Source organism: Sphaerodactylus townsendi, linkage group LG03 (assembly GCF_021028975.2).
Source record: "Sphaerodactylus townsendi isolate TG3544 linkage group LG03, MPM_Stown_v2.3, whole genome shotgun sequence".
NCBI classification, from domain to species: Eukaryota; Metazoa; Chordata; class Lepidosauria; order Squamata; family Sphaerodactylidae; genus Sphaerodactylus; species Sphaerodactylus townsendi.
In genome coordinates this window covers 67,325,202-67,613,559 of record NC_059427.1, presented here as the reverse complement: position 1 = coordinate 67,613,559, position 288,358 = coordinate 67,325,202, and the positions used below count along the sequence as shown (strand labels likewise).

At 40.5% G+C, this 288,358-nt stretch overlaps 1 protein-coding gene across 8 annotated transcripts; it reads left to right on the top strand.

Annotated features, from left to right (window-relative positions):
• Positions 1-50,634: 50,634 nt before the first annotated feature.
• Positions 50,635-279,566, top strand: DOCK3 (dedicator of cytokinesis 3). 8 transcript variants are annotated; one of them, XM_048491128.1, is made up of 56 exons: positions 50,635-51,099; positions 70,311-70,394; positions 75,345-75,385; positions 77,946-78,001; positions 82,904-83,000; positions 90,140-90,288; positions 102,587-102,671; positions 107,642-107,683; positions 111,503-111,657; positions 113,296-113,377; positions 117,554-117,614; positions 121,168-121,315; positions 126,907-126,995; positions 140,726-140,851; positions 155,834-155,958; positions 160,072-160,234; positions 161,117-161,223; positions 163,257-163,428; positions 165,465-165,562; positions 167,031-167,114; positions 169,708-169,808; positions 170,761-170,842; positions 177,442-177,612; positions 180,683-180,769; positions 187,202-187,394; positions 190,043-190,170; positions 193,441-193,587; positions 195,873-195,971; positions 198,370-198,464; positions 199,827-199,902; positions 202,687-202,787; positions 202,974-203,032; positions 205,312-205,460; positions 207,849-207,934; positions 212,655-212,681; positions 212,803-212,898; positions 213,517-213,577; positions 216,420-216,513; positions 218,367-218,515; positions 219,808-219,894; positions 221,721-221,825; positions 227,055-227,196; positions 229,276-229,442; positions 230,804-230,890; positions 231,730-231,909; positions 233,960-234,043; positions 237,262-237,378; positions 240,482-240,603; positions 244,457-244,592; positions 246,776-246,857; positions 254,355-254,507; positions 258,847-258,965; positions 263,594-263,681; positions 271,468-271,590; positions 272,139-272,221; positions 273,680-279,566. In XM_048491128.1, the coding sequence occupies exons 1-56, from the start codon at positions 50,934-50,936 to the stop codon at positions 274,184-274,186; spliced, it is 6,513 nt and encodes a 2,170-aa protein (XP_048347085.1). In that variant the 5' UTR covers positions 50,635-50,933; the 3' UTR covers positions 274,187-279,566. The 8 variants fall into 8 exon arrangements, with proteins under 8 accessions (XP_048347085.1, XP_048347086.1, XP_048347090.1 ...); XM_048491129.1 differs by lacking the exon at positions 180,683-180,769; XM_048491133.1 differs by lacking the exon at positions 254,355-254,507 and having other exon boundaries at positions 258,865-258,965.
• Positions 279,567-288,358: the final 8,792 nt, after the last annotated feature.

Below are 288,358 nucleotides of genomic sequence, written 5' to 3'. Positions count from 1 at the left end.
TTGAGACTGATGTAGCCTGTCTCTCCTTGGACCAGTTCAGTCTTATAAGAGGATTTAGGGCTCTTCCATAGTATCCTTTTTCTTTAATTTGGCTCTATCTGCTTGTAACCTTTACCTTGCCATTTGCAAAGGATTGCCTCATTCTTGTGAATTTCTGGGTGGAATTCCACTTCCACAGATGTTTCTGTTTGACTGGGGTTTTTAAAAAGGCCATCTTACTAGCTGTCCTTTTATCAGTTATGGCTCAGACTTTTCTTATAAATACCAACTCTTTAAACCATGAAGTGTTTAGTACTGCATGACTATTAGGACACACTGCTTACAGGCTTAGTATGGCTGTAAGCATCAGCTGCTGGGGACACACAATAAGGGAAGGGGACCTGTACTCTCCTGCAGTGTCTGGAGTTCCCTAATGTTGTCTAGCTAGTTGTCATTGGAAACAGAATGCTGTACTAAAGGGACCTTGGTCTGATCCAGTAGCATCCCTTCTTCAGATCATCCTTAGATAATTCAGTTTTTTCCCTAGCAGGATCAGGAAGTCATCTCTTGGCCAGTGCCAGTTCCATTTTGAAGCAGGAATTAGAATTAATTATGTCTGCAATGTCGATGGTGGCTAATGTTTGGTCTGCTTAATTTGATAGACTTGCATATTTTAGCGGGGTCAAAACCCAACTTAGGAGACAGATATCAAACAGCCCCAGAGGAATGTATCTCTGCTCCTATGTCTGTCACCTAGGTAATTTCTATATCTATCACCCAGGCAACAGCTGAGGGAACTGGCCAGACTCCTCCAGAGAAGTACCAGGTAGAAACTCTACTGTTCCTGGATTTTCAAGTTGAGCTTGTCCCCAGGTGGAGCTAGGTCTATCCATCCTGGATGCATATTACCAATCATGTCTTGTCTCACTCTAACTGGCTTCAAACAAGCCCTGCTTCTGGTAGTCTTGTAAGCTACTGACCAGTTCACCTATCAAAGAATGACTGTACCCCCTTTTGCCCAGACCCTGTGGGTCACCTTTTTTGCGGGGAGGAGGAGAGGACGACTTCATTTCTAGTTTCGTCTTTCACTCCCTGTTGACCAAGGAGAAGCAGCTTTCCTGGAATTACTTCAAAATTGGAGACAGTCTGGCAGCAGCATAGCAGGAACATTTAGAAATGTCCCAAACAAAGACTTTTGGAAAGCTTGGTAACTAGCCATGCCATCATGAACAGAGTAACACCCTTCTAAGCCCATGAACTTCAGAATGGCAATGTAAACGTGGATTTAAACTCTGCACTAATTCACCACAGGGGCCAGCCACTTTACTATTAGATACAGAAATGATTAACTTGTTTTCTCTCTATTCTGAATTAATGAAATGACTCACCAGTATAATGAATGTATATGAGAAGCAAAAAAAGAAGAAACAACCCTGGATGTGGGATGAATACTGAGGATCTTGGTTTTGCCAGCATGCCGTCCCTCCCTCCAACCTTGCATATGCTTATCATACTATTTCTTACATAATATGATTGAGTGTGTTTTATGCCAATTAATTTTTTAAAAGTTAATAATTTCTCACATTTGAAATCTAGAAATTTAGTATTACCCCCCCCCCAAAAAAACCCCCACCGCTCAGACTCTGAGAGGCTTGATACATCAAAAATCTTCATGTCTAAGAAATTTGTAAAACTGACTGACAAAAATAAGATAATATAGCTATGCTGCTTTCACATTGCATTAAAAATGCATGTGTTCCCCTTGGGCAGCAGGAGCAACAGCAGGAGCAAATGGGGCAAAAGTGGGTGGCAATGCTCCAGGCAGGACCAGCAGATCTCCTGCTAGGACAGCTGATCTTCAGGCAATACAGATCAATTTCCCAGGTGAAAATGGCTGCCTTGGAGGATGGAGTCCACAGCATTGTACCGTTCTGAAGTTCCCTCCTCTCCTCAAACCCCACCCTCCCCAAGACTCCACCCCCAAAATCTCCAGATATTTCCCCATCCAGAGCTGGCAACCCTGGAAGGTGGAAATAACATTCACGTGCTCTATCTCTATAACACTTGGTTCTGTCACCACCCCTTCCCCTACCCCACCCTTCACACCCGTCTCTGCCTCCACCATTTCAGCACAGAAGCATCAACCTACCAACAACCTTGCCATGACCCATGTTGTCCGGCAGCCCCTCTTCTTTTTGTCTTCGCAGCCAAGTCACTGTATAGAACTATGCCACAGCTCTGCCAAAAAACATGGCCTCTTACATAAGTTGCAAACTACAATATGTGAACTTATTTGTAACTGGTATGTGCTGGGGGGAACATAAGGTGTACGCAATATATAATCCATATTATGCTCTTGCACTAAAATGCAAGTATACTGGAAGTGTAATGGGAAGGAAATAAGAAGGATCCTAATTCCAGCTACATTTATTGTAGGGCTTCTAAATGATCCAACTGCAGAGCAGGGATTGCAGTAGGTAGGCCAGACTTGCCTCCATGCTGTCAAAGCCCCTGTGTCCCACATGAAGTCTTTGGGGAAGGTCAAGAGCAAAATGCGCAATTCTGGGGAATGAATCCTCACTGCCCAAGGTAATGATCCACCACCAGCCTTTCTAAGGTAACCCTCAACTAAGAGACCAAGGAGCCAAATCACCAGCCCTACTGATGTTAATCAAAAAGTCAACTCTGCAAAGTAGGTCACTTGCAAGTTGAATTCCACATACAATTACTTGGTAGCTGTAGCCAAAATAGGTCAAAGTACTTAGTTTAGGCTGAAGTCCCAAAACCCAAATAACACCACAGGAACATAATTAATAAGATGTATTAAAAGAAATGTGCAAAGGTATACAAATATAGAAGCAGTACAAAATGGACGAAAATAATAAAACTAAATAACTATCCTAAAACGTTTATTCAGGCTTTAGTCTTCTGACCCAGCTGTTGCCAGGTCTGACTGAAACAGGTCCAGATAGGATTCCCAAGTCCAAAATCCAAAAAAAACCCGGTGTTCTGACTGCAAGCGGTCCAACCTACAGCCAAAAGGATGGCAAGAAGGAAAGCAGGCCAGAAGGAAGACCCAAACTAGAATGACTGGTTGGGGTCTTTCTTTATGCTAGACTGCCCACAGCTGGCCTGATGCTGTTTGGCCATTCTCATGTGTTGCTAAGACAGCTGACCATGTACTTCTGTATCTGGTACATACTCAAAAACAAGCAACTTACCCACATGCAGGATTCTTTAATCAGATGGAATGTGAGTGTGAAATTCCCTCTGGGTTTCTGACCTTGAAGCTGTCAGGCCTACAATTGCACATGCCCCTTGTGCCTGGCTCTACCACATCCCTTATCTCTCCTGAAATTGCAAGTCACTGTGGTATTAATATCCCAGAGACAAGCTGTCAGTAACTTGACTAAGCCCAGAAGCCTGAATCAAAATTTGAAAAGCTAAGAAACATCTAGACAAGACCGGTTTCTTGAAACATGCTATTTTACAAAATTGGCGTAGGTGGGGGAGAAAAACTCAAAGCATAAATCTGGTATAGATAGCTGCTAGTACACTGCAGAGATAGAAGGATGGAGTGGACATTTGTACTTTGCAATGAAGGGAATGTGTTCTATAGGAGAACTTCTAACCATATTAATAAAGCAGGCAGCTGACACTTATATGGCAGGTTGGCTAGAACAGATGTTATCTCATTGCATTATGTAATATTTTATCCTTTACTGTTGGAGGAAAGCCTACCACTGTCTCTTCTCTTTAAGAGAATGAGACTTTTCTTTCCCACTTCAGCCTTCTCATTTCTCCCCCTTCTTTATTTACTAGAGAGTATTATTAGAGAGAAAACACACAATGAAGAATTTATACAAAGGCTGTTAGCCCTTAAGTTGCCATAGGACTAATGTTTGTTTCAGGGTTTCATTTTTGTTAACTGTGAGCATCTGGGTTAAAATTAAGAGCGGGGGGAAACAACAGTGCTTTCATTGTGGGGGTCTATAATAGACCTCATTGTGGGGCCAGACCACATTGTGGGGTCAGATCTCATTATGGGGATCTATTACAGACCCCCGAACTAAAAGTGCAAAGGTATACAAATATAAAAGCGGTGCCAAATGGAAGAAAATAATAAAACTAAATAACTATCCTTCCTGGAAGGTGCCATGCTGGAACAGATGACCAAACTTTCACAAAGAACAGAGGCATAGGTAGGAAAAATGGAGTCCGGGGTAAAATCTGTGTTTTCCGTGCTCTGCCCTCCCCCACCACAACCAAAAGTTTTTTTGCACCAGGTCATCTCAAAGTCACCATCACATTATAGAACATGCCCCAACTCACAAATCTGGGTAAAAGCTGGATCCAGATGATTTTAAACAGTTCCTCATGAATTCATATGATTGTTGTATTGGAAAACTATAGAACATGTCTTAGCCTATAGGCAGCACCAAAACAATCATGCACCCCATGCTCTATGGTGCTGCAGTGGCGCAAAAACCTGCTTGAAAAACACTGTTCCTCATGATTTTTGCACTAAGTCATCCTGTAATCACCAGCACATCACAACTCCAGCCATTAGCCACATGTCTGAACACAACAATCAAACATCCCACACTTCATGGTGCTGCAGTGGTGCAAAAACCTGCTTGAAAAACATGGATCCTCGTGGATCCTAATGATTTTCCATTTGGTCACCCAAAAATCACCTGCACATCATAGCTCATACTCCTAGACACATGTCTGTACACAATAATTTTGCATCCCATGCTCTGTGGCACCACAGTGGCACAAAAATGTGGTTAAAATGGATTCTCATGGATCCTCCTGATTTTTGCACTTGGTCACCCCAAAATTTATTTATTTATTTATTTATTTATACTTTAGGTTTCTATACCGCCCCGTCCCCGAAGGGCTCTGGGCGGTGCACAACATATAATAATATATACAATCATAAAACCAGTATAATTGACTAAAACTTATAAAAGCAGCGAGACTAACTAAATATTAACATTTAATATTAATAAAATTAATATTAATAAAATCACCAGCACATCACAGCTGAAGCATACATCCCACACTCCGTGGCACTGCAGTGGTGCAAAAACTTGCTTGGAAAACGTGGATCCTCATGGGTCCTTATGATTTTTTCACTAAGTCACCCTAAAATACCATCTCTCAGAACAATGCCAGCTGAGCTAGGGGTGGGGGAAGGTGGCAAGACATCATCCTACTCTGAAGATCTGCAGTAATTCCAGAAGGCTTCCAGACCCCCCCCCCCCGAGAGGTTGGGAAGACCAGCCAGTCACCTTTCCCACCCCCCTAAGCCTGGATCCATGACCCCTCCCTGCCCCAGGCTGGACCTCCAGCCCACCCACCACCCCCAGACTCACCATTGAGACCGTACTTCTCCCATTGTCACCGTGCCTGCTTCAAGCTGAGCCCACAGCTCTCCTGCACCTCGAAGTGTATTCCTGCATGGCAGGGGATTGGACTCCATGGTTGTTGTGGTCTCTCCAACTATGATTCCATGATTCTATATAACTGATGGCTGTCAAAACTTAAGTGAAAAACCAATGAACAGAGAAAAATATGTATCATACTGTATTGGTTGATTGTTTTTCCTGGAGTATCTATTTGCCATTTTAACTCAAAAAAGTGTAAAGTTGCTGTGGGAATTAATTTATTATACCATTGAAACGCAGAACAGAGGTATATGGGGAAAGGTGAGGAAGGATTAATTAATGAAAAGTAAACCAACAGGAAACTAAAGAGAACAATTCTCCAAATTCTATCAGAAAATGTGGCTGACCTGTTAATGTATCTTCTTACAAAGTCAAATCAAATTTTGATATTGTTAAGGCACAGGCCTGAATAATGCAATGTAATCCTTTTTAAATCAATAGACCAAAAGACATTTTCTAAAATTAGCCATGAATGAAACCTGATCACAAATCCAAGAACTGAAACAAAATGTAGCTGAGTGAATCATGTGGACTTCTCAGGGCTTATGGAGCCAAGGTGAATATCTACTATTACTTCCAATAGTACTACTCAAGCTCACTTCAAACATAGGTTGCACTCCTAAAGATACTTTCCCTGTTCCACAGTAACCTGGGACTTACTTCCAGTAAGTAAGTGTGTAGACCTGCTTAGGGTTGATCCCATAGCTTGAGACCATGCTTTTTTTAAGCTATGGTAAACGTGTGAAGCCACAGTTCAGCTTATAGACAATCATTCAGACCAGGTTTGCTTTAACAATTGATGGTTTTATCATGTTCACCTTGTATTATTTGGCCTTGAATCTTTATAGCTTCCACTGCCTCCCCTGCAGACACCTGGTGGATATCCTAGCCTACACTGCAACAAGGTGATGGAGCTAGGAAACAAGCCAGGATTAACAGTAGCTACATTAATTTATATATCTGGTAATAGAGAATGAATTACTAGGTTGGAGGAAGTGATTTGAAGGCTTGGGTAATTCAAGTATCTTCCATTTTAGTAAATGAAGCACTGATTAATTTCCCTCCCCCATCCCTCAGTTGTCCAACACAGTTTTGAATTTCATGCCTTTCACCATCTCTTGAAAGAAGAATGTAGGCTCACCAATCAAGTCAATAATGGACTCAGTATGATAAGGAAATGTATGATAAGGAAATTAGTTTCCCTTGGATATGCCGTATTGCGGTTATATGGCTTCTTATAATAATAAGACTACACTTTTGTCACAAATTGAGCCCAGATTTCACATACCCAATTCACTTTCCCCTCACCCACACAACAGCTGTGTATAACAGATTTTTAAAGGTCCACAAGGACCCAATTTACCTCAGGACTGTGACATGCAAGAAAAGGCAGGAGTCTTTCCTTCTTCCATGGCATGGTCTCAAGTTGAATTGGGCCCATGCAGACCTTCAAAGTGCAATTTCCACAGCTACTGTGTGGATATGGAGAAGCTAATTAGATCTGTAGAATCCATACCTGATTTCTTGTGAAGCATAATGTGAAGTTTGGACCTAAGACTTCTCTGAATAGCTGCTACTATACAAGTAAATTGGAGATGGGATACTGACTTAGCTATAGTTGGCATTCAATCCTAAGAGCACTTTTCTGAAAGTAAGACCTATTGAATAACCCTGAGAAGATCTCCTTGGGAATGCTCTCTCTATAAATTACACAACAACCTCTAGTGGTATATGGAACTATTACTAGTGATAATAGTATGGCATCATCAGGTCCCATCTCGTGATATCATTATACCCCACCCATGACACCAACCAATGAATTCCAGGGATTAGGTTGAGGGACAACCTTACAACTTCCATGCCCCCTCATCCATACATTTTTTTTTACTACTACAGACCTGGCTGAGTCTAGCATTGAAAATATGTGAAGCTATTTACAGTTACAGTGCAAATAGCTTCACATACAGTGTAGAAGGGGCAAGCCATGTAATCCATCTTAAGCTATATGGAGAAGTAGAGCACTAAAAATGTAATATGATCACCAAAAAATTGTAACAGATGGTAGCTCATGGATATCTTTGGAAGTTAACATTATTCTGGAACTTCACTGTATGCTTTTACAGTCACATAAGATAAGGGAAGTAGGGGGCCAGTGAGATGAGACAGCAGATGATATGAAAGGTCTTACTACCAGAATTACTGAATGGTTCAACCAAAGGAGATTGCTTCCATCGGCATTTCTGTGCATAGTGCAAATCACTTCCAATATAGTTAATTCTATCCTTTGTCAATCACTGCACAGTCCCAATGACTCACTGAAGGCTTTTTCAGTTCATGTAAGTAATGGGTTTGGTTTGTTTGTTGTTCCATTTGGTCAAATTTGCTCTGGTGTTGAGCATGCCTGGGACAACCATTTTTCTTATGTTCTCTAAAGATAGGTCCTACAGAGTCAGAGGGGAGATTGAAGCAGAGGCCACATTACCCTTTCCCACCCACCGTGCCTGCGTGCGCATGAACACACACGCACACAAAATAGTCTATGTTCCTGCAGGGGCAGGAGTCAAATGTTTCGCTTGCAATATCTAAAAAGCAAGTGCTAGGAAGGAATAGAAGCGAAGGCTCACCCATATTGTGTTCACACCCCCATCTCCAACTGGTAGCAGAGTGTGATTTCTATTGGGAAGAGAGGCAAACAAATCACATATATGTGGGCACCTGGAAGCATCCGTAATCTTTCTGATCTGTTTCCCCATCTCTGCAACTGAGCCTTTTCCCACATAGAAATCCAATGCTGAACTATGTCCATGGTAAATTGATTACTGGATTGCTGCTTTCTCCTGCTGTGATATTAGTATTAGTGTGCAGAACAGTGACAGCCAGTGCGGTCTAATGGTTAAGAGTGCTGGATTTGATTCCCCACTCCTCCCCATGAAACCTGCTGGGTGAGCTTGGGCCAATTATAGTTCTCAGAATTATCTCCGTCCTTGCAGAGGCAGAGCAATGGCAAACCTTTGCCAAACGTCTCTTGCCTTGAAAACCCTCTGGGGTTGTCATAAGTAATCTGCAACTTGATGGCACACACACTCACAGAACAGTGATAACATATGATCAAGGTTCCAACCATACATGAAAGGTAATCAATGGACCAGGACATTCATGATTATCATCTACATGCACACAAAATGTAAAGTAGATACAAAACCAAGGATGATTTCAAAAGTTTGATTACATTTTTTAACATGTTTCCAGCAAGGTGCTCAAGTGGTTCATGGTTGATGCATAGATGTTGAACAAATATACATCACTGTTATCAGACAGTATTCCATAATGAACAATTCTAATATGAATTATATTTGAACAGTGTCTCTAAATGCAAATTCTATGGCTTTTAGATTACTTTTCATCCTCCTAACCTGAATTACTGAATTTTAATTCACTAGGTGGGTAATTTCTTCAGTAGACTTCTTCCAGAAATCTTTGTCCAGAGAAAATGTAAGAACTTTTATATTTCAACAAGCATTACATTTCCAAGGATAATTAAGTAATTATTTGATATAATAAAGGTTTGATGTACATATTTACAGCCCAATTCAGAGTTGATGGGCAGGCAGGGACAGTGCCACTCTGGCACCAGTCCAGCACTGCCCCGCCCTCTCCAAAGGGCTTTCCTGAGATGCAGGAAGCCTGAAAAAGTTTTTAATAAAAATCCTGCTGTACTCTCCCATAAGGAAAAATGGAGATACGCCACAAAAATCATGATGTATCTCTGCCGGTGGCTTTGCCAGCCCATGGAAGCTGATTGGACTCAGGAAGCTGACTAAGGTCAGTCCCACCCCTGGAACATCTCCCTTCATCGGATACTGGATTCAAATCTAGTTATTCTACTGTAAACCAACACAGCTATCCTCTGGAACTGTCTTAACTTTTGCATGGTTTCCAGATCTCTACAAGTCAAATCCTATTACATTGTCTATTGGATGCCCCACTCTATTGATTGCACTAATTTATTTTGTGTAATCCACCTTGACTTCAAGTGAGAAAGACAGATTATAAAAAATGTAAATAAATTAATAAATACCACACATTAATTTGAATTAGCCAGCTAGTTTTCTGGCTGCAGCCTTCTACTTCAATTATAGGGGGGAAAAAGGAAGAAGTAGATCCTAGGGAGAGGAATACAGCAGTGTTGGATAGAGGATAAAAAAGATAATAGAAAGGAATTGGCAAGCAAAATAAGTAGCAACTATTTGTTTCAAAGACTGGGGTCCGGAGGCATTTTATTTTATTTCTGATCCTTGGTTCTCACATCATCTTTTCTGCCAAGGCAAGCCCTTTGATTTTCTCTGGGTTTTTCCCCCTGCAGACCTATTACCTGTTCCTTAGAAGCAGTCTTAAAACACTGAATTGTTTGAAAAGCATTTTGAAAGAAAGCTACTTTTTTTTAAAGTGCTTAGTCATTATAACTGGAAGGATGAAAAAAGAGAGTTGGTAACTTAAATGCTTTTGCTAATAGAGGACATTGTGGGAGACACAACCAGCTTATGAGTTATGAGGCAACAAGAAGAAAGGTATAAAAATAAATAATAAACCATAAAGCAAACAATCTGCATGCAATAAAGCCGTTAGAGCTTTGATCAGGGGAGCAGCCTTAATTCAAAGCATCCTAAATAAATTCTAATTATGTATTTCTAAATAAATAAATCCTTAATCATTAAATGAAACCTCATCCTACAAAGGAGGTTTTATATGTTACATTTAATGTACACCACTTTTCTGCCATTTCAAGGATCCTTGTGGCCAAAAGACATTCTCACTCTCCCCATCCCCACACCTTTATGAAAGGACCTAACAACATTTTTATAACTATATAGATAGAGAATAGCTCAGGATACCAGGAGTCCAGATATTCAGGAATTAGTTTCACCAGTTTCACCAGCATGGCCAATTGGCCATGCTGACAGAGGCTGATGGGAATTGTAGTTCCTGAACATCTGGAGAGCCGCAGGTTCCCTACCCCTGGTATAGATAAACAGATATGAAGATATTAGGCCAGAAAAGCTAATGCTTATGTAAGATCTTTACTGTCAATTACAAAAAGTTAATCTATGATTTTTTAAAAAACAAAATTGTACAAATACAATGGATAGCTACTAGGCAACACTTTTTGAGTAATCTGTAGAATAATAATTACTAATCATCATGATAGCTTTCTTTTGAACACATAAATGAAGGGGGAGATGTAAATGCAGAGTTAGAAGATGTTTGGAAGAAAATATAAATGTAGGTGAGATGGCATCTGTTGGTTTTTAAAAAATCAGAATTTTGTATTGTGTGTCTGAAATGCATTCCTTTTCCATATGTCATTAATTATCTATATGGGTGGTCATACTGCTGTCGGCTAAAGAATCACCTTTCAATTTAAAAAAACTGAATCAAAATCTTTGGATTTTCTGTTTTGATGATCCTGCTGTTTACAATGTACCCCAAATATTTGACTTGTTTCTTCCCTACCTGGCATTGCTTTGATTTTATGTTCAGTCCAACCTTATCAATAGGTTGCAACACCTGGTCAATGTGTACTAGATTTTCTTACCAGATTTCTTACCAAATATTCGCACATTATTAATATATTCTAATATCATAAGAACTAGCTGCTGGATCAGACCAGAGTCCGTCTACTCCAGCACTCTGCTACTCGCAGTGGCCCACCAGGTGCCTTTGGGAGCTCACATGCAGGATGTGAAAGCAATTGGTCTTCTGCTGCTGCTGCTCCCGAAAGCACCTGGTCTGCTAGGCATTTGCAATCCTCAGACCAAAAGAGGATCAAGATTGGTAGTCATAGATTGACTTCTCCTCTCCATAAATCCGTCCAAGCCCTTTTAAAGCTATCCAGGTTAGTGGCCATCACCACCTCCTGTGGCAGCATATTCCAAACACCAATCAATAACATTGTGTGAAGAAGTGTTTCCTTTTATTAGTCCCAATTCTTCCCCAGCATTTACAATGAATGTCCCTGGTTCTAGTATCAGGAGAAAGAGAGAAAAATTCTCTGTGTCAACATTTTCTACCCCATGCATGATTTTTTTTTTATAGACTTCAATCATATATTCCCTGCTCAGACGCCTCCTCTCCAAACTAAAGAGTCCCAAATGCTGCAGCCTCTCCTCATAAGGAATGTGTTCCAATCCTTCAATCATCCTCACCCTTCTCTGCACTTTTTTCTATCTCTTCGATATCCTTTTTGGAGATGTACACCCAGAATTGTACACAGTAATTGCAGCAAGCGGGTCAGCATTCACTGCTTTATATGGAGTGGCATGACAATCCTTGCAGTTTTATTATCAACTCCTTTCCTAATTATCTCCAGCTTAGAGTTTGCCTTTTTCACAGCTACCATGCATTGAGTTGACATTCCCATGGAACTATCAACTAAGACGCCTTAAATCCCCTCTTTCCTGGTTCAGGACTGATAGCACTGGACCCTTGTAGCTTGTATGTGAAGTTTGGATTTTTTGCCCCATGTGCATCACTTTGCATTTTGCTACATTGAACTGCATTTGCCATTTCTAAGCCCACTCACCTAATTTATCAAGGTCCGCTTGGAGCTCTTCGCAATCCTTTGTGGTTCTCACCACCCTACCCTATATCAAGCTGGTTCGTTCCCATCAGCAGTTCATTTATTAACTTTCTGAATATAGCAAGGACATTTTGGAGATCAAAAGATCCAGCATGGCAATAAACACAGTTTTGGCCTGATCTGTCTTCACCATTGGCATTTATCAATAACCTTTAGTCAGACTAAAAATGGTTAGAAAATTAGCAGCCCCTAGCACCTTAATTAATTCAATTTTCTTTGGACACTGACTACATGTCTGATATAGTCATCTGGTTCAGCTTCCTGTGGTCAGTGCTGAACCTGATTTTTAATAAGTATCACAGGTGCAGTCCACCTGTGGATTCTGTGTCTGAGGATACTGTGACTACCAGTACCAACATTTATTTTAGTGCCCTGTCAGTTGTATCTTCCATCTCTCCAGTCACTCTATAGGATGCATTATCTGTGGGAGAGGAATCACTCATGTAAATTTTATGTGTTGCCAATTTGGTTTTCTGTGGCATACCAGAAAATATATGGTTATACCTTTGTAATGACTGTGTTGCCTCTCTCACATGGTGTTCAGTTAGGTTAGTGGTTAGGTGGAATTGCAGTGTCATTTACACTGGTCACAGTGTCAAGTACCCCTTACAATTTCCCTGTCCTTCCAAAATACACTTGGTTTGTTCCTTATTGCTATATATCATGAGTTTGTTCCTGTCATCGAAAGACTTGGAAATGGTGGAATGGAAGACCTTCCTCACATAGTCCTTTGGGTCAATCTCTACCTCATATGTTATATTGGATAACCCAGTCATGATTTGGAAAGGTCTTTCCCATGATTTATGGAATTTGAGTCTTTTTTTAATTCAGGACCAGCATCTTGTTTCCCAGAATGTAGAGTCTTCCTCACCTTCATATCATTGTAGTATTTCTGTTTACTTTGTGTGCATTGCAAATTAATTCCTGCTGCTTCCTGAATTTTCCTCAGAGTAGTTTGCAGTTGCCGCATGAGCTCCATGATGGTCATAGGATCACTTTGTTCATCTCCTATCAGTCCTCTTTTATGAGATCTAGTAGCCCTCAAACTGTTCTGTGATACAGGAACTCAAAAGGTCTAAAAGCTGTCTCTCCTTGTAACATTTCCCTAAAGGTAAAGAGAAAGTGCTGGATGTTTACATCCAAGTTCCTAGATGCACAATGATGGAGGTCCCCAATATGTGATTTAAGGTAGAATGGAATCTCTCCAGCAAGCCATTTGTCTCCAAATGGTGTGCTGACATGATTAAATGTTTTGTGCCACACACTTGTCATAGCCTTTGCATTAGGAGTGACATAAGTGTCTCCCAAATCCATGATGACTTCAGCTGAAAATCCCACATGACAAAATGCATGGATAAGTACATCTGATACAGTGCTTGCTTCAATGAAGGGAATAGCTTCTGATACCTTGTAGCATAATCCTTCCGCATCAGAAGATATTTATTCTCTTTTCATTGCCCATGAAGTCCATAGCTACTTGTGAGAAAGGTAATGAGATGGCAGGTACAAGGGGCTTTCCCCTTGTGCTCATGTTTCCCCATCAATTGCCAAGTATGGCATAATTTGCAGAAATTCTTAATATGGCATCCAGTGCTCGGTCAATAAAATTTATGTCACAATCTCTGTTGTGTTTTTTGTTTTGTGAAACTCCACTGTCCCACAAAAGGTCTTTCATGGGCTAATAGTTGTATTCTGTATAGGGAGGGTACCACTAACTTTTCACTTCTCTCTCATTCATACTCATATTTTCACCTGACACTCTGCTGGTCTCTATTCTTTTATAATAAATCAGAGGTTGTTGTGGACTTGTCACAGTTCCACAGGGCCTGTAAGACAAAGTTATTCTGCTAGGTCTGTGGTTGAGAATAGCAATGGTATTTCCAACAGAGCCGGCCTCCTTTCTTTCTGTCCCTTGTTTTACTTTATTCCTTTGTTACTTCTTTACTTCCTTCTCCCCATAGTTAGATTGATTTTACCATCATGGCAGTCATGACAGAAACTGAATCCAGTTGTATTTAATGCTATCAGTACTGTAAGCCACCCTGAGCCCAAAAATAAAATAAAATTCAACCACCACCACACCCAACTGTCAGTTGGATAGCAGTTAAACTGTAAAGATACTTCCCCCTTTTTTCCTTTCCAACATTCCAATCTACTGTTTGAAAGTGATTGGCTGAGGCTCCTGGAGGGCAAAACTTGAAACTATCCATCACAACATGTTAACACAGATGTTGTGTTAACTGGAAATAGGGCAGGATATAAATCCCATAAAATAAATAAAATACATACATACATACATACATACATACATACAGACAGACAGACAGACAGACAGACAGACAGACAGACAGACATAAGCCTTTATTGGCATAGTCAGAAGCGAATACATAAATCAGAAGCAAATACATAAATACATGATAGATAAAAATGGCAAAAGGTCCCCACAGGGACCATAACAAATAACGCCTTTCTACTGAGAACTCTCAACTATCTCCACAATGAAATTACGACCTCTTCACAAAGACATCTGTGTGGGTCCAAATTATTTAACCATTAGAGATGGTTCTAGTTAGAATTCCAGTTTTCCAGATAGTTAAATAGGAACTACAATTCCCATCAGCCCCTACCAGCATGGCCAATTGGCCATGCTGACAGAGGCTGATGGGAATTGTAGTTCCTGAACATCTGGAGAGCCGCAGGTTCCCTACCCCGACCTAGTCAGATCAGGCAGCCCAGATTGGAAGAAAAAATGTAAGTTGGTATATTTAGATCTGATGTTATCAAATCTGGTGCAGTGCAAGAATTGGTGGGTCAGGGTTTCAACCACATTGAGTTTGCAACTGCATAGCCTTGCAGATTTTTCTAAATTACTGAACCTACTCTTTAATAGGGCAGAGGGCATAACGTTAAATCATGCAATGGTAAGGGCTCTCCTTGTGCGTGGGTTCGTTAAAGTATGGAGGTAGTAGGCCTTGCATCTCTGCTCAAATGGAATTAGGAGTTGTGTTGGAGAGCAGGTTTGTTTGGCTGCTAGATGTAAATTTGCAAATACTAGATCTAAAAGCCGATCTCTAAGCCTATTGTACGCTTCTGAACAGAAGGCCATTGCGTTGACATCCTACATGTGAGCTCCCAAAGGCACCTGGTGGGCCACTGCGAGTAGCAGAGAGCTGGACTAGATGGACTTTGGTCTGATCCAGCTGGCTTGTTCTTATGTTCTTATGTTCTTGGAGTGATTCAATAGGCAGGCGGATGGAAATAATCTTTCTCTCAATTAGAGAGAACCAAGGGTTAGCCTGCGTGTCCTGTAATGTCAATGAGACAAGGGAGCGTTTGGATGGCAGGTGGTGAAGGCGGAGTCAAAATCTGAAGGCTCTAAGCCAAGCTTTATGTTCCAGGGTGTTTTGCCCCAGTTCTAGACATAGGGCTGCGTAAGGGATGCAGTTTGGAACTCCCATTACTTGGTGGAAAAACTTGGATTGGGGGACATTCAGAGCTTGGTTCACTACTTGGATCCAGATGGGGACCCCATAGAGTAGTTGGGATTCAACCTTTGCATTGAAGATCTTTAATGCAGCCAGAACAAACGAATGCCCTCTGCTATAAAAGAATCGAAGGATTCCAGTGATACTAGGAGAGGACAGAGTGAGCGCTGCCTTTTGGTGCAAGGAAAGATTGTGTGAAAAGGTGATGCCAAGGTATTTAAAACAGTATACTTGCTCAAGAAGAACATTGTTTCGTTTCCAGAAATATTTTTTACGGGATCTAGCAAAAACCATGATTTTGGTTTTCTGATAGTTAATTGTTAATTTGTTGGTATTGCAGTACTTAGAAAATTGTTTCATGAGCTGCCCTTAGACCCACCCTGGAACGTGATAGCAGGACAGAGTCATCTGCGTAGAGCAGGGTTGATAAATAATGTGAGGAGAGCTTGGGAGCATGGAAGTTGGGGCCTTTCAGAAGTGAGGGGAGGTCACTCAAATAAAGATTAAAATGAGTGGGGGCCAACACGCATCCCTGTTTAACTCCTTTGGTAGCCTCTATGGAGTCAGTAAGAAGGCCTTCCTGAGAGCACTTAATATGACAGCTGGTGCCCAAATAGATTTGCCTTATGAGGAAGAGAAGTCTGTCCTCAATACCAAGAGCTAGCAAGTCATTGGCCCCTTGAAGTTCTCTTGGGACTGGTAGTCCAAAAGCTGCCTTCAGATCAATGAAGGCAGCATAGAGTTTGCAGTGTGGCCTGCTTGCATATTTGGCTGTTAGGTGGGCTAGAACTATCTCATGATCGAGCGGGGACTTCCCTTTGGTGAAACCAATTTGTTCAAATTGGATGGTTCGTATTTGTTGAGCCCATTTCTGGAGTTTCCATGAAAGGAGCATCGCATAGATCTTCCCAACAACAGATAGGAGACTAATAGGGCGGAAGTTGGAGGGGTCAGAGGTAGCTCCCTTTTTGTAGATGGGTACCACTATTGCCAATAACCAGAATTTAGGAATTATACCAGAGTTGTTAATTTGTGTAAACACAGTCACTAAGAGAGGGGCCCACCAATCGACATGCGATTTCAGGACCTCGGGGGTGATGATATCTGGCCCGGGGGCTTTCCCCCATTTTAGTCCTCCAATTAGTTCCACCACTTCATGAGGGGACACTTGGGGCCATTCCAGGGAACAGATGTTAGCTGGAATGGAGCTTATTTTATACTGCCTCTCTTCCTGAAAGAGTTGGCAAAAATGTTGGTACCAAACATCTGGGGAAATACAGTTAGACATGGGAGACTTTTTATGGTCCAAATTATTGACCATGGCCCAGAATATAAAATAAATAAATTAATGTTCTTAACAACCTTAAATTAATTTAATATACCATTAGGAAAGGGTTTACTGCTTTCCTTAAAGGAAAAAAAAAAGAATGCCAGCATATTTATTTAAAAAATGTGTTTTATTACTATTTCTTATAAAAACAAATTGATAACAACTGCATGACATCAGCAGTATGTAGGATTGGAAAAGCATGACATACTGTGAATAATTTATTTCTGAGTATGTTCTTTCAGAATTGTGAGAAAAATTATTGGCATTCTATCCCTTGGGCAATTGGGCTGAGATGCTATCAGAAGAATGACTTCCTAAATATGTTCAGGCTGGATTCTGACTCATCTATTTAAATGCCATTTATACATACCCAAAGCTTGATAAACTACATTTGTTAATTGACCCTTACACCACAGGTAGAATTTTCAGGTGACCTCAAAGTCAGTGCTTTACAATGGAATCATACATATATTCAGCTGTTATCTAGTGATGAGATGTATGTGTAGCCAACCCTTATTCAAATTCAACTTTATTTAGTAGTATTTACATTCCAAAATATTTATATTCCAAAGTAGTATTTATATTCCACATTTCTTCCATCATAGAATGTCTCCCATCTTTTCTTATTGCTGACTAAGCCCAAATCTTCTTGGTTTTGACAAGGTTTGCATCATCTCTCTGTGGACTAGAACTGTGGACAGTTGAAATAAGGTTTGTTTTGTCACTGCCATCACCACGAGATCTGGAAATCAAGCCATCTCTTCTTGAATCTTTCTCAAATTGAGACCCCCAACTTTTTCCTGGTCATTTATTCCAAATTACCCTGGATGTCCTCCTCAATGTAGTGTGTGTGTGGGTGTGTGTGTGTGGGGGGGGTGAGGTGAGGTGGCAGCAAAGCTGTCAGCAATACCATACAGACGTTAGACTCTGTCAAGAGGCTGCACTCTTAACAGAGACACTCAAGATAGAACGGTCAAAGCTGAGACATCAGACTAAGATGCATTCACTCTTTTTGGGAATGTACAACCACATCAGCAGAAGTGAATGGACACTTCCAATGGTGATGGGGGCACATGAATCTTTGAACCAACTATTGGGGGAAAACAGAGGAGACATACAAGTTCGTTCTTAATGACACAACCGGACTAAAGTTGAAAGGATGTTCAGTTGTTGATGTGAATGGTTGCAAAATTAATGCCCAAAGGTGCCTGACACATATAACAGAAAAATGGAATGTGAGAAGTATAAATCAAGGTAAATGATCTCTTTCTGTTATCCGTGGATGGTTGGGATGCAACAGAAGTGCAGTTTCACAAGCTACTTATATATCAGATTTGTTGAGAACGAAATTATTGTACCTTATGTGATAAACAACAATTCTTGGCATGATCTTGCTTTTAGACCCCCCCTTAGCCTGCAGAGGGAGTACAGAGCTCTCCCTCCTCCTCCTCCTTTTTTGTTGCTGCAGTGTATTGCTCAGTGCCATTGGGAGGGGAAAGCAGCATGGTATAGTTGGATCTTATCAGATTTCAGAAGCTAAGCAGGGTCATTACTTGGAAGGGAGATCTTCAAGGAAGACAAAAAGTGGAAGAAACTGAGAAACTACCTCTGCTTGATCACTTGCCTTGAAAGCCTAGTATCAGTATAACTTGGCTGTGACTTGATGGCACTTTGCACACACAGCTGATCACCCAGGAAATACATTTCCCTCCTGTTGCCCAAATGTTGCAACTTGTACCTGCTGCTTTCTCCATATTCCAGCCTCCACTTCCTCTCCAAAAAGAAATCCATAGTGCAAATTTAGTTTCCATTATCCTGACCACCCTGCCTCTCTAGGAATTTTAGCCATTTATTTCATTTAGCTGCTTGTGGCAAGAACCTCTGAGTATTACAAGCAAGATCCAGCTTTGAAAAAACCACTGCCCAATTCTGTTGGCTTCTGACTGCTGCTTCTTTTTCTCCACATTAAAAAATAAATTGGAAAGCCACACATCTGGCAGACAAGGGTTTTCCAATTGTTTTTGTCCCCAGTAACAATTATTTAAAGTGTTAGAGATGCCCACTGAATGTGGAAGGAAGTCCCATTGAAGTAGGAGGGTATAAACACATTCCTAAGATTATTTAAATAAAATTATTTCTGAGAAAAGCAGGACACTCATTTTTCCAGCTTTGGAGCTCTGCTGAACGTTACGCAGATGCTTTACCCTTTATTGTTCAACTTCTCTCAGGAAGCATGTGGCATTTTTATCCTGCCTTTCTAAGGAGTTAACAATTGTGTACATACAAAATCTGCCGGACTGCCTTGCGCCCCAGAAAGCAGTGCGGCAGCCTCCCAAAAATCAGGACAATTTGCAGAACCCGCGGGACGCGGGACAAATTGTTTAAAGGTGTGACAGTCCCGCCAAAAGCGGGACGTCTGGTCAGCCTAGTGTACATGGTTCTCACCTCTTCCCTTGTATACTTATAATCATCTTGACATGGTTAGGCTGAGCAATAGTGACTGACCCAAAATCATATAATTAAACTTCATGAAAAACTGGGGATTTGATACTAATCTGGCACATTGCTCAATTATTTCAATAATCTGGCACTAACGCTCAATTATTTCTGGCCCACATCCATTGTTTTCAGTGCCACCTCTTCCCTGAAAAACACAGTCTCATATAATTTTATATTTTCTCCATCAGGTATGTACTAAATGTATAGAAGCTTCACTCCTATCAGGGCAATACCATATCAATGATTCAATAAGTTATACTTCTTTGTACAAATCCTGTGCCAGCTGCCATGTCTTCAGCCATTGTAGGGGTGCCAACTATTCAATTAACCCAAGGGGAACGCTGCTGGAACTGGGAAAATCACAAAGCTTAATAACTACCCAGCTGCACTTTGTGTCTGCAACCGTTGGTTTTCTTTTTCTCTGATTTCCTGTACAATTCTTTAACAAGGACACAGCCTTCAAAAGTGGATTTTTTTAAACACTTACCAGTGTACAAGACTTCATACATCTATAGTACTGGCAGTTTCTCTGTCTTGGGTCAATCATTATCTTACAACCCAACCTTATTTACAAGTTGTGAAGACAGAACTGGGATAACCCAACAACATATGTCTGCATGATAAGGATCAGTGGCCAGAGAACTAGATATATAAGCCACTGTGAACACCTTTAAGGAGGAAAAGAGTATAAATTTAGTCAAATAAATTGCTAACCAAGCTTGCTACATAGCTCTGGGTTGGAAAATACTTGAAGATTTTGGGGTGAAGCCGGAGAGTGTGGGGCTTGGGGAGAGGAGGGGCCTCAGTATATAATGCTATAAACTTCCATCGCTATAAACTTCCAATTTTCTCCAGGGGAACTGATCTCTGTTGTCTGGGGACCAGTTGTAATTCCAGGAGATCTCCAACCACCATCTGGATGTTGGCAACCCTATACAAGAAATAACTTTGGTGCCTCATTTTACTTGAAGTTCTTTGAAATTTAAAACTTCAAAATTCTTAAGTGCAGAAGTTATCATTCTCAGCATCTGTTGTTAATATAAGTATCTGCTCTTAGAGTAATTTTCACATTTTCTTAAGAAAGTGTAAAATCAAAGTTTTTCTTTCTTTTTTTGAAGTGATCCTATAGGCTGAATCTGCAGAGTCATCCTGGAAACTAGAATAGGTAGATATCATTAAATTCTCATCCAACCGAGATAAAAGGTTTGAGGATTCCTCTGGAAAAAAAGAAACTACAGTGTGAACCAGGAAAACTCACTGGATAAAGGTCTAGCAGCAGCAGCCAAGAAGAAAAAGCAGAGCTTTAGAGTCTCTTGACCTGTCCTTTGGAACAGCTCTGCAAAAATCAGTTACACCAAAAGAGGTCTAAAGCTGCAAAAAATGCAGACTTTTTAGTTCTTATTATATTTCCTGCCTTTGTTGTATTGAGAACATCTATATTTTACAATACAATCTTTTGTGTAAAATTTTCACTTGGTTGACAATTGTTCCAGCCAATTCAAAGGTGAAAAAGGGAAGTTGCTCAGTTGCATCATGTGCTATGTATCCCTATTAAAATTAATTGGGGCACGGCTGGAGCCTAAGGACAGCCAGCATCTAGTTCAAGATTAATTCCAGTTTCCTGTGTCCTTGCAACTGTTTTAGAAGTAAAAATGAAAAACTATGTCTAGGACAGATTTAAAATTATGTGTAGTTCTTTCTTCCTTTCAAGAAAAGTTGCACCTTCATTATTATCTCTTCAGTAACAAGGAGCAGGAACATTTCTAAAATCAGAGTCAAGGCCAGCTCAGTCTCGGGCTAAGTTAACCTACCCTCAGGAGATCCTCAGATTTGGGCTTCAATTTAGAGGCTTCATATTGTTAGGGCTCTCAGTTTCCCAGTCATGGCAGGCAATCACCTGTCAACCTTCAGGGGGTTGGTAAGTGGGAACAAGCCAGCAGAAGGGGGGAGTGATCTATGCGCCTAGCAAGATGATGTCACTTCTGGGTTGACATGAAAGCACTGGCTCTAAACTTTTGGAAGGAGAGTACAAGAGCAACATTGTTGTGATGTCAGAGTTTCTGCATTGACCCAGAAGTGACCTTCATCATGCTGGGCCTGCAGACCTGCGCCCCCACCCCCATGAGGCTCCCATGGGATGCCAGGAGGGGCCTGGTAACTCTACATATTGTGGACAGTTTAAGGCCCGCTCCCTGCTTGATAGCTTTCTCCTCTCCTCAATAAGTACTGCAGTAGGTCATTTTGGCCCCGGACTCACTATGTTGCTCACTCCAGATTGTTTCAGGAATAAGTGGAGACCTCTAAGGGTGGGATAATGTTGAGTCAGGACATCTCTACTGACAGCTTGCATAATCCTTCTTCCCACATCTATTATTCTTGATGAATATTTAACTAATGTTTAATAAAATTAGATTCAAAGGATAGTTCTTATACATGTATGACTAATATTAATGTTAGAAATTGCAGTCTACCTCCAACCAGTTACATTAAGGCAGTAAGCAAAGGAAGGCAGAAATTCTGCCACAGCAATAAAGCACTTCCTTTTATTTTGAAAAAAATATAAACAAAATATTTTTAAAATTCACAAAAAGAAAAATGTAGTAAGAGGATGCCTCTATAAGATGTGCGTAATACCATCAGTAATTTCATTTTCAGGTGAGACAATGATTCCTCCTTAGAGCTGATCTGCATATTTATTATTATGCTATATTTATTATGTCAAAACTGTAACATCAGTTGCTAGATATCCTGATATTTCACCTTTAAACACTTCTGGCTACCTAGACTGGAGGGAGAAAGGACACATACAATTTTTCTAATGGTTGAAATCTAAGAGTACTTTCCTGGGAGTAGAATTCTGAGCAGGATTCAGAGAAGACGTGCTAAGGATTGGTCTCTAAATAAGTGTAAAGCAATAAATGAAAAAAAAAACACATCAACAAATACCATGGAAAAGAGAAGAGAAATATGACTGGGAGAAGGCACTAGCTTGAAAAGATTTAACTGGCCTGATGTGATTCCCAGGCTGCATATTGCAGAATACGTCTCAAAGGAGGAAGCCAGTGAGCTGATGGTACCAATCATATTATTCCCATATTTAAAAAGTTGTCAAATGGAGATGTGTCTGCAATCTCATGGCAAATTTCTTCAATAAATTATCTTTAAAGCGAGAGCAATAACTTCTGTATTTGCACAAAAATGAAGCTGAGGTTGTTAATTTAAATGACATAACTCCTTAAAGTCTCACAAGTAGTACATAGATTATACATATATATTTTAATGCCCTCCTTTCAGTGCAACTGAGAAACTAAAAGAAGCTGGTCGTGCATAATAAATGTATAGCATTTTGAATTTGTATCTCTTTCAATGCTTAAACGACCAAGCAACAGTGTAGAAGATAAACTGTAATGATCCAAATTGTGTGACAGTAAAAGATGCTGCTTTCTGAAATGCAGGTTATTTTTCCAGCTGAATTTGGATTGGATCATTCTGAAATAGCACCAAGGAGGCCATGTGTTTATCCTTGCACTGGCACTCCTATTCATCACATTAAATAATGATAACTTAATGCACTAGGATTAAAAAAATGAAAGTCAACATTACAAATTAGGTTATTAGGGTATTCTGGAACAATTTAAAAATAGTTTGGTGATCTAGCTCAACAGTTGGATTGTGTGCCTCCTCTGTACCACCTTGGCTGGGGCCTTTTGCCACTGCTGTTCTTGTGGTATGGGAGAGGATTCTGGGAGGGCTACAGACCCATGTTCAAGTTCTACCTTGTGGAGGATTGGTGACTGCCTCAGAGGAGATGTTGGTGTGGTTTCTCTTGCAAGCTCTGACAGGATGGCCCCTGGTATTGGTAGTTATTTTTTCCAGGGGCCCTCTCTGTTCCCTCTGATCCTTGTCAGCCACCAATCTTGGAACCTCTGAGGATTCTGAGTTAAAGTAATTGAGCTGGTCAGAGAGGATCATGACATAATAAGCTAACAACCCATGTGACATAGTACAAACAGGAAAAATGCAATTTTCAGGTGTCTTATATGTTATGAAGCCAAGCTGGTTTTGCATTAATGCTGTTAGCCACTAATGGATTGCAAGTCACTAGAATACAGTGTGTGCTGGTGCCCAAATAAGAATTGAAAAGTCAGTTCTTCCAGGTAATGTTGATTTCATAATATTATTATGACATTTCAAAAGTTTCTGGATGACTATTATTGGAAACAGGATGTTGAATTAAGGAGACCTTTAGTGCCAGTTAGCAGTGTTCTTCTTATGATATCTGGTGAGACAACATATCCAATTGTATAGACTTCAGTTTCTTGTCTGCTGAAGATATGTTGATAATGAGGTACACACATGAAGCTGCCTTATACTGAAACAGACCCTCGATCAAAGTATTTTCCACTCTGACTGGCAGTGACTCTCCAGGGTCTCAGGAGGAGGTCTTTCCTATCAAACCACGGCCAGATCTTTCAACTGGAGATGCTAGGGATTGAGCCTGGGACCTTCTGCATACAAAGCAGATGCTCTCCCACTGAGCCGCAGCCACTCCACAATAGAGGAGGAATGTAACACTTCCTTAAAATTTTTACGAAGGGATATAGGTATATGAAAAACTGTTCCTGGTGTGCAATTTTGTTTGAAGCAGAAACAAGTGTGTGTTAACTGTTGCATTAGTCTGCAAAATGTTTTAAGAAAAAACTGTGAGTAGTGTATGACTGCCTGGCAACAGAACATGTAATAAATAGGACAATGGGGCAATATTTTTCTTATAGTCGTCTTAGAGGAAATAGTGCCACCTGCTGAATCACAACCTATAGTTGCCATGTTTTATTTGAGTGCAACTACCATCCAGATGTTAACTTGTTTAGTGAATAAAATTGCAGATACCAATGGCAGTAATGACAATGAAGCTCTTTTGCCCCATCCAAGTCTCCTGTGCTTCTACAAGTGGTAAGCATATTGGCATAATGATTAGTGGATTTAATTGTTCTGCACTGATCTTTATTGAATAAAGCTGCCTTTGGCCCAATATACTTCAAATTTACTATACATGAGAAAAAGATGCAGTGTCTTTTTAAAATCTGTATTATTTTGATCCATGCCAAGACATGGATGATGGGCATTACACACCATATGGCACACTTTTTAGTATTTCAATTACAAGGCCAGCAGTATAGTCTGAATACATGCTTGGTCAGCAATAAGCAAATGAAAACGATGTGTTCCATGAGCACAATGTCACATGCCATGACACCACAATTTCAAGGCAGAGATTTTATGATGATGTAACACATACAATGAAAATGGTTAGCATCAGAGTGTAAATGTGGCAAAATATCCTTTATTAATAGCCTTCTCAAATTATGACTTGCAATAGGAAGTTTTGGTCATAGAAAACTTAAATAAAATATCACTAAATTATGTGTTTCAGCCTGCCTACAGACCAGTGGAAATCCAATTGTCGATACTTCCTGTTTCTGAACACATGAAACTGCCTTACAATGCAATCTGGAAGAGTTACTCCAGTCTAAATCCATTAACTTCAATGGACTTAGACTGGAGTAACTCTATTCTGGATTACATTGTTGGATTGATTCAGACCATAGATCCATCAAGGTCTGAAATATCTATTTTGATTGGTAGTAGTTCTCCAGGGTCTCAGGCAAATGTCTTTTGCATCAGTGGTTACCAGATTCTTTTAATAAGAGATGTGTTGGACTGAACCTGGAACCTTCTACATGTAAAACGGAGACACTCCCCCATCCCCCAACATAATGAGTATGTTAAGTATGAAATTTAAAAAGAACTGAGCAATGCAGCCCATTGAGGAACCTGGCACATGTTTAAGATGGGGATACCTAACTTGCCACTACAAGTGAAAAGGACCTTGGTCACAAGAAGTAATAGATCCATCCTGATCTGCACTAGCCAGGAACACTGTGTCTGTTTCTTAAGAAAGATGTGCGCAAGGAACTAGTTCAGAGAAGGGCCCTGAAGATGACAAGGGCTTTAGAAAGTTAGAAGGAAATGGCTATGTTTAGCCTGGAAAACATTGAGAGGTGACATGACCATAATCTTCAAACACCTGAAGGAAAGCATTTGTTATATGCTGTTCTACAGCATAGGGCTGGAGCTAATGGACAAGTTTCAAGAGAGCATATTTGGTTTAACACTAGGGAAAAAAAACATCCTACTGGTGGTTCAGTTAACTCCACCATAATATTTCCTCTAGGGAAAAGGCTCTCTGAACAGAAGGTGCTTTTCAGAGAGAAATGTCATTCTATATCTGATTGCACAGTTTAGTTTTATTGTGGTATTGTTGATCCTAAACCTTCTAACTCATGATTACTTCTTCAAAACCATTAAATTATTACAGAATTTTTGCAGTGCAATCCTAAACGGAGTTTCACCTAAATGCATTGATTTCTGTGGTTTTATAAGGGTTAACTCTACTTAGTAATCTAGGGATAATTTTTCTTGACTTTAGTTTCTCAGTTTTCCAGATCAAAGGTCAGCTTTTCAAACTTTTCACACCTGGAATTGTTGAAATTCCTGAAAAGCATATGAACATTTGCATACACACCCCTTGCTCTGTATCTGTGCTCTTCTATACAGTTGCAGTGAGCTTTTATAATAAAATGAAACTTATTGCCTTAATTAGGCTTTTGTCAGTTAATATGGATGGGTTTTTGCAAACCCTGTTTATTAAAAAATCTTCTTCCATTAATGTGTTTTAGTGAACACTGTCTCAGATTTTGCACAAATGAACATCAGATAAATTTTTCAATAATTATATTGAGAAACTGTGTAAAAATACAAAACTATAATTTTTTAATGAATACTGAAAGTTTTATAAAATCCTATAACTAGTTTTCAAAATGGTGATAGCATATGCATCCATCCATCAGAACCATAAACATACAAATAATATACACTGTTGGCCTATAAACTCTGATTCTATAAACAGATTTAGCTAAAATAATTAGCATTAAATATTCAGATTCAGACACAATAAAATGCTGTTAAGTGTTTCATGCTACTGCATTAAATCCCTAATTCTACTCTCAGGCAATATTGATCTCACTGGCTTTTGTTCTGGGCTTTGAAGTGCTTATTCTTATATCTTCCTATCCTTTTCCTGTCAGATGTAATCATTTGACATCACTGCAATAGGCAATAGAAATGACTTTCAGTCATTACCTGTACTGGCTTTGTAGGATACAATACTGCAAAATGTATAACTACAGAAATATTTTTGCATCAACTATCACTGCTGTATGTGTTCTGTCTGGTCTTTCACATTCAAGAAATGCACCCAAAGATCAGCCGCTGAAAAATGCCTCGTTGTAATGTTTATCACTGCAGTGTTAACTTTCAGTATCTATATGAAAGTTACGCTGATGAACATTAATTTTAATAGGGAATTTCCAGATGTTGATATTTGGGCATGTCCTTTGTCTTATTGTTCTACTTCCATTTCTGTCCATTTTTGATCCAGTTCTCTTGCACATTCAAACAGCAAGCATGGGATTAAATTAAAAAGGAAGTTCTTTAGAACAGAAGGTTAGTTCATGGTACGGTTCACACTAGCTTGCCTTAATTAAGGGTGAGACTTCCATGGAGCTCTTTGATTCAAGCAAGCTTTGTGTGGTTCCATTGGGTTAACGCCTGCGGTTGCCTAACACTGCCAGGAAAAACTGACTCACTCTTTCAACCAGTGATGCAAAAAAGATTGGCCAGAACTTGCCAATACTGATGACAACTCCACAGAGGATCCCTACAGATTTAACCATATACCATGCTAAGAATGACCCTGAACAACAAACACCGCTTGTTTTTGCCACCATTGAAGAATTACACTAGCTTTGTTTTGTTTTGTTTTAAACCTTCATGCTGCTCCCTTTCTCAAAACATGTGTTTGGGTTTTTAAGCAGTTTTAAGAAGAGGTGCTATACCAGTGATGGCGAACCTATGGCACGGGTGCCAGTGGTGGCACTCAGAGCCCTCTCTCTGGGCACGCACAAGCAGAGTGCCCCCTCCAGACATCTAGGCTGGCCTGGGCCGCTGGGCTCGATTATTAGCATTAAACCTAAGACCTAGTTTTGAGGGAGCAGTGTAGGTAACCCTGTTAAGCGCTGTTAAACTAAAGCGCAATCCTTTACCTGGAAGTAAGCTTGGTTGCTGGCAATGGGGCTTGCTTCTGAGTAAACCCTCCTAGGGTCGTGATTCACCCGTTGGAAGAGTTGCACGGTTGCTTCAAAGCAAAGCCACTGACTACCACCAAGCTTACTCCTGAGTAACGCACGCCTCGGAGCCAACCGTTTTTTCTAAACTAAAACCTCAGTATTCAGGTTAAATTACCGTGTTGGCACTTTGTGATAAATAAGTGGCTTTTGGGTTGCAATTTAGGCACTCGGTCTCGGAAAGGTTCGCCATCACTGTGCTATACCATTGTTGTATTATAATGTCACTATGCATTATCCCATCATACATTTGTTCACCGCAGAACTGAGAATGTTCAGTACAGCACATTTAATAGAGCTTTGATAACAGAAATTTGGGAAAGCAACAATAGACCAAGCCTATTGGAAGTATTTTGAAAAGAAGAAAGCCAGGAATCCAGGAAGTATGTGAGAGAATTGAGGATTTAACAGGTCCAACAGAGGCAACTGAATTTCAGAATATGGGGTAAAGGAATCACTTTCCCAGTTGTTTCTTCTGAACTGAATTAGAACCTTCTGTGCGCATAGGCTTTAATGGACTTAAACTGAGGTAGAACCTAAAGTGTGTTAGAACTTTCTATGCTTATTGGTTTTTGTGGACTTAGGTGAAACTCTGCTTGGAAATGCATTAGTATTCTGTATTGACATATCCCAGCAACCAGGTTTAATCCATAATTTGCAGCCAAAATAAATGATTTGCAGAAAAGCTACTGTACTTAACACATTTATTTACATAACAGGCCCACATGTATTTATACAGCCTCCCTCATCCCACCCCAATGTTTATGTGCTACTATGGGTAGCTTGAAAGGCAGGATATAAATTTGTCTATCAGTAGTGAGTTGATAACCTTTAAAACTATTACAAATTCTAGCAGCAACTAGCAGCCCTTTCTCCTCCTAATAAATTACAAAGAGAAGACCCACTCTCCCCTTCTACTCCTTTGGGCTTGCATCAAACATTACCCTGGCACGAAGGTGACTATTCATTTCCTGACAGGATGTATGGTAATTCTTCAGCATATAGAGATTGTATAGGAAGGATAGAACATTTCCCTCTAATTTGCACAAGGAAAAGAAGCAGAACATATATTAATTGTCCTTATGAGGTATACATATTTCAAGAAGAGGCACATGCTGTGCATTCAGTAATTTTTATAAGGTGTAAGTTACCGAAATAAACTTGCCATGCACAAAGAACATTCCCTTGATCAGGTTCTCAAAGGAGAACTAATTCATAGAACTGAAGTTGTAGCTTCCATGGATCAACAAGGGGAAGATGACAGGTGTTCTGATTTCAAACAGTGTAGGCTGTATTATAGTCCCTGGGTTATTTACAAGGATTATCCGCATTTCCACAGAAGCTTCAAATAGATTAAATTAGATCACTAAAAGGCCACTACAATACATTTTCATACAGCAGCAGTACAGTAATCTCCTTGCACATGCAGCCCATAAGTATGAATCCAGAGTAGCTGCCAGTTCAAGAGAATAATTTTCTAAGGTTCATATGAGCCTAAACAGGAACGCTTGTGTCCAGAGCTGTTAAGGAAACAGAGCAGAAAAAAACAATAGCTGAAGTTCCTACTGCTGAAGATATGTTGATAATGGGGTACACACGAAGCTACCTTATACTGAAACAGACCCTTGATGATAGTATCATTTGGAACAATGTTGGTTGTGATGGACAGCCAGCTGCAGATGCTTGTTACTAGTCTAAGAAACCTGATTGACAGGGAGTATGGGGTCTGTGGGATTTTATAGTGTTTTAGATTATTTATTGTTGTTTTAATTGATATTTGTTTTATATTGTTGTATTGCTGCCCCAAGCCCTTTGAGGATGGGTGGGGTAGAAATTTAAAAATAGAATTCTACCATTGACCTGGGAGAGTGGCAGTTAAAGGTTGGCAGCTAGAGTGGGAGCTCTGGGGGTGCTCATTGCTGCTGAAAAACAGGTTTGTGCACTAGCCACAAGTATTTCTATCAGCTGTTTTTGGTTCACCATCTCTCTCTTTTCTTAAGACTGATCTGATCTGTCCACACTACAGTATTTCCTGGTGGGCTGTGGGCATGGGTCCTCATCCTGCCCTGTGGAGTCCTAGTGACTATTTCAGGGGCCAATGGCAAGGCCTTCTTTGCAGGCTCAGGAGGGATGGCCTCTGGTGCTGCTGGACGATTGTCAGCAGGCCCCTCAGCCATGTTAGACTCTCCCTGGTCCTGCTGGTCCTCTGCGGCTGGTGGTTTTGGCTCCTCAGGCTGTTCCTTTAAGGCAGTGGTTCTCAACCTTCCTAATGCCGCAACCCTTTAATACAGTTCCTTATGTTGTGATGACCCCCAACCCTAACGTTTATCCATTTTACAGATGGAGAACACTGATGCAGAGAGTCTTAGGCGACCCCTGTGAAAGGGTCGTTCGACCCCCAGGTTGAGAACAACTGCTTTAAGGACTGGTGTGAGGAGATCATGACATATGTCTTGGCTGTTCTAAAATAGCTACTTTGAGTGCCAATTTGTTTACAAATTGAATTCATGATACCCCATTAAAGTCAAAGACTTGCAAATTTAAAGAGCTTTCTCCTCCTGAATGTCCCCATGCATCAGTTATGGTTGCAAGCCAAGGGCATGTATTGAACTTCTGTCTCCAAAAAAAGCCTCCATTTGATTATTGATTGATTGATTGATTGATTGATTTATCGATCGATCGATCGATCAATCTTTTAGGCTGGCCATTCTTGAAAGGGCTCAGGGCGGTGTACAATCAAAACCTATCAAATTTACAATAAAACATACAGTATAAATATTATTTAAAAACCAATAAAACAACACAATAGTTCAGCAAAACTTAAAAACCAGGACGGTGATTTCCCTATCTAGACCCACCTGAGACCTTAAGAACTTGAGGGTTTAGCCCGGCTGGCAAGATGGAAATTCCTGGCAGAACAGCTCCATCTTACAGGCCCTGCGGAACTCACTCAGATCCCACAGGGCCCTGATCTCTGCGGGGAGCTTGTTCCACCAGGTCAGGGCCAGGACTGAAAAAGCCCTGGCCCTCATTGAGGCCAGTCGGGCATCTTTCGGGCTGGTGACTTTCAGAAGGTATACCTCCAACGAGCCACTTATCAATGAGAAAATTATCCCTAGTTTTAGAATATCATTTCCATTTTTATTTCTTCTGATAAATCCTATTACAATTTTGATAAAAACATGTGTACTAACAATTGTCCATTTTCAAGTACTTTTCAAGTTACCAGCCACTTTAGAGTTAGAAAATATTTTTCCACCAGACCAAACTGGCCAGAAATCTTGGAGGTTTTTTTTCTCCCTGTGCATGATACAGGGGTCACTGGAGCTGGTGGGGGAGGTAATTGTGAATTTTCTGCATTGTGCGTGGGTTAGACTAGATAACCCGAGAGGTCCCTTCCAACCGTATATGAATACGGAAAAATAACACAATTAACTTTAAATTCTCTAAATATGCACAGCACATTAAATGTTGTATCATTTTGTATTTTCAAATATCTAATGAAACTAGGCCAGCAGCTGACAAACATAAAGAATGTTTGCTTTCCTTCTCATACCCCCACAAGGTTGGTTAAACATTATTTACATTGTAACTGTTCCATACAACCATCTCATGAGTACATTATAGGTGCAATTCATCAAGTACTCTTTCTGCATTACTCCAGTTAAGCTGAATACCAAATGCACAGAGATAATGCTTGGGTGATTGCCCAGTATTTCAAAGTCGTTCAAACTTCTGGCACAACCATACAGACTACTGGATATCTTCTACAACATTACAGGAGCCCTCCAAGTGGCTAAGAGCAATTTTTCTATTCTTTTTCCACTTCAGTCAATCTTTTCCAATCAGACTAGGAAGCAAACATGTCAGTTCATATTGTGTGGACATTGAATACAAACTAACTAGCCACTCTTCTCATTCCTTTGTTCTATGGATGGTTTATAAGCACACCATATGGTAGATAGAAATTTAGCTAAATTTAGCTCCATGATACAGAAATGCATAGTACTTCCCCTTAAAATCACTATAAATCTGAGTTTGGAGGCTCCAATGTGTGAAAACACTTGAGGGAATTGTAGTTATACAATTAAAAAATTACATAAGCTGCTTAAAAACAGAGAGTCTGTTGTGTGTTTCCTGCCAATGCCTCCTTGGATGAGGAAGAGACATAGGATGTCATCCCTAGCCCTTGGATGACACAGGGAGAGCCACTCTTCCAGATCTACAGGGGAGGCCTTATGCTGAAATCAGTGTGCCACCCACTCAATCTTACAGACTGAGAGCCAAAACTGAAGTAGCCTCACCCCCTGGGTTATCAGATCCCTTTGAATGCCAGAGAAGATGGACCCAGGAAGAAACAGAACCGGTGCTGTAGAATGCTTTTGGCAGCCTAGCCCCAGTCAACCTCTGCCTGGAAGCTTAAGTCACCACCACCAGATCAGGGCTGACAGCCACATAAAAACAGCCAGAAATTGGTGAACCTGTGTGGAAGCAACTTGTCCACAGTCCTTGTGTATTTGCTGGCATGTTGTGCCTGAGACTTCAGTGTGTTCAGACCTAGGCTTTGATTATTGGATCTACCTCCAACCTTGTGCTGTAACCTGGCTTAGGTTCTTCAGATTTGCCCTTTTGGTTTGATTCTTGGACTTCTGAATATCTGTTTTTGATCTTGGACTGTGTTTGGACTATATTTGTAGCCTCTTGCCCCAGGGGCCTGCTTGAACTCTGAAAGACAACGCTGGTTCTGCTAAAATTTAGGTTGCTAGAAATATACCCATAAAATTATCCTCAGTAATTTGACTGAAACATCTTCACTAGTGCTGTTCTGAATGTGCTGTAGGTTGGAACTTTAATGGGAACAGAGGAATTACCACAGGGGGTGAAGGCTTGACAATTTCACAGCCAACTTCCCCAGTGTCACAATTTTTGTGCTGCTTTCCTGCCTTAGGACCATTTTTACAATGCCATTATTGGAAACAAAGCTATTTGGATCACAGGCGGTGTGATTAGATTTTTTAAAAAATTGTATTAGGGGAAAGAGCACTTAATAGGGTGCGCAGCCGTGGGAGAGAGGTTGAAGCTGGGGGTGCAGGGCAATCATTTGTCTAATTTCACTTGCAGCCCTGGGGTTAAAAAAGCTGTCAAAATGGGGAAATGCTTTCTACAGAGAGAAAATGTTCATGAAACATGCCTTTCCTGTTTCTAGTTAGTGCTAGCGCTCATAGCAGTACTATAACGTTTAACAGCAACGTTGTCTTAGTTTCTGAGTGCTGGACTGGGAAAGATGGCAACCATGTGGCCACCACAGAGATGTCAACATTTTAAAGTGATTTGAACATACTGTAAGGAGGCAACCTGGATGGACCCACAGCACAGTGGGCTGAGGCACACTTGTCCCCCCGCCCCCACCAGGTATAATGTGCTATTAAAATGACTGCAATCCCCAGCACGTGAAAAAGCTTGAAGACAATACGTGTGCTATGCCACAGGCCTTTGTAACATTTTAAAATCACTTTAAAATGGCAATGGTATCCTTGTAGCATACATGACAATTTGGCCCTGAGTCTCTCTTTTCTACAATGTGGAAAGTGCATGTTTTATATGAACGCAAGACTGAAGTCTCTACAAGTGATGTATTTTATAGGAAGTCCCTCCTGATGTTATTTGGGTCATAAAGCTTATGTCTAGAAATGCAAGTTCTTGCTCAAACAATTCCCACTACATCCTACAGCTGAGGATAATTCTTACTTTGTCATAAACTATAATGATCAGATTGCTTTCTTGACTGTTTTCTTTTTATCTTCTACTCCCAATTTTTGTCAGAAGTCCTACTGGTATTTTTATATAAATTAGATCCTCACTGTCATGCTGCAAAACCCCAGGAATCTAGTACTTCAGGTATCCTACAGGGTCATCCTTCTATGCACAGTTCAGCAAGCCAATTAGCTTGATATTTTTATCTCTAACCTGATTTGAAACTAATTACAAATCTGTATTTCAACTTTCTATTTTGTGTGCTAAATACTCTAGTCAATTAGTATTACACCTCTACCTAACACTGCTAAATAATTTCACCATCACCTTCTTGATTTCCCATCTTGGCTTTTTAGTTAAGTAAGGAAACATACATTCAACAACAACACAAACTGGAATATGATAGACAGCCTAGAAATGCTATTATTAATTTCAGGGACTCCAAGACAGGACTCAATGCAGAATTAATTTTATTTGTATTTATTATTCATCATTACTTTTGTATCTTACCTTTCTTGCTCTATAGAGCTCAAAGCAGCATACATGGGCTTCCCAAGTGGTCTGCCATTCAGACATTAGCTAGATCCAGGAACCCATTTTAAAATGTTAGACCAATTGTACGGTTGTTTATGTACATCTGAAATGAAAGTCTGTGGATAAATTATTTTATCTTGAAATAGAAGCCTTTGGGGGAAAGTGAAAATCCTCACACACCCCAATTCTTTTGAGGTCCTGGTGTTAGCAGCCACACTCTCTGCTACTGCTAAGTAGCATTCCTTCTCTGGTATTAAACAAAAGAAAAATATGAGGAAAGGAACTGTGGTTCTTACAATGTTTTGGCTTTGTAACATCACTATGAAGCCAAAACAGAGATAGAGCAACATTTTTCGCCATCATTCTGTTTCGGCTTTGCCATAATGTTTCATAGGCAGTGACAGCCAATGATGTTACACATACAGTGGAATTTAGCAAAATTCGGAGGTCTGAAGTAAAAACACTGCAATGCTGGCTGTGCTCTTTCTAGTACCTTTGAGTAAAACATAAGGGAAAAAATTATGTCCAGCAGTAGTTAAGAATATGTTTGCTGCTATTAGTAAATGGAGTGAATATTGGGGTGAATATTTTGCCTTTGTTCTTTGATCACTGGAAAATTGCTGGAAAGAGGGTCTGCAAATTGCTAGCAGGACAACTAAACTGGGAGGGGGGAAATTTGGCTAAGTACTGAAACATATTACTATTCAAAAGGGAAACTGGTTGAAACGAATAAACTCCTTCTTGCTTAGTACTGCTCACTCTACTTCATATAAGCTTCCACCATACTGTGAGGAAAGAGGAAGCCAATAGTAATAAAGTGACCTTGTACAGTAACAATCGCTATAATAATCAGAAAGCTGCAACAGCAGTTATAAAAAGGGATGACATGGTCCCTTGACCTATCTTGGAAAAGATGGAATATATGTCCCATGAACAGCAAATGCTGAATGGGTGTGATTAATTTTCCCATTCCATGGAATGATGGCTAAGATTTTTATTCCTTTGATGCACAGTGTAATCATGTCAATTTAAGCCTATGTTAATTCTAAAGGCTAATGTCACCAAAAAAAAAATCATGGGCAACCCCATGTAAGCAGCCAGATGGCCAGCTGCGGGCCAGGCCACCATGCCACTCTCATAGAGGCTTCCTTTCCTGGTGGCATGGAGAGGCTTGCAAAGTGAAAAAGCACCCCATTGCTGAGAAGTCCTCATGGGGCTCAATAGATTTATGCTACCTTTATGGTGGCTTAAGGCTAAAGTACCGGTTGCTGGCATAAGGTAGCAAATGGCCGGGAGGAAACTGACTAACATTCACTTCTCCCCCAGCCGCACTCCCAACCCTCCCCATTATGCTGGTGGTGACAGGGCTGCTGGGAAGTTGGCATCATATCTGGTGCCACATCTCAGCACTGGGGAAGGCAGCAGCGGCTGCATGCCGGCAGATTCATTCCTCTGCCATGGCAAGTGCCCCGGGGAGAGCAACTCACCAGGTTTTATGCAGGATCAACATGATAGGAGGCAGCAGCTTTCAAAATCAGAGATAACATACTGTTAGTGGGTAATCTGCTATTGAAGTGGTTTCCTATATAACCTACCTACCTACCTGATACTGGTGGGACTTGTGCAGCTTGGTATGCATCCTTTGATATACTTCAAACAACTTCCCATAACAGAATTCACTATACTTGATTTTTTTTAATGACCAAAAAAGATGACTTAAAATATTTTTTAAATGATGATTTATTAGCATAAACAATTTTTCTGGCAAAAGGGGAAAAAATTAAAGAGGCCACAAAGAACCAAAATGTAAACGTTCATGCATCAGTATTCAAAATACAATTAACTTTCTCCCTCTATAAACAAATGGCATTTGATAGATGGAAACTAGGGAATAATGTTTTGAATGGCATGAGTCCATGGTAAAACCTATGACTTGAACCTGAATATTCCAGATTGAACGTAAGCCACATAATTAAATTTATTTGCTTTCTTATATACTTCATCTGCAATTAGCCTTTCTCACTGACACTCAAGGTGGATTGCAGGCTACAAATAGTAGAGTTAGATAGCACCCCCAGAGCCCTCTGCGGGTGGGTGGTATAAAAGTCAAAGGAATGAATGAATGAATGAATGAATGAATGAATGAATGAATGAATGAATGAATGAATGAATGAATGAATGAATGAATGAATGAATGAATACAACCAATGAACAAGGCAATAGGCCTAGGGTTACAGAATTAGAGAATAATGGGAGCAACAAACTATCTAAGGCAAGGTATACTGTAGACAATACTATAAACAGAAAGTTGATTACAAAGTAAAGACAGTGTAATAAATGCAGGTGATATGTATAATAATTATTGCAGTGGAGCCGGCTGTTGTAAACAAACAGCCAGCTATGATCTTAGGATAACCACTAATGCCAGGAAGCCCTTTATCTGAAAGAATGAATATAATTTTATCAAATAATAATTTTAATATAAGTATTTTAGTGTTTGATTTAAAAGGAGGAATTGCTTTGACTATTCATAGTGACTATTAACTGCAGCCTATCCCCAGGATTGCAGAAAAATGAAAAAGCAATTTTTGCAAATGTGACAATTGACGCATACTGCAAACTGTTCTCTAAGGACAAGATTCTTTTGAAGGTAAATTACAGTTTGACATGATAAAACATGTTTAAGGTTTGTGAAACATTACCTATCAGCTAAGGTAACTCTTAGGACTGCCCCAATCATCCCCTACATGTTTCATACTTTACATTTGCCTTGAATGCTGCAATTGTATATGGCATTCTTTATAAGGTGACAAGCCCCAGCCATTATAATGTGAACTCCAGCTATTAATGTCAAGTAGTGTTCTGAACAAACTGACATCTTTACCTTGCTTCAAAAGCCAAGTGGATCCAGACCAAAAAAAAACATTAACAAGGAAATCAGAGGCTGTTTCCGCACGGCCATGGAGGCGCCTCCACGCCGGCAGAATTCTCGCCGGTGTGGAGGCGGAGGCCGTTCGCATGGAAGCATGCGGGCGGCCTCCAGACAGGCCGTCAGATGGCAGGCGGCTCCGCATGGAGCCGCCTCTTCCCCCTTCCCCGTCCCACTCACCGTGTCCCCGTTGCCAGTCTGCTGGTCAGTTGTCACCCCCTTCATCGCTGCCCTCCCACCTGCCAGGGGTCGGAGGACAGCGTGCATGAAATTCGACCGCCAGCAGGCCTTTACCCACGGGGACACGGTGAGCGGAACAGGGAAGGGAAACAGCGTGTTCCCAGCGGTGCTGTTCGCACTGCGCCGCTGGGAGCACGCTGTTGAAGGGGGAGCGGAGTCAGGTTGCAGCAGCGCCGCCTGTGCGAATGGCTCCCTGGGGACGGCGTTTATCCCGTCCCCAGGGCGCCATTAATGGGCCGTGCGGAAACGGCCTAATATTCTGTTTTAGCAGTTAAATCTCTGCTTATATATTTCCTTTTTCCAAGATTCTTTGTTCCTCCATGACAAACAGTGAGTAGAATCCAGTCAACAAGTTTCCATGATGGGAGCTTGAAAAGCTTGCCAGGTGTGACTTGCCTTCTTCATCAACCTGTGGAATTGCCTTCTTCATCAACCTGTGGAATTGGCTAAAATTTGCTACTGGTGTCCAAGACTCACATGAACAGGATGAAGGCAGGTTTGCAGTGATATGAGGAATTGGCAAAAAAATAATAATCCTACGATCGTTTGCCTATAAAAGAACATTTCCATCCGCAAAAAATTGCAATCCGTTTATGTATACTTTTTTAGATAGAAACCCTTTTTAAAATAATGCAAAAAAAATTGGTTTGAGTATTGCGGGATGCCCTCTGAGACAGTCAGGGCAGCCTCCCATTGTCAGGCCCTTCAGGCACGTCCATAGTACCTCTGTGTTTGTCCTTCCCTTCTTTAGCTTGGCTGGCCTGGGCTGTGGCTTGGGGTTGGCCCCTGGTTAACCTCTTGTTTTATCCCTTCCCTGCAGTTCTTCCCTGTGAGGTCACTCTCGTCTCCTTGTTCCCAAACTTGAAGAGGAGAGGTGATTGCACGTTCGGGAAGGCCGAGAGGGCTGATCCTGGACAAGTATCTCTTTACCTAGGTTTACAACTCTAAAATGCTTTTCAGTTTAAATTCTGTGTGACTTTCTAATACTGATGGTAAGAGTGTGCGTAAGACCAGTCCATGGAGGATATGAACTCTTCCAGGAAAATCCCCATCACAAGTCTAATTAGCTGACATTTCAGGGCATCTTTATATTCAAATGAAAAGGAGTCCAGTGGCATCTGGCCAGGCTGCCCTGGAGTGGTGCTCCCTTCTGCCTCTCCCCCCTCTGGTAAGGATACAGCTCATCCATTTACTGCCAGCACTGTATGTTTGGGTGGCACTGTGATGGAAGAGATGGCAACATGTTTGCCAGTACCAGGGATGCATCAGTACCAAGATTCTGGGCAACATCCATGATGCACAGATCTCTGGAGCATTTGACCTCAACTGCCTCATGGCTGCATCGCCAAAGGACAAAGAATAGCTACTGAATCAGTAGTCTGAGCAGTGGTGTGGGGCTCCATGCAGGAGCTTGTAGTTCTGATGGGTGTCATTCCATCCATTCTAGGTGACTGTAGATACTCCCTGCTTCCGCATTTTCTGATCCTGTATCTTGAAGATGATCTTCCAGACTATGCAGCATACAGCCATGCCCACTGCCAGAAATAAGTAGGCATTTGGCTAGCTGAAGATGTGATTCTGTTGCCTCCACCCTATGAGATAGTGGCAGGCTAAGTAGCCCCTGACAGCTGCCAAGTTCTTTGCCATCTGTGCTATGCTCCACAACATTGCTATCTGGCAACAGCTGCCACCTCCCCTCATAGAGGGTTCCTAGGTTGGGAACAAGATGATGCACAGCTGGAGGAAGCAGTGGTGAAGCAGGATATCAGAGGATACATTGAACATGAGCAGGTTTGGGAGCATATATGGTGCAGGATGTGCCCTGCCACCCAGGCCACCTTTTGGGGTGCTCATCCCTCTGGTACTCTTGGAGAGGGATATTTCTCAAGTATTTACAAACAATCATGATGTAGTTTGAGAAATTTTAATCAAAGTTGTTACAGCTCTGGTAGTAGCATACACTTGTAAAAAAGAAGCATGCTATTGTAAGCACTTTTTTGCAACAAACCTTCTGCAGCATGTTGTTTGGACTGTACAGAATAGCAACTAATTCTAGATGGTGTCCTGTAGGGAATGGAATGGAATGCCAGTCTAGGAGTGGAGAGACAGCACTTCAAACCCCACACTATGTAACCATGAAGCCTCCTTGTCAAATATCACATTTATGTCACAAAAAATTCTACAATTGTGGATTATAGTTCTAGACTGAAGTTTGGCTGAATATAAAATGATATTTTGAGTTCTTGGTTCTGAGACTATCCAAATATTTTGCTATCTAGTGATGTCTCTGGGGCTCCACTGTTGTAGCATATTATCTCCTCCTGTGAATAAAAACAATGAAAAAAAAAACAAAAAAATTAAATCTCTGATCCCCATCTATCCTGATATCAGTTTCTACCTGTCCAATGTTCTTTGGTTTGGATCAACTGTTTGCTGGATAGATGGAGAAGATCACCACATGGTTATGTAGATGTCCATGCCTTGCAACAGGGGATTATTGTTCACAATGCCCCTTTAATCCTTTCCAAACCTGCAATCTTATTAAATTTTGAACAATAGTAATAAATTAGTGATTGTTTATTTTGTACTCCATATAACCAGACTGGGTAGAATTATATGAGTGATGAGCAGAAGACACTATCGGAAGCAGGTCACTCCTATTTTTCTCATATATCATCATCCCCCTGTGACTCCCACAAACCTCAGAAGAGCATCATTGACAAAATGTCATGGGATGCAAGAAGCTGCAGTGAAGAGGAAGAGGAACTGAATGAAATAACCCCTACCTCACTCTCCCACCAAAGGAATCTCTTGTCACAGTGAAAATTCTGCTGGTGGGAGAAGGTGGGGGCATTTTTCTCAATTCCAAATTCTCACTGCAGCTTCCTGTGGCTTTCTGTCGATGAAAATCTCTTGGATTCTGAACAACAGTTGTTGTTGTTTTGAAGGACTGCTGGGAAAAAGAGGGGAAGGATGAATTCATTTCCTTGAGTGCCCATGCACTTCAGTCCATGAATCTGACCCAATATTGCTGGGGGGGAGGGGGGTTGCCTAGCATACATGAAAAATGTTTAAATTACTTATAAATTCCTGATAAACTGATATGGTTGTATACACCATTCAAAACAACAAAAAGTTTTTGTTCCTTATCCTTTCCTTATCAGAGGTTTATATACTGTATTCATCATATTTTGCCAGTTCATGAGTAATTGGGTATGGTTCACAGTCTCTCTAACATCATTATTTGACTAGATCTTGTTTTCATCTGTGGTGGGCTATATAAAGTAACTTAACTATGCTTCATAATGTAAGGGCATCTGGCTTCTCTTTGTTGTCATAGCTCTCCCCATGTTGCATTTTGTAGCACCTTTCTGCCAGCTGATTGAAGATATCATGCAGCAAAGTGGGATGTGGGCCATGAAAACCTATGTCACAATTCATTAATTTTAGGGTGCCACAGAAGTATTTGTTTTTTATATTTATAAAGCTATATTTAGAATATTAGGTGATCATATAAATAAATTTCTATAGTTTGAAGGAGGCAATTTTGCAACAGTAGTGTTAAACTTTCTTTTCTTTTCTTTTCAGATGCACGTCACAGAACTTATTTTTTCAACTAAATAATAGTAAAAGCTATAAATATAATTTTGGAGGAAAAATGTAAAATTTCAAAAATATTTGAAGCTCTGAAAATCTGTATTTTTGAGGAAAAATAGAAATTTTAGCAACAGTTGGAAAATTATATACAATACTGTCTTATCATAATAACTTATTTTACAGCTTTGACAACATGAAATGCATAATTTAGGATTTAGGATTTAAATTTAAAGTTGTACTATTTCACATAGGTATGAAATGCTGTCATTTGATTAGTTCCCATTTCTATTTCTTGTTGGTTTCAAACATTCTTAATAATATTTTACATATGGAAGGATGTAGAAAGACTCCAGAGAATTGCAGAAATAGATTGATAATTGCTACATCATTCTATCTAATCATTAAAAAACTATTTAGGATAATTTCATTTTATAGTTGCTTTTTCATTAATGAAGTCACATTCAATACAGATCTGTGACTTATTTTACAGTTGTTGAGAAATAAGAAAAGTCCATTAGAAGTGCATGGCATCCCAGAACCATGGACAGCTCCTTGCTATTTATATTAGTGCTCTGAAAACCATGGTTGCACACAGCTTCTTCCCCCCCCCCCCCCCCCCCATGATTTTAGAGAAATCATGTGAAGTTACTGCTGTATTCTGGAAAGATTTATACAATAACAGTTTCTTTTAGTAGCCTAGCACATGCCTTATAGAATGGTTTCTACATTCACTGTATCAGCTAAAATAATGAAGGATCTCTCTAAAAATATCTCCCATGGAATATTTAATTTGATAGCAAGGCTGCTGTGACTAACACATGAAACAGAGAAGCACTGTGATAAGTGACAGCATGATAATGGGAAAGTATTATTATATGACCTTTGCATCTATTGCAATAAAGTATACCTGCTGTATCTTTGCAGAACAGCTCAGTGCTGTCTCTCTAAATAACAAAATCCTATGGTACACAGCCAATAGTCCTCTGAGATGGATTGATTCTGTGCTGAAAGCCAAATTAATTTCTGTCCTCTCTCCTGTGATTCAAATGTATGGCATACTTCTGAATCAATATGGAAGTACTGAGGTGGTGCCTCCATTCATTTGAGCCAGCCCTCTAACCCATGGAAATAGCATTAGTGATACTTTATACTTTGTTTTAAAGGATAGAAAGCCATGATAGAACTGGAAACAAGGATCAAGTTAGTTTCTGGAATGTACATTTGTTTACATTTTCATAATCCTGAAACCAGCAGCAAAAGTCATGCTTCGTTTTAAACAAATTTCAAGGAACTGCAGCCTTTCAGAAAAACAAATGGTGCATGGTGCGTTAACCAAAATGAATCTTCCATGGTCAGTTCTAAACCTTAAAAAAAGCTACAAGCTAGCAGCCATCTAAAATGCAGAGAGCATCTCTGAATGGTATAAAACTATTCATATCTAAAACAATTAAAAGAAATAGATATTGTGTCAAAATTGGATAATAAAATCATAACAACAGAAATATAACTCCTTGGAAATGCAGGATTGGTCATAGTGGAAATATATTTAAATCAATAGGAAAGCTACATCAGTATGGGACTCAGTTTTACCACAGAACTCTATTAGATGATATTCAAATCTTAATGATATAAGGACACCATAGACGGTGGAGCCACAGAAGCACAAAAATTCAGAATAGGTTTCCACAGCAACCTCACTGAGCTCTGTAACCTTCATTCTGCTTCATTACATAAACACAGAACATATATGCAGTGAATATAAAAGGCGATATTTATACATCCAAGTGCCTTATGAAAAAATTGCTGTGCAAATATTGCAGAATTCAGAAAGAAACAATATTTAGTTGTTTACAAAATTTAAAAGTGTACAGGGATCATACCTGTTGAACAGCCAGGGTACTGGGATATAATATTGAATTTAAAGTCTTACTGAAATGAAAGTAGCCCCTTACAGTCTAATTTTACATTTTTATAGAATATTAAAAACCTATTTGAATAGGTTAAAAATTAAATTAGATTAAGGACTAAAATCTAAAATTTGTTACTAAATGAATACTTGATATTTTCTGCAAGAAATCAATTGTTAAGAATTTAAGATTCAATACTACATACACTTTTTCTTGTGCCTAACTCCAATTAAACCATTCATAAAATAATTCAGATGAATAAATAATCACACAAAACCATTTTCTGGGTTGTGGTTTTGGAGATAAATATCAGACTGTCCAGTGCAGAGGCCACATGGCTTTTCAATAGCTATTTATTATATTTGTATTCTGCCTTTCTTAAATGAAACTCAAGGTGGTTACACAGAATTCTCAGATTCAAAGTGTAGGTCCTAGTACCTAACCACCGCCACCACCACCTAGATTCTTTGACAGCATTTTAAAAGCTTATTTAATTGCCGCTTCCATCAAAATCATTATTATATATGGAGCAGCAGTGGCGTAGTAGTTAAGAGCAGGTGTATTCTAATCTGGAGGAACCGGGTTTGATTCCCCGCTCTGCCACTTGAGCTGCGGAGGCTTATCTGGGGAATTCAGATTAGCCTGTACACTCCCACACACGCCAGCTGGGTGACCTTGGGCTAGTCACAGTTCTTCTGAGCTCTCTCAGCCCCCCCACCTCACAGGGTGTTTGTTGTGAGGGGGGAAGGGAATGGAGATTGTAAGCCCCTTTGAGACTCCTATAGGAGAGAAAGGGGGAATATAAATCCTCCTCCTCCTCTTCTTCTATATGCAATGGGAAACATATCGCTTTGTTAAAATAGCATTTATATTGCTCGGGAAGCCTATTAGCAAGATCTGCATTTTTGTAAAATTGCACCCACCATTTTCTTTCCCATGGCACGAATGGGAAAGAAAATGGCAGGTGCAACTTTACTAAAAGGAAGGTTCACTAATATGTTTCCCATTGCATATAATAATGGTTTTGATGGAAGCAGCAATTAAATAAGCTTCTAAGATGCCACCAGAGAATCGCACTGCTTAACAATGTGGGCGCATGCTGCTCCAGTTTCTGTCAGAGAACGCACAACTGCATTGTCATCCTTATCCTGAAAAGGGTATAGCTGGGGATATGTACAGATGGCTGTTCCCAGAGAATCCAGCTATAGTGAGGTGGGACCTCCAGGCCCTGGAATGTGGCATAAAAGTGGCAGACCAATTGTTGGGAGGTTATTTTCCACTAGAGGGACATTTCAGATAATGTGGTCATCCAAAAGCCTGAGGGGCACATTGCATGCCACTTTATCCCTATTGGTTATGGTTCCCAATGAAGGTCAAAATCTGTGGCTTTATCTCACTCTGGCCCTTCATTAGGATCCTGGGAGCTGCAAGGCTCCTACAGACTGCCATACTGCTAGACCCCTAAATTTAACTAGCCAAACTTCCCATTGCTGAAAGATAGCCTTTACATTTTTAAGGGGGCTGGAAGCCTTTCCTGTCTGTCTGTTCCTCTCTATATACCCTACCCTTCTGTTCTGCAAAGGGACCATTCTGGCTTCAGAAGCACGATGTTCAGGTCTCCATCACTCACTGCTGCACTTATCATTGCCAGCTGTTACTGATTGGTCCTCCTTGGCAAATGTTCCTTGAGGGTGGCTTTTTATCTTCATGAGAATGGATCCAGGTAGCCAGAGGGCTGTCAACTGCACTGGGCATGGTGGGACATAGATCCACTCCCCCTCCACTAACTGTTTCATGGTCACTGGTGGGGAGCCTGTCCACTGGGCAGCCAATTAGTTGGTATTCTAATCTGCTTTGGACCAAAGGAGGGGAGTAGCTCAGGAAAATAGCCAGAATAGAGTCCTTTGGGCTACTCTACCTTTTTTTGATGGTGCAATGTTATACCTCAAAAAGGGGGCATTTCTGCCCCCAAGTGGTTCAGAGAGCAGAATAAGGCAATCTGTACCTCCTCACCTGCCCTCATTTATACTGATACAGGGCCCAAAGCCACAGATTTTTTTAAAAAATTGTTTATATATTGAACAATGTACGTATTTTAATTGCATATTTTATATTCTGTTAGCTGCCCTAAGCCTGACTTTGGTTGGGCGGGGTGGGGTAAAAATCAAATAAAAACAAACAAATGCTGGTGGGTGGGAGCTGTGCAGCTGATCTGGTTTACAGAAATGGTGCAGCTCTCTTCCAGGATAAATGGCCCTTATGCAGGCGTATCTGGCATAGAGGACAATCTGTCCCCTTTAGCCTTTCCCCACCATTTAGAAGTGAGCTGTTAAAGTAATTTAAACCATAAATCAACCAAGTTTAGATTGCTACACTATAAGTATTTGTACTGAACCAAGTTTGGCATTAGGAAAGGAAAAGGAAAGGAAAGGAAAAGAAAGATTGACAAACGTATTACCTGTGATTCCCTTATAACCGTAGGCTAACATGATACAATATACAGTTGAATTTACCTGGAGTTCTACAAGTATTTTGAAAAATCCATGATTGCAAGTAGAAATCCTTGTGTAGCAAGAAGTTATCAGGTTCTTGTTGGAAGTCACTTTGGTACATCAAGCATTCAGTATGATACAGCCCATGCTAAAGTCACTTAGTAAAAGATTAGTATCTATAAGAAGTCACATAGTAGAGTGATGTGTTACAACTAGATAGGCCAGCCTTCCAGTTTTGTGCCCTTCCTTCTGCAAGTTCTAGTACAAAGTTATGACCATCATACAACAGGTGGGTGATTTGTAAATTTTGAGTTTGTTTAGAATAGCCTTTATCATTATAATCTTAAACACACTAAGAAGCAAGTTCCACTGAATTTGTGGGACTAATTTTGACATATATACGGTACAAGGGACCTTATTCTCAAGTTTGCATTACTTAGATAAATTGTGCATGCTATCTGCTTATGAGGTACATTAGGCCAGAAGCTACGGTACAAAATATCTGCTGCTTGTCCAGTCAACAAATGCAGTTAGCACAAATCTTTGATTCTCTTTCCCATCAGCAATATTATTTGGCTGCTATTTGCCATGTTAGGCTGCAGCTAAAGAGACAGAAAAAGGCTGCAAGGCTGCCATGTGGCTTTTCATCTGGAGAAGCCATCTGTGAAAATGTGCACCTGTCCGTGTTGTGCAAGGAGGCAAGGATACATACCCACCCTAGCATGGAAGTTACAGCCATACTGAAGAACAGTGCTGTCTCTTCAACATTCCATTATTCCTAATGTTTCCGTGGTGCCCTCTATTCACCAGAAGGGAAAATAAATGAGGCAATAGTGTTTCTCTCTCCTGTGTTTTCCCATAAAATGATTTCAGCATATGTCTCCTTCACTAGGTAAAATCTGATTTTCTTTGTTGTGCATTCTCAAAGATGGCAAACAAACATCCAAGAAATATTGCTGCTGACCTTGTAAAAATGCTCAGAGAGTCTAAATTGAGCCAACCTATGAGAAGAACAATCATTATAATCTAGTAAATGTGATGGTGATTTGATGCCAAAAATTGAGAGCTATTCTGGACAAATTATCAACATACTCAGCTCTGGTAGTGTTGATTAAGTGTATGGGGGGAGGGAGTTAATTGACTAAATTCAGCCCTCCTCAGTCTCCCAGCAACTGATCCGTGCTAGAGAATTTCAGCATCAGCACCAGTATTTATGTTGTCAGATAAACCAAAACCTAAGTATTCATAGTCAACTAGATACAGAACATATTTCAATCCATCAATATTTTCTTCTCTGCCTTTATAATTTTTGGAAATTGTAAGCAGTGGGCACACTCTAGAAAACTGAATGGGACATACACTCATGCTTCTGAGTTTCACTGATTACAACTGAATGTTAACATGCATAAATTTCTCTGGATTATGCCCAATTAATGGTTCATTCACACACTCACCCCAACGTGGCATGCAGTGACAGCTGTAGCTAAAGTTGTTACCAGATATTTCTTCTTTTTTTTAGTATCTCGAGGCGGGGGGAAGAGATTTCAGAAGAAGACCTTGTTTCACAATCCCCTACTTGACGGCACACATGCACTTTCATCAATGTAAGTAGGAGCTAAGTTTATTGTAGCCCAGTAGCACTTGCAAGCAATTTCTCTGCAATCATACTTGTAAAACAGATGAAGTTTTTAATGCAAGCAATAACCTACCCTGCCTGACAAGTGATCACAGTTAAAGGCCCTTCAGTTTCTTTCCCTGCACTTAATAGATATAGAATTCCTCTAGTGAATATGCATTTGCAGGGGGAAAATGGTGGTGATATTACAATCAAGAATCACAGTGAGAGTCTGGAGCTTCCCAAAGTGAATTGCTTCAGTCCTAAGCATTTTTACTTGATGGTGCTTCCTTTTATTAAATGGACATGTGTATGGCAAATCTGCATGAATATCACCCTCCAACATTACGACACTAGAGATGCATAATGGGATAGTCATCAAAAACTTTATTTATTTTAAATACTATCATTTCACTCTGGACTTTATAATCTTACTCAAGAGGTCAACATCAATTCTCATAATTTTATGTATGTATGTATGTATGTATGTATGTATGTATGTATGTATGTATGTATGTATGTATTCCCCACCCTTCCTCAATGGGCTCAGGGTAGCAACAAACAATAAAATCATAAAATTTTAAAACAGCATTGCTAAAACCCAATATCAGATGGATGCTTACACTGTTCAAATATATCCTCCCTCCACCCCCCTAGGAGACCAGAAAAGGATGTTAAAAAGATGTTAACTCAGCTGGCCATCAGGGAAAGATGTTAACCCAGCTGGCCATCAGGGAAAGCCTGGCAGAATAGCTCCGTTTTATAGGCCCTGTGGAAACTACTCAGGTCCTGCATATCCCACCAGGTAGGAGCCAGGACTGAAAAGGCCCTGGCCCCTATCAAGGCCAGCCAGATAATTTTGGGGCCAGGGATTACCAGGAGATTCCCCTCCGAGGAGCAGGGGGCCTACTGAGGCAGTATGAGGAGAGGCAGTCCCTAAGGTATGTGGGTCCAAGACCGCTCAAGGCCTTAAAGGTAAAAACCAATACCTTGAAAATAACCCAGTATTTGACAGGCAGCCAGTGAAGGTAGAAAAGGACAGATGTTATACAATCCTTACTTGAGGCCCCCACTAGGAGCCTTGTGGCTGCATGTTGCATGAGTTTCAACTTCTGGATTAGATTCAAGGGCAGGCCAGCTTACAGCGAGTTACAGTAATCTAAGCTGGAGGTGACTGTTGCACGGATCACCGTGGCCAGATCAGAACAGGAGAGATATGGAGCCAACTGCCTTGTCTGGTGAAGATGGTAAAATGCAGTCTGGGCTGTTTTGGTGACCTGGGCCTCTAGAGAAACCCCTGAGTCTAGGATCACCCCCAGACTGGTCACCAATGAGGCTAGCTGTAAAGCCTCACCATCTAGCACAGGCAGACCAAAGTTGGCTGGCACCTCCCCGTGACCTACACACAGGGCCTCCGTCTTTGCTGGATTCAGTTTCAACCTTCTTGTTCTTAACCAACCAGGCACAGCTTCCAAGCACTGCTGGAGAGCTTCAGGGGCCGAGTCCATTGTGAGGACTAGCTGGTGTCATCTGCATACTGATGACACCGCAGCCCAAAGCTCCAGACCAGCTTGGCCATGGGGTTCATATAAATGTTAAAAAGCATTGGGGAAAGGATCACTCCCTGCGGCACCCCACATTCAATGGGATGTTGCCAGGAACTCTCCTCCCCTGATATCACCCACTGTTCCTGATCTCAGAGAAATGAGTTCATCCAACACAAGGCTGTCTTCTGTACCCCGACCCCGTACCCCAATTTTGCTCTACATCTCATTCTGCTACTCTTTCTCTTGACCTTTCATTCTTGACTCTTTCTCTTACATTGCTCTCCACTCTAAATCATGTCACCTCACTGTAGTCACTGTTACTGTGCTATCATTCCATTCAAAATGCTGTTATTTCACTCTACCCTTCCTTTATGTTGGATCCTGCCAGCCAGCCACTACACTCTTATTTCACATTAAGCATTCACGTACTGTTGCTAATCTACATCATTGTTCTAATTCCTGGCCAGTAAGGTTTGCAATCTCAACTTTCAGTGACATTCTGATCAGTAGAATTATCTCGTATTTTTCTATTATAGGGTATCTACTAATATCATGTTGTAGGAATTATTTATTTAAAGAGTTTTTTCATCATGTTGTCGAAGGCTTTCACAGCCAGAATCACTGGGGTGTTGTGTGGTTTTCGGGCTGTATGGCCCTGTTCTAGTAGCATTTTCTCCTGACGTTTCGCCTGCATCTGTGGCTGACATCTTCAGAGGATCCTCTGAACACCTCAGCTTTTTCATCTCTCATAGGGGATTTTCATGCTACATATATGATTTGTTGCATTTATTTATTTAAAACATTTATGCTGTTATTCTACCCAACCAGGATCCTTAAAGTGGTGCACATAAAAACATTTGAACAATTGAAAGTAACATTTAAAATTATAAAATAATTCAATACAAACACATAAACCAATAATACAAGAATCAGAGAAAACAGCCAATAAGAAATTTTTGGGATATGCTAAATGAAACAAAAAACTCTTCACTTTCTATTAGAAAACACCAACTGAGGGAAACAGTTGAATCTCCCTGGGGAAGGGGCTCCAGTATTTTTCTGCCACAACCCTCTAGAACAGTGGTTCTCAACCTGGGGGTCAGGACCCCTTTGGGGGTCAAATGACCCTTTCACAGGGGTCGCCTAAGACTCTCTGCATCAGTGTTCTCCATCTGTAAAATGGATAAATGTTAGGGTTGGGGGTCACCACAACAGGAGGAACTGTATTAAAGGGTTGCGGCATTAGGAAGGTTGAGAACCACTGCTCTAGAAGATTTGGTGGGGTAAAAAAGTAACAAAAATGTAACAAATAAAATAATTTGTCCAAAATTAAACTTCAGAGCATTATCCTGAAGCCACTCAAAACTGCCTTCAGGCACCAGTTCAGGGTTTTCTATAGCCTCCCTGGGATTGGCTGAAAGGATGAGATAGAGTTGCGTGTCACTGCATATTGGCAACATCCCAACCCAAATCTCTGGACGACCTCACCCACCAGTTTCATTTAAATGTTGAAAAGCATGGTTTAATGATCATAATTCATAAGGTCTCTTCAGATCAGTGGCTACTGAGGCTGTGGTGCAACAGGGTGCTGTCAAGGGTTGTCAATAATTTGTCAAGGTTCTTCACACACTCGGGGGGTGTGGAACCTACCATGAGTCATTCAGGTGTCAATGATATAAAAACGTGTAAATTATCTATGTAAAAAAGGAAGGAGCTGAGGTAAAAAAAGGTGTAAATCCTATCATGAATCTTCCACATATGAATACTCTATGAAACTGACTAGAAAAGAATTAGCAATTGGCAAGGCTGAAGTTTCCTAATTTAAAAAGCCTGGAGGTGACACAGGAGGTCTGAAACTTTTTTACACTTTTCTAGTGTTTGTAATGCTTTGTTTTTTTTTTAAAAAAAATATTATGCTGCCCCTCACCTTCCTAGATCTTTTGCATTGCTTATAAGACCCCTGAATTACGTTGTTTTAAACCATGTTGAGTCTGAAGCACAAAACTGGTGAATAAATAATAAAGCACAAACAAATAAATTTTAAAGAAAGTAAATAATGATGGGAAACACCCCCCCCCCCCCCATTTTCTGGCTCCAGACCTAGAGTGTAAGGAAGGATGTGCATTTTCTGTGAAGCAGAGACATTTTAACGAGTTGTCTGCTTCCAGTTCAACTCAGGAAGAAGGGGGTGGGGAAGGTACATTAAAAAACAAACAAACCTGGAAAGCCTCGCGCCTGACTCGCCCCGCCGCCCCGGTGTAGCCTCAACAGTACGCGTGCACGAGGCTGCTCGCGGCCGCGCGGGAAGGTAGGGGAGCGAAAAGCGTTCGCGCATGCTCCGGGCCGCTAAGTGGGTGGGCGCGCGAGTCCTTCAGCAGCAGCGGCGACAACAACAGCAGCAGCGGGGCAGAGGCGGTGGAAGGGCTGCGGGTGCCTCCTCCAGCCGCCGTCCGGCAGACGAGCAGAGGCAGGCGGGCCCTGGAGGTTGGAGCAGGGCGAGGGCGGAGAGGAGCTGTCCTGCCCCGAGGGGTCGGGGGCGCTGCGTGGTCCCTGCCGCTCGCGGTGTTGCTCTGCAAGGGGAGGAAGCTTCGTCCCTTCGATTCCCCCCTGGCCAGCCCGCTCACCTGTTCGGCCTTGGCAAGCGGAGAAGACGTCGCCGCCGCCCCAGCCGCGGCGCCCGGGGGGCTGTATGGAGCAGCGGCCCCGGGCCCACCCGGACAAGCCGCCGCCTCCGCTCGCCCATGAGCACCACGGCTCCAACGCTCCTCACTGGCAGGGGTCAGCCGGCTGCAGGAGCGGCACTGGCGGCGGGAGCAGCATGTGGACCCCGACAGAGGAGGAAAAATACGGCGTGGGTAGGTTGGCCGGCTCTTCTCCCGATGGGATGGGGGTGGTGGGGGAAGAAGGCTGCACCTGAGGTCATGGGGGGGGGGGGGACGCAGGTGCGGGGTCCGGGTGGCGCTTTCTCTTCTCCCTGTTGCGCACGTTGCCTATGACTCACTTTTTGAGGATCCTCAACTTGCTTATTTGTCAGAAAATGGCGTTTTAGGGATGCTGTCATTTTTTGAAAAGGGGTGGTGGTTGAGGGATGCGTGGGGGGGCCTGTTGCTGCTGTTGGATGGTAACCGCCAGCCGCCTCTTCTCCCTTTCGGGAACCGTGGCGTGCGCAATGTTGTTCGCTTCACTGCTGCAGCCCAGATCTCCCCCTCCCCATCAGCCTCCTTTCCTCTCTCCTCGCAGGAGGGAAATTGCAGGCGGGGGGAACCGGTTTTAATGTCTGTTCTCATTGAACAGGTTGCATCCCAGAAATTAAATAAAAATAAGGGACATCTTGTGCTTAGCTACTGAACGCGTTCTCTGAGTCTTTTTGATCCCGTTCAGTAGATCGCTGGTGCGGATTTGAAAGCCAACCGAATAATATGTTTGTTGGGAGGTTGAAGTACAGTTTTTCGAAGCCCGCGTCCAGGATCACCCTACGGGAATAGACAGAAAACGAATCTCATCGCTTTAATCTACTTATTTGTGCAGCGCCTTTCTCTCAGTCTGTCGTCTATGATGATCTTGTGATCGAAGAGATGGAATCATGACTGTTGCATCGTTAGGGGGCGCCAGGGAGGCACATGCTTTCAGTCAGTATCTTTCCAAGAAGAGTAATCAAAACACAACTTGGTTAATTGTCTTGAGTCGCTACCCTGTTAAACAAACAAATGAGGCAATCTACAGAAACCAGTGCTTGTCTCATCCACTAACATGAATTTCCATTTATGTGTAAAATTATGTAACACTCTGATTCTTATTTAGATACTTATTTTATTTTGGGAATTAGTGTGGCTAGGTCCAGTCTTTTGGTTAATATTTTAATTACATCACTTGCTTTTTATTATCATACTTGTGTTCTATATTCCAAAGTTTAAAAAGTGTCAATGTTGTTAGAGTCAGGATTACGAAGAAAGCCACTAATGTCTACAAACTGGATTACCTTTCAAAATGATCAGAGCTTCATTTAGTCTGAATTAATTTCCCCCAAATCTTGCTTTACTTAGTTTCTGAATTGTCTAAAATTGTTAGATAAATTATGAATTGTGACACTGCATTCACAGTGCCCAATATATATCTGCTGTCATATAATGCAGTCTTTTATATTTAAATATACTTTTTGCAATAACGAAAAATGCTGGATATGGAGATATTAACAGTTCATCTGTGAAAGTGGGCATCTGAAGCTATGCAGGAAGCTTTACTGTAGCAGAATGCATTACACAGTGTGGCAGTATGGAATTAATCAGCATTTTAATAACTAAGTGGGGAAAAACTGTTAGTGAATTAATGGTTCAAAACAAAGGAAATATGATTGAATAGTTGCTATATTTATTGGCCAGCATAGCTTTCTCTGTACTGTTTTCTGAAACTGAATTAAAGTCTATACTTAATCCACTCATAAAGTGGACCTCACAACGGGTAATGGCTGATAGTAATTTAAGCATATGTAATTTATTTCCAACCCAGCTAAGTGCATCTCAAATATAAAATGTTAATCCAGTTGACTATATATAAAATGTGCTTATTTTTGATATGTAAGTGTCTTTTAATTTTGATGAAGTAGCCCTTCTTTTTTTCCCATTATGTTGCAATGCAGTCTTAAGGTTTCCGAGTGGCCTTGGAGGCCTGAAATTTTCAATTTTGCATTTCCTTGGTTTTAATCTTTACGTGATCTCAGATGTTTGTCTTAGCTGTACAATCATCATGACAGCATTGGATAACATTAGTTATCCAAACAGAATTTTAGTTCCTTTATGCCCTTTCCCTCTCTAAGGAGAATTTACTAATCCTGAGAAATGCTTTTGGGGGGAGATATTAAAATGGCCAATCATTTTGAAAATTGGTACCATAAAGCAGGGAGAATTTTAGTTAAAATGTTATATAAATTCTGCATGATTTAACCGCTTCTGAACAGGATTTTTTCCCCTCATAGTAAAGTGAAGTGTGTTGATATAGTCAGTCTTGGTCAGTGATCATTATTAGCATGAAACTTTAGCCGTTAGCCTTTACATTATGACTATGAGCCTCAGCCTGAAAAGGGAAGTGTGGTATAAAATCTAAATGAATAAATATGTTGACATTAACTTTTAAATAAGAATGTGACTTGGAAATAAGGAATTGCCAAACACAATTTTTGATGGCTAACAAAGAACTGACTGGCACAGTTGGCAAAATTGGATGGGTGCAACTCTTGCTAGACTGTATTGTTTGAGACTGCAAACGTGGAAACTGCATGTTTAAAGGCTCTGTTATATAAAAAGACCCACTTTGTGCACATAGAAAATGTGTATGTCATAAACAATGTACATCTCATAAGGACTGAAGGAAGGTTTGCACGCAATGTCCGTAAAGGGAGGCTGCCTAAGCTTTTCCTCAGTTATGCTGGGAAGCTGCCGGAACCTTGGCTACTGGTTATAAAGAAGCTCAGTGACACAGATCTCTTGGCCAGTATCCAGAGTGCTACTTGGTATCATGCAGAGGGCTTGCAATAGGACAGTCATTAAAAAAATCCCTTTTCTTTGAACAGAGGAAAGGGGTAATTGCTCATAAATATGTATATCTGAAGTCCTCTTGTTTACATGGAACTAATGGGATGTCTTGATTGTGACATTTGTTATGAATGCTCATAGGCTAGATTGAGACATATGCTATTCTGGTGCCTTAAAGATAGCCCTTCAAGTCTTCCTTGAGAGTTATTGTGAGTAGAGCTTTCTGTGCAGAAACTGGGCCAAAAAATAACTCCAAATTCATGAAAACTTGTTTCACTCCAGGAGAACCTTACAAAAGCATTTGCTTGAGGTTGTATTTACCCATGTATTTACCCATGTATGTTTACTTCTGTGTATAATTAGTTATAATTGATTGGGCAGGTGATTGAGCAGTTTGTAAGAGCCACTGCTGGCACTTCTGGATGAAATATCTGCTCTTGACCTTTTCTATCCTGGCTTCAGGCCAGGATTTGGCACTGAGTCAGCATTACTGGCCTTGGTAGATGATCTCTAGGTATAACTGGATAAGAGCAATCAATTGTTGATATTGTAGACTGATTGGGTGGAAAGGCAACATAAAAATGAAGAAGAGGTTGTATTTATACCCCCCTTTCTTTCCTGTAAAGAGACTCAGAGGGGCTTACAAACTCCTTTCCCTTCCTCTCCCCACAACAGACACCTTATGAGGTAGGTAGGGCTGAGAGAGTTCCAAAGAATTATGACTAGCCCAAGGTCACCCAGCAGGAATTTGAAGGAGGGGGAAATAAATCTGGTTCACCATGTGAAAGAATAGGGGAATCAAACTCGGTTCTCCATATTAGAATTCACCTGCTCTTAACCACTATACCATTCTGGCTTTAATGTTTTAATAAATAGATATTGCTGGATTAATCTGCAACATTTGATATGGTCAACCATGATATTTAGTGGATAAACTATAACTAAAATGTAAAATAAAAGGGTCACCCTTCTTCTGGCTTCATTCTTTTTTCTTTTTTTGGCAGGAAACAAATAGTTTCCATAGAAGATAGTATCGACTAGTTAGGATGTGTTATGTGGGGTGGCCTTAAATCTGTTTTATCCTCAGTGTTCTTTAAACTTTATATTAAACCTTTGGATGAGATCAAGAGCTTTAGGTGGGTTATCACTAATGGTTTACATTTTATTATCTAACCCTCCAGAGGCAGCTGTGAAAGTCTTGAGGAGCGGTCTTGAGTCTGTGATAAACAAACTATAGCTTAACCCATGCAAGATGGGAGATGATCCTTGTTTGGAAGTCAGTGTGTTTGAATGATACTGATCTATCAAACCTAGATGGGTTAAGGTCCGCCCGTCCGTCCGTCCAATTTGTATATTGTCCTTGCCAGTCAAGCTCAAATTTAGATCTTGGAGTACTCCTGGCCTACCTTTGTTGATGGATAAGTAGGTTGGTACTGTTGCTAGGAGATCTTTCTCTTGCCTATAAACTGTCCTCTTACTTTGACTGTGGTGACCTAGCTATGCTGATCCGTCCTATTGTAACCTCCACTTTGGACTACTATAATGTACTATATATTGGGCTGTCTTTGATTGTTTCTTGGAAGCTTCAGTTGGCATCAGCTGCTCAGAACATGTAATTCCAGTATGTTATCCTCTGCAGAGGATACCTGTTTGCTTCCAGACCGAGTTCAAAATACCAAAAGATTCAGGATCAGTATATAGAATATTGAGGGCGAGCAGCTAAGAGAGTGAGGGTATTGTCTTCATCAAGGTTCCCCAATCTTTTTGAGCCTGTGGGCACTTTTGGAATTCTGACACAACATGGTGGGTGCAGAACAATAAATGGTTGGCACAGGAAGTGGAGCCAGCCCAAAAATGATTTCTACAGCCTAATTTCAGTAACACAGTGTAGATTGTTGTGCTGTGCTATTACAGAAAAGCCTTGCTGGGCAAAAGCCCTGCCTGGCCCAGCCCCCTTCTTAAAAGCACTTTGTGGGCACCAGGAAAGTTTTTGGTGGGCACTATGAAGGGGAGTGAGGGGTGGCATGCAATAAGGAGTGAGGGGTGACATGCAAGTGAAGGGGAGGGAGGGGAGGGAGAAGGTGGCATGCAAGGGAGGGAGGGGCCCCGGCATCTGGACATGCCCCACCCACCCTAGCGGAGGGAGTGTCACCCAAAATGGTGGGACGCAATGACCCTCTTTGGTTGGGAAATTAGCCGTAGAGCACAAGGTCACTTAGCGTCACTTGAGTAGCGTGGGTAACTTGATTGCTACGTGTGTGTGTGTGTGTATACGCATATATATGTATATATTTGTATGTATGTATATGTATGTATATGTATCTATGTACACATACATATGTATGCGTGTGTGGATGGATGGATGGATGGATGGATAGATTGCCTATGTATACAGGTTTCAGCTCACTATAAGAAAGCAGCAGAGAAAATAATTTTTTAATGGTTTTATTGGGAAAATAACAAATGGTATAAAATAAAATCTCACTCACAATCACTCAGTTACTGAGGTAAAAACACATGCATTCAAGGTTTCGTAGGATGTAATTTAGAGGTGAAAGACAAGTTTCGGATATAGAGAGAGGGGATAGGGCATCAAACATTATATTTACCAGTCTTGTAGTGGATGTCCAGGAAGCAGAGACCTAATGACCAGCACTAGGCTCTGGATGATCAGCACTGATGGAGCAATATTATTGAAAACCATGGTGGTGTGATAATATTGAACAACTGACTGGGGTCTGGGGTGGGCTTTTATAGACCAAAACATAGGACCAAGGAAATCCTTTAAGAAAGGATTTTTCCTGCTGTTCCAAGGTGAGGTAATGGTCTTCTTGAGTGTCAGACCATTTGACCTGACGGCTCACCTGCTGTTGGACAAGACAGGTAACGATCCTTAATGGGTGTTACAACATAGATGGTCACAAGGATGATGAGTCACAGGAAAGGTTAACAAATATAGACAAAAGAGAACTGGGTTCGCCCAGGTGTGCTATTATTCTTATTCAGATGTTGTTTCCTGAGTATGTGCCAGGCATGAGGTGCGGGGGGGGGGGGGCCTTTAGGCGTTCTTGTCCACAAGTTCAGATACAGTCCCAAGGTGGAGTTTCAGGTCACTGTTCTTCTAGATCTGACAGGGCAGCATTCTGGGAGAAAGACCATTCTCTCACCCTCCACACTGCTACAGGTCAGGTTGGCTACAGGAGGGAGAGGGGTGGCATGCAAGGGGAGTGAGGAAGGGAATGGGTGGCATGCAAGGGAGGAGGGGGAGGGGCCCCAACATCTGGACATGGCCTACACACCCTAGTGGAGGGAGGGGAGGGGTGGCATGAATCCCCTTCCTTGCATGCCACCCCCCTCCACTAGGGTGGGTGGACCATGTTCAGATGCCAGGCCCCTCCCCTTCCTTTCCCTCCCTTGCATGCCACCCTTCCCCCTCCTTCAGCTAGGGTGGGTGGGCCATGTCCAGATGCTGGGGGCCCTCCCCCTCCCTTGCACGCCACCCCTCACTCCATCCCCATGGCCCACCCACTCTAGCAGCCTCCCCTGATATTTCCCTCATCAACGGGAGGGGGAGGGGTGGCATGTTGGGGCCCTCCCCCCTGCATGCCACTCCTCACTCACTCCCCTCCCTCACTCCCCTTCCCTTCCCTTGCATGCCACCCACCCACCCACCCCTCCCCCTCCCTCCACTAGGGTATGTGGGCCATGACCAGATGCTAGGCCCCTCCCTCCCCTTCCTTGCATGCCACCCCTCCCTATCCTCCCACTCCCTCCGCTAGGGTGGGTGGACCATGTCCAACTGCTGGGCTCCTTCCCTCCCCTCCCTTGCATGCCACCCCTCCCTCCGTCCCCATGGCCCACCCACCCTAGCAGCCTCCCCTGATATTTCCCTCATCAAGGGGAGGGGAGGGGAGGGGGAGGGGTGGCATGGCAGAACCCCTTCTTCCCCTCCCTTGCATGCCACCCCTCCCTCCCCTACTCCCCTTCCCTTGCATGCCACCCCTCCCTCCCCCCTCCGTTAGGGTAGGTGGGCCATGTCCAGATGCCCCCTCCCTCCCCTCCTTTGCATGCCACCCTTCCCTCCCCTTCCCTTCCCTTCCCTCTGCTAGGGTGGGTGGGCCATGTTCAGATGCCAGGTCCCCTCCCTCTCTCCCCCCTCCCTTGCATGCCACCCCATGAATGTAGTGTATTGTCGTTAAAAATTATATTGGTCTGGAAGGGCCCAGATCAGTACCTACTATGGAGGCAGCTGGATCAAGACAGGTCAGCGCTGTTGGTTTCTGTTCGACCTGACAGCAGCTTTTGATATAGTTCACTGATTTCATGGTTTGCTTGTGGGAAGCATCTTGTTGGATACATGCTCTTTTTATGTTTCGTGGATTTCCTAAATTTCTGTATAAGCAAAGCAAAGGAATATCGTTACACTGTAGGCCTCAAATATCCTATAGAAAGTATATTTTCTAGAAATGTTGAAATTTAATTGTAATACCCCATACTTTATAATCAAGTCTGTTTTAAAACATGAAAGATTTGTTGAAACAAAACTGTAAATAGAGAGCTACAAACTGCTGCACCCTAAGCTACACAAATTAGTATATCTTAGTTTTTGCTCTCTGAAAAGTAGGAAAAAATAAAAGTTGTAATAAAAATTATCCATTCTGTAGGAAATGAAAATATATTTTGTAACTCACCATAGTATAGCAATTTTAGGATTACCTGCAGTTTTGGAGATTGAGTTAAACTTAAGAGCTTGGAAAGCACAGACCTCTTTTTATGCACTGTGAGAGATGATTCTGAATCATTTGGTCCAGGTGTATCATAAATTAACATGGTACAAGAAACATAGTAATATTAAATTAGTATTGCTTTGTGTTAATCACTGCTAGGATCACAAAAGACAGGATATCTTATTATACATACATAATCACATACACGCAGAATTCCACTGCATTATTTTTTATAAACCTAAATGTTTATATATAATTTTGACACCCTAGCCTTAGCCTGTAAGGTGTCACAAAATTTACATTAAAGTGAATGAATAACATTTGCTCCGCCAAATCCAAGAGGAGAAAAAGAATCACACGGTTCTCCAGTGCCACTGGCTGTTCTGTGAACAGGCTAAAGGTGGGGGAGGTGGGATGGGCAGGTGGCAGGAAACAGGCAAGAAGCTTCCTGGGATTTTACTCTGTTGCAGTTAGCCTTCCATCCTAAGCACTTCTGCAGGAGACTGTCTAACCGGAAGACCCTTACCCTGCAGCACATGCCCTAGGAAAAACACTTCCACATGGGCAGTCTCTTCCCCACCCCCCACAAGAGAGAGCGGATTTAGCTCCCTTAGAGCTCAGCCTGCAGGGATGCCTTTTCTATTTCCCATTCTTTCTTCATTAATCTCTAGAGCTCCCTTGTACCATTTGTGCTGACTGACCCACCTCATAACCTACCTGACAAACCTATCTGACAAGCAGCTTGTCCTGCCCTTGGAGGAGTTTGTGCCCTTGTTGAACTGCCACCCATGATAATTACTCACCTATTTTGAAGCAGCTGCTGCTGGGGGAGGTAGAGTTTTGAGGGTCATATGAGTAACCTTGACTTGTTTGACCCCTGCCCCCAATGTGCACTATGTCATATTAATTGTAGCCAAAACTAGTGACATGATTCGACAAAAGTAATTCTATCTTTTAAACTGTATATGTCTATGGCATTCAAAGAAATTACTGTCCAATGCTGTAGATGGACTTTCAATAGCCCAGATGAAGGGCCACTATTTACAAACTCCTTCAAATCAAAGATTCTGTGACTGTCAAATGAATGTACTTGATTCACCTGTACATGTGTTTTTTAATTGTCCTAAATATGAAGCAGAAAGGAAAAAAATTCTGGTTAGTTAAATTTGCCTCTTTTCCACAAATTTCAAAATTAAGGTTGTTTTTAAATGGTCTAAATCAAAACTGTGTTGTAGATGTGGCAAAATTCTGTTTTGCAGTTTGTTGTAAAAGTTTTTTAAAATGGGTGTGTGGCCTTTGGGCTGCTAAACTCAAATAAACTATGAACTATGGTAGTGTGCAGGGTGCATTATCAACAATCTACTTATCTACTTGGGCAGAATTCCTGGAGCACAAATGAACAATGAAGTTTCAACATTCTTCTGGCACATCTTACTGTGACAAACCTTTGAAGATGCTGGCCATAGATGGGGGCTGGGAGGGCTGGGAGGCAATTGCTATCCCTAGATGTCACCTACCTATAGGCCACTTGAGCAAGTAGCAAATAACAGCAAGTGATGTTCAGCCAAGACAGTACTGGTGCTCTTTATTGCCTTCCACAACTTGTTCATTCACCCTCTGAGTGGCTCTCCAATCACAGTGGCCTCAAAACTAAGGTTCTTTTTGCTCGTTTTAGCCCTGCCAGTGCTGATGAGACCTAAAGTAGTGTGAAAGTTGTACTTTGCTGCTACTTCTAGTAGAAAGCTACTTCTTGTTGCTTGGATTCATTGTAGATTTTTGTGAATGAAAGGGATTTCAGTCTGCACAGCAGAACCTCCCTTCCTCCTACCTCCTGTGACAACCAAAACACCTCTTGAAATATTGTTTCAATGAATAAAAGGATCTGGGGACATAGCCAGAGGTCTTCTGTGTGTATATATGGCGGGGGGTGGGGAATTGCCAAATATTGCTGGCCCCTTCTGCTCACAGAAATTAGTGGGCATGTGTGATACAAAAAGAAATAGTGCACAGTGAGGGACCTGGAAGGTGGCTTGCCCAGCTCCCCCCAACCCCCCAACCTAGGACTGGTACTGATCTCCACAAAATGTTGGCTTGCATGTAGACAGTAATGCTAATATTAGGATACTTAGTTTATGTTAATATGGTACAATAATCTATGCTGCCACAGCAGTTCACAATTCAGCACTTCAGTTACAGTGAACCTTGCTTGTGCCTTGCATAGACTATAAAAATCAAAACCTGAGTAATTTTTGGCTCAAAACCTGCACACAAGACTCTATAAGTTATAGAACTTTGCAGAGAAACATAAAGAGCTGTTTTAGTAAGTTTTCAGAGAACTATGTATGCCCTGAGCTATCTCCAACATGTCAATCTGAAGCAATTTCTCGAGTTGACATTTTCTGCAAGATCCAGTCCAAGTTCTTCATTCTACAGGGTTAATTCATGAAGACTTTATTATACATAAATACTTTATTATACAAAAAGTCTATATAACAAAGTTTCTGTATGTGGAAATCCTTCTGATATGCAGCAATGGTAGGTGCTGTGGGTAGATGTTGCTGCCAAAGAATGATCAGACATTCAAATAGTTATATTAACTGGTGGCATTAGCTCCCCCTCTGTGAATACCACTGACTAATAATCTTCCTAGCTTATTTTCCTTCAATGTATTTCCCCAGGTAATTTCATTATCCAGTGTGTTTTCAGTGTTAGACTGCTATAATGGGATCTCTGAGCAGACCACCCTTGTCTGTCTGATTTGTCCCCTCACAAAGAGATAACTCTACACTCAGAGAGCAGAGCAGTTTACTCCCCAACTGTCTCTGAAGTTTTCCATGCCTCAGAGTCACTCTCAGTCCTTGCAGCGCTGGCTGAAATTCTGGCTCTCTGCCAGCCATTCAGAAACTGCTGAGATTAACTCCTTTGCTCTGTTTTAGGTTTGGTCAATACCTTAAATATTTGGTAAAATACGGATTCAGGCTTATTCAGGCATAAAAGTATCTGTATGCCCGAATAAGCCGAATACCAGATTCAGTATGCCTGAATATATTTGAATATCCGAATATATTCGGGTCCATCTGATTTTTTTGTATTTTTGATGTTTCCGTGTTTTGGCCTGCAGGGGGTGTACTTTTTAAAGCTAGCGGCACCAAAAATTTCAGGGTCTCATCCGGAGACTGTCCTGGTGATGCGGCTGTCCTTTACGGCTCTGGCCCCTGCCTGGTGGAATGCTCTCCCTCCAGCTGTCCGGGCCCTGCGCGACCTTGGTGAGTTCTGCAGGGCCTGTAAGACGGAGCTGTTCCACTGAGCCTTTGGCGGGGCTGGCTGCGGATCTACCGCCCCCCACTGAAGCTGCCAGTTTTCCATCTTAGCAGGGCCTTGATTCCATCTTGGGCCCTGCCTCTCCCCTCCCAGCCTTTCGATTGGGTGCCTGTCCTTAAATTTGCTTGCTCTTAACTTTGTTTATTTAAATTTCAAGTAACTGCTGCTGTTGGAAATTTGTTTTAATGGGGTTAAGCTTTATTTATGTATTTTATGTGCTGTTATGGAGAACAGTTGTACTGTGAGCTGCCTCGAGCCCTTCAGGGGTGAGGCGGCCTATAAATCCAATTAATAATAATAATAATAATAATAATAATAATAATAATAATAATAATAATAATAATAATAATAATAATAAAGATGATGATGATGATGATGATGATGATGATGATGATGATGATGATGATGATATCACCCAAGTTTGGTGAAATTTGGTTCAGGGGAGCCAAAGTTAGGGACCCTCAATGGGTCCTGTTAGTGCCCATTGGAAACAATGGGGAATGGGGCACTGATCCTGAACTTTGCTTCTGAAGGTGGGAGGGCGGGTTGAGAGAGTTCTGAGAGAACTCAGACAGCAAGCTTCATGTGTAGGAGTGGAGAGACAAGATAAACCTTTTTGGGGCCCATAAAATTGAACCCCCAGAAGCAAAATTTACCAAGCCTGGATGCTATTACCAGGCGGGCCTCCTGGAGCCACCCGGAAAGTCTGGTACCTCTGCCTTGAAAAATGTGCAGGCTATTTACACACTCAGAAATTCCTCATTGGCTACAATGGAGCCAAGGCACTGCAGAGCAGAGAATCTGGGCAAACTTCTTGGGGTGCCTGTCAGCTACTGGCACCTAAATTTCACGGTCTTATCCAGAGACTGTCCTGATGGTACCACCTGAGTTTGGTGAAGTTTGGTTCGGGGGGGCAAAGTTATGGACACCTAAAGGGGTAGCCCCCATCTTCTGTTAGCTCTCATTGGAAACAATGGGGGATGGGGGCACACATTTAACTTTGGCTCCCCTGAACCAAACTTCACCAAACTTTGGGTGACATCATCAGGACAGTCTCCGAATGAGACCCTGAAATTTTTGGTGCCGCTAGCTTTAAAAATGCGCCCTCTGCAGGCCAAAATGCCAAAACATTAAAAAATACCAAAAAAGTATTTTTATGTTTTTATATGTTACTTGTATAGAACAAAGCAATTTAGAAAAGACAAGACTCTATTTGTAACTTATTTAGGACAGTCAAAATGGAAAGGGCATCTTCACAAACACTGTCCAGGTGCATTGTGTCCACTATAAAACGTTTACAAGTTAGCAAAGGTGTCCTGCCCATTGTTGACTCATGCTAATTCAACAAGAACGCAGGCATCATTGGTAGCTTTTAGGGAAGGATATCAGAGGTCTGCAGAGCAGCCATGTTCACATGCCTCTATGCACTGGACGTACAGGAGGGGAAATAAGCAGCTGTGGGGAAGGCTGTATTGCATTCAGTGTTTGCACGAACTTTACCCACTTCCTGGTAAAGTGTAGCTTGTTACAGTCCCAGTGTGGGAGTTCATAGAAGGCTGAAGATTAAGACAAGGTTTCACTTACTGTAACTGATGTTCATCAAGGTTTTCTGTGGAGGCACACATTCCCTCCCTCCTGGCCCTCTTAGTTCTTGGGCAAGGGTTCTTGTGGTGGTTCAGATGATTCTGAGGGAAAGGGCAGTTGGTCTAGTAGCTGCTGAGAGAGAATGTGCACATGACCAATGGCCAGTAGAGCGCCCTCTCGTGTTGAAACTCAAAAACTTCACCATAGCTGGCCTGCATCAGATGCAGTCTCAATATGCCTTCACAGAAGATCTTGATGAACAACAGTTATAGGTAAGTGAAATCCTGTCTCCTATTTTCTTTTGATTGTGCGCTAAAATTCTATCAAAATTTAACCAATGGCTTATTACATATTCATTTTTCTCTCTTTTAGAAAATTCAGCAATCTCTTCAATACCTGGGTCTGTTTTATTCAGGGTGGATTTGATTTAAATCATGATTTAAATCACTAGTTAGCAAGACTTGATTTGCATCATGATTTTCTACATAAAGCCTCATTCTTGCTGGTATAATCTTAATATGTACAACCAGGTGAAGGTTTCATTTTTAGAATAATGCCTGCCTTATCCATAGGTAGAGGAACTTCTTTAAAATATTCCCAAACTTGTTCTTTTTTATGTCCTGCTGCCATTATATATTTTCTCCTCCAGGGAAAGAATAGCATGGCAAGCCTCAGGCTATACCCAAGATTTGTAGAATAGTATTCTCAAAAAGTTTCACTTTCATTTTTACCACTTGCCTCTCCTTCCTCACACTTGCATTCTTGTGCCGATCTACTCCACTCCAAACAATTTCCTACTAATTGAAATTATTTAAACTTTGCACTTAAGAGGTAAAGGGTTAATTCATGCAAAGGAACAAAGCAAAGGAACAACCAATCATGTGTAGTAATATCTTCTAGATGGAAAAACTGCCCAAAATAGTCTTAAGAAACTTCTGAAAGAGTATGATATTGTGAACGGATTAATAGAATTCATTTACCAAAAAATTAAACATTGCATAAGTATAGTCTCATGCTACATAATTAAAAAATTAATCATTATTTCATGATGAACAACCTTTGGACTATAATGTATCTTAAATAAAAACTATTTAAACTATCTGTAGATTTCCCCCAAAAAAGATATTTTATTTTTTAAAAGATTTAAATTTTAAAAATCTAAAATTTGATTTTTTAAAAAATCAATGATTTTAACCCCCATTTGCTTTTCATATACATGTTAGTTTCTTAGTATTTTTTATGTTGTTTAGGAACTTCAGTTTCTTGTATAATATGCAATTCCCCTGCCTCATTACATTTTCTAATTTCCATACAGTCAATGTATTTTGGGAGCTTTCATACAACAACATCATCATCCATTCAGTCCCTTTCCAAGATTTCTGCTCTCTCTTTCATTCGCTCTCCTGTAATGCTAGAACCTGAGGTCACCCACTGAAGATGAAGGGGGGGGGGATTCAGGAGAAACAAAAGTACTTCCCACAACCCATAGCTAACTTGTTGACTTTGATGCCACAGTGTGCATTGATGGCCACCCTGCTTGGAAGGTTTTAGAAGGACTATCAATCATGTTGGACATCTTTTCCCACCAATACCAGAGGTCCTATGTCTCTTTATGTCAGTTGCTGGGGAGCATGGGAAGAACGATCCTGTACAGTTACTGTGCTAGTGGGCTTCCAGCTGTTTGAACAGAATGGTGGACCAGATGGGCTTTTGGTCTCTCATCCAGCATGGCTCTTCTTATGTTCTTAATGTAATAAAATGAAATCCTAATTATTAGGGATGGGTCTGATTGTATTGATGCAGTCATGTACGGTTTGATTTTCTGGATGATTGCGTCTGTTGAAAGATTCTAATACAAACGATGACAGTCTTTGCCTTGGAGTATAGGACTGTTTTGGGGATTTTTTAATGGCTGAATACCATCATTATTTCCTTTTCTGTTAGGTTTATAGTACTGATAATTCCGTATAGAATGTTACAATTTGTGAGGCAATTTGATGTAAAATTAGTAGAAGACAAATGATTACATATGCAACAACTTTTAATTATTTGTGAATGTGCAACTGATACAAACTTTATTGAATGGTTATCACTTTTTAAAGTACTACATGCCAAGTGTTATGGTAATGAGATAAAATATGACAATACTGTAAATTTAATCCCTGCCCTTACAAACTTAAATGGGATTCCACTGGAAGGGCTAGTTTGATTGGTGGATTGAAGGACTAGTCACACGTGTCATCGTGTTTTTTTAAAGGAGGTTGTCAATAATTTGTTCTTGTTTTTCTGAGCTCTTGGATCAGTTTGCCATACAACATATTTCTGGTTTCTGGATTTCCTAAGTGTCATACAGACATCATTCATAGGCTTTGCTGTCACCCTGTTCCCTTCTTCCTTGGCAAGATCATGATGACATCAGTCTGAGGACACTAAGATATCAAGTGCCATCATCTTGGTGCCTTGCTGTCTGGGAAATGTTTTAGTGTCCTTTCTCAAGGAGCTAGGCTATGCTGTCCAAGGAATAGGTTTTGAATATCCTGAACAATAAAATCTTGATTCATAATTATTTTTAACTATTCCAAATATAGCATATTTCCAAATTGCATATCCCCAATAAAAATGTTTCTGGATCAGTTTCCTTACTCTTTTTGTTCTTAAAGAGTTACTATCTTCATAAGGCTTATGGAAGATTTTTTGAACCTCAGTTCAAAGCTGCATTATGGAGGTTGCACACCAGGGATGAAAGCTGTTTCTTCTTTTCAAATTAGATTCAAGGTGTATTTGCACTATATAACTTAAGATAGCTTAAGGCAGCAAAAATATGTACATTAAATATTCTTAAATATTTGACTTAATACACTTACTATTTTAGAAAATAATATGAAAAATTTTATTTGCTTATTTTTAAATAACCGTTTTTGTTGCCCACTAGTTTGTCTACATCTTTCTTGAAGTAAAGCAGCTAGTACTGCACACAGTTTTTCAGATGGAGTCTCTGATTAGTGAAGCACAGGACCACTAAATTGTTTCAGTGCTGTAGTGCAAATCTTAGAATGTTTAAAAAATTGACAAAGAATGTGCCATAAAAATGGTGATGGAGAAGCATCGCTGTTTGAAATGTTCAGTGCACTTCAGAGCATTTTAGAGACATCTCATAAATGGCATGAAAACCAGTGTATGAAATGTCCATCCCAATGTCGCTTTGCTTGGAAATGAGCCAACAACAAATGTCATCTGGTTTAGAACAGGAGAAAATGAGACTGCGCCAGCGGGCAGGAGAAGGCAAAGGAAAGCAAGCTGCAAGTTGAGAGTGTGTTTCAACTTTCTAGATCCTTACACATTTTGCTATTTGCTTTGTCAGGGGATCTTCTATAGAAATTTCTCAGCTCCCACCTTGAACAATTGAATCCAGTTTAGAATAGTAATCTTAACGGGGCCATGGTGAAAATGCTCAAAACACTAGTCCATAACTCTAATCTCAGAACCGCTTGCTATAATGTTTGAGAACTCCTGGAGAACAGGAGAAGTCCCAGCGGACTGGAGGAGAGCTAATGTTATCCCCATCTTCAAAAGGGGAAAAAAGAGGACCCAAATAATTACAGCCCAGTGAGCCTGACATCTATATCAAGAAAGATTCTAGAGCAGATCATTAAACAGACAGTCTGCCAGCACTTAGAAGGGAATACTGTGATCACTGAGAATTAACATGATTTCTCAAAAACAAGTCATGCCAGACTAATCTTATATTTTTTCCTGATAGAGTGACAAACTTGGTAGATGAAGGGTATGCTGTGGACTTAGCATACCTTGATTTTAATAAGGCCTTTGACAAGGTGCCCCACAATATTCTTGCAAGTAAGCTGAAAAGATGTGGACTAGACAATGCAACTGTTAGATGGATTTGTAATTGGTTGACTGGCCGAACACAGCAAGTGCTCATCCATGGTTCATTTTCATCCTGGAGAGAAATGACCAGTGGAGTGCTACAGGGTTCTGTCTTGGGCCCAGTGCTATTCAATATTTTTATCAATGACTTGGATAATGAAATAGAGGGCATGTTAATCAAATTTGCAGATGATACCAAATTAGGAGGGGTAGTTAATACCCTGGAGGACAGGGTCAGGATTCAAAATGATCTGGACCAGTAGTGGGATCCAAAAATTTTAGTAACAGGTTCCCATGGTGATGGGATTCAAACTGTGGCATAGCGCCAATGGGGCTGGGCGGGGCACGACGGAGCGTGGCCGGGCATTCCGGGGGCGGGGCATCCCTTGGCGGAGCTGTGGCAAGGACGCAGGCGCTGCGCCGGTCCTTGGGCGGGAAATGAATGCACACAGGCGCAGGCTGCCACACACGCCGGTGCACCTCCTGCTAGACTGCTTCAAGTTCTGCGCGCTACTGCTGAGAGGAGGGGTGTAACTAAGGCAAAAATCACGTGGCAAAATCACCAATTAGTAACCCCCTCTCGGCACACACAAATAATTAGTAACCTACTCTCGGGAACCTGTGAGAACCCTTCTGGATCCCACCTCTGATCTGGACAGATTAGAGAGCTGGGCCAAAACTAGCAGAATTATTTTCAACAGAGATAAATGTAAGATTCTACACTTAGGCAGAAAAAATGAATTGCACATATATAGGACGGGTGACACCTGGCTTGACAACATTACATGTGAAAGGGATCTGGGAGTCTTAGTAGAGTAGACCACAAATTGAACATGAATCAGCAGTGTGATATGGCAGCCAAGAAAGCCAGTGCAATTCTAGGTTGCATCAATAAGAGTATAGTGTCTAGATCGAATGAAGTAATGGTACCACTCTACTCTGGATTGGTCAGACCTCACCTAGAGTATTGTGTTCAGTTCTAGGCACTACAATTTAAGAAGGATATTGACAAGCTGGAATGGGTCCAGAGGAGAGCAACCAAAATGCTAAAAGGTCTGGAATCCATGCCTTACGAAGAGAGACTTAGGGAGCTGGGAATGTTTAGTCTAGTGAAGCAAAGGTTTAGGGGGGATATGATAGCTATGTTTAAAAATGTGAAGGGATGCCCTGTCGAGGAGGAAACAAGCTTGTTTTCTGTTGCCTCAGAGACTAGAACATGGAGTAATGGATTCAAGGTGCAGGAAAAGAGATTCCACCTAAACATTAGGAAGAACTTTCTGATTGTCAGGGCTGTTTGACAGTGGAAATCACTGCCTTGGAGAGTGGTGGAGTCTTCTTCTTTTGATGTTTTTAAACAGAGGCTCGATGAACATATCTCGGGAGTGCTTTGAGTATGTGTTTCTGCATGGCAGGGGGTTGGACTTGATGGCCCTTGTGGTCTCTTCCAACTCTATTTCTATGATTCATTAGGCTGGATGTACAAAATTCTAAAAAAGATAGAAAATCTGTTAAAGGGTTGTTTAGACTAATAATGTACCCCCTAAAACATATCAGAATTTTTGTAGCTTCATTACAGTGATCCACTGCATTTTTAAAATGCTTTGTCTAGTTTCAAATGTTAAAGTTTCATTGGAAAGCTGGTTTATTCTTATGCAAATTATGAGTGTAAATAGATACTATACAATAGGCCTTGACAAATTTTCTTTTTAAGAGCAAGCCTGAAATTTAGCAGTCAAGTTTATTTTTCACCAAACAGGGCTCTGTGTTTTAATGACCATATTCTTATTATTATAATAGCAAAATCTAAGCCTAACCTTTTACCAGTTTCTCATAAATTTATTAAAAATTCAACAGAAGTATTATAGTGTATGAAAAATAACCACAACAAAAAGGTAACCTCTGACCCTAATGCAACTTCTCTCCAGTTTTTCATCATTCAACTACTGCTAATAGCGGTACACTATTGAAATCAAATTTAGAGATTAGAGACATTACTAGATTTGGATTTCACAATATTTTTGTAGAGTTTTTTTTAAAGCACATATATAGAGGATACAGAATTGGTTAAAGCTTTAGTAACTGGTGTTCAACTGTGTGTGGCATCTGCTTAGAAAACACTGACTGCATTACCAATAATGGAACAGTATAAAAAGGTCTGAACTGTTTCAGTGTTAACTAAAATGATATAGTTATAGAGAAAAAGCATAATTCCAATCAAATAGATCTGTCTGAAAAAGCGTTTTGTTCACAGAGCAATAGAATACAAATTTTTATAATGCTGTAGGACCATATGGATTATTTTTACAGGCCAATTCAAAGCGCGTTGCAGTCAGGGACAGTGCTGCTTCTGCACTGTCTCCAAAGTAGTTTCAGGTGGCGCAGGAAGACCAAACCCAAAAAACCTCAACCCCCTATTACCTGAAAAAAGTCCATTACTCAAAGCAACTTAACCCACACTTTCTGGTGGCGTAAGTCTGCAATTGCGGAGGGGCGTGTTTCCAGGCTGAAAGTTCCATGAAACTCCATGTTGGCACAAGCCTGTACTACTTCTAAAACTCCATTTATATCACCCTTCCTGATTGGACTGTTATTTGTTCCATTTGTTTGTTTGTTTGTTTTTGCCAGTATGGAAAACAACTGGTTAAGAAACAACCGGTGACTGGGTTAAAGTTAAGTTTACATATTAATAAGTAATGACAAGGATTTCAAAGCTCATTTATTTTTATGTCATACAACAAACAGTTCTGATGTGAAATGATAAACAAGCCTCCTACCTTCACTGAGAATAAGACATGTTGCAATAAAAACATTGCTGAAAAAATCTAGGTGTCACAATGAACATTTTAGGCACTATGGTGACCTGGAACCTTGCATTGTGTTTTTATAAACCGTTGGTGACTGATCTAACCTTAGCCTTTTTTCATTTATATGCATATATAATGTGGTAAGGTTACAGTTTTTAAAAACTTTCTGTGTATATGTAGTTTTCAGCCTCTGACTTTTTAATGTTATTTTCCCTAGTTATATGCAACTTCCGAGGGGCTGTGGTACATGGCTTGGTTCTAGAACTAGGAGAAACTGTCCAAATTCTGGAAAAGTGTGAAGGTGAGTATAATGTGCTGATGAGAATTTCTTTTGTTTTTTGCTTTTAGTGCACCTTTTGAACTCACCCGCCCGCACATACTTACTTTGCTATTTGGGACTCTCCAGCCTAGTACTAACCACCTGTGTGGTAGTATGACAATATGAATAAGGTTTTTTTTCAGGGCTCCCCAAAGTTCCCAGTTTTTCATCCGAAAAATACTGGGGAAAGTCCTCATGGGGCAAAAATCCTAGGTGTTCTGCCAGGCTTTCACTTCTCTACATAGGGGCTGTAAACTGTTCAGGTATCTTTCACATAGCATTGAGTTGTTCACAAACATTCATGCTGTAATTGATGGATAAAATGCTTTTACAGACAAGATTTTACCCATTAAAAGTGTGTGGCATTCTGGTTTTTATGTACAGTATTCTACAACATTAAAGAATAATTTCTGTACATACTGTAGACTTGCACAATGTTTTTGAGGACAAGTTTGTTGATTAAATATGACTAATTTTGTCCTTAATATACCATAATGTGTATGATAATAGACAACTAAACAATTCAGTGTTTTCAGCATTGGAAAGTTGCCTTAATATATGCTGCTAATCTGACTGCACCTGTGTGGAACTGTTTTGAGTAAACTGTTTCATTTACTCAAAATGTATATCTTTTTCAGCTTCTGTATTTTCTTGTCTCACATATGGCCAAAACTAATTTATATGTGTTAAGCTAGCATAGTCTGCAGCAATTTGCAACCTTCTCCAGTATGCCCTGTATCTCCCATTTTCCTTGTATAAAATCATGGAATTTATGTTTTGCATTTCATAAATATATCAAATGGTACAGTTTTATTTGCTGATATATAAACTATTCATTTTATATTGCTAAAGCAGTAAACTGTGTATTCATGATAAGTAATAAACATTGCTTGTATTTCAGTTTTTACCAAAGTGTCTGAATGTAAACAGCTTGTTCTTTCCATGGAGTCAAAATTTCGGAAATTTAAAGCTTGAATCCTGTGCGGAGTTACTATTCAGAGGGAGTCAGTCCCATTGAATAAGCGCATGCACAGGAATAGGGTATAAATATTCTGACTGTTGCTTGGATCTTGTTTTAGATGACCAAAGAGAAAGGAGAGTAGTCATGACTAGGCTTGGTGATTCGGCATGGCTTGGCAATTTGGCGTGGATGCGGGGGGGGGGGGATTTAAAGGGAGTGCTCCCTTTAGATCCCCCACCCAATCCACGCCAAATTTAGGCAAACAAAACAATGCTGCTTTCAACGCTGCTTTCCTTCCCCTTCCCCTCCCTCCCCACCCCCTGCTTGCCACCCCCACCTTCCATTCCCAGTGCCCCTACTTGCTACCCCCCCCCCCACCTGAAAAGAGGGCACTTGAAATAACAATGAACAGTGGATGGGTGGGTTGTTAGAGGAGGAACCCAACAGCAAGTGGGATTGAGGCAAAGCTTAACATAGGTAGGGCCTGGGACTCTGAAATTCTGGCAGAAAGGGGGCACTCCTGGGCATTTGGGAAGCTGGAGAAACTTGCTCAAAAAACATGGATCCTCCTGATTTTTTTACTTGGTCACCCCAAAATCACCATCATGTCACAGCTCATGCCCCTGGCCACAGGTCTGAACACAACAATCATGCATCCCACGCTCCTTGGTAATGCAGTTGCACAAAAACCTGCTTAAAAACATGGATCCGTGTGGATCCTCATGATTTTTGCACTAAGTCGCCCCAAAATCACCATCACATTACCAGGGAGGTGGGGGGAATGGTACCTGGGGTAAAATGGCACCCAGTCCCCACCCTTTGGAGCCCCCCCGCAGAGCCCTGCTCCCCACTCACTCACTTTATTTCAGCCAGGAGCCGGTTGAAAAAACAGCCTGCTCCGGCTTCCGGGGCCTGGCTGATGGGGAAGCGGGTGTTGTGTTGTGTTGTGTTGTGTGGTGTGGTGTGGGGGCGTCTCCCCTGCAGAGCCCCCCTCCATGGAGTCTCACCCCCACCCACTTAGTTTATTTCAGCCAGGAGCCTACACAGAACTACCCTACCCAGAACAAACCCCCCACCAGAGCCCCCAATAAAATCTCCAACCTAGAGCAAGCTGGGCATAACAGCAAGCCCCATTGAAGTCTATGGTGGGAAAAAAATTAGTTTTTCCCACCATAGAACTTGCTGAAGAGTTGGGTGATTCTCTGCTGTGAAGTGGCTCTGTTGCAGCCAATAGGGAATTTCTGGGGGGTGCACATTTTTAAAGGTAGAGGCACCAAAATTTCAGGGTATCTTCAGGAGATTCTCCCGATGATAGCAGCCAGGTTTGGTGAGGTTCAGTTCACAAAGTTATGGACCCTCAAAGGGGTATCTCCCATCTCCTATTAGCTTTCATTGGAAACAATGGGGGATGAGCACCCCTTTTGGGGGTCCATAACATTGGACCCCCTAAACCAATCTTCACCTAACATGGGTTATATCATCAGGAGAGTCTCCTGAAGATACTCTGAAATTTTGGTGTCACTAGCTTTAAAAATGCGCCCTGACAAGCCGTAAAAGGAAAAATGCCAAAAAAATGCTAACCTGATTTTTTTGGTATACCCGAATATATTCAGGTATACCGAATCCGGGATTCAGCTAATTCAAACATACCGATAATTTTACAGGCAAATCAAGCCAATACTGATTTTTCCAAATTTTTCCGATATTGCTCAAGCTTAGACACGACTGATGCCTGAATTTAGCCTTATTTCATGTTGGTAAATATTGGTGTAGTTCAGCCCCACTACCAATTTTTAATTTAAACAGGAACAAAGCAGTTGGGGTAGGGGATTTTCCTGTTCCCCATGCATAACTCTAGAAGAAGAGAATAAAAAGAGACTTACAGCTTGGCATTACAGTAGTGACCATTTGGGGCTGTGTAAATGTAGGATGGTTCTTATAAGTTATCTACACTGCTATTCCTTCATTCCATTTGCTTATGCTTTTTTTGAAATAACTTTCCCCCCAGCATCACCCCATCATACATCACCTTCCTCTGAGTAAATTCTTCTTTGCTGGGGAAAGCTGAGAGCTGGGCTGCAGTGAAGGTCAGGAACTGAAAGGCTGATCTAAAAGTCCATTTCTCTTATTTCCCCTGTGAGCTGTTCCTGTGCTCTGTCCAGTTGAGCAGAAAATAGGATGAAAAAATGGAGGGGGGGAACAAAGAGTTATTCAATTGTTTGCTTTCTTGGCCAGTAGTTGAACCAGAGAAGCAGATGCTTCTGCTGCCTTATCAATAGAAGCTTCCCTAGGTTTGTTCCACTTCATCCTTTTGAAGTCCCCTCCTCATGCATGTATTTTACCCTGTAGGCACAAAAGGAAGCAGAATCTGCCCTTTGCTTTCCAGCAGGAAGGGGAAAACCAGTACTTACCAGCATAAACCTGTTGTACCCCATTGGAGATGTCATTGCTCACCCCACATCCCAAGAGAAAAAGGGCTCCCACAGATAGGCAACCTATGACATAATTAATCATTTGGGAACTATGATGATTCAAATGCTTAGTAAAACCTAATCTAACCCAGTTTCTGTAAGAATGACTGGAGCATTACTGGAAGTAATCCAGTCAGAAAAGGGGTCAGCATGTTTCTTAACCATCTGTCTATAAATATTTGAACCTTGACCTCATTATTTTGTAGTGGTAATGTTTCATAAATACATTTTTCAAAAAGTCAGCTTGAAAAAAGTACAATATTTTGTTAAATTTTGTTACATTTTTGATAGTTTCACTCTATGATTTTCAGTAACGTATCACCTTATCATAAATCTCTGAAAACATCTTGATGAGCTTGAGTAGTACCTGTGATTAACAAAGCATGTTGATATTTATCCTACTGATCCTACATGTTTACTTACATATTAACTTTTTAGAAATAAATTTATTTTAGTGCATTTTGAAATGATGTATAAATACATTTGGTCATCTATTGAGCTTGATCCAAAGCTGTCTTCCTCCAGTGTAAATCATTTGAGCCAGTGGATGCTTTCTGGTCTCCCCCCTGCCCCACTGCTGTGTTCCCTTAAGTTTCCTGAAATGCTGTTCATGGGTGACAGAGGACCCTTCAGGACAGCATTGACTGTGAAGTTGGTGTCTGTCCTGGGAGGGGGAGCATTGCTGAACATTCCTCTGGCAGAAGTCATGCTTTAGTTAATCACTGTCCCCCTTCCAGCTTGCTGATCTTGATAAAACAAGTTTCTTGTGAGAAAGAAAACAAGCATACCATTTGCATGTTGGGGGAAAACCTGCTTCCCAGTAACATCCCATCGAGGCAAACTACTTGCATATAAGCCATCTCGGTTTTTGAATGAAGGTGACTGATTGTCCAGGGAATTTCACCAACCCTGAACAAAAAAAAATGGAATAATGAATACATATCTTCATTTTGCACGTGTTCTTAATTTGTATATGACACTCTGAATTTAGTGAAGGTTTGGGGGAAGGGTGGTATGGTTTACAATTTTTCTTTCTTTGTAAGGTGGTATGAGAACTAAGTACACTGTTAGGAGAAAGTGATTTGAGTATGTGAGGCAAAAACATATAATCATTTTGGGATATCTGTTCCAACCAGAGCTTTTGTCTGTGTTTTTGTCCATTCCTTGGAGTCCCCCATAGTTCATTAACATGAAAGGAGCTTGCCAGCTCCTTTCAAATGTACCTGTTTTTCAGGCATTATTGGTATGACTGCAGCCTGTTGCTGCCCCCCAGCAGAAAGAGCTTCAACATGATCTGTCTGACTGTAATAGTACTGCAGCTATGTATTTTTCCTCTGTGCATGTCTTAATAGTAATTGCAATATTAATTTTCTTTGAACATAGAAATGTATCCAGAAGGGTCGCCAATCATAAAATTCTAGGTTGGAACATCTTCCTAGCAGCAGTAAAGAAGAAAAGGGCCTGGATCTACTACTTATTTCTATTATTCTTATATTTCAGGATGGTACAGAGGAATTTCACTCAGGAAGCCCAATATAAAGGTGAGGAGAGATTTTCTACTTTATAACTATCTTCACATTGATCCATCTTTGCAGCCAACTAACAAAAGCATTCAGAATCCTTTGCACATACATTTTCAAGCTATTTGTGACGTATTGATTAAAAAAAACACACCTTGGGGTGATGCTTGTAAAGTCTGTGCCTGGTAGCAATTGCAGGTAGTGATTGATGGCTGGCTGTTATGTTGTAGGAACTCTGATACAGCTCCATACTTTTATGACTTATTAACTTTCGTAGTCCTTTTCTAGGTTATGTTTGGATTTCACTTTTGAACTGAGCAGATTTGGACACGTGGAAAGCAATAGCCAAGACATACACAAAAAAACAAAACTATAAATCCTATAATTTTTGCTTGGACATTGTCATGCTTTTAAAGTAAACAAGATTGAAATATTAAAATATTAGACTAGTAGCTATTTTGTAGTTTACTGTATATTCAAGGAATAACATCGTAGTAATAACTGGTATTGCTTATTTTTTTATACTGTTGCCATGCATGTGTTTTATACTGTTATATGTGTTACAATGTTCTTCAGTTGAAGGAATTTTCAACCCTTTGAAAGAATGTAAAATTGTCAGACATTCAGAGTCACACGCAGTCCTTCGCTGTTGATGTGTGTGTGCAGTGCTGGTGTAGGTACTAATATTATTATTTAATTTTGTTTAATATCATAGCTGTTAGTTCTTTAGCTGGTTATTGGCCTTTCATTACAATTTGAGCCTCACCCAGAGGCCTAGGACATTGTAATATATCGGCATAGTAAGCTTTCAAAGATTCTGGAAATTTTACATTTCTAGTGGGAAGTTCTATTGGAACTCTGAATTTTTTTGTTTAGGCTTATTTGGAGTGGCTGGTAGTTTCTTCTAATCCCATGGGAGATTACAGTGGAATAACTCCATGCCAACATTCTCCCAGCAGATCTTCAAAGGCTGCCCCCATTTCTTCTTTGTGCAGTCTTCTTCCCCTGTACTTCTTGCATGAGGAACGTTGCTAACAATTGTTGAGGGAGAAAGTTGTTGAGCCAATGCACAGTACATACATGTTGCAGTGAGGGATTTTTGTACCAGTCCATACTTGAAGCAAGATCCTCCTCCTTTGTTTACCTGTGTGAGGTGTATTGTCCTTACATCCTCAGATGTATGAATGGAGGATTCAGTTTAGTGTTTGTGCCCTAAGTTGAAGTACCTATAAGAGTTCAAAAAAGAGCAATGTTAGCAATATACTGTATCAGTATTTGGTTTTGCTCTCTTTTTATGAAAGTGTTCTTTCTCTGACTTTTCATCACTGATGTCCTCTGTGAGTGTTCTAAGTTATGCATCATGAGGCCATAGTGGTTTAACCTTGTAAAGCACTATCTTCTGAGGTATTGATGGTCTAGCTAGGATTTATGTAGTGGTTTGGAGAGCTGTGAATGACTACAGATGTAACAGTACCTTAGGCTGTACCACAGGTATGTGGGTGTGACACAAGACAAGCAGAAGTATGTGAGGGGTGTTTTCTACTGTAATTGTGTGCAGTGGGCATATTTGTACATCTCTCTCTCTTTTTTTGGTGGTAGTGGGATGTTGGCACTGGGAGATGAAAGCAAGCTTGATGGGGCTTTTAATGCCTACACAGTCTCAGTCTTCCCTTAGTGTGCCCCTGTCACTGCTAATTTCTGACCCCTATGCCAGAGTAGCATTGGCAGCATTTCTCAGTGTTAGGCTAGTGTGTGTCTTAGCATTTCTCTGATATAGGGGCTTGATAAGCATCCTAAGGATGGCTTTAAGATCGCATCCTTACAGGACTTATTGAGTACTTAAAAACCCAGGGCAAGCTAAACTGATCTTGTCAGATCTTGGGAGAAGTGGGTCTGACCCTGATTAGTATTTGGATGGTAGTCTACCAAGGAAGTCCAAGGTTGCTACCCTAGGGCAGGCAGTGGTAAAACTACCTCTGTTTGACTCTTGCCTTGAAAACGGTAAAGGATTGCCATAATGTAACTGACTTGATGGCACTTTCCACACCCTCAAATGTTACTAACTAACTGTAAAGTGCATCCATGCAAAGTAGCCGTTGATGATTCATGCATACCCTGAGATGTTGTTTGGAAGCTTGCATTCTCATATGCAGTGCAGTGAGGTTGGAAATCTGTACAACTTGTAGTCAAAATGGGCAAGGTATTGGTTCCTTCATGTCTTCATCTGCAGCAAGTTTGGGCATGCAGTTTCTGATCCAGCTAGGAAATTAGTAAATGGAGGTTGCTTCCTTTTGTAGATCGGCCTTAAATATAGCGTACTTTTGCTAATGAAATGAAGAGTACAGACAGAGTGCTAATAAGGCTACAGATTCAACTGGCAATTTAGATAACATTTTTAGCCATTTTAAATTATCTAAAGTTGTCATAAGTTTGATGTCTATTGAAAATAATTATTACTTTCATAAAAGAAGCTAGAAGCATATATTATTTTCAGAATTTTTAATCGGTTATCAGCTTGAGTATATGCTCTGAAATTGTACTTGTACTTTGTGTCCTGACTAGAATTGTTTTTCTCTTGCAGGGGATATTTCCTGCTAACTATATTCACTTAAAAAAGGCTGTTGTCAGTAACAGAGGGTGAGTATCTGCTCTGTTTTTTAAGAACTTGTGATACTTGCATTAGGTAAGACAATTTATTGAATATAGTTCTCACCAAAAACACTTTTCACTAAATAAATATGTTCTATACATCTTAATTTTCTTATTTAGACTTGAAGTTTTGATGCAGTTCTAGAGAACAACCTTGCTGAGGTCTTACAATTGAGGTCTGTGGCTTCCTTTATTGAGTCAATCCATCTCATGCGGAGTCTTCCTCTTTTCCTCCTGCCTTCAACTTGTGCTAGCATTATTTTTTTCCAGTGACTCTTCTCATAATATGATTAAAGTGTGATAGTCTCAGTTTGATTGTTTTACCTTTTAAGGTCATGGTTCAGGCTTGATTTGATCTAGAACTTACTTATTTACATTGGTTATTGGCGCATATGAGAGAATTTCATAAGAAAATCAGCTTGTGTTTCATAGATTACAGTAAAGCTTTTCATTGTGGATCATGAAAAGTTGTGGCTGGTTTTAAAGGAAATGGATGTGCCCCAATATCAGATTGTGTTGGTGCACAACCTGTACTTGAATAAGAGGCAACTGTTAGGACAGTATGTGAAGAATGTGGAGAAATAGAATGGTTTCCAATTGGCAAAAGTGTTTGACAATGATATCATACATTTAATTTAAAAGTAGACTGAAATTTGTGAGGAGGAATATTAAGAATTTGAGATATGCTGATGATACCACATTACTCACATGAAACAATGAAGAGTTAAAATGACTATTGATGAATGTTGGGGGAAAGGGGGCCAATGGAAGATTATAGTAGAATAGTAAGAAAACAAAAGCCATGATTACTGAGACATTGCATCATGTAAAAGTTGACAGTAAAGAAATGGAAATTGTTCAAGATTTGCTATTTCTTGGTTTCATCATCAACCAAAGAGAAGACTGCAACCAAGAAATGAGAAGGGGATTAAGACTCGGAAGAGAAGCCATGAAAGAACTTGAAAAGATTCTTAAGTGTACTGATGTGTCGCTGGAGACCAGGATCAAGATCATTCATATGATGATATTTCCCATTGCTATGTGTGGTTGTGAAAGTTGGACAATGAAGAAATCTGACATAAAGGAAGTTGATTAATTTGAAATGTGGTGTTGAAGAGTTTTACAGATATCATGGATGACTAAAAAGACAAATAAGTGGGTTCTAGATCAAATCAAGCCTTTTTACCCTAGGAGCTAAAATGTTTTAGTCACAATTCACTGGAAAAGACAGTAATGCTAGGAAAAGTTGAAGGGTGCAGAAAAGTGGAAAACCCAACACAAGATGAATTGACTCAATCAAGGAAGACAGTCTTCAATTTGCAAGACCTGAGCACAGCTGTTAATGATAGGACATTTTTGGAGGTTCTTATGTCATCAGGTTGCCATAATGGAGAAGCAGCTTTGACAGCATGTAACACAGAGAGACAATCTCTACCTTAGGCCTTCATAATTAATCATATCATGCCAGGCTGGGTTGGTTGAACTGGGATCAGGAGGGTGTATTTCCAACTGTTTTGAAAGAGGAGGTTGTGAGACCCTTTCTGAAAAAGGCATCTTGTCCTGGCTGCCTTCAGGTTACAGCATCTATCTCTTTCAGCTCTAGCAACACCAATCCACAGGGAATTCCACAAGGATAGCCAAACAGTCCTGTAGCCAGGGAGGTTACAGAAGCTGGTAATAGAGTCCAAGGTTTAAAGTTCCAGGAATCAATCAGGAAGGTGACAGCAGGTTCAACATTAGTTGAACTAATTGTGTTCATGCCCAGCACTTCCTTCTAGAAGACTTTATAGCCAGCCACAAGGAACTCAGCATACAACCTGCCTCTCAGAAGTCATCCTGCAAAGGCTCATCTCTGCTGTCAGCCTGTAGCTTGCACTGAGCAGCCAAGCGTGCACTGCATCTTCTCTCCTGCAGTTATGCCCTCAGCTTTTTTTCTACGGGATTCTAGGGAGGGCAGTGATCCTGGAGAGCTAAGGCTGGGGGCCTAGTCTGCCCTGGCTGCCTCAGGGTCATATGTTGGAAGTGCCTCTCAGCTAATTGGTGATTGCATCTGCAGGAGTGCCTCTCTGCTGGTCATCTGCTGCCAATTGTGGGCCAGCTGCACGGGGGCCCGCCTCCTTCAAGGAGTCCTTATTGTCACTGGTTCAACCATGACACATCCCTGGACCCAGGTGACCAAACCAACTACAACTTGGTGGTTAAAATTTATTTATTTAATTAAAATATTTGTTAGCCATCTTTCTCCATTGTGAAACTTTCTCCATTGTGGAACTGATTATGTTTAAAAATAAAACATTATGAAAACACAATAAAAACAATTGTTCAGCCCATAAAAGTCCCAATTTAAAAACTCCAGTTTGCTGTGCCTATAATAAAAGCTGGATCGATCAAAATGCAGTCCAAATAAACCTTCCTCCTGAATATTGACAATGAGGGGACTGTGTGGGCCTCTCTGAGGAAGGTTATTTCATAATTGTGGGGCTGCCATGGAAAAGGTCCTCTCCTGTATACTCACCAAACAAACTTATTTAAATTTTAATTGGAAGGACAGTGGGGTAACTTTCCATAACCTTCATTCCTGGAAGGAACTCATGGGAGTGAACAGTTCTTCTAATATTCGAGTCCTGAACCACATGGAATGTAAAGGACGAAACCACCTTTAATTGGGCCTTGATTGGTAGCTAGTATAACTGTTGCAGTATTGGGGACATATGTTTCCAGTAGCTGTAGCTCTCTAAACAAAGATACACAATCTAGTCCTCACTCCCCCACTGATGTAGCGACCTTCTTTGGAGTCACCACAGGAGTCTAGGCTTTATGTGAGAAGCCCTGGGAAAGATGATGCAAACCTGTCTCCTGTGCAGAAACTGCTGACTCAGGAGCATGTTTCAGCAAAGAGGTATAGACTTCAAACAGAATTCCCACTGGTGAGGTTCTAGGCAGCAACCACAGGTAGCTGGGTGATTTTTAATGCTCTGTTTATTTAATATTTTAGTGTGTTTTAATTGTATTGTAACCTGCCCTGAGACCCTCAGGGAAAGGGTGGGATAAAAATACAAAAATAAAATTTAAATTTAAAAAATACAATTGCGCTAAGCCTTCCCCTTCCAGACATGCAGATTCTGGACTCACTCTTTTACCTGCAGTGTAGATTAAATTAAAATTTCATTCTTGGGCAAGATGCTTGAGTAGGTGGGAGCTACACGGCTTCAGGTGGTCTTGGAGGTGATGGAATATCTAAATTGCTTTCAATTGGATTTCAAGCTGGGTTTGAGATGGAAACAGTCATCCTGATCAGTAACCTTTGCTGGAAGAATGACATGGCAGTGTGTCCATGTTGATTCTCTTGGATCTCTCAGCAACTTTCAGTATCACCTGTGATTTCCTTCTAGAGAGGCTTGTTGGGTTGGGGGCAATATGCTTCAGTGGTTCCACTCTAACTTGACCAATTGATTCCAGAAGGTCATCTTTGGGACTGTCGTTCAGCCCTGTATCATTGTGTAATAAGGTTCCACTGCATTTCATCTTATCTCCCAGGCATTTAATATGTCATGAAACGAGGAGAGGTCATCCAGAGTTTTGAAGAAAGGTGCTACCAATATTCAGATATCACACATCTCTGTTTATTCTTAACAGCTAAGCCTGGTGGGCCTGTGGTCGTTTTTAATAAGTGTGTAGAAAAGGTAATGGGATTAATGAGGGCCAATAAACTTAAGCTCAGTCTAGACCAAACAGTGGTGCTGTTGGTCAGTAGAGAAAGTGCTCAGGAACTGTGTAGGTTGCCTATCCTGGAGGAGGTTACAGGTTTGTGGGTTACTAACTTGGAATGCTACTAGATACTAGCTTATAGTTGGAACATCTGGTCTTCTCTGTGGTATGTAGCACTTTCTATCAGCTCTGGCTCTTTTACCAGCTACAACTGTCTCTTGAATAGTATGATCTGGCCACAGTGGTCCATGCTCTGATCACATCTAAGTGAGATTATTGTAATGTGATTGGTGTGAGCCACCCAGTTTATTACTATATATGGTAAATGGTAGTAATAACAGTGGTCCATGGAGAATGCTCCAGGTAAATTCCAGTACCGTGTCCATCTCCTCTGAGAATGATGCTGTCCCATTCATACTTTAATTGCTGTCTTATGCTTGTAGCAGTTCACAGTGGGTTAGGTGATCTGTGTCAATCAGGATCCATGTGCATGCATTTGTGAGAGAGAATCCTGCAGTTTTTTTCACCAAGTCACTTGCTCCAAATTCCATATTGCAATGATGCAAAAATGAATTCTGCTGCTATCCAAACTTCCCTCCCAGTTAAGACATGGGAGATAGCACTATGATCTGCTTGGTTATATTAGTTAGAAGCACTTGTTTTTGTCTCAGTAGAGACTGAATCCTCCCAGAAGGTAATTGTGAGCAGATCATATGTAGAGGAGCTCATTGCTTTCCCATTCAAGACGAATGCAAATGCTTACTCATTGTGCAGATGTGACTGATGGACTTCTTTTCAGCAAGAACTTTTCTGATCTTCCTCAATAAAAAACAGGCAGAATGTTAATATTTGGAGTCCAGAATATTTTGATAGAAATGTTCTTAAGAATATGTGTCTCCAAGTTTAAGGGAGAGTTTTAACTGCTATCTAAGTAGCTCACGTGCAATCTAACTTATTTAAAAATTGTATTTCTCTTTATGTGTTCTGCATTTAGTGGCATGGTGAATAATTATACCTGCAGTAAAGAAGTCCTTACATAAATCAGTGGACAATCCTTGTAACTCCTCAAATCCCAGGAGGCAATAGAAGTAATAATGTTGTACTGCATTTTTTTTTCAAAATGTCTTTTAACTTTCTAAAAATATTATTGACGTTTTCTTAAACATTCTTTATTTCACACAGGCAGTATGAAACGGTTGTTCCACTTGAAGATTCTGTCATCACTGAAGTTACAGTAACACTCCAGGAATGGGCTGTCCTCTGGAAGCAGCTATATGTGGTAAGTTCACTGAAAACAAGAATGACATTTCTTAAAAGTAGTAGAGGCATAATAAGTTGTGTTCACTTAATCCTATCAGGAAGGGTGTGAGAGTGGGATTATGCAAGGCTGATTTGGAGGGAGACAAATCCAGACAGTTCTTTCTTCTTGTGGGTGCACTGAGCCAATGCACAGTATGTGCTTTGGCACTGCATTTCTAGTCACCCCAAGGGTTGACTGAGGTGGGTAGAGACACCACTGTCCTCCAAACAGGATTCCCTTGATCCACCAGAGGTTGGTGTAGCAACATTGGAGGCGGGGCTTGTATCTATAACTCCTTAAAAGAATATTCAAGGCTATAGTTCACCTTCAGCTTTTGCTGAAACCACATCAGTGATACAGTGATGGTAACTCCTAGACATCAGCTTTGAGCAAGACAGTTTCTGCCCCCCATTATGCCCTTCCAAGGCCATGTGACATTTGTCCACAACGTTCCCTGACCCCCAGCCCCAGCTTTTCCCTTCAGATAGAAGGGAAAGGTGAGAAAGATCTTCTTCCTTCTGGAAATGAACTGTTTGTTGTTGTTTCTATTCATACTTTTTTACAAGAAAATTACCAGAATATTTCGATGGTGCAGTGTTTAATTTTAACTTTAATATTTTATCACTGTGTTATTAGCATAGTCCAGTTCTAAAGTTTGCATGTATTATATCGTAGGTTTTGTGCTATGAGTCCCACACTATATACCTGGTTTTTGTGCATTCTATAAGATTTATGTGAAATGTAAAAGCATATTCCCTGGAAATCATATTGATCTCTAAGGAGCTACTAGACTTGAATCTAGCGCTTTTACTGCAGCCCAACATTATAACTCTTGAAAATTTAAAATAATAATGGTTGTACTATGACTCATCATTCCGTGGAAACAGGAAAAGCTTATGTAACTACCAACTCCTTCGTTTATTTTTTCCCCACAAAGCTTATATAACTACTAGCTCCTTTGTTTATTTTTTCCATAACTGAAGGAAAGCCTTGTGGCAGAAAGGTTGCTTCAAATCCACAATTTTCTAGTTAAACATTATGTAATATTTCTTAAACGGATTCTTGATTTTTGTATTTTGCACTGTATCTTGTTGTGCTGTGTCTTGCTTTAATTGTTGTTAGCATGTTTTACTTAGCTTTATTGCTTGTTTCATTAAAATTTTATCAGTGAGAAGCATGTTTCTCTTTCTTCTTGCTTCCCGGCAAGACTTCCTTAGCTTTATAGGAGATTATATGATACATCTTTAAGCCTATGGTTATGGTCTCTCTTAGGATCTTTATCTGTAAATTTGAGCATGTTATGTCAGATCCTGGATGTGAGATCCCTTAGCAGCAACATATATAGGAGATTCAAATGTAACACATTTTACACCCAGATAAAGATGGATACTAGAAATGTGGTTATTGAATTGTGTAATACCACAACCCTCTGATTAGTTCTTAAGGTAGCCTCATATAGAATGAACAGATCTCAAGGTAGCCTGATATAGAAGTTTAGAACGTAATGGATGTAGGTTGTTAAATAAAATAACTTCTCAACAGAATGCTTCTGGCCATTGCCATGATAAATTAGTATTAGATACTTATTATAGACCATTTTCTTTACAGATTACCACCGCTACCAATTTGAGTAAAAGCATTATCAGAAGTCTTAGACATCCAGGCCTCAAATGAGTTCACCGTATTATCCAGGATTATGGGGATACCACTGACTTTAACCCTAAACCTCCCAAATTGCTGAAGAATCAAAACAGTGTGTTAGGTTTTATCTATTTTCCACTGTCTGTATGCTTCCCTTCCCCAGCCATCCTGGTTCATATTCCCTTTCTGTACTGAACCATTATTTTAAATAAAACCTGTCCTTTTTTGTGTTTCTGAACTAGAACAGATTTTTTAAAAATAGAATATGGTCTTAGAATAATATATATTTTTAAAGTTATAGATTTTGTGCATTCACTGGTGGCATCTAAAATAAATTTCAGGGCAATGAAATCAATATATAATGGCTGGATTTTTATATAGTTTGGTTTCCTTCAGTTTTATGCTCCAGATGATCTAGAAAGCAGCAGGCAGTAAAGAGGCCTGGTACTTTAAAAATGTAATCTACCGTTGTGAACTGTTATGATAATTGGGCTCATGTAGTAAGAAACAGAGAACAGGATTTCTCTGTAGTGTTTCTTCCATGCTGGAATGTTCATCCAGCTTCTCTAGCTGTTTAAATGTTTGTTGAAATGTTACTTTGAAAGAGTGAAACAGATCAGTTCAAGCATGTGAAGTGAGGGGGGTGGTGATAAATCTCAGAGTTCCTGTTTTCCGATGTCTCTAGATATAGGGAGATTATTAGAATAAAAGTGGAAGAAAACTCATACTGAGTGTGACAAAGCACAATATGGCAAGCCCATTTTGAACGGGTGCGAGGTGGTGAATAGCAAGGCAGTCATATCTCTTTACTACCATTGTGTTGGCTGAATCATATTCAGTTTAATTGTTGAGGGTGATTCGTACTTCAGTGACCCCTAATCTAGAGTTGAGATTTGTCTTTTAGCTGTGACTTTTTTGCTTGATGCTTTTCCAGTAAAATCTCTGAGATGTGTTCTGACTTAGACACTGATTTATCTACAAGTCATATGAATGGATGTCTTATGGACCATCAGGTAGTTTATTGACTTAGTCTCTCTGAAGTATGTGAACAGAATTCATTTTTGTCCATTTAACTATACTGTGAGGTAGGTTAGGCTGAAACCAGAGTGTTTCCCCGAAAATAAGACAGGGTCCTATATTAATTTTTGCTCCAAAAGATGCGTTGGGTCTTATTTTCAGGGGATGTCTTATTTTTTTCCATGAATAACATGGCGATTTTGTGCCCTCATGTGACAGGGAAAGCTGTAACTAGGGCTTATTTTTGGAGTATGGCTTATATTTCAAGAATCCTTCAAGAATCCCGAAAAATCATGCTAGGGCTTATTTTCGGGGTAGGTCTTGTTTTTGGGAAAACAGGGTATGACGCTTGCAGCAAGATGGGAATTTGAAGCTGAGTTTCACAGCCCCTGTTCTGAAGCTCTAACACTATACCATGCTGACTTTCATAGGGTGGCTGCTGTTGAACAGGAGCAAATGACTCTAATAGAGTGGCATAATGTCACTCATAAGTTGCTGCCATGTCTAGGTTGCCAGCCTCCAGATTAGACCTAGAGGTCTCCCAATATTATAACTGAACTCTAGACAACAGAGAGTTGTCCCCCTGGAGAAAATGGCTACTTTGGAGGACGGGATCTATTGCATTATACCCTGCTGAGCCCTCTCCCCTCCCCAAACCCTGCCCTCCTCAGACTTTACCACAAAATCTCCAGAAATTTCCCAATTAGCAACCTTATTCTTAAGCTTCTCAAAGCACTGAACCACTTGCCAGGCCTGGCCCCAGTGAGTCCTGTCTCAAAGGCCAAAATAGGCCTGGATCAGACTTTGCCCCCAACCTTTTACTGGCGGAACCAAGCCTGGAAAGTGTGGTTACAGCAACTGTCCTGATGGAATTGAATCATTATTATTATTTTGGGATTTTTATCCCCTATATATTTTTTGATTCATATATATTTAGATTCAGATCCCCCCCCCCCCCCCAATCTGAGCTCTTTTCAGGTTCTTGAAAGATCTGTATGCCAGTTCACAATTCCAACTTACTTGATTTGAAAGTATTGGCTAATTAGAAATCAATTATTAATCAGTCTTTTTCTTGACAACATTATTGAATAGGTGATGGCTAAACAATTACAGAAATATCTAGATGACAACTTTTCCCTGGATTTAATCTGACCTTAGGCCTGGTTTTGGATTGTGTCAGTGGTCTTGGTGAACAGTCTTTCTGTACCATTAGGAATGTCTTTTTGTTTGTCCTCCTGGATCTTTCAGCCATATTTAATATAATCAATCATTTACTACTGTTGGTGTACTTACAATTAGATGTAGGAGTTGAAGATGTAGCTGTGAAGATGTCTGATTTTTTTTTTCAGTGTCTGATCATAAAAGGTGATGACAAATGATGAATCAGCTCCATGGGACCTGCTGTGGAGTATCCCACAATGTTCTGTTCTCTTCTAGTGGTGGTTAATTTAAATAAGAAAGATGGGCTATATATGAAATTGCAAACAAATTGATCTATGACCCTAAATGACTTTGTCTGCAGTGTTATGGTGAGTTGCCATCGCTATTCTGACAGCATCCGCCTTTATGTAACCTTGGAATCCTGTTGTCTTTATTCTGTGCTGCGGTTAATCAGTTAAGAGAATAAACTGAAACTGAACCCTGAACTGATAGAGATGATGCTAGTCAGTAAGATGTTTGCACTGGCTGGGATTTTACTCCTATTTGCATGGGGTTCAGCCTTCTCTGATGGCCACTGTGAGGACCATAGGATTCCTATTGGACTTAGGTCTGTAATTAGAGGAGGAGGAGAGGAAGAGTTTGACTTTCTCTCCTGTAAGGATTCTCAAGGCTTTCTCTCCTTTTTCCTTCCTCTCCCCACAAAATACACCTTCTGAAGTAAGTGGGACTCAGAGAGTTCTGAATGAATTGTGACTAGCCCAAGGTCATCCAGCAGAGTGTAGGAGTGAGGAAACAAATTTCATTCACCACATAAGACTCTGCTGCTCATGTGGAGGAGTGGGGAATCAAACCCTGTTCTCCAGTTCGGAGTCCAGTCCACCTTCTCTTAACTTCTGCAGCATGCTTTCAGACAGTTGCAATAGCCAAGCGTGGTTTTACCAATTGTACTTGGCCCATAAGCTTCCCCTCATATTTGGGAGCTGTTGATTTGGCTATGCCAAGGCATGCAGAAATAACACTGAGACTTAACTATTGTAACATACTTTATGTTGGGTGCCTTTGAAGCTGATTCAGGAACTTCAACTAGCACAAAATGTTTCAAAACAGTCCTTGCCAAAAGGTGGCTGTGTTAGGTGCTTTTGAGTTCCAACTGGAGAGAAAAATATTCAATTTAATTCAAATAAGTGTATCACATTATGCCTATTTTAAAAGCCTTTTATGATCCACATATCCGAAACACCACCTTTCCCAGTGTGACCCCAGCGATGCCTTCTGCCTGTCTGAAGGCTTTTTCAGTAGCCACGTTGATGTTATGGAACAATCTCACAGAGAACATTGAAAAATCTGAATTATATTTACAGCTTCAAAGTGGTTGTAAAACTAACTTTTTAGAAAGGAAACTAGCTTATCTGAATGACTGCTTGTAACACTACAATTTTGAATGCAACTGCTTGGGTTCTATTTCTGATTTAATATTGTTGCCTATTTTTTTGGTTATTCTTTGACTTTTTAATGAATTATTGTTTTTATAGTGGTTACCTGTCTTAAGTCCCAGGTGTCTAGGAGAAAAGTGATTGATAAATGTTCTAAATAATGTGTATACATTGAAAAATGAGTCTTTTAAAAAACTGCTGTATTCTGTTGCACAAATGAAGTAAGCTCTGAAGACAGAAAAAAGCTAGTGTAAGGAGTGAATTAAAATATAGTTAATCTTTTTTGCCAAGATCAGTAAGAACATAACAATCTGAGTAAAAATATTTTATGTGGAGGCCTGATTCTGAAGCCATTGGATGTATCCGCTGTGTTCTGACAGATGCACAACAGTGGCAGGGAGTATCATAGTTCAGTTGCCTAAATCTATACGTTCATTTTTCTTAGTAGTTAAGGAACTACATGTGAGGTTCCCACAGCCTGAAAAACTGAATCCAAGCTATATATTGTGTGTGCTGCATATAGATTGAGAACATTAGCCCTAAACTTTGTATCAAGTGAGCAGGACAGACTGTCCATCGTTCTGCTCTGTCCTACCGTCTTGCAAAAGGCACTCAACGCTGTTGTCTGTGACATGGTTGCATTTTTATAGCCTGTGGCTCCTGGATTGGGGCTTTCATTCCAAGGAGACACATGCCTTGCAGCTCATGTTACTGCATTCAAACTGTCATGTTTATTTCCAAAATGTGGACCTTTCTTTTCTGCCATTTTCAGGGTCACCAAGGTGGCCTCTGAAGCTCATTATGTTACTGTGCTTTGAAACTCGTGTGCCCATAAATATGTTGAAAGGAAAAAGAAATTCACAATACAACCTAAGAACTGTGTTGTATGCCGATTAGAGTGTCTGACTAGGATCTGGGAGACCCAGGTTCAAACCTCTATTTCACCATGGAATCTTGCTGGATACAATTGGGCCAATCACACACTCTCAATCTAACCTAACTTACAAGTTGTTGTGAGGATAAAATGAAGGACAGCAACATGATGTAAGCTACTTTGGGTCACCATTGGGCAAAAAGGTGCAATATTGATAATGTAAATAAATAAAGTAAGAACACTTTAATGACAGCGAGCCCCCCTGAATAGACTTCAATACGATTCTGAGTAGACCTTTTTTGGAGTATAGCAGATCGATAGTTAAAATAATGTATAAAGACTGCATTTGCATGTTGTTGCATATTGCTGTATAGAAATCATTGACAACTAGATTTTCTTGTATAGGCAAAACTATTAAGTGGGTTAGTGATTTCTGTAGTGTAGTATTCTGCATGTATCAAAATACTTCACATTTCAGTGAAACAATTGCATATTTGAATACTGAACTCAATATCTTTGTCCAATGGTAAGCAACAAGTATGGGAATCTTGGTCATGTTATTAATCAAGGCAGTTTTTAATTCCCTGGTACCCTGCCATAAACCATAGTTTTCCTTTAGTGTGCACCAACTGGAGACCAGTAAAATCAATTCAGTCCCCAGAATAAATCATTTGGTATTCATCTGATTACCAGTTTCAAGTGTTATTGATTATTCTTTGCTTGATCTGTTTTCCTGAAGTGAACTGACTTTTTTGTGTTTTACCAATATTATCTGTCAGCTGGCTTTACTTGGTAATTTAGTGATACGAATTTTTCGTAAGTAATGAACTAGAAATTAAGAAATTGTTGTAATTGGGACCTCAGTTTATGTAAAACTTGATGATAGGATAAATTTTGATTCAACAGTATCAAGTAATTTAACAGTTTAAATTAATACAACTAAAACTTTCAATTCTTTTCCCCTCTCTCCACTTCTAAATAAAATTTCACAGAAACATAAAGTAGATCTTTTCTACAAACTGCGTCATGTGATGAATGAACTAATTGATCTTCGCAGACAGCTACTCTCAGGTCATTTGACCCAAGACCAAGTGCGAGAGGTTAAAAGGCACCTCACTGTACGATTGGACTGGGGTAATGAGTAAGTATGAATATTGTTTGTATAACTAATTTAAGATATCATTGTAATTGCTACTGAACACAACTGTTCCTTATGTAATTTTTATGTAAATTTTAATACTGTTCCTTATGTAAAATTTTATGGGAGGAAAAAAGTATACCGTATATACTCACATATAAGTCAACTTTTTCAGCACATTTTTTGTGCATCGATTTATACGTGAGTGAGGTGTATTTTAAAAATATTTTAGGGTTTTCACTTTGTCAGCTGCCAGGGGGCGCAGTTTTTAGGCTGATCTACAGTTTAGGTAAGACAAACAGATATGTGTTTACAACATTTTGAATTACCGTATATACTCGTGTATAAGTCGACCCGCGTATAAGTCGAGCCACCTAATTTTACCACAAAAAACTGGAAAAACTTATTGACTCGCGTATTAAGTCAAAGCTACTGGTAAATTTCAAAAATAAAAATAGATACCAGTAAAATTACATTAATTGAGGTGAGTATTGGGGTAGGGAAGGGTTGAAAGGTGTGGGTATGGGTGGGAGAGAGTGGAATTTAGATGATTGGGGTGGGAGGGGGAGGCAGAGTTTTGGGGTGGGGGAAGGGGCTTGCTGGGTGTCTGGGGGCGGAGGCCAGCCTTTGACCCGGACTCCAGCCCTGAATCCTCACCATCGCCAGGGAGGAGTGCCGGTGGTGCTAGCAGGATGCACAGGGGGGGCAGCAGGGGTGGCAAGCATACTCCCAGGCAGCACAGGGGGCCAAGGCATTGCCCCCACCGCCCTGGGCCATCGGGGCCTCGGGCACAGTGGAGGGGTGGGGGCAGGGAAAACAGAGAGGCTGGTAGAGTTCTTGTGGTACCCCTGGGACTTGCTCATGGCACCCCAGGATACCGCGGAACCCCGGTTGGGAATCGCTGCACTAGGAGGTGTATTCTTCACCAGCCATTCTAGTTCCCTAGACAAGGCTTTCTTATGGGCTTCTGTGTTGCACTTTTTCTCCCCCCAACTGGAGTTCTCTGTGGCTGCAAGCCTAGTTGCTGATGTTTTATTCAGTATTTTACTTTGGCTTCTGGTTGACCTGTTTGACATGTCTAGTCAAATCATTTCCAGTCAGCAGTGGAAATGGGATTTCTCCCCACACCCTCATCTCCTAGACTCCTGACCAGTCCTTGTATGTTATCTGTATGTTAGCTAAGGGCACATTAAAATGAGGCTTTCCCAATTCTTTCGTAGCCATTTCCTTTCTAGTTAAGTACTGTTCAGGCTTCACTAGCTTCGGCTTTATTAGGGTCAGTTGAGCTCCTGAATCTCTCCAGCCAAAGACTTTGGTATTGTTCACTTCAACTGAACAATATATTCTGTATATTCATTTGTAATCCCTTCAGGCACTTGCCTCTCATTAAATACATGAGAGGTTCTATTTCAGGTTTTGGGAGGGTTTTTTTTTTGCTTTTTCTGCCTTTTGGGTGTTTTTAGCTGCCTCTACTTGTGTAACTACATTTAGTTATTTTTCTTTACTAATTTGGGACAGTTGTATCTTACATACCCTGTTTTGTTCTACTAAATCACCTCAGTTCCTCAGGTGTTCTCTTAGTGTAAGGAGTCTGCTTTGTATGGTTGGTTTTGTCAGGTAATTCTTTTCCCTGAGGGAGCCAAGCTCATTTCTTTTGATTCCCTAAGGTAAAATACATCTCCCTTTCCAAATCCTCTTTCAGGGAATCTATAATTTCAGCCATTCTAGCTGTACTAGCTGTACTAGCCATTCTAGCTGTACATTCTACCATTTTGACCCATGTGATCCATACTGTCTAGGTATGACCCCATACAACTATTCCAGTGCTATTAAATTGAGTACCCTGTAAAGCACAGAGCAAAGCCCTGCCAGGTTAAATAAACCAGTTCCAAAAGGTTCCTCTGTTTATTCATTCAAAATTGCAGTTTCGGGAGATCTCCTGTGAGCTTCAGGGAGGAGTCTCAGAGCTCTATTGTTCGCAAACATTACTTATACCCTTCCCATTAAACCCTCCCAAGCAACTCTTCCAACATTATCCATTGGTTGGGCTGTGAAGATGTACAGATAGCCTATCATGCTCCTGATCTTTCCCGCCTCCCAAAGCCCACCTTGCTTTCTATATCTGGGCATATGGTTAAGTCACACTTATGCTACTTCGTATCAGGTTCTGGTTACCATAACAACCACACTTTATCAGTAGTTTCTACATTCCAAAGTGTTTTTCAATCCTAGGCAGAGTCAGCCATGTCTGTGTTTTCTAAGAAGCCCCTATACTAACTTCTCTAATATATATCCCAAATATATGGTGAGTTAAAAGTTACTTTAATATAGTTCTTGTGACTAAATATGCATATATCTATATATTTCTTTGGCTTAAAACATTATAATATATTATTTCTATCAACCTGATCTCTAGTTTTGGCCCCTCTGCCAGTCAACCAATGATCTAACGGTCTGTCTAAATGGCAGGCCAACTGACAATTGTTTTCATCTGATTTTTCGTGAAGTTCCTTATTTTGCTTTTTGCTATGTTCAGCAGTTAATTCAAATCTGTTTCAGTCTTTCTTTAAATATGTCATAGTCTAGTCTTCATTACTCATTTCAGTGTAGATGTCATTTAGCACAACCCCCCCCCTCCCCATGTAGTTGTGAATGGATATAAATCATTTTTTCCTTGTCAGTCACTTGAAATCTTTACAAGTCCTTAACAAAAAAAGCTTCAGTATTGTGGTCTTTTTGAAATTTTTGAAATTTCTTCTGGTCAATAATAGCAGGTTTTACCACCTAACCCAGTGTTTCCCAACTCAGCCCTTAATCGTAATTCTTCCATTTTTTATTTGTTTAATTCAATTTCATGCTGTATTTGACCTTTTATTTCTCTTAATTCTATAGCCCTTAGTTTTAATTATGTTTATCTTTGACTTCTCTCTCTCTTAATTGTACATGCCTTTGTTTTAGTTCTATTTCTCTTTGAGCTTCTCTTTTTTTCTTGTGCCATTTTAATTTCTCAAGCTCTATTTCTTGCTTTATCTTCCAGATTTCTACTTAGTCAATAGGTAGTTTCCTCAGTTTCTATTTAATTCCCTCTAGCCACAAGCTCAGCTTCCATTTCCTTAAGCTTTTACTTGCTTAAGAGGCATTTTGACAAAATTTTTGCCTCAGATTTTCTTAAATATTTATATGGGTAACAGTTTGTGAAACTTTGTTTCTGAATCCCACCGCTATGGCACCAATTTGTGACAAGGATGTTTTTTTCCTGCTGAGGGAAACACATAGTTTCCTTAGATTTTTGGGGTCTACGTTCATTTTGAACTATAAATCCTCCCCACAGTTTCCAAATACTCCAGAAGTAGCAAATATTTAGGCACTGGCTTTGCTGCTGTGATGTAAGTTTTGTGGTGTGTATGGAGATTATCGTGATCACTGAGGATGAATTAATATATAAACAACTAAGAATCTTTATTTATTTACAGGTTGGTTTTAAAGGAACAAGCCAGCAGCACAGGTCTCCAGGTAGATGGAGTGGAAACTGGTCGCAGCACACAAATTTAAGCTGGTTATGGCTTCAGAGAGTAGTTAGACTTTTCTACAGCACTTTCAGGCACAAACAGACTTTTTTTTTACTAGCCACTACCCAGGATTCCATTCATACCAGCCTGCCTTTTCCCCAGAGTCAGACTAAATTGCACATGGTCTGCTCATCACCAGAGACGGACCTAAGACAATCAAGCAAATTGTCTTCTCTTCCAAAGATAGATCTAAACCATTCTGCTACCCTTCAGTCTGTCTGCTCTTTTTCCTGAGCCAGACCTCAGCTGTCAGTGCCCTGTTCCAGAGACAGAACTCAACTTCCTCTTCTCATGTGCTCCCTGTTGACATTTCATCCCCCTTTTCAAAGGTGATTGGATTAGACTCTAATCTAGAGACCTGAATTTGATTTCCCACTCAAGTCTGCTATGTGAACTTGGCCCAGTCACAGTTGTCTCAGAACTTTCTCAGCTTATGGAATTTTTATTGTTGTTAAGTCAATTTGCACATATTTATATAAGTTGGCAGGATTTAAATATTAAAAATAAATATTAATATTAGCATTTGAGGGTATTAAAAGAGGCTAATTAATTCATTGTGCTGCTGCAGGCAAGATACCCTGGATCTGAAACTCTCTACAGATGTGTAATTTAGCTATTTTCTTTTGAAAAACTCCCAGAAAAGAAATGCTACACACTATGTAAGCAGCCTGTTATATGATTTATTTGGTATGACATCCCCACAGGTAGCAAGCTTGGGATTAGTTATTATAAAGGATTAACAGGGAATTAAAGAATGAGAATCCTTTGAGCTGAGAATCCATGGTGTTAGAGGATTTTAACTAAATTAAGTATGTCATATTAGGTTCAAAGGTAGCTGTTGCTAAGTGCATTCCTTGTCATTGACACTGAATGCTATTAATTTATGGATTTTATCTTGCATCAACCACAATATAACTGAGAATTGTTAAAACCATGAGATGTGTAAATCAATTTTCATTCTCCCCCCACCTCCAGTTTTTAGTTTACACACACACACAGATTCATCAAGTTGCTGCTGACTTACAGTGACCCCGTTTTTAAGGCAAGAGACATTCAGGATGGCCTTGCCTCTAAGTAGTGCCCCCTAGTATCCCTTGGTGGTCTCCCATACAAGTACTAACCAGAGCTGACCCTGCTTAGCTTCTGAGATCTGATGAGTTCAGGGACTATCCAGGTTAGGGCTTACCATGTAGTATTAATCAGTAATTACATTAAGATTGCAGTTGAATATATACATTAATTTAAAATATCCTTTGTTAAAATCACTGTATTATACTGTGAATGGATCCAGAGAAATTAAGGCTTCTGCTTTCTGTCCCATTTCAAAAGGCAAAGCAGCTGCATGTGCGGACAAATTTATTGTGGAAAAAATATAGAATGTGCCTTCTGACTTGGGAAATTATGCGTCCCCAACAACTATAATTTTTTAAAATATCTATAATTTTGCAAACATGGGTGATTTGTTGCATATAACATGCTTGATTTTTTAAAAATGTGCAGCTGTGATAAAGGTATCTGCAGGAGTTCATCATACATACCATAAGATACCTAATGTTATTTATTAAAATATTTATATCCCATCTTTATCCTTTGTTCTAGTTAGGAAATGAAATCTCTTTTGCATTCAGAATTAGCAGGAAACAAAGAGCAAGAATAAATGCAGGATGTTCTAAAGGCAGAGAGGTTTGCAAAAAGTTACTGTGGAAAATTATAGGACAAACTAAAATAACAATATTATAAGTGCTCTGCTTCTCGAGCAACTAAGACTTGGTGCATGTTTTATAATTGTGTGTCATTCAGACACTGGACCTGCTGGTTCTGGTGGGTTTTCCAAGCTATGTGGCCATGGTCTGGTGGATCTTGTTCCTAACCTTTCACCTGCATCTCTGGCTGGCATCTTCAGAGGTGTATCACAGAGGGAAGTCTGTTACGGGGTTGGGAACTTAGTCACTGTGTTCATTCATGTGCTGCCATCATTTATTTGTATCCAAATATATATAGATTGAGATTTTAGCTTGTGTGTGTGTTTGTGTTTCTTTCCCTGATACAGCCAGCCCACAGGATTAAACAAACAGCGGTTAACTTTTATTCATAATTTGAACATAACACTGAATTCGTAATGAAGGATATCAGCATTTGAGATCCTTTATTACAAATCAACTCTTTTCAATCAATTTTAGGCAGCTCCTCTCAATAGTTTCACTCAGCGAGGCTCTGTCCCCACTCTGCTGTTTTCAACTGTCCTCACTAGCATTCCGTCACTTCCCACAAGTCAGTCTTAGGGAAAGGTGGAACCTAACCTGTTTGTCACACCAGCTCTTGATTATTGTATAGTCATCAACAATAAAAAATGCAATTTTTTTTGAGGCAAAGAGGTTAATGATTGCTGCCTCTTCAGGTGAGAATCAGGGGAAAGGTTTGAACCCCCCCCCCCCCCACTCTCTAGCTGGCTAAATTGTAATCTGAGTCCTCAGAGGTTGTTGGGATGTATCTTCTTCATCATCTATGTTTCCTGGTCTGTTTTCTTCCCATTATCAAACATAATTTACTAGGCTTGGTACTTGTGCTGTACCTTAACACCCCCTCTTGCAATTTCTGACTTGTTTCCCTGCTCCCAGAATCAATATTGATGGGTCAGTTATCTATCCAGTGTCTTGTGACCCACTCTAAATGTTAAGATTTATGGACTGAGAACAGCCAAACATATGCAAGTGTCCAACGTCAGATGCACTTTGTGATGCCTGGTTTTGTATTATTGTTGCTATTTTTATTAAACTGCCTTAGCCCTCAGGGAATCATTCTACAGTGAGTGACTTCCCCAGTACTTGCAGCCTAAAGATTAGCAATATTTTGAAAGAGGACCACCCAAGCCAAAATTCTGGAAATGTCTATGATATTTAATAATAGCTTAATAGGTGCAGGAGGTGATTTAGTAAATTCTGGAAGGCTCCAAGGCCAGTAAAAAAAGCTAGTCACTGATGTGAAGAATTATAACTGCATAGTTAAAAGAGGTTGTCAACCAGCCAACTTTCAGCCTTTGTCTCAGCATAGCATGAATGGCCAGTTGGCGATCTAGTAAAATATAATGGCTTGGATCCCATGAATGACATCTGCAGGTGGGAACCAAGACAGTTTTTGCTGTTTCCTTCACCTGCTCCAGCAGATCCCATTCTTTTTGTGTTGGCTGCTGGAGCAGGCGAAGGAAACAGCAAAAACTGTCCCTGTTCATTGTTGGCTGCATTTTGGGAAGCAGCAAGAGGGAAAAGTGAGTAGATTGTGCTCAATGGATAAAAATTCCTTCTGGCTGTGGAAATCTTTTGTGGGAGTGGGATCCAACCTGCAAGCTTTTCTTAAAAACAAAACAAACCAGGACAATAGAACAAGGAATGATGATCACTCAAAGAAAAAAAACCAATTGCTGGAGTGTTCTCAGGATTATTTGTCTCATTAAATTTGATGTTGAAAAGATTTGAAGTTGCAGCTAATTTATGCCAAGCTTTCAAGCCAAGAGAAACAGAATTGTAGCCCAATATAGAGAGGTCTGACGGGCAAAAATGATTGCTGTTCTGATGCCACCCCAAAGAGCTTTCCCGTGGTGCGGGAAGCCCTAGGAAGTTAAAAACAGAAAAGCACTTTGGGAATCCCCCACAGAGGAAAAGAGAGAGATGCCACTAAAAATGTGGCGTATCTGTCAGCACCTCTACTGGCACATGGGGGCTGAGCAGGGAGTAGAAGCTGACTGAGGCCAGCTCCACCCCCCTGGCCTGGCCATGCTGGTATAAAATTTTGCACCAGCAGGTCTGGGGATGATCAGCAGCTTCTGGGTCAGGCACCATGGAGCTGCCTGCTTACAGGGCACCTGGATAAGTTGCTCCTTCACCAGCACAGTTGTCCCTTGCACCAGCAGGGTAAGCAGTCACACTGGTGTACAGTTAGGGTTAGGGTTAGGGTTAGGCAGATGAGAGATCAGTAATATTAACCTTCTGTATCAGAAAAGATGTAGAGATATAAATAATATCTGGTCTTCAAAGATTTTTTCGAAGTTCATATAATATTTTCAGAAATATAATAGGCACTTGTATATTGGTTCTGTTGTATGGTGATTTGCATAAGCAAAGGTCAGTGGCAATAGTAGTTTTGAAATGTGATCCTGCAGTTCTGCTGCACTGAGATTCTGATTTCCCTTGTCATCTCTTTATCATCTGTGCCAGAATATAACCCAAGGTACAATTTTGTTTTTTATTATCCACTATATACTAGTTATCTTACAGAATCTCTCTTAGATTTTCTGAAAGGGTTTGTGCTTCTTCCAAGGAGCTCAGGACTGTGTACCTGGCTCTTTATCTTTTTATCCTTATAGCAAGCCTGTGAGGTAGGCTATGGACGAGAGAGACTGATTAGCTAAAGTTCATCTAGGCTGAGTACAGATTCAAAACCTCTGCTGTGAATCTTCTTTTGGTTAAGAAGAAAAACCGAAAGAGTTTTTGCCTTTAAATATTCCAATCCAGAGGCAGACTGTTACACAATCATTTTCTCTGCAGGACTGACATGTTAGAACATACCCTACACAAGTACAATCAAAATGTAATTGAGGTAAAATTGGGATAATGTACAGATGACTTCCAGTTCTGACACAGTAAATCTCAAATAAAGAAAAGATGAGAGACAAAGTACTTAATGTGGAAGTACTTTTATTGTACTTTAAAGAGACAAACTAGAAATGAGGAATCAATAAAGAACTTTGGAACCCAACTGGCGCCCCCGTGGGAGTCTCGTGGGGTGTGTGGAAAAATCGGGCCCCCCCACACTCCTGGGAAGGAGGAGAGGTGTGGCTGGGCCTCAGTATGATGTGCCCTCCTTTCTGTGGCTAAATCAAACATACATTAAAGCAATTTTACTTTAAAGAGGGTGGCTAATATTTTCCAGCAGCAATCAGATTATATAAAATGAAACTACTACCTCAACTTCTCTATGGTACTCCTTTTTGGACAAATTCAGCTGTCAGGAAGCTAGAGGCATTCCAATCAAATTTTTTACGATCCATATTAGGAATCCCGAATTGCATAGCCTATCAAGTATTAAACACAGAAGTTGGCTTACATCTGATTGAGTCAGAAGTATGGATAATCACCCTAAAATATTGGTTGCATATGCACTACGAAGCCAAACCTGACTCTCTGATATACTCCATGTTATTGGACATTTACCAATCCATCTGGTATAGCCGAATAATAAAGAAAATCTCCTCAACTGGAATTGACCTGGCCACCTTGTACAACATGAATGAAGGACAAGCTTTTTCATCAATAAAACAAAGATTTCTTGATATCGATAAACAAAACTTATTATCTCAGCTGAACAGATCTTGTTCACCAATTAAATTTGGAATTGCTCCGATAATTGGCGCACTTCTGCAGTATTTTTCTCATCTCACAGATCCCAAGTACGCCGAGCCTTCATGGAGGCCCGATTAAATATATTACCAAATGCAATGTTAAAGGGTCGCTTTTTGCCCTTACCTTATGAAGAAAGGACTTGTTTGTGCTCCAAGAATCAACCAGAAACAGTTTCACATATTTTGCTATACTGTGAGAAGCTGAACTGGATAAGATCTATGTATATCGAACCGCATCTAGACCAGTCTTCCTTATCTATGGAGAAAGAGACGATTCACCACCTCTTGTCAGATAACCAGCTAAAAAAAAGTATGGAATGTGGCCAAGTTTTTCATGGAAGCTTTGAAAATCTCCAGGATAGAGCCAAATAACAACCCAGAGCCAGAGGTTATAGACTTTTACTTTCAACATAGCAGAAAAACTTTATATTTTAATGCAAGATTGAATTAGCCAATATTGTTTTAAAAATACAAATGTTATCTTATTTTATGTCATTTTCGAGGTTATTGCAATTTATTGTTTTTCTTATGTTTTTGAAATTGAATTGAAGTGAGTATGAGTGAGTGAGGGGGTGGGGTGGGGTGGGGTGGGGTGGGCGGGGTGGCCAGTGGTGGGATTCATCCAGTAGCTAACCAGCTGAATCCCACCAGGGAGGGTGAGCAAGGGGCCTCTCCAATCCCCAGAGCGATCTGGGACTGGGAAAGACCTATCACTGCTCTCCCCTGCAAGGGTAAGCAACAAACGCCAAGGCTGGAGCACCCCTCTCCCTCTGAGAGGGTTCCTCTCAGAGAGAGGGGCGCTCCAGCCAACTCTGCCCATGGATCATAGGGGCGCTCCAGCCAACTCTGCCCATGGATCATAGGATCCATGGGCAGAACAAGCTCTCCCAGTCCCACCTCCCCACCAGCCCCAGCAAGCTTACTCTGCCCATGGATCACAGGATCCGTGGACAGAACAAGCTCTCCCAGCCCACCCACCCCCTGCCCCAGCAAGCCTCTTTGCCCATGGATTACAGGACCATTGCTGTGTTCAGATTTATGAGTTGGGGCATGTTCTTTAATGTGATGGTGACTTTGAAATGACCTGATGCAAAAAGTCGTTATTTGGTTGTGGTGGGGGAGGACAGTCGCCTGCAATGTGGTGGGGGGCGCAAAACTCAGATTTTGCCCTGGGCTCCATTTTTTCTAGCTACGCCTCTGTGGCCATGGTTGACTGTTGTATCACCCAGCAACTGCATTTACAAAATGACGAAACCTGGGTAATGCATTCAAAATAGGCTTTGATCAATCCCTTCTTGATGTGTGCAGGATATTCCCATGCAAGGAATACCTTTTATCAATTTTTGCTTTCATCAAGAAGCTGTTCTTTCTGAGTGAAGATGTGTGTTTTCTTTCCCTAATGTTTTATTCCCACACTCCTAATATTCTTAAAGTTTTTGAAGGCAAGTGCAAAAAAGGAGGCACATCACTATTGTGTCAAAGCAGAGGGAAAAAATGATGGTGCAGATGGACAAACGATGATGCACTCAAAAATCCCTATTTATTTTGTACATCAAATAATCAAAAATAATATATAAAAACACATTAATCCCCCATGAATATACAATTACAGAGAATTAAAAACCAAAGACAAGACAATTAAATGGCAATAAAGCATGGGCAAAACTATTTTATAGGGGCTATATGCTGTTGTGACCTATACAGTGATGAAATAATTGAGTCATTAAAAACAACAATATGTTTTTTGTGTACTGTGGATCCTTAAATGAAGAAGCATGCAAAATGCATAGGAATATTTGAGTGAAATGTGATAACAATCTTCTTTCCTACTGCACCATTGTTATTTCTTCTCTGAAGGCCAAGGATCTTTGTGGTGCACAGGTGATTTATGTTAATGGAGACAAGGGGCTGGACAACAAAACTTTCTCACTTCATATTAGGTAGCAAAAAGTTCTAGGACTGAGGTAGAGTGGAGGAAGGAGGTGTATTTGGAATCATACCCATGTATGGGCAAAAAATGGATCTTGAGCCATGGAACAGAAATGAGAGTAACAATAACACACTACCTGTTTTTCACAGTGGAACACATTGTGAGGCTAGAACACCTAGGCCCTTTCTGCACTGCCAAGGGAGAGAGCCTGCATCAGCATTAATCATGCCGATGCAGGCTCTGGGGCCGTTCACACAAACAGCCCCATGGGCTGCGCAGCTGCGCAGCCCCCTTCTCTCCTGTTGGTGGCCGTTGCTCTGCTGTTGCTCTGAGGAGGCCAGGGGACACACCCCCATGGCCAGAGAGACGGCTGCAGCTCCGGAGGCCAGTGAACGTGTCCTCTGGGCTCTTCAGAGTGACGGCAACCAGCAGGAGGTGAGGAGGCATTTGGGACCAGGGAGGGGAATATGCCAGTTTCCACCCGCTGCCACTTGCATGGCAGTGGATGGAAGCTGGCGTTTGCAGAAAACCCCGGTTCCCGAGCGAGTTTTGAAAATACCGTTTTGGCGGGAACAGAGCACCGCTGCATTGATTTGGCAGCAGCGCCTGTGTGAAGGGTTCCTGCCAAAACGGTGTTTTACCAGGCTGAAGTCATTTCCTAACCTTGGTGTTATTAGAATGTGTTGTAAACTATTGAACCCAAATGTGGTGCCCATCGTTGCCATGATGCCTGTCATTGGGTTTCCTGGCACCCATGTTTCTTCAGCAAAGCATCTCTTCCTCAAACTGAAGAGCTAGTCGCTAATTGGGGACCCTGTTTGGTGGAAAGGTAGCATAGAAATAGTTTGAATGAATGAATAAATAAACAAATTCCTAGCTTTCTTCTACGTTACTAGAGCAGCTTATGCATCAGAAAATTCATCCCCTTTATGTCTAAAGGTACCCTTTCAAAAATAGCTGTCTCCATTATAGAAGGATACTTGACTTGCAACCACAAAACATTTCATGATTGCCCCCAGTACTCCATGGCAGCCATTTTGTTTTAGCACCTGTTCCCCATTTTCATAGTTTCCAAATTGCCCACAGACTCAACAAGAGTTCAATCTCATGTGTAAGCAAAGTGCATGATCAAGGAAAGTATTCTTGTTTGAAAAACACTACTCAAGTAGCAGCACAAGTTAGCTATGAGAAAACAGTATCTCCATGTGTTTGAGTAAAAATGATCTGTAAGATGCTGTGGAATGAATATATTTGTAATACTTGTATTTTATGAAAGAACGCTTTGTAGAACTGAACTTGGCGCACATACTGTCATTTCCACAGATAAAGTCCTGTATGTAGACTTGGTACATTGACAATGTGAAATGTATTTCATTATTGATAAGAGTGTACTTTTTATTTTCACAGGCATCTGGGTTTAGATCTCGTTCCACGGAAAGACTTTGAGGTGGTGGATTCGGATCAAATCAGTGTCTCTGATCTATACAAAATGGTAAGGTGCCTTGAGGTAGATCCTCTCAATATATGGAGGTGTTTCTGTGTATTAAAGTCAAAACAAATTTATTCATACTAATATAGCTAATTTCAGTAACTGCGGTCAAGCATTCTGCACTTTAAGCATAAAGATCGGCACTTGCTGTAATTCCAGGAATCTGAAAATTAACTATAACAAAAACAAAATAGTAATTTTCAGTCATTCCAGACCTTAATACAACTGGTCCATCAATAATGACATAAGTAAGAAATGTTCTTCTTTTAAATATCTTGGCGTTATTTTTCAAGCCTCTATATTTTGGCAGGCTCATCTAAATGCTAGCATTTCTGCTGCATTCCAATGGGTGCTGTTAATTTTTTTTTTTACTCTAAAGTTGGCTGCTTGCATCTCCAGTAGTTAAACATTTCAGGGGAAAGTCATCCTTTATGGCATACAAATTTGGGACTGGAATGGGAAGTCCCTTGAGAAAGTGGAAGTTATTCAAAATTCTTTCATTAGGAAAATCTTAGGACTTTCTCAGAGTACCCCAGCTGCCCATTTAAGAACTGAACTGAGGCTATCTTCAATTACTTTGAGGGCTCATCTGAGACTGTTTAAATATTATATAAAGTTAGTAAGCTTATTTAGCTGTCATTTGGTCAAACTGTGTTACCAATTATATAAGGATGGGAACTGTTGGTTGCCCCTAATGCAGTGGTGGGATTCAAATAATTTAACAAGCGGTTCTGGTGGTGGGATTCAAATAATTTAACAACTGGTTGTATACAAGCGCCATTTTAACAACAGGTTCTGCTGAAGTGGTGCAAACCTGCTGAATCCCACCACTGCCCTAATGGCTCCCATTTTACAGTTGTATGATTTAGAAGAAATGAAATTCCAGCAAAATCTGAGCACAAGTTTATGAAAAGGATGTAGAATATAATATAATTGTGATCCAGCTATCTAAACGTAATTTACAGTTTAAATGTTCCTGGATCTAAGTACTTCCAGAACAGGACCCAGAGGATATAAGACCAGCCTTGGAAAAGGTCAAAGCTTTCACTCTCAGAAAAAGGTTGAAGTGCATTTCTCCTGCCTGACCACTGGAGTAGCTGTATCAGTGCCCAGAGAGGGAGGCTTGGAGCACCTTATACCTACAGATCAAATGTAGGATTTTGCTGTACTCATTTTTCCTACAAAAGTGTGGTCTTTGTGGTCTTCTGAATCACTTTTTTGCCATCAAAGTCACAGTTGTCTTATGGTCACTGCATAGGGTTTTCTGGGTAAGAGATATTTGAATGTGGGTTGCTATTGCCAACCTTTGCATCAAGACCTGGGTATTCCTTGGGAGTCTCCATCCAAATATTACTCAACAGTAGAGCTGAGTGTGTGTTATTGGCCCAAGGTCATTCAGCAAGCTTTTACAGTACGAGTGGGGATTCAGACCTAGTCCAACACCTTAACCACTGTACAGTGGTGGGATTCAGCAGGTTTGCACCACTCGGCAGAACCGGTTGTCAAAATGATGCTTGTAAATAACCAGTTGTTAAATTATTTGAATCCCACCACTGCCACTGTACCACACAGGCTCTCTCTGATTAAATAGGCACAGTAGGGATTTACAGCCCATTTCTAATGGCAATGTTAGTCTTTAGCAAGATTTATAAAAGGGTTATCTGATTTACACTTTGTAGCTTTGTTCATCTTTAAAACACAAGTGTTTAATCCTGCTGTGTTCACTGTTATTCTTCTCTATGTTTAATCCAATTAAATGTTAACAATACATAACATTATTTGTGCATAATGGTCAATGGGGCTGTGCATACAGAAACCAGCTGCAGTGAACTGACCAGAATGTTTCTAGAAGCTTTTGAATGCTTGAAGTGCTCTCCACCCTCTTCTTCAGAGCTGAGAGCTGGCAGATTTCCTGCCCACACAGTCATGTGAAAGGAGTTGGGGAGAGTGCTCCTCCCTCATTCTCTCTTCGCTGCCATTGAAAGGGACCTGCTTTGCTGAGCACTTCAACTTACCTCAGGATCTTTTCTTCGTTGATGATGGCATTTTCAAGAAGTGTTTCAAATGTGACACTAAGATGGCACTGAATGATTATCATGAAGAATGACTCTTCTATCTTGGCAAAACTCTGAAATGTGCCCAATTTGCCAGCTTTTCACTTTGAAGGCCATGCACGAATGGGCTTTGAACCTTAAGGCTGCACCACGAGTAAAATATCACATTTTGGTGTATGCTCCCTCTAATAAGTCTTCAAAGAGGATACGTATTCCCTAAGCCTCTTTGCTCCCTATGAGTCTGTCTGAGCCATCTTATGATCTGGCTTTAGTGAGCACGCAGACTCCTTTGGAGACCCCCGTTAAAAAGGCCAAAAAGGTTAAAAATGCCTCTTAGGCCAAGCTACTCATGTTGACATCAAGGGTAATTGACATCGAGGGTATATTCATCTAACCCTCTGATTCATCAGTCCAATAACTTTCCTTGACATTGATCTCCCTTGTCTTCTCAAAATCAAGATACCTTATATACTCGTATATAAGCCGACCATGTATAAGCCGAGGCACCTAATTTTACTGCCCAAACCTGGGAAAACTTATTGACTCGTGTATAAGCCGAGGGTGGGAAGCTGGGAGGCAGAGGGAGCTCCTTATTTGGGCAGTGACATCTGGAGGAGTCTCTGCCCAAATAAGGAGTTCCCTCTGCCTGCCAGCTGAGTTTGACAAAGCCCAGCCAGCCAGCAGAGGGAGTTCCTTATTTGGGCAGTGACATCAGGGGGAGTCCCAGGGTTTGAGGAGGCCCAGCCACCAGGGTGCCTCGGGGCTCCCCCTTCACCCTCTGAGGAGGGCAGCAACAAGCGGCTTGTGCAACCACAGGGAGTTCATCCCGGCCATGCCCCCAGCCTCAGCAGAGGCCTGTAGAGCCGGCTGGTAAGTGGTGACTTGTGTATAAGCTGAGGGGGCATTTTTCAGCCTTAAAACAGGGCTCTGTGCTGTCCAACCCTTCAGTGTCATCATTGTCTCTTTCCATGGACTCTGCCTTCCCTGTCAGTCCACAGCTCCTCCATCATGCTCCTAATGTTTCACCTGCATCTATGACTGGTATCTTCTCTGTGCCATGGAGAGAAACACATCTTACTGCGACATGCCTCTGAAGATGTCAGCCATAGATGCAGGCCAAACATTAGGAGCAAAAACTGCGAGACCATGGCCACACAGTCAGTGGTGGGATTCAAATAATTTAACAACTGGTTGTTTACAACCACCATTTTAACAACTGGTTCTGCTAAAGTGGTGCAAACCTGCTGAATCCCACCACTGCACACAGCTCAGAAAATTCACAATACCCAGTGAGTCTGGCTGTGACCTGATATTTGAGACTTTCCAGATATATATAGGTATTTTGTAGCCCTTGCTGCATTTGAGTCATTTAAGGCATAAGGCTGACAACCCTTAAATATTTAAGACTGGTTGTAGGAGCTGCACGCTTACTTGATGAAGCTCTGAGGTATCTGTTCAGTAGAATCCAATGTAAAACCTTTTCAGATTATGTTTTTGTATAATTGCTACTTCTATATATTCTTTCTTTTCATTTTTGAAAAGCAAGTGGTTAAATTTATAGAACAACAAACTCCACACATTTATGAATGTGCAGAATGATATTTTATTGATATTGGAGTGGTTAGACACTAGTATAAATATATCAACAAGAGAAAGATGAAATATGCCAATATACCAATAAGATAATTATACCAATAAGAGAAAGTCGTGTGGAAATACTGTTACATATAAATTTACCATTGTTGTTGTATGAATAACAAAATTATGTGACTTGGATTCTAAAACCCCTTTCTAATGACACAGTAGCAACTCCTCCAACAGAGGAGAGAAATGATATTTTTTATAGTTCCCATTACATTGCTCCTGGGAGTCCAGTGATCCATAGGAGCACGACTGGAAGAGGGCGCACCGAAGGCTGCAGTGAGAGAGGGAGGCAGGGACATTGCCTTCCTATGGCATGGCTCTGCTGGGGTTATCAACCTCCAGGTCACGTCTTCAATTTTTCCAGAATTGATCTCCATACTACAGAGATCAGTTCCTCTACTCCCCAGAGTCACATTCACATGAAACTCCTTCCTTGGGCACCACCCACAAATGTGCAGGGGTTTCCCAGGCTGGAGTCAACAAACCTCTATTCTGCTCTTATTGCTTAGGATCCATGCTTGTATTTTAAAATACCATTTTAAATATTATAATAGCTATGATAATCATACCAATTTTCAGATGAGGCATAAGCCTCCATTAAACTAACAGCAGTTTTCAATCAGTGTTGAAGTTTAATTTTAAATTAGCTGAATATCAAGTCTTCTAATTTCAAAAGCAGCACTTATTGCATTGCAGAACAATTTAATAATTTTCATCTATGCCCTATTGGTATATGTAGCTACGAATGGTGCACAGAGTGGGTCATCAGCAGCCTCTGCTTAAGAAATGGAGCAGATTTTTAAACTATATTTCATGTTTCTTATGAAGTTGTAGTTTATGTAGATTTGGGGCTTCTTATCCTGAAAACTTAAGATGGGCAGTCAGCAGACAAAATGTAAAATATACAGCCTTAATCAGTGCAAAGTTAAAAATGTTAAAATTCTCATGGACATGGGATTTTGTCAGAACCCTGGTGGCTAAAGTGCTTTTCAGAATGCTTTACAATACAACATCCTTGTGTAAGATTGGTGTGCTAAATGTTGGCAAAGCAGTACTCTACCTAGCTATTGCCCTCGTGGTATGTCCTCGTATAGGACACTTGTGGAGTGCTACATTTTGATGTGACACGAGGCTAGTATTTTCATGTCAAGTAATAGAGACTGGTATATTTAAACGAGAGTAATTTGAAAATAATCTAAATTATGTTTAGTGCTGTAAGCAAAAAGTACAAAAGCATCCTTAAACATAACCATTCTTTTTAAAATATCTTTGCAGCATTTATCCAGCAGGCATAGTGTACAGCAGAGCACATCACAGGTAAGATAAGCTATTGGAGTCTTGTTTCTTTCCTCACTAAAGTAACTCATAATAGAAGAAATGATAAGTTGTGTCTTACCCTTAAAGAATCTGCTTTTGCATCCTGCCCTGTATGTATTAGTATTTAGAACTATATGGTCAGTGTTGTCATGGTGCAGATTTTGTCTTGTCTTTTGCAGAAACAAATTAATGAAGGAATTTGTCCTATACTAATCATTTTATACTTACTGTGAGGAAGCCAGAATGCCTCTTGTTCTGCATGTAGCTCTGTTGAGATGAAGCAGTTTGAAATTCTGTGTATTACATTACATTTCACGACATAGTTCTAGAATATATTAAAATATTTTTTATTTAAGCACCATACTATTACATTTACAAATTTGAACAAAAGGAAATGTCTGAAATGTTAAGTGAAGTCCAGTTTGATGAACTGGCTGTGGCACACATTGGCTGATACTCTACGCTACATCCTTCACGTACAGTCGTTTTTCTTGTCATTTCTGTGCACATACACATCTGGATTCATTTGATTTCTTCTAAAACTTAAAATGCTTAAAATTCGCATCAAGTGTTACATTCCCAAAAAGGAGAGCAAGTATATTATTCATGTCTCCTGCACATGCTTCCTGCTCAGTTTCCTTTAGATCACTATAACAGCTCCATTTGTTGGGATTTGTCCATCATTGGAAAGCTAGGTTTACTGTTTTATCTATTGATCATCCTCCCTTCCCTTCCCTTCCCTTCCCTTCCCTTCCCTTCCCTTCCCTTCCCTTCCCTTCCCTTCCCTTCCCTTCCCTTCCCTTCCCTTCCCTTCCCTTCCCTTCCCTTCCCTTCCCTTCCCTTCCCTTCCCTTCCCTTCCCTTCCCTTCCCTTCCCTTCCCTTCCCTTCCCTTCCCTTCCCTTCCCTTCCCTTCCCTTCCCTTCCCTTCCCTTCCCTTCCCTTCCCTTCCCATCCATCCATCCATCCATCCATCCATCCATCCATCCATCCATCCATCCATCCATCCATCCATCCATCCATCCATCCATCCATCCATCCATCCATCCATCCATCCATCCATCCATCCATCCAGCCATCCAGCCAGCCATCCAGCCATCCAGCCATCCATCCATCCATGCTGGTTTTGGAATGTTGAAACAAAGAAACTCTGGAAGGTTGATAATAATTGGACAGGAGGTTTGAAATTAAATTAGTGTTCGGGAGAAAAAGATTTGGGTGATCTAACTGGTTGTCTGATAGAATCTGAATATGAGCAAATTCTTTGTGAGGTCAGAGGCAGGTGTTCCTTCTCAAAAGTAGGCTGTTGTTATCCAGATTCGAGATTTGAGCAGCTGAGCCCTCAGGGAAGGCGCTGTCTACTGCTATCCATATTTGAATTGGGAAGGGGAAAGCATATGTCAGGCAAAAACCCTCTTAGTATCAAAGTCCATGAGTTAAGATTGGCCTTCATCTTGGTTGAGTAGTCTGTCTATGATACCAAGGCACAACTGGTAAGGAATTTTAGAAAAACCTTGTTATGGGCTTTGCCTGCCAACAATTCCTGTAGTGGAGATGGGGAAAGAGCAAGCAACTACTCTCTTACTGTATTGTCGAAGGCTTTCACGGCCGGAATCACTTGGGTGCTGTGTGGTTTCCGGGCTGTATGGCCGTGTTCTAGCAGCATTCTCTCCTGACGTTTCGCCTGCATCTGTGGCTGGCATCTTGAAGATGCCAGCCACAGATGCAGGCGAAACGTCAGGAGAGAATGCTGCTAGAACACGGCCATACAGCCCGGAAACCACACAGCACCCATACTCTCTTACTGTTGGCTTGAGCAAGCTGACTGGCCATCCCTGTGTTGAATGGTTAAGCCACCATTTTGGTGAGTAAACCAGCTGTCCATAACCCTTGCTGACGGTACACTCATAGCAGTTCACTCACAGCATAGCACTGTCATAGCAGCTCACATAACATAGCCCTCTGTTCACCAGAGTGAGGCATCTCGTTTCCTTGTAGTGGTAGCAGTTCTGCAGCTTTTGGTGAAGCTGCATGGGGCAGTTTCTATCTGTTCACCACAGTGGCTGCTGCAGGGATTTTCCCCAGTAGTCATAATGACCCATTCACCCCTGTGTGTATCGCCATTGTATCATGTTTTCTCATTTTTAAACATAGACATTTTCTGCAGGATCCAAGTCTCATTATCTGGTAGTGTTTTTGCTCTTTTTAAAGTAATCATTTTTAAGGTACATATGTAAGACTGATTAGGATTATTGTGATGTTGACAGTGAGGTCACTTAACGCTGGGATAAAAAGAGATGTGAAAAATTATTCTTATAGAGAAGTGACCATTTAGCCACACTGTGATTTTTCATATTTGAAACGTGCAAGTTTTGATTAATCTGGATTAAATCATATGGAGTACCTTTTTTGCAAATTAATGAACATATATTACACAATTTGTATCTTACCAAATTTGTGATTTACCAGATTCTATCAGTCTGTATCCCAAGTCTGATTACTTCTTGCTTGAATTTCTGGCCTTTAGTGGTTCTGTTAGTACCCTTAAAAGGTTCCTACCTAATTTTAACCTGCCAAGATGGATGTAATTGAAGAAAACAAGAATTCACACTCCTTGTCTCATGTATGTTGTCCTTATTTTCATGGTAACTGACTAAAAGAACTGAATTAATTGTAGTGCTGAAACTGGCTACATGCAAGTGATTTTATTACCAGAATGTGTCTGAAACACATTGATTAATGACTTTGGTTATATTCAGGCAGATTGTAGCAGGCCATTTACCAGTGTTTCTGTATGCATTGCATTGATAAAGTAGTTTTTAAAAAAAAGAGCTTCAGACTGCTTTCACTTTACTCTGATCAGTCTTCAAACAGAGGTCTGTGGAATATTTTTACTAAACAGGTCCTCAGTCCTCAAGCATGTGGCTATGTCTCGTTTTGGTCTTTAGACTGAGCAGGCTTCCACAGTTCAGAGCCTGGGGAAAGGTGGTGACTTGGTTGTAAAACTACTGTATGGATTAAAGAGAATGGATATGCTCATCAAAACCTTTCCATTTAAAGGAACCTACATGCATTTGTGGAATGCAAACCACAGCACATGGTCAGATACTGGGGGGGGGGGGGTTGGGGGGGGAAGAGTCAGGAAACTATGGGAATATAAACTTGCTATTTACTCGTAATAGAAAAAAAAATGACAGACTAGTTTGCAACCGCATTGGTCATACGGTTCCTTTGACATGAGACTGATACAGTGCCTAAGGCATCCTCACCTTTTAAACCTAGCTTCTACTAGATGGTAGGTGATCTCTCAAAGCATTCTGTATTTTAATAAAGAAATGTAGTCACCCTTCTGTCAATCACAACAATGTATGAATAACAAAATTAACAACTTTACAACTTCAGCAGTTGTAAAGGAGACACAAATTCGCTTTATGTGACAGTCAAAATGTATTTTTCTATTGCTAAATTTCTAAATAATTCAAAGAAAAAAATATTGATACAATGAAAACAGTATGACAATTCTCTAGCAGAGACCCCTTAATGAATGTATATGTATGAGATATGTACACAGAAAATAAAGCATTTGGATTGGATCCCACATAAAATCTTTTCTAATGGAAGAGATTTTTACCAGTGAAGCAAGATTTCTCCCTTCTCTCACCTGCTGCAGCTCAACATCCCCCCCCCCCCAATTGTTCCTGATGACAGGAGGTGCTCAGGGAGGAGGGGAGTCAGTGGTCTACTATTGGAGGGGGAAATTGGCAAAAATCTCAAAGTGTAGATTTCTACTCTATCCAGTCTTATTTCTTTTTTGAAATCAGGTAGATACAATGCGACCACGTCATGGAGAAGCATGCCGTTTACCAGTGCCGCACCATTTCTTTCTGAGTCTAAAGAGTTTCACTTATAATACAATTGGAGAGGATGCAGATGTCTTCTTTTTTTTGTATGATGTTCGAGAAGGCAAGCAGATCAGGTAAGTCAAAATCAGACTTTTTTTGTTGTGCAGCCCCACCTACCTTACAGGGTGTTTTTTGTGGGGGTGGGGAAAGGGAAAGGAGATTGTAAGCCCCTTTGAGTCACCTACAGGAGAAAAGGGGGGGTATAAATGAGATTTTTGACATTCTGATGACCAATGTCACAGGAGTTCCTTGGATAAAATACCAGGAGGTTTCTGTGGAAAAATGGGAATTGGGAAACATCTCTTCCCCCTTACACTGATGCAATCTCTTATATCCACACAAATTTCTCCATCAGAAGAGTGAGGAGAGGCAATGACACCCACTTTAAGAACATTAGAAAGAGCCTGCTGGATCACACCAGAGTCCATCTAGTCCAGCACTCTATTACTTACACCAAGTACCTTTGGGAAGCTCACATGCAGGATGTGAAAGCAATGGCCTGCTGCTGCTGCTGCTTCCAAGCACCTGGTCTGCTAAGGCATTTGCAATGTCAGATCAAGGAGGATCCAGGTAGCCATAGATCAACTTCTCCTCCATAAATCTCTCCAAGCCCCCTTTAAAGCTATCCAGGTTAGTGGTCATCACCACCTCCTGTGACAGCATATTCCAAACACCAATCATGTGTTGCATGAAGAAATGTTTCCTTTTATTAGTCCTAATTCTTCCCCTCAGCATTTTCAGTGTATGCCCCCTGGTTTTAGTATTGTGAGAAAGAGAGAAAAATGTCTCTCTGTTGACATTTTTCTACCCCATGCATAATTTTATAGACTTCAATCATATCCCCCCTCAGATGTCTCCTCTCCAAATTAAAGAGTCCCAAACGCTTCAGCCTCTCCTCATAAGGAAGGTGCTCCAATCCCTCAATCATCCTCGTTGCCCTTCTCTGCACTTTTTCTATCTCTTCAATATCCTTTTTGAGATGTGGTGACCAGAACTGAACACTTTATAGAAACACCATGCATCTTGTCCATTAGCTTGGTTCAGATAATTACATTCTTACAGTGCTGTCTTAAGAACTGGGAATAAGCACCATTTAAAACAGTTGAGAAGGATTCTCAGGAGACCAGCTAAGGGTTGCATTGTTCATTATATGACAATTCAGTTAATTCAAGTATGTACATATATGAACAGAACTCTCAACAACCCTCTTTGTTATTCCTGCCTAAGGACCTTTGGGTAGGTCAGAGTGTGAATGTAAATAACAGGAACACAGTTGATCAGTGGAACATACTGCCTGAAACTACAGTGGGAATCTTCTTTAAACTTTTTAAAAATAGACAAATTGCTATAGATGTTAAAATATCTCCTTGCAAGTGATAGAGTTTCAATAAGTTGTTTCTTTTTATCTCTGTTGTTTTGTCATCAGACCATGATTATTTTATTAAGATATATAAATAATGATGAATTATTACTCTTTCATCAATATCATAAGTATTTATTCATTCTCTTCTGTGAAGAAAAGGTAGGGGAGAGTATTGGCTGAACTGGTCATAGGTAGTATCTTATGAATGTAGCTGTACTTTTCCAGAATAAGATAATTGGATTGTTCAAGAAAATTAGTTGGGAAATTTTGACCAATAAGCTGGGTAGGAAACATATATTTAGATAACTCTTGCAGTTAAGTCATTTTTGTTGTTCTTTTTGCCTTTCAGTGAAAGGTTTCTGGTAAGGTTAAACAAGAATGGAGGCCCCAAAAATCCAGACAAGATTGACCGAATGTGTGCTGTTTTCACAGTATGTCACACTTCTACTTTTTTACAGAAAACTTTCTAATGAAATGTCTTTTTGCAGGCAAATTGCAATTATGCTCTGTTTTGAGGATCATATCTATCTGCTTGATTTGAACAAATTGCTGAAATGAATTGTTTTTCAAGGTTACTTGTACTGTAATAAAAGAGAGTAACAATGTAAAAGTGGATGTGGAAACACTCAGTTTCCTGCTACATTTCTCTTTCATTTAGCATTTGTTTTGCCCATTGTTTCTAATGAAGCATGAAATTAAAACTGTCTTTTGGTTTGTAGCATGTGTTTGTAGACAAACACCATTTGAAAATGCCAGCATGGTGAAGGGAGTAATTTGTTAGCCTATATTTACTGCACAACAAGCACTAGTAGCCGTATTTGGGTTTTGGTCTCATATAAGTTGAAGAGGGTTATTTTTATAATTTTTTAAAGCTTTCTTATAGTGCCTAAGGTTCAGGGATGGGCGGGACTGTGCTCTTGATCTTACTCCGCCCTGGCTGGAACATATTTTTTCACCAGAAGCAGCAGCAGAGTCCCTGGCAGAAATTATGATGTGCCTGTGGTGTCCACATATACTGTAATTCAATCATTCTGAGTGGTGTCCATACAATAAACAATATGATATATAATTAAAGTGGACTTGTTGCTGATATTAGAATGCTAAAGATAGTTTATCGCTAACTTACACAACCATATTCTAGTCCAGTAATACCTTGGAAACTAACAAGTTGCTCTGGGTTCGAGCTTTTGAGAAAAGAAACTCCCTTTGTCAGGTGACTCTCTCAAAACTCTTACACCCTGAACTCTAGAAAGCTTGTATGCCAAATGTCTTTGTTGGTCTCTGCAGTGCTATTGGACTCAAATCTAACTGTTTTACCACGGGCTAACATTGCTGCCTTCTGAAACTTTCCTATATATCCATGTTCTGTAACAAAAAATGAGCAAGATAGAAGAAGGAAAGCAAGTGAACAAGAATCGTTCAAGGAAGGCAAACTGCTTTGGCAGCTGTAATACCCATCTAATTAAAACAGAATAATACTTATTTGTATCAAGTGTTCATGCATCCAGCAGCCACCCAGCATTTCATCATGTCTAAGAGGGCTGACTTGTCATGCATTATTGAGACTTGGCTGGGGATGGGAGGGGTTAATCTTCCCAACTGTATCTCTCAGAGTACTTGGAGATACATGAGGATAGGTCTGGCAGGCAGGGAGGTGGTTTCACTGTAGCCCATAAGGACCATATTCCTTTAGCATGGCACCCTGTCCAGGAAACTTCTCATTTTGAGACTGTACCTAATGCTGGGATTGAGAAACAGGATTGGGTTTCTGTCTGTGTACCACCCACCCCATCGCCTAAAACTCTCCCTGACTGAACTGACAGGGAGTTCTGAGGATCCATAGGCTAGTTGTCATGGGAAACTTCAACATTCATGCTGAGCCAAACTTGTCAGGAGTAAGTTAGGATTTCATGGCCTCCAGGACAGCCATGGATCAGTCTCAGGTAATAACACATGGTATAGGTCACAATCTTGATCTGGTATTTTGTTCTGGGAAGTAGGAAGGTGGCCCAAGGATGGTTAAATTGCTGATGGTTCCTTTGACTTGGACATGTTTAGACTTATAAGGATTCCTAGACTCTGCAGGGGTTGAAGGATTTATTAAAATGATCCACCTCTGGAGCCATATGGATCCAAATGACATTCTGATTCTGACTGTGCACGATTTTTTTAATTGATGTTTTTCAGGTTCGGGTTTAATAGTTCCAGAAATTTTCAAAAAAACTGAATCCTAACAATGGCTTTTTGGGTTGTTTGAAAAATGTTAGGTCTGTTAGACCTGATCCCGAAATGTTCCCATTGTTGTTGAGCTCCATGTGAAGCTGGGAGGCAGCAGGCAGATGCAGAGCTGTTCAACTCTGTACCTGCTGACACCCAATTCCACGTGGAGATACGAGATAGCAGCGCTGGTGGCAGGTCCAAAGTGACCCAAAAGATCCACTTTTTTGATCCCTTTAAACTGCTGCTTTTGGGGGGGGGGGGGGGGGGGGGGAAGAAGGGTATATCCCAAAATACCAATAAGGTATTTCTCAGGGGTTTTTTTCTGCTTGGCTTTAGCTGAATGCACACAAACTTAATTCTGATGGCTCTGGGGAATTTTCCTGTTGAAATAACTGGCACTTTTGCTTATGCCCCGGCTGACCTCCAGAATGAGGAAGTTATCTGGACAATTGACATAATTGCTCTCAGGTGACCTCTCTCAAGTGTTAGAACTCAAATAGCCTGTTAGTTTATTGAGGGACTGTGAGCTATGAAAAGACAAGATAAAATGCTAGAGTGACAGTGGAGGACGACTCGGGATGAGTCTAATAAGACGCAGGTATTCCATGGTGGTAATGATAACAGAGGATCAACACTTTTCCAGTTCCATTGCATTTCCACAGTGTAGACTAGTAGAACTATTCCTTATAGTCAGAGGCCTGTTGGGATCTGATCTGCAGAGAATGTGGGCTGATTGGTGGCCCACTGTGACCAATTTGCTCAAAAGTTTTGCAGATAAAATCTCTTGTATTTATTCTGACTTGGACTGTATGTTGGCTCTGACAGAGTCAGAGGATGCCAGGATGCTGACTGTTTGGGATATTTTTCACTTTATTCAGTATGAGGATGTGGGCATGATCCTTGGAAGTTTGACGCATACCACCTCCCTGTATGACCCTTTACTTCATGGCTGCTTAAATCTGCCAGGGCATGTGGTCTAGCTGACTGGGTCTGAGAAGTAGTTAGTGCTTCCTTGATGGAGGAGGTGGTTACCCCAGCCTTGAAACAGGCTGCAGTAATCCTCTTCTAAAGCAGCCTACCCTTGACCAAGGAGATCTCAGTAACTATCATCTAGTCTCTAATGTTCAATTCTGGATCAAGATGATTGAACAACTTGTATTTGGTCAACCTCAGACTTTCCTGGATGAAGTAGATTGCTTGGATCCTTTTCACTATGGCTTTAAGCCTCATTGTGCGACTGAAACAGCATTAGTCACCTGGTGGATGCCCTGCACCAAGAGATGGATGGTAAAAGATAGTCTCCTGTGCAAGCATTAGGTCACTCATGTGATGATGAAACATCACAACGTTCACTAGACAGACTATGTCTTTAGGGTGATTTGCCATTGCCTTCCCCAGTTGTCTATACTTTACCCTCGGCAAGCTAGGTACTAATTTTACTAATCTTGGAAGGATGGCAGATTAAGTCAGTTTTGAACTGGCTCCTTGAAACCAACTTCTGTGAGGATCAAACTCAAGTTGTGAGCAGAGCTTTGATGGCAGAACTGCAGTATACCACTCTGTGCCACAGGTAAAATAAAGGAAATCTTGACTGGAAGAAATGAAAGAAATGGATGGTATAAGATAAATCCCACTGCTACCAGCCATTATTTTTCCAGTCATCACGGCTCACTTCTCTTCTACAACTACTAATGCAAGCCACCAGTCAAAGTCCATAGAAGATCTTCAGTCCATAAAGCTATCAGCAAACAACCAAGGACCTTTTGACTCTAACTTTCTACGTGCAAGATTCTCTGACATGGTTAGGGCTTTTCACATTACCTGGAAAAGCTAAGGGACTGATGGGAGGTTTGTGTGGTTTCCGAGCTGTATGGCCGTGTTCTAGTAGCATTTTCTCCTGATGTTTCTCCTGCATCTGTGGCTGGCATCTTCAGAGGAGGATACTGTTCTTTCTCATCTGAGTCAGGTTTCAAAACTTTATTTATTTGCACCATCCTTTATTTGCACCATCTAAAATGTTCTAGTGAGCAAGCTTTCAAGTTGTGTGGTGCTGTATATTCATAAGTAAAGAAAACTATTCAAGAAAACTATATTCCATCAGGCTATGCAGCCATATATTTCTTTTGTTCTGCCTTTTAAGATCTATTTTTATGAATATGAAGGTGAAAGAAACATATGAAATAAGACCTTTACATTAGCAACCCTTACTTGCACAAAATGTAGAGAAGGCCTCCTTTTAAATAAATGTTAAACATTTTAAATTATATATTATTGTTTGAGTTCTCATATGAGATGAAATATATAGAAGAGTCTTTATATTTGAAAGTGTTTTACATTTAAAATAGAATTTATGGACACAAATTTTTACTTTTATTCTGTTTTTTTAGGATCTTAGCAGCAAGGACATGAAGAAAGATTTGTACATTGTTGCGCAAGTAATCCGAATAGGTACTGTATTTTTTATTAAACAGTTTGGATATTAGCTCAGTTATCTACATGGTATGCAGAATGTCCCAGTTTCAGTCCCTCACATCTCGACCTTAAAGGATCAAATAGCCAGAGTGATCTTTGCCTGATGCCCTAAAGAGCCACTGCCAATTTGAGTAGATAATACTGACAAGTCATGTGAAGATCCACTGTAAGGCAGCTTCATAAAAAGTTCAGCTTAAAAGACCACTAGGTAACGGGCAGCTCCATCCACAGATTGCGGTTCCCAGATGCTGCGCTGCAGTCATGCCACTGTGCTGTTCCCAAGAAAGCGTTCTAGCAGCATAGGGAGTCAAAAACCACAAAAAGACTTCCCTACGGCCAGAATGTCCTCATTGGACTCAATAAATCCAAATCCCCAGGTGCTGGCATAACAGATGGCTAGGTGGAAGCTGAGTAATGGCGCTGCCTCCTGCAGCAACACCTCTGGAATGCCCCCACTACGCTGACAGCAATGGGTGCAGAAGAATACTGGTGCAGTGCTTTGCACTGTGTTCGACTGCATGGAGAGCTGCAGTGACCCCTGGTGCAACCCCATGCTGCCTCCAGCAGCATATTTGGACCCCTCCTTTGGATGGTGCTGTTAGTGCCATTACATATAAATGAAATTTCTAATTAGTCATTTGGGATAGAAAGTGTGGATACTAGTGTGGAATAAGTCATATACATGCTTTCATGTGTGACTAAATTATTAATTAATATAATCCAGATAGGTACTGATATAAACAGTGGTAAATAATCTGTAGAAAAAGGATGGCCACATTTTAGTCTGTGGACCACCCCATCCTAATTTCTCTCAGCCTTTGCTACCTATTTGCATAGCCAGTTGAAAGCTCAAGATTGGTTGCAACTTCTGAACTGCCACTTCAGCTAACTTTGGTTAGTACTGCACAGAAGAAAGCAATCGTAAACCAATTCTGATCATCTCATACCTTGAAAACCTAACAATGAGAAAATCTAAAATGAAAAAAAGATATAGTTCTAGAAGATAAGACTGCCAGTTCAGATAGCACTCAGTCAGCTACTGGGAAAGGGCAGAAGGTACTATGAATAGCTCTGTTCTTAATGTTGAAACTGGATTAAAGCCAAAAGGACATTCAGTTGTTAATAAAATGGGTGCAAAAGGAAACTCCAAAGTTGACACATATAATAGGACCATGGAATGTGAGAAGTATGAGTCAAGGTAAGCTCAAAATCATAAAATGAGAAATGTAATTTTTAATGCAATCCTGGGAGTAATGGGAGATGATTAGGACAATTTCAGTCAGAAAATTACAAAGTATTTTACTTAGGAAATGAGAAACATGGTAGAAACTGAATTGTTCTAATAGTGAGGTGAGATGTAATACAAGCAATCGGATGTTATAATGCAAATATCAGTCAACCTTTATGGAAAGCCTGTCAACATAACGATCATTCAAGTTTGTGTTCCAACTGCCGATGCTGAAGAGGAAGAAATTGAAAGCTCTTATGCAAGCATCCAGAAAGAAATTGATCACTCATCTAAGCGAGATATGCTGGAAAAGTGAATAATGTTAGGAAAAATTGAAGGCAGAAGGAATAGAGGAAGACCCAGCATGAGAAGGATTGACTTGATAAAGGAAACCATGGCACTCAGTTTGCAAGACCTTTGCAAGGATGTTAATGATAGGACTTTTTGGAGGTCATTAATTCATAAGATTGCCATAAATTGGAAGAGATTTGATGGCATTCAACGCACACATTTTCAGATAATTCTACAGTAACCTTTTGCTTAAATTTTTTGGGGGAGAGGAATTTGCAAGTTAAGAAGCAGTACATAGCTGTCTTGTGATTCTGCTAATGGAAAGGTTACAATTATCTCTCCCTTTCAACTTCTTGATTTGGAATAGAGAGGACATTTTGTTGGGACAATAATTGAAGGGAAGATCCAGTCCCAGAATGACCTATCTAGGGAGTACCTGGCCTCTCAAGGTCAAGGAACTAACAATATATGTTACAGGTAATATAGTTCTGGGTCTTTTGAGATTGGAATACTTCTGGTTTGTACAGGAGACTTAAGTTATACCCAACTGCATTAGGTGTGAGAAAGTAATATGTTTCTTATTAATATTTGTTAATAATATTTGTTAATAATATTTTCTATACAGTGACTTTGTTCATGAAGGAAAGGTGCAGAGGAAGGTTAACATTGTCACTGTGGGAAGACAGTATTATGAATCATATTTGCAGTCTTGGGAAAATCCTGTCTAATAAGGGTTAATCTGTTTTCTTGTGGCTATCAACATTTCCACAAAAGCAAAACAACTCCTAACATTTTTTTCAGGACCAGTAAGAGCTCTTAACTCCTATCACATTTCTGCAAAGTAAACGGTCATATTGCCGCAGCATTTAAGAATAACAGTTGCAATCATTCTTGTATTCTCCAGGGACCATCAGTGAAATTAATTTGTGCAGCCAGCTGTCATCTCTTCTGAAGGATAGATTAACATAATTCATGAAAAATAATTCATGAAAATGTTTGTTTTTAATTTTAGGGTTTAAAAAAAGATTTTAAGGATCACAAGTCTCATTCCTGCAAAATTGCCACAGGAAAGAATGCAGAAGTGCTCATCAAGTTACTTAACATTGCAGTCCTGGGGGCAGGGGGGGGGCAAAAACCACTCACAAGGTGGCATGACCCCAGTGCCAGCGTAAATACCAGTTGCGTTGACATAAGAGGCATTAATACTAGTGCAGAGGTATTTGTGTTGGGGACCAGTGCAGCAGCAGCTCTGGAGTGGGTGGCCGAAGGGGGTGTTCCCAGGGGTGTGGCCAGCTTTAGACAAGTTCCTGAGCACTTTTGGCTTGGGAATGCCTCTATGTGAAATTGTAAACTTATGCCAGCAAAATCAGTGCTGCAACCCATTGAGCTGAATCGGCCATTTCCATTGGGGAAGGGGCAGCAGCACTTTTGGCTTGCTGGCTGCAGTGTAGCAAGTCTCTTAGGAGGCAGTGTGGCTGCACTGAGACTGCCATTCCCAGCTGTGGTGTAACTACCTCCCCAGGAGTGCACTGCCCATTTAAAGCAACTGTACCTTTTAGAGAAACTTCTCAAGTGATGAAACAAAATTGATATGTGTACCCTCTCTGTATGATAAAGGATTAAAAGTATAGTGTGGTCGTGTTTGTGCCAGAGTTCTATGACAATTGAGCTGACAGAACTCTTAATGTAACACAAGTGTTTAGTGGTTCCTTAAACTTACAATGGCCTAATCTTTTAAAGCCAGAGCTTACTTTGTCATACTCCTGCCAAAGTAGAATGTTCCCTCCCCCCCCAAACTTCAGTGCTAAATAAATTTGTCTTTTATGTCTTGTTATTTTGGCTGTAGCAGGCTAACATGGCTGTCCCTTTGGAATCCGCTCTTAATGTACTTTTTCTTAGCCACTTATGTACTAGCAGAAAAAAGTTAACTTTTACATTTGTTTTATGGCAAACTCAGATCTTTAGGAGACTGGAAACTAAATTATAATTCCAATAATTGTTTGTTTTTAGGACGCATGCTATTAAATGATTCAAGGAAGGGTCCATCTCATTTGCATTATCGGCGTCCATATGGTTGTGCAGTATTAAGTATCATGGATGTAATTCCATCAATCTCTGAATTAAAAGAAGAAAAGGATTTTGTTCTCAAAGTGTACACGTAAGTCATTTATTTTGCCAATAAGTGGAAAAACTGCATGAAATGTTTGTGTAGGTCAGATATCTGAATGTTATATAAAATATAGATGACATGGTCTTTGCCTAAGATGAGTTGTGTGGAGTCATTCACACAGTTAAAGTGCCACCTGATCTTTGTCAAGTTATGCCAATGGCTTTTCTTTTTATTTCTTCCAAGTAAGTAGATGAATTTCCTTTAGGAGTGTGCATATGCATCCCTTACACTAATTCTCCTGCCTTCTAATTTGTTTGCTTCAGTTTGTCAGTGCTAATACACAATAAGCATTGTGGCTTGATAGTTGCTGTGTAGGAAAGCAAAGGGCAGGGTAGAGAAGACAGCTGCCACTGACATTTTTCAGCAGCTTCAAAGCAGCTTGAGAGCATCATTTGTAATCACTTTCAGAGTTGTGCTTTCCCGCTGACTGAATGTGAGCCAAGCTGTTTATAAGCTTACTGAGTATAAGATCTCTGGTTAAGGGTTATAGGCTTCCTTTTTGTTATTGATGGCATAGATAGTGCTGTCAAGCTTGGCATTTAAAATCTTGAAAATTGAATAAAATACTGTTCCCCAACTTAGGGTGGGTTCCCTGAGAAAGAAGGCAAAGGAAAGCAGCAGTGGGCGTAGAGAAAGCTGAATGGCCCTGCATCCACTCTTGACTCCAACTGCAATGGTGTAGCTGTGAGTGAAGCAGCAGGTGAGAAAACCACCTTCCTCTATGCTCCTGTGGCTGTTCTGTAATGCATTTGGCCACAGGAGAGTGCTTAGTGCCTATGAGTTCGGGAGATGTTTGCTGGACTGAGGTTTTCCCATGCTGCATGTCATAGGATAGATGTAAAAATAAGCCATTAATAGGCCTGTCCAAATTGAAATTACAGCAAAGTCAATAAGGAATAGTAATCAGTCAAGGAAGTAATGTACTAGTAGAAGGACAAGAGAAGGGGGGAGAGCAGCATAACAGCTAACAAGAAAGGCATATGGATGGGACCATGTAATGTTTACAGTCTGCTGATTTGTGAGAATCTTTTGTGCTGAGTTTTAATTTATTTGATTGCTTTTAATTCCAATTTTGTTTGAGATCATGTTACTTTTGAAAGGAAGACAAAATTTAATTTTTAAAAATACAGAAAAATTGATTTATTACACATTCTTGTCCCCACATGCTCCACTTTTGTTGAAATAGGTTTTGAAAATACCTGAGGCAGTCTGTAGTTTATCTTGGGAGGAACCCCTTGATTAGCCCCCCACTTCCAAGTTCAGTTTTATGAAAATCAGGCCGCAGTGTTCGTGGCACCTTCCTGACATTAAACTCCAGTCACTAACATGAGATTTATTTCTGACAAGACCTCACTGTGATATCCCAGACTTGCCTGATCTCAACACATCTCAGAAGCTAAGCTGGGTCAACTGTGGTGAGTGCTTAGATAAGAGACCTCCTAGGAATACCAATCTCTTGCCTTGAAAACCCCACCAGGGGTTGCCATTAAATTTGATGTGACTTGGCAGCAAAAGACAACTGTATGTGATTGCTCCTTCAGAATCTCATTTAGAAGGCACCACTGTCCAGATACTACAATAAATACTGGGTTGTGTCCTATGAACTCAGTTCAGAAAATATATCTTTCTCCTTCATTTTCCACTTTCTGCTGCAGCAGTTTGTTTGCCCTTCTCCCTTCATTGCTCTTGAAAATAGAGAACAATTGAGAACAGTGTGATGTAGTGCAGGTGGGGAAATCAGCAGAAATTGCTCCACTCCCATGTTGCTAAATTCTTCTGTAAATGGACAAAGAGTTTGCTCATGAGGAGAGTTCAAATTGCTACAATCCCGCCCCCCTTCTTTGCCACTATTCCCTTTTCACATCCACTCAGTTTTTCTGGGGTCTCAGGAGCCACAAAAGGAAGGGGGAAAGATCCATTCCATTAACTTGTTCTGTTCTCAATTCAACCAAACCAATTGTTTCCCACAAACTTACCTCTTGAAATGGCAGGTTGGCATACATGAATAACTTGCTAGTTTTGGTATTGACCTTCAGGAACCCAAATGACTGGGATCGTTGTATCTGTGGGACCACCTCTTCCTATATACCTCCACTGTGCTCATCTGAAAACAACTTTTTGATGATCCCTGGCCCCAAAACTGTCCATCATGAATTTTACAATATTTAGGAAGTGTGGTTTTAAATGTACACATTGTTTATATTGTATATATAGGTTGTTGGAAGCCCCCTGAACCTGGCTTTGCTGGGAAATGTGTGGGGTAGAAATAAATAAATAGGTGCCCACTTACCATTCCAGGTGATTAGCAAGCATGCCTGTTTATTACATATATTTTTATTTTATTAATTTAAAACATTTTAATCTTGTTTTCTGATTAATTTGAAGGATCTACCCACAAAAAAAGGTTTACCTGCCAGCAGGTCTGTGTATAAGGAGAGGTTTTTGTTTATTGCTTGGCATGATATTCTTGAGACATTTACTTGTAATTCTTGAAAGTGAGGCACAAGAAATCAATTGGGACATGATAGATTAGTTTGCTGCTTGTCTTGGGGTGGGTGGGAGGGGAAGGAACTGCAATGGACTGATGGTACATACATTTATTTGTTAATTGATGGTTCCAGTGTATTGCTCTCTGACATCAGTTCTATTTGTTCATCATTGTGGTTCATCATTGTGGTTTCCATGGAAGAGCTGTAAGGAATACCTGAGGTGTTTCCTGACCCTGGAACGTGCATTGATTTTCTTGCCTATGCTCTGACATGATGACGGGGACAGGGGAACTTTTCCTCAGTTCTCTTCTTGCTGCAACAGAGAGTGGATGCTTTGTTGTGTCTCCTTTAGGTCTGACCCAGTTTAATGTGTGTGTTTTTCAGTGAAAGTCAGTAGTTTTGGAATATTATTTTGAGAAAATGTCTTTATTAAGGCACAAGAAGATTATTAGCCCAATGGGGACTTTTTTCAAGCCTATGTCCCCCCAGCATGGCTTCTTTGTGGAAGGCGTTGTCATGCCTCAAAGAGCTCTGTTTTTAAAAAAAATGCATCAAGATGCTGTTGACAGGGAGCTTATTCATTCTGTCTTATATTTGGGGGAGGAGCATGAAGTGACAAAGTATAAAATTTGCCATCAATTTATGTCTAAAGCTAGACATGACAGAGCATCAAGACTGAAAGCTGTACTCTGAGGGAAAAAGCCATGTCCACCCTGCCCAGAAAGAGGCCTTTTTGCTTGCTCTGCTGATGTTACTTGTTCTGCTGAGGCCCAATTTTGGGCAGCCTTGGTTCCCCTGAATCCATACTCAGTTTCAAAGGCTGTGTTAGAACCCATCCTATCAGCCTAAGCTCCACCTGAAATTAGAAACATGGAATCTGGCCAATTGGGACAGCTGACTTTACCGCTGTTTTTTCACTATCAGTCTGCCTCCTCACTCAAAAGCTGAAACAGTCCTGGTAGGGGCCCTGCTCCCCCCCGCCCTTTACTGACAGAAACAAAGGATTGAAGGCTGTGTAGTTGCCTAGGAACTGGCTCTGAGGGCATCCATTTCTTAAAGCTACAGACACTGCTTGTGCAATTTTTTTATTTTAAAATTTCCTGCATATTTTTTTGAGTTTTCACATTTTTCTGCAAACCTAGGGCATTTTTCAGATTTATAGAAAGGTCTGTCTTGTCTTTTCAAGACGTAATTCTCCAGATTTAAGTATTCACATATTTGGCCTCATTGAGAATTAGATAAATTGATTATTATTTTCAGTCCTCACAATAACTCAATCCTGTTCACTAAATGAAGTACTTGTGTCCAAAAAAGAGATACCAGTAAGTTTTTTATTGCTGAAGGAGGGGGAATACCCCAGTTTTTGAATAAGTAGTCTTTAGTATATTTATAACATGCTTTCCAAGTTTTTTTGATTAGTTGATTCTGTAAACAAGAAGAGAATTGAAAACGTACTGTTGATCTAGGAATTTAAAGGTCTTCTTTAAAAACATGATTATACAAGTTTCGGCTAATTTTTTTACACCATGCAGAGAATGTGCAAAGCTGTCTTGTACTGTCAGATAATTGGCTTATCTAGTCCTGTATTGTCTCCTCTCACTGTCAGCAACTTTCCAGATCATGGGCAGGAGTATTACAGCCCTGCTCCTTGAGATCCTGTAATTGAAAGTCGCAGGAATTGTACCTGAAATCATATGCATGCAAAATGTGTGTTGAACATCTTTGAAAGCTTAAGGAAAATATTGTGTTGCTTTGCATGCTTATTCTAAAGGGCCAGCTAGTGAGTGGTTATGTGAATGCCTGTTCCTATTAAAATATCCAGTATTTTGGAGATTAAATAAGCTTGCTAGATAAGACAAGAAACAGCACACACTTTGCAGAAGTGGATGAGATTCGGTAATTTTAAAATTACCGTGTTGTGAATAGCCACAGATCCAATGTGGACCTTTATTTCCATTGCTGTGCTACTTCATGTTTCCTGAGGTCAACCTGCTAATCACATCTCATTGGTTTGGATCCTATACCAGTACTTTTGCTTTGCTCCATCTGTGCTTTATTTTCAAAGTTATGGAGGTGGTCCTGTAGTGTGAAACTTGCTTCCTTCAGCTTTGGATAATTCTATTTGTATTAGGCTGCTTTTTTTCAAGGAATCCTAAGGTACCTAGTATAAAAAGAATGTGCCTCTCAGTGGAGGTCCACCTCCACAGCACCTGGAGAGAAGCACTTGTGGAACAATGGTGCAGGATTCAAGCATCTATATTTAGATATAAAATGTAATATTATATATATCCAGCACAGAACTATTTCCCAGGAGGTATATACGAATGTATTTATTGTTTATATGCTTCCCTTTCCCTTACAGGCTCACGGCTGCCTCCATCATGAAAAATACAATAAATACAGTTCATATCATAATTTTTTTAAAAAACATCAGCACTAAACTCTAAAGCAGATGGTGACTAAAATTGTGATGTGGTAATAGGAGGGAGGGAGTTGGAGAGGCCAAAAGTTGGTGGAAATTGTTGATTATACCATTTCAGCCTCAACCATAAGCCTGGTTGAACAACTCTGTTTTGCAGGCCCTGTTTCATCAAATTTAATCAAATCTCATAGAGGCCAGGTTTCCTTGGGATAGAGTGTTCCACCAGGTTGGGGCCTGGGCTGAAAATGACCTGGTTTATGCTAAGTGGAACTCTTTTGGGCCAGGGATCACCAGTAAGTTGTTGTTCACTAACCGGAGTGTTTGTCTCCTTCTGGGATAATATTTTTTTACATAGCCACACATGTTTTATTACATCACATTTTGCGTGGATGTGATACTGCTAGTATGCTAGTGTACACTGAACAAACATAACGTTTGAAAGAGAGAAATACATTTCCAAGCAAAGTTATAAGACGCTATCAGCATTTTAGTACCAATAGGATTTCAGAGGTTCTTAATTTGAAAAGGCTCATCCTATTTTATATACATTATCAGAATTCATGTTTTTTTAACTTACAAATGGTTTTTTCCCCTTTGTTGTATAAGTTGCTCACACATGCATTTAAGTCTTCTTAAAGCAGCAGGTAATGTTGACTATGTTTTTGTAGGTGCAACAATGAGAATGAATGGTATCAGATTCATGAAAACATCATTCGCAAGTCCAGCACCAAATATACAGCACCCAGCTCAAACTATGGTAATATTTAATTTTGCATATTTTAAAAACTTGTGTGAATTCTTTGTGGTTAAGAATTGGATGTTTGTTTCAGCATATTTCAGTATATTTTCAGTATAATTAAGATTGGTTCAGGGGGTCCAAAGTTATGGACCCTCAAAATGTAGCCCCATCTACTATTAGCTCCCATTGGAAACAGTGAGGGATGGGGCACCCCTTTGAGCGTCCATAACTTTGGACCCCCTAAACCAAACATCACCAAACCTGGCTGGTATCAGCAAGTGATTATCCTGATGATACCACCCAAGTTTTGGTGAAGTTTGGTTCAAGTGGTCCAAAGTCATGGACCCTCAAAATGTAGCCCCATCTACTATTAGCTCCCATTGGAAACAATGGGGGATGGGGCACCCCTTTTGGGGGGGGTGCCCCCCTTTTCTCAATTTCTCACTCAGATTATACTAATAATTCATGGTGCTTGAACACTGCCATCACATATGTAAATAATCTGCAGACTGATGATAACAAAGCCATCATTTACTAACAGTATTATGTATCTTTGCAAGCTTCTTGGGAGTAAGATAAATTTGATGGTTCATCTTAAACAATTTTTTCTTAATGTATAGAGATACAGTAAAACATGATCCCCAAGACTAGACATATTTTTAAAAATTCTCAGACAACTCATATCTTAAATCACAATTTAATTTGATCAGAAAATGTGAAATCTGATGCACAGGTAAGTTTTACTGAAGCAGTCACTCATAGAACTTAGCAAACTTATGTCTTCTGCCCTTAACAACATTTTAAAGTCTTAGTGGCCTCACAAAGATCTCCCTTCAGTAAATAACTTTTTTCCAGGATGTGTTCAGAGAATGTAGGCAGACCATTACTGCAGCTTACAGCCTACTGTTAACTTTCTTAATACCAAGTGCTACTAAAAAGGTGAATGGGAAAAATAATTTCTGGCACTAAATCCCATTTCACCATCTTCTATGATACATTTTTAAAAGCCAGCCGATTCTTGCAATCTTGAAAAGGGTGCATCTCAATAGTCTGCCTTTATTTCTAAACACACAAACATAATGCATAGCCCTCCCTCTTAAAACTTCCACCTGAATTGAAGACATGCTGAGTACATTTATTTAAATGCAGTATAGGGTACATTTTTACAAGGAAAATATGTTAATTATAATAATAACAACGAATGTTTCTCTAAGGTGAGAAGGAAGGAAAAATAACATGTCATGTATGAGCTTCTGTTAGGTTGTGTGCTTGGCATTACAGCAAAGGTATAAATTACCCCTGGGGTAAATACAAAATGCATAAATATCAGACTTACCATATCGTGCCTCAAAAAGTTCTTCGTTCTCTAGACAAAAATATCTGTTTCAATAACAGCAAAGTAGAGCTAACCGTGATCAAAATGTTCTGTTTTCAGATTAGCATCAAGGTAATTATTGAACCACCTTAAAGGTGGTTTCAGAATTCAGTTCTCATTATAATAGTAGGCTAAACATTTATTATCCAAAACTGAGAATGCTGAAACTGGATGTTCAAATGAATTTTTCTGCCTTCATATTGTCACAACATAATGTAAAATGTTTATGAAATTGAAGGCTATTATTTACAAAGTATGTTTTATGGAATAAGATTGTAAAAGGAGCCCTATTGGAGAATGATGTTTCTGTAATTTGCTATGTAAATCTGTCTCTCAAGGTGCATATGATTTCTCTTCTCTGTGTATATGATTTGTGTAGAGTAATCCAGTTCCCACTCATAAAAAGATTAAGCAGATGATCACATTTTCAGCATGCTTATCCCATCATAAATCCTATTCTGGTGGGGAATGTCATCTTAATTTTAAATGTTTTGACTGATTTTGACTCAGTAAACTTTATGTATGCTCAAATGGTGCATGACTGGAAGTGCTTCCAGGACTTGAGGACAGTCCAAAATAGTTTATAAGGGGCCCTGTTAAATTTAATTTTTTTATACTCGTAGCTATTTTGTTATGGCCTTAAGTGTATTCCCAAAAAACTGAAGTGGTCATGCAACAAACATATGTTTTTATTTCACTTCTTCTCAGTGGGTACCCAAGTGGCTTACAGCCTCCTCCTCCTCCTCCTAACCATTTATTCTCACAACAAGCTGTGAGGTAGGTTAGGTTGTAACTGGCCCAGGGCCATCCAGCAATCTTTCATGGGATTCAAACCTGAGTCTCTGAGATCCTGTTTGACATTCTAACCACTACCCATGCTATATTGTAGAGGTATAATCTTAAGTAATCAAAGATGAGTTGCAACTACTTGCTGAGTGTATAGTTAGTGGCATAACTGCCACATAAGAACATAAGAACAAGCCAGCTGGATCAGACCAGAGTCCATCTAGTCTAGCTCTCTGCTACTCGCAGTGGCCCACCAGGTGCCTTTGGGAGCTCACCTGCAGGAGGTGAAAGCAATGGCCTTCTGCTGCTGTTGCTCCCGATCACCTGGTCTGTTAAGGCATTTGCAATCTGAGATCAAAGAGGATCAAGATTGGTAGCCATAAATCGACTTCTCCTCCATAAATCTGTCCAAGCCCCTTTTAAAGCTATCCAGGTGAGTGGCCATCACCACCTCCTGTGGCAGCATATTCCAAACACCAATCACACGTTGCGTGAAGAAGTGTTTCCTTTTATTAGTCCTCATTCTTCCCCCCAGCATTTTCAATGAATGCCCCCTGGTTCTAGTATTGTGAGAAAGAGAGAAAAATTTCTCTCTGTCAACATTTTCTACCCCATGCATAATTTTGTAGACTTCAATCATATCCCCCCTCAGACGCCTCCTCTCCAAACTAAAGAGTCCCAAACGCTGCAGCCTCTCCTCATAGGGAAGGTGCTCCTGTCCCACAAAATGTGCAGGACACCCCAAAAGTACAAACAAGGGATGCGGCATTAATGACTACCATACAAACTTCAATTTAAAACAAATTTGTTAATAGGAACTATGATGGAAGTCCTCTTGTTTTAATTTTTTTTACAAATTCGGTTCTTCCATAGACACCAACCCATGCTAACTCTCTTGTGATGTATAGCTTGTTATGATACCATTGCCACTATTTAAAATGGTCACCTTATTTTCTAAATGGTTTTATTTGTCTCTTTGGGGGGGGGGGGGATTTAAAAGCGAAGTTAGCCAAAATTGATAATTGGAACTAGGTTTGTAACAGAATAACAGAATTGAGGAACCTGAGATGGTTATGTTCAAGTGATATATTGTAATTCCAGTTCTACCCAGGTTTAACCTTTTAATTTCTATGGAGAGTGATTTCTCTTGGCAGTCACTGGTTTGTTTCTTAAATCTGAGATTTTCTTTGTTTGTTAACAGAGTTCTTTATTGGGAGGAGTTAGGAACATTCACATACTTTCCCAGTTCTTCTTTTAATTGGCCTGGGGTAATTCCTTCTCTCAGTCGACTATCAGTTCTCAACTGTCAAAACTTTCCAATTGCCATTTTCAGAATTCCATTCAAACTCCCTGTCAATCACTCCCTTAAAATACAACTGACTGTCACAAGTCTTCCTTACATTTGGAAAACTGATTTGGAATTGTTCATCCCTATTGTTACTACAGTCATTTGGGTACAGTAACCATAACATTTCATTGTTAAATGGCAAATACTTCTCATTTTTATATAAAGTAGTATGATCTGCAATTCAAGCTAAAAAAGAGTAGATTGAGCAGAGAGTTGAATTGTTTCTATTATTAGTTTTTACATAGCTTTACTGATAGCAATTTGTAATAACACATTATCAATATATTTTATTTTGAACATGCGTATTTGAGTACCCATCATTTGTTAAAAGGTTCAATATAACTCTTTTAAATAAATATGTGTAATTCACATACAGATGCTGTTTAATTTCACTTGCATTCTGTAAGACTGTGTGCATGTTTCAGTTGAGAAGAGACATATGGAGTTCTTCTTTTAATTCACTTACAATCTTATCCAGAGACACCAGTATAGAGCTTATGCCATTAGTCCTGCCCTCTCCACATATGTGGAGGAAATTAAGGGAAAGCAACATCCTTCACTGTAAGGAGAATCGTGCTGTGAGCTGGAGGAGTCTTGAAATGATAGCACACCATAGAGTTCCACAGATTCAGGTTCAGATTTTATCCTGCAACCATGTTTCCTTTGCTCAGTGCACACATGGGAAAGAAAGCAGCCATTCTAGCAACACCATCCATGTGCCTCTGTAGTTTGGTTGGCAGAGGCAGCATTAATGCTTATCACATATGCAGGGCTTGGGGTGGAAGAGTTGAAAGAGTACCCGCCTTTAGCCAGTCATGAGGGATGCAGACATCAGGGAAGCAAGAAGAGGGTTCACAACCACAAAATTGCAGAAGACATTCCTGTCTCCATCACCTCGCTGAGAAAAGGCTTATAAAACTGTGGCTCAGTGGAAAAGCCTCTACCTTTCATGCAGGAGGTCCCAGGTTCAATCCCCAGCATCTCCATTTAAAAGGATCAGATAGGCAGTGATGTGAAAGACCACTAGCTGAGATGCTGGAGAGCCACTGTAAGTCTGAGTAGCCAATACTGACATTGATGGACCAAATTCAGCATAAGGCAGCTTCATGTGTGTTCACTGGGTGCCAAGTAGGATCTATGGGTTTGGATCACACCCAGGGGCTGCTTGCAGGAAGGCAAAATGCACATATTGTCCAACAACTGAGCAATCAGCTTCAAAATCGAAGGAAGAGACTAGATTAGAACCCATATATCTCATACTCAAGAGCTGTCTTCTAACCACACATCTACCTGAGCATACAGGAATGAGACACAGCATAGAGCATTGAGAATCCTCCAGTCCAGCAGCACTGATGTAGACAGTCATGTATACCAGGCAGGACCACAGAGAAAGCCACAATGAAAGGGACATGCACAGGTACAGCATATCCTAGTTTATTTGCCCAAGTCTTGAATTTTGATAGTTACCCAGCAGCCCTTGTAGTTCTAGCTGCTGCTGAAGTTTTGCATTATTAAACCAGTTAGTTAGAATGAGTCAGTAATGCTAACTGGCTTCCATTCATACAAATAAATTTGGTTAGCAAACAATAAAGCACCATCCCTCTGCTTCAGTGAGCAGTTCATTGCTGCTATCTGCTTGCCTTTATCCTGTAACCCTTGTTCTCCATCCTTCTTCACATTACTATACCTTCTCCCCACCATGATGGTTTTATGGCTTAAAGAATGCCAGCAGTGATCAGGTGGATTATGGAATCTGAAGAGCCTGCCCATCCTCTTGAAACAGCATGTTTGTATAAACATTGGACACTCCCAATGAAACAGATAGAGTTGTGACACACATTTATTGATCAGAATCAAGCATACAGTTCGAAGAGCAAGGTAGATAGATTAATGGGGTTGTCATCTCTCTTGCTCCAACACGCCCTGCTGTTTCTTTGATCACTGCATTGGCAAACAGTAGAATCAAAGAAAGATCTGTCCCTATCTCTTTATGTCCACGAAGGGGACAACTGTTCTCCTCAAACAACTGACTGTTAATCAGCTTACCATGATGCAGGAGCGAGGATGCAACAATTGAGGTAGCATAGCAACTAGATTCACACTGGTCACTGCAGCTATTGGTTGTATTGCAGGCTCAGCAGGTGATTGGAATTGAACTATGAATGGAATCCATCCTAGCTTCTACCCCTGTTGGAGGGCTACCTGCAAAGAGTCCAAAGAGACACACGGACGGTAATGCATAATATTCCATGGCAGCAGCAAAACAGCTAGTGAGCTCCATAATCCTGCACTTGATGCTGCTGTTCCCCCAGCCCCTTTTCCTTTGGAGGTTCCCACATGTTGGGATACACTTCTTGGAAGCCATTGTGTATCCAAGGAGCCAATACTTAACCCATCCCCTGTAGGGAATTTTTTTTCAAATCTGTGTCTCTGTTGTCTGCTGGTGCTGCTCCATGGGGCTTTGATCTGGCAAACAATAGGAACTAATAGCATATCTCCAACAGTAACACAATGTAGGGTGAAGTAGCATATCTATATATGTGCTTCTTGTATCCCCCAGTTGCAGAAGGGGCTATACCGGCATGGCATGGCATCACACTCAAAGCATAGCCAAGTGGTTCCAGCATATCTGAAAGGAGTCCTTTTCCCTTTTCTTTATTGCTGTCTGGTAGCAATTGTTGAAGGGGAGGCAGATGCGTAGCGGCAATGGGGATTTCTGGGGCGGCTTGTCCCAGGCACTGTCATTGCCGTCACGTGGTGGGGACAGGGGCAGGAGGGGGCGCGTGGGCAGCTCATGCCCTGGGCGCAGTTCCCCCTCCCTTTGTCACTGAGGGGAGGTCAGGTTTATTGAACAGTGCATAGTAGGAACCAGGGAAGGGAGTTGCAACAGTCAGTTTGCAGCAGCTTCCCTTTGCTTATCTTGTGGGATGCATTGTACTTGCAACCTCTGTTGGAAGCATGGATTGTGCCCTTTGTTGTTTCTTCCTGAGATAAAGTTACCTGTCAGTCATTTGAATGGAACAGTATTATACATATGTTTTAATAGTAGATGTTTTCTTCCTTGGTTTTTTGTGCAGAATGCTCTTTTTGAGCACCCTTTTCCTGGAGCACCCTTTTCATGACCAAAGTCCCCTGTGTATATTCCAACTATGCCAAGCATAATGACACTATGCCATACATTGTACCGTCTGGGATTTATTTATTTATTTGTTTGTTTGTTTGTTTGTTTGTTTATTTATTTATTTTATTAAACTTTTATACCGCCCCATCCCCTAGGGGCTCTGGGCAGTGTACAGCATAAAAACATGGTAAAACAAGCCACTAAAATCTTTAAAACAGCGGTAACAAACACTAATAGTAATAATAATAGGAGGCGTCCGACCAGCCCCATATTTCATTAAAATTCTTCCAGAAGAAAAGGAGGGGAGGGGAGGGAGGCGAGCCACATTAGATGGTAGCCTAAATAACAGGCCGACTGGGGCATCCTCAAGGGCACCATTTCAGCGTAAGCTGGAGTCCCCTCCAAAGCGTCTGCCAAGCGGAATAATCTCGCGTTATTACAGGCTCCCTGCTTGGAACTTCGTTGGCGGTCCCGCAGGGCCCGGACAGCCGGAGGAAGGGTGTTCCACCAGGCCGGGGCCAGAGCCGTAAAGGCCCTGGCCCGCGTGGAGGCCAGCCGCATCATTGAGGGGCCAGGGACCACTAATAAATTAGCCTTCGTTGAGCGGAGAGGCCGTGCAGGGACATACGGGGTGATGCGTAAGGCCTTAAAGGTCAACACCAGCACCTTGAAGATGATCCGGAACTCCACCGGGAGCCAGTGCAGTTGGCGCAATACAGGCTGAATATGATCATAAATGGCGCTGCCCGTAAGTAGACGCGCCGCTGCATGCTGGACCAGTTTTAGTCTCCGGATCAAACGCAAGGGAAGACCCGCGTAGAGCGAGTTACAATAGTCTAATCTGGAGGTGACCGTTGCATGGATCACAGTGGCTAGGTCCGCTTGGGAGAGGAAAGGAGCCAGCCTCCGGGCCTGACGGAGGTGGAAAAAGGCAGCCTGGGTTGTATGGGCCACCTGGGTCTCCATTGAGAGAGAGAAATCCAGGTGGACCCCCAGGCTGCGCACGGAGGGGGTCGGCGCCAATGTGACCCCCTCCCACACCGGTGGCTGGAAAATCCTGTCCCCTCCCTCGCGGCCAAGCCAGAGGATCTCCGTCTTCGATGGATTCAGTGGAATGTGAGGTGAAAAAAGCAGTGTGACAGGTATCCTGCCCAAGGAGAGGTGTTTACAGACCTTGATGATTGAATCCAAAAACACCAGTCAGGTAGTGCTGCCATTAGCTCTTCCCAGCAACCAGAAGCCAAAGGGCAGACTTCCAGGCTTTCTGGGATTACAAACATGAAAGTCAACCACACAAACTAGACCACTTGCAGAATGAGTTTCCTTAATAATAGTTAACCTAGTAGTAGGTCGCCAGAATTGGATTTAGATTGAAACCAGCTAATCAGAAAACACCTCCAAATATGATTAAAAGGAAATTTATTAAAATTGTGCAAGAATACTTTAATGATTTTAGTATGTGTATATGTGACTTTAAACTACAACTGAATTGGAGAGAGAAAGGGGGGTGAGAGGGAATAGAGAGTGATATGGTTGGTTGATTCTGGAGTGCATTTGGGAGGACTACGCTGGACTGGCAGAAGGTGTCAGAGAATCAGAGAGAGAGAGCAGAAGGTGACAGGTTCAGAGTGAAAAGACTTAAGAGTGTCAAAACTCTGTGTGAGCATAGCAGAATATGTCCGGGTTTCTATGTGAGAAGTCATAGAGTGTCAAAGCTCTGTGAGAGAGTTAGCCAAAAAGTCAGAGGGTGTACAGAGAAAGTCAGAGCCTCAATAAATTGATAGACAAAATAAAGACAGAGAGCCTGAGAGAACTAAGAGAGAGAAACTGTCAGAAAGTGTCAGAGTGCATTTATGTTGAGTGAAATATGTGTTACCTCTGTGTGATTTCGTTTTTTAAATATTTTGCTTGAAACTTTGAAGTTAACATCAATTATAAACAAAATCTTACTTGGTTTGAAGAAACATTGAAATCCCACCCATCCACTTTGCCTTATAAGCTTGTACATACTACCAAAAGGAGATAAAGGTTTAAAAATTATATTCTTGGTGGCAGCTACCATATAGAGAACAAACGTTGGTTGGCAATTATTATACATTTATTTATAAAGAAAAAAAGAGTGAATGTAGCATATGGGGCCACGGTGGAAGGGACACCGCAAATACAAATAAGAGAACATTAGCAGTGAGGAATAAAACAAAAGAAACCTATCCCCAGTGGGCAGTTGCAAAGTAACCTGCATTTGATGCTGCACTTTGACGATTGCAAAGTAACCACTCTATCCCAAGCAAAGTTCCAACGTGTCAGACAGCCATAGTTTCCAGCAACATGGCACACTTGTCAAGATTCCAAATGGTGAATCTAGAAATCTGTTAAAAGGTCCAAAGAAGCACAAATTGCTAGGTTTGAAAAGCCATATTTGTAACAAAGACTTGATGTGGTCGGGCCTAATTACTAATCAAATCGATGTCTGATGATCTAAGACAGTTATGAACTGACCAGGTGACGTTAAGGGTTAGGATGAGATAACACAGAATGTACTCTGCAGCCTTAAACCCTCTCATCTCACTATAACAGTGCAATAATTTAATCGGCTTAATTCCTGGAACTTGGTGCTAGCTTTTACAACCTTGAGGTCCCAGGGAGTGAAGCATGGGGCCATATTTTAATTTCCAGCATCTGGGTTCTTAGCAGTTGGCAAAGGTCAGCTCTGGTATTTTTGTTAATATGCAGCTCAGTTGAATTCGCTCTTATTTTAGAGTGGGCCTCAGCCTGAACCAAACTGTGAAAGACCAAGGAACTATAGTGAAACTCAGTTTTTTTGACAGGTTGTTCTAAATAATGGACTATAGACCTGGCCTCTGAATCCAGCCTACTATTTTCAATGGCTAACTATGGCTGTTTCCTCCCTCACTGCTTCTGGTGCCTACGATCAGAATGGAGAGTCCAGGTCAACTGTTCATTCAGAAGCATGGCTCTTTGACTTTTAAAAGGCAACAAATAAAACCTGAAGGATTTTCAGTAGATATTTCTGGTGAAGAAACAGATTGACAAAACCAGACTGGTACCCCAAAATATCCCACTAAACAAGAAGCCAAACAGAGGTAACAACAGAATGTTACTGGTTATCACCTGCCAATCTCAAATCAGAGCTCCAGTGCATCATTAATACTCTACATCTCTTCATGAACAATGATAACTTCTTCACAGGCCTCAGGTGGTAGGCCTTTCCATGCTTATAGGTGGTTTCCCTAACTCCCCAACCTAAGGTAGCTTTTTATCAACAACAGTGAACTGATAAACAGAGGTACAGACCTTGGAACAATAACATTTTGGGCTCATTTATTGTTTTGTATAGGAGATACAAATTTGACATTAAAATGACAATATTTAGAAACCCATGGGAGAAAATTTCTGAAACTCTCTTTCTGTTAAAAAAATCATAATTCTTCAGCCCAAGAACTTAAAAGAAGAGTCTAGTATGAACCTGATGCAGTTTGACACCATCTCTGAGGAATTCTGAAAGAGCTTTAAAGGCTTTGCTCCCCCCTCCTTTTTTGCGACTGACAAGCTAACATAAGAATCCTGTTGTAGCACGGGAATATTCCCCGTACTCTGTTAGAGAGTTTGGACTGAATAATGTTCAAGGCTTTGCCTGTGAAACACTGATGAGGGTTTATCACATTACAGAAACCTTTTTTGCCCTTGATGTCTGATAAGGCAAACATTTTTGAGTGTGAGTTCATTTTTTCTCTTGAACTTTTAGCAATAAGACACCTGAATAAACTTTTTAAAAAACCTGTATATTTTATTCAACAAAGAAAATATTATTTTAATTGAGCAAGACAAAAACATAAAAACTGAGGAAATAAAGGCTAAAATTATCAGCCTTCCTGACATTTGGGTGCTGTGTGGTTTCCGGGCTGTATGGCCGTGTTCTAGCAACATTCTCTCCTGACGTTTCGCCTGCACCTGTGGCTGGCATCTTCAGAGGATCCTCTGAAGATGCCAGCCACAGATGTTGCAAATGCCATAGCCCGGAAACCACACAGCACCCAAGTGATTCCGGCCGTGAAAGCCTTCAACAATACATTCCTGACATTGCTTAATCATATTACAATTGATATTTTAAAACAAATCAGTTTTCAGCTTTTGTCTCTGTATTTAGGGAATATCAAAAAAGCCCAAAATACCTAATATTTCATTAAGAGCTCTCACCTCTTCTTAAACCTCTTCTGATGCCTCTAGCCAGAGAAATCTGATTTGCTTTTCATAGGGATGCTTATTTATAGAAGAACACTGGTCTTATCTTTCTCTAAGTTTGAATTCTCATAATCATGTGGTTATTTCTAGATATCTGATTTGTTACCATAAATAAGAAATAAGTAACACAGGAACAAATAGTCAATTAGCAAGTACATATGAGATAATCTGATACACCAAGATAAGAAAGCCAGTCACAACTCTTAAAAGCAGTTAATCAAGCCTTTTCCTATAATTGTTCCAACTAACTGTCCAAGATAAACGCTGATCTAAGAAACAGATGTGTAACTTGTCATTCAACTTGCAAACTCAGCAAAAATATATATATAATTACTTCTGTAACACTCTGATATTTTTTCCTTTTTAACATTGCCTCAATTTTCTTTCCTTCCCTTTTTGTATCTTGTTTTGCCCTATGTAAACATTTAATTACACGTTCCTCAGGACAGAGAGCTAAACTTATGATATTGAATAAATATGAGGATTTATTTTTATAAGTACAATTATGGTGACTTTCTTAACAACTCTGGCAGTTGTATCAATTTTAAATGTAAGCTTTAGGGAAAAAAGCAACTGCTGAGGATATATATTCTCCTTAATTTATATTTGCGCAAACCCACATGCTCAGATACTATGTACAAGCTATAGCAGCAGCTGATACCGCATAGAACAATGCTTTTCTTAGTCTTGAGCAGCATTAACGCTACAGAATTAGACTGGTGAAAATTGCTGATTTTTATTTATGCAATATCTCTCATTTTTAATACTTTGAACTATATACCCATCTTCCTACAAACTCAAGAGACATGGTGATTCCTTAGGATATATTTCACTTTGTTCTTGGAGAGACAGCCTAGTATAAAAGCTCAGTTTACAATATATAACTGCTGTAGAGCAGACCACTAGTACTTGTAAATCAGTTCTACAAAACCTAGTTCTGAACCAAGTAGCCAATAATTAAAAATTTTTTTTAAGGTAGATGGGCCCATTGTGCCCATGAAAACAGCAAGAGAAATTTGTTTTGACAAAATTGACTTTTTCTTTTCTTCTATTAGTTAGAGAGTCAATTTTCTTCTAGTAGTTAGAGAATCAATTAGAGAGTCACTCCAAGATGAAATTTAATTTGTTCTCAGCTCCCAAATAAATATGTGCAAAGCATTTCAGTTACATTGTTATCATTTCTACTCCTTTTCAAATACTTCAAGCAATTATTCTTCTTCTTAAGAAGAAAAAAATTGAGATTTAAAATAGCATTCCATTTACTGAAGTTTATAATAGTTATGTTATTATATTTATGGGAGTCTGCATTATCAAAGAGGTTATTATGAACAGCTCAACATGAGATAGCAACTCTTTGATACATCTGATAGCACAGAAAGCAAGTAGAGGCAAATCTGTGCTAGAAGACAAAGCAAGCTGCTATCACTTTTTTTATCTTGGTTTCTGAACTTTTGAATCATTTTATTTTAAAATTGTCATGAAATTTGGTGTATTGTGTTTTAAATGTTCCGTATGAGAGACCTTAATTCCCAGTGGGAATAGTGGTTCCTTTTAAGTAGGAACCAGGCATGTAACAATGGTAGGTCAAGTTAGAGCATTTGCCCTTGGCACCACATGACTAGGGCCATACTGTGCCTGCGTCTTTGCAAGGAAAGACAAGCGCTGCTGCTGCATGATGCCCTGCTGGAAGGCTGGTCACTTTAAGACAGGTGCTGCTGCAGACATGGAGACTCCTATTCCCTGGGGCTGGAGGTTCCTATGAGATGTTCGGGCTGTGCCCACCTCCGGCAGCCTCTGTGCCTCCTCGTCCTGCGCCCCCCCCCTCCTTCCAGGGCTTGGAGGCTCTTATGGAAATAAGATTTTGCCATCTTAGTTGTGTGGGAAAGTATAGATTTTAAACTGTAATATTATTTTATATTTTTATAGTTAGTTTTATAGTGATTGTGTTAGATGCTGTTTTGTGACCACCCCAAGCACAAAAGGGGAGGGGCAGTATAGAAATGTAATTAAATAATAAATAATGGCAGATGGCATGTGTTGGAGTGCACAACCTTATCTGGTTCCCCAGATAAACCTCCACAGTTTAAGTGGCAGAGTGGGGAATCAAACCTGGTTCTCCAGGTTAGAGTGTACCTGCTCTTAACCACTACACCACACAGGGGGAAAGGGGGAAATTAACATCCTTAAATCCCTGAGAATTTATAGGGCAAAGGCATCTTGTGAGTACTTGCAGATTGTTGCCTTCTATGGTTGTTTTTGGGTCTTTAGTTTGTTACTGTATCAACAGTATACTAGCTAGGCCCACGCTAATAATAAAAGCAACAAAATCAGGCCACACACTTGGGAGAGTTTCCAGGTGTTCAGAAAAATAAGAATCTGTAAATTAACCCAAGGGCAGGGGGGTTGGGCTGATAAGGAATACATATGCTCCAGGAGTACAGAAAGCTGAATCAGTAAAATGGAAAGAGATTGAAGGGAAATCAGTCTGGTCCATCCTCCAAATGTTTACAGAACCCTGGAAGGAGGAATCAGGTGTGAGGCAACTTTCAAATTCTCCCCAGCATCCCCACAGCTTGTGCAGTTCCTCATGCCTCTCTGGATCGCTTATTCCTTTGCTCAAACTTCATTCAGGTTGGGTGTTGTGGGTTTTCTGGGTTGTATGGCCATGTTTCAGTAGCATTTTCTCCTAACGTTCCACCTGCATTGGTGGCTGGCATCTTTAGAGGATCATAACAATTTCCTTTGTTTAACAAAAACGTATTTTTCCCACTTAAAGTCTAACAAAGAGGGGTTTTGTATCAATTTAGTTGTGAGGATGATGTTTTCAGGAAAATAACTGTATTTCTTTCTTGCAGGACTTATAATTTCTCTTCAGCTGCTTCGGGGAGAAATGGAGCAGATTCGCAAGGAATACCCCATGATCTTTAACAGAGGAGTGGCTATTACCAGAAAGATAGGTTTCCCAGATGTCATCATGCCTGGTAAGCAGATTATACTAACTGGGGGATTGAACACTCCATTGAGCTGTTCATTCAGCTTTTTAATACTGATAATGGTAATTCATAAGTTTATAAAATAAATAGTATTTTTCTTCTGTATTTTCTGACAGCAAGTTTCAGTGATTTAACTGCAAATTATGTTCATCTTTATTGTCTAAGAATACTTTGGCAAAGGCAATACTTTAAAAAACATACTCTGTTCTCTTTATTAAACGTTTTAACAGTATGTGTAGGTCTGGTGGTACTTAATGAAAACCTACAACTCCCCTGGTGGGAAGAAAGAAGAAGAGAGTAAAGGATATGGAATAGAATTTAGGGTAAAATGTACAGGAGAGAAATTATTTTAGACTGGGGAGACTCTGACTGCAACCTATGAAAATTATTATATGTGAATTTTTTTGTTAATGGTGTCAGAGTACATTTCTACTGACTGTAATCCAAGGTTAAGAATTGGCGTGAAAGGGTTATATTATACAGGGACCAAAGGACCCCAAAACTAGTTCTGTAAGCTATAACTTAGGAGTTTTTTTTAAGACTCCCCTCCCCCTTTTGCTGGGTAGTATTTAAAATTAAGAAAAATTTCAAAATTCTCCTTGTGGTATGGGGCAATTATTCCTCAGTGTATGAAGTTATCTTTACCATGGGTTGTGGCTCCCACTGGCTTCATGGGCAGAGCATATCAAGGTTTTTTGAAAAAGGTTTTCACTGCCTGTTGGAGGTTGACCCTCGCCATCTATATCTGCCTGCTCTGTGGCTGAGCAAGCTTTCTTGAGTTACCATTCCACATCATCTGAATAAATTGACTGTACCCCCTTCTGGCCATGTAGCCAGACTTCCCCACGCTGAAGGTCCTATGTGAGAAGGGTATGAAACAGAAACTATTACCAGCGCCACCATTCTGCCACCTTCCATGAATCAGCTGCCATTTGCCAGCTAGCACTGATTACTACTCTGTTGCATCCCTCACCACCACCAAAGCTTCAGTGGGGGCAGTGAGTGGGCAACTTGTCCTACCTTGCGCTGAAGCTCCAGTGTTGGTCAGACCTAAGATCAGACCATATTACCACTTATGATGGGAGATTGCCTGCCATTGCTGCCCATCCTGCTTAGCTGTGTGGTAGGAGACCACTGGCCAGCAAAAATCAACATCCTTCATGAGAATACTCATCTTTCTGCATGAGCTGGAGATTCTGTCATTATGCCAGGCAATGCTGTAGCATCCATCTCAAACTGTTTATAAACCATAGGGTTTTGTGTGAATGTTACAGAGTTGGCCCCAGTGTGATGATGTCACTTCCAGGTCAAGCTGGAAGTAATATCATTGCACCATGGATACTACCCCCCCCCACCTGCCTGTAAATTCCCATCTCCACCATTTCTCACCAGCCAGGCTGCACCTGGAAACTCAAACAGGCCTAGAGTGGAACCACTTCCAGCTCTTATGCCCTCCAGTCCCTTGGCCAGAGACCCTGGCAAATATCAAAGACACCTAAGCACACACACACATTCTCTTTCCCAGATGGTCTAGTTCAGGAACGCAGTCACAGGCAATGGCATAGTCATCCTTCTGTGGGATTTAATCTCTGGGGAGAAAGCTGTCATAGGTTCAGTAAATGCTGTTGCTGCTTCCCCCTGCCCCCACACACACTGAAGTGACAGTGAGTAGTCAGACAGCCTTCCTCCTTGGCAAAGCTTTGTCATTGGTGAGGATCAAAGTTTCCTTTTCTCCTGTTCTTCCCCTCTCCTCCCAGGAGGCAAAATAAAAGATCTGATAGCCACATCAGAAGTTCATCATCAGGTCTAAAGTGCAGTCCCACACGAGGACTGTGCAGGTCAGCCACAGAGATCTGACCAAAAGGTTTCTAGAAGCTTTTCAGTGCTTGGAGTGCTCCCCCTCACTCCCAAAGCCAAGAACAGGCTGATTTCCCACTCAGTCACATGAAAGGAGGCAGGGAGAGTGCTATTCCTTCAATTCTCTCTTCACTGAGCACTTTCATTTTTACCTCAGGATTTTTTCTTCCTTCACAATGGCTTTGTTCAAGAAGTGTTCCAAATGTGCCACAAAGATATCTCAGACTGATAAGTCTGAAGAATGCCTCTTCTGTCTTTGTGAGACTCATGTTTCAGATACGTGCCTGTCTTGCCGCCTTTTCACTTTGAAGGCCAGGCACGAGGGGGCTTTGAGGCTTAAGGTTGCTCTGTGGGAAAAGTCTCTCACTTCAGTGGATATTCCCCCACTAAATCTTCAAACGGGACACGTATACCTTTAGTGACTTCAATCCCTATGATTCTGTCTGGGCAGTCTTCTGACACAGCTTTACTAAGCCCAAGGGTTGCTTCAGAGCCCCCTGTTAAGAAGGCCAAGCTGTTAGTTACCCAACCCCGGGACTTGTCACCTTCAAATCCACAATTGAATTCCCCAGTTTGTCCACTAGATGTCTCTTCTCAGAGTCGATCACCATCCTTGCCTCGATGACAAGGTTCGACACTGACATCCCAGTCTGACTCTCAGTTCACTAGTCCATTGTCTCTTCTAGGCGCCAATTTCCATCTCCTCGACACTGTGATCCATTGGTTCTTTCTCGTCCATCTCTTCAACATCGTCAGTCATCATTTCCTCCTTGTTGGAGTCTTTTCCAGAGTCATGGTTGGAGTCCATCGTTTTTGTTAGTCGTCATAGATTCTGCTGACTCTACCAGTCTGCAGCACCTCTGACATTTAGCAGCTATCAGCATCATCCTTCAGAGTACCCCGGCTCTTCCTCCTACAGCACAAGGGCTTTTTTTTTACAGGTCTAGGTGCACCACAGGCTCTTCTAACCCAATAGTACACAAAGTGTCACTCAGCCCTGTCTGCAGATCCAAGTTCTCAGCTCACTCTAGTCATTCAGATTCACTGTGTACTTCCTCAGATTCCATGGCTTCAGAGCAGGAGAAGAGAGACTGGTCAGGGGAGTATATTGTCTCATTTGGGCTGGCTTCTACAGAGCAACTGTCTTCTCTAGATTTGGGGAGGAGTTCGAGCCTTTTTCTCGTTCCTTCTAGGAAAGTCTTGAATGTTTCATTGAGTAGTCAACCACATTTCTAGTGCCATTTACCTGAAGAATAGCTACAGCAACCCTGAGATCATAACAAAAGGAAGAAATTTTTTTCCTCAAAAAGGCCCATAAGACCTCTGCTGGTCATCAGGGCGAGCTCTGCCTCATCTGGATTTTTTTTCCTCCAGAGCTTCCATCCTTAGAATGGAGGAACTCTGACAAGTTCCTGCTTCAGGTCAGGTCAGTCATGTGCAAAATCTTCTCAAGCTGAAGAGAACCTCTGGATTCCCTGACAGATGCCAACCTGGATTATGTAGTCCTCAGTCCAATCTCTAGCTGCTAATGTTGTCATCTATCATGAACTGTGAATGAAATATTGGAAGACTGATAATTTCTTCAGAACAACCTCTTCATGCATCCTTATCAGATAGAGGAACTGCAGTGGCAAGTCCTTATCGGGTAGAGAAACTTCAGTGGAGAAATATATGCCCTCTTCAAAGAGGACAACAGGTCAAGTGGTACCAACACCAATTCTTTTTACCCTTCAGATGCTCCTATCAGCACAGAGATTCAAGAATTTCCAGATTCCATAACCATTCTGGAACTGTTCCAGATTCAACACCAGGCCTTACCCTAAGTTCTACCTAACAGCACTGTATGAAGGCAGTTCCAGGCCTTTGCTCTGGCCTAATTCATTCCACCCAAGGATGATCAGTCTGCCAAATTCTCTAGCTCGTGTCATAAACCTCTGTAACCCTCTAATGATCAAGCCATAGAGCTGGTGCTGAAGAACGTGGCTTTTCCAAGGATCTGTGCTATTTTGTCTGTTGTGCCCAAGGATAACACTGTCTACAGAGCAATCCTAGACTTGCAGCATCTCCATAAATAGGAGAAGGCGATTTTGCATGGAGACACCTTAGTCAATAGTCTCTCTAAGCAGGGGACCTTTTGTTCTCCATGGACCTAAAGGAGTTCTATTTCAGGCCTCCTCAGGAGTACATGTGTCCCTCATCTGGATGACCTCCTAATCAGATCACTGTATCTCTTAGTCACCTGGATGACCAAGCAGCTCCTCCAGACCCCAAGGTTCCTAATGATTTGCTAGAAAAGCAGGGAACCAATTACTACACTCCTGCAAGTGACTTCAACAGGCCTGATGATCCTGGCATGCATCCTGGATCTCATGATCTCCTGTCTGATCATTGTACAAGGGATCATTTCCATTCTTAACCAATCCAGTGGCTCCTACCACCATATCAGAGGGTTATTCTTCAACACCATCACAGGCCATCACCCCATGAAGGGTATTTTGTTCCTGTCAGTGGTAGTTCATGGGCTCCAGTCTGCAGGGAGGTATGCAGAGTGGAAGTCACCACAGACAGTGACACCATACTCACCTGTGTTTTAGTCCATAGGGTATCTATAGTTTCAGGTTTCCCTGGAGAATCCCTCTCTCAGCTATGACTACAACACTAGAAGTGGGCTCATCTTCCTTGGTAGCTTGGCAAGACATAAACTGAGGGTCCTCCTCCTAAGAATAGTGGAAGCGTTTGCAAAAAAAAATTGCATATGCCCTACCCACTATAAGGATACCTTCCAGTTCACTGATGAGAAGAAACTTTCCTGGTAAGTCCAGTGTTTTGTTCTAAATTTTAATATAGTGTTCTTGATATGCCAGACCCAAGGACTGTAATCTGTATATTCTGACAAGGGTTTAATAGGTATTTGGAAGATTGATGAGACATATGAACTGGACTTTAAACATGGTATAGTTTATTTCTTTTTTAAAAATTGGAAGAAGCCTGGCTGTATCAGTCTTCTCTAGAATCTAACATATAATAGATGAAAACATTCTTCTAGCATTTCATAGTTGCTTATCTACTCAAATGACAAATAATGGAATGGCCTATCCTTGAAAAATAGAGGAGATTGTGGGTTTAATTGGCAGTTGATTTAACATTTTTTCGTGATATTTTCACAAAATAGCAGTATTTCTATTTCAGAATTTTAAGTTTTATATATGTATGTGTATATGTGAACATATGTGTTTGTCTAATCACCTGTCTGTCTGTCTTATCATCTATCTAGCTATCTTTGGCTTGCAAGCTGACAATACTGAGACTAGCAGTACCCTTTAAAATGTTAACATGTCACAGAATCATAGAGTTAAAGGGAGCCATATGGGCTATCTAGTTTCAGACTAAATCTTTTTTTTTCTTATAGTATCCAAGCTTGCAAAGTTTAACTATGTATTCTTAAACATGGAGATTCTTAAATTAGGATTCTTCATTTTGATTGATAAAATAAGACCAGAATGTGTCAATAATATTACTGGTAATACTGAGCAGTCATGACATAATAAGCACAGTTCTTCTCTGGCAATCATTCCTTAGTGGTATGGCTAGTCTAACCATTAAGAGTGCAGTTCTGTACATAGATGGGTTGTATGCACCCCTTTGAATTCAATAGGAGTTAAATGTCCCTAACTCTGCACAAAACAAGTCATTAAGAACTTCATACACAGAACAAGTCATTTTATACACAGAGCTTTGCAGAAACCTCTTACAATGCAATCCTGAGGAAAGTTACTCAAGTCTAAGCCCATTCATCATCAGCCTTAGACTGGAGTAACTGGATTGACACTGTGGCCCCTTCCGTACATGCAGAATAATGCGTTTTCAAACCACTTTCACAACTGTTTGCAAGTCGTTTTTGCCATTCTGCACAGCTTCAAAGAGAACTGAAAGCAGTTTGAAAGTGCATTATTCTGCATGTGCGGAATGAGCCTGTAAGAAGTTTTTGTGGTCAGTTTTATCCTTGGGCACAACAGACAACAGCAGAGATCATTGGAACGGTCACATTATTCAACACCAGTCACATTATTCAGCACCAGCTCTACGGGTGACAAAGGTTTGTGACATAAACTAGATAATCTGGCAGACACATTTGGCACCCTTTAAAACTCAAAAACTTGTTTCTCATTGCTTAATAATCAAATAAGGCAATGTTATAGGTAATATTCTTTTCACATTAAGGATTCATTTTTAAATTTTAAAATCCTAATAAATTAGAGTATGTCTGTTATGTAAAACAAAAATAGGGAAGGATGTATATGCTGCTTGCTCCTTAATTTTGTACTGGGTCTAAACAGTCAAGGGTTGTACATCTGTGTTTAGAACAACACAGCAAATAACTTTTAAGAATGAGGGACATTAAAAAAAATATTTTTATGACAGGGAAAACTCTCCAACCAGCAAGTGGGAACTACGCAGCTGCCTAAGTCACTTATTTGGTTCTAGATCTGTATCTATGAATTGAATAGCAGTTGGCTAAGCAAGCAATTTTGCCCGTTTTCCCAAGGACATTCCCTTTTTACTTCATTCTAAGTCTTCAATCTTTTATTTTGAGTGTCTGATGAAAAGTGCTTTTATCATTTTTAAACTGTGAGTTTTATTTCTTTATCTTGTCTAAATATTCTTGGCTGTTTGTTTACTTTCCCTTCATTCTCTCCCCTTTCTTAATGGCGCAGAGATGAAGATAGTTGGGTGTAAGTTTTTGCTTTACTGTGTTCTGTCCATATATTGCTTGCTGTTTTCTCATCTTTTTACCATATTCTTCATGGAATGTTTGAGATTAATAGAGATAAGCCATAACATTAAAATGAGAATATGTGTCATTGGGTGCTCATCTGGGAGTTGGAACACTCCTTCTTGCAGAGGGTCACCTGAATTCTTACTAAAAGTACTCCTCTGTGTGTTGCTCAGAGAAAAGTAACTGCAGCTGCTTCATGCAAAATGTAGTACTTCAAGTACCACTCAGGTGTTAGGATGGCACAGTACAAACATTTCTCTCTTTTCAACCTTCCTCTACTCATTACTTGCAAATGGTCCTTCAGGTACCCTGGCCCCAAGCTATGTGCAGATTTAAAGGAGAAAACCAACACCTCAAATTAGTCTGTAACCAGTTTAATTGCTGTAGTATTGGGAACCAGCTATGTTCCTGATAGCTGGTCCTGACCAGCAGTCTAGCTGCAGAATTCTGTACTAACTGCAGCTTCCAAACACTCCTCAAGGCTAGCCTCAATTAAAGTGCATTGCAGTAGTCCAGTCCAGATGCGACTAAGGCATGGATCACTGGGGCTAAATCTTACTGACCCAGGAACGGATGCAATTGACACACCAGCTGGAGCTGGGCAAAAGCATTCTACGTTACCACAGCCCCCTAGTTTTCTAATGTGACAGCTGTGTCAAGTTGCATTCCCAAGCTGCAAACCTGGCTTTTCAAGGGGAGTAAAATCCTATCCAAGTCAGGGGAGATCTGAAGTCTGTAGTCTTCTACTACACCAGAGAACCTTTGCTTTGTCAGGATTAAGCCTCTATAAGCCTCTACATAAACTTCTTGTTACTTTTCCTGTTGGATTTAAATATCCCTGGCTGTATCATTGGAAGAAGTGAAAATTGGGACTTTCACAATTACAAATCAATTGGAACAATTGTAAATCATTTGTTTATAACTCAAGTATTGAGCTTTTGTACGCCAAGATGTAGTTATTGTTATAGTAACATATTTGTGACATAGCAGTTCATACCTCGTGATTACCTTCCCTAATGGTTTCATATAGATATTAAATAGCATGGAGGATAAGATGGACTTCTGTGATGCCCCACAGGTCAACAGCCATAGGGCAGAGATGGAATCCCCCAATGCTGTCTTCTGGGACAGACTCCTCAGATAGGACTCAAATCATTGTAATACAGTGTCCCTTCATACACACACACCCTCTAAATAAGTCAGACTGTTATGTAAAGGGCTTTTCCCCCAAAGGCAGTACTAAAATATTTTAAATTTGGAACTTTGGCCCAGTTTACAACTTGGGAGGGAGGGAGGGAGGGAGGGAGGGAAAGTGGGTGGGTGGGTCCTGTTACTGAAAGTCACATCCTAGATCAACTAATTTCCTCTGATCAAGTAGGTATTAAAATATTATTTGTTTCTCCTGTCAAGCTGTTATATGATGATTTGACAACTCTCCAACTTAATTTTTTTGTACGTTATGCTTAGCAATAAGTTGGACAGTGCTTCAAAGAAACAGATGAACTAACAAAATAATTATACCTAAAATGTATTTGTCTTTTACTTTTGGAAACACATATGAAAATCCCCTAACAAGTAAGGAAAATCCATATTCCCTAGGATCTGCCACTTGTCAGAAGATGGTAACAGACAATGGATGTTTGTTTTGAAACAGTTGTTTTCAGTAAAGGTATGTTATGAGTCATACCTTCCTGTTCACTTCTCCTCATCTGCTTTGTCTGCATTTGGAAAGACCTTCTTGAATGCATTAACACATGATGCTGCGTTATACTGAATCAGACCTTGGATCTATCAAGGGCAGTATTGTCTACTTAGATTCAGAGGTGTAGCTGGGCCATACTGCGCCCAGAATGCACTCTTCTCTGTGTTTCTTCTCTCCATCCCATCTCTGTGCAGAGCTCTCCACTCCCTCAACATAAGCAACATTTACCTTTGTCTCAGCCTCGAAAGTAAAGCAGCCAGGTTTCTGTTCACTTGAGGCTGAAAATGGCCTGCTGGAAACTACAATTCCCAGGAGACCTTGGGGCTCACAATGTCTTCTGGGAAGTGTAGTTCCCACCAGGCCGTTTTCAGCCTCAAGTGAACAAGCCGCTTTGCCAGCCTCCACTTTCAGGCTGAACTAAGGTAAGCATGTGCGGGGGCGGGGCGCCGTGGGGGGAGGCGGGGGGATTTTCCACCCCCCAGGTACGCTCCTGGTACAATGCGCACCTCCATTCCCTGGTAGCTCCACCTCTGCTTAGATTGACAGCAGTTGTCCAGAGTCTCAGGTAGAGATCTTTTGTATCACAAACTATCAGATCCTTTTAACTGGAGATGCCAGGAATTGAATGTAAGACCTTCTGCATTCCAAGCAGATGCTCTAATATTGAATCATGGTCTGTCCCCTTCAGAGGCTATTTTAGGCAATTGCTTATGAATCAGAATTTACTACTACTACTGTTTACAAGATTCAAACCCCAAACACCCAAGAATGAGGTCTTTTTCCAAAGGCCAATTGGAAGACTTCCTGTAAAAAATTCTCCAACCATCTTGTCCTGACCCATCACAATAGGGGTCACCTGAGGGCAGATGCCCATCCCACTTGAAATACACTCTTCCAGATGAATGTCACCAAATTCCTGGAACCAGCATTGACTTCTTTGCCATCATGAGTACAAACTGGATTCATTGTATTGATTTCAACCCATCTCTTCTTGCTCCTAACTGTATGGGAGCATGAGCAGTGTTACTACAGAGACTAAGACTGCGCTTTGACCTATTAAAGAACTATTGAGATGTTCGCTCTGAGCCCCAGTGAATAACTGTTGACATCAACTGATGGTCCCATTAGCTCACCCCAGCATTCTACACTTGCTTCTCAGGAACAGTGATGCATCCCCTGGCCCTGATGGTGATCATGCTAGTTTCTCTCTTTCAATATCTGCCTTTGACAGCTCCCTGTATCAGTTTTTGTAGACATGCTACTACAATCTCAGGGAAGCAGTCGTTCACAATTGACATTTGTCACTGCAGATGTGATGGCCCTGGCTCATGTGCTACATTTCATGATCTCCTGCTTGGGAACAAGGATATGGGCTTGATTCCATTCCTGTCTCCTGTAATTCCTCCTCCTGCCTTATCAAAAATACCTCCTTCACTGTCGTCTCAGGTACATAACTCTTTCACGCAGTGGACTCCTGCGTCTCATTTTCCAGAAACACCCACAGTGGAAATCACGACAAATGCCTATATCCTCACAGTGGAAATCATGACAAATGCCTATATCCCCATATGGGGAGCAAACTGCTATTACAAGTCTCCTACAGAAAGTAAAGCAACATAGAGCAAAGCACATTGCCAGTTGGAGGTTAGAGTCATCCGATTTGCACTGCTGTCCTGCTGAGTCTTGATAGCAGACTCTGATTTCCTCATCTTCACCACCAACATGATAGCAAACACATTAGCCATGAGGTATTTCTCCCTCCAGTAGGAAGTATCTATTCTCCATCAGTGGGCAGAGACGTATCTTCTGCTCATCAAGATCAACGTGTTCAGTGAATTTACAACCTGAAAACAGACTGGCTTAATCAGAAGAACCTGGATCTAGGAGAGTAATCTTCCAATTCCAGAGATTTCTGTGCAGTGGCCAAGAGGCTGTGCTCGCCTTACCTGGGATCACTTTGAATCTTCCATCAGCAACAAGGTGTCAAGATTCCTGTCCAAGTTCCTGTCAGAGGGAACATAAGGGGAAGATGCTTTCTCAGCCTCCTGGCCACAAGGGCCCCTTAACACCTTTCCTCTGAAACCTCTCATAGCGAGAGCACTCACCAGATTATGAAGAGAAGCAACAGAGGCTGTCCGGATGCTGAAAATGCAGCATCCACCTTGGATCATCCTGACTGCCTATGATATCGTCCTACAGCTTCTTCTGTTCCATCCCAATGCAGGATGCCTCTGCCTTTCTGCATGGACTTAAAAGGAAGATACTAGAGCAACATGGCTATCCAGAAAAGGTCTTCTGTGTGATCTTAATGTTTAGAAATCACTCTGCCCACAGAATTTATGAAGATACTTGGAAAGCTTTCCAAACTTGCTAAACCTGTTCACTTGAAGCAGGTGTACCAGATCCTCCACTTACTCCAAGACTGATGGGAATAAACTCAACACTCTTCAGCATAAGGCAGCAGCCCTTCATTGATTCTCCATCCATATCAAGTTTTTCATCACATGAAAAGCCCTATCCAGTCTTCCCATTCAGCATTGCTACCCTTCGTGGGATACCCACAAGGTATTGAGAGTTCTGCATAAAATCACTTTTTGAGACCTTGTTACCTATTCCACTGAGAATTTTGTCTTTCAAGACAGCCACTGTGGTAGTTTTAACTTCAGCAAGGAAGGTTACAGAACTAGTTGTCTTTTTGCTCAGAGATGACTTTTATTCCTTTCAGGAGAATTTGGCGAACTCATGTGCTGAATCCTCCTTCATATCAGAATCTAACTCTTCTTTCTACAGAGATCAGGAAACATCTACTGTCCTTCTGCCCTTATCCCAGCTATTCTATGGAACATGGCAGGCATCAGTTAGATGTCCAGAGGGCTCTCTACATCTTCCTTAACAGGACAGCAGTATTCAGATCTTGGGGTGCCTTGTTTGTCTCCTTTCTACACAACAGCATGGGAAAGAAATCATCATCATCATCAACAACCAACCAGATGGACCAACTGATGTATTGCCCTAGCATGTGATGTTCAACATCTTTCAACATCCTCAAAGATCGTATGAACCTATTCTGTTATAGTGGCTGCTACTTCTACAGTCTTCACTAGTGTATCTATTACAGTCTTCACCAGTGTATCACAGAAAACAGTAAGGCAGTGATATGAGCTTTGGCCTCTTGTCTCTTTGAGGAAGTACAGACTAAACATATTTGCCTTGGCTGGGGCTGCGTTTGGCAGAAGAATACTCTGAATGCTAATTCCTCTCTTCTCTGTTTTTCTTACCTGGGATAATAGAGCCTCTCAGCATCCTATTCAAGAGCATCTTCCTCACTGATACAAAATGAAATGTTGGACTTACTACAAGGGTTTCTTCTTGTCAGTGGCTTCTGTCCAAGATGTTGGTATTTCTCCAGTTACTGTTATGTTATTCATTAATTGCTGTAGGATTGAACTTAATTCATCTACAATTTTTTATAAAATATACTTGTAAAACCACCTGATCCTGGCAATCGCCTCTGAATGTTTCTGAATCAAAGATCTACAGAGGTGCAAAGCCCTCTTGTTTGAAAGTACAAATAACTATTCAAGAACATCAGATACTGCTAAACACCTTTTTGTGGATGATGTATCTGTATTATATGTACAATTTTGTGACATTTTACATACTAATTTGAGTTTGATCTATGCGTCTTTCAGTGTCAGTCTTTTCCACTGATAGACAAGTTAACCAGTAGTTATGTGATCTATTACTAGATAATGTTACATACAACATTCATTCCATAAAAAGGGTTAGAAAAATTATAATTTTATTGACTTTGCAATATGGATAAAAATATGATCCACATCTATTCTGTGAAACTTGAATTGGGTATCAGATGCTTCTCACCTAAATGTACCTTATAATGCAGATGCATATTTGATTCCAGGTTGTGCATTGGTTTTTCAGTCCAGCAAAGGAATTCTTGCATGGAAATGGCTTCCATATGTGTGTTTCCCCTGATGGATTAAAACAGCTATCTTTTACACTGAGGGGTGAAGCTATTTTGCCTTTGTAAAGCACCTTTATGTGTTATGTGTGATATTAAATGACTGCTGTAACATTTACTGTGTTTCACTCAAACCCAATAATCCATGAGTCAGCTGAGAATGAGAATTACAAAGGACAAAATAAATATCCAAATATTAACTCTTTGTACTTAAAGACTAATTTTTCACAATATGTTTCAATGCATAGCACCATGGGACTCCATTTGAACAGGAAAACTGATTAAAATACACAGTCTTGCTGTGTCACTGAATATCTGATATAATTTATGGTATGATAAAGTAGACAAATTATCTGAAAGTCATTGTAAAATCTCCTTGGTGTCAATTTTTTGTAGGATTTTAAAAAACAATGTTAACAAGACTTAGCATGTAAAGCATCCTGACCATGAGATACTTTAAACTAGAGATCTCACATGGAACTACACAGTATGAGGGTAGTAGAGGAAGCCTATTGTCAGGTTCCTATTAAGGAATTATTCCTAACATGCCAGCAAAGTGCAGTGCTTTTTATATTATGCAGAACAAAAGAGTTGAAGTTGTACTTGTCACTCCCAAAGACTGCAACTGGCAAAACTTCAAGCCCTTAGAATCAGTGTGCAGTTGCTACTTCTGTCAACTGCAATAGCATTCTACAAGGGAAGAAAATGCATTTGTGGTGCAAACAATTTTTTTTCTGGGAACAAATGCTTTCTCTTACTTGCTAGTAAATAAATACATTTAAATTCTCCAGTTGTTTTGACTATCGGAGTAGAAAAGAATTGTTCCTGCAAGTAGACCGGATAATGCTATCCTGTTATTTTGTGTTGAAACATTTTTTTAGTAATATTTTATTCAACACAGGACTGACAGATTGCTGTATTGTGCACTTAGCTGATGATTCTCTAGAATATAATAATCTCTTTTGAATGTTATTGAAAAGTGGGTCAGCATTCCCCATTGTCCCGACTTTGCTACAGCCTGTACAAGATATGAAAGCCAGCCTGCAGTCTAGCTAAGTAGGAAGTTATTTTCATTCAGTTTAGAAAAACTGATGTTAATATTACAAACCTGCATGTGAAAAGAGAACTTAACATTAAGTGAGGATTTTTTACTCTTCAAAATCTACTGAATCACTTTCATGGGCTGGTTTTGAGTCATTGTGTCACTGGACTGAGAGAATATGTTCTCTATCAATTTTCTCCACACAGCCTATGTTTTTTATAAACCTCTACCAGGTCCCCTGCATTTTAGGTCGTTTCCCCACTTACCTTTTGTTGCGTGCTACTCGCGGCAAGTAACGCGGGGTCCCGCTGCACTCCCCACTGTGCCAGTGGCGACAGCACAGCAACCCCGAATCTGCCGCTCTCCTTCCCCCTCAGTGTGCAGTATTTCTGTTCCTGGATGGAACAGCACCTTTTTGAACACCCCGCGCTCTGCTCGGGGGAGGAGAGGGAAGCCCGGGGGCGTGACTGCCGGTTTCAAGACGGAAGCTTGGGAGGCTGCCCCCAAACGCTGCCTTCCCTCCCTCTGCCCTTGCGCCCTGCTGCAAAAACGGGGACAGAAAAGGGTTTTAAAAAAGAAGACAGGAGGCGTGTTCCTGCAGTGGGGAGTAAGACTTCGCGCTCAAAAGCAGTGATTCAAAGGAGAGCAGTTTGCCTCAGCGGTTTTTTTAAGTGGAGAATCGGCCTTCGTCATCCTTTTATAAACTAAAATGTTCCAAATACTTTAGTCTTTCTTCACATAGAGGGTGATTTAACCCCTTAATTATTTTGATTGGCCTTTTCTGCACCTTTTGTAGCTCCACAATATTTTTTTTGAGGTTTTGGGGCCACAACTATGTAAAGTAAGCCTAATGCAGCTTCACCACTGATTTATGTAACAGCATTGTGAAACTAGCAAGATTTTTTTCTCCTAGTCTCTTCCCTAATAGTCTCTGGCATAGAATTTGCCCCTTTTTACCACTGCTCACTGTCAATATTCTTATTCCGCTGTCATTCTCCCAGTCATCTGCTGCTAGATCAAAATTAATTACCGGTAGTGTGTGTGTAAAGTCAGGATCTTTGTTTCCAAATGCATTATTTTACTGTTTCGGATGCTGTTGCATTCTAACTCTTTGCAATAACACAGCGGTATCTGAAGCTTCCCTAAGTTTTCATTTTGTGCTTGGAGTGACAGCCACATTTGAAGCTTGATGCTATTCCCTGAGCAGTTACTTGAGTAGTGCTGGGTAGGCATACTATGATGGGGGCTTGACAACAACAAAAAATCAAAAGTGGCTGGATGTCTCTCACAGATTGCTAGTCAGTCATTGCTGTTCCAGAATAGTACTGCTGAGAATTTGTAAACCACGTAATCTAACGAAGTATAATGAAACTACGATCCGATTTTCTTCCCCTTATATCATAACAGATTACTTAGTTCAGACTTCATAATGCATTACTAACAGCCATTTGATTCAATAATGTTAAAGTGGACATCTTTATTAACAATTTATTTTATATTTGGAATGAGTTGGATTCCCATCAGAATTGAACAGAAATCACTGGCCATTACAGAGGCATAACATTTTTCATGACGCTTTTTGAATTTTTTCTCTCTGTGTGTGTGTTTAGGTGATATACGCAATGACTTGTACCTGACATTAGAGAAAGGGGACTTTGAGAGAGGTGGGAAAAGTGTCCAGAAGAACATTGAAGTTACTATGTATGTTCTTTACGCAGATGGAGAGATTCTAAAGGTAAAGATACAGAGCTTCATTTGCCTTGGTTTTGTCTTGTAATTTTTTAGGAGGGCGGAATGTTTAATGACTGAGAGACTGAATTTTCTTGATTGGTTCTGTGCAGAGCTTTAGGTGTGATTTATATGTCATATTTCCCATAAGGCAAGTGAAATGTCAGTATGGAAAGAGCTGTATAAAAGTGCTTCCATGTGGTTGTTTTCATGTGGCTGAACTTTTGAGATTCAATGTACGGTTGCTCTTGCATATAAAAACGATATGAGCGACCAAATGAGTTACATTAACAAGCTATTAATCTTTTCCTCTCTATTAACGCTCTCATCATTGTCTCACAGTTTTGCTGTTTATCAGGTCTTTTGACACTGTTGAACCGAGAGTTTTGTTTGAAATAATTTTGTTAGCTTTTACACCTTAAATACTCATGCTTTTAAAACAGGTTATTCTCTTTTAAGATTCATGTATTGCATCTGACAATCATAATTAATCCTTAATCAAATGAAATAAATCATAATAGTTGAACACAAACCCTGTTATATGAGATGAGGAGCATTTATTTCTATATTTCTTGGAACAGAAAAGCCTCAAGCATCATTACAACTTAGATAAAATATAAAACTCGGTTTTGCACCTATTTTCTAAATTTCAGAAGAGATCCGCTCCTCTTACTTCTTCTGGCAGGCTATTCCTCAAGGTAGATGTCATAACAGAAAAGTCACAGATTCTGGCAGTGAAGATACAGATAATTTGGGCGTGGGGAGGAGTGATGAGAGGTAAATGACTGGAGGATTGCAGCTAGCTATGGATTTATGCACAGAGAAGCAGTCCTTCCATTATGTGGATTGTGGTTTCTGGAGTTGTTAAGGGTAACTATGAGCAAGGTATCTGTTTTAACACAGATGTAACAGGTTAGCATCAGGCAGCTCCTGACAACAGAGGTGCCATCACAGTTTGTACTGACTGAAGTTGTCATTAAGGGTGACTCCACATTTAGCATATTTCAGTAGTCCAGCTAGGAGATAACTAAAGCATGGGACATTATGGCAAGATCAAGTGAGAGGGTTGATGTAGATGAAATTGATAGAGTTCACTTCTCTCAAATAACAAAGCTAGGTCCAAAAGCAAACCAAGACTCTTCATCTCATCTGCAAATGATTATCTAACTTGGTTCAGGGTGAGCAGATCATTCCTCTCTGGAAAGTCAGCCTTATAAATGGTTACTTGCGTCTTGGATTAAACTTTATCTGCTTCTTTTGTAGCCATTCAACATAATCTTGTTGGTTAGGAAATGAAATAGAAGAATTCAGAGCTTATAAATGACACCCATCCCAAAAAGTTTCATTCAGTGACCTCACATTAAGGGGCATTAGTGACAACAATGATCCCTGTAGCTCTCCACAGGTCTGCTCTGAAACAGCTGATGATATTTTCAGTGGCCAACTTTCTCAACAAAAAAAATGGTCCTTTCAATATTAACTCCATATTCTACACACTAATAAAATGATTAGCTGTGTTAAAGGCTGAAAATCCAGTGACATCAGCAAAGATGGATTGCCTTCATCATTAGAGCAACTAAGCCAGTCTTAGTCACAAAACCTGGCCTGAAGCCAGAACAATATAGGTCATAAATGGCTTACAGGATATAACCAGAGTAATGGTTACTGTACCAGAAATGTCAAATAGAGGTGTGCAACAAAAAATTTTATTTTAATTTTGTTTTAGTATTATCCCAAAATTCAATTATCCAGAAACTTCAGGGGTGTTGATACCACTTTCAGAATCCATTTCTGGTAATTTTTTTTCAATTTTGGGACTATCAGGCATTGGTAGACCTGTTTTCAGTGAGTGTTAGACCAGGTGTGCAGACTGCAGGGATCAAATCTACTTGTGCATTGAAAACAGTGGCAGTAGACCTGTCACCTGGCCTTGGAGCCTTGGTCTGCTGCTATCAATTCCAATGGAAGCTGAAATAACCTGGAAAGAAATCTGTAATATCAAGATGTAAATTTCAAGAACCGAAAACATTTCACTGCACTGCAAGTTGAAACAAAGCAGCCAATTTGGGACATCATTTTAGTTCAGAAATATGCAACTGAATAGCCCTCTTGTCAAATGGCCCTGCTCGCTATAATTGCTTGGATTAGTTGGGAAGATGCTGTTTTGGAAGATGTTGCTAGGATGGCTGGCAACATGGAGGCTGTTGCATGTAATTTGTACCCTGACCTTTGATAGCTGATGAAAACCAGCTGGAATGAACTAAATGAGCTGCTGACTAGAAATGTGAATGCTTCATTGAAGGAGTATAGAGTGCAACTTGTGTTAAAGGAGATTATGATCTGCCTGCAGTTTTGCAAAGCATCATTAGTTACAGAGAATCTAGGCAGCTCCAGATCCAACCTTTTTCTTAATTTTATTTTTCTAGAAAATCAGTGAAGTGTCTGGTAACAGCAATTTCAAATGACCTTGGATAAAACATCTGTCCTTGATTCTTGTAAATTAAGATCTTGATGTGCTTTTTGTGACTTTAGTGGTCTTTGTGAATGATCTTAATTTTGAGACCAAGAAGAGTAATACATTCTTTCTTACTTAGCTGGACATCAGTTTTTCATATTACAGACCACACTAAAGAGTCTTAATGTGTCAGTGGACTGTCTGTCTACTAGCTTTGATTGTGTCTGTGTGTTCACATACTCAGGAATGAAGGCATTGGAGAGATTGCCTCAGCCCCAGAGCTTGCCTCAGCCCCTTGGTATATTGTGTTCTGTAATGATCAGTGCTTGTACCATTGCTTTTCAACATCTATTTGAAGAACTCATCTATAGCTTTGGTGTTGGTTATATGCTGATTACACTCAGCTTTATTTTTCTTTCATCAAGCAACTGGAGCTGTTCTGAGCTAATGTTTGAAAGCTGATTGAATGGGTGAAGGACAGATTAAAACAGAATCCAAACATAAAATGAGATATAGATGGGAGAACACGTGGGCTTTAGAGATGATAGACCTGCCCATGTTTAATTGTGTTGTGATACAAGGAAGTCCAGTGCTTAGACATGAATCCTGGATACAGTCCTTTTTTAATGTGTGACTAGCAGAGCATTTTATTGTGAATTTTCTGTCCCTGTCTGGATGCAAAAGAGAAGGTTTGTTTGAATTCAGGACACTCTTGTTTAATCCTCACTGTGTTCAGCTGAAGGATATTTGGTATTTAGGAAAGATTTTTGCCTGACTCTGAAGACTTAACCATTCAGATGCTACTTAATGTAGGGCTGTCTGAAATTTCAATTAGCACAAGCAATTGCTTCGTGCCTCCTAATTTCGGGGTTGGGAATAAATGTGTTCAGCTCTGTTATTTCAGTTGTTCTGTTGTCCTGTCTGTTTCTGAATCCATGTTAAGATACTGGTTTACCTTTTAAAACTCATACCATGGAAGACACACAGCTCAACTATCATCTTCTCTTATTAACCCCTACTCTTGCTATATTTCTCAAACTGCTTTGGGATGCTGTCCCTGTTTCAGATGAGAACATCTGTTATCAGAAATAGAGCCTTTGTAGCGGTGAAGCACTTACATTGTAGACAGCTGTTCCTTTTTCTTTTTTTATGAAGACTGGAAGAATGTACTTTTATACTAATATTTGATATCCAGGTTAATGGGATTTTAGAATAAAATTCCATAGAATTGGAGGTTATGTGTTGAAAAGAGAAACTTTTTCCTCTTAACACTTTTTCTCATGAAAGCTGTTCTTGGTCATCTCCTAGTTAGTACAAATGAAATTGATGAACCTTGCATGACACTTAAATATGGCCTTTGTTGCTTTTTCATTACTTAAGTTATATATTGAATAAGTGTATTGTAGTACTTCACAGTAGAAAGTCAGTTGCTATGTTATTTTGGGTGTTAATTATTCACCTGGGAGTCTTTTCTTACTGCTAATTAAAGAATTAGGACATCATGTTCTAACTCAGCCACCTTTTCACTTAAAGAGGTCCAAATAGCAAGTACTTGAAGAGTCCAAAAATATAGAGCATAGTATTGCGTATTAGTAAGTGCCTGGTGTCAAAAAATAGGTACAGTTTAAAAATTCTCATTTTATGTTCTTTTCTTTTCTTCCATAGGACTGTATCAGCTTGGGCTCAGGAGAGCCATGCAGAAGTGTATATCATTCCTTTGTCCTTTATCATAGTAATAGCCCTCGCTGGGGAGAAATCGTCAAGCTGCCTATTCCCATAGACAGGTTCCGTGGTTCTCACCTTCGTTTTGAATTCAGGCATTGTTCTAGTGAGTGTAACATGCAAGAGACCTAACTTACACAAACTATATTCCCTTTGTAGATTTGTGCTGCACTAATCTTGCAAAGCAACTGATAAAAGACAAAATTGGCAGAACCTATCTCAGTGCACAGCAGCTGCAGTAAAAGCCAGTTTGCTTATTACCAGCTGCAACAGCCTTCAGCAAGGCAACCATTTTGGGTGGTTTTGATAGTTTGCCAAAATCAAATCCTATGTATGTTGACAACCTATAGCATGGATCCGTGTGGCCAGATTAGTTCAGTCAAGGCTGGGGCATCTACTGAGCTAAATGGAGTTGTTAGAACTCTTTTTTTGTTGCTACATCAACTTGCATCTTCTAACGATAAAACTGGATCCAAAAATCTGTAGGCTTTTAACTGATTCCGCAAGAGACAGATTGCCTCTTTCAACAGTGGTGAGCCCCATGTGCTTCATGGCCTCGGTCTTCCCAAAAAACAATCCATCCACCTTGATAGGATTCAGTTTCAGCTTGTTTACCCTTAACCATTCAACTACAGCACTCAGGTGTCGTTATATTGCTGAAATGGGATGTAGGGGAGTTGCTGAAATCATAAATAAGTCAGTGAAAGGGTTTAGAACCCATCTCTGTCAGCCACACTGCATTTATGCTAGAGATTAACTACTGCTTTTATTATTTTTTTGGCTCAGTCTACATTCCAAGGCAAAAGTCTGTAGCTGTATCACCTAATAAAAGACCTAGAATGTTTATGGTTGCCAAAACTACAATCTGAATCAGGACAGTGCAGACTAGGCATCATGACAGGGTTTTCTGCGTTTCTTATAACTGAGAGAGACAGGTTAAAATCAGTCTTCCTGTTAATCATGCAAATATGTAATTTTTTTATTGCAGCAAAAGATAAAGGAGAAAAGAAGCTTTTTGGTTTTGCTTTTACACCGTTAATGAGGGATGATGGTACCACCCTTTCAGATGATATTCATGAGCTTTATGTTTATAAGGTACCACAGTTCATTACTGTTCTTATATAGTTTATCATGACTCGTGACCTGCCCTCCATTTATTCCATAGTTTGCTGTAATTGTGTATTAGTAAATGTTTACTAGACCATGTGATATCTGTTATTACAGTTTATCAGACATTTTCTGGGAAAGGACCATCGTAGGTATCTGGGATCAGTATTTTAATTAATTTCTTAAGAGTGTTCTTTTTTAATATACTATTTGCGCCCAGATGTGCAGAGGTTCCATTTGGTGAATAACCACAGGACATGACTTGGAATTAAAATGGGCCGCAGCCCTTTTATTATTATCATAGCAGAAGCTGGGCAAGCAAGAGAAGCATATCGTTCAGCAGCCGATCAGCACTCTTGGCTGACCCTGGCAACAACCCCAATCCCTATTGGGGAGGACAGAGAGGTACTGGGCTGCCAGGGCACGCACCCTTTGTGGCCCCCCTAACTGCTGGGGTGTCAGGCTCAAATTGCAGAGGCCTCCGCGGCATGCACCATGAGCCCACCCCACCCCAAGCCTCTTAAGGAGGCCCCCAACTGTGGGGAGGTCCGGCATGCAAGCTTGGCCTCCCCACCAGGATGTGCTCCTCTGTCCAAACTGCCAGGGCTGCGACAATTAGATCAGCCACCCAACCCTTGAAAATAGGATGGGTGGGTCAGTTTTCTCCAGGTGTCCAAGAAGGCCGGAGCAACCGCGTGCTGCCTAATATATAGGGACCATGCTCTACCCTTCCAACCTCGTGCAGCCCAGGGCACCCTTCCAACTTGGCTGGCCCAGGGACGCATGCTCACTGCTCCAGAGCTCATCCAGTGCCCTGCCTCCTGTCACAATTACGGCCTAGTTGAATCTAGTGCCATTATATATGTTTAAACCAATATGCTGCTTCATACTTAGGGCTAAATATAAAAAATACATGTGTTTGGAAGCCTGAATTTTTACTAGGTAATTCTTATGAATATAAGGAACCCCTTACAACAACAACAACAAAAATTGTGGATTCCCACATGATCATAGTTGTACTGTTTGTATTCATGCATTGAGAAAATACATATGCCCCACTGAAGCCTCTTATGAGGAGCAGTTTTCTTCATGTGTACACAAGCAGCCCTAAATGGGCTGGTGCACCGTTTGTTGGGGGCCTCTAGGTGATGACCCCATGCCTGGCTGGCAGCTCAAAGGAGGTGCACTCAGATAGGTAGAAGTGGCCCTGGTATGGCAAACTGGCTGGCAGATGATGCCCAGGCAGTAATTGACTTGATACATAGATGGCAGGAGCATAGCTGCAATGGAGGTGAACTCAGGGGAAGGCACCAGTGGGGGAGGATGGAAACCTGCCCAAGCTGGATTAATTCATGAATCACTTACAGTAATTTCATAGCCTCCCAGGGGTCCCTAGCCCACAGGTTCAGAACCACTGGTTTTAGAATTCTGAAACACAATTTGATTAAGAAAAAACTTCAACATGATTCAAAAGTTATTATAAAGAAGTTACCTGAAAGCCTTGTTCCCACTCACAAACCCACACTGACACATCCCTTCCATGCATAATTGCTGAGCAAAGCAGTTATTTTTTTCATCCTTTCAGAAAATATTTTCTGGTGTGGAAATAGGAAGCCAAATGTCATTCAGAGGCCTAACAATTAATATAACCCTTCCAACAAAAACAAACAAAAACCCTTTATTTTAATCTGCTTACACTGAGTTTATTTCATATCCATAGGGAAGTATCTGTGAACAGAAATTCTTATGCTCTAGGATAATGTTCAACTGAAGGTATTTAATACCCAAGGAATACTTCAACAAAGATGTTTTATTCTTACCAGATATACTCTAGTTATTTATGAAGAGATTACTCCAGATGTCTTTATCTTTAAATAACCATAAAACTATCAAAGTGGTATTTTTGTAGAAAACTTTTTCTAAAATGAGTACTGAATACATGAGTATCATGTCTTCTATAATATATTTTGTCTGTGCGTGCGTAGAATACATAGAATACATTCACTTTCTTATGTCTGCAGTGTGATGAAAACAGCACATTCAATAACCATGCATTGTATCTGGGTTTGCCATGCTGCAAAGAGGACTATAATGGTTGTCCCAACATCCCTTCAAGCCTGATTTTCCAGCGCAGTGCCAAAGAATATTTTTCAGTGTCTACCCAACTCTCTTCAACAAAACTCACACAGAATGGTATGGCAACATGGAATTCTAGAAGGTTAAACGAGGTTCCAATTATTGAGCTGAGATATATATATCTGAGAGAGAGAGAGAGAGAGATTCACTATATATATATACACAGCTTCTGTGGGTGTCATATGAAATAGTCCTGAAAGATAAGGTTGAAGGTAGATTGATGAACTAGGGAAAAATATGTTTTAGTTTAAGTACTGACAGTTATTGGTAGGTAAGTAAGAATGCCTATAGACCATCAAGTCACAGCTGATTTTTGGCAATCCTATGCTGTTTTCAAGGCAAGAGACATTTGGAGGTGGTTTGTTTGCCATTGTCTGCCTCTGAGTCATGACCCTGGAATTCCTTGGAGTCTTCTGATCCAAATACTACTCAGGATCAAGGCTGAGACTATGAGATCTCTCAGCCCCACCTACCTCACAGGATGCTTGTTGTGAGCGGGGAAGGGCAAGGAGATTGTAAGCCCCTTTGAGTCTCCTGCAGGAGAGAAAGGGGGGATATAAATCCAAACTACTACTACTACTTGATCCTAACGTTTCTCCTGCATTTGTGGCTGGCATCTTCAGAGGTGTATCACAGAGGGAAGCCTTCAACAATACACAAAACTGAGGGTTGGCTATATTTTTCTTCTTTATTATTTTCAATGCATTTTGTTTGACAAAAAATAATATTCCGTAAAAGAAAAAAATAGAATTTTAGAATTTAAACAGCCCTCTTTTGTGCAGCTGTGGCTGGGACTCCACTTCAGCTTTCAGGGAGACTTCAAAGTCAGCAAAAGTGTAAAAACTCTAAAAGCACATGTCATTCACTTCCAGCGGCTGTCAGCTTGATTAAGGAAATACAATGCCATAAAGTAAGAAGTAGGTTTTGAAGTCCAGTTTTGCAAAGGAGGAAATATTTCCCACCATTCTGTTTGGTGCTTCCTCCCCTTTCCTGGCTTCTAGTAAATAAACCATCACTTCCAATGCAAATAGCATTGGGAAGTTCTGAAAGTTATCTAAGCTAGGATGTTTTGATTCCCTTCATTTTTGGCATTGGAACTGCCATGGTTATCCTAGTCATGGGTAAAAATTGGTGACCTGAAAAGAGGGGGGAACTGTCTCATACCTGTATGCCTGTATAGAACTTAGAAAGTTCTAACTGAAGGTATTGGCAGCAGTGGGGGCATGGGAATTCCACAGTTCCACACAAATATCTGCTAGAACAGGGGTAGGGAACCTGCGGCTCTCCAGATGTTCAGGAACTACAATTTCCATCAGCCCCTGCCAGCATGGCCAATTGGCCATGCTGACAGGAAACTGCTGAGAATTATAGTTCCTGGGCTATCTGAGCCCGCAGATTACTACTAAGGCATTAATCAATGCTTCACCCTCTTAGCTCTCCTATTCTGATCCACCTCCAAATGGAAGTGACTGTTCGAGTGAAGAGTGACATCCAGCACAGCAGTGGCATATTTGCCTAGGGCTGTGGTGGCAAACCTTTGGCACTCCAGATGTTATGGACTACAATTCCCATCAGCCCCTGCCAGCATGGCCAATAACATCTGGAGTGCCAAAGGTTCGCCACCACTGGCCTAGGGACAAGGGGTACCCTTTGCCCCCAGGCGCCACTCTTCTGGTCATGTGGGGGGTGCAAAATTGCCTCCCCATGTGACCAGGAAGACAGCAGTGGGGGTGGAGCCGGGAACCCTTGACCCTGCCCATGTCAGTGACACATGGGCAGGGTTGAGGGCGCTCAAAGATGACGAGGCAGCAGGAAATCCTGCTGCCTCATGGTCTCCGAGCGCCCCTGACCCCGCCCATGCTGATGTATATTGTTCATTATTGGGAAGTAGCTGTCATTAAATAAAAAGTTGGTGACCTAAATGTTGTGCTCTGAGTATTACTAATGCACAGTTTTGTTTTGTTTTTGGAAATAAATGTTGATTGTTGTTATGTATTTTTCACAGGCTTCTTATATTTTACTTTATCTTCTTTAATGATTAGTCCTTTTTAGATTAAACTCAGTATACCCATCATTCTTTTAACAATTTACAGTGGATCTGCTTGCTCTCTTAAAATGGAAGGCTTATCCAGATCGAATAATGGATATTTTGGGAAGGCTGAAGCATGTCAGTGGTGAAGAAATTGTGAAGGTACTGAATCAGCTTTAAGCCATTTTATATGTGGCAATTTTTGGTAATTCATTGTCTTCGAAGAAGCCAAAAATATTACTTACTCTGATTGCCTTCTGTCAGTCAGCAGAAATCCAGTTGTGATAATTTTAAATCTAAACCTATGAAATTATGTTCTGGGGAGCCAGAAAATAGTAGAAGTTCAGATATATATGTAGAAACTGAATTACTGTAGATCTAATAGGTTCTATAATAAAAACATTTCAATTAATGTAAATATAATAAAATTCTTATAACATACAAACCTCTTATTGGCAGGCTGTCTTCATCAGTAGTCAACCATACACAGTTCTTTCTGAAAAATAAAATTGATTCCTATGTCAAAAACGCATGCAAAACATACAAACAATTACCCACAGTAACCCAAAACAATTCATTAATGCATTTTTGCTGTGGTTTCAAAATTTCATGAAAAGTTACATCGGTAGCTCTGATCATGAGAATATCATATTTGCCATTTTGTAGTAGTAGTTATTATTGGATGAAGATGAGGACATGTAAGGCTGAGTTTTGAGTGGGAGCTACACATCCTCTATGTTGCTAGTTCTAGATACAGTTATTGGCTTTTATGAAAATAATGACATGATCAAATAAAATGTTACAATATTTTGATTTTAAAAATGCTTCTGCTAATTGTTAATTCAGCTAACCATATTTATTTCGTTTACTATTTAAAACAATATGCTTCATTGTTCTTTTTTACACTATTGTATGATTATTAAAATTAATCTAAATTCTTGTACATAACTATTAACCATTCAATAATATATCTTTAATGAATTAGGCTTCCCAGAAAAGTGTAAAAAGCAATTTATGACCTTTCCTAATCAATTATATTTAGAACAGAGTCATGAAATAAGGACAAATCCTATTTTTAAAAGTGCTTAGAAATTCTTTAGATTTCTTAAATACAAGAAATTGTGTTATTAAACTCGCTTACCTTGTAAAATCTATGAATTACACTTATGTGAGCAAAGGATGTAATTACTTTTTGTCTCCTTAATTGTAACTCCCATTTCATTCAATGGGGCTTATTCCCCGAAACTCTCAATTAGGATTGTAGCCATTGTGTTCTCTTTCCACAAGGTGTTTAGTATATAATATGACTGTTAGTGATTAAGCAGGTTATGGAATAGACACTTGAAACAGAAGTTCTATTGAAGATAAAATAACTAGGAATAATTAGTTTCCTGAGGATCTGCAACTGTTTCTATTGTATCTTGTATCTTCTGAAAACTACAACTGTTTAGTGAAATAGTACTGTAAGAAGTAATGTGTTTGATATTTTTAATGTGTCTTTCGATTTTTTTTCATATGGGGAACAGAGACTTGAATATACATCTTTTATATGTAATATGAATAAACTACTAACTGATTGAATTATTTATAACATACTATATGATACTTCGTGGATTTTGTGCCTTTCCAGTTTCTTCAGGATATTCTGGATACTTTATTTGTGATTTTGGATGACAATACAGAAAAATATGGACTGCTGGTCTTTCAGTCTCTGGTGAGAATTACTGATTTCTGATTAATGAACCCTTTCATCTTCTCTTTATTTAGTATTTTCATAGTTGTTATGATACTGGCAATTATTTTGTGAGTCATTGCGAGTAATAGCCATACGTGGCTGACTGGGTGGACCCACAGGTCCCCGTTGGCAGCTGGACACCTCTTCTGATTCAGTCGAGAGTAAAAAAAATGAGCTGAGACATCTGAGGGGGGAATATGATTGAAGTCTATAAATTATGCATGCAGTAGAAAATGTCGACAAAGAATTTTTTTCTCTCTTTCTCACAATACTAGAACCAGGGGCATTCATTGAAAATGCTGGGGGGAAGAATAAAAGGAATAAAATAATAAAAGGAAACATTTCTTCATGCAACGTGTGATTGGTGTTTGGAATATGCTGCCACAGGAGGTGGTGATGGCCACTAACCTGGATAGCTTTAAAAGGGGCTTGGGCAGATTTATGGAGGAGAAGTCGATCTATGGCTACCAATCTTGATCTTCCTTGATCTGAGATTGCAAATGCCTTAGCAGAGCAGGTGCTTGGGAGTAGCAGCAGCAGCAGCAGCAGCAGGCCATTGCTTTCACATCCTGCATGTGAGCTCTCAAAGGCACCTGGTGGGCCACTGCGAGTAGCAGAGTGCTGGACTACTAGATGGACTCTGGTCTGATTTAGCAGGCTCTTTCTTATGTTCTTATGAAAGGGATGCTATGCCACCAATGGGAGGGTAACATAAAAGAGAGTTTTTAAGCAACCTGCCATGTCTCTAATTCTAAGATTCTCAAACCTCTGTAGAAGGTTACTGGGTCACACACTGAGGCTACTACCTCACAGGGTTGTTGCGAGGATAAAATGGGGGACAAGAGAACTGAGCAGCTTTGGGACCCCATTGGGGAAAAAAAACTAGGTATGGCTATAAATCTAACATTTAATGGCATTAAAGTATGTCTAGAGGGCTATTAAATCTTCCATCAATACAGTAATAAAGATAACAACCCAGGGCCTGGACTAGGATTCTGACTTCTGTTCCACATGTATAACCTCTGAAACAGATTAATGTTCCATCCTAAAGGGTAGAAGAGAGGGGAAGCATCCTTTTACTACTTTGTTAGATCACGAGAAAACATTAACTCCCCCCTTCTGTTCATAATATTAACAAAGGCTTGCTTCTCTACTACAATTTAATAAATTCTGCTGCCAAGCAGGATAGGATCAGAAGAAGTTAAGACCAAGACTTGAAAATAAATTGGATGGGGGAGGAAAATTTTGGTGGAGGGAGAGAGAAATAAACGAGAAAAGGGTGGAAAAGAGGGAGAGAAATAAGGCGAGGAGAGAGAAAGGTTTTTTTAATCTTGCTGCAACACATTATTGCTTTGCAAAATCTGGTTGAGCTGGGTATAAGGAAGGGAAGAAAAAGGCTAGGCTATTAGAAACAATGACATTGTTAGCAAGTTGGCAGTCAGTGTAGCAGTCACCAGCGTGCTATCTCATATTGTTCCAGTGCTCGATTCATTGATAGGTTGAGGTTGATCTGTTGGGCAAGTTTGCTTTAATTCTTGCAGAAAAGCAAGTCTAGTAGCTAATAGTCTAAGCTACTAGTTGTCCCTCCTACATCACTGAGATAAGGAGTTACAGTGTGGAAAAGCACATAACATTGCGAGCAGGGCTGTGGATTTTTCAGACAGCTTCTCTGGGCGGATTTTATTCATCTGCTCTGGAGGTGGTGTACATTGCCCGTGGCAGCCCTTTGATAGCCATGGTCATGGGCTTTTTCATCATCAGCCCCCCTTGTGGTGCCAGGGCCCATTTTGGGGGGTTCTTTGGAGATGCTTGTGTTGGGGGGTTGGGTCCGGTGCTGACCCACAATCAGTCAAACCATGATGTGGAAAGTCGCAATGTGGTAGGGACAATTGTACTGTGCTTATATTTCCATGTGCCCCTAATGACTGCAACCAGAACTGCAGTAACGATAAATGGAAAGACATTCTCCTGGACGCAATGTGATGCTGGCTTCAAGGCCCTCCAGCTGATCTCCCCCAGTTTTGTCCCACCAGTCCCTCCCCTTTTGGCAACTCTGCCTGTGGGGAGAGCTGTAGAAAGATGCTTTACAGTCACTTGACTATCAGTACTGGGCTCAGTTGTCCAGAGTCATTCTGTCCCCTTCCCTTTCCTCAAGCACAAATGATGCTCCAGCTTACAGCTGGGATGTAGGATTCTTTGTAATTTTTTAATTGAATGTTTTCCAGGGTACAAGGGGCTAATTTTCAGGGAATTTCTTTGTTTTTATTTTAGAAAGGACTGCAGGTTTTTCCTTTTGTGTTGATGTGGGAAGTCAACAAAAGCAGATAAAATACTTTTCTCTCTGAATTATTTACATATTTATAAATCTCACAGAAACAAATTCTTCCTTGCACAAAAACCTATTATCAGATTCCTAATGCTTTCCTTTCTCACTGGAAGACAGAGAGCAGAAAAGTTATAATGAATCATAGACTAATAATGCACTGAAGCTTATGACATTGCAAATATTTGTTAATGTATTGCATTTTTATCGGTCTCATTATTTATGCATACCTTTCTCCCAATCCTGCAGGTGTTCATCATAAATCTCCTACGTGACAGCAAATATTTTCATTTTCGACCTGTGATGGACACTTACATTCAAAAGCATTTTGCAGGAGCCCTGGCATACAAGTAGGTTCTGTTTTATAAGCTTTTCACACATGGCAATACTTTGAGATGTAAACTTCTAGTCTGAATAGTTATGTAATGTTTTTAACATACTGATTACTTTTGAAATAGAAAAACAAAGGAAACGGGTGAATACTACAATCAATAAGATGGTTTCCTTGTCCCTTGTGTTTTCAGGATGACTGTCCTGTGCAATTCCACTGTCACTTCTATGAGATAGATTGAACCCAAAATGGCTTATGGCAGTCCCCAGTACCTCATTTCTAAAACACTGTTAGTGTCAGGGTTGCTGCCTCAGGAGCGGAGAGGGAGGTCGAGGGTACATAACAATAAGATGCAGACAAGCCAATTTTTGTGCAATAAAATTTGGCCACAACCTGTTTATTGATATGCTGCCTAAGGAAGCAGAGGTGCAGCATAGAGGATGGATCTGAACACCGGGCAGCATGCCTGCTGTCCCCCAGTGATAACCTCCCCCCGGCTTTCCACCTTCATGACTAGTTTTATCATTTCAAATTGTTGTGATTAAAGATACAGTGATTGTGCGGATTCCTTTCCTGAGAAGGATCAAGTATAATGCATGTTGTTTCTTCACCATTGCACCAGAATGATATTCTTGATGGCGCAGGGCCCTGTTGATGGCGCAGGGCCGTAACTCAGGAGTCCTTTTCCCCAATACTTGACAGAGTATCCCTTCTCACCTTTTCAAGCAATATCTGTTATAACCTCTATGTCTAATTTATTTTGTCTATCTCCATTACTATTGTGTAATGGTTTGAGATTCTAGAAATTATTTTGATGTTCCTTTTATTTGCTAACATAGTGTTAGTCTATTGTACATCAATGAAAAAAATAAAATAAACTTAGCAAAAGAGATGTTCCAGGAAATGAAGATTTGTGCTGGATAACTTCAGAACTGATGCCTGATATTATTATATTGTTACTCTTTACCCAGAGAACTGATCCGGTGTTTAAAGTGGTATATGGACCGATCAGCTGAGGTTGTGCGACAGGACCATATTCAGGAGGCAATGAGGGTATGTCTTCTATGTAGAATGTGTTCAAAATAACACTTAATAAGTGTGTTTGGTACAGCAAAGATCCAGAAAGTCATGTTGTTTCTTCACCATTGCACCAGAATGATATTCTTTGCCCCCATGTAGTGGTCATCTCAATAGAAAGACTGCCATTATCCTTACCTAACCCCAGCAAGTTTCCTCAAGTGAGTGTCTCTCTTTCCTTTCCCACTCAGTAAGGGTGCTCATCTAGAATATTTTGCAGAACATTTTGTTTGAACTATTACAGTGAGGATTTTATCCTTCAAGATGAGCTTTGTGGTGACCATTTTGTTGATCAGAAAATTTCCAAAACTCTCCATCCTGTCAGTGAGATAGATCAATCTAAGGAGTGGGACTGGCATGAACTGGATGTTAAGAGGGTGCTCAAGACCTGCATCAAGCAAACGGCCCCCTTCTGCAACTCTGACTACTCGTTCATTTATTTCAAGTATATGTGAAAGAAAGTATCCAGCTCTAAAGTACAGAATCTCCCATCTCCCAAAGGCATTAGTGCCCATTAGTGTCCTTGCTACCAGTATTCCTCTGGGACAGGTGCTTGGGCATCTGCCTCTTCTTTTTATGGGACTCTATAAACTACTTAGGTACATCTCACTCTAGATGGCCTTTGGCAGGCAACTCCTCTGGCAGTTCAATCTCCAGTAATTCACCTTCATCTCCCATCTGGGTTGACTAGCTTTTCAGCATCCCATCACAAGAATACATTCCTTCACTGATGGAGAATGAAACTTGAAAGTTTCTTCTCAGTTGTGGATTGGAAGGTATCATTTCCTACTATTGTGCTGGCTGAGGAATCTGAGAGAATAACCATAAGTCATAGAATCTCATCAGTACACAGACACTTCCTCTGAGTTCTTTGCAACTTTCCTTTCTGTTCTTTCCCTGTTTTCTTTCATTAGGCAGTCTCTCTAGTGCCTGGTTTGGTTGGAGCTATTCTTGGCTTGTAACTTCGCAAGTCTTGGTCTGGTGTCTACCTCCAGTTGGATGTGGAAGCAGATGTAATTAAATGTTCATATGCCCTGCCTGTGGACATTAGTTGAGTGGCATTGCTCATCAAAGGATTCATTCCAATCCAGTGATGAGACAAAACCTTTGCAATAAGTTCAAAACCTTTTAATTTCAGGGCCTTCAGTTTATCATTTTTATTCTGTACTATTCTCTATCTCAATAAATTCAGAGAACTGGGTTCTTTAAACATAATTTTCTTCTGCCATATATTTTTCACCTTTGTCATAAATGTTCCAGAATTGTAAAGCAAACTACATTTAAGAGTTGGTATATGACAAGACACAGATTTTAGAGATGTGTAAATAGCTTTGTGTCCAAAATGTATATGGTCAATATTATATCTGTCAACTTTGCATGTTTTATATACCAACTCTGAAATATATGAAAACTTCAGAGATTGGCTTCATGGCCCATATGAATGTTGCTATTTTGAATATAGATCAAGAACTATTTCAAACCAGGCTGTTGTAAAGATTACTAAGTTAAAGTAAGTAAAATTCTTTGAAGACTTAAGGAAAGTGATTATTAAATGCTCTGTATTTTGGTTTTGCAGTCTCTGAATACTTTTTGTCATGCTTCTTAAACTAAAACTCTTATAATCAAGGATAGTTCTCCTGATGAGGTTTAACCTCATCTCCAATTGCAGTTGAAAGTTACAGTGCCCTAAATCTGTTGGTATTTGATTTAGTATGTACATTGATTTCTGTTTAGTGGGAAAAAAGCTTTACAAACACACCACCTTATTTTTCCATGCCACATAAATATTTCAGGATTTTTTTCCCAATAGTTAAAATTACCTGAACTGAAAATTTGATTGGTGAAGATAAAACACAATATAATTTGAGTGTGTGTGAGAGAGAAACTTGATATGCTTCCTAGCTGAAATAAGTTAATAATCTCAAAACTGCCCAATTTCATTGGAATTGGAACCATTCGCTAAGGAACTGAGTAATTTTATAAAACAGTGGCGGGTTTAGAAATAGGAAAAAACTCTGAAAAATAGCAGTGGAAAATATATCACTGTTCACATCATAACCTGTATATTCTGTTCAGTAAGACAAATAGCATGTTGGGAAGGAGAGATGTTTTAGGATGTTTGAACATTTTGAACTCTTAAAAAACAATAGCAGACCTCCATGTCTGCCACGGAGGGTGGACTCGACAGCCATATTCCTCACTGAGCATGGCTCCCACCCTGGTTCCAAAAGCCACAGCTTCTGAGAATCTACCCCCAAATGTCCTGGGATTTGCCCGCCGGGAGTTGGCAACCCGCGACAACCATGGCTGAGGATGATCGCGGCCTTCCTCCCTTCCACGATCTACAAGCTTACTCTCCACTGGCTTACTCTGAAGTAAACCTTCCAAGATCCACGTGCAAGGCTTTCCCCATGCGCTCCTGCCCTCCTTGGCAATGCAGAAGCAAACAATTCCCACCCACCACCGCCTCCCCATCAAACAGTCCTGATGATTGTAACCTTGTAGGGCTGCAGGTAATAACTCCTTTAAAACCTGACATCATCGTTGTCACCAGGACTCAGCCAAGCTGCCATCTGCCAGGAAAGCCCCTGGAGCTCAGTGGGGCTGCTGGGGCATCTGCAACCCAAGGTGACGCTGCTGGGGTCCCCCATGTGGCCCCGCCCCCAAGAAGGACCCAGGGAGGGGGAAATGAAGCCACCCAAAGCAGGGTCGACCCCTGACCCCCCGTTCAAGGGGGCGGACTGCGGTTAGGATTGCACTGAAAACCTGCACTTCTGCAACTCCCTCCCGTTTCCAGCCCTTCGCTGCTCACCTGTTCAAGAGGATCCACCCCGCGCCATCATCACCGGCATCAGCCCACCAGACAGCTGGAACAGGGAAGCCAGAAGTGGCTTGGGATAGCCATCTCAGGCTGTGCCTCTCTAGGAACGGGGACTCTTTCCCATTAACCCTTAGGGCGACTCTCCGAAGGAGACTGAGAGGATCCAATCCACACAAATCTGCAGTACAAGGACAAAAGAGCCGCATGTGGCTCCGGAGTTGCACGTTGCAGACCCCTATTCTAGCCTCAATGGGTCTCCAGGTGAACTCAGAGAAGTCACATCACTGGCTTGCCTGAACACTATACTGCATAGAGGCATTTTTAACTGGGAGGGCTTACTTGCCTCAAGGTCAGAGAAATATCATCATTAACTTGGCATCCCTTTTCACTATTATGTCCTGCAAGAAATAGTCAGCTTGTAATGGAGGCTTCCATTTTTGAAATTCGTTATGCCAGACTGCATATAAGATGCCTAAATTTTTGTTTCCTCCATCATTTCCAATTAATTATACATGCAGAAGACTAACTCCTCATGCCATTGAGGGAATTGTAGTCTCCTTGCTGGTGGATATGCTTGCCCAACTCGTATTGGGACGTCTCATTTAAGCCATCTGCACCACAACTGACCTTAACAACAGATGTTTCACTTTGGGGTTGTGGTGCCTACTATGACATTGACTCAGTTGTTCTGCCCTGGTGTTTCATGGCAAAGATGCTTGACCTTAACACTAGAGCTTCTGGCAGTGTACTTTGTATACTTTGTGCCTTTCTCCCCCCAGACAATTGCAGGGCAAAGTAGAACAAGTGACTGTCAGCAACTATGTTAATAGCAGGGTGGTACAACACCCAGAGCTCTGAGCAGCCTATCCTGCTGCCTGTGGAAGAGATCCATCATATACAACATCACTTCAATTGCCATTCATGTTTCAGGAAACAACACCACTCAACCTACCATATTAATGGACTGTAATATACAAGTGGGAGACCAGTGACAACTATCTGAATCTGGTTTTTAATAGTGGATTTTTTTTTTTACAAATTGACCTCCTTGCAACTCCACACAACACCAAGTAGCATTGATTCTGCTCCAGGGTAAGAACAGGCAACCTATCCATGGGAGACAGCTTTATTCAGATATGGTTGGATTACCTGTTCTTTGCCTTCCACCCCTTTTAACTAAAGTCCAAGGGAAGACAGTGAAGGACTCAAAAGGCTGCATTCTGATCACGTTTTACCTGTGATGCTGACCATGTCTCACTATATAAGCATGCAAAAGTTGCCAGATCTGTTTTCACACCATAATAAGATCTTTCATCAAGACACTCTGTACCTCATGTTCCTTAGAACATAGATGGGGTCTGACCACTGATTTTCAGCCTAGAATAATTTCATTTTCTGCCTCTAGGATTGGCATGCTCATCTCTAAGGATCTACCTCGCTACCATCTGTTTTTCAACTTCTGGAGCATGGAATTCATTATCCACTCAGCCTTCAGGGAAACAGTTCTTCCAGGACCTTGTTCAACTTTATCTTCCAATTCAGTCACAAATTCCTGCATGATCATCAGTCAACTCATGGGCAAGGCACTGGAAAAACTGCTCAATAGTGACCTGCATTTATGTAACTTCAAGGTGGCATTTTTTGTAGTCTGTTCCATCAGGAGGACAAATGAACTTTTTGCTGTATATTCTTTTTAGAATATTTTTGGAATCTAAATGTCTTTATTTTCTATAAGAAAATTACAAATATATCCAGTAGTATAGAAAGTTTCAAATTTCTGCATCCTACTACTATAGCACATGTGTCTTAATTTCTGTTGTCTGAGAGTTAGAAAAAAATAATAGGTAAAGGTAGAAAACAAATCCTATAGTAAACAAAGTGTGTTGTTTGGATACAAATACCATCATGGGTCGCAATAGTTAGGACTATCAGCATATTTGGTTGTTCAATTAAAAGTGATAAAACTGAAAACACTGTTTTTTTTAAATAACACTTTACAGCATATTAATTGATGCCAATATTATTTACATTTAAATAAAAAAATCTTTAAAATTAGGTATGTCCACAGTATATAAGTTATCATAATAGATTATATCGTTTTGATTGAAAGCTTGTCTTTCATTGTACTCATTCCCAAAGGGGAAAAAAATCACATGAGTATTTTTCAATGTTCCCCCAAATTTTCCAGTTTTTAAACTGAAAAAATGACACATTCCTCAGACTTTTCCATGCTATACCAGTGGCGGCAAATCTATGGCATGGGTGCCAGAGGTAGCACAGAGCCCTCTCTGTGGGCACGCACAAACAGAAACGCCCCCCACACACACACACATCTAGGCTGGCCTGGGCCCCTGGGCTCAATTATTAGCATTAAACCTAAGACTTAGTTTTGGGGAAGCAGTGTAGGTAACCCTGTTAAGCGCTGTTAAACGATCCTTTACCTGGGAGTAAGCTCAGTTGCTGGCAGTGGGGCTTGCTTCTGAGTAAACCCTCTTGGGGTCGTGATTCACCCATTGGAAGAGTTGCACAGTTGCTTCAAAGCAAAGCCACCGACTACCACCAAGCTTACTCCCGAGTAATGCACACCTCAGAGCCAACCGTTTTTTCTAAACTAAAACCTCAGTATTCAGGTTAAATTGCCGTGTTGGCACTTTACGATAAATAAGTGGGTTTTGGATCGCAATTTGGGCACTCGGACTCGAAAAGGTTTGCTATCGCTGTGCTATACACTTCAAGTGTGAAAAATCTTGCCTTAAGAAGCATTGCTCTGAGTCTGAAGAGAAAATTTTTCATATTTTTTTTCAGCATTCCCCCAAATTTCCCAATTTTGCTGCTAGAATAATTGAAAAAAATCCTTGGGAAAAATAGGGTGAAAAGTTACTTTTTCATTTTTTCCCCTTGGGGGCAGCCTTCAGAATTATACTGAGAGCCGAAAAAAGATATGGTTGCATTCTCCATTTTCAGTGAAGGGATTCCTCTTCCTGAACTCTATAGATAAGCCAATGAGCAAATGCATACTTCCGTCAAGCTGTTTTCAACTTTTTCTTTTCCTGAAGCATTTGTGCCCACCTCCAAATAGGTGGGCTTGCTAGGCTGTAGGCATCAATTTAATGCACAGAGACCACAACAAAGTAAAAACAGGCTGCTTACCTGTAACTTTTGTTCTTCCAGGGTTCATCTGTGCATTCATACAACTCCCCCACTTTCACAGCAACAGGTGTCTTTAACTTACTGTGGAATACTCTTGAAGTTTATAATAAACTGAGCAGGAGGTGGCAACTTCTTTCCCATGGGTATGAGCAATCTGAACTTCAACTCTGAGGAGAGGGGTATTTTGCACCTGACGCTAGCTGAAGGAGTTTCAGATAGTGGCTTTGCTCAGATACAAACCCATCATTGTGAACACACAGATGATGGCTACTTGGCAAACAGTTACAATTAAGCAATGTGTTCTTAAGGAAAGAGGTACAACAAGGCAAAAATCTTGTAATAATGCACAAAATATGATAATAACTTTTAACTTCTTCCTAGATGCATTGATACTGAATCTGTATTTTAGAGACTTTTTCCATTTAGTGAAAAGTAAAATTAAAATAACTTTCACTTTATTGACTTTTAACTAATAATATATGCAGCCTGTTTTGAATATGAAGACTTTGTTAATCATTTGCCTTAATTTTTCCCCTCTGGCTTTTTCTAAAGCTCCTTTACTTCTCTTTTTCTTTGTTGTACTGTCCTTTTTCTGCTCCTTAAGGCCTTGGAATATCTCTTTAAGTTTATTGTGCAGTCTCGGATCCTTTACTCTAGAGCAACTTGTGGAATGGAGGAGGAACAATTCAGAGCCAGTATCCAAGAACTTTTCCAGTCCATCAGATTTGTGCTCAGCCTGGACAGCAGGAGCTCAGAAACTCTCATCTTTACACAGGTAAAATATATTCTACATTTCAGTTCTAATTCTGAAAAAGTAAATAAGATATTCATGAGAGTGTGTTTTGAGGAGTAATTCCACGCAATTTCCATAAAATATTTATGCATAGTTGGTCTACACCATGTTTAGAGATAAAAAGCTGTTAGCCTACTTTCAGAAAAAAAGTTTGACAATTTAATATTTTGTTAGACATGCTTTTTGCATTCCTTTGACTATTTCCTTTTAATGTTTTACTCTTACTCATGTCCCAAAATTAGCATGAAGGAAGTTTATTTTGTTTTATAATCACTGCAAAGAAAGAGTAGATACTGATACTCAGAAATATATGTATTGTGTTAAAATGTTCAACTGCATAATAATTCACCCTCAAAATAATCCTTTATGTAAACATGCGTTAAAAATTTTACTCTGTTATCAGGTTCAAATAGCCTTACTTCTATCTATTAGCACTTTGCAAAGCCTGTGTAAATAAGAACAAAAAAATTGGATGATGTGAAGCATATCACTACATTAATATGTCTGAACCTGATTTTTATATATGATAAATTTGATCTATATAATATAAACTGTATGCATTCAAAGGCAACAATTTTGAGGAGAACCCTCTTTTTCAGATGATTTGTATAATGGTAATTGAAGAACTTTTGCATATCTTCATAATGAATGATGAATTGCATTTAGCACGTCCTGTTTGTAAACTAGGAAACATTTTAATATATTTAGAATGAGAGAAGCTCCAGCATTAATTAGCAGCAGTAAAAGCAAAGAAATAGTCACCGTAAATACATGTTTACAGCTGGTTCCTGAATGAATCTGGAATATATGGAATCTCTGAAACCTTCTGGGGCTACTCATTACGAGATATAAAAAAGAAAAGAAAAAAATTTAATGTGATGTTGAATAAACAAATATAAATATTGTCCTCCTTATGGTTCTAATAAACTCTCTCACACACATATACACATACACAAGCCTGCAAAACCCGTGATTCTCCCTTGCCTTTTAAATTTCCACTTGGGAGAGGCTGAAGTCACTGAAACATATTAATGTTTGGTGAGACATCACAAGCTGAGAAGGGGAATGTAGAGGCAAGTGAAAGGGAAGGGAGGATGTACCATCAACAACTAAATGTCGGGGGAATAGCAATTTTCTGTAGATCTGTGTTTTTGTACAACAGCACTTCCCTCTTAACCATTTAGATACACAAAGGGATTTCTGCCTTTGGACATCACAACAGACTAAAATTAGTAGAAATCATAGGTTGCAAACCAGGTATAGAATGCGGCTTGCTGTGTAATACAAAGGGGCAGTTTGAAGCTGCATTGGAAGCAGTGAAAGGGTTGCTCTGGTGCCTGTGTCACTAACACCATGCAAAGTGACACAGACACGAGTACAGAGAGTCTTACTCCAGTGCCAGGATGCAACAGTGCAGGAATCCAGAAGTGGTATTCCACACTGCCATTTCTGCATGGCAAGAGGCTGCTCTGAAATTTCAAGGGGGTTTCCCGGGGATGAAGCTGACTTTAGTTGGCTTCCAAAGGACTTTTAGCACAGAAACTTCCTTGTGCCAGCAGCCAATGTACGCCACCAAAACTGTGACATAAGTCAGTCTTCCCTATGGGACTTTTTGGGTGACTGCAGTTTTTCTATTTTTTTTCCCTGCACCACCTGAAACCCCATTGGAGGCGATGTGGGGGCACTGATGCAGTGCCATCCCTGACTGCCACTCTTCCTCCCCCCTCCCCCTTGGATTGACCTGTTAGAATCCCAGTTTAGCACTCACTAACAAACTACTTTGTTGGACAATTTGCATTCAACAATACACAAAATCATCATCATCAGTATCCCTCCCCATTTCAATTTCCCTCCCCATTACTTTAATCAAACCATGGTTTATAAATCGTAATTTTTCATGATTTCTGAATGCAGCTATGGTTTCTGACACCGTTAAATAGCTGTGATCCAAGTGTGTGCACATACACAGCAGTAACAAGTACGTTCATGCTTAAGCAAGTAAAACTCACGGCATACACACAGTGCATTTCTGCATCAGGTAAGAGGCTCTACAACTACTTGAATGGGACTGACATCTTTACTGGATCACTATCTCTGTAAAAATGTTAATATGAGTTTTGAAAGAACACAAAAGTAGCTATTCAAAATAGGCATCTTGTTGGAACAACTTCGTTCATATTTATTAAGCTTGGATGATTTTCAAATAATGGTCTACAAAGTAATGAGGGATTAATCTTAATTGATAATAAATCACTACTTCTCATAAATACAAGTGTTTCTGTTTATTTTTATCTAGAATTAAAACTGTACTGTATTACTGCATGAGAGAAAGTTATATGACAATATACATTGAGTTGCCTTAAAATATAAGCTGCTTGAAGTAAACAAAATGGTTTAATAAGTATTATTAATATTCTGCATTTACATATAGATGTTCAATGTTTTGGTGTTTGCCACTTTCAGAACCTATATAGTAGTCAAGAAGATAGATCCCTTTAATGATTGTCTTAGGTAAATGTTTCTGTGTTATCTCCAAACTGTAATAATTATCTCGATAAAAGTGGTCACAGTGCAATATGAGATATTCAGCAACAACATTTTTTATAACTGCCTCCACAATCAGGTGTTTCAAAAACAGCCTCCTTAATAGAGCTTTAGCAGAGAAGATTCCAATATTGGTGCACATTTAGGAAATATTTGTGAGAGAATGTAAGATGCCATATATATGTATATATTCTCAAAAGTATTCCTTAAATGTGCAGCAGTTTTAGATTCTTCTTGGCAGTTGCCTTGTTAATTATCCTATGATTTAATAATTTGATGAAGGAAACAGTTATCCAAGGTTCTAATAAATCAGCTGTTCTGTTTTGATATTATAAGGAAGGGAAAGCGTTTGATTGCATCATTCTCTGATCACTGACTTATTTTTCACAATTGACCTTGGTTACTTGAGGAGATTATATATTTATATAACTTGTTTAATACTTCAATAGTTTACGTTTTTGTTTCCCATTTGCCACTGTGTTGCCCCTTGATCCTAACTGCCCCATAGGCCCCTCAGCCTGGAGGACAGGTGAGCGGAGCTGGGACAAGTGCCCCCCAAAAATGTGGTGGTACTTCAAGGCCATCGTTCAATTCTGTAAGTAGTTAACCCCATGTCCTGCACAAGTTTTCATCGTGGATGTACTCAGTGACTGTTCTCCCCAACCTAATCCATTTTTCTTCACATAGAACGGAAATACACTGCACAATTCTGTGTTTGCAACCACGAGATGATTTTCAAAGCAGTAGAAATTAAATATAAGAGCTCCTATGCATGTATCAGATTGATTATAAGAGCTAGTGATTAAAGAGAATTTGTTGAGCATCATTCTGTAGCACAAAGAATGTTTAATAAGGAGATGGTAATAAAATAGCCATAAGGAAAATAATGTAAAATATTGAAAAATCAAGAGATCAAACTTGTGTCTGATGTTATTCTTGGTTAAGTTAAAAAACAATTCTTAGTGATAATGTCCATTTAACACAAGCATTAAAGAAAATGATTTGGATTGGTTTCATTTTTGCTTATTATAGTCTGACTTTCCATGATGCTGGCCACAACAGCAGTGTGTTCTCTCTAATTACAGCTCTTCTGGTACCTCATTTTCTAAGCACATACATCACTGGAGATAATGTCACAGTATAACAGCCACCTAATATTGTACCAATGTAAACTATATGTAACTGATATAATTGAAATAGGATGAAGACGTTGAAATGATAATGATTGTATTTCAAGATGTTATCCTGTTTTACTATGGCTATGTTTTTAATATGCTGCTTCTGAATTTTCAAGTCATTTTGAAACACTATAAAGCAAATGACAGCACAATCCTAATCAGAGCTACACTCTTCTTAAGTCTATTGAAATCAGTGGTTGTAGAAGGGTGTAACTTTGCTTAGGATTTCACTGTTAAAGTACATTACGAAGTGGCAGGGATCACTAAACCTTTTGTTGAACTCTCCCCACATCTTTCAACCAAACCAAATAGGCCTTTTTCTACTTTCTTTAAATACCATAAAATAAATTTGACATGATTAACTATATTCAAAGTAGCATGTTCCAAGATTTTGAGAGAACTAAGGTTTTCCTTACAATGGATATTGTGAAAAGGAATAAGGATTGCAAATTAGTATTTAGTATTAGTTTCATTAGTATATAAATGACACTGAGCAATAATTTTTAATTCCGATGCCCTCCAACATGATAAATGACTGAGCCAGCATGGTGTACTGTTTAAGAGCAGTTGTACTCTAATCTAGAGAACCAGCCTTGATTCCCCTACTCTTCCACATGAAGCCTGCTGGGTGACCTTGAGCTAGTCACAGTTCTCTCATAACTCTCTCAACCTCTCCTACCTCACCAGGTGTCCTTTGTAGGGAGAGGAAGGGAAGGAGTTTGTAAGCCACTTTGAGACTTCATATGAGTGGAGTATAAATCCTTCCTTCCTTCCTTCCTTCCTTCCTTCCTTCCTTCCTTCCTTCCTTCCTTCCTTCCTTCCTTCCTTCCTTCCTTCCTTCCTTCCTTCCTTCCTTCCTTCCTTCCTTCCTTCCTTCCTTCCTTCCTTCCTTCCTTCCTTCCTTCCTTCCTTCCTTCCTTCCTTCCTTCCTTCCTTCCTTCCTTCCTTCCTTCCTTCCTTCCTTCCTTCCTTCCTTCCTTCCTTCCTCATCTTTCTCACAGAGATTTGATGCATACTTCAGAAATGTTCACACAATAAAAACTATAAAATTTTCACATTGAAACTTATTTCTAAAGTTATAAAAATTTATGGAAGATACTTCTTTTAACAAGATCACTCAGTCTGTTTTTTCCCCATTCTGTGGAATGACAATTTTTTGTGAGCCATCCTCACCTATTCAGGAATGCCATTCTTCCAAAAGGGCCGCGGCAGAGAATGCTGTGATATGATTTTAACTGTTTACAGGGTGTCTCTTTCAAAAGACCTTCCTGAGATGAAGTAAACTGTTGTAGTTGTGCATATGAGGAGGGACCATCCTGTAGATATTTGGGATTCTGGTCATGAAGGATTTTAGAACCATACCTTGAACTGAACTCAGGAACTAAGCATATACTTATGGAGAGACTACAGAATAGATGCACTACATACATCTTGCTCCTAATAGTAATTGAGTTGCAGCATTCTGTACCAATTGAAATTTCTGTGCTGTCTTCAAGGGCAGTCCCATGTAGTGTGTGTTACAATAGTCCAGTCTCAAGGCAGACTTTATAAGATTATATTTTAATGATAGATTGTAGTGAAATGCTCTTGTGCATAGCAATCTAAAGAAGCTATAGATTAAGTTGTAAACAACAACATCCAAAAAGAGGTCAAATATAAGGTGAAAGAGAACATTTTATTTCTCATTTATACTGACTTCTATTTTTTCCTATTCCATAATACTGTCTCAGTTGTGGGATACTGTGAGGTAGATAATGGGAAAATAGACACTTTAAAATGAAATTGGCTACTCTTTGTCAGAGTAACCTACTGGCACAGTTGATGCAAAACTATAAAACTGCTGCTCTGTGCTCTTCAGAGGAATCAGTTTAGAGTTGATTAAAGATTTTAGTTAAATAATCATATGCTTTTTCACTGATTGATCAAGCTATTTTAGTAAATTTATTTTTTATCTAATCCCAAATATACACCCTTTTTTGAGATCATACCATTTCATCAACAGTAGCTAGCTGCCACTCATTTTTGGAAGAAAATGCTTCTTCAGAATTTCCTTTTGGATTCCCTGGTACAGCAACATATCAGTATTCTCACAGTTTAAAAAAAACAGATTTTTATTCCTATACTAACAGATTACCATTTTTCCTCATTGATTTGTTTATTAATCTTCAGACTAATTCAAAGTTTAATTTAGTATTTGATCAAAAAAAATGAACAGCCTAAAATCTAATACGTTAATGGGATTCCCTATGTATTGTGTCAATGATCTTGGGCTGGAGAAAGGTAATATTTTAAAGAATTTACAGCACCATAACAAAGACTTTATTGTGTGATATATTGGAGTATATGCCAGTTAGCCAGGTGACCTAATCTGTTTTGTTTATAAATTAACCACAGCACTTTAGCAGTAGTTAAACCTGTATGAAGCTAAACCTTATGAAGCTGATAAATGCCTCTATCTTACATTAATATTTTGCATGGTAGGTCAGGAATGTAAAGGGCAATAGATTCAAAAAATAGTGGGCAACAGAATCAGGTTGGGAGTTTGGAAAAAAATATAGCTGATGGAGGTGGGTAGACCAAAAGGAAAGAGGAAGGGAAATTATTATAGTCCAGACAAAAAAAGACTGGCATATTGACAGGCAGTTGTTGATAAAAGGGTGTTTGTAAGGTACTGGTTGAATGGAAACTTGGATAAAGTGGGAAGAGTGTCATAGTTATAAGAACATAAGAAAAGCCCTTCTGAATCAGACCAGTGATGCATCAAGTGCAGCATCGTTTCTCACACAGTGACCAACCAGTTACTGTCAAGGGCCAGCAACAGGACCTGGAGACCGAGTTCTTTCCCTGATACTGCTTCCTGGCATTGCTGTTCAGAGGTTTACTGCCTCTGCATTCAGAGGTTCTCTTTAGTCAATATGGCATGGTCTCCATTACATATTCTTAGAGTTGCCATTCTCCAGTGGTGGCAGGGGACCTCACAGAATTACAACTGGTCTCCAGGTTACAGAGATGAGTTCCTCTGGATATTAGATTCTATGGCATTGTACCCCACTAAAGTCCCTCCTCAAAGACCACCCTACCCAGGCTCCACCCCCAAAATGTTCTCAATACAGAGCTGACAACTTTATATATTCTCCCTGAATCTGTCTAATCTCCTCTTTAAAACATGTCTGCCTTTGGCCATCATTATGTCTTCCAGTTACGTCTTCCAGTAGCAAATTACACATTTTAATCACTCATATGGTAAAGATGTATTTATGTGAACACTGTCTCTTAAAAAAGAGGCTAGAGCCGGTGGGAGCGGGAGATTCTCTCGTGCCGGGGCTGCTGCCTGGGCAGCAAAGAGAAGCCGGCTGTGTGGCAGCCAGCCCCTCTTCCTTGTTCAGCAGCACCCATGGTGCGCACAAGGGACGGGAAGAGAAGCCTGCAGGCTTCTCTCCCTGTCTCTGCATGCCGGTGCACCCGTGGCTTCCCTGGCGTTTTGGTTGCAGGGATGGGAAGAGAAGCCCATCCCTGTACCCGCAGCACCAGGGTAGCTGCAGGTGAGGGGAAGAGAAGTCTGCACGCGGGTGCACCTGCGGCTTACCTCTTTGTCGGGCTTGACCTCCTGTGCTGGCCCAGCATGAGGAAACCGGCGACCACGACCTCAGTCCAGCTTCTGTCGGGTGGTCAGCAATGGGCTGACGCCAACGGAAAGCCTCTCCTCGGCTGACCCCCATCCCAACCAGCAGCGCTGGTTCCTTTCTGCTGGGCTCGACCTTCCCTTTCTCCTGTGCCAGCCGGTTCATGCCCTGTCGGCCAGGGAGAAGGCTGGTGATGGCAGGGAGAAGGCTTGCTGAGTCAGAGACGGAGCTCCCCCATCATCCTGGTCAGTTGTGGTCCAGGAGGTGCTGTGCAGCTGCAGAAGTTGGGGGAGTGTTGGGAGGGCAGCAACTTTGCCCCCGGACACTCTGGACCACCATCCAGAGTGGGTGGGGCTGAGACGACCAGGGACTGGCAGCATGAGGCACCCGACTGTCGCTGATGTAAGTTGAGGCTTGCTTGACTGAGGGCCTTGAATGGTTCAGTATGTAGGAGGACTTTTTGGCGTGACCGGAATGGTTGTGCCCACGTACTCTGTGTCCCTAGGTAGATACGTCTCTGTGTTTGCCTAGTCAGTGTGAAGTTAGTTGTAACCCAGTATTACATCATTATCTGCTTTATTCAACTCCCTTATTTCCTTCTTAAGATCAGAGGTCAATTGTACACCCTGACTTTTGAGTAACCCTTAGAATTTATGTATTATCGAAGGCTTTCACAGCTGGATTCAACTGGTTGTGGTGGGTTTTCTGGGCTGTGTGGCTGTGGTCTGGTAGATCTTACCTGTTTCACCTGCATCTGTGGCAAAAATCATCTAGACTGGGTTCTGCAGGCTAATGGCTACTCCACAACAGAAATCAGAAGAGCTTTAAGACCACGAGAAACTCAGAGGACTGAGGAGAAACAGCCCACCGGAGGAAAAATATTTCTACCGTACATCAAGGGAATCACAGTTCAAATAGGGAAACACATGAAAAAACACAACCTACAATTCATCTTCAAACCTACTAGGAAAATATAGCAGATGCTACGCTCAGCAAAGGACAAGAGAGACCCCCCTCACTTCTGCAGGAGTCTATCGCATACCCTGGAGCTGTGGAAAGGTCTACATAGGAACCACAAAACGCAGCATTCAGACTCGTATTAAGGAGCACGAAAGACACTGTCAGCTTAACCATCCTGAAAAATCTGCAGTTGCAGAACATGCGTTAAACAAAACTGGACATAACATTTTATTTGAGAACATGGAAATTCTGGACAATTCGGAAGGTTACAATGTCAGACTGCACAGGGAGGCCATTGAAATTCATAAACACCCAGACAACTTCCAACAAGAAAGAAGAGACTCTGAAAATTAGCAAAACTTGGCTACCAGTACTTTAAAAATGGACTGATAACCGCACCCGCAATACAATGCACTCAACCACACCTATGCATAGCAAGTTCCAAACAAACACTTACTGATTGGTTCCCCACCCTGTGACTTGGACAATACACCCCACTAAACTTTCCCTTCTCAGTAGACAAAGTGCAAAACAGACTTTTCTCTGTGATACACCTCTGAAGAAGCCAGCAACAGATGCAGGCGAAACGTTAGGAACAAGATCTACCAGACCACGGCCACACAACCCAGAAAACTTAGAATTTATGTTACATAATTGTTGTAGATACTGTATCCATCTCAGAGGCAATTTCAGGGTAGTGTCAAGCTAGTGAAGATACCCTAGTACTACAGAAGACAATTAAAGTGAATCCTTGTGTGATTTGATGTATTTTCCCCATGATCGTGTTCTGTTAGAATTACATGATAGTATTGCGGCTAAGAAGCAGTCAGAATAAATATTTAAAACCAACTTTGAGGGAAAGTTATCATTTATTCCTATCTTTATCAAATCAGAATCCTAACATAACATTTCCAACTTCACAAAAATACTCATTTGTGAAATCAATCACAAATAGATAGAACAATCTGCCGTTCTTTTGATTCTACCTACAAAATAAACTTAAAGACATTTTCTCTGGCTTTTTCAAAGACACTGTACTCATATTTTTATGTGTTATTGGGCAAGACTGCAAGATAGGACCATGAGTCTATATGCCAGATATGCTTTATGTCCTGTGGATAGCAAGGTGTTATAAAGATGGAGCCTTAGTCTGGATCCTCGTCTTTTTCTGGATGTACCATCATTATTTGTGTTTCACACAAACTTGTGACTTTCTGTTCTTGTTGCACCAACACGGATCTCAGTGGTCTCATATTTCTTTTCTAGGCTGCTCTGTTGAACTCGTTTCCTGCAATTTTTGATGAGCTACTACAGATGTTTACAGTGCAAGAGGTAGCAGAATTTGTACGGGGGACTCTTGGGAGCATGCCCAGTACTGTGCATATTGGACAATCTATGGATGTAGTTAAACTGCAGTCTATAGCTCGTACTGTCGACAGTCGCTTATTTTCTTTCCCAGGTAAGAGGCATTACATTTAAATGTACAAAAATGTGGACAAAATTAGAATGTGTGTTATGCTATATGATTGGGATACCACAGCAGAAAACTATACAGTGATCTAGAAATGAAAAGTATTATAGAAAGATAATTAACAGTTGCCTTGCTAATGTCCAAGTAAGTGATAATACAGGGATGCTATTAATAAGCGTGGATTAATACTCTGTGTTAATCCAGTGAACTAAGCCACACATGGTCAGAGTTTAGCTCAAAGAGATGTTTTAAAATATATTATTATTATTATTATTATTATTATTATTATTATTATTATTATTATTAATCTATTTATTATTTATTATATTTGATTGTATGCCACCCTTCCCTATTGTGGGCTCAGGGCACCTTCCAACACTAATAAAACCATGCAATCAAAATTTAAAGCAGGAATACTTGTGGAGAGATTTCAAGCAGTGGCACTGGGAGGGGAAGGTGGAGGGATGGCAAACAGGAGCACTGGTGGAGGGATGGTAAGCAGGAGCACTGGTGGAGGGGTGACAAGCAGGAGCACTGGTGGAGGGGTGACAAGCAGGAGTACTGGTGGAGGGGTGACAAGCAGGAACACTGGTGGAGGGATGGCAAGCAGGAGCAATGGTGGAGGGGTGACAAGCCAGGAGCACTGGTGGAGGGATGGCAAGCAGTGGCACTGGGAGGGAAAGGTGGGGGTATTAAACAGGGGCACTGGGAGGGGAAGGTGGGGGTAGTAAACAGTGGCACTGGGAGGGGAAGGTGGAGGGGTAGCAAGCAGTGGCACTGGGAGGGGAAGGTGGGGGTGGTGGCAAGCCGGGGCACTGTGAGCGATGCAACTAGGGGAGGAATGGGAGCTGTGGCCCCTCTTCTCTGCCCTCATCTTCCAGGCCACCCTTGTCATCTCCAGCCTCATCGACTGGTGAGCCCAGCAGCAGGAGGAGCACCCCCCACCGCTGCCGCCCACCTCCTGTCCTCTGCCGGCGGGGCCCAGCAGCAGGAGGCGGTTGGTGTGGCTGTGGCGCCTCAGGAGCAGTGAGGCCTTGTGGTAGCAGGTAATGTACAGCAGGAGCACAGCAGAGGCTGGTCGGGGTGTGTGTGGAACCATGCATGAGGAGGGAAGGCAGTGTTCCAGGACAGCCTGGAGGAGACACATTCCTGCCACCTGGCTTGGCCCACTCCACCGCCTCTGCACCTGAGAGCTTGTGGAAGCAGGCTGGCGGCTGCCTGAGGGGCTCGGCCATGTGGCAGGAGTCAACCTCCTCTGGGCTGTCCATGAGGGAATCATGGGAGACAGCCGGCGGTCCGGTGCACTGACTTCTCTCCTTGCACACAGCTCCGCTGGCTGGCCAGTCTCTGCCATGCTCCTGCTGTGCCTGGCCCACCTCACGCCCTCCTCAAGACTCATGCATCACTCCTCCCGGAAGGAGACAGGAAGGGAGGGAACCACTGGGTCTGGCAAGACCGGCGAGCATTAAGTGACATGAGCCTTGATTTTCTGCGCCCCCCCCCATGACCTGCGCCCGGGGACCTGTGACCCCACATGTCCCTGTGGGTGGTCCGCCCCTATAGATAATAGTATATGGAAAGACTAGAGTGGGACTGTGGTGCAGTTATCCCTCTACTTACCCATGTCATTTCCTTGATGGGAAGATAGCCCCTGCTGGGTTGTTTTTAAATCTTAGTAGGAAAAAAAGACAGGCACACAATATCTGTTCTTTTACCCTAGTGAAGATCAGAGCAGCTGGCAGGCATTTTCTATAGAGAAAATAACAAGGGAAAATCAAATCACTTGTTTCCTACTCTGTGGCCCCGATCCCTTTTCAGTTAGCCTATAGTTGCTTTTTGAGGATAGATTTCATGTCTGAAATTCCATTTGTGGAATTCAAGCTCATGTAGTTGTTTTGGTCCTAAAGGAATAAGCCAAGCAAGTTTACATGCATTTCTTATATTGAAAATAGCAATAAGGATGCCAACAGTGCGGTCCTATACAGTGTTATCCTAGTCTAAACCTATTTCAGCGAGTTTAGACTGAATTAACTCTGCACAGGATTGCATTGTAAGTCATCACCAACCTAAAACAGATTTGCTAATACCAAATATTATAATATCACTGCATTTAATAATTAGCAAACTATCTCAAAGGCATATGGCCTTTGGATCACTCAAACTGCTGCAGGAAGCAAAACTCATTGAGCAAAATGCAGCAGAATATTAATGCTAGTAAATTAAAATCTATAGGCATTGTAATTTCACTCACAGAAGTAAAAATATATTAATCCCTTTTCAGTTTTCGACAAGATGTAAATTAATACTTTAGATTCAGAATCTGCTTGATTGTCATGGATTGCACTCAAAATCTGATTCATGGCATCCTTAACTAAGCTAGCATATTGTTTTTAAGGGAGCAGTTGAGAATTGTACAGCCGGTCTATCTGTTATTCTTTTTTAGGTATTCATCTTTCACATGCATGCTTATGAATAAAATCAAGATTTTGTACAACGATAATTTAAATGTTATTCTCAAATAATGTTGAGTTTGTGCTAACAAGTAACAGAAACGCAAAGCACTCCCTGGCCAGTAAACCTTTGAAAAATGATCATAATAATATTGTTTCTTTCTTCTTGCACTACCACCATTCTAGAATCCCGACGCATCTTGCTACCTGTGGTTCTTCATCATATTCATCTTCACCTGAGACAACAAAAAGAGTTGCTGATTTGCTCTGGGATTCTTAGCAGTATCTTTTCCATCATCAAAACTAACTCTTTGGTAATCTTTATGTCTACTGGCTTATTCTAATGTTTTATCAAGCAATTAATTATGTAGATCACAGATGTCAATATAGATTGATTTTTTAAAATTGGAATTGGGTATGTATTGTTTAGATGTGACAATATGCATAAACACCGCAGTGATTTTAATGAAGGAGTCTATAGACGTTTATGTATTAGCATGGTATATAGTTCATCATTATGACTTCTGTGCAGTCCCACATTGAGTCTTCACAGTCACAGATCAGCCATGAAAAAGATCTCCAAAAGCAGACCAGCAGCACTCCTTCCCCCTGCCTGGCTAGTTCTTGTCAAAATGACCACATGACCAGGAGGAGGGGCACTACTCCTTCAGAGCTCTCTTTGTGGCATCAAAAAGATTTCCATTGGTGTTCTGTAGTTTTTCCTCACCTAATTCTTGAGGCTGAGGAGACATTTATCACATCAGTATTCATTCTAGTGAAGAATAGACTACATTTAAAGAAGAAATATTTCTACATTTCTGCTTTGTCATTGTGGCTGAAAATGCCTCCTCAGGGTTGTGCCAACAGTGGCTTTAAAATTATTCTGATAAATGCCCATTCTGTGTGCCTTATCTACCTGGGGCCGAGGCGTATGGTGGGAAAATGGTGCCCAGACAGCCGATCTCTTAAGAGCCCCCCCACTGTGCTAGGGGGCGGGGCTCAGGGGAGCCCACCCCCACGAGCCCCGCCCCCAGACCTTGCTCTCAGCTCCCAGTTGGCAGCCGACAGTCCCTTCTGCTCTCCTCTCTGGGGAGGCCCACCCTCCACAAAGCCCCTCCCCCCAAGCCCTGCCCCTGTGCTTATAAAAGCAAAGGAGCTGAGGATGGAGCTTTTCAGTTGCTTCTGCTCTTCTCAGAGGGGAGGGCAGGAGGGACTGCCAGCTGCTGGCCAGGAGCTGGGAGGTGGGGGAGAGACTTGAGGGGCTGTCCTTGGGCTTCCTTGGCCCCACCCACGTTGATGATGACATGGGTGGGGCTGAGGGTGCTTGAAGATGACGAGGCAGCAGGAAGCTTCCTATCTTCCTGGTCACATGGGGGTCAATTTTGCACCCCACATGACCAGATTAGTGGCGCCCAGGGACAGAGGGTACCCCCCTGTCCCTAGGCAGATACGCCACTGCCTGGGGATCATACAGCAGAACTTCCTGCTGTTTCTGTAACTGGTTTACCCAAAAGGCATGATTTGATAGAACTGAATTTTAAAAAGCTCTTTTTCAAAGGTTTTTGACTGCATTTCAGTCTGAAGAAAGGCACCGTCCCCCTCCCTGCCAAGTGTGGTTGGCCAGATCCTCAGATAAACTGGTCTTTTCAAAGGCTTTGCCTGCACACTAGCCTAAATAAAAGCAAATTCCTCCCTCCTTGGCTGTGTTAGCTCTGAGGGGTGAAATCTGGAGATGTTGCCTGACAGAGCCTCCAATTCAGAATGGCTCTTTTCTAACATTTTGGCTGCAGACTGCCTAACTAAAGCTCCCTCCCTCTCTTTCTGTCCAATTCAGAATGGCTCTTTTCTAACACTTTGTCTACAAACTGCCTGACTAAAGCATCTTTTCTCTCTTTCTCTCAACTTTGAAATCTGTTAACATTGATGGGAGAAGTTTGGAGGCATGTGCTGTCAGACACTGCCTAAGAAAGGACTCTCTTCCTCTCTGTTGACTCTGAGACACTGTCTGTTGGAAGGATTCCCTCCCCCTCTTCTTGTCCACTCCAGGTCTTTCGACATCGAGGGGAGAACCTTGGAGGCATGTTTTGGCAGACACTGCCTGGATGAGGGACTCCCTCCCCCTCTTTCTGTTGAGAGAGTCTTTCAGTTTTTAAGGGCTTCTTGTAAAAGGTGTTATGGATCAGGAGGGTTATTGTTCTTTCTAGTGGCTGTTTGTGGCTGTTTGGAGCACTTTATCCCCTGTAGTTTTTGGAGAGTTTCTGAAGTGGGTGGAGTTTCCTGTTCTGAATGAATGTCAATTTAGGATGCTAAACAACTGTTAGGAAGGCAATCCTCCATGGACCCTTCCTTTGAGAGTTTCACACCTGTCTCCTTAACTCAGTGAGCTTGCTAATCTCTCAATGTGGGACTGCACAAAAGCCATGATGATGAAAACAGAGTAACTGTTATTCATCGAGTAGTTTTCTGTATGGATACACATTCCTCTCTCCTGCCTCACTGTGAACTCTGTGGAACCTTATAAGTTTCTTGGGGTCTCCAGCAGTGGCAAGGAGAGAACTGAGGGAGTAGTGCCCCTCCTCCTGGTTATGTGATCATTTTGGTTTGAAACCGCCAGGGGAGGAGGGGTGCTTCTGGTCTGCTGGAGGGCTTTGGAGATATATGTGCAAACCAAAAACTATGTAGGGTGCCACGTAAATAGTGCTCAAATTCAACGCGTCTCACCTAGGCTCCAGCAATTAAAGTAAGATGCCAATTCAAACTATGATGTAAATCCTTATATGAGTTTATGTATAGTAATAAACCGTATTATATTAATGTCAACATACACTTATTAATTCATATGAGTCACACCATTTATACCAAATCACAGAACAGAAAGAAGTCCATGTAACCATTCATTTCTCTATGATAGTATCTTAGAATACCAGTATCTTTTAAATATCCAACCACTGAAGTTGTTTTGTAGTAATTCTGTCCAAAAAGTCTCAATGACAACGGGAGATACAACTTCTCATTATATGAATGGATGCTTTATATGAATGGACACTGCGACGCGTTGAATTTGAGCACTTGGGAGATATATCCCGTGACTGCACTGCAAATGTGCAGTCCCAATGTGTGCCCACACAGAAGACCACTTGATGACCAACATTTACAGATATGTGCAACTGTTATCTCTGAGATAAGAGGTTGGTTATGTTAACTGCATTTACAGATAAAAATGTATGCATTAACATTTTCTAATATTAATAGAATCATAAATATTGGTAAAATTTTGCACTATACAGTATTTTGAGTAAAATTGTTACTAGGTCATTGCAGTGACATTTGATTCTTTTGAGTCCAAGAACACTCAGAATTCAGGATTGTGTTATAAATCTTTTTGTGAAGACATCTTTGGAAAGTATGTTTATGTACTTCAACAATCCATTATTATTTTTATCTCTATCCCTGAAACCCATATTCAACTGTTTCTTCTGTTAACAGCTAATACCTGATTTTTCCTGATATATGTGAAAGATGTTTGCCTTCACATTTCAGTTCTGTGGAGTGATAATTGTCTGTGTTCTAACTACTTACTATAGGAGATGGATGTAGTTGAGGAAATAGAGATGATGGTGGAGAGCCTCCTGGATGTACTTTTACAGACTTTACTTACTATCATGAGTAAATCGCAGTCTCAGGAGGCGGTAAGAGGGCAGCGTTGCCCACAGTGCACAGCTGAAATCACTGTTAGTAACTAACAAACAGGTTCTATTTCCTGCTTATCTAATCTACTCCTCCCTTCCCCTCCCCTCATCTTCATAGTGACTTAATTACCATTACCTGAATGAATTTTGTCTCCTTTAAAACTGAGAAACTTGAAACTTACATTTTCAGGTAAATTTAAGCACAGCAGTAAGACTGGTGATCATTTAGCTATTCAAAAGGTCTAGTTTTTTTAGATTGTATTATTAATGAGAGACGATGCTCTCATAATTGAAAATTATCAGTGGGTGTCTCAGTAATTTGCTAAGTAATTACCTACTGAATGTTCCCAACCATACATTTCTATCTGAAAGGATTCAGTTAGTTCCCTCTTCTCACTAGATAGTGTGTTGCATGCTGCTTCAGATATAGCGTTATCTACAATGCAAATATATTTGAAACTGAGCTGTTTCCATTTTGCTTGAGCAAAAAGGAAAAGGCATTCCTTAATCTATTAAAGGAGACAAAACAAGTTCTCACTCTATTTTTTCCTGTCTTGAACTTATAGTTTTCATGTCTTCTTACCAAAACACTTTGTATACCGTATTAATTTACAAAATAGGTGTTCTGTGTCAGCTCATAAACAAGAACTAACTAGGACTGCCATGTTTTCTTCAGGTCCTGCTTTTTTGTGGTTAATGCCACTCAAAACTTAACAATAAAGCAGGTGTTGATTTTCCTTATGTGGAAATGTGACAGCAAAAGCTACTTTGAAGATTGCAGTGCTAAGGCCATGTCCAGAAAAAGGTGATAATCCTAGAACAGAACAATTTAGTTATTAAAATATTAATATGTTACCTTTCCTACTGACCATGTACATAGCTTGCAAAAGTGTGACCCAGCTGAATTTTATCACCTTGTATGATATATTTCACAAGTTCCCTTTAATATTCCTCATGAGTTAGGCTGAAGCACATGGAAAGGGGATATGCAATATCTTCTTGTCATGATAGTGTAAATGGCAACAACCAGGATTTTCTGAAATTCTGTTTCATCTTCTTTCCAAACAAGGGTATTAGAAAACTAATAGGCTTGATAGCACATGGCTAAACTGTCTTTTTCCCCAGTGCCAATTGAAATGTAACGTCTAGCTGTGAGGATGTTCGTGTGCTGCCAAGCAAAAGTGTAGTGGGGAGAGGGGACCGAAAAGCATGCATTGGCAGTGATGGCTTCTACTTTTCAGACAGGCAGCCACACTGTACATGCACGTAGTGTTTTTATCAACAATGATTCACTTTGGCCTAGTAAAACACCCATCATTGGGATGGTGGGCCAGAGGATGTTTTGGTTGATGACATCTCCACTCCAGGCCTAAAAAGAGTCACAGAGACCATCCTGGTTCTACAACATTACTGCTGTTGGGGTAGAACAAAGGAGCTGGCATGTTGATCAAAATGGACAATTTTGGCACACTTGTTGGGAGTTGCCGAACCATTTCATAGGACCTTCTTCTTGAATACCCTTAGCAGACAGATTTCCTCAGTCAGCTGTGACAACTGAATAGAATTCCAGCACCAAGGCAGAGACCACCATCCCAGGCATGTGGCATGGCTACTCTTTGCCTTTCAAATATTCATTCTGTAACAGTTATTATAAACAATCCTAAAGGTCAGGGAACAGTTGTCAATATCATAGTAGCTATAGCGCCATCTTCTCAGTCCAGATCATTTTAGTCTGAAAAAAACTGAGGAATTCATATATGGTGCAGTATGGCTTAGATACCACTATACCATAAAACCCCATGACTATCCTAAATGCATTAAAGAAGGCTTTCCATGATATACTAAGTTTCTCTTGTGTATCATTATTTAATCCCAAAACTCTTGTTTGAAGGACTCATTGAGTCCTGTCATCGTCATAAAGAAGTTTTCTGTTAGCAAACTATTGTTTTACCTCTGCCACATTTTGCTGCCATTGCTGTATCACAAATTGGTATTGAATGCCAGAATTTCTGGAATTAGTAGATGTTGTCAGCACAGTAGTATCTGCATATACTGATTGATACTGATGGTAGTATATTGAGTTCATTTGTATCATTGTCACAGTGTCACAATGTTCATTATATGCAGTTCTACACTTAATTATTAGTTTAACAACTTGCTGGATCATAAGCTATAATGAGCCATTCTTAAAATTTAAACATGTTTTCCTTTCATAAGTGTTGGAACATTTTCAAACCCTGTACCTTTTCCCATATCCTAAAATTTGGTTTTACATGAACTGTGCATGTGATCATTCTACTGAAATTGTTCTTCATTGCAATTGACAGGGAGAGTATGTGTCCTGTCTTTTATCTCTACTTCGTCAAATGTCAGACACTCATTTCCAACATTTATTGGACAGCTTCCAGAGCAAGGATGAGCTAAAGGTGAGATAGAAAAAGCAGATTTGGAATTATGTCTATTTATTTGATCTGTCGTGCAGTTCCTTTCTATAGGAATGCAGAAATTTATCTCCATATGGTAAAAAATCCCCGTAGCTGTAATATTTACAAATATTTGCCACACAAATCATGTGTAGGCTTGTTAGGTAAGTTCTTGAGTTTATTATTTCTTAGATGGGTTCACATCAGTGGTGGGATTCAGCAGGTTTGCACCACTTTGGCAGAACCGGTTTTTAAAATGGTGCTTGTAAACAATCAGTTGTTAAATTATTTGTATTCCCACCACCGGAACTGGTTGTTAAATTATTTGAATTCCCACCACTGGTTCACATCATATGGAGACTTTCTTCAGTTCTACATATACACAAGTCTTCATGTTCAAATCCATCTTATGCCATTTGTTTTAGGTTCAAACAAAATGAGATGGTGGGACATCCCTGAATGGATGACAAGCAAGATTTACATATTTTAAATAATTGTGTGGTGGTTTTCAGGCATAAAAGCACCTGGAAGGGAAAATGTAGATCAAGGCCATAACAACCAATGTAAATTACGCATACACCGATTTAGAGCCCCATACACAGGCTGAGTGGCCATGCTGCCCTGCCACTCCCAAAGGAGTTTCCTGGTGGTGCTGCCACCGAGAAGCCAAATTTCCCCACAATTGCCTTAGCTGAGGTCCCTTAAGTTGAGACTCCCAGCTGCCGGTGTAATGTGGTGACTGACTGGAAGAAAGCTGACTAATGTCGGCTCTTCCTTCATCCTGCCCTTGCTATGCCACAGCGGCAATAGCCTTGTGACTCTGGGGCAGCATCCAGCACCTGGGAAAGACAACCGCACCCACACGGTAGCAGGATCACCTTCCTACTGGTGTAAATGCCCTGTCGTCAGCAGAGAATACACCCAGGGTCAGGAAAATTTTGAAATTTAAATTAAACAGCAGGAATACCATCAAGGCCATCAACACCTGGGCCATACCCATCATCAGGTACACTGTGGGAATCATCAACTGGACACAGGCTGAGTTGGATGCATTCGATAGAAAAACTCAGAAGCTCATGACAATGCCCCATGCCTTACACCCATGCAGTGATACTGATAGATTATACCTTCCCTGGAGATATGGTGGCAAAGGCTTACTGAAAGTACAGCAAACAGTGGAAGAGGAGAAGCATGCGCTGGCTGATTATGTGAATGAAAGTCAAGAACAGGCATTGATTGAAGTGAAGAACAGACATTTTCTGAAGAAAACCAAACAAGAATACAGAAAAAATGTGATTAAAATGAGGACCAAAAACTGGCACAACAAAGCTGACTCAACAAACCTCCGAGTGAGGCTCGAATTGTAATAAAGACCAACAACCAGCTCAAGATCTGGCAGCTGTGAAATCTACCGTAATAATAATTTCTCTATTCTCTGCACACATGTATTTTCGACGTTTGTTTGGTGCTTCCAGTAACCCTGCAGTCTCCAGGCCTGGTTGCTCAGCTGAAGATACTGAGTCCTGTAGCCCACTTTCTGCCAAGTGCCCAGGTACTCCAGCACTAGACATGGTCCTTGTTGACCCTGTTGATGACCAATCCGGTATAAAGTTTCTTTTTCTTGTCTTCACCATGGTTTTAAGTTTGGGGCACATTGGCTCCTCATCAGAGGCCTCTCTGGTTTGGGCATACAGCCTGCCCTGTAGCAAGACCTGGTATAAGCACAAGCCAGAGAAGACCACAGAAAATGAAGAAGCAAAAATACTCTGGGGCTTTAGAATACAGACAGACAAACACCTGGCACATAACACCCCAGACATAACAGTGGTAGAGAAAAAACATGTTTGGATCATAGATGTTGCAGGGTAGAGGACAAAGATCTGGAAAAGATCACAAAATACAAGGACCTACCAATTGAAGTCGACCGATTGTGACGAAAAAGAAAAACAGTAATCCCAATAGTAGTCGGTGCTCTAGAAGGAATCCCAAGAAATCTTGAAAAGCATCTGAAAAGCCTAAACTTGGAACATCAGTCCACATGCTGCAGAAAGCAGCACTTCTAGGAACTGCCCACATTCTACGCAAATACCTCTAATATCCAACCTAGGTCCTTGGGAAGGACTCGATATGCAAAGATGAATTCCAAACACTTGTGCTGTGTTATTATGTACATAATAATAATAATAATAATAATAATAATAATAATAATAATAATAATAATAATAATAATAATAATAATAATAATAATAATAATAATAATAATAATAATAAATATCTGCTGGCCACCATCTGCTATTTACCAATGTCACATAAGTGAAATAGGGAAGACATGTTTACTTTGTTTCTTTCAATAAGCAGGATATATACGTCTACTATATATCTGTTTGTTCTTTTTTGCTAGGAATTCCTATTGAAGATTTTCTGTGTATTTCGGAACTTGATGAAAATGAGTGTCTTTCCTCGAGACTGGATGGTAATGAGGCTGCTCACCAGCAAGTAAGTATAGACTCAATATAGAAAACTCCTGGTTTTTTTGTTCCTGAGGGTGATGTGCTTTGTTTATACATGTTTTTTTATCCAAATGCAAGGTGTTGATTTAACTTTAAAAAGTGCATGTCTGTGTGTGAAAGTATTTGGGGCACAGTTTCAAGTGTTACCAGTTTCTGAAATAAAACTAGAAATAGAATTCTCTCCCAAGACTTAAGTGCAACACTGTTTTTCCCAAATGCTCCAGGGTCCAGTTCAACTCAGCCATACAGCACAGGGAGGAGTGGCTTCAGCCTTCCGTCTGGTGTCATTTCCCCTCAAGCTGAAGCAGCCATGGGAGGGGATCCATTTCCTTAAACTGGAGGCTCTACATGCACTGATTGTTAACTCATGGAGCCCCACAGTGTGGCAAGCAACCATGGCCATTTCAGCTCAAGAAAATTGCACAGGGGGTATGCTGAAGGCCCTCCCCATCCCTGTACCCCATTCCCCAGCCAAATCAGGTCTCAGAGTACTTAGGAATTTTAGTTTCTCAACATCATGGTGCATATTCCATCTAGTTTGGTCCAGAGTTTGACCAAACTAAACAAATTGTGGTTATTACAAACCAGAAAGAATGAATGGAGTCTCTGCATCTGAGATGAGGAGGGAGGAATGTGAGTTTATAGCCCATTCCTAATGGCCTGATCATAGTTCAGTCAAGGCGTCTGAACTGGGACCCAGCCTCCATCTCTTTTTGACTAACCTAATTATGTCACAACAGCTGAATGTGAAGAACCAGAATCCAAATGACTACATACTTCTATGACATTTTTCTCCCATCTTTTCTTAAAGTAATCTAGAGTGACACGAGTAGTTTCTCCTCCATTTTATCCTTACAACAACCCTGTGAGGTTGATCACAGTAGTCTTGATGACACTTGGGATTTGGATCTAATTTTCACTTGTTTTAATGACCTGCACCACACTGGTTCTCAAATTCATATGAAGATTTGGTGAAGATCTGTTTGTCTCAAGATTTTATGCAGATTTACTATAGTGGTTCAGGAGGAAAATATTAATGAGAAGAGAAATTGCCCTATAATGCTGTTGTAACCCACTAGGTTGAAGACTTTTTTAACAAGAGAAAATAAATCCATATATAATAAAATATTTGGTTTTCTAAGGCACAATTCAACTGGCACTATCTGATCAGTCTCTGCTAATATTACAAACTATTTAAAATTTTTCATAATGTAATAGTAATAAAAGGTGTTTTTACATCAGTTGTAATGAAATTTGTAAGAAGAGGTAGAACATATTCTGAGTTGCAGATTGCAATAATGCTTAAGGTGTATACAAACATCCAACATGGTTTTTTCTGTTATTGCAGTATAATAGTTACAACAGTCCAATATCTGTCTCCTGCACTACATAAGAACTTCACAGAAACAGATTTTGATTTTAAGGTAAGGAAATATTAATAGATTCTTAAAATAGCATGTTTTTATAAACAGCATGGATTTTGAATGTTTACTTTATGTATTAGTTTGTTATCAAATTGTTAAATTACAATCAAAAAGCATTGCTCTATCAAGTTGCTGAAGCAAGATCGAAAGTCCAGCAAGAGATATATTAATTAGAAAATAATGACAAGTGCATGGACACAATTGTAGGTTTTAGTATTTATCTGAAACTGAAAGTAAAAAGTATGCAGTCTCTTTCCTCGACAAAATTCAGATCACCGTATTTTGTTGAAATTAGTATACATCATCATTTTTAGATCTGTTGAATAATAGTGATTATTGAAAGTTAAGAATATAATTTGGATCAGACCAGTGTTGCATCTAGCAGATCATACTGTTTCACATAGAAGTTACTGAGGAGAGCCAAACAAACGGGGCCTAGAAGCCAAGGTCTTCTTCTGAAGCTACCTCTTAGCACTGGTATTCAGAAAATTGCAGCTTCTGTATATGGAAGTAGTCACCAAGGTAATAGCTATTGATGAATCTCTCTTGCGTGAATCTGTCAAATCCATTTTAAAGCCATCTATACTAATGGCCATCACTATGACTACTGGCAGTGAGTTCCTTAATATAATTGCTCTTCAAGTAAAGACGTATTTCCTTTTATAATATCCTGAACTTATTTCTCAACAACTTAATGGGTTGCCCTCTAATTCTAGTATTATGTGAGACAGAGGAAAAGATCTCTGTATCCACTTTCTCTACCCCATGCATACTTCTATAAGCCTCTATCATAACTTCTCTTAGCCATCTTTTTTCCAGACTGGATTCCAGACCCTCTAGCCTTTCCTCATAGGAAAGGTGGTTCAACCTTGCTTACCCTCCTGTGTGCTTTTTTTCCAGCTCTGCAGTATCCTTCCTGCGGTATGGTGACCAGAATTGCACACAGTATTTCAAATGAGGCTGCGCCATAGCTGTACGCAAGGTCATGACAATGCTGCCCATTTTATTTCTAGTCCCTTTCCTAATCATTCCTAGCAGGGAGTTTGCCCTTTTAGCAATTGCCACACATAGGTCAATACTTTCATCAAACTTTCGCTTTCCACTCCATCTGTAAGATCTGTTTCTCTCTCAGTCTTACCCAGTTCAGACTTCACCAGCATAGATTTAAAACTGGACTTTTTGTTCCAATTTGCATCATGTTACATTTATCCCTGTTGAAGTTCATTTGCCTTGTTGTAGCCCACTCAATCAATTTGGAGTGGTTCTCCTATAGCTCTTCACCAGTGGTTTTTACCAACTTGAATAATTTAGCATCATCTGCAAAACAGGCCACTACCTTGCTTACCTCCAATTCAGAATAATTTATTAACAAATTAAATAGCGCTAGCCCCAGTTTCCGCCCTTGTGGGTAGAACTCCACTCCAAGGGAACTCCACCCTTGTGGGATTCCACTGACACCTTCCCTCCATTGCAAGAATTTCCATTTTGTTCCTTCTCTCTGCTTTCTGCCATTTAACCAGTAATTATTCAATCTGAGTACCCATGCTCTTATCCTATGACTGTTAAGCTTATTCAAGACTTTTTGGTGTACGTCCTTGTCAATAGCCTTTTGGAAATTCACCTATAAGATATCTGCTGCATCACTCTCATCTATTTGCTTGTTAACCTGCTGAAAGAACTCCAAGTTTGGTAAGGTACTTTCTTTTGCAGGAGTCATGTTGATTTTCTGTCAGCAGATTTGGGGTTTTTTAAAAAAAAGTCTTAACATTATTTCTTTAATAATAGTTTCTGCTAGTTTACTTGGAACAGATGTTAGGCTAACTGACCTAGAATTCTCAGGGTCCTGTATGAGTGACACTCTGTACTTTCCAGTCATCTGGCATGGAAGCCAGTATTTGTGAAAGTTACACATATTTGTTAGTAGATCAACATTTTTCACATTTGAGGACTTTAAGAACCCTCAAGTGTATGAAATCCGAACCTTCTGACTTACTAGTTTTAAGTATTCCTGGTAGTCCTAGAACTTTTCTCACCACCTTGCTCTTTCCTGAACGTTCTATTTGCATCTTCTGGTTTGTCTTTCTTGTGGGGTTTCCATAGTTGGTACTTCATATTTCAGGCTTCACTACTGTGCCACTTGAGTCTGATGTTTTATGTTCAAGTTTGCATTTATTGATAGCTCTGTGTACTGAAGTGAACATTATAGTTTCAATATAGAAAGTCTTAACTTATTTAATTAATTAAAATATTTGTACCTCACCTTTCCTCCTGGTTCAAAAAACTTGTAGACTTCTCTAAAACTGCCCTGTTAGTTAATTTGATCGAAGTACAACCAGAATATTGAACAGCACATTAAGACCAGTTAGTAATTTTGTACGATAAGGTGCTTTATCTTCATTCAAGAATGTTTGCTCTGATATTAATTTATGATTTTGTTCTGAAGTCCGTTGTTTGTATGTGTCAGAATGCCGTTATATGCAGAGGCACACAGAAGAAAGTGTAAATCAAGGTTGTCAGAGGATGTGTCATTTGTAAGACAGATGGGAAGATGCATCCTTACATTCTGTCAGATTCACAGTATGCAGTTTTCATATGTCGCTTGAAACATTCTGCATATAATAAGTTATTTCAGAGACCTTTATTTTGTGACTTTTTATTTTTCCCTAGCCTCTAATGGAACTATGACAATTTCAGATGTGAAATGCCTTCATGGCATATTTATGGAACATAATATGCATTACAGATGAAAACTATATGTCTTTGTTGTTGTTTTCTGCTTTCTAGGTCTGGAACTCCTATTTCAGTTTATCAGTTTTGTTTATAAACCAGCCCAGTCTCCAGTTGGAAACTGTTACTCCATCCAAGCGTAAAAAGATTCTGGACAAGTAAGAGCATAATGAATTTCCAATTTAATTATTTTTAATCTTAGCTATCATAAAATACAGTACAGTTATTCAAATATTAATATTGTCTCCTAAGAAAACTTGTTATCAATGCTCAGTTCAATTTAAAATATTGCCTTGCTAGATTTCATGCATGTAATGGAATAATATTTGTGGCTTCTGTTCTAGATACAGTGATATGCGTGTAATGATGGCATATGAGCTGTACAGCATGTGGCAGAATCTTGGTATGACTATCTTCCAATTTTTTCAAGTTTTTAAAATTTAATTGTGAAATACTATGCAGCTGGTAAAGTCTCATATGTTGAAAAATCACTTGACCATAGTTAATGATCAACCAGCATTGCTTCTGCCTGTCCCATAAAATCCACTGAATTTATGCTATGTAGTATAATTTTTCTAAACTATAATATCTCCTTTTTTAATAACACATGATCCTGTGTTGGGGGTGTCTGTCAAATATTTAATATTTACACTCTCATGAATTGCAAAGAGGCAAACAATTCTTATTCCCCCAAGGATTTCAAAAGCAATGAGCATGTCAATGCTGGAAGCAAAGCAGTTTACTGCCTGATTCACGGTATCGAAGAAGGCCACAGCAACCGCGTGCTGCCTAATAAATAGGGAGCGTGCTCCACCTCTAACACTCGTGTGCATCATACGATCAGGCTGGGTGTGGCTCAGCCGCACGGCCGGCCCAGGGCCGCATGCTCATTGCTCCAGAGCTCACCATGTGCCCTGCCCCCCTTCGCAATTACGGCCCAGTTGATTCTGGAGCCATTATTAATCTAAGCACTTGATGCATTCATATTTGAATATTTGATATAGTTTGAATACATTTGATATAATTTGAATACATTGCAATGTATTCAATCAGGGACTTCCTTTGAAGACCATCCAGAAACTACAATTGCTTGAAAATGCCTTGAGTTCCTTAGAGGGAAGTCTGATTAAATATGGAATAAATATGGAATAAGGATATAATATTGACATCTATGTTTTGTTGGCAGTGAGCAGACTGTAAGAAGGGTCTGCTGCAGGAAGAGGCAATTGGTGGAAATTACTCCATCCCCTCAGTTGCTGGAAAATTTAGTATGGATCCAATCAAGTTTTCAGGGTTATTTTCACTCACAGGGATGCCGTAGAAATTATTCCTGTACACTTTATCCTCCAAAAGATCTAAGCCCAATTGTGAATTGATCTGCCCCTATTTCCTAGACCTTCTTTGTAGTGGAATCTCTGTGGTGATTCTAATGCCTGCTTCCCCCCACTTTCAAATGATTATGAACACTAAAGAATAATTTTTAAGCACAGCCTTCATCAAAGTCATCATTCTGTGTACTATTGAACATTTTACTTTGATAAGAGAACATTTTTTATATTGTCTCCAATGACTATTTGCTAAACTTGCCTTGTTCTGTAGTAGCCTCCTTGACGCCGAGACCATTTTAAGAATGTCCCCAGGAGTTTCCTCTGCATGCTGGCCGTTTCAGTCTAAAAAGTTGATTAATACAAGTAGATTAATAAAGTTTGTTTATCCTTGTGATCCCGCACACATGTGGTTTCTTTTTGTTTTAAATCAGCTATCTTCATAGCTTCTTCGAGTGTATATTGGAATAGCAACTGCTCCAAGAACTGGTCAACCTCCAAATGCTTCTGCAAAGCTATGAAGATTGCTCGTTTAAAACAAACACAAAAGAAAAAAAACTACACACGTGCATTATCGTTAAAGTACCTTTAACAAAGCAAAATTAAAAGTCACATATTCCCTCCTTAAAATATTCTGTCTTATTTTCTCTTCCTATGTGCGTTCATGCACACACAGAAACTATATACTTGTGTGCATATGTGCTTGTATATGGTCTCTCACATCCAATTTCAAAGTCAGTCTCTTTGTCCTTCATAGTAAGCCAAAATCTCTGATAATTATTTTTATCATATAGCTGCAAATCATTTTATCATATATTTGAAAAACAGCCGAAGTCATCCCAAAGAGCTTATAATCATTTATTCATCAGAGTAGGAAAATAGCAGGCAGAGATTAGGAAATAACTAATTCAGCAGGGAGGAGAAGAATCTGAAAGGGGACAATAACTATAGGAGGCCTCAGTAGCACTTGGACACTGCCCATCCTAGCACTGCAATAGTAGATTATGTCAGAAGAATCATCACAAGAAAGATCTGAAAAAATGACACCACAATACAGAAAATACGGGAATGCAGTAGGAAGATCACAAAGACATGTGATTTGTCCACCCAAAGATTAGTAAAAAAATCATGGCAATTCCAGATTCAGAGATTGGTCTGGAAAGGCCACAGTGTTAACCCTTTAAAAACCCAAATATGCAACTGTTCTTTTTAAATTAAGCAAGAAACACCCTCATATGCTGCCTATGTTGTGAAGATTAAATATTTTAAGTTGGCAGTAAGATGATCAGTACAAAAAATGGCAAGAGGAGGTGCTAATGGAATGTCTTGAATAAATGTGTATTTTTCTATAACCTAGGTGAACATAAAATTAATTTTATTCCTGGAATGATTGGTCCCTTTCTTGGTGTTACACTGGTCCCACAGCCAGAGGTCCGAAATATCATGATCCCCATTTTTCATGACATGATGGACTGGGAGCAGAGAAAAAATGGCAATTTCAAACAGGTATAGATATATCAATAGTTTTTTCCAGTATCACTGTTCTCTGTCTGTCTGTCTGTCTGTCTGTCTGTCTGTCTGTCTGTCTGTCTGTCTGTCTGTCTGTCTGTCTGTCTGTCTGTCTGTCTGTATCCTGATTTACAAGCAAAAAGCTTTCACATCCACAAAAAAATTCAACCAGCATAGTAGCAGAACTAAATTCAAGTCTAGAAGCATTTCCAACATCCTGGAAAGGTACCCTGAAAAATTCTTTCAGTGTTTAAGATGCTACTACACTCTTACATTTGTTCTACATATAGAAAATAATAAACATGTTCTTTTTGAAATATTACACAAGGGTCTAACATGCTCTAAGGCCCATCGTATCAGTGTGGCCCAGCCAAAAATGAGAGGTTTCCTAGGGGTGTTCATAATACTGGTTGCATTTATTCCCCTTTCTATTACTTTGTGGGAACAGCTGAGGCCAGCACAAAGTAATTCAGCACAGTGCAATTCACAGGATGGAGCAGCATAACTGAGCCAACTCCAGGATAGCAGAGCAAAAAGCCACTCTGTGGAACTGAAACTGTACTGCCCCAGACCCACAATGGAGAGGGTGGGGCAGGAACCCTGACAGCCAGGGTAAAGGAACAGGAGAGGAGAGAGCCAGCCCAGTGTTGTGAGGGCAGGAGTAGGCAGATAAGCTCCCAGTCATCCTCTGAACCCCTCCTTCTGAAAAGGATGCAGAAAAGGCCAGGGGACAGTCCAAAACCCAAGGGAGGGGAGAATACTCCAGACAGAGGCACCCAGGCCACCATGATAGGTAACTCACCCAGGGAGGCACCTATCTCATCACTCAGTGATCAGTGGGCCCAGAAAGGAATCATGTTTACACAGGGAACGTACTCCTGGGAAAGGGTCTTCCAGGCACAAATAGGTTGTTCCCATCCCCACCTATAGCGCTGATAAGCTCTCCCATCGGATTATGTGGGTGCTCCCATGCAAGGGCAATGGAAAGCTTTCCAGTATTCACATGTGAAGGTGTTCCCCAGTGAGGGGAAGGGGCAGTGGCACTTTCTGAGGTTCCAACTACTGAAGGAGCAGCAGTGGCATAGGAGGTTAAGAGCTCGTGTATCTAATCTGGAGGAACCGGGTTTGATTCTCCGCTCTGCCGCCTGAGCTGTGGAGGCTTACCTGGGGAATTCAGATTAGCCTGTACACTCCCACACACGCCAGCTGGGTGACCTTGGGCTAGTCACAGCTTCTCGGAGCTCTCTCAGCCCCACCTACCTCACAGTGTGTTTGTTGTGAGGGGGGAAGGGCAAGGAGATTGTAAGCCCCTTTGAGTCTCCTGCAGGAGAGAAAGGGGGGATATAAATCCAAACTCCTCCTCCTCCTCCTCCTCCTTCAAGGGTATTTACTGTCATCATTATATCATTGGGTGCCAGCCCAACACACCAATCACAAACACTGCAAAGACACCAGCCACCTGGGATGGTCCCTGGAATTGCACATCTGAGCAGATGGTGATTCCATCGACCATGCAAGTCCCGGACCTCATCTTCTGGGAGTGGGACTTCCAAGCCCAGATGACTCTGAGCCTCAGCAAGGACATAGGCAGCTCAAGCAAGCCCTGTGTTCCTGACCTGGTGCCCTTCCCATACAGGCTGACCAGACCTGACCAGACCTCATGAAGGAGGAGGAGGAAGGGCAGATAGACGGGTGTGGACGCGCACATGGGCTGTCAAGGACCACTCAGCCCTTTCTGTTCACTGGTTCCCAGCTGCTTGGTTGTACAACCTACAAAGTAAATTTGGAGGGAGGGCTTGGCCTCACTGGGAGTTTGGATTTTGCTCTCCTTGGAGGGTGGTTGTGTTCTGGGTCAGCCCACAGTGCAAAGTGCCAGCCTATTGTGCTAGGATCTAGCCCAATGTGCAGAGTGTCAGACTGGTGATCCAAACTGTTAACTCGTGAGTGCTTGTCCCTCTCCCTGCCAAGGGTGCCCCATGTTTATGCATGTCTAGTAACTGACAGACAGTATCTCAGGCCATGTGCCTTACCTGCTGGGAGGTGTGTGTGTCTGGAAAGGTGTTATGAAGAGGAAGGAGCCCCACTATTGGCTACTGCTCACTTTTTAAAGAGCTGTGCAGGTGCATGAGCAGAGGAGGTAGGCCACTTGCATGACTGTACATCTCTTCAAAAAGTGAGTCATTGTCAACAGTAGTTTTCTGGCCATAAGGAAACTACACTGGTGGGAGGGGATGGAGGCAGGCAGTAACAGCAGCAACTAGAGTCTGTTGTATTTCCCCCCACAACAGGCTTTATTATCAGTAAAATATAATTTTCCCAACTTCACTAATGTTTGGGATTTGCAAAGATAACTCCAGTCTTATGGATTGTTTCTATCTGATTAAGGTGGAAGCAGAGCTGATTGATAAATTGGACAGCTTAGTATCAGAAGGGAAAGGAGATGAGAACTATCGAGAACTCTTCAGTCTGCTGTAAGTTTATTCCTGATATTGTAGGAAACCTTTTAATAAGCGTGTGAAAATATGTTGGCATGTTGATTAAAGCAGGCAATCTTTCTCCTAAAAAGCACTATAAAAGCACTCACATCAGCATAAATCATAGTTCAGAAAAAGGAGTGATAATGATGTCTAGCTTTTTAATGTGCAAAATAACATTCTTTGTATGAGAAATTAGTATTAATAATGTTTGTGTAGTTATTTGCAATATGTGTATACTTGCACTAGAGAAGTAAGCCAGTAATTTAATGCCCTTTTGGAAATCAGAGCAATCACATAAAGCACAGAACAATTCCCTTCTATTTATAGCTATCTACAACAGCTTCATTTATTCCTGCAATTAAAGGTTTTGTTTTTCATGGCTAGAGTCATTAGCTATTTCAAGGTTTTCTCCTTTTTGTCACAGTGCTGTTCTACAGTGACTATGAATCAAATATAAGACTTTATTGGCATATAAAAACAACTATAAATGGGCAATATGGGTCTACTGTCAACCACAGAGTTCAGATACAAATAACATTAGTTCATACCAAAAATATTCAAACATATATAAATACAATTGGTCACTAGTTGACCTTGATTATTTCAATTAAAAAAATAGCCACTGCCTCACACTGACTTGCAACGTTGCTATTTAACAGTGATCCTCACAGTGGTGTAAGTAGCACTTACATCAGATAAACTTGAAATGGCTCCATTTCTAGAGTCCCTCCAGCCCATCGGCATCCACCTATGTCCACCATTAATTAATTAATCACTCACAGAGACAGAGAAAACTATTATAATAACCAATGTAAAGAAATAGAAGAAAAAAACAAAAAAAGGAAGAACAAGAGATCTGTTCCACAAGATCTAAGATATCAAAGGGAAATTTAAAGATCAACATGGAAATACATTAACTGAACAGGACAAAATAAAGAAAAGGTTGGAACAGTACACTGAAGAACTTTACAGGAGAGATGGAAGGATGAGAGATTCCTTCCAAGAATCTTTTGAAAAAGAATCTATAATTTTAGAAAGTGAAAGTGACAGCTGCACTGAGAGCATTAGCAGAAACAAATCAGCATGAACAGGTGGGACATCAATATTGTTATTCAAAGCCACAAAAATCTTAACAAGAATATGCCAACAAATATGGAAAACAATGGCCCGCAGACTGGAAAAAAAGAGTTTACATTCCAATTCCCAAAAAGGAGATGCCAAAAATTGCTGCAATTATGACATTAGTTTTCCACATAAAGTGATGCTCAAAATCTTACAGCAAAAACTGTTACCATATATGTAATGAGAAATGCCTGATGTTCAAGTTTATCTCCCTACCCCTTCAGTCAAAAGATATCATGAGAAAAACTGGATTAGATTTAGATGGAGGTGGGATGAAAATTGGGAGGAAGGAACATTAACAGTTTGAGATATGCTGTTGCTACTGCATTATTGGCAGAAAATAATGAAGACTTAAAACGACTACCACTGAAAGTTAAATGAGGAAGTACCAAAGCAGGACTACAGCTGAACATCAAGAATACAAAAGTAATGACTACTAGAGAATTACTCAACTTTAAGGTGGACAATGAGGACATGGAAATTGTTCAAGACTTTCTATTCCTTGGCTCCATCATCAAACAAAAGGGAAAGTGCAACCAAGAAATCAGAAGGGGATTCAGACTGGGAAGGGCAGCCATGAAGGAGCTAGAAAATATTCTTAAATGTAAAGATGTCTCTCACTGGCAACCAAAATCAAGTTTATTCATGCCATAGTATTCTCTGTTACTATGTGTGGGTTTGAAAATTGGCAAGGAAAAAAGTAGATTCCTTTGAAGGGTGGCATAGAAGAGAGTCGTATGAATACCATGGACTCCCCACCCCCCATAAGTGGGTCCTAGATCAAATCAAGCCTGAACTGCCCCAGAACCTGGAATGACTAGAGTGAGGCTATCGTACTTTGGTTATGTTATGAGAAAACAAGAGTCACTAGGAACAACAGCAATGCTAGGAAAAATGGAAGGCAGCCAGAAAAGAGGAAGAGCAACATCAAGATAGATCAAAGAGGAAGCCATGACCCTCAGTTTGCCAGACCTGAGCAGGGCTGCTAACAATAGAACGTTTGAAGAACGTTGATTCATTGGGTGGCCCGAGTCACAAGTCACTTGATGGTACTTAATACACACACACACACTTGTGCCAAATCATCAACAAAACTAGTTCTGTAAAGATCTACAAGAGAATCTTTTACATTTTACTTTAGAAGAATTTATCATAGGTGGAGAATGTAATTGTGTAATGGGTGGCAAATATGATAGATCTTCTAAGGGAAATAATATCCATATTTTACCCTATATATTTAAGAAAGCTATAAAAATTTTTAACTTAACTAATATTTGGTGATCCTTTAATTGCACAACAAGGGATTTTACATTCTTCTCTGCAGTTAATAGTCCTTATTCATGTATAGGTATGTTTTTAGCTTCCACTTCCTTGGCAAAATTTATTTTTCAATCACAAATAGGTGCAAATGTCTATGCTGACCATGCTCCTAAATGTTATAATTAGTCTATAGGGAAAACAGAGCTACTCTGAAGATTAGATAACGATTGAATGGTGTGTATCTAAATAAAGCTAAACTGAAAATAAACCCCCCAAAAGCTGTTTTGTTTTTTGCAGGGAAGTGTGGTATTTTTGTCCAGAAAAAATGGCAGCCTTTTTTAAAACTAAAACCTGAAAATTGCCCAAAAAATGGTGCACAGCCCTACTAAAGATAAGCAGAGCTGGGCCAAATCAGAATTTGAATGGGAGGCCACCAAGGAATACTAGGGTTGCAATGCAGAGGCAGGCAGTGGCATCCCGCCTCTGAACATCTCTTTGTCTTGAAAATCCTATGGGGTCACCCAGGTTGCTCCGTGACTTGGACAATTAAAATAGACCCCAGCCCAGCTCAGGAATTATGCCACCCCATCATTCTCTGTCAGCATGGCCAATTGGCCATGCTGACAGAGGCTGATGGGAATTGTAGTTCCTGAACATCTGGAGAGCCGCAGGTTCCCTACCCCTGACCTAAAAGAAAGAAATATACCGATGGATGCTATCAGTATTTAGAAACAGGAGGGATGCAAAGCAGATTTAATCATATTTCATCTAACCATTCAAAAACTTAGTGAATCTTCTGGGTTAGGGTATATTTTTTCATATATACAGGTAGTTGTTTATTTGAATTGTAATTAATTGTAATAATAAAGTTTAAAATGTTTAAGGGCAAAATCATCATAGATCCACTGAAAGTTGTAGCATACTTGCTCTTTTTTCCTGCTATGTTTGGGTAGGGGAGCAGGCTTCAAAATGTATTGCTTTATAGGAGCATGAATATTATTTTCACTCAGGAATATTTTTCAGTATTTATTACAAAAATTTCCCAGTAGCATGAGTAGTATCCTTGGGTTTTTGGCCAACACAAGGCAGGATAAGCCACCACCCATTCAAGAATGGAACATTTGAGACTGGGTGATAGTTATTGAGATCTTCAGGGTCCCAGGTAGGCTTCTATAGGTTTATTTTTCATGGCTAGGGCAACCACTTCCTCTCTCAAGGAATCATTAACTACCTCGTAGACTCAGTCAGCCAGCCCCCTCCTTTGACATATTTAAGTAACCAGGAAGGGCAGTGGTCATACAAGCAGGTGGTAGGACGATCCTGTCATTAATCTACAAGGACATTGGATAACACAAATTATTTGATGTGTGTTTCAATTGGGGAATGGATTTAATTGATATATCTTTTGATCCAAATCCTTCAATATTTAGATACTTTTAACAACTGAATCAGTACCCATATTTGCCTTGTATAAGATGCCTGTGCTTGTGTACAATCCTTCTAGCATGATATGACAGCTGATGGTATTCCATGTATCAAAACAGATGGTCAGATGTAGATGATGTAACAATAGTTATCACACAGAGAAGGCCAATGCAAATTTATTTGTCATAGTGGCCAAAACAAAGAAATGTGGGAATGAATTTTACATATCTGGGTATATCATGTTAAAGAGAAATATGTTTGAATCTACTTATCATTCCATAAAAAGATTGGGAACAGGATTCTGCACGGGCCCTAGGAGCGGTGGGGCACTGGTGTACATGACCCCGGCGCCAGCATGGGGCCGTTCACACACTTGTGTGCAGGTGGCCCTGGTGCTGCAGTGGGCTGCGGCGGCGCCTCCACATGGAGGTGGATGCTTTTTAACATTTTCCTCCTCGTCCCTGGGTAGCTTCGTCAGGTTGAGGAGACATGCCCCTGTGGCTCTGGCAACTGCCCAGGGGGCAGCTGGTGTGTTCCCTTGTCCTGACAGAACTACACAGGGAGGAGGTAAGTTTTTAAAAAGTGGCACATCAGGAAATGGTGCCTTCCACCTGGTGCTGTTGGATCAGCACCGGGCAGACACCGCCGCTTTCCAAAAGACTCGCTCGTTTAGCAAGTCACAAAAGCCACCATCATGGGCAAAAAACGCCATTGCAGCTCTGCTCCAGCAGTGGCAGCCATGCGAAGTCCTCCTCCACAACTGCATTTTTAGCATCTGCACACTGCTCTTTTTGACCCTTGCGGAATCCACCTAATACTGGCATATGCTCCCTGGGCGTGAAGTAGTGAAAATGTATAATCTTAGATCAGTAATCTCCTTGTCTTTACTTCATGCAACATGGATCAGAACTCAACTCTTTGGGCCCTATCCCAGGTAAGATAACAATTGTTTCAGTTTTATGTGGAAATATTATAAACACTAAAATTGCTTCCAGGGATTTCCAGGCTTTATAATGTTTCCAAGGAATATTTATACACTGTTTAATTTCACACAGTCTACTGGAAAAGATTGAGCAGGAGACTTGGCGGGAGACTGGCATCTCTTTTGTTACCTCAGTTACTCGTCTGATGGAGCGCCTCCTTGATTACAGGTAAGAAGACTGTTAACATTCACAGGTATCTGTTGCATAATGCTTGTGATTTTAGTGCCAACAAGAGACAGATTTTTTTTCCATTATGCTTGTGCAATTTAAAAAATTAAATTAGGTTTCAGGGTTTGGCTCCTGTTGAGTGTTTGTGTTGGTGGAAAGATTTATTCCTGCACAGTAAGTCTTTCGATCCTCCCCACCTTTCCAACTGTAACCCAAATGGCTGCTTCTGGAGGACAGGAGAACCCAAGGATCAGCATTTCAGGAAACATCTGGGGCAGCAGCCAATGAGGGAGGTGAGAAGATCTCAGTCCATAGAGGGAAATCCATCAGTCTATAGAAATACTCAGCTGTATCGAAACACATAACAGTAATTATATGACATGTAATGCATGTTTGTCTTTCTAAAGGTTTAATGTCATTGCAGCTCTACTTTATAGCTTGAGTACTTCCTTGGAACCCATGCAAATCTAACCCCTCTCCTGCAGCAAAAAGAACATTTTGATTTCTGTTTTTTAAGGATGCATATATTCCCATCCTCCACATACACACTTATTTTTATTTCTGAAGTACAATTTTAAAATATGAATATTCCAATAATTGCCACCCCTCTTTCCACAGGGACTGTATGAAGGGAGATGAAACAGAGAACAAGAAAATTGGCTGCACTGTTAACCTTATGGTAAGAACAACGTGTACTTTTGTGCTTGGTTTGTGTACTTGTACTGACCATTCTTCAAGTTCCTTTATGTAGCATTTAGAAGAGAAGTTTAAAAGTGATGACTTGTTGAATTATTAATATCATTTGTTTCCAAAAATAAATAGTTAGCTTACTTTTGCATTAAATTCAATGAGCTGCAAAGTCCATCCTGCTCATGAAATCTCTCTAAGCATTATTTAGGACTCAGTGTGGGGGAGGGGGATCAATGAAGCTAGCCCTTCCCTGGCAGCATAGAACCATAGAGTTGGGAAAGACTCCAAGGGCCATCAAGTCCAACATGTCCTCTGACCAGTGAAAAACAAACGTTAGACATAACATTTGAAAATGTTAGTGATTTGAGCTGCTTTGGGCTGATAACTTTGATTTAGATAAGGCCTTGAGCATTCCACATGTGGTTTCTTCTTGAGGAGAAAAAACAATCTTCATTTTATCTGGATTTTTTTTTATGTAGGATAGCTAGCACACTATCTTGTAGTTGATATAGTATACAAAAATAAAAAGTTATTATGAAAAAAATCCTAAAGATGCTTCTTAGTCTGATGTCTCAGCTGTGAACATTCTGTCTTGAGTGATTCTGCTAGGAGTAGTCTCTTGACAGAATCTAAACTTCTTATATTTTTCCCGACTTCACTGATACATACAAACTCTTACAATATACACTTAATAATATTCCTGACTCAGTCAAGAAACTTACAGTGCAATTCTAAGCAGTTACATCCTTCTAAGTCCATTAGACAGGTGTCAAACTTCAGAGCACTCCAGATAAATATGAATTCATAATTCCCATCAGTCCTCCCAACATGAGCATTGGCTATACTGGCAAGGGCTGATGGGAATTGTAGTTCATGAACATCTAGAGAGCTGCGAGTTTGACACCTGTTCTATAGGTCTACTTAAAAATGCGTTTCAAAACTGTTAAAACATAATTAGTTATTATCTAACTATTCAGGTTTCCACATTGTTATAATTCTCCTATAAAATGAGCCCAAGTAACTCCCATGTTATTTTGAACCACTTTATGGGATAAGTGAAGTAAGAAATATTCCTGAACCTATAGTATTTTTGTTAAACGTTCTTTTGTTAGAAAAAAGACATGTTTTTTTAAAAAAAATACAAAAACCTCACATAAATTCTTAGTAAAAGCAAAACATTATATCAACTGAAGAGAAATCAGAGTATGTTTAGTCCTCTTTCAAAATTCAATTGGACAGAAGAAGTACCCTATATACTCGCATATAAGTCGAATTTTTCAGCACATTTTTTTTACTTAAGCGCGAGTCAGGTGTATTTTAAAAAATATTTTAGGGTTTTACTTTTGTCAGCCACTAGGGGGGGCCCATTTTGGTATTAAGCACCAACGCTTTCAGGGATTTTTCAAGAGACTGTCCTGATGATACCACCCAAGTTTGAGTAAAATTTGGTTCAGGGGCTCCAAAGTTGCTGACCCCCCCCAAAGTGTTGGGTGTTCTATCTCCCATTGTTTTCCAATGGGGAGCTAATAGTAGATGGGGTTACATTTTTTGAGGAGTCCATAACTTTGGACCCCCCCTTGAACCAAATCCTTAATTAAACCTGGGTGGTAATTATCAGATAATCTTCAGGATACCTCAGCCAGGTTTGGAAGTGATGTTTTAGGGGATCCAGTTATGGGTCTCCCCCAAAGGGGTGCTCCCATCCCCCCATTGTTTCCAATGGAAGCCAATAGTAGATGAGGCTACCCTCTTTGAGGGTCCAGAACTGTTGGACTGAACCAAACTTCACCAAACCTGGAATTGGTATCATGGAGGCTAATCCCTAAAGATACTCTATGAAACGCTTGTACTGCTAACATAAATATTCCTCCCTGACCAAAAAATCCAGTTTTGAAGGATTTTAACCTTTGTGTTTTAGCTTACAACACGGTTGCTGAGTTGAACTTAAGGTTTTGGTACTTTTAAAGAAGTTATTGTTGAGAGACCATATTGTTTTCTGGCTGACCCTCTTTTTCCACGCTTACAGAGCTATTTTTACTGTTTTTCTTTGAAATAACTATTCAAGAACATTTAACGCGATACTGATGCCCTCAATTAAATGTAATTCTATTGAGTATCTATTTTTATTTTTGAATGTATCAGTAGCTGCTTCATTTCCACCCCAATTTCATACAACGAGTCAATACAGTTTTCTCAGTTTTGTGGGTAAAACTCAAGGTGCCTCGACTTATATATGCAGCCTCAGCTCAATATACAAGTATATACGGTAGACATGCAAGCTAGGGGAGGGCATTCAGATAATCCAATAAGAAAAATAACCCTGAAAAATACCTTGATGGTATTTTGTAGTTGGTATTTAACTCCAGGAGTCCTAGGGGGAGAGTGGGTTACCTCAGACCTTGCGTATCCATGAAACCTGCAACAATGGTGGTGGGTCGAGGGCAGTGTGGGGTGGAATAGCCTGGGGGGCATCAGGGGTGTTAGAGTCGGGAGTGGTGGGAAGCTAGAGCTCTGGGGGGTGTCCTGGAGACAATATGTCTCCAGGCACCATTTACTCCCAGTACGCCTCTGCTTCAGGGTGGGGAGCTCTCAAAAAACCAGGGATCCTTGTGATGACCTTATGAGATCTTTGCGCTAGATTCAGCCAGCTATGTTAACATTTACTGTGTTGAAATGTATGATTTGTAATTTTATACCAGTAAAAATAAATAGAATTAAGTCTCCTTCACAGTTTAAGCTTATTTGTATAAATAAGAAACTTAAATCACTAAAACAATATCCTAATCTAGGCGGGTTGTTAAATATTCTTTTTTTCCCCTCTTTCCCTACAGAATTTTTATAAATCTGAAATTAACAAAGAGGAAATGTATATTCGCTATATCCACAAGTTGTGTGACATGCATTTACAAGCTGAAAACTATGCAGGTATGTAAAAAAGGGACTAACTTTAAACATACATTAAAAATATTCCCAAATAAGTAACAGGCTACATAGGGTTTTTTTAAATTAATTTATTTATTTCAACTTAATATATTGTGCAAACCTGTAAATCAAACATTAAAGCCAAGTGCCCTATGCATATATTAGTAGTAGTATACAGTATCATATCATCTTCATCTATCTATATATATAAAAAGCAAACAGTGACTTTGTTAGTCACTCCCTAACGCCGAAACGGCTGGACGGATCGACCACAAATTTTCACATGACGTCCCTCTCTGTTACGGGCAGGTAATCGGACCAGTTCAAATCGCTTAAAAGTCCATACCTGTTTCAGGTAAAACGCCTTTTCCTGGCACAGGCCACCAGGCCCATGAAGCTGCCGTGCTTTAACTGTCGTTCTTCGAATGTTCAGGGTAGCCTGTCTGTTCGTGGCCTGAGGGCTGAATGTTGGCAAGCAAGAGATGGGTGTAGAGATGAGCAATTGAAAACAGTGAAATAGGTAACACTGTGCTAGGTAACTTACCACTGGAAGTGAAACACATACACACTTTCTGCCATGGCAGGGCACCAGGTGGGGCTTCTCCCTCACACACACAGGTAACTTTCACCTCTCTGTGCCTCACTCCACTGCTACCACATAACACACATACTTTCATACACACATCCAGCTTCCATCCTCACACACCCCCCCTCCACTCCTGCCCCTCCTCACATCCAACCACCACTTACCCAGCCTGCATCTCCCCACCATATTACCACCACAGCTCTCTTTTATTAAAAGCGAGCTGGAGTTTGCCTTTTTTCTTCTAAGAAGTAATCCACGGCAAGCGTGAGGCTAACTAACACTACTGGTTCCAGCCCTGCTTTGCACATGGCCCTTTAAGAACCCAGGGAGCTGGCCTCACACTCATCCTGAGCTCTCACCACCCTGCCCCTCTGCTGCTCTGACTACATAGTTCTCCTTTGCTCCCAGTTCTGCCTTACCCAAGCCAGGACTGTGCATGTCAATGAACCTCATGGTCAGCAGTGGATTCTTGCACTCTGGGACAGTTCCGTTGTACCAGGAATGGCATGTCACCTTATCACTAAAAAAACAAAGACACCACCATATAACAATGTGAATTGAGAAAGGAAAGAGGGATTCCATTCGACCAATCTCCATTGGACCTGCTTGGACATCTGTGTGGGTTGCAGACTGTGATGAGAAGGGCAATTGCCACAGCAACGCGTGGCCAGGTCCTGCTAGTTGTTATCTAAATCACAATTCGGATGCCTGAACTCAGTTGTGAATATTCTATGTATTTATCAACTATCAGATCACTCATTAGCTCACTAATTGCTGAGCCATTCATGGGAGTTCACCGCACAACACACATGTACTCCCTAGGCTTTCATAAATGTCTCTTGTGACTAACTCTGCCCAATGACACTACTGCAGCACAGGCATAATTGTTTTTGTTGCAACCAAGTTAAGTCCTGGCTTAGTTGCAAATGGAATTTTGCACAGAACACAAAAGAAAGAAAAACTATGGAATGGATCATAGCCATTATGACTATTGTAAGGTTTTTACAATTTGGGAAAACTTTTCTTGGGAAAAGGCTACAACATATCCTTTTTGAATTATACATTTCTTTATTTTTTTAAGAAGGGCAAGAACTTTCTTCAGATACCGTTTTCTTTCTTCAGTAGCCTTGAATGGAATAGAATCTAACTACAGTGTCATTAATTCACTTTTTCTTTCTTCCTCACATGTTTAAGATCATTCGTGTAGTTATTTAAATTGAAATTGGAATTTTATTCTTCAGTGTTCACAGCTTTCCCTCTTTTCCAACAGAGGCTGCTTTTACACTGCTTCTGTACTGTGAGCTTCTTCAGTGGGAAGATAGGCCTCTTCGGGAGTTCCTGCACTATCCATCCCAGACAGAGTGGCAGCGAAAGGAAAATCTTTGTCGGAAGATTATTCACTATTTTAATAAAGGGAAGGTATGTAGAAACTACCATGATAATGGTATTACCCATTACTGTGTCAAATATGAAAGCAGGACAATGAAAAAATGGACACGATTAAAATTGATTAATTTGAAATATGTTACTGGAGGAGAGTTTTATGGACATTGTGGACCACCAAAAAGACAAATAAGTGGGTGTTACATCAGATCAAATCTGAAGTCTCTCTAAACTTATGCTATAGTATTTTGTTCAAAACAAGAAAAGACAAATGTTAGTGGGAAAAAATGATGCCAAAAAGGCTCTTTCTTGTGTTGCTACCCACCAAATCTTAGATAGTAGGACGACCCAAAGCAGGGTCTCAGATGGCTGTAGCAGTCAGGTAGGTTCACAATGGGGTAGATGGGTCATCAGGATAAACTGGTCCCAAGCCATATAGGGCTTTAAAGATCAATATCTGCTCTTAAATTATCCCCAGAAACAGATTGGCAGACAGTGTGGATGGGCCCAGCCTGGAGAGATATTGTTCATACAGACAGGCTCTAGTCAGCATTCTTCACCAGTGGAAGTTTCTGAACACTTTTCATGGGCAATTCACATATAGTTCATTGCAGTACTCTACCGTATATACTCACCTATAAGTCGAGTTTTTCAGCCCTTTTTTAGGCTGAAAAATGCCCCCCTTGACTTATATTCGGGTCCCCCCCCGTGAGTCAAGTATTTTACTCACGAGGAATTATGCAAAAGCCTCGTCCCCTTCACTAACTCACGCTTTCTTTCTTGCAGGCTCTAAGTCTAAGGCTTGGTTTCAGGAAAAAGCTGCTGCTTTGGGGCAGCCTTGTCTCTTTATGGTTTTCTCTTAAAGGGGCCCCAAATGCTCCAGCATTGGTGGCCTCCAAGTGACAGTTACAAAATAGTCCAATTGCTGCTAAAATGACCATAGCATGGTACTACAAAAAACATAAATTCACTTTGGATTCAGGATTGTGCATCGAATCTTAAGCTACAGGATAGTTTTTACTTTTTAAATCTAATCATCTTTCCCAAGTTTTCCCTCAAATAGTACACATGAAAAGATAACTGCTGAAAGTTTAATTATCTTAACAGTATGGGTAGTATTCCTTTGGATTTGAAAAACTGTAAAAATACTTTTTCTAAAAAGAATAAAAGGGTAATTCCGGAACAGCTATGAGGTATTCCACCAGTATGATCTATGGGGAGGGATGTGTGATCCTGTATCTGGTTCAACTTTGAGATCACATGGTCATAACTACTAAAATTTGCATCTTAACTTTGATATCTCTAAAAGTCTGATCTTTCCTTTTCAGAGCTGGGAATTTGGAATCCCGTTGTGCAGAGAGTTGGCTATTCAGTATGAAAGTTTATATGATTATCAGAGCCTCAGCTGGATTCGGGTACGTGAAATGAACCTGTTTATGTTTGTCCTTGTTTTACGAAGTGGTATAGAACATTGGGTGGATATGAGAGCCACAGGATGGGCTGACTTGAAAAAGCAAGAAGTAAAAGAGCAGTTCAAAATGTAGAGCAAGTTCAGTTGTTATTCACCCTTGGAACCTGTACCATGAGAATAGTGAGCATGGAACTGTAAAAAAATTGTGGGTAATGTTGTCAGTAACCACAGAAAAATAAAACAACAGAGTTTTAACAGAGATTTAATGGGATGTTATTTAGCAGGTGATGTTATTTACTTCTGTGCCATGAAAAGCTGCAGGTGCCCATTGCCACACATTAATCTTCTGTTAAAGGGATAGGGCTTTTTTTCCCTCTCCAGGTTGTTAGTAATCCTAACAGCAGGTTTGATCCAGCTTTCTATGGATTCACTCAGTTCACATGGCTAAGAGTTCCAGAGAATAAACTTTTGGGGGGTTCAAAGGGACTCCTGAGGGAATGCAGAAAAAGAACTGCAACTATCAGTTCTGCCCTTGTATTGTCTTTTAAGGCTTTTCACCGGCCAGAATCCTTGAAAGGATCTGTGTTTTCCGATAAGTTGGCTGTATGAAGAAAGTTTAGCAGGCATTTTTTGGCGTTTCGACGCGGCTTGCCTGGTAGCTGGCATCTTCAGAGGATCATCTGAAGATGCCAGCCACAGATGCAGGCGAAACGTTAGGAGAGAATGCTGCTAGAACACGGCCATACAGCCCGGAAACCACACAGCACCCCAATATCAGTTCTGTGTTCTGATGGACTACTGGATTCAATTATATATTTGTTTATTTGTTGCATTTTACCTTACAGAAATTTCAGTTATTTAAATAAAAAGTACTTGCATGCCATGTCCTACCTAGCAGTAGCAGGATACCCCATTTTGTAGGAGCTTAGTAGGACCATTGTTCAATTACTGTAAAGTTTTTAACATAGGTTTGGATCCAGAGGAAATTTTTTGCTGATGAATGGGGCAGTGTTCCCCCTCCTAAGCCAGTTTCCCCTCATTCTCTTCCCCTGTCCCCAGGAATATCATGCGGAGGGACATTTTGTATTACTGCACTGGGGAAGGTAGAGAATTTTTAGTTCACTGATGGAAATCCCTTTTATCAGGAGATTTTCACTAGATCCTACCCCACTTTTGAAAAATATCCATGTAGCTCCATACACCGCATAAAGACGAAGCATTACATTTATTTTTCCCTGCACAATCTGAAGTTTTTTTTTGCCAGAGGTCTTCTTAATATAATGGCATGCGTTTGAACCCATTGTTGTATTTTCCTGCAGAACTTGTTCTCCCACATTTTATGGCATTTCACCACCATTGCCGGGTTTTATGGCTAAATATCTGAGTAATTTAATCAATCCACATCTCCGTAGATATTTTATGCTTGCTCGGCTTAATGTGCTACCGACTGCCCAAACAAGAGGCAGATATCATGGCATCCCACAGGAGAACAGGACTTGTTCCTGCGCAGCGGGCCTACCCGAAACAACTGAACACGTGCTCCTTCATTGTAAAGATCTGGCAGTCTATCGGTTGCTTTTTCTCGAGGCCATCTTGAAGAAATTTTCAGTGAGATCAGACAAGGAAATAGTTTCATACTTGCTTAGTGACCATCATCCCAACACTACTGAATCAGTTGCCAGGTTTTTAACAAAGGCACTTGGATCAAGGGTGAAACCTTTGTGTAAATTTTAGTCAATTGGTTTTAACATAATTTGCATTTTACCACTTTTTATATGCCATTAAAGGTATTGTATTTGTATTTGTATTTGTTGTATTTTCCTTCTCCAGAAAATGGAAGCTACGTATTACGATAACATAATGGAACAGCAGCGATTAGAACCTGAATTTTTCAGAGTTGGTTTTTATGGAAGGAAATTTCCCTTCTTTCTTCGGGTAAGCCATTTAGCATAAAAATTAGTGCATCATTTACTGAGTCAATACAGTCAACAAAATGGGCCATTCAGTAACCAGTGCATTAGGATTTTCGAAGTCTGGAACTACCAGAAAGAACTGAAGCACGGCATAAGTAGTAACATCATACATTAAACAGTATAGAAATGATCTAGTAGGATCCTACTCATGATAAGCTATACGCAGGACTGTAGATCACGGTGTCATTCATTTATCCAAATAATTTTCCATATCATTTTGTGTAGTGCAACCTGTTACCTGTGCAGAAAAATCCTCTTGAATAGTTCAGTTTTGCATAGTTCACAGAAGACGGAGTTTTCCTGACCTTGGAAAGAACTCGATTACAGCTCCAGTAATAATTTCAATGATTTAAACTGATGTATGGGTCCAGAAATCAATAAATAGGTTTTTATTATAATATAAGGTTTTATTAAATATAATATAAAGAAAGTTTGTTTTTATCATAATATAAGGTTTTATTAAATATAATATAAGGAAAGTTTGTTTTGAGATGATTTTGTGTCTGTGGTATAGTGTGTATGTTCCTTTTAGATATAAGTACTTAAGGACATGTAAAGATGGGAAGTGCATGCAGCTGTTAGAGATAGAGTGCTATAGTGTGCTTGGTTGTACTTTTAATAAACATTGGATTACTGAGTCTGGAGGCTTATTGTGAAGACATAACATTGGCGACGAAGGAGGGATGGCTTGTTTGCCTTTGAATCCATTGGTACCTTTTCTGCAAAGTCCAGGTGAGCCTCCAACTCCTTTTACCTCGTGGATTCGCCTTTTTGATAATTACCTGCTTGCAATTAGTGACACAGAAGTGTCTGAAGAAAGGAAGCTTGCGCTGCTTGTCCACAACTTGGGAGCAGAAGGACAACGTATTTTCTACACACTTTCCCTTAGTGATGATAAATATGAAACTGCTTTGGCTGCACTGAAGGATTTTTTTGTGCCCAAGGTTAATGTGATTGCTATGCGCTAAAAGTTCCCGCAGCGGGCACAACAACCGGGGGTCAACCTTACAACATATTGCAGCTGTAAGAGACTTAGTTGGCCCCTGCGAGTTTGGAATGCTGGCTGACAAGATGATAAGAGACCAACTTGTAGAAAAAACTAACAAACCCCGTGTTAAGGAAAGACTGCTTTTGGAATCAGAACTATCACAGGAGAACGCTATGATTATAGCAAACCAGATTGAAGCAGTCTTGAGTGACATTGATATGATGCACCTGGGCACTGGAGGAGGAATAGAGAAAGTGGAACTGTTGCAGAAAGCACCAAAATTAACTCAAGACACCACAAATGAACTGAAAGTATATACTGGACAGTCAGGGAGCCAATGAAGCAGAACACTGATAAAAGCATGTTTTCGTTGTGGCTCTCTACAACATATTGCAAGTTACTTTAAGTGCCCTGCAAAAGGTGTACAATGTAAATACTGTAAAAAGACTGGGCATTTTGCTAAAGTGTGCCAAGACCGATGGAACAGCCATCAAGTACATTCAATTCAAGTGCCTGATGTAACTGTTTTGAATGTTAATGGAAGTAGTCCTGTGTCTGGAGGGGGAAAAATCATGTGTATTGTAAATATAATTGCTACCTCGTTGGAGAAGGGCCAGGATGTTGATCTGATGTTAGATACTGGTTCAACAGTCTCTATATTACCTGAGGCAATTTATTTGCAGTACTTTAAGCAGGCACCATTGGTAGAGCCAAAGTTGCAGCTGGTATGCTATTTAAAGAATCAAATACCAGTGTGTGGTTGTTTGCCTGTTAAAGTGAGTTTTGGAACATGCTGTGCATCAGTACAATTTTATATTGTGCCTAATGGTACCCCTATCCTTGGCAGAGACTTGTTTGCTGCATTAAGATTGATGGTGGTGGATGGATGCGTTATGGCCCCCCAAGATAAAGTGGATTTGCCACAAGGGGTTGCCTTGGCTGTGACCAGGGATAATTCCACGCAAGAAGTGGGTTGTGCTGTGGGGTTTACCCATAAGGTAAAAGTGAGACCTAATGTGGTCCCTGTGCAACAGAAGTTACGACGATTGCCATTTGCTGTAAGAGATGCTGTGTAAGAAGAGCTTAAGAAGCTGGTGCAGAATGACATTATTGAAGAGGTGGAGTCATCAGAATGGGTTTCACCTATAGTTGTGGTAAGAAAAAAAGATGGGAAAATACGACTTTGTGTAGACCTGAGAGAACCAAACAAAGCTATAGTCATTGATAGCCACCCACTGCCTCATATAGAGGAGATATTTTCTGACTTGGCAGGGTCAAAAATGTTTTCTACCCTTGACTTACAGAGTGCATATCACCAAGTTATATTGCATGAAGAAAGCGGGGACCTTACAGCATTTATTACACATGATGGATTGTTTCGATTTAAACGTGTCCCATATGGGTTGGCCTCAGCTCCTGCTGCTTTTCAAAAGATGATGTCCTTAATATTAAAAGGGCAGAAAGGAGTCCAGTGTTATTTAGATGACATTATTGTGTTTGGAAAGACTCCTGAAGAACATGAGAGTAATTTACAATCTGTATTACAGTGTATTAGTGTAGCTGGGCTGAAACTTAATATGGAAAAATGTAAACTTAGGCAGAAAGAACTTTCTTTTTTGGGACATAATGTGTCATCAGCTGGGTTGAAACCAGATTTAGATCATTTGGAAGCCATTTTACAGGCACCACCCCCCCAAAGCGATTTACAAAAGCTGCATTCCTTTTGGGTCTGACCTCATGGTACATGCATAGTTTGTTCCTAATTATGCTTCAATTACTGAACCACTTAGAGAGTTGTTATGCGGGAATGTATAAGAGTGGGCATGCAGTCAACTGTAAGAGCCCAGGCCAGTTTTGATACTGTAAAAGACCTGATTGTCTACCCAGGCCCAAGCTTTCAAAGCATTGTTTGATCCATCACTGTGCCCGCCACAATTGCTTAACAAACCGGATGCTTCAGAATATGGCTTGGGAGCTGTAACAATGACCCAGCTCCATGAGGAGTAAGGTGGAAAAAACAGTGCTGCATTTGCATCAAGGCGAAAGTTAACCCAGACTGAAAGCGGAAATATTCTGTGGTTGAAAAGAGAGCGCTGCTTGTGTCTGGGCTACAGAAAAAGTGGAGAACTTTACTTGTGTGGGTCATGCCTTTTAAATTAGCGTGATCTGATCATTGTCCCCCTGACAACATTGTTGACATCAAAAGGGTTAGGAAGCTGGCGGTGGGAATCGAATTGCTGGACCTAAGTCCAGCACGGGTTGCTTTCTTTTACTTTATGAGATGGAATACCATAAAACCAGGAAAGGAGAATGTAACTGGCAAAGATTGCTTTGTCTCGATTGCCTCTTTGCCATCTCCCAGAGACATCGCTAGAGGAGGATATAGAAGTAGCTGCAGCACTCCTTTCAGGGCAGTCCAATTGCAGTTACACTGGAAAAACTTCAGGCTGCATGTTCAGCATGTCCAACCCAGCAAGAAGTTAAGAAGGGTTTTGATGACCTAAGGAATGGCTACTTAGTAAAGAAAAAAAAAAAAGGCTTGAGGCAGTGAATTGATGCCCTATTTTAGAGGTATCGGTGTGGAGTTATCCTTACAAAATGGCTGTATATTACGAGGAACACATCGATCAAGCTGGTCCCAGAATCGCGTTGCGGCCTACGCTGATATTGTGCAGCTTGCCCATGATACAACATCAAGGTATTGTGCGGACCTAAGCAGAGATTGAAGGGGATCTGTTATTGGTGGCCTGGGATGGATTCTGAAGTAGAAGTGGCTACATTAAGGCTTGTGTGTTATTTGTCAATCTCATGACAAAAAACAACAGCAAAAACACACCTGGAAAGCACCATTGCAGCCAGTTCCGCTTCCCCATTCTGCTTGGGAGAAGCTTGGTTATTGATATTGTGGGACCTTTTGAGAATGCCCCCTATTGAGTGTCGCTTATGTGATTACCTCTAATAGACTATTTCAGTAAGTGGCCAGAAATAAAGCATTTACATCAGGAGCAACTTCTGCTGCTATAATTAAAGTTCCTCTCTCTGTAGTTTTCTAGTAGAGGAAGGTGACCCCAAAGAGCTGAAGTTTTCTGATAATAGGGTGCTCAATTCCTACTTCCAGGGAGTTTGAAACCTTCCTGGCAGAACGTAAATATTGTACATAGGAAATCATCAGTGTATTATCCAGCAAGCGAGATGGAGAAATTGGTAGCGCTTTAATAGAAGTTTGAAAGATAGCTTGCAGACAGCTAGGATTGGAAGGGAAGGCATGGGTTATGGCGTTTACCACTTTGCAATTTCTGCAAAGTGTATAGGGCAATCCAAACATGCGACAACTCAGAGATCACCAGCAGAATTGTTGCATGGGAGAGAAATGCATACTAAGTTGAATATTGTAGCGATTCCCAAAAGTAAGAACCGTTGTACCATCTGAAGCTGGTCTGGAGGAAAAGAGAGTGGAGCAGAGGCAAAAGCAGTATAAAAGCTTATGCTGATGAGCGTAGGGGTTAACTAAGGGATATTTCATTTGAATGTGGATCATTGGTGAGTAGTAAGAAGACCTTCAGGGTATTGTGCTTGAAAGCGGAGAATGTAAATTTACACCCACCCTTTAGGATAGTGGAAAGGAAAAGGACTATATACTCTATAAATTGTCATCAGATGAGTAGAGTATATGGAATGTTTCACATTTGGTACCTGTACATGGTAATAGTAGCAGAGTGGGTTCTGAAATAGAGGATGCCTTTTTGTTGCCAGTAACGAATGAGGATGAATTGGTTGGTGGAGAAAATAACTCTGATTCGCACCCAGGATCTTCAGGCATGTCCCGACAGATGTCATCAGGACAAAAGCAAGCGACCTTTGGATGCGCCTACACAGATACCATCATCACCACTGACCCACAATATACCACCTGTTTCAGTAAACAGAAGTAACAGAATGAGACGACCACCTGTTTGGACTAAGGACTATGTTTTGGGTTAAAAAAAATTATAAAAAGGGAGATGTGGTGTAGTGTGTATGTTCCTTTAAGATATAAGTACTTAAGGACATGTAAAGATGGGAAGTGCATGCAGCTGTTAGAGATAGAGTGCTATAGTGTGCTTGATTGTACTTTTAATAAACATTGGATTACTGAGTCTGGAGGCTTATTGTGAAGACATAACAGTGTCTACAATAATGTTTTATGTTTCTTTTCTTTTCCAGAACAAAGAGTATGTTTGTCGAGGCCATGATTATGAGAGATTGGAGGCCTTCCAACAAAGGATGCTTAGTGAATTTCCACAGGCCATTGCAATGCAACACCCAAATCACCCAGATGACAGCATCCTACAATGTGATGGCCAGTGTATCCTTTAATACAGAATTGCTCTAATGTTAATTAGACTGCTGTGAGATGGAAACAATGTTATGGCTAAGATATAGCTATAATAATTGTGATCTTTGATACTTAAAAAAACTGAAAAATTAGTTTCTTGAGGGGTGGCATATATGTGTGTGTGTTTGTGTGTGTGTATGTGTGTAATAAATAAATAATACATGTTAATTTTCTCTTGTAACTTTGAGAGAGAAAAAATATGTTTTTTGTTGTATCTCCACTCCATCATCTTCAGCCTGATTAATCTGGACAGGCTGCAGTGTGCTTACAGTGATAGACCTGCAGAATTCATACATGGTGATAAGATCCCTCCTTGCAGTCAAGGAATGTCAGCACAGAGTTGCCCCATCTGTTTAAGAAGCAGTGAGTGCCCACACACACCTATAGTTGCACACTGTATTGTGGGTAAGGATTGGATCATGCTCAGTATTTTTCTCTTTTGTTCATTCCATTTCACATTAATTATATAGTGAAGGTGATTGCTTTATGCTGTGTTTTATTTATTTAGGAAATGTATAGGCCACCTCTCTGAAGACCTGCTTTTGGGACGAGCTAAAAAATAATAACATTTAAATAATAAAAAAGTCAGTAATAACAGGCCATGGAATTGTTTATAAATCCCCAGTGAAGGAACAAATTCTTCCAGAAACTAAAGCAGTAATCATAAAACTGTTACAGTATTAAAAAAACAAAGGGTTTCCACTAAGGCCTGATGCTACTTTGCACCCCATCTTCTGATTTAGCTCGCTACTCTGACCCGCGTATAAGTCGAGGGTGGGAAATGCAGCGGCTACTGGTAAATTTCAAAAATAAAAATAAATACCAATAAAATTACATTAATTGAGGCATCAGTAGGTTAAATGTTTTTGAATATTTATTTCCAAGAAAAACAGTAAACTAGCTCTGTAAGCCCTGATTCTCCCTTTAAATCCAATCAGAAGGGGGGGGTGGTTTAAAGGGAGAATCTGGGGAAAATTTGAGGGTGCCTGTCAGGGGAGGAATGTTTATGTTAGCAGTACCAACATTTCAGAGTATCTTTAGGAGACCCTCATGATGATACCACCCAGGTTTGGTGAAGTTTGGTTCAGGAGTCCAAAGTAATGGATCCTCAAAAGGGTAGCCCCATCTACTATTAGCTTCCATTGGAAACAATGGGGGATGGGAGCACGCACTTTGGGGATCCATAACTTTGGATCCCCTAAACCAAACATCACAAAAAACGTTCTGAAAAATTCAACTTATATGCAAGTATATATGGTACTTATAAACTGTTCATAGAGTAGTCTTCTACCCCCTTGCCGGCGAGTTCTCTCTCCACCTCCTAGCCTTGCCCATGATTGGGCAGGATATTTTCCTGCCTAATGCAGGAGGGAGAGGGAAGGAGCACTAGGAGAGTTCTAGAAGGATCTTGTTAAAGCTGACAAATCTTCTGTGGTATCCCTGTGCATGTGCAGACCCATGTGTGTCTGTCCAGAAGACCATTCTCTGGACAACAGTTACAGGTAAATGCAACATTTTTCTTCTAGTTAAGAAGCTGGCTGCCAGATATTTATGTTTTCAATAACAAACGAATTGTGGGGAATCAAAACTGTTTCAAACAAGAGACAGACAAGTTCTCTAAAGAAGTGCCTCTTAATTTTCTAACTCTCTTCAGAAATTAGGATCAGTAAATCTAGTAATTACACTGCTTAGGATCAATAAAAAGAAACTAAAAATTAATCTAAACTCAGCGTAAGAAAAGTAGTATTTTATTTGGAAGTCAGTTTCGAGGGCACTTGGTAAATTATATTTTTGTCAATTATGTGTGACATACTTTATCTGCTAAAATGAATACATGGATTCAGATGGCAAAGGTCTACTGGAAACTCTCATACAGTTCATCATGAGCACATGCTTTAAAAAGACATATATCAATTCAGATATTACAGTTTTATTGATGTATAATGCAAATATGGAATATGTCAGTTTACGGTGTAATGTGTGAAACTGACTTGGCTTATCTTGTTGGGTGCTATGTATTGTTTTTTCTTTGACTCAAGTCCTTCACAGATTTGCAGATCTATGCAGTGACTCCCATTCCAGATAATATTGATGTGCTGCAAATGGACCGGGTTCCTGATCGTATAAAGAGCTTTTATCGAGTTAACAATATCAGAAAGTTCCGCTATGACAGACCATTCCATAAAGGGCCAAAAGACAAGGAAAATGAATTTAAGGTTGGAACGCTTAGAAATATTATGTTTATACTAGATGCATTTTAAGTGAGATACATGCTTGAAACAGTAGCCTTAGGTAATGAGTATCTAAAAACGCACCATAAAGTATCAGAAGGTAATAAAACCGAATAAACAAATCACATTAAAATGTAATAGTCGTGATGAATTGAATCTCACCATTCTGTTCAGCTGAATACAAAGTTGTCTTCCAGCAAAAACAGCATTTCTCTGGCGGAGGATCCTCCAGAGATTTCTTTTCTCAATAGGAAGTCCCCTACGTACGTGAAAGAAGTAGTTGGGTCTAACAGATTTAATAGGAAGACACTATAATTTATTGACATTTTTTCTTGCACAACAGTGGTTCATCCTCTTGCAAGCATCTTAAATAATTTTTAAAAGGGGCCAATAAATTAGACAAATAAGCGCTTTTGAAACCTCAGCAAATGTGAAGTATACAAATAGTTCTTGCTAGGTTAAAAATATGACTTTGGGATGAAGGTTTTGGATTCAGATTTTTTATCCACTGTATCAGGCTGCTTAAGCCATGAACTTTATAAAGTCTGCTGCAATTAAATGTGTTGCTAACTTGTTCATCAGATTTACTCCAGGTTGTCTTAGTTGATAATCTAAAATGGGTTAAGAATGTAAGGAGAACCCCGCTAGATCAGATCAAGTTTATATAATCCTGCACCCTGCTTCCAACAGTGGGCAAGAAAATTGTTTTAGTCCATACACATGCCAACGAAGACAGTAGCTCTCCCTGTTCGCTTCCTTAGCAACTAATGTTCCAAGGTGCACTGCCCAATCTGGTTCCAATTAGGTAATATGAAAACCCCATCCTCCATGAATTTCTGCAATCTCCTTTTAAAATGACCTAAACTGGTAGCCCTCAACAGGAGGGCATAAAAGGTTTATAAAACAATGTAATGTGTGGGGAAAGTGGGTGAAGAGAACTTTTATCCTGTTTCATTACACCAGTTCCTAAAATTGATAGATTCACTTTTTTTTTTACACTTTGCATTGAATCTGCTGCCAGAAGATGTAATGGCTACTAAATGGCTTTAAACCAGGATCTGATTTTATGCCTTTATAGTTTGTCTATGCCAAATAACACAATAGCTAATTGGAACTCTAGATTCAAAGGCATAGCAATCCCTAGTGGAGCAAACAAACATTCAGTTCCCAGTTTGTGGAAGTGCTTACCTGGCCACTGTTGGATATAGAATTGCATGGACCATTGATGAAATCCAGCAGGGATCTTCTTATGCTCTTATCCTATGCTTGTACTTCAGTTGTGTGGTTTATTAGAACTTGAAATATTGTGTTTTGTGTGCTCTCTCTCTATTTTTTTTTTTTTGCAGAGCTTGTGGATTGAACGTACCACTCTAACCCTGACTCACAGTTTACCTGGGATCTCCCGGTGGTTTGAAGTAGAGAGGAGAGAACTGGTAACATGGATTATGCTTGTTGCTTAAGGAGTGAATTGATACATAAAGCAGAAGCATAGAAATTTTTCTAACTGTCCACAATGTATATAATTATAGTAGGCAGTAACTTACGAATATGCCTACTTTTCCTTCTCTTATCAGCCCACATGTCCTCGTTAAAAGCTGATCCCGAGGGTCTGGGGACTCCAACTAAAATTACTCACACAGTTCTCATGATTTTATAGCATCAAACTTGTTATCATTAACACTAGTTAATGCATAATTAGAGGAGCAATCTTGAGTAGTCAAGGGGAGCTCACTGATGGTAGCCTTCCAAATTGTAATTTTTTTCCTTGTCAGTCAAATATGATTGCTGTTGTAACTGCTAATGAAGCCTGATGATTGGTAAGATCAGCTGAAATGCTTTGATGCCAGTCTGTGGCATATGTTCATTGATACAGTATTTACTCCATTACAAGTCTTGGTTTTTTCTAGCCATGTAATCAAATTAAAAAGCGGGTTCCTGTTGCATTTGTACACAAATTATAATTATGTCCAGTTTAAAAAAATCATTGTGTAAACATTTTTAGGGGGTCAGTTTACATTCAACGTCATCTTCCTTTCAAGTGAATACTGTAATTTCTCAAGGAACAAAACTTAAGAGAAACATGATACTACAGTAAGGGTTAGTTAGTTCTGAAGCATGACATAGCAGCAGGAGAGGCTTCAGTCTTCTTTCCCTTCCACCCCATGTTGTTTTCAACAGAAAAAATAGCATGGGAGGGGAGGGCTGTTTGTCTTATTGCCATTGCCATATGTCTGCCCAGGTTGGTATTTTAGTATCTTCTCTTATCTTTCAGGTTGAGGTAAGCCCTTTGGAAAATGCCATTCAAGTAGTGGAGAACAAAAACCAGGAATTAAGGACACTGATAAGCCAGTACCAACACAAACAGATGCATGGTAACATCAACCTACTCAGTATGTGCCTGAACGGAGTTATTGATGCAGCTGTGAATGGCGGCATAGCACGATATCAAGAGGTAAACAGAGGTTATTTATGATTTGTAGCAACTCTTTAATGATACCAGTCTTCCTGCTAGATTTAATTTTTAATATTGAATAAATGTAAGATGTCCTGAGATGATCACTGCTCAGGACTGCTTCTACCCTCCCATTCCCCCGCCCAGTACACTTATCTCAGATAAGACAGAAGGCAGACGGAGGCAGTATGAATAGTGGTAGCAGGGATAGCTGGAACCAGTGAGAGCAAGCACCCTCTGGGCTTACAAGCAAGCAGCGAGACTGGCAAAAGCCCCTGAGTTGCCACTGAGTTGCACGGGGGCAGGAGGGGAAGGCCCACAGTGACACTGAACCAGCCATGGTGGAAATGTCTCTCCAAGAGGTTGCTTCACCCCTCCAGTAGAAACTGAACCAGACAGCCACAGCCGCAGCATCCTTCATTGGCATGGGGGCAGGTGGGGAAGTGATTGGGGGGAGGCGGGGCAAGGACCAGGGTAGCACTGAGGCCAGTCAATGCAACTCCTAGGAGGGCCAGGGAGTGCCCTAGGGAGCCTGTTTAGGCCAGGCGGTGGGGTGTGGGGGGATGGCACAACTCTCCTAAAAGAAATCCAGTAGGCAAGTTCAAGGAAGAAAGGAGAGGGTGGACAAGTTCCTAGAAGTGCTGGGGAACCTTCCATCTGGGAACGGTGAGGGGTCGAATTTTTCTACCGATGCAGGAGGAGGAGGCTCCCAAAGGGCAGCAAGGGAGGTGCCCCTCACATAAGGGATTGTGAGAGATGTTTATAATAGGGATCCACAAATATTAAGATTGTTCCAATTAACTAAAATGTGTATTAATTAGTGAATTGCACAGATTTCAGAGAAAAAGCTGACCTTAGGAACTGGTTGTAGAACAGAAATGTACTACTATCTTTAGAAAGCCCATTTTGATAACATAGTGCAATTTATGTCCCATACTAATATAAATGCAGGCAATAAAACCCTTTCAGGGGACTGGGGAATTATCTTTAGCCTTATTAATATTCAGCACACTCATATAGTCCCAAGGGTGTATTCACTCCACTAATTTGTGAATCAGGAATTAGATATACATTTTTAAAAGAACATATATAAAATTATAATGCTGGCCCCATTTAGGTCATGTGTGCCTCAATAGAAAATGCCAAAATGTGCATTCCCTCCCAGTGTGGTGTAGTGGTTAAGAGCGGGTGGACTCTAATCTGGAGAGCCAGGTTTGATTTTCCACCCCTCCACATGAGAAGCAGAGTCTTATCTGGTGAACCAAATTGTTTCCCCGCTCTTATGTTTTTGCTGGGTGACTTTGGGCTAGTCACAGTTCTTCAGAGCTCTATCAACTCCACCTACCTCACAAAGTGTCTGTTGTGGGTAGAATAAGGGAAAGCAGTTTGTAAGCCCTTTTGAGTCTCCCTACAGGAGAGAAAGGGGGACATAAATTCAAACTCTCCTCCTTTTATACTAGTAAATGTAAGTTGCTCATTTTCCACATTGCTTATTTTCTACAGCTTCTTAGGGTATACAAATAAGAGAAATTTAAAATAATTGAAGATATAGTCAAAAGTGTGTTAATAATTATCAAATTTATGCTGCCTTGGACTTGGAAATGAGTATCCTGGAGTTTTCAGCAGTAATTCCTTTAAGTAAAGAGAAACTGGCTATACCATTGATCTTCAGCTCCAGGGATTGAATCTGCAACTTAACCGTGACTATAAGGAGGATCGTATTAACTAGTACCACCACCATAATTGTTGTTTTCTGTTTAAGGCTTTTTTCAATACAAGAAGAAAAAGAGAGGAGAAAATGGGATTGGGCAAAAAGTAGATGAAGAGAAACAGAGGGGTAGGATGAACATAATATGGTAAAAAACATAAATTCAAGTCCCATAGTCAACATTTGGGCTATAGTTGAGTACTGTATATGATTGTATGTTATAAAATTCCTAGATAATATTTCCAGCTTAGAAAACAGGAGTGCTAAAGTTGTTTCTGCCTTCTTTATGATCAATAAGAAACATTCAGTTCTTAGTCAAAAATTGTTTTTTTATTTCCCCAGGCCTTTTTTGATAGAGATTATATCACCACTCACCCTGGAGATGCAGAAAAAATCACACAACTAAAAGAGCTCATGCATGAACAGGTATTCTTGTGCTTTTGAAGATCAACAAAACCTACTATTGTTAAATTTAATATCCTTAGAGGTGTAATCAGTAGGTGAGAGTAAAGTAACTGGTCAGAGCCTTGTACAATTTTTTAGATAGAAATGTTTACCTTATATTTTCTGACATTTTTCTACTACTAATCTTACACTAACCTAATTTAGTCTAGCAATTATTCTGCAATAAATAGATTTCCATATAGATTATGGAAGTATGCATTCACTGATTTTTCCTTCAGCAGCGTTTGAAAAGATAGAATAATCAGTTAAATGTCTAGAAAGCCTAATTCCATTAATCATCATTTTGCACTGTTATAAAACCTTTGCTTTCCTTAAAGGTTTAACATTGAAATAGCTTTTTTGATTTTTTGTATTAACTGAAGCAGAAGGTTAAAAAAATGTAAGGCAACCTTGTTTGAAATTAATAGGTCAAATCGCACCCCTGCTCCAATATGGGCAGAAGATGCTGCTTTCAACGGATTATTCCCAGTGGTGGGATTCAGCCGGTTCGCACCACTTCGGCAGAACCAGTTGTTAAAATGCTGCTTGTAAACAACCAGTTGTTAAATTATTTGAATCCCACCACCGGAACCTGTTATTAAATTAGTTGAATCCCACCACTGATTCTTCCCTCAGCTGTACCTCTCCATACCACATCTTGGGCCATAGAGGTACCTGGCCCTCAAGTATGGTGTCCAGAACTGCCCACAGTACTCCAAGTGAGGTCTGGCTAGTGCTCAATAGAAATTGTTACTTCCTCAGTTCCAGTCATGAATGGGCTTAGACTGGAGTAATTCTCTTACAGCTCCATCTGGTGGGGCCAAAAGAACTTATGGGAGCAGTGCAGTCTTGCCCTGGAGCATTTGCCCTCGCTGAAGCACTTACCCAGGTAGAGGAGGCAGACGCACCAGCAACCACCTACCCCTCAGCCCTGGTCTAGATATTAATGGAAATAATGATATAACATTAAGGATAAATATAGCAATGTGTTTTGGGTGGGAAGTCAAGTAGTTATATGTAATGTGTTTCCTTTGTTGTTTATGTAGTTTAGAATGCAGAGTTACTGGTTAACTATTTTATTTTGTAGTATATTATTTTAGCTGTTTTATAGTTGATAAAATAATTAATAAAAATCATTTTTTTAAAAAACTTGCTCCTCAGACACTTGTTCTTATAATACCCAAGTTCTCAATGTGTAGTACTTCAACAGGATCCAGTTGAAAGCCCTCTTGATGTAGTTTGCTAGATCTGATCTACCTCTTGATCTGCTTCTGGCTAACTTTTTTTCAAAATTCTCTCAAGATGCAACCCATCTCTTGCAAGTAGTCCTTTGTTAGAGAAACGTAGGCCATGATCAAAAAACACAAACCTCTCTTGACAACTCCATCTACATAGCCAGTTATTTATCTGAACTTTTCATTGTAGTCCTGTGCAGTTTATAGGAAGAATTGACAAAAATACCCCAGAATCTTTCACCTTCCATCCTAGAGTCATTTGTTCCTTGTTCATAGCTGTCATTCGTCCCCACATTGATGAGCAGTGAAGAAAAATGACCTCAACAATTCTCAGCAGTGGCCTCAATATGTCTTAGCAACCTGTCAGTCATATTCTACATACATGAACTGGAGAATCAGCAGTAATGAGTCACCAACCATAATGACTCCTCTTCCCATGGGTAATTGTTGAATAACCGTTATCAGTTATAGTCTTCCTTTCTTAAACAATAGGTTTAGGAAATATTTCTTTATGTAATATAGTTAGTCCATGTAGAAGAAGGATAGGTCTCTAAAGGACCTGCTGTGGAATGTGTTCCTTAAATGAAACAAGCATAGCTTGATGCCAAACACCATTTGGATTTTTTCCTCTTAAATCCAGTGATCAGATCCAATCCTGATGCTGCCTCCTACACCAATACTCAGAGGTATGCTGCCTTTCCATATGCTACCTCTATATATGGAGGTTACCTTATTGCTAGTAGCCCATGATAGACCTATCTTCCATTAATCCATCTGAATGCATTTTAAAGCCATCTGTGCTCATGACCACCACTACTTCTGCCAGTGAATTTCACAACTGAATTACTCATTGAGTAGAGAAATATTTCTTTTTGCCTGTCTTAAAGCAATTGCCCATCAATTTGGGTGCTCTGAGTGCTAGTATTATGGGACAGGGAGAAAAAGTGCTCTCCATCCACTTTTTCTACCCACTCTATTTTACCCTCCCCCCACCTTGATTGTCTCTTCTAAACTAAAAAATCACATATTCTTTAACCTTTACTCATAGAAAAGGTGCTTCAATCTATTAATCATCTTGGTTACCCTCTCCTGTACTTTTTCCAGCTCTGTGATGTCCTTTTTGAGATGCAGTGAGAAGAACTGTACAAATAGTATTCAAATTAGCATAAAATTATCATCATCTGTGGAAGGGTCACTTTGGCCCCTTCCGCACATGCAGAATAATCCACTTTCACACTTGTTTGCAAGTGGATTTTGTGATTCCACACAGTAAAATCCAGCTTCAAAGTGCATTGAAAGTGGACTGAAAGTGCATTCTTCTGCATGTGCGGAAGGGACTTTTGTGACCCTTACTGATAGCCCCAGAGCTGTCCTAAGTCTTAGCAACATAGTGTATGGGTCAGAAAAGTGATTCCTTCTCTTCTCAAGCAAGAGAACCAGGCAAGTTCCTTGTCACCAGGAAGGCAGTTGCCTCCCTTTTCCTCCAGTTTAACTGTGTGTTAAGTAGCTCAGGTGAGGCAGCTGGCTAGGGGAAATTTTGGGTTCAGACTTATAAGTGGAAAAATACTGGCTGAATGTTTCTCCTTATAACTCAGCAACTAATGGCTGTGTGACATTCTTGGAACTCTGAGGTAAGGAACATGCAGAGAAAACTTCAATGTGGATGTTCTGTTGCCACTGCAAATGCCTCTGCGTTCTCATCAGCAATGTGGGTTACATGGAAAGCAATCTCAGACTGAGAGAGGCTTGTAGACAAAACCATGGTCTGATCCATAAAAAGAGGTTGCTATGATTATTTGCTCCCATGTCACCTGTTTGTGTCCTATTCCCTGTTTCTTGTTGATGCAATCTGGAATCCATATTTAGGAATCATCAGGAATCTGACAAATATTTGGAAACCATTCTTCAATGAATGAGAAATGTACAATTTATAATTATGAAGCCTTTCTGATGCTATTTTAATAGGTGCATATCCTAGGAGTAGGTCTTGCAGTGCATGAGAAGTTTGTACATCCAGAGATGCGTCCACTGCATAAGAAATTGATTGACCAGTTCCAAATGATGCGATCCAGTTTGTATCATGTAAGTTGATAATCATGATGTTTTTTAAAAGTAGTGATATTTTGAAATATTGTACTATGTCATAAAATAGTAGATGTGGAAAAAGCTGAATATTAACAGTGCTCCTCTATTAGAAATCAGTAAGAAAATTTTGGGGAAAAGTACTAGGGATGTATATTCAGATATGCTAAACTGCAAAAAAAAAAGCCCCCCCAAAGGTGTTCCAGCTTTTTTTCAGCATTTTTTTCCAGCTGAAAAAAGAGGCACCATTTTAATGGAGCCAAGAAGGCAAAGCTGAGAAATCCATTAAAAATTAGGCTTTTCCAGCTCCATTATATTTGTAGGGCTCAGGGGCAGGCAGTTTTTGGAGGTAGAGCCACCAAATTTGCAATTTGGTCACAAAATTGCAAGGGTCACAAAAGTCCCTTCCGCACATGCAGAAGAATGCACTTTCAGTCCACTTTCAATGCACTTTGAAGCTGGATTTTACTGTGTGGAATCACAAAATCCACTTGCAAACAAGTGTGAAAGTGGATTATTCTGCATGTGCGGAAGGGGCCAAAGTGACCCTTCCACAGATGATGATAATTTTATGCTAATTTGAATACTATTTGTACAGTTCTTCTCACTGCAGGAGACTCTCCTTACAAAAACTGCTAAGCTTGGTGAAGATTGGGTCAGGAAGTCCAATTTTACGGGCCCTCAGAGAGAAGGACCAAGTGCATCCTCCATTCGAAACAATGGAGGGAAATTTGGGGGCCCATGAAATTGGATCTCCTGACCCAATCTTCACCAAACTCAGGGGATTTAATGAGAGCCACCAGTAGCTGCACTGCAAATTTGATGCTTCTACCATAAAAATAGCATCCCCAGAGCCCTGCAAAACTAGTCCCATTAACTAACATAGGAACTGTTTCCTTTAATGTATTGTCAAAGGGTGCTGTGTGGTTTCCGGGCTGTATGGCCGTGTTCTAGCAGCATTCTCTCCTGACGTTTCACCTGCGTCTGTGGCTGACATCTTCAGAGGATCTGATGTTGGGAAAGCAAGTGGAGTATATATCTGTTGGAGTGTCCAGGGTGGGTGGGGAAACCTTGTCTGTGAGTAACAAAGGCGGCAACCAGGTCAATAGTTGAGGGCATCTGAATAGAAGTATGAGTAACAATCAAGACTATAGCCTGGGAGTAACCCTGTAGATAGCAAGGTCACTGGTGGGAGCATCTGAATAGAAGTATCCTGGCCTTTGTTTCTTTTGTCTATGGTCATCCTGTGTTTGTGTGGAGCTGGTTTGACACAGTCTTGACCCTAGTATTTTTCAACACTGGCAGCCAAGTTCTGTTCATTTTCATAGTTTCTTCCTTCCTGTTAAAATTGTCCATGTGCTTATGGATTTCAACAGCCCAAAAACCACACAGCACCCAAGTGATTCCGGCCGTGAAAGCCTTCGACAATATATTATCAAAGGCTTTCATGGTTGGATTCAACTGGTTGTGGTGGGTTTTCCAGGCTGTGTGGCCGTGATCTGGCGGATCTTGTTCCTAACGTTTCGCCTGCATCTGTGGCTGGCATTTTCAGAGGTGTATCACAGAGAGAAGTCTGTTACACACTATGTCCAGAGAGAAGGGAATGTTTAGTGGGGTATATATTGTTCGTGTCCCAGGGTGGGGAACCAATCAGTAAGTGTTTGGATGGAACTTGCTATGCAAAGGTGTGATTGAGTGCATTGTATTGCGGGGGAACAGCTCCATGTTAACCTATGGCAAATCTTGTCAGGACTGTTGGGAAGGGGCTGTTTTTCAAGGCAGAGGCATCAAATTTTCAGCACAGCTGCTGGTGCCTTTCTTAACAAGAACCACCACATTTGGTGAAGATTGGGTCAGGGGGTCCAATTTTATTGGTCTCCAAGTGGAGGAAAACTAGGTGCCTATAACATTGGACCCCCTGACCCAAAGTTAGCCAAACTTGGGGGCTCTCATCAGGAGACCCTGAAAATTTGTTGGCTCAACCTTTGCCTTGCAAAGACTCCCCGAAGAGTGAAATATTGTTTTAAAATGTTCCTACTATTGCAAGAATGGTGGCTTGTCTCAGCTTGATTTCCTGGTCTAAAGCTACTTGACTCCAATTGTCTGATCTAAAGTTGCTAGAAAGATTCTCCATAGAGCCATTCCCTTTAAAGATTAAAGGAAATCCCATATTGATATGGGGATTCGGCTTTTTTTGGACTTTCCAAAAAAAGTAGGTCTATTAAACTTAAATCTGAAAAAGATTTTTAAAAAAAACAGTGCTCACTAAAAAGGACAACATATTTATTTTGTTCCTTTGTGCATAACATATATTCTAGAAAGAAACCGAAGGAGGTGATTGTGGGACATATTGGTGTATGAAATGTAATGTAAATAATGTGAATATTTACTGAGAGTAAAACACAGTGAGAAAGAGGAGAGACAAATAATATAGAAATCAAGGCTTGCTACAAGTATTTAGTATATTCCGTTTCAGGAAACCATATGCACGAAATCTGGGGGAACTTTGATGGTTTCTAGTTAACGATTATAATGTATTTGCAATGCCGGCACAATACAGTAAAATTCTCTTAAGACTTTTGCAGTGGAACTTTTTCAGAGTTATTCCAATCGAAGCCCATTCATTTCAGTGGGTTTGGATTGGATTAACTCCGAATGAGACTGAACTGCCAGAGAATTAATTGAACTGGAAAACATTTATAACTTTCTGACAGTTTATAAAAAGAAAATGGAAGAGTGGAGCTCCTCTGCAACATTTTGTCCTTTAATATCTGGCTAATGAACTCTGCACTAGTAATGCCCCACACAGAAAGAAAAACATTTCTATTCTGTTCCTATACATTTTAACTTTGATATATCTCATGTCAGTTGCACATGTGGAGCCACTGATGCTAGCACAAGGTGAAACCTTACTAGTTTCAATCTCTAAAAAGTTGCAAAACACAGAGAAATCATAAATCTGCCACCATAGAGAGAAGATACTCTTTTTAATAGCAGATTTACAAATTAATTCATGTGGAATGTTAAGCTGCATAAACAGTAGCAGTGTCCAGGTTTTCTTTTACAAGAAACACAACCTTTTTTTTCCTCTACCCATTGACAGGAACTGCCTGCTTTGGATAAACTGAGTCCAATCTGCTCAGGCACCAGCACACCACGTGGCAATATGCTTGTATCACATAGTCCTATGAGTCCAGAGACCATCAAACTGGTGCATCGTCATAGGTATTTGCTTTTAATAATTTCTATAGAAGGAAGATCTTTATGTAGCAGGTTTTTCTACAATAAAATCCAGAATGAATTAACAGCTTCATAATTGCTGAGTACAAATGCAAAGAGAGACTTTAGAAGTTTTAATGAAGTCCAGTCTTTTTCATTAATTGGAATATTTTGAGGAGAAAGGATTCTTTGTATAAGGGTAGTTATTTAATGGCTGGCTTTGCTGAATTATTGAGGACACTGTGTTAGATTATCTGCTATAATGAATGGAGCAATTAAGACCAATAGAAACTTATGCATCTGCCTCTTGAGCAAGGATTGGAAGAACTATTCAAGAGATGGGGACAGGTTTTCTACCAAATTTTCCTTCTGGCTCCTGCCCTCCCCCATGCCAAATCTTGTGTCATTTCCAAAGTTCCCATATCTCCAGGAGCAGTTTGGGACTTCATTGGAGATTGTGGGGAGGGGGCAGGGAGGAATCACTTCTGCATACTTGCTCCATTTGTGGTAGCATGAGGTCCAAACCAATAAAAATGTACATTAAATTCCAAAAATTGCAATCTTCTTGATACTTCATTGATCAACCTGAAGTCTGCATTTGCACTTCCTTGTTGTTACTGTTATTAATATGTCTATTTGTATATATGTATTAATTTGGTGGTTGGAGAAACAGTCCCTAGTTGAAACTGCTGATCATTGTTAAAAACTGTTTCGCATATATTACCTCTGTGGGAAATAGTGAGGATTTTGGTGAGGATACACGCTACAGGGGTCAGTGCTATCAGTCACAGACCAGGAAAGGGATTTAGGCGTCTTAGTTGATAGTTCCATGGGAATGTCAACTCAATGCATGGCAGCTGTGAAAAAGGCAAACTCTATGCTGGGGATCATTAGGAAAGGAATTGATAATAAAACTGCAAAGATTGTCATGCCCTTATATAAAGCAGTGGTGCGACCGCACTTGGAGTACTGTGTCCAGTTCTGGTCGCCGCATCTCAAAAAGGATATTGAGGAGATAGAAAAAGTGCAGAGAAGGGCAACAAGGATGATTGAGGGACTGGAGCACCTTCCCTATGAGGAGAGGCTGCAGCGTTTGGGACTCTTTAGTTTGGAGAGGAGGCGGCTAAGGGGGGATATGATTGAAGTCTATAAAATTATGCATGGGGTAGAAAATGTTGACAGAGAGAAATTTTTCTCTCTTTCTCACAATACTAGAACCAGGGGGCATTCATTGAAAATGCTGGGGGGAAGAATTAGGACTAATAAAAGGAAACACTTCTTCACGCAACGTGTGATTGGTGTTTGGAATATGCTGCCACAGGAGGTGGTGATGGCCACTAACCTGGATAGCTTTAAAAGGGGCTTGGACAGATTTATGGAGGAGAAGTCGATTTATGGCTACCAATCTTGATCCTCTTTGATCTGAGATTGCAAATGCCTTAACAGACCAGGTGATCGGGAGCAACAGCCGCAGAAGGCCATTGCGTTCACATCCTACATGTGAGCTCCCAAAGGCACCTGGTGGGTCACTGCGAGTAGCAGAGAGCTGGACTAGATGGACTTTGGTCTGATCCAGCTGGCTTGTTCTTATGTTCTTATGTTCTTATGATTACCAAGAGGCCTGGAGAAAAAGGCCATACCCCTTTAATAGAATCTTACTAGGATGTTGTTTACCAGGTGACGTTATTGACCTCCATGTCATGAAAAGCTTCAACTGCCCATTTCCACACATATATTAAATGGACAGGTCATTTTTCTGTGGGCCCGTTGGCAACCACAGTAACACTATTATCATGGAAATATGCGGCAACATATTCCAACACCAATCACACATTGCATGAAGAAATGTTTCCTTTTATTAGTCGTAATTCTTCCCCCCAGCATTTTCAATGAATGCCCCCTGGTTCTAGTATTGTGAGAAAGAGAGAAAAATTTCTCTCTGTCAACATTTTCTACCCCATGCATAATTTTATAGACTTCAATCATATCCCCCCTCAGACGTCTCCTCTCCAAACTAAAGAGTCCCAAACGCTGCAGCCCTTCCTCATAAGGAAGGTGCTCCAATCCTTCAATCATCCTCGTTGCCCTTCTCTGCACTTTTTCTATCACTTCAATATCCATTTTGAGATGTGGCAACCAGGACTGAACACAGTACTCCAAGTGCGGTCGCACCACTGCTTTATATAAGGGCATGACAATCTTTGCAGTTTTATTACCAATTCCTTTCCTAATTATCCCCAGCATAGAGTTTGCCTTTTTCACAGCTGGCATGCATTGAGTTGACATTCCCATGGAACTATCAACTAAGACACCCAAATCCCTTTCCTGGTCTGTGACTGATAGCACTGACCCCTGTAGCGTGTATGTGAAGTTTGGATTTTTTGCCCCTATGTGCATCACTTTACATTTTGCTACATTGAACTGCATTTGCCATTTCTTAGCCCACTCACCTAATTTATCAAGATCCGATTGGAGCTCTTCGCAATACTTTGTGGTTCTCACCACCCTACATAATTTGGTATCATCCGCGAACTTGGCCACCACGCTACCCACCCCTACTTCCAGGTCATTTATGAATAGATTAAAGAGCACTGGTCCCAAAACGGATCCTTGGGGGACACCACCCCCTACATCTCTCCATTGTGAGAACTTCCCATTTACACCCACTCTTTGCTTCCTGTTTCTCAACCAGTTTTTAATCCATAGGAGGACTTCCCCTCTTATTCCTTGATTGCTGAGTTTTCTCAGTAGTCTCTGGTGAGGATCTTTGTCAAAAGCCTTTTGGAAATCCAAGTAGACAATGTCCACTGGTTCCCCCTTATCCACATACCTGTTCACACCCCAAAGAACTCTAGTAAGTTTGTAAGGCAGGACTTGCCTCTGCAAAAGCCATGCTGACTCTTCCTCAGCAGGTGAAAGACTGCTTGCCTGTCTGCTTTCTCTCCTCTCTCATTTGCCTGCCTGCTAACCTCAGTGATATGGTAGTTCTCTAGTTCTGTTCTTCCTTTCTACCATCTCCCTCTTTTTCTGTTTGTTTCCTCTCCTTGTGTGCCCAGTTGCAGCAAGGTTGATGAACAGCAGCTTCTTTCTTTCTCATCTGTCTGTTCTCTCTCTCTCCTTCAACCAGTGGGATATCAGTTGCTATTGCCCTTTCTCCTGATCATCATCTTCTGCCATCTCATTTGTCCCAGAAGGAGAGACCATGTAGATAGGAAGTGGAATTCAGGAGCACCACCTGCTAGTATCAGATGGAGTTGGGAAGATGAGACCTTGCAGCCTAGCCGGGGGGTGGGGGGTAGTAAGGGGAATTGCAGAAGAATGATTGTTTGTTCAAGGCTCAAAATAAACCCAAAGGTGATCCAGCAATTCATAGTAAGACGCTGATACTTTAAATCCAGAGTAGCAGCATGAGAGTCGATAATGACGTTCCACTGATCTAGTATGTTTTCAGTTGATTTGAAAGTAAAAATATATTAAGAACTGTTATATGTAAATGAGTGTTTACTGTGAACACAATACAATACAATAATTACTTAGGTCACTATGGTTTTATTGTTTGATTTGCAACTTGAAAAATAAGGATGTCTTGTCTAATGTATTCTGGCATTGTTATTCTTATGATGATGTTTAGCTCCAGCTGGGCTAAACTTGAACATTCTTATTTAATATTGTGTTGTTATATGGCATGTACAGAAAATGTACCAGTGTGTTGAGACTTTCATCTATATATTATTTCAAGATTTTTAAAAGCACAGTGTTTTCAGTGAATGAGATGCCATTTTTTCTACATTAAAACTGAATTCCTGATCAAAACAAACATTAAACAATGATTTGATCTCTTTTTCTATCTCTTTTCTAGCCCATTGAACATGCTGGGTACAGTCCGACACTCATCCTCTTCTCTTTCTTCTCATACATCAAGTGAAGCAGGAAATCTAGTTATCCTAACAGACAGTTCAATTGGAGAAACTGCAGAGGACATGTACCATATGCAGGTAATACTTCAGGAATCCATTGCAAGGAATATGTAGATTTAACATAATAGTTACTTAAAGTTAACGCATCTAAAGTAAGCAACTGTAGAAATTATGTATAATATTTAGGCTTATTAATAATTAAACAGTTATGATGAACATTCCCAATACTGAAGATACTTAAGGATAGTTGGTGTTTATTGATGTGGGTACCGCCAAGTGATTGAGAGACAGTGTACTATCATGGTGGAATATTCTAGAAAGCTCAATCTCCAAAAATCTTGGTCTCTGTGCTACTGGACTTGAATCCAACTGTTCTAATGCAAACCAACATGGCTGTTTATGTATTTGTTCGTTTATTTATTATGAGACTAACAGTGAAGCCTATGCAAAACAATACAGTGGGCTCTAGAAAACTGTTGGTGGTGGGCGCAGCAGGGAGCCAAGATCTCTCCAGATCTCTCCAAATTGTTTGGCTGCTGTTAACTGCCTTTTTGGACATGGCACTATATATAGAAGTTACAGAAATTCTACATCAGCCACCTGGAGTTTCTGGTGATATACAAGTTACTTTGTACTTTTGTCTTAAATCTGCAGGGCAACCTAGTATAGGTAGCCACCAATAACATGACCACCATGTACTCCATTAAAAGTAGGGTGGGACAGCATCACACACTGAAGAACATTGCCTGCTTCCTGTGTGAGAGATGCATCGATTTGAATATTACTCCCATCACTGATTGTGTTGCAAAGGAAGGCAACATCCAGGTATCATTTGCTCAAAGGCATGTACCTGTGCATTTGTTCCAGCAATGAGGCTGCCGAGACATCAATCTCTTTATATGAGTTACAACAGGAATTGTCAATGCTTTTGTTCCAGAACAGGTGGAACCAACAGTTCATGGATGATGCCTTCCTTTAGACATGGTCAGGATGACTTTTCTGTGCATTCTGTACAATCCCTCTTCTTATCCAAGCCATTGGGAACTCAGGGATTTTGTGGAGTGCATCCTGATCACAACATGCTGACCTCACCAGGTTTATAAGGTTCCTGCAACTGTCCTAAGATCTATGTATCAGCTTATCATCAGTTGGATCTGCTGCCTCTGGTGTGATCTCTTGTGTGCCAGATTCAGACATGGGAACAGACTCCACAAATGATGAACAGAACCTAATGACCACTGTGATAGAAAATGAAGGCGCTCTGGAGCTACCCAGCATCAGCAGACTGGACCCAGATTCCACTGCCCAACCTTGGGAGAGATAAGGATCTATGACTCCCAAGTTAGGTGTGCCTGCTTTGCCTGACTGGGCCATCTAGGACTCAAGTTAATCCCTAGGTGGAATGAGTGTACAATTGCATCACAGATGTACTCTGTTGATCATAGATAAGATCCAGCAGAAAATCTTGCCTAAGGAGTTGGTGGGATGTATTGTACGCTACTTTCCTCTTCCATCACCGGGCTGCTTAGCCTGAGAAGCCTCTGAAATTCAAAGGATCCCAGTGAACAAAATGGTCCAAATTACATAGGGCTGCAGTAAAAAGGAATAAATGGGTGAAATTAAAGGGATTTGGCCAAATTGTTCCTCTTCAAACAAGAGAGAAAGGCAAGGAAAAAATGGGGAGAGAGGCAAGGAAAAATCTACTCCACTGGTATCTTTCAGTTGTATCATGTCCTATGTTCTTAGGGAATCCAAATACTTCCAGTCTTTTGTTGATGAAGTAGGATATTCCTCTGTATATTTTTGCTGGCAATAACCCTGGCCACTGATACCGTCTTTCAGTTATATATGATAAATCAGCTTGACTACCCTTCATTCTGTGCCCCTTGGCACATTCTTAGCTTGAATGATGAAGATGAGTGGTAAGAAGACATAGCCTTTGTTCGGCTTAAAGTTCTTGGAGCTTCTATTCTGTATCCTGAATGTGAAACTGTACATACAGTCACTTTAAGCATAAACTTGGTGGGATTGCAGTCTTTTGAACAGGGAAAAATCTTTAGTTAGCAACAACTGAAGCATGCAGGTGTAGGTTAAAATCTATTACTTGTACAAGTGATATTTGATGTGAAGCAGATAAACGTGAAAAGTACCCAGTCATTTGTTTTGCTAATTTACATCATTCATATCTAGTGATCCCTAGTTCCATATATCAGAATTTCTAAGAACTGTAAGAACTGAGTTTTTTGCTATCTTCTTCCTAGGCCAGTCCTTCCACCTCAAGCCTGAGCTCTACCCATTCTGCTCCATCACAGATGATCAACTCTGCTCCTTCTAGTGCACGAGGTAAGAAGGAGGTAGCTCCTTATGTGAAGCTCAAGAAATAGCCGTTATATTTCTTCTTCGGTATTCTAAATTATACTGTATTTCCTCTCTTGACTTATGCAGTAGTTTCATTATGATGACAGCAAATTCTTCTAAGATGTATTTTATAATGATTCCATATAGCTGATCCTTTTGGTGTATTTCTGTGATATGCATACTTCCTTAACCAATTGAACCAATTTTCTTCAGTGTACTAACCAAACCTTCAGCCTATACAGATGTGAATTTGTTTTGATTCCAAGATCAACAGCCTAAAAATAACGACATGAGGGCAAAAATTAATGCCAAACTTTTCTCAAATGAAAATGAATCAGAACAAAGCTGTTCAGGGAACATCTAGCATGCTGTCCAGCATAACATGTGCGATATTGGCAATATTTGTGAAATATTTTTGTAAAATTAGTTGGGACCTCCAGGACTGAAAACTGGTATCAGTACTTTCTCGCTGCTTATATTTTGGGTACCAATTTATGAAGAAGTAAATATGTTATACTTTCAGTTTACTCTCTGTGGAATTGACCCACAAATGCGTGAGAACCCTTCCAGATGCAGTAGATGAGGAAGTTAGACTCACTAAATGGATGCCATTGCTTTGACAAAGGATAGCTGTATTGCTTTAATGACCTCAATTCCAGGTCACATTAGAGTACATTCAGAAAGCAGTGGCTTTCTAAATGTACTCGAACACAAAGGAATGGAAGCAGACTTCAAAAAACAAATACATTAAAAAGTTGGAAGACAGCTGAAGCTGACACGGTTTCTTCAAAGCTGCAAAAGAACCAGGCTGAAAATCTAGTAAGTTAAAATCAAAACATTATTATAATCACTATAAATTATTATTTCAGTAACATAATAATTATATATCATAATTTATATTATACATTATTTTTATTTATAAGTGTTGCTTTTTTAAAAATATAACAGTTCTGTGCTGGAGTAATTCAGTGCAGAAGAACATACCAAAGCGATACCAAAATTAGTTTATAAATGGCACAGGTGGATAATCACGTTTCATATCCACAAGTGACATCAAATAGAGAACAGAGAGACTTAATGTACCACGTTCTGCACAGCTTTAACAATAGTTCAGGGAAGAATGATATTTTCACAATTAAAAATGTTGCCTTAGTGATGGCAGTCCACAAACCGGAAGGCTGCAATAATATCATCCTGCCTGTGCTGCCCGTCAACTGATTTAAGGAGGCATACCATCTCTTGTACTGGAAGGAGTAATTAGTAGCCATTGATAGCTCAATCCTCCAAGAATTTGTCTACTTCCCTTTTAAAGCCTTCCAAGTTAGCTTCCATGATTACATTCTGTGGCAGTGTGTTCCCCAAATTAACTAACTGTTCTGAATCTCTCACTCTTAAGGTTCTGTGGATGACTCTGGGTTCTGGTATTATGGGAAAAGGAGACAACCTTCTCCCTATCCACTTTCTGCATGGCATGCATGTTATAAACCTCTATCATGTCTTTCCTTACTTTTTTTTTCTAGGCTAAACAGCCCTAAGCAGGGCTGCTGCTGTAATCCCCTGGTCATTTTGTTTGCTGTTTGCCAACCTCACGGTGGGGGCTCCTGGAATTAAACTTGATCTGCAGACTATATACAACCTTATTTCAGCACCTTTTCAAAGTCTATAATATAGTTTATCAAGTGCAGTGACCAGAACACAATATTCCAAGTGTGGTCTTACCATAGATTTGTATAAAGGCAGTATTGCAGCAGTTTTATTCTCTATTCCTATTCTAGTTATGGCCAGCATGGAATTTGCCTTTTTCATAGCAACTGCTGACTGGGTCAACATTTTCATCAAGCTATCCACTGTGACCTCAGCATACCTTTCTTGAACTGTTACCAACTCCGATCCATCAGTATGTATGTGAAGTCAGGATTTTTTGCCTCAATATGAATCACTTTACACTTGTTCACATGGAATCTCATTTGCCATTTTAATGCCCATTCTCCCAGTTAGAAGAGGGCTGTTTGCAATCCATTTTTGTCTTCCCACAATTTAAAATATTAAATCCTGCTACGCATTCATTCAGATATTTAAAGTATCTTCACTATAGAAGCAGTTCCCAAATAATCTTATATAAGATTAACTTAAGTCTTTGAAGACCAGAGCATTTGGAAAATACATCTTTTCACTGCTGACAATTCCTTCTCCTCCCCCAAAATGTTGGTTGTTCTTCTTTGCTCTTCCCTGTTCTTATTCTCTTTTATTTCTTTTACCTGACAGGGCTAGATAAATCTTCTCAGAAGTCATTTAGTGTGGCAGTAAATTATAATTATAAAACACAAGCATAAATAATCCAACTTTCTGGCCTACTTCCAAAGTGTGTTATTTTGAATGAATATTTCAGCTCACTCTCTCCATATAACTCAGTGTAGCTCCCAGCAAACAGTGCCAGAAAATATTTTTGCTGCAAGCTGCAGTTGTCAGAGGCTAAGTTTATATTATAAGAGAAAAGACAGGCATATTTAAAAGAAGAAAAAGAGAGGTGGCTGGCCCTCGAAATTGTATCAACCCAAGCTAACATTGCATTAGCTCTGTGTTATTGAGATCAGAAGTCCACAACTTCTGGCCAGGTCTGTTCAACTCTACCTGTCAAAAACAGTGTCCAGTACTCTAGAGAGGTGAGAGGGAGATAAATATCCTTCTGAGCTAGCATTTCTTTCTCCAAAAGTGCCTCACAGAAAGATAAGCCGTAAGCTGTTATCAGGGCTCCATTTAGCCCACCATCTTCTCGCCAGAAGTAGTTCTTTACAAGTGATTAAATTGTGGAATTCACTGCCACCAAGTGATTAAATTGTGGAATTCACTGCCATTAAGTGATTAAATTGTGGAATTCACCACTGCCACCAGAATGTAGTGATGGCCACCATAGACAGCTTTGAGGGGGAATTAAAGAGATTCATGGAAAATAGATTTATCTTTGCTACTAGCCATGGTGACTTTAGAGAACCTCCACATTCAGCAACAGTAAAACTTTGAATACCCAGAACCAGAAGGCAGCATCAGGGAAAGTTCTTGGCCTCTGTGATCTTTTGTTAGGTCTCCAGAGTAACTGGTTGATCACTGTGTGAGATGGCATGTTAGACCAGATAGACCACTGGTCTGATCCTACAAGGACTCCTCAGATACTCTTAGCAGGAACATTCAGGTGTCATTCTGATTGGCTCCTGGTGACTGTGACATGACTGGTTATAGACATCATTAGACTCCAACTGCATTCTCACATACAGTAACTGAAAACTTTTTCCAGTCATACTAAGAAGAGCCCTGGTATTCTTAAACAGAAGAGTCCTTAAGATTTATCTCAAAAAGGACCCAACTTTTTAGAAGATCTATTTCCCTTTTGGGAACATATAATGAAACTGACAACTTTCAGTCCAATAGAGAGGCCACCATGACCAGGGATGGCTCCACTGCTGCACCACCTCCAGAAGGCTATCAGGCGGCATTGGGGTACTTCCAGGAAGAGTGGGGGGGGGGGCTCAGCTGCCTGAAAGCCCTTCATAGAACTGAATAGAGCATTCCTGGCTCTGCAGGCTGATTGGAAGCCAATTACATTCAGCTCCTGGGAACTCCTTCAGCCCACCCCCACTGTGCCAATGGGGCCAGCTGTGATACAGCACTGATGCAGCACCCAGCAGCACATTCAGGGCCATGGCATCCACCCATCAGCATTTTTGCCCCTCCATTGGGGTAAGTGCCATGCCACATCTAGGAAGCAATTTGCCCCCACCCCCGTTAGAGGATGTATTGTTGAGGTCTGTTTAGCTGTTGGCAGCATCCCTGCAAGGTTGTTCTCTTTCTCTCTTTTTCTCTGTCTCTCTCATGGGCCAGTGACTTCCAGGGCAGTCAGACCTTGTGCTTCTAGTGCAGAGTTACATACAGCAGTAGCTTAGTCCTCTCTGTACATGTTTACTTGACACTACAGGATTAATTTTTTTGCTTCAGCCAATGTATTCTTTAGCAGGAGGGCTTTTTAGTATGCTTTTGAACTCTATCACTTCCAGGCTCATGTCCCTCTATTTCTTTTCCCCCTTGAGACATAAGGCACTTCTCTTCAATGCCCATGCTCTAAAGCTCTAATTTGAAAAATGCTGATATCATTCTGTCTTTCTGCATTTTCAGTTGACCATGTAGTTGTAAAGACATTCTTGGTATTTCTGTATCTTGACAAGGAAGCACTTTGCTCCTTGGGTTCACAGAGCATTTCCATAGAACCTTGGTGATATCAAAAAGTTTGAAAGGTCAAAGAGACTGTTTTTCTGTAACAATGCTTCTAGGATTAGATACCAAGACTTAGGCCAGGAACTCTAAACATGAATATATTGACAGTTGGTAAGCATGTTCTACAAGATGTCATGAAAACAGTAGCAAAACAGTGTAAGATATCTGTGCTCAGACAACATGCTTTGCAGGCAGGAGGTCCTAGATTCATCTCAAAGGGATTTCTGATAGCAAGGCTACAACATATCTTAGTGGCAGAGAATATCCTATAAATACTCTCTGCTTTAAAAAAGATTTCAGGCAGCAGGGCTGGAAATCACCCTAGTGAGTTGCTAATAGAATAGCTGATATGAGGCTAGATGCACCAGTGGCATAGCTTATATTATTGCATACAGCACTGATGAATTATCAGTGTAAACTACTAAGGTATCTGACCCAATCTTCATAAAGCATTGTCTGTTGGAAGTGCAGATGCTTCTACAGAATGTTTGTTGATGTCTACCAAATATTGTACCCTGGCATAGAAAGGAGGAAACTAATTACATAACTGTGACTGTTTCCTAAGACTGTTCCTTGCAGTTTCACAGATAGCCCCCATCTCCTGCTAGCTCCCATTGGAAACAATGAGGGATGGGGCACCCCCTTTAGGGGTCCATAACTTTGGACCCCCTGAACCAAACTTCTCCAAACTTGGGTGACATCAGCAGGACAGTCCCCAGATGATACCCTGAAATTTTGTTGCTGCTAGCTTTAAAATGCGCCCCTGCAGGCTGAAACGCAAAAAACACCAAAAATACCCCCCAAAGCCTGAATGCTTTGCATTCGGATTCGTGAATATTCAGGCAGGACATATTCGGGTCGATTTTCACCCAAATACATCCAGATTCAGTCCAAATCCAGGATTCGGTGCGCCCGAATCTCCAAGCCTAGTCAGGAGTACTTTGATTATGTATTCTTGCATGACAGGGGGTTGGACTTGATGGCCCCTGTGGTCTCTTCCAACGGTATGATTACATTAGCTTCTTCTCCTAATTCTGACACATCACCCTTGCTGAGCAGTCAGCTTCTCCACATATGTTCTGTGGCAAAGAAACAAAACTGGCAAACTGAATACATGTCTAAGAAACAAGGAGAAAAAAAGGGGATCCGGAGGAATGGTATGAATCTGCAGAACTGGAGAAAGAAAAAAGGGAAATGAATGCCGTAAGGGGCAGAAAGAGCTCAAGAAGGTGCAGGAAGAGTATCTTCACCCAGGTTGAGTCAACTGGATAAATCTGATGGTACTCAGAGTTAAAAATAGAATTCACTAGCCTGTAAGGGAAACATAATGCCAAGCTTCCCCAAACACAGGAATTGTCTTCTTTCTTCCCTTCCTCATGACACAGCCCCGAGGCTCAAGGTTAGATCTAGGCAGCAGTGTAATTCCATCTTTCCTAGAACAGCAGGAAGCACCATCAAGTGGGTGGAAGTAACATCACCTGGTGATTACTTGTGGAGAAGCATATTTAAATGTTGTCCATCTGCCCAAGACAGCTTGCCAGGTGTCTTTTTCTCATAATACAAGAGGCTACAGACATTATCCCCTGCAAGATGGAGTTTTCTGGTAATGAGATGGGTAGCCCAATCCAGATTCCCCAGCTGCAGGATGCAGCACTGCTGCAGCTGTGCCTCACCACCTCCAAAGGGCTTCTTGATGGTGTGTGGAGTAAAAAAACAAAAGTATCCCTGCTGCTGAAAAGCCCTCCATTGGGCTCTGGGTGGCGGAGGTCCAAGCCCCAGGCACAGGCCTTTTGGCAGGCAAAGGCTGGGTGGATGCCAACTATACCTCCAGAACAACCCTGCTATGCCAGCAGCCATCCACCGGCAGATTTGTCCCTCCACCAGGGTAAGTGCCGCAGGGAGGGCAAATCCGCTGGCATGACTCAATAGCTGGATTTCTCCCCCCCCCCCTTTGGATTGGGCCTTGAAGAATTTCCAGAATGTTCCTCACCTACAGCATGTTAAGGCAAGGATTTCCTGTTCTTTCATCCCAAGCCATCAGAATATTGGAGACAAGAGGAGCCAACTCTCACAACAACCTAGAAAGGCCAAGGGACAGTTTGTGAGCCCTTCAGATACTAGCAGTTTTCAAGAGGAAATTCACTAGAATTATGAGATCAAGTGGAAATTCAATCAGTCCAATATTCTTCCCTTTTGAAGGCAAGCTTACAAAATGAAGTCTAGTTAATCTGGTTCTGCAGGCCTTTCTCCACTCTTCACTACATCATAGCATTTTGCAGCATAGCAATAGGATTATGTAAATGTGAAAGAACTTTCTTTCCAGATTTGCCTCTGCTTTTGCTTTATCAAGCTATGGATAATTAACTCAGCCTTTTATGACGTACTACCTATAGCAGTTTGCCATTTATCAGTTGGGCAGAGGTAAAGGGTGTGTGGTACTGTTTAAGTACAAATAATTCTACTGATTGTCAGCGGTTTGTAAGAAGGAATGATGATAAAGCCTAGTAAATGGAACAAAGGTGATAACTGCAAGACTAAGAAGTGTATTTTAATGAACTGCCTTATGCTCAGCTGTGTTGAAGAGGGGCACTGCTATGTAGTTGCTCTCAACTTTTCATAAATTCAGTACTCACAGTCCCAAGACATATATCTCTGAGCTGCCATTTGGTTAACTTCACAGTAGTTTTACATCACTATGTAAAACAGAGTCTTCCACTGACAATAATTAGATTACTTACAGAATATAACATTTGAAATGGCAAAAGACTCATGATTTTTAAATGCCTTTGAATGCCCATTGTCATATATACATGCTTTCAACTCTTGTGGTTTCTGATAAGTTTCAGAACACTGTTATTTCTTCTTGACTCTTTTGTTCAAATTAGCTGAAAAGCTATTTGAAATTTCATGTGAGGCAAGTTAAAAAGAAAATCCCACATCTTTCCTATACCTCACAACGTACAAATGATTGTATGGTGACATCTCCACCAGGAATGGAATTGTAAAGCAGAAAAAAATCTTCATGGTATTGGGGGGGGGGAATGGAGTTTGTTTTTATTTATTCATTTTATGTACTCTTGATGAATTTTATATTTACAAAAATGAGAGATTGATCAGCATTGGCACTACAGCAGGGTGCTGTGCAAAATTTCACATGCCTAGCTCTGCCATAATGCTTCAATCCTTTTATATTTATTTATATTCTTTTTAATTTAGTGCTGATGAAAGGTGCTGGATTGACAAACCCGGAGGCTGAAGCCCTCTATTTATCCACAGAACAGATTCAGCATGGGCGGCAGCAGTGCAAGCTTCCCCACGCTGCCCCCACCAATGTGCCTCATCTCTGTCCTGGAGGGACCACCTCTAGAGGTGAGAGGATAGATCAGTCTCCATGCCCCATTCAGTCCTTGGCTTTTCTGTTGAGATTGCCAAAAAAGTTAGTCACCAAATGTGATGGAATGCCTTGAGACCCATCAGTCAGCAAGTGCACCACACTGAAGCATTTCATCATCCCTAATTTCCTTTGGTAGATTACACAGTGATTTTATATATTACAATGAAACCTTGATTTACTGGACGATTACTTTCAACATTTAAAATCTGATTCTAATATAAACATGAAAATACCTCTCCTCTTTGCAGCATGCCACATCTGCGTAACCTTCATTATTCTTATTGGCCCTTCCTTGAGAATTAAGAGCCAGCTAAAATAGCTGAGAACAGCTAAAATTTGACATCTCTTATTTCTAACATATGATGTTCAAATGTATCAATGAATAACAGAGCAAAACTTATTTTGTAAACAGTTTGCAGTAATACTCCAATACTAAAGAAAATATAATCACAATAACATGGAATTTTTGAAATTAATATTCACTGAAACAAAAATACATTGTGTAGTGTTAACTCTATATAGCCGTGTGTCATAAATCAGATTTTGGGAATGAGTAGACACATTTAGGGCTGTACTGTAGGCATTAATTTATGAAGGGTAATTCAGATTTGACATTGACAGATATTATAGATCTGAAAATAGCATGCATTCCTCCATCTTTCCCAATATTGTAACCTTGAATAAATTCTCATCAAGGACAAAATGTGGTGTTATGTCAGAGAGGCAGTAACCCATATATCAGTAGTCTACCACTGCAATCCTAAAAACACTTCCCTGAGCTTAAACCCCATTGAATAGATCTGAATAGAAGTCTGAGTGACCAATTTAGGATGGCTCTATATGTCACAATCTTCAAAAAGTTACAATATAAAAACTTCACAAGTCAATATACTTAAAGCTACGTCTTGTAAAGCTACGTCTAGACTAGAGCATGCTTACTGGATTTTGAAGGTCAGAGGCATTGGGTCATTCTTGCTGCTGTATTCAGGCTTCTGTTTGCTCTGCTAGGTCAAAGGTATTTAATCAGCTCTACATAGCTTACATTTATAAATTCAATTTTTACCCTACCCTTTCCCAACGAGTCGCATTTAATCACTGTAATTTGTATTTTGAACGTTTAATTCAAGCTGAATGAGTGAAAAAATATCAGTTCGTTTTTGAACAAGCAAAAATGATTTTGCAGCATTAGCCACACAAATAATTATATTTGTACAGCACTTTTTCTAAACACTTAAAACATTTCCCATGTGTTATCTCAAGTCTGACAGACACGTACCGCAGAATGAAGTGGTAGAATTGGTTGTATCATTTCACATTAGGTAGGGAGAGCCACAACTCTAATTTCCCCCTTGTGCAAACTTCTTGCAAAAAATAAATCAGAACATTCAGGGAGGGGGAGTGCAGCATGGCACTTTATATCCTGGGCTATCTTTCAATTGTCTGAGTATTAAGGTAGTAGAACAAAGAAGATGGTATTCACCTTCAGTTTGAAGTGGTGCCGTTTGTTCTACTACCTCACCATTCATTATCACCTCATTCCACTGAATGACTAGGTCATGCCTCTGGTGATCTTTACAACTCTGTAAAGTAAGCCCTGGTGTTATCCCTGTATTGTGTGACTGAGAATACTTGAATGGTTATCAGTCAGAAACACTGGCTTGCCACACAGTAAATTCCTGGTGAGTCTGAAATTTGAATCGGAGACTTGATGGCTCATACTCGATGGTCTCACCTTCCACCCTGTACTAGATTCATATTAATACATATGTAGGATGCTGGGATTGCATGAAGCATGCTTCTCAAAACCGTGCTTTTTAGTAACACATAATGTTTTTAATTCATCAAAATTTAGCTCGATATATAAATTAACATTCCAGGCAAAAAAACAAAGAAGTCCCTGGTGCAAATGATGTCACTTCACAAGCCATATCCAATAATAGTTTTTGTTCTAGTGAATCTTTTAGGATTTTCCAAATAGTTTTATTTTTCTGCAGTGGTTTTACAATAGGACTGTGTTTGCAGAGGTAGGTCACTCAAATATTAATATTCTTCCAGCTAAAGTATCTATTACAACGGTTAAAACTATATAGCATGTGGTTGCACAAGAGTGATGAATGCTGAACATAAATGTTATACATAAACCTCTCGCTATTTAGTCTCTATATTATTTTGTGACATTTATTCACTGTTCTAGAGATTGAGCACTTCTTTACTATGCCAATAAGTTGTTGCAGTTCGGCTTTTTGGTGTTATATCTCTTTAAATATGTTACCTGAAACCAACACTACATAGAACAGGTACAGGTACTGAATAGTAGATTTTTACGGCATTTATATACATTGGTGAAATTTGTAGGCATTTTAAAAACCTCAGAAATAGCAGGTAGTTTGACCTTTAAATGCCCTGACTGAAAATGGATTCACATGTTCACCAAATATAAGCATGGGCTGATTTTCCCCCTCTGTTAAAGAGAATATATCTAAAAGCATGGCTGATCCTATTAATTTCTCTACAAAACCCAGAAAATAAAGACGTGTGTGTGTGTGTGTGTGTGTGTGTGAGAGAGAGAGAGAGAGAGAGAGAGAGAGAGAGAGAGAGAGAGAGGTGCTGTCTCTTAATCTTAAAAATAGTTTGGGGAAATACTGCCTTCTGCTGATTATTTATAGTTGTTGAATGAAAGCACAGAAGGCAGGATTTAATGTGGCAGTGTCACCAAATACAACCAAGATGGCTTTCAGTCATGCTGAAGCTATTTTGTAGAAATGTTTTTTCCCCCCTTATATTAATGGATCACCTAGCCATATTAGTATTCCTTGGATGATATCCGGAATACTTTTTTTAACGGAGAGATGTCTGCAACATGTTTTGTGCCTTAGCACAATTGTTGGAACTCCTAAAAGATCAGTGTTTTATGTTTTGTCATGCAGAAATAGGACTGTCTTTCAAGTATGTGTGAGTAAATGAGACAACATAAAATACTAAGAGAATATTGTATATAATAGGATGTTCAGATTGTTTGTGTTTTGTGGTGAAATTCATTATTGGAAATTAGGAAAAATGTTTAATTGTGCAGTGGCGTATACATTCCTTAGGGCTTAGTAGCATAAGAGAAGCTACACCAAATGGAGGGTGTTTTAGTGCCCTGCTGACCATACTGTTTCACTCTGTGCTAAGTCTCAGTCTGTAGCTGCATATCATTCTTCTGTTGATGCGAAAGTCTTATTGACTAGATATAATACCTTTATTGTTGTGATATTCAGATATTATGTGTGTGATTGTGAAAATCTTGAAAAGAGGAGCATGCCATCCTCAATACCAGGCATGATGACACAGCATACTGTTTTCACCTGTCTGCAGAATGCATTTATGGCACAAATAAATCACAAATTAATGCCCAGCAGTTTAAAAATGTATATTAGGTTCTACAGTGCATCAGTTATGGTATTTTCGTTACTCTTTGACCAAGGCAGATTTTAAACTGATGTACAGTCATCGAGTACTTTAATGTTACAACTTCCCTCAACAAAAGACAATGCAGAGATGAATCATGAAATGCCTCAGCAAGCCCCAAAATGGAGAAAAAATAACCCATAGAACTCAGAATTGAAGCCCCTTTGTAATACAGGGATATACCGACTAATATCATGCTTTCACATTTGTGAGTGAAATGTTCAGGTTGTTAATTTTACAATAGTAAATCTGAAAAGCTACGACCATGTCATATCTTTTGCCATCAAATTCCATTAGACCTATGGCAATCAAGTAAGGTTTTGGAAGCAAGTGATACTAAGGCATGGTTTGTCATTGCCTGTTTCTGCACACCAACCCTAGAATTTCTTGGTAGTCTTCTATCCATTTACTAACTTAGGCTGATCCTGCTTAGCTTCCAAGATCTGACAAGATTAGGCTGGCCAGATCAGGGCGTATGCAGTCAATTATATAAGTGTACTTTTATAAAGCATGTACACCAAAGGTGACCTAACTAAGAACATATGTGTAAACACACAGCCCAATCTTCCAGACATACTTTTATTTTTGTAAGAAGGAATTTGTGGTATACATTCATTGACTTGCTGTGCTGAATGCTATAAACTCAACAGTGTGTTTATATGTTACATTTTTGCTATGCGATGAACACTACTGCAGTGATTCCTATGGACTGTTATCTGCTAATTGAGCTCATCACCATCTTATGTTGGAGTTTTGCAAATGCTTCATATTTTTTGTTTAAAAGTCTCAGTAAAGCTAGGTAAGGAGGCCATAATCTCAACAATGTTTTGTCATATATACGTGATTATTCTCACTTGTTTACAGGCTCTCCCTCTCTACCAGATAAATATCGCCACAATCGGGAGCTGATGATGTTACTGCCAGCTCACCGGGACCGACCCAGCAGTGCCCTGTACCCTTCAGCTATCATGGAAAATGGACAAGTAAGGATTTCAAGTTTTTTAAGAGTATACCAGCAATAACATGAAATAAGGACACAACTCCATTTTCTGTACAAGTATGTTTACAAAGTACCTTTGGAAGTTAAAAATACTCCTATTTTTTGTGTAAGCAAGGGAGGAATTTGGAGTTAATCTTTCTCAAGATTTAATTTATTCACTATTTAATTAATTGTTTTCCTGCCTGTCAGCCAAATGACTTTCAGGACAACATACACAAAAACAAAATTAATAATCAAATAAAAACGTAGCATCCCATTAATAAAACATATATGCAAAAATACAATTTACAATTTTTAAAAAATCAACTAAAAGCTTGAATAAATTAGAATAGTTTAACCTGGAGACCTGTGCATAATAAAATGGGCTTCAGGTGCATAAGTATGGCAAAGATGTGAAAGTCAGGGTTTTAAATGATGTTGAAACAAGTAGCATAATGTAAAGCTTGACTGATGCAGTCTTCACCTTCAACTCTCTACCTGACAGATTTAATCCAGGTGGTTTCTGAACGTAATAGATTCAGCATACATGAGAGAAAGGATAATAACTTTTACTTACTCCCAGGAATAGGGAGATAAGGTAGTTCAAAAAAAGAGGATAGAAACTATTTACAGGTGTAACATGGATTTGCTGGGCCCATTCATTTATAATGTTGCAGTTGATAGATTTAATACACTGGAGAGGCTAGTTCTGTCTAACTGAAACCGAGTCTCCTCTGTGTGTGTGTGTGTGCGCGCGCGCGCACGCACTCTCTTCCCACCTAGCTCTTCAATCCTTCTTTGAATTCTGATAGGCTGCTAGCTGGTCTGATCATGCACCAAATAGGCCAAAATTCCCTGAAGCTGTGTGCAACCACTGGATAGGCTGCCCAGCTGGGGAAGTTCTCCTAGGTGGCTCAGTTTCCGCCAGCACCTTGGAAGTTCTGCGTAGCAACTGGGAACACTTAGCGGGAGTATTGAATACAGGGCTAAAGGGAGAGGCGTATCTAGGGAAAATGTAGCCCAGTGCAAAATATTGAGTTCTCTGCCCCTCCTCCTATGGACGACCACCCTCCCCTGGGTGGGTGATGATGTAGTAGGTGGTCAGAGGGTAGCTGAGGATGATGGCCAGAGGGGCTCCAAGAGGCAGCCCCCACCACTGTTAGTATTCTTTTCAGGAGCCTGTGGTCAGCAAGCAGAGGAATTGCTTCCCCCCCCCCCAACAAACACTCACCTCCTACCCTGCCTTACCAAAGAACGTCTGTGGGGCAGGGGGCTTCGAGGAGAATGGGGGCAGAGCTGTACCTCCTTCTGCCACAGGGCCTCAAAGGGGTTACCTGTGGGGAACAATGCCAATCAGAGAAGCTCAAAAACTCGGAGCACAGCCTGCCCCCTGCAGCTGGGTGAAGAAGCAGCATGTGGATAGCAGGGTGGGGGCAAGGGAAGAGAGAGGAGGAAGGCCAGCCAGCCCTGAGGTGGCTGGGCTGGGCGAGGTGAGGCAAGTGAGGCCCGGACTCCTGCCACAGAACCGCCTCCTGCTCCGACTGAGTCCTCTGGTGCTCCAGCAGGAGCCCTCAGGGAGGTCTGCAAGCCCCGCTGGTGCTTCAAGCCAGGGGCCACCCAGACTCACACCCTGCAGCCCAGCTGGCAGAATGCTCGGTCACCGCTGCACAGGAAAGCTGCCAGCTCTGGGGCGCCACCACCCAGCAGTCCTATGCCATAGTTGGGCGCCCTGACCAGCATGCTCTCGCTGGCCCAATAGTCCCCAGGCAAACAGGCTGGAAGGAAGGAGGAGGGGGGCAATGTGACTAAATGGCCACTGCCTGAGGACATTTGACTCCATGTGCCCCCCCGGGCTGTACATCCCTGGCTAAAGGAAATTAGTGTTTTTCAGAAAAGGGCAGAACCCTTCACTAACTATCACAGAGAGAGTGTCATAATCATGGTGCCATTACAGGAGGTCCCCTTTACGTAGTACAGCTCAAGAATTACAGTTTTAACTGCTACTTTGGTGACCAGGCAATACCTTTTTCCACCACTTTATCTATTGTCCAACCTTTTTGTTTTTAACATCTCTTCTTTAAAGAACAGAAAGAAAGAAAGAAAAAGGTAGAGCAAATGGTTCTTATACTTCTGATGTAGACAATTAGTACAAGCAGCTTCTGATGCTGTGCATCCTCATAGGCTGAAGTATTACATTTCCTGCTAAATGCCATTCTTTGGAGTAGCCTTTCTTCCCAGGGAAGGAACAGGCAACAAAAGATTTGTCCTTCATGCCATAATTATGTTGCTTTTTCCTTCATTGAGCTTGTATAAGGTGACACAGCTATGCTGTCCTTTTTCAATCAGCATCTTATAACCAGACCAAAGAGATCATACTTGCATCATTAGTTAAATGTCAGAAATCAGGTCTCTAAATAGAAAAAGCATAGTTAAAGATGTGATAGAACAGCCAGAATTCTATAAGAAAAGAATAGGCATGATTTTAGTATCTACAGGATACTAAATTTTAGTATCTCCAGGATACTTCATAAATACCGTATATACTCGCGTATAAGTCGACCCGCATATAAGTCGAGGCACCTAATTTTACCACAAAAAACTGGGAAAACTTATTGACTCGCGTATAAGTCGAGGGTGGGAAATGCACCAGCTGCTGGTAATTTCAAAAATAAAAATAGATGCCAATAAAATTACATCAAGTGAGGCATCAGTAGGTTAAATGTTTTTGAATATTTATTTCAAAGAAAAACAGTAAACTGGCTCTGTAAGTGGAAAAGAGGGTCAACAAGAACAATATGGTATCAACAATAATTTTAAAAGTACAAAAACCTTAGCTCAACCAGCAACCAAGCTAAAACACAAGAGTTAAAATCCTCCAAAACTGGATTCCTCATCATCATCTGTATGTCCAAATGTAACCCAACTTCGATTTTAAGAGGGATATTATCAGAAATGGAAAATCTACTATTAGCTTCCATTGTAAACAATGGGGGATGGGGCATCCCCTTTGCTGGTCAATAACTTTGGATCCCCTGACCCAAACCTCACCAAACCTGGCTGGTATCGAGAGAAAGAGATTCCTCCCTGATGAGAATCAGCCAGGTTCTGGTGAAGTTTGGTTCATAGGGTCCAAAGTTATGGACCCTCAAAAGGGTAGCCCCCATCTACTAATAGCTCCCATTGAAAAACAATGGGGAATGGGGGGCATTCTCTCATTTGGGGGGTCCATAACTTTGGGACCCCCTGAACCAAACTTTACCAAACGTGGGTGGTATCATCAGGAGAGTCTTCTGAGGGTACCCTGAAATTTTGGTGCCGCTAGCATAAAAACTGCGCCCCCTGCTGGCCAGCAAAGTAAAAACACAAAAAAAATTTAATGACCCGCATATAAGTCGAGGGGAGCTTTTTCAGCATTGAAAATGTGCTGAAAAATTCGACTTATACATGAGTATATACGGTAACATAGAGTTAGGAAAAGTTGTTAGAATTATACATGTCACTGGTATAAAAGTTTTTTAAAAGACTTTCATTTACATCTTGTTAATTGATCATTCATTTACTAAATTTAGACTCCACATTTGAACTGTTGTTTCCAGTGTAATAACATTATTACAGTAATTTTACAATCAATTAAAAACCAAATACACCATTAATAGAACAAGTTAAGCAGCAGCACAAAACAGCGTAAACACAATATAGGCCACTGGAAGAAGAATGTTTTAACCTGTCTTCAAAGGTGACAAACGTTATGCTTAAGCACCTTTCCAGAAGGAGGACTTTCCATAATATCAAGGAAACTACTGAAAAGATATTGTTTGAAATATTTTGGGTGCAAACCATTTCAAGGCCCAGTACATTGAATTGGGCTAGAAACATTATAGTAACCTGTGCACCTGTTGTAGATTAGGTATCATATATTCCTATAAGCCAGTACCTGTTAAATGCCAATGACAGCATTTTAAAGTACTTGAAGGACAACCATTTAGAGAACATTACAGTAGCCTAATCTGGAACTTATCAGTGTATGATTAATAGTGGCCACGTCTCCGTGTTTGCTAGTGGGAACAGCTAGCAGACCAGCCAAATATAGAACTCGATTAGAAAGGTAAGCCCAAGAGGTAACCCCAGTCTATCAAGTTAGTTCTTTAGGAAGAGTGTAATCTCTGGCCTAACAGGTATTCTCTTAACAAACCCGTTTATTATTGTTTAATTATTGATAAAGAGTCTGTACATATCATAGTGGCCTCATTTGGTATTCACTGTACTAGACAAATAAAATAATAGCTCCACCCTCTAAGAAACTTTATAATTCTAAACAAACTGAGCAACCAGATTGAATGGCAAATCATATGATAAGAAAACATACCTCATCTCTGTGTGTGAATGAGATCTTTCATTGCTCTAAAAAAATCAGTAATTGTAAGGTTCTGGTTCTGGTGGGTTTTCCGGGCTGCGTGGCTGTGGTCTGGTGGATCTTGTTCCTAACGTTTTGCCTGCATCTGTGGCTGGCATCTTCAGAGGTGTATCACAGAGGGAAGTCTGTTACACACCGTGTGCTGTGTAAGGTTCTGTTTTTGGCAAGCCTGCAATGTTTGCTCTTAATTTTCTGTTCTTTCTTTTCTTTTTTTCTAGCACCCAAATTTCCAGCGAGCCTTGCTCCAGCAAGTGATTGGACCATGCAAACCCTGCAGTGATCCCAATCTGTCTGTTGCTGAGAAAGGTATTATTTGTCTCTGCTTTATATTTTTCATTAATTACTCCACACAAACAAGGGCTGAACCCAAAAAGGGGAGAGAAAAGTCACCTTACTGTGGAAATAGCAGTGAACAAATTAGAGGCAGGCAGAGATGCCATCCAGTTGCCCCATCCTCATGCCCCTTGCTTTTCTCCTTCCCACAGCACCTCCTGCCTGCTCTTCACAATTGCACGGAAGTGCAGACTGGATAAGAATCCTCCGCACCACCCAGCAGTTCCCTTCCCCACCACAATAGCTGAACTATGGCTCATTGCTAAGCTGTATCTCAGTTGTTAGAGAAAATAAAAGCCATGTAAAAGGGTTAAGGGGGGAAGGAATGTTGGAATTTAGTACCAGATTAGTTAGAAAAGTCAAACACTAGAAAAACTCAAAACATATGTAGCAATGGTCAACAGGCGACTCCAAAGAAGGCCTCTAGTAATCAACATGATAATGGTGGAGAGCAGATGGGAAATAAGATGAAAAATAATCTAACAGAACAAGAATTAGCATACCAAGATCATCTCCCGTCTCCAGTGCAGCCCCATCTTGGGACTGCACACTTGCACACTAGCCATGGACAGACATTTCTACCTTCATTTTTGATTTTCTGTGCATTTCCACATTGGGACTGCTCAGATGCAAACCAGCAACAGTGAAGTTTCAAGCTTCCTACACTAGAAGGTGCTCTTACAGCCAGTGGCTTTATGGACATTCCCTGTCAAATGACCATATGTCCAACGACAAAATACCCCCTTCCTCAGTTCCTTCTTCGCCATGATGGGAAGAGTTTCTGCAAAGCTTCACTTTTTATTTTTTGGTATTTATAATTGAAAGAACTGTGCCTCTGCCCTCTCCACTCCTTATCTGAGGCAGTAGATAGCAAGAAGGGATGGCTCAACAAGGCTTATTTTAAAAATGTACACAGTGGGCAAAAATGACCCACAACGACTCAAATTGACAACCACTCCCTGTGTCTGTTATGTTTGGGAGAAGGTCATAATTTTTTGGCCTGCAAGATCTGCCAAAAAAATTATTTCAAAGGCCCAAAGTGATAGGGCTTCAAAATGGAAAGCAGCAGCAGTAGATGCCTGTTTGACAAGCACAGGTGACGTGCTGCTGACATCTCTGTCAGCAAGATCTACAAAATGGTTGTAACAGGTACAAAATCAGATCTAGAGAAAACAAGAAGCCGACCCAAATCACCATTGATTCTTTGTAGTAGTTTGGAACCACCTGGAAAAAAACTAGGTCGAAGACCAAACACAAAGAGAAGTCAGTTAGTTGGGGCTGGAGATGAGACGAGGATGGGAGGAGAGGCCAGAAGAAGCTGTCTTGCTGCCTGGAATGCTAGTTGTGCAGTCTCTTTCACCAGTGATCTTGCTATGAGAAGGGAAAGTGGATGGAACTGGCTAGATTGAAGTCAAGAGACATTCCATCTACAATATAAACAATTCCTTAAATTAATCCATAATGAGCCCCCTAGTTTACTTCTCCTTTTGAAGCATTCAAAAGTGATGCCCCCCCCCCCCACTTAGATGGCCTCCCTTTCTTCTCACCTCCCCTTCTTTACTGCTTATTGATCTGGTTAATGTATGGGCTATGGGGAGAAACAAACAGTGCAATGTAAGAAGCAAGGTGTGGCAGAAAAACTACAAAAAACTGGAATCAAAACCTACTATACCAAAAGATTACCAAAAAAGCAAATAAACACAGAGGTGATATATGATGCAGTGAATCTATAAGACAAATAAAAGCAAGTGTGCACAAGTGAAGAAAATGTAACACACAAGATTTTCATATCACATATGAACAAAAAGACAACAGTGTGAAGGAAATGAGCAAACAAATGAATGCTTGTGTCTAAAATGCACTGAAGAGAAGAAAAAAACGTGAAAAGAACAGTAAGGTAAGTCCTGGTATCACAGCCTCAAAAACAGATAAGTCCTTAAAGTCTTCCATCTATATATATTAAAAGCTAACCATCCGTTTGTTCGTGACTCCCTAACGCCGAAACGGCTGGACGGATCGACCGCAAATTTTCACATGACGTCCCTTCCTGTTGCGGGCAGGTAATCAGACCTTCAAATCGCTGAAAGTCCATACCTGAGCCAGGTAAAACATCTTTTTCCTGGCGCACCAGGCCATGAAGCTGCCTCTATTTAACTGTCACCTTTAGAATGTTCATGCACCCTGCCTGTCTGTGGCCTGAGGGGTTGGGATGAGGGCTTAGAATGTTCGTGCAGATGGGCAGAGATAAGCAGAGAAAACAGTTAACAGGTAATACTGTTAGGTAATACGAGTGGAAGTGAAACACATGCACACTTTGCCATGTGAGACATCAGATGGGGTTCCCTCCCCCTCACACACAGGTAACTTTCACTCTCTGTGCCTCACCCACTACTACACACCACATACTGTCATACACATCCAGCTCATCCTCACACACCTCACTCTGCCCTCCCTCACATCCAACTACCACTTACCCACTTCCTCACCCATATTTGCCACAGCTCTCTTTTACTAAAAGCAAGCTGGAGTTTGCCTTTTTCTTCTAAGAAAATCCACGGGGTGGGGGCGAACCAACACTACTGCATCTGCTTCTTTTGCACATGACCCTTAAAAAACCCAGGGAGCTGGCCTCAATCTGAGCACCTTACCACCCTGCCTCTGCTGCCTGACTGGGATAGCCTCCTTGCCCCAGTTCTGCCTTACCCAAGCCAGGACTGTGCACGTCAACCAGCCTCATAGACAGCGGGATTCGCACTCTGGACAGTTCCATTGTGGAATGGAAAGGGTTACCTTATACTAAAAACCAAGACAGCACCATATAATAATGTGAATTGAAAAGGGAAAGAGGGATTCCATTTGACCACCCCAAAAGAAGAAAAAGAAGAAAGGAGGAGGAGTTTGGATTTATATCCCCCCTTTCTCTCCTGTAGGAGACTCAAAGGGGTTACAACCTCCTTGCCCTTCACCCCTCACAACAAACACCCTGAGAGGTGGGTGGGGCTGAGAGGGCTCCGAAAATCTGTGACTATCCCAAGGTCACACAGCTGGTGTGTGTGGGAGTACACAGGCTAATCTGAATTCTCCAGATAAGCCTCCACAACTCAAGCTGCAGAGCTGGAAATCAAACCCAGTTCCTCCAGATCAGAGTGCACCTGCTCTTAGCCACTCTGCCACTGCTTCTCCCAAAAGGCTATACTGGGGATCATTGGACCTTCATGGACATCTGTGTGGGTTGTGGACTGTGATGAGAAGGACAATTGCCACAGCAACATGTGGCTGGGCCCCACTAGTAATAAATACATTTTTTCAAGTGTATCAAGACGGAGGTGTCCAGATCTCCCCCATTTCGCAACAGCTGGACTGCTTCATCAGCAATGTAGCTTTCATAGGCTGTGGCACCAGGACATACCTTATTCTTGAATGTTATATTTTCTTCACATGCGCACATGTCTTCTTGATTCATCGCATAATATATAGCTGCTGTGCTTATATGGCTTTTGGTAGTCATTTGATATTGTAAGTTTTGGTTACAGTTTTCTGGGGTATGGGGAGAACATTTTGTTCTATAGTTCCATATATGTTGATGTATGTTTACTGATATGTATATGATTGATCTTAGTTGCTCTGAACCTGTTGGAACAGGGGAGAGTGGTACAGAAATCCAAGAAAGAAAGAAAGAAAGAAAGAAAGAAAGAAATCCTTTGCGCCCTTCAACTTGTGATAACAAAACTTTTAAGATAATAATATTTCTTCCACTTGTCATTTCTTTCTTTCCATGTTAATTTTGATTACTCTTGTCTCTTGGGTTATCATAAGTCAGAAATGCAAACAATAATGCTAACATTTTGTCTTGTGTATTGTGCATTTAAACCTGTGTTTTTCTGATTCACTGTTCAATTCACTGGAATATCTTTGGTTCTTGATAGTGTACCTTTGTATCGCCTAATCCCAGGATAGATTAGAGATTGTGAATTATACAAACACTTTGTTAACAGACTTACAACCCTACCTAAGATTCCAACACTAATAGAGAACCAATGCAATAAGAGCCAGTGTGGTGTAGTGGTTAAGAGCAGGTGGATTCTAATGTAGAGAACCGGGTTTGATTCCTCACTACCTCACTGGTGGAGGCTTATCTGGTGAACCAGATGTGTTTCTGCACTCCTACATTCCTGCTGGGTGACCTTGGGCTAGTCACAGTTCTTTGGAACTCTCTCAGCCCCACCTACCTCACAAGGTGTCTGATATGGGGAGAGGAAGGGAAAGGAGCTCGTAGGCCACCTTGAGTCTCCTTACAGGAGAGAAAGGTGGGGTATAAATCCAAACTACTACCACTACTCTTCTTCTCCTCCTCCTCCATCATGGAGGGGCAATCAGTGACAGAACATCCCCAAGGAATCCTGTTGATATGCACCCGTCACAGAGCAATGTGCCATTAATGCCTCATATGAATGGCACACACAGACACAACAGCCTGCTCTTGAAACCACAGTCCCCTAACATCAAGAAATTGTCAGCCACATTTAGAGTACCAGAAGGCAGGGAAACAAAAATGGTCAGCCCTTTCCCTCCCAAGGAGACTGATAGCATACTCCAGTGTAGTCTGTAGATGTGGATTTGAGTCCATACCTGATTCTGAGATCCCTTTCGCCAGGCAGACCTACAAAAGAAGCCTGACCATTCCAACCACAGTGTTCTCAAGCTCCCCTAGCTTACTCAGCATAGGCACTAGCTGTGTTAATTTTTAGGGGAAGCTGGCAGGACTATTGTCACAGACTAGATTAACATATTCTGCATAGGGCAGCCTTTGACGAAGGTTCAGAAATTCCCACTGATACAAAATGCCATTGCCTGAATGCTAACGCATCTGCTCCAATGAGTCTATTAAAAAAATCAGTATTATACCAAATGAGAGGGGGCATGGGACTTGCAAGGCGATCCCATCTTCCCCCTTCCCCACTGCTGAGCTGGCAGAAGTTCAGGCTCAACCACTCACCATAGAGCCCAGCTGTAACAGTGGTGATGATGGGAGCTATACCACACCTGGAGCAGCTTCTGGCACCCACAGCCGCTGTGACCAAAGTGCTCCAACATCTGCTGCCACATCTGGGTCTGTAGCAGCTTCTGGTGTCTACTGCCACCATGTCCAAGCCTGAGCCAGTTCCAAACATCCACCACTGTCAAGAAGTTTCTCTCAGTCAAGGGGAACTCTTGGTTGCCAAACTCCAGCTCTGCCTCAAAGTTGAGAACCAGAACCTCTTACCAGCCTTGTAACAATAGCCGGTGGCTTAATTGGTAGCTAGACGGCAATAAGTCTCCCTGGCCCTGGTATGAAGCAAGGGACACTGCAAAGGTTGAAGGTTTATTTAAAACAAGTGTATTAAATAAAGATAGCAAGCTGGGAGGCAAAATAACTAAAACCTATTCCGAAAGCTGAGAGATGAACTACGAACTTTCAACAGCAGGTACAGGCACAAGACACAGACTCTAGATGTTACCTTTCTAGCTCAATTCTATCCAGAGGACCCCGGGCAATCAAGAACCTGCCTTGTCCAATGGTTTGCTCGAACCTGCAGTAAGCTTTTTTCTAGGAACACGCTTAGGTCCTAATTTCTACCCATTTTATCTCCTCTACCCCATGTGGGTATTATTCTTAACCCAATCAGAATGTAGAAGGTTTATTCTGGCCTTTTCCCCCCTCCCTGCTGGAATGACACCTCAATTGATTCTACTGGAGACAACAGGCAATTAATTGCAGCTGGCCATTAACACCTGGGCCTCAGGGAAGTGGGGACATAGCCTTGGAACGAAGGGGTGCTTAACCAGCTTGAATACTGCTGGACAAGCCTAAACTGGAAAAAAAACTATAGAAGGCTCCATAAAATAGATCTCTTTACAACCATCACTGCAGCCAGGCTCCAGGGCTCTGATGCAGCTATTACCAGGTTCTACCACAGCTCCCAGTTCCCCCACAGAAATAAAGTGAGTGTATTGTTTGCACATGCACAGACAACACTTTAAAATTTTTAATTTTCATTCGAGGAAGATTTGAACATTTCAATTTTTTCTGCAAATATAGGCTGGCCCCCATGTTTGCAGAAAAATCTGTTTAGTGTTTGTGAGGCCCCACTCCACAGATGTAGCTATCTGCAGATGAATGCCACACATCGCTATTCGATATATAAATACGCTACTTTGTTTGAGGCCCAGTCAAAGTGCTGGTTTCGACCTTCAACTGCTTGGCTCCAAAGTATGAAAGATGATCTTCATCCTATCTGGGTTCTGAGGTCATCCACTAGGGCAGTGATGGCGAACCTTTGGCACTCCAGATGTTATGGACTACAATTCCCATCAGCCCCTACAATTGGCCATGCTGGCAGGGGCTGATGGGAATTGTAGTCCATAACATCTGGAGTGCCAAAGGTTCGCCACCACGGCACTAGGGGCTTTTTCCAAAAATTACTGCTTTTGAGAGGTCATCTGGCAAGAACCTTCTTGTTTGCTGTCCCTGGGTTCTGGGGTTTTCCCTAAGAAGCACACTTAGCGTTGTCATCACAGCCATCCAGCACTACTTGAAGACACTTTTGTTCCAGAAGCCTTTGTGGAAATTTAGCTACTTTTGAGGTTCCAGATATTGTTAGTTGTGATTTACTTTACATTTTAAAATGTTTTACCTTGGGAATGTGTCAAGGCTCCCTGGTGCTCACCCAGGACTTCCTAGTGCATGGGGTGTCTTTCTGAACCAGACAGTTCACACAATGTATAAACATTATCTTTTAAAATTTATTAAAAGAGAACACTAGTTCATAAGAGCTGAAATTGGAAGGTGCAGATAGTACAAAACAGGTAGTGAAAAATTGCTGTTGCCAACATGGCAAAAAGAAGTCCCAATATAATCCAGTCAGAAAAGTCCATTCTTTCATAGCCTTGGTTTCATAGAGCAAGCAGATTCAGTCCTTTTCAAGTCAGAAACAGAGATCAAAAAGTGCCAAGCCAAATCAGAGCAATGACACTGTAACAGCATAACAGGGTAGCCAGAAACGATATCTTCCATACACCATAGTAAAACAATATAGAAAGGACTCTACCCCATGTGGTCCTTGTTAAACCAGTGAAATTACTGCATTACAGTAATTAAACCATAGCAAAAGCTGTTATCTCAAAGGTTCCCATGTGGGAACAGTTACAGAAACTAAAAGGAATGCTATTCCAATTAACTTGCTTAGGTGTTTGTGTGACCTTGGTAGATGAAAGCCAATCTCTTTTACAGATGCATTTGCTAAAGTAAACAAAACAGACAAGGCATTTTAGATTCTAAAAATCATATAGAATGGCTACCATTATGTCAACTTAATAAATTAAAACACACTTTCTTTACAGGATGACTTTGGGCAATTATGAATGAAAAAGCAGACATTCTCTAAATAAATGAACTTTTTACTTCATCTTGGTAATCGCGGCACAGTAACAGGCTCTCTTGTGCATATTGATATTTCTTTGAAACAGTTTATTTTTACTTTGCTTGTTTTTTGAAAAACAAACTTTTTACAAAATAGAACTCTTAGGCAGTCCCTAGAAGCTGTTCTATTCGATCAAAATTACACTATTGTCTGTCAGTCACTGCCTTCAAGGCAGAATATAGCTACCAGCATGGAGCCAGTCCCAAAATACTCCATTCAGAGAATTTCAAAAGTCCATCAAATCCCAGTGAAGTTTGTACTACCGTATTATCCAAATTCCATCTGTTTCCATCCTTCAGCTGTTCCAGCAGCACCAAGCAGCTGGAGTCTGGACAGCGGAACCAGAGAGGCCTTGCCATTCCTGTCTGCTCATGTTGGGAGCATCCTGGCCCCACCAGTACCTCCCCGAAGCCTACCCTATGGTAAGGAAATGGCTAGCAGGACTGAAGTAAAAAGGCCAGATAAATGTGAAGGCCAACAATGGCATCTATTTTCCTACTGAAAAGGAAAGGAACAAAGAGCAGCAAAGTCTTTCCTGATTCTCCTGACTGGCCATTAACTAAATGTTAAAAACTTCAGCAGTATTATGAATGTGCTTTGGGACTGGAATTACATTTTTGAGTGATGTGAACAAACCTCATGTTTTGCTAACCTGCAAATATTAATATTCAATTGCTGGAAAGAAATGGACGTTTCAGATGTTTAATGCTGAAGAGCCTGTTGTCTTGCCACGGGAGCCTTGATATAATAATAGATGTGGGTAAAATTCTTTTTCCCAAGTATTGCATCGATCATTTTGTTCTGTTAATGTGAATTTTAGATTCCAGATTACATGGCAAAAGAATTGTTTTCTAGGAAACTGGCAGTAGAGTTTCAGCGTTTACATCTGTCTAACATGGAAAACTTATGAATTTGAGCAAGTCCACCAACTCTGTACTACTGTTCTTCTATAACTCTTCTCTCATTTAAGGTCACTACTCATTGCATTTTGATGCCTTTCATCACCACCTTAATGACACTCCCCCAGCACTGCCTGCACGGACACTTCGCAAGGTAAAATGATGGCTCAGACTGCAGAGTCAACCTTGTTCTGCTTTAATACCTGCCAAAAACAAGTCTGTGACATCCCAATCTGTTAGTTATTTATACTGATTTGCTCCAGTATTTGTCCTGAGAGAATACCATGGAATCTATTTCTCTACTGTTGCTTAGTCTAGAAACTGAAGGCATGACTGTTATTTCTAGACCAGGAATCTTCAGTGGGTGCCATGACACCTGTAGACATCTTTCCTGGTGCCTGCAAATGTGGGTGCTGTTGTCATCAGTGGTATCATGTGCCTAACAGTGGAGCAGCAGTGGCGTAGGAGGTTAAGAGCTCGTGTATCTAATCTGGAGGAACCGGGTTTGATTCCCAGCTCTGCCGCCTGAGTTGTGGAGGCTTATCTGGGGAATTCAGATTAGCCTGTACACTTCCACACATGCCAGCTGGGTGACCTTGGGCTAGTCACAGCTTCTAGGAGCTCTCTCAGCCCCACCTACCTCAGAGGGTGTTTGTTGTGAGGGGGGAAGGGCAAGGAGATTGTAAGCCCCTTTGAGTCTCCTGCAGGAGAGAAAGGGGGGGGGGGTATAAATCCAAACTCTTCTTCTTCTTCTAACAGCACTCCTGCTTTTAAAAAACAACACAAAAATATTGATATATGATGGAGCATTGTAACAATAGGCTTGGGAGGTTTTTCTAATTCTCAGCTTTCATTTAAGAAGACAGCAATTGAGTTTTATGATATGTACAAAAGGAAAGTATCACAGCATACCTAAAAGGGCATTGGATTTGCATTGTTCAAGAGCAGCCCCCTCTCTGAACTGCTGCATGGCAAACCACTGAAAACTAGGAAGAGTCCACAGCTATTTTTCTTTCATATGGCTAAGAGGGTATGCAGTTCAGAGGAACAGAATTTAACAGGACTACCAATTCCTTGAATGCACCTAAGTTATCACTTTAGATCTAAGCCACTGAATTTAAAAACCTACCTTCATAGCACTTTTTTCCTGCATAACTAAATGACTGCATCTCAGGCAAATTGGGAAACCATTGGGGTGGAAGTGAACCAGAACCAATTTGCCTAAATGGAAGCAGCTGTAGAAAAGAGCAGTTGTGGAATATAAAAAAAAATCATGATGCCTATGCTTTGCAGGACAGTGTGATAAATTTGAAGCACAGCAGTGTTTTCAGAGGTTAGTTCCATGTCCTTAATTCAAGAAGACATGACTGAACTGGTTGAGAACTTATGCCACATTAAGTAATATCAGTCTCCTGACTAGTCTTTACTACAGACAGCCTATCTAGCTACTAGTATTTCACTGCCATCACAAAGGTATTTGGAAAGCTAGATAACAAGGATGTGCATTCGCAATTATCTGTATCTTTTGTAATCCATGTAGAATGACTTCTGCATGGAGGTATGGAAACATTTATTTGTATATTTAGACATGTATTTTTTTTCCTTTTAACAGTCGCCTCTTCACCCAATCCCTGCATCGCCCACAAGTCCCCAGTCCGGTCTGGATGGAAGCAACTCCACCCTTTCAGGCAGTGCCAGCAGTGGAGTGTCCTCATTAAGTGAAAGTAACTTTGGCCACTCATCAGAGGCCCCTCCTCGAACAGACACAATGGATTCTGTCCCTAGCCAGGCATGGAATACTGATGAGGACTTAGAGACCCCCTACCTCCCAGTCAGGTACAGTCTATCAGAACCTGATGTCCTGGAAACTCTTAAATCCCAGCCATGCCGAAGTCACTCTGCTCCATCTGGAGTCATTCCTCAGGACGTTGTGAACCCTCCAGCTCTACCGCCTAAACCATATCACTCTCGCCTCCCAAATATGAAGAATGAGGAAATAATGAGAATGGAAGAGGAAGAAAAACACCAGGCGCTGCATCGCAAAATCTCCCACCCAACTGGTGGTGCAAAAGAAGAACAAGCCAGAGTAGCATGGGAACATGGCATCAGCGAGCAGTAGGCAAAACTATGCCTGAGGACAGTTTGCATGATCATTCCAGTTCTAAGGAATTAGAAGGGGGATGTCTAAGAATTCAGAAAATTGGGGGGGGGGGTGAACTAATTTATTCTCTGCTGCTGTGAGTTGATGTCTGGAGCCAGAGATTGGGCCAGCATATTCAGTTGCTGCTTTCCTTTTTATTTAATTTTATACTTTCCAAATTTTTAGTGGTTTGGGGTTTTGTCTATTTTTTGCAGTGGGTGCTTCATTCCTTCTACAGGTGATCAGAACACAGGAAGTAATGTACATAATATTAGCTGTAATCACTTGCAGGAATGAAGGATTAGGATTTTGAGGGGGGAATGTGGCATGGAATTTTTATAAGCTTTTCTCCTAGTTTTGAGATGCGCACAAGTTGAAGCAGTTGCACTAGAGATGTGTTTCTTTGCTGTAATAAGTGAATGCTCATTTTGAATTCAGGGATTCCATGTAGTGTCACTGGAAGGTGCACAGTAAGGAGGCACTGAAAATTTGCTTAAGAAGAAACCAGATCTTCCAGGTTTGTGGGCCTATAAACATATTTACAGTGATCTCCCTGCATTGGCTCAGGTGTGCTCAAGCAATCTAACCAGAGCTAACTAGCTTCTGTGTTGATTTCGAAGCAACATTTCAAACTAACTCTTCCTGACATAGACTATTTGATTTTTTGCTTTACTCATTGTCTTTTTCATCTGTATTTATCAATACTACCATTCATTCATAAGGGAATTACATAATCTTGGTTCCTGTAGCCCAGTGCTGGACTTTCTGTGCTGAAGCCTAGATAGGTTGTTATCCCCAGTTCAGGAGAGAAAATGATTTATGCTGGAGCTGCTAAGTAGCAGCATAAATGGGAAGATTTAAGCTCACAGCTACCTGTTGGTTCAAGGCTTAGTATCTGCCCAGTCAAAACGATTATTCTAGTAGTATATTTGTTACTGTACTGTCTTTTCTACCCAAGCCTCTCACTACTCCAAGACGGCAGCCTTTTCATCTGTTACAGTGTCATGGAAATACTGTAGCCTTCAAGAAATGCCCATGATGCTCCAGTGTGTTTAATCATTGCTTACTAAAAAAAAAATCCTCTTTTGCTTTTTGTATTAAAAGGCTGTGAAATGTTTACAATTAGGTTAACAGTGGCGAAAGGTACAGAACAAGTATATAAAACATGAATGAATGTGTGTAAGAAAGGAACTATTGAATTTATATACATGAACTGGTAGCTGATTAATAGCCATAATTGTACATTTTAATCAAAAGAATTACTAAAAAATTATCTATGAAACATACTGCCTTGGGCTAAGTGAAATTTATCAATGTAATCCTGAAAGGAGAATAGAAACCCTATGATGAAAAAATTAATACGTATTACCAGGATGATATGATTAAGTACATTAAATATTAATAGTGTAAGATAAGGGGGGAAATTATTTTGTAAGCTGAAAGCATTGAACTTGAAAGACTTTCAGGCAATGTTTCTTTATTCCTGTTTCATGCCAACCAACAGCTTATTTAAGAAAGAGTTGAACAAAATGCAGTTCTGTTTATCTTTCGTTTGATCACTTAAAAAATAGTAATACTCCCAATACTGTAACAAATTCAAAAGCACATTATGATTTTTTTAAACTGAAATATTGGAGCACATAGTATGAAAAAGACTAACTTAGTTTCCAAAATAGCCAGTGACAGCAGAAATAGAACCTAGAAGTCTTTGTTTAGTGATCACCAAATATTCGCTAAATACGAATATTTGTCCTAAATAAATAAAGGTTGCACACTGTTTGATTGAAATTGCACCTCCCTGAAGTATACTTGTCAGGTATTATCTTTGTTGGGTTGCTTTTCCCAAACTTGTTTTACATGGAAAAGGTATTTCCATTCACTGTTTTTGCCCACACACACCTTTTCTCCAACTGGAATGGGTAGCTTTCCAATACCATTATAAATACCTTTTGCCAAGAATAATTTAAATTAACTGAACCATAACTATGGTTATTACTCTATGTACAAGGCATACTTTGTTACAATGTCAAACATACAGTTATCATAAATGTTACCTATCTAAAGTTCCTGGAAGATGACTAAGTCATGTCAGTTATTCTGAAGTTTGAAAGGTAACAGAACATATTTACTTAGAAGTAAGTCCCACCTGAGAGATATGGAACTCATTTCTACACAATGCCTTGTGCATTGTTTAGTGGCTTTTTAAAAGGGGGCTCTGTATATGTATGTGTTCATGAGAATATTCTCAGTGTATTTCAGCTGATGACTGTAGAATTAAGCATCATACAAATCATGGACCCATTAAGTACAGAGTAAATAATATTCTGGGGTAAGTGAATGGGATTCCTATACTGGGTGTCCTATACTGCATTAGTAAAACGACTTTTTAAATTTTAAGATTTCACCAGCATATGTACCATTACATGGCATTTGTGCTGACAGACTTTGAAAAACATAGTTATATCTTGCATGGATATAGATATAATTTTTTAAAAAAAACTTGTTTCAGATACTTGGATAGCACACTCAAACATCGTGCCTTGGGAAAAGATGATTAAATGCTCTAAAATATTTGTTGGTTTTGCCCTTCGTCTAGAGAAGAATAAAGGTTCAAAGATGTTGAGGAAGGGAAACAACAGGAAAAACATTATTTCATCCTGCATTGGATTATAACTAAATTTGTTGCAATAGTGAGGATTTTTTTTTCCAATGAACCATCCCCACACTTTTTTTTCTTATTTCTTTTCATAAAAGGGGACTAAGTGATATCCTACCTGAGGAAGAATGAGACAGCAGGAAATTGGGGCAGATGTAATCATGTTACTTAAATTTTCTTCCCATCATGCTTCTGTGTAAATATCCCACTTGAATGCTGTGTATTTGTACAGGAAATTGAGCAAAAAATGTATAGATTGTGATGTCTGGTACTCTGCCCTGTAAATGTGTTTTTAACCTTGGCAATCTGTTACTATTTTAAAAACAAAAAACAGCTCCCTTCTAATCCATTCTCTTTTGTGTAGTCATGTTCAGAAAATATGTATTAACTGTAAGGAATAGAAATTTTAAAGGGAAATAATTTGTACCAGAATCCTAAAGTTATTTCATTGTATATATTGTGATAGCATGTTTCTTGAATCAAAACAAAAAGTTGTGTGGATTTTAGGTGTAAATATATGCTATTTTGTTTGGGGAGTTTTTCCTTCCCTTTTCCATTCACTCAACTGCTGTGATGTGGAATTAAAGATTAATACCTAATATTAAAGCAATGAATGGATATACTGTCTGAAATACCAATGACATATTTATTCAGATGCCCCAGTGCATCTCACCAAATCCCATAGGTAAAATAGATGCACTTTGTATCCTGTTGACTCATTCTCCCTTTGCTATGTAGTTTATCAAATGAAACTACACACCAGGAAGTTGGTGAGTGAGAAGGTTACTGGTGTTCTTTACACAGGGAAATCCATCTTATCATCTGCTTAAGCCTGTTTATTCAGCAGTGATAAGGCATGCTAAAAATACTGTCCCAAGATTTGTATCATTTTCATTTCTAGTTATTGTCACCAGTAGTCCCTATGGATGGTGAAAGCTTTTTTCAAGGGGGAAAGGGCTGCCAGTTCACTGACAGCTGGAACAGGTTTGGCTCCAAACAATCCAGAAAGAGGAAGATGACCCGTGATTAAATGAGGATCCTTATATTAAAATTCTTTTATTAATTTTTGATTTCTTGACTAGTTTTTGTCAGCTATAGAGCTCTTTTGGAGGCAACTCATAGTAGGACTCCAGGCTAATTGGACAGCTAAGCCATTCCCACATCTGTCACCTATAATCAGCTGTTAATTTTCATCAATCCAGAAATGCGCTCTGCATCTGATCTGTAGCTAACTTGCTCGTTTTCAAAACCAGGAAACAGTTTCTGGAAAAGAGATTATGTTGTCAGCAGCATTCTTACCACCCATGGTAGAGCAGGATTTCTAATTAACGACAGATCAGAACAAAACAACTCCCTGTAGTGTTCATAGAGAATCACTCAATATGGGTTATTAATTTCAGTTTCACAAAATCACAAATAAAGCACAGCAAGTGGAAAACAGCTTTGCTTATTTCACAGTTACCTTTCAAGGCACTTAGAATGAATAATGGTACAGGATGAAAAAATGCAACAGCTCAAAAATATAGGACAAATGATGGCATATTATGGGATTAATTTAAGATTTATGACAGAACATTTTACTTTACATTAGGCTTTAATGGAAAAATCGTGCCAAGAGCATCAATAGGACAAGAAACCCTTGTTTAATTATCCAAAATAGCCTTACTAAAAACTCTTGAGAAAGTCACACGTGTAATTGAGGTTTGTAAGGACATTTTCAGACAATCACTGAATTAAACAATATATGTGCAGTAGGTCGATTGCAGTGTACCAAATACATTTTCCTCCATTAGCACATTTGTTGTATGGAAATCATGTTTCCATAACACAAGCACAGCAATCTTGTGGCTGGGAAAATATTACTAAACTCTTATCTCACCAAAAGAAAAGAAACCAAAATTGTAACTTCATTCACCACATGCTGGGCTGTCTTTGTTTTAGTAGGACCAAACAGAGCATTCTAAAACAAAGATGGTCCAGCATGTGGTGAATGAAGTTACAATTTTGGTTTTTCTTTTGGTGAGATAAGAGTTTAGACACACAGATACAAATCTCCCAGTACAACATTGGTGCCATGTGAGATGCCCTTGTACAAATATCAGAAGCCCTCCAGAACAGTGTCTATGATATCATTGGTGATAAGTAACTCCCCACTCAAGGCTGGGCTATTCTGTAAGCTTTTTAAGAGGGCTTTTTAATGTCAGCAAAGATTGAGTAGTTCACTCCCTTTCTGTATTGCTCAAACACAAGTGTACTCATAAAGTCCTTTAAATACAACAAAAATGTTTATTTTTGTCCTTGGTTATTTATTTCAACATGGATTGTCAGAGTAGATACATGGTTGCGTTTGTACATTATTACTGACTTGTTAATACTGTCTATTTTAATGCTGTTGAATGTATAGATTATTTGATCATATATAACTGTAATTCTGTTGATATTACAAATGAATAAAAAGATTAAAAGGGACAATAAGTACAAGTAGGACTCTGCCTCCCCCAACAATGCCCAACCCCTTATGAAATTTTTGTTTCTTTTTAATGTGTTTCTCTTTCTGCTGAGTTCTTAGAAACCATGCACTTTACCCAACCTTCTAGCACAGGACTTGCATCTCCTAGAAAGCTGCAGAAGAATGGCTACCCCTCCACACATCTGTAAATTCCAGCATGTTTTTTTTTGCCTAATAAAACTGGGTAATAAGAATTGTGGAACATTTTAAGTACCTCTGTGATTTTTGCAATAAACACAGATCATGGATTCAGCAGTCAACTTGCCTATGTAGTTCGAGCTGTAAGAACCTAATTAAGTACGTCTATACACAAGGGAAAGGCACAAATTGAAAGTGGATGCCTACATGTGTGGATATAGATCAACCAGTCCGTGATATGCATCATCAGATTTGTTTTCCAGAGCTCCTGCATTGTGTTAAATTTAACCTGTCCTGCTTCACGTATAAAGGTGCATAACATTCTCATGGCTTTTGAGGTCACTGTGTGCAGTTTTCCCCCACCCATCACTCACCAAGAACACTTAGAACCGTTTGTTCTGGGTGCCAGGCCGACCAGCACTCCAACATGTAGGGTGGCCATTTTATCTGATAGAGAGACAGATTAAATCAGTTAAAATCTACTTGGTTTCTAGAACAAGGTAACTGCATTAAACTTCTCCTAAGCAGAGCCTTTAAGAAAATGTTGATTTTTGAAGTAAGTGGATGGAAATAAATGGCTCTTTAGGCCTTTCTACCTTCTGTCCCTGTTAGGGCAAGTCAGTATCTCATGAACCTGACCACAACCACTTGTGATCTGTTGCTTCCCTATCAGAGCATCTGTTTAGCTGTAACTGAAACACCATTTTTTAAATGCCTACCCATCCCGAGTTTCCAGGGTACAACAAGAGATTCATCTAAATGAAGTTCTATTTTATGCTTTCTTCAGTGGTAAAAAAGAACTTATTTAGTGCTTGGGATACACTCTGTCATGCATCTCTGATGTAATTAACCAAAGAACAGTGTAGCAGTAAGCAGAGTTGGTTCAAAAAAGAGAAACCTACTACACACAGACACAACACTGAACCTGAAACCAATCAAATATAGAGCACAAATTTAATATGTGTACTACATGCTATAGTGCTAATAGGTGAACATAGAAACAAAATCACATGACAGCAACATACAAGATAATAAACAAACACTGAGTCCACAAAAGACATGAGAGAACCTGCTGCACACTGAGAGGTAGTCAAGACCTATTTTGTCACAAAATGATCAGGTAAGTCTTGATATATTCAGATCAGAGTAAACAGGTGGAAATTCTGGGTATTGTGCCCATTTCACAGCACAAAGCAGTTTTTTTAGCAATGAAATCCTCCAATTATGAATAAATAAGTGGGAATAAATATATTCAAAGCATCATATAGAAGATTTGTAAATTTCCCTCAGCTCTTTCTTTCTAAGCTTACATTCAGATCATCTTGCAAGACATCTCTGATTAGCATGCTGACAATGGAAAATTATTTAGCAAAAATTCATGGAATATAGAAACATATCCTTTAAAATTTGAGTTCAAATTCATTCTGCTCTGAATAAAATAAGCAATGGTAATTTCTCAATGACGACAAAAGCAACATTGGTGAAATAGGGGGGAAAGAGATGCTGATTTCAAAGAAACAGCTGTTGATTTCAAAATCATGAATGTACGATAAAGATTCCAGTTCTTACTGGAGAGAGCCTAGCATTTGACCAAGGGGTTTCAGAGCTCTGATCTCTTGAGTCTACACATAACAGAGTCTTCGTATCATATATGTTGGGAAACATATGAGGAGTTTGTATCACATGTACACTACCAGTTTTATGGCTCCAAGACATACACTGGCTCTTTTCTGTTTTGCAATCACAGAAGGCAGGGAGAAGTGTGCACACACACTCTTGTTTTTGCGTGTGTGTGTGTTCTGAAACTGCTCCAGGGAGCAGCTACTGGCTCCCATATAAAACTTATGTCAAGACAGCAAGCAATGTGATTTTTTAACACAGTCAATAGCAGCTCTATGGAGCAGTTCTGTCGGAATTAATAAAATCTAGCTTGTAAAGAAATGAGAATACCCAGCAGTGGACTACTAGATAGGAATGTTAGGTTAGAGACATTCCATACTTTTATGGCACCTCCTATCTGTTCTTAGGTCTAATTTCCTCAGAAGTTATCCTCTATCCTTATTCAGTGAGCCAGCTGAAGGCTATCCCTGTCTCTCAGCATTCCTATCTAAAATGTAGTTCCCTAATACTTATCTTTAATCAGTGATCTTCTGTTCTCTGCAAAACTAGCACTCTGCCAACAAGTCTGAGGACACACACATGGCATGTGAAGGGAAGCTAAATATATTTATCCCTGGTGTGCTTTGGTCACAAAGAGACACATCTGGGAGGCATGAATGTTAAACGGAGGCTGAATGCAATCACTGCTGGAAAAGTGGTCATCTTATATTTGCACAAAGAAATCATTAAAATGCTACAGTTCAGTGAGTGGGAAATTGTGTTCCCTTCTTCAAGAGTGGCAGCACATAGCCATCTCAATCCACCTGCATCTGGGACACCATCAGAGCAGGCAGCATGAAGCAGATCAAATACAAGAGCCAAACTCAAGGAGGCTTTCTGGGACATAACTTAAAAATACGGGCAAAACCTAGATACTTCAACAGGACCAGAAGTTGATAAGCAGAACCTGTTTCTAGATTAAAATATCTGATTAGTGATGCCCAAACAATTCTTGGTCCACAGGAGGTGATGAAATTGAACAGGGGAAAGTGGTTTTTATTTTTCCTCCACTTCTCATTCTGTTCCACCTGATCAGTGAGGAGAAATGCCAAACTCCCCAGTTCTACAGAGTTGCTTGATGAAAGAAACTGTGTCCATGTGTCATTCAGAAAATATGTGTATGTATACGTGTACAAATGACTTTTTTTCAAAATGTGTCTCGTAAAACAATCACGTTTAAAAATGTTTAATTAAACCATATTTAATTATAATAAACAAATATGTAATATATCTTACAATAGAGGACTGGATACTGGTTTTTAATCATGATTCACCCTAAATAAAAAAAATACTCCAACTATGTACATTTTTTTCACTTTTAGCAAAGCCACGTCTGAATATTTGATTGGTGGATATGCTTTGTTTCCCATACTACGCACAAGACCCTCATAAGCAATTGGGGGGGGGGGGGATGGTCCATCCTACTGACTGATGTCTTGTGTCACTTTGACTAAAGTGACTAACATACTTTTACTCTTGCATAAACTTTTGCAGACTACTTCTGGGCTTCACTATAAAAACTTGTTACTCTTGAAGACAAGACTTCTGTTTGTTTGTTTTGCTGCAACAGGCTATATGGCTACCAATCTTACGGATTCAAACTGTACAAACCAATTTGTCAAAGCCTGTTACACACGGGGCTTTTCTGAATGGTTTTAATAATACTTTTGAGTATTACATTATAGCTACCATGGGGTGCGGGAGCAGGGGGGATGCATAGCTACCATGGGGCATGGGATTGGGGGGGGCAGGGTGTCTGTAACTACCACGGGGCATAGGGGGGCCATTTTGTCCCACTATGCCTCTGGGGGAGGAGCTACCATCTTTTTTGTAATCAGAGAGATGGAAAAGGTCATCAGGCCTTCAAATCCAACTCCCTGCTCAATGCAGAATGCAACCTGGGAATTCAGAAAACCAGCTAAACCTATCATTACGATCGTATATCAATATTTTAGAGCCTTTAAAAAATGCAGCCATGATTTTAATATTAGCACGCACAATAAATAAAAAAGGATGCTATGACACTACTGATGATGCTACTAGTGACAATAGCACCCTCCCTTGAAAATCCTGATTTAAGGCATATGCAGAAGAAGCCACACTGACTGTGATAATACTGAGGAGGGTAGACATGTCAAACTGTGCTCAAACAGATTCCATTGCTTTGTGGATCCACTGCCAAGAAAATCAGGAGTAAGTCTGGCATGTAGAAAAACCTTAGGGCTAACTCGAGCAGTTGTGTAACTAAACACAAGAGGGAGCTCCATTCCACTCCATTTATCTCCTGAGTTAATTACTTCCAAGTGATGTTTGATACCTCTTCCAAAAAGATATTCTGTTCGCTGGTTTAAAGAAACATTTGCTGGACTTTGTTTTTGCTATCAAGTGTAATTGATTTATTGCCTCCTGACTGGAAAAAGAAAAGGTGTAGCTTGAAACCATATCTATTTGAATCTGCTCTGCATCTAACAAACAATGCAGGCTTGAACATTACGTCCTGAAGCACATCCTCTTCTCCAAACCCCTTTTTAGTAATTTTTTTTTGTAACATCCAACCTAAAGAAGCATTCTGGAGAACTCAAAAGCTCATATATTATTACGTGCCATTTGGTTGGTCCTAATAAAAGGTAGAGTCAGTGAGTTACAGGGGAGTGCTGGACTCGGATTTGGGAAACTCAGATTCAAAACCCCGCTGTTACAGAAGCTTCCTGGCTGACATTGATCCAGCCATGCATGCTCAGCCTAACTTGTCTCACAAGGTTGTTTTAAGGATAAAATGAAGGGGAGCAGAAAGATGCAAATCACTTTAGGTCCCCATCAAGGAGAAATGTAGAATATAAATAAAGTAAATAAATATTAAAGTAAATAAACATTACCGGTACGTATAAAGTAAATAAATGATATGTGGAGAAAGTAAATAAATATTATGTGGATAAGAACATAAGAACATAAGAACAAGCCAGCTGGATCAGACCAGAGTCCATCTAGTCCAGCTCTCTGCTACTCGCAGTAGCCCACCAGGTGCCTTTGGGAGTTCACATGTAGGATGTGAAAGCCATGGCCTTCTGCGGCTGTTGCTCCCGAGCACCTGGACTGTTAAGGCATTTGCAATCTCAGATCAAAGAGGATCAAGATTGGTAGCCATAAATTGACTTCTCCTCCATAAATCTGTCCAAGCCCCTTTTAAAGCTATCCAGGTTAGTGGCCATCACCACCTCCTGTGGCAGCATATTCCAAACACCAATCACACGTTGCGTGAAGAAGTGTTTCCTTTTATTAGTTCTAATTCTTCCCCCCAGCATTTTCAATGAATGCCCCCTGGTTCTAGTATTGTGAGAAAGAGAGAAAAATTTCTCTCTGTCAACATTTTCTACCCCATGCATAATTTTATAGACTTCAATCATATCCCCCCCTCAGACGTCTCCTCTCCAAACTAAAGAGTCCCAAACGCTGCAGCCTCTCCTCATAAGGAAGGTGCTCCAGTCCCTCAATCATCCTCGTTGCCCTTCTCTGCACTTTTTCTATCTCCTCAATATCCTTTTTGAGATGTGGTGACCAGAACTGAACACAGTACTCCAAGTGTGGTGCATCTCACAGCTTTATATAAGGGCATGAGAATCTTTGCAGTTTTATTATCAATTCCTTTCCTGATTATCCCCAGCATAGAGTTTGCCTTTTTCACAGCTGCCATACATTGAGTTGACATTCCCATGGAACTATCAATTAAGACTTCCAAATCCCTTTCCTGGTCTGTGACTGATAGCACTGACCCCTGTAGCGTGTATGTGAAGTTTGGATTTTTTGCCCCTATGTGCATCACTTGCATTTTGCTACATTGAACTGCATTTGCCATTTCTTAGCCCACTCACCTAATTTATCAAGGTCCGCTTGGAGCTCCTCGCAATCCTTTGTGGTTCTCACCACCCTACATAATTTGGTATCATCTGCAAACTTGGCCACCACGCTACCCACCCCTACTTCCAGGTCATTTATGAATAGGTTAAAGAGCACTGGTCCCAATACGGATCCTTGGGGGACACCACTCCCCACATCTCTCCATTGTGAGAATTTCCCATTTACACCCACTCTTTGCTTCCTGTTTCTCAACCAGTTTTTAATCCATAGGAGGACTTCCCCTCTTATTCCCCTCTTATTCCTTCATTGCTGAGTTTTCTCAATAGTCTCTGGTGAGGAACTTTGTCAAAAGCCTTTTGGAAATCCAAGTAGACAATGTCCACTGGTTCCCCCTTATCCACATGCCTATTTACATCCTCAAAGAACTCTAGTAAGTTTGTAAGACAGGATTTGCCTCTGCAAAAGCCATGCTGACTCTTTCTCAGCAGGTTTTGCTTAAGTACATGTTTTATAATTTTATCTTTAATGACAGATTCTACTAATTTACCAGGAACAGATGTCAAACTGACTGGCCTGTAATTTCCCGGGTCCCCCCTAGATCCTTTCTTAAAGATTGGTGTGACATTGGCCATCTTCCAGTCTTCAGGGATGGAGCCTGATTTCAAGGATAAGTTGCATATTAAAGTGAGAAGATCAGCAATTTCATGCTTGAGCTCTTTAAGAACTCTTGGGTGAATGCAATCTGGGCCAGGGGATTTGGTAGCATTTAGTTTATCAATGGCTGCCAGAACTTCTTCCTTGTCTACCACTATCTTCGTTAGTTCCTCGGATTCGCCTCCTAAGAAGCTTGGTTCAGGTGCAGGAATTTTCCTCACCTCCTCTTGGGTGAAGACAGATGCAAAGAATTCATGGATATAGTGTTCAATCTTTGATGAGCACTGTCATAAATATTTCAGAATCCCAGGTGTCTGTATTATGGACATTCTAAATGTGCTTCTGCTCCTAGATGCCAGTCATGTGACTAGTTGTTTACAGGGTGCCTAATGATGAGTCCCTATTTTAGTTACTTCACTTTTTATAGTAGTGGATTACTCAATATGATTTTCCTTTCTGAATAACCTGCACTCAGTATGTGTGAACTTGCAGAAAGCATGAACCTAGAAAACCTACATATGGACTGGTACATCTGCTTTTATCTATAGAGAATAGTTTCCATGTTCTGCTTATCTGTGTAGCATTTATATCTGTTAGCAGCCCCATAATAGCTACATCCTCAATAATGATAGTTTCAGGAGCAAAGGCTTTCCCTTGGCCACTGGAAATATTAAAGTAAGGTCAGTCAGGAAGTTCTTTCAGAGTGCTTTAACATGATTTCACAAAAACCCTGGGCCCACAGACTGTCAGGAGAACAGCCCATTGTATTTAGGACCATCTATCCTGTTGCTTCAAGATTAAATTAAAGTATCTTGGCATATGTAACCCAAGATGGAGGCTGACTGACATCAGATTTTTCAGTATGCCCCATTTTAAGTACAGGGTTAGCTTGCTTGCCTGGTGAAGGCCTTATTCAGTCTGCAAACTACCTTACATGTGTGAGTGCATACACACTGCCTGCTGGTGGTTGTTGTTGTTGTCCCCCCACCCCCAGAGCCTTAGAAAGACCCCATGCTTTTCCACCAGCAAATATTATGGATTCATGGGAACAAGCAAAGGAAAACATTTTGAGAGCAGTTTTAAGCAGGTCTAATTCAGTATTGTTAGAACTGAAGATAATTGTCCAGTGTTTTATTATTACACATCAAAATGTGAGAGCATATTCACCTGTCCATGCAAACAGTTAATTGCACTGCTCTGAGACTGTGTGGCAGATTCCGCATGGGCCAAAAACAGCGGTGTGAAAACGGTGTAAAAGGGTTTTTTACACGGTTTTCACACTGCTGTTTTTTGCCCATGCAGAATCCGCCCATGTGTGTTAAATGCTGTCAACTTCTAACTCTATGAATCAATGTCCACCAAAATGCTTTTTCATTAAGAGCCTTGCTCAGTTCTTGCAAACTGAGGGCCATGGCTTCCTTCATAGGGCCAATCCATCTCATGTTGCATCTTCTTTTCCTACTGCCTTAAACCTTTCCACTGACACTTGTCTTCTTATAAAGTGACCAAATAACGATAGCCCCAATTTAGTCATTGTAGCTTCTATGGACAGTTCAAGCTTGATTTGATCTAGAACCCACTTACTTGTCCTTTCAGCAGTCCATGGTATCTACAAAACTCTCCTCCAACGACACACTTCAAAGAAATGAACTTTCTTCTTGGCTCTGAGACAAGTCTGATTCATCCTCAGAACATGATTGGAAAATGAGAGTGTTTAAAGTGTCACAGATAAAAGGCCAGTTATTCAAATCCAGCCACTTGTACCTTTTGTAACGATCTCATCAGAGATGCAGTAGAAATTGCACCAAAATCATGCTGTCAACTTCTAACTCTATGAATCAATGTCCACCAAAATGCTTTTTCATTAAGAGCCTTGCTCAGTTCTTGCAAACTGTAAATATCACTCTAAACCAGTGTGGTTGTTCCACCCACTGACCGTTAACACACACTGTAAATTATACATTTTTTCCTGCAATCAACGTACCTCAAAACTGACTATCTACCTCTTCAGCTTTATGAACACTATGGGTAGAATTGATGGGGGAAAGGGCCTTTTTCGGTTTGTCTTTTGTCAGTACAACCAAGACTTATTCTTTTGCTGAACTCCACTTGGGCAGTGGCAGGAAAGATAAATAAAATAAAAATATACTCACTTTAGTGCGATAAACAAACACAATTACACCATGTGCTTTCAGAAATTCGAAAATCCTTTTCTATTGGACATCTATTTCTCGGAGATGTTAAAGCTAATTCTACCAAAATATGGACTTTGGTCTACAATCGAACCATCACAGAGCAAAGGAACTTTTCCTTAACTAGTCCAGGATGAGGGCATCGCGAATCCCACACCACCCTCACACGGTTCGAACACATGTTGAAACCCCGAATTCGTTATTTTAAAATTTTTTCTCCTTTCCTGAGAAAGGCGAGCTTCCTAAGCGAAATGGGAGGTTCTGGGCTGAGGCGTGTCAGGGTGGCGCAAGAAGTCTGCTTACAGAAGGGTCGGGAATAGCTATGAGGCGGACCACAGACGACGCTACGATACGCGCGAGGACAGTCACGACTCAACCCGCGTTTTTGAACGTTTGAACCACATCACACGTGCCTGACCGGGAGCCATTCTCGCATATAAAGAGCAACCAGCTCAGTCACAGTCCTGCGTCATAAGCGTAAGCCACTC

Bases quoted from the DNA above. Each gene is read 5' to 3' on its own strand.
- DOCK3 (XM_048491128.1), top strand. From the start codon at position 50,934: ATGGAGCAGCGGCCCCGGGCCCACCCGGACAAGCCGCCGCCTCCGCTC. The intron at 107,684-111,502 runs GTAAGATAAGCT...TTTTGAAATCAG, and splicing joins TACAGCAGAGCACATCACAG to GTAGATACAATGCGACCACG. The intron at 202,788-202,973 runs GTAAGAGCATAA...CTTCTGTTCTAG, and splicing joins CGTAAAAAGATTCTGGACAA to ATACAGTGATATGCGTGTAA.